The 271440-nt window shown below is 46.9% G+C and overlaps 6 protein-coding genes across 8 annotated transcripts; 3 read left to right on the top strand and 3 right to left on the bottom strand.

Annotated features, from left to right (window-relative positions):
- Nucleotides 1–44025: 44025 nt before the first annotated feature.
- Nucleotides 44026–100894, bottom strand: TXNDC16 (thioredoxin domain containing 16). 2 transcript variants are annotated; one of them, XM_081191895.1, is made up of 21 exons: nt 100788–100894; nt 98937–99181; nt 87082–87282; nt 86120–86202; nt 83398–83471; nt 81408–81482; nt 79252–79373; nt 78646–78733; nt 75979–76135; nt 73671–73837; nt 71373–71433; nt 71055–71208; nt 69280–69426; nt 65978–66037; nt 61728–61896; nt 61065–61177; nt 58063–58147; nt 54662–54794; nt 47294–47454; nt 46356–46549; nt 44026–44817 (listed from the first exon to the last, which is right to left on the bottom strand). In XM_081191895.1, the coding sequence occupies exons 3-21, from the start codon at nt 87242–87244 to the stop codon at nt 44516–44518; spliced, it is 2508 nt and encodes an 835-aa protein (XP_081048021.1). In that variant the 5' UTR covers nt 87245–87282; nt 98937–99181; nt 100788–100894; the 3' UTR covers nt 44026–44515. The 2 variants fall into 2 exon arrangements, with proteins under 2 accessions (XP_081048021.1, XP_081048020.1); XM_081191894.1 differs by lacking the exon at nt 100788–100894 and adding an exon at nt 100062–100159.
- GPR137C (G protein-coupled receptor 137C) lies at nt 100411–127834 on the top strand. Its single transcript, XM_081193632.1, has 7 exons — nt 100411–101033; nt 110042–110085; nt 114342–114570; nt 117267–117416; nt 119461–119586; nt 121906–122015; nt 123941–127834. Exons 1-7 carry the CDS (start codon nt 100680–100682, stop codon nt 124104–124106), a joined length of 1179 nt encoding a protein of 392 aa, XP_081049758.1. The 5' UTR covers nt 100411–100679; the 3' UTR covers nt 124107–127834.
- Nucleotides 127835–130074: 2240 nt separating this feature from the next.
- On the bottom strand, nt 130075–167671 carry ERO1A (endoplasmic reticulum oxidoreductase 1 alpha). Its single transcript, XM_081192824.1, has 17 exons — nt 167272–167671; nt 158465–158584; nt 158161–158244; nt 154739–154780; nt 152664–152740; nt 151487–151560; nt 147997–148117; nt 145208–145254; nt 144337–144354; nt 142700–142726; nt 142353–142445; nt 140344–140590; nt 137737–137806; nt 135910–135996; nt 134387–134520; nt 131947–133222; nt 130075–130588 (listed from the first exon to the last, which is right to left on the bottom strand). Exons 1-16 carry the CDS (start codon nt 167650–167652, stop codon nt 133162–133164), a joined length of 1683 nt encoding a protein of 560 aa, XP_081048950.1. The 5' UTR covers nt 167653–167671; the 3' UTR covers nt 130075–130588; nt 131947–133161.
- An 8471-nt stretch (nt 167672–176142) lies between these two features.
- Nucleotides 176143–195247, top strand: PSMC6 (proteasome 26S subunit, ATPase 6). The gene is made up of 14 exons (XM_081193650.1): nt 176143–176306; nt 181094–181173; nt 181436–181475; nt 181794–181846; nt 182315–182382; nt 184140–184254; nt 185131–185218; nt 186654–186715; nt 186815–186938; nt 188760–188821; nt 191683–191803; nt 191898–191978; nt 194030–194101; nt 194748–195247. The coding sequence occupies exons 1-14, from the start codon at nt 176222–176224 to the stop codon at nt 194864–194866; spliced, it is 1170 nt and encodes a 389-aa protein (XP_081049776.1). The 5' UTR covers nt 176143–176221; the 3' UTR covers nt 194867–195247.
- Nucleotides 195248–207653: 12406 nt separating this feature from the next.
- On the top strand, nt 207654–225071 carry STYX (serine/threonine/tyrosine interacting protein). The gene is made up of 11 exons (XM_081194611.1): nt 207654–208061; nt 213212–213244; nt 215153–215206; nt 217112–217209; nt 218471–218531; nt 220288–220324; nt 221183–221222; nt 221313–221363; nt 222723–222795; nt 223571–223655; nt 224546–225071. The coding sequence occupies exons 1-11, from the start codon at nt 208005–208007 to the stop codon at nt 224614–224616; spliced, it is 660 nt and encodes a 219-aa protein (XP_081050737.1). The 5' UTR covers nt 207654–208004; the 3' UTR covers nt 224617–225071.
- Nucleotides 225072–226103: 1032 nt separating this feature from the next.
- GNPNAT1 (glucosamine-phosphate N-acetyltransferase 1) lies at nt 226104–240427 on the bottom strand. 2 transcript variants are annotated; one of them, XM_081194691.1, is made up of 6 exons: nt 240297–240427; nt 233454–233650; nt 232826–232888; nt 231472–231599; nt 231317–231378; nt 226104–227310 (listed from the first exon to the last, which is right to left on the bottom strand). In XM_081194691.1, the coding sequence occupies exons 2-6, from the start codon at nt 233623–233625 to the stop codon at nt 227163–227165; spliced, it is 573 nt and encodes a 190-aa protein (XP_081050817.1). In that variant the 5' UTR covers nt 233626–233650; nt 240297–240427; the 3' UTR covers nt 226104–227162. The 2 variants fall into 2 exon arrangements, with proteins under 2 accessions (XP_081050817.1, XP_081050816.1); XM_081194690.1 differs by lacking the exon at nt 240297–240427 and adding an exon at nt 239997–240173.
- Between the last annotated feature and the right edge of the window lie 31013 nt (nt 240428–271440).

The following is a 271440-nucleotide window of genomic DNA, read 5'->3' as shown; positions in this document are numbered from 1 at the left end:
CCTGAGAATTTTCCTCACTCTCCTGAGGCAACGTTCTTCCACGATGTCATCCAGCGGATTCAAGGGACAGCCCATAATACCTTGTTTTGTATTCACCACGCTCTATAAGCACTTCCTATCAGCTGATGTCAAACCAGCTTACCACACCGTGATGCAGTAGGAAAGGACACTTTCTATTGTGAACCGGTAGAAGGAGATCATCAGGTGTTGATTGACATCGTTCTTCCACAATACTTTGAGGAGATGGAGTTGGGCTTTCTTAAACACCTGGGTTGTATTGATCTTCCAAGGAAGGTCTTCACTGAGATAAACAACTAGGAATTTAAAGGAAGAGACTCTCTCCACACTGCCCTCCCTGATGTACAGCGAAGCTAGTTCTCCTCCCTTCCTCCGTAAGTCCAACACCATCTCCTTTGTCTTGCTGATATTAAGGTGCAATTTGTTCCCTAGGCACCATGTAGATATTAATATTAATAATTAATATTAATATTAATAGCATAAGAACAACAATAGCTCTGCCATCTGGTCCAGTATATGCTCCTCACAGTGGCCACCCAAATACCTGTGGGGCACTCAAAAACAGGATCCAACCTCAGGAGCCCTTTCTTCTCCTGCGGTTTCCAGCAGCAGAGATCCAGAAGCACTTCCTCTGACCGTGGAGGCAGGGCATCGCTAGTGGCTGCTGATAGCCCTCTCCTCCAAGAATTTTATTTATTATTACTATTATTTATTAAATTTGTATGCCGCCCTCCGTCCCCAGATCTCAGGGCAGTTCACGGTGTAAAACTACAAGATAAAAACACACACACACAAAAAAAACATTCAGCCTCATTGGATGTCCCTAAGTTCCAGTGTACGCAGGTGGCGCTGTGGGTTAAACCACTGAGCCTAGGACTTGCCAATCAGAAGGTTGGTGGTTCGAATCCCCGCGACGGGGTGAGCTCCCGTTGCTCGGTCCCTGCTCCTGCCAACCTAGCAGTTCAAAAGCACCTCAAAGTGCAAGTAGATAAATAGGTACCACTCTGGTGGGAAGGTAAATGGCATTTCCGTGCACTGCTCTGGTTTGCCAGAAGCGGCTTAGTCATGCTGGCCACATGACCCAGCTAATAAAGCAAGATGAGCGGCGCAACCCCAGAGTCGGTCACGACTGGACCTAATGGCCGGGGTCCCTTTACCTTTACCAAGTTCCAGTGTAATGAGAGAGAGAGAGAGAAGGGAAGTTTTCTCGGTCTAATTTCTCCTTGCCATGCACCATTTTGCAAACTTAAATCCTGTCTCCTGTCTCTCACCATTCCGCTCAGTTGAGAGTCCCGGTTGCTGCAACCTTTCTTCATAAGGGGGTTTCTGTTTATTAGCCATGATAGCAAATGGAGCCTCCATGTACATAGGCAGTTTATCTTTGAATACCAGATGGTGGAGACAAACAGCATAGGTGTTCGTAGGGCTTACGATGCTAAGCCAAGGAAGTTCGCAGCAGCCCCATCTTACCCTGGTTAGCAGTCAACACTAAACCATAGCCTGTTCAACCATGGTTTATTAAACCATGGCTTAGTACAGGTATGGGGAACCTTTAGCCTTACAGATCGTGCTGAACTACAACTCCCATCAGCCCCAGCAAGCCAGGGGTGATGGGAGTTGTCGTTCTGGAAGACCAAAGCTTCCTCAAACCTGGTTTAGTGGTTTAATAAACTTTACCAATGGTGTTATCCGCCCAGCGACTTAACTATGGTTTGTTTATTGCCAACAAACTGCTCTGAAGCCGTGGTTTGTTGTTGTCTCTTGTCTGTCAGACAACTTGTTTTAGCTTGCTGCTTATTAAACAAACTGTGGTTTAAGCAAACCGTGGTTTAGTGTTACGTGTAAATCAGGACATTATTCAGGAGGGGCACCCAACAGGCTGCTGAAATGCAGATGGCTGAAATCACAGAATTATAGAGATGGAAGGGACACACAGGGCCATCTAGTCTAACCCCTGGCAACGCTAATGCTGTGAGGGGATGGGAACTTTTCAATTCATTAAACTCCTTGCCAATCAAAACTGTTGTTTTAACATGATGCTGCATAACCTGTATTGCTGTAACACCACTCCGGGGACTTTTAACGGCAAAGGGGAGTGTAAGAAACCTTATAAATGAAATAAATGCGAAAGGGTGCCATGGTTTGTTCCTTTTGAGATTCTGTTTCAGAAATATTTAAGGAAGAGGTGCAAAATAAAACTTGGTTTCCTCTTGGGTCTTTTGTGTTTTTTGCTCTTCCTCGTGTTTCCTCCGCATTTCTCTGCTGCTCCCCGTGGCTTTTCAGAAGATAAAAATAGTGCTGAGATCTGCCCTCCCAGTGTCTAAAAAGTTCTCTTCCTCTGAGCAAGGGGCCGCCTCACTCGCATTATAACTTGAGAATTCATTTGGGGGTCCTGAGTTTACTCCCCAAAGAAAGATATTTCCCCCCTGGGCAAATTGGGAGGGTGAGGCATAAGGAATAAACTGTTCTATAAAAGCCGCCTGGTGTTTTTCAACAACGAAAGTAATCCCGCTAGGATTTCAAGGCGGGACAGAAACAATCCTCTATAAATGCTTCCCGCTTTATAGTGGCGTAGCTCCTAGGTTACAGGAATCCAGTTGGGCTGGAAATATTACTGCTGGAAAAGGAAACCATCCAACATCTGATGACTCCTAATGGCAAGACTTAGGTCTCCTTTTCTTTAAACAGCTTTCCGCTAAGTGATGTTTTCCAGCTGCTTCGGACTACAGCTCACACAAGCTGATGGGAACTGTGGTCCAACACAGCTGGAGGCCTAGGGTGGGAGAGAAACTCAATTCGGTCCACATTTAAAGGCAAAATAGACGCGGGTGGCATTGTGGGTTAAACCACAGAGCCTAGGGCTTGCCAATCAGAAGGTCGGCGGTTCGAATCCCCACGACGGGGTGAGCTCCCGTTGCTTGGTACCAGCTCCTGCCAACCTAGCAGTTCAAAAGCACATCAAAGTGCAAGTAGATAAATAGGTACCACTCCGGCGGGAAGGTAAACGGCGTTTCCATGTGCTGCTCTGCTTTGCCAGAAGCGGCTTAGTCCTGCTGGCCACATGACCCGGAAGCTGTACGCCAGCTCCCTCGGTCAATAAAGCGGGATGAGCGCCGCAACCCCAGAGTCGGCCACGTCTAGATCTAATGGTCAGGGGTCCCCTTTACCTTATACCACATTTATAAGAACCTGATCGTTTAGTGTGGCAGAGCCAACACTTTGGAACCCCCTGCCTATTGAGATCAAGAAGGCGCCTTCGCTGTACTCTTTTCGGTGCCTGCTAAAAACATTCTTGTTTATTACACAAGCCTGTGCAAATGCTTAGACAATCAAGGTAATTTTAATCTGTTTTAGTATTTAACTTTTGTATTCCTGTGAGTTTTCCTCGGTTTTGCTGTTTTATCTTTTGTAAACCGCTTTGGGGTGTTTCTTTTTACAATCAAGGGCTGTATAAATTTTATGAAATAAAAAAATGCTTGGTTCGCACTTTCAGAAAGAACAAGGGAAACAAAACAGCCATCCTTCAAAATTCACACTTCTCTGAACTTTCCAGCCAAGTATTGTACACAGAAATGCATTTCCTGCAGTGAAGGGCACATAAAATGTATCTAATTTTGCAGTTCTTGCACACTTTACCCCAGTAGATGCATTACATTAAGGAAAATGTTGTATGCAAAACACTGTATACGAAAATTGTATGTCTGGATAATTTTTCCATTAATGGTGAAGAATTTTCATGAGGACAAATTCGTGTGGAAATGCAGAGAACAGAATTTAAGATTACAGTGGTACCTTGGTTCTCAGACTTGATCCGTTCCAGAAGTCTGTTCCAAAACCAAAGCGTTCCAAAACCAAGGCACGCTTTCCCATAGAAACTAATACAAAATGAATTCATCCGTTCCAGACTTTTAAAAACAACCCCTAAAACAGCAGTTTAACATGAATTTTACTACCTAATGAGACCATGGGTCCATAAAAAGAAAGCAATAAACAATGTAGTGCAGTCACACAATCAGTCAGTAGCTAAACTGGGTTCCACACAGTCAAACAAAAAAAGAGTCGCAAAAACAAAACGCAAAATAAATAGCAAAAACAGACAGACCTCAGTGTAACACTTAAAATAGAAGAGTGGCGCTCAAATCAGAAACGTAATACTCAAAACGGAGCACGTTCGGCTTCCGGAAAAAGTTGCAAACCAGAACATTTCCGGATTTTCAGTCTTTGGATTCCAAGATGTTTTGAGTACCAAGGCGTTTGAGAATCTGAAATGGGCAGATTCCTCCCTCCCGCGGTCACCAGGTTGAGGGAAGCCACTTCAAATCATTTTTTGGCGCGACTTACTTGGGAGTAAGCCCCAGTGATCTCAGTAGGCCTGAGAGCCAGTGTGGTGTAGTGGTTAAGAGCGGTGGACTCGTAATCTGGTGAACCGGGTTCGCGTCTCCGCTCCTCCACCTGCAGCTGCTGGGTGACCTTGGGCCAGTCTCACTTCTCTGAAGTCTCTCAGCCCCACTCACCTCACAGAGTGTTTATTGTGGGGAAAAAGGGAAAAGGAGATTGTTAGCCGCTTTGAGACTCCTTAAAGGGAGTGAAAGGTGAGATATCAAATCCAAACTCCTCTTCTTCTTCTTCTTCTTCTTCTTCTTCATCATCATCATCATCATCATCTCCGAGCAAACACACATAGGCTTACACTGTGAGAAACCGCAATGCCATTGGAAAAGAAACATTACCAGGCGCAGGTTGTGCATTTCTGTGCACTGTAAAAATATTTACATCTGTGTGAGCTCTGGCTACCATTAACCTCCAAGGAGATTGTGACTCCCAAGGGAGACAGTTTAATTGAATACACGAAAGCAACGGGCCTTATTGGGAGAGTGCTTTGGCCTCGGGCCAATATCTACAGGATGTACTCTGGCCTTTGTAAACGTGGGTGGGCAGGAATCTTGAGCAACCAGCGGAGCTTTCTCTTGACTGATTTAATCATAAATGGTTGCTTTAAACTGCGATAAGGGGACCAGGGAGAAGAGTCGGTGGAAGAAGATTGGAAGAAATTTAAAGACTATTTACAGAAGTATTGCAAAATTAATGAATGTTAGAATGATGTAATGATATAAAAGAATATGGAAAATTGGATTTTTAAATAGGTAAAAATTTAATGTTATAATATATTAAGATCAAAGATCAGGATAATAAGGAGGGAAAGAAATTGCTGAATTAATTAACTGAATTGGAATACAAAAAAGGGAGGTATGAGGAGGTCAGGGAAACAAGGATATGAATGTAAGATATGGAAAGGTTGATTTTTTATTTTTATTTTTTTATCTGTGTACTTATTCTGTATTTTTCTTGTATTTTAATTTTTGTCTTTTATTCTTGTATTTTTTGCTTTAATGCAATTCCTTTTTCTGAAACTTTAATAAATATTTATAAAAAATAAACTGCGATAAGGGAGAACGACAGTGATCCTCTTTGCATGTGATGTCAGTTTCTTTATTTTCCTATAATTTCATCAGTGGTAGGTCATGACGCAATCCAGTGACCCTTAGCTGGTGCCTTTATGAGGTTGAGAGAAAGGCTGTATTCATCACAGAAATCCTGAGGGAAGCTGCCCAGTTCACATATAACACTGTCTACCAGCTCCATCTGGTATGCAGGATGAGACCCTCCCTGCTTGCAGACTGTCTCGGCATGCTCTAGTTATCTCCCACTTGGACTACTGCAATGCACTCTACGTGGGGCTACCACTGAAGGTGACTCGGAAACTACAACTAATCCAGAATGTGGCAGCTAGACTGGTGACTGGCAGTGGCTGCCGAGACCATATAACACCAGTCCTGAAAGACCTACATTGGCTCCCAGTACGTTTCCAAGCACAATTCAAAGTGTTGGTGCTGACCTTGAAAGCCCTTAATGGCCTCAGCCCAGTATACCTGAAGGAGCGTCTCCACCCCCATCGTTCTGCCCGGACACTGAGGTCCAGCTCCGAGGGTCTTCTGGTAGTTCCCTCACTGCAAGAAACCAAGTTACAGGGAAGCAGGCAGAGGGCCTTCTCGATAGTGGCGCCCGCCCTGTGGAACGCCCTCCCACCAGATGTCAAAGAGAAGAACAACTACCAGACTTTTAGAAGACATCTGAAGGCAGCCCTGTTTAGGGAAGCTTTTAATGTTGAACAGACCACTGTATTTTAATACTCTGTTGGAAGCCGCCCAGATGGACGGGGTATAAATAATAAATTCTATTCTATTCTATTCTATTCTATTCTATTCTATTCTATTCTATTCTATTCTATTCTATTCTTCTATTCTAATATTTGCACCCTTCTTGGGGTTCCCCAGCCCTTCAGTAGATCCTAAGGGCCAGTGCTGGATTTACAGATAAGCTAAACAAGCTATAGATTAGGACCCCATTCTCTTGGGGCCCCCACAAAAATGTAAAGGGGGGAAAAACTACAGTGGTGCCCTGCAAGATAAATGCCTCGCAAGACGGAAAACTCGCTAGACGAAAGAGTTTTCCGTTTTGGAGGTGCTTCGCAAAACGAATCTCCTATGGGCTTGCTTCGCAAGACGACAATGTCTTGCGAGTTCCTGCTGGTTTTTTCCCCTTCCCCCCCTTTTTCTAAGCCGCTAAGCCGCTTATCAGCTGATCCGATCAGCAGATAAGCCGCTAAAAGCCGCTAAAAGCCGCTAATAGCACTAATAGCGCTAATCCGCTAATCCGTCAATGGGCTTGCTTCGCAAGACGAAAAAAACGCTAGACGAAGAGAATCACAGAACGGATTCTTTTCGTCTTGCGAGGCACCACTGTAATGTACATTCCCAAAATATAAGATAAAAAACAAATACAATAAAACCTACATACAGCAACAGTGTTTTGTGTTGAGTAGCATACCGTATATTTAACACAAAAAACAGTGACAATTTGTTGTTGACAAAGGACAGCTGGACATATAAAGGGCCCCATTACCTTCAGTAGCTTAGGGCCTCATCAGACCTAAATCTGGCCCTCAGGAGGCAAATAGATCTGATCCCTCAGAGATATAACAGATGTAGAGACTTGTTCTGTTGCTCAAGGCCATAGGAACGAATGCACCAGAACACTACTGTGCAACATCCATTAATTTCATTTTTATTTTTTATTTTCGAAGGAGAGCAAAAACAAATCGAACCAGAAAGGATTAACATTGCAAACCAAAGCCCACCTACCCAGAAGTAAGTCCCAGTGTACTCAATGGGATTGACTTCTAAGTAGACCAGTATAGGATTTCACTGAAAGTCTGATCGGTTGTGTCATGGTTAGAGTGTCGGACTAGGACACGGGAGGCCAGGCTTCGAATTCCCACTTGGCCATGAACCTCACTGGGTGACCTTGGGCCTGTCAATCTCTCTTAGCCTAACCCACCTCCCAGGGTTCTTGTGGGCATTAAATGGGGAGCGGGAAAACTGTATAAGCCACCTTGAACTCCTTTGGAGGAAAGGTGGCGTAGATATGTAAAAAAGCAAACAACAAAAAAAATAGAAAAAATCAGAGAAGAGCGAATTTCAAAGAACGTGTTTCATATTGTTTCAGAAGGGGTGAATTACCGTATTTTTCGCTCCATAGGAAGCACCTGACCATAAGACGCACCTAGTTTTTAGAGGAGGAAAACAGGAAAAAAATATTCTGAACGAAACAGTGGATGTATGATTTTTGTGCTTCATACTGTGGCCACAGACATGTGATTTGATGGTGAGTGTGGGGTAGCCCAATGCAAAAATCCTGAGGATCAATGTGGTTTTGTTTCAACACCCACTTCCCTCTTTCAAAAAAAACACACACACAAAAATGATTTGCTTTTCGCCCCTGGGCAATTCGGCGCCAGGGACCACACATTTGCTCAATAAGACGCACAGACATTTCCCCTTACTTTTTAGGAAGAAAAAAGTGCATCTTATGGAGCAAAAAATAAGGTTGGTCAGGGGAACCAAATGTATCTGCCATCAATAGCCAGGAAGAGTCAGAGTCAGTGGTTTCACCAGGTAACGTTCCCTTTGCCCCAGAACAACTTGACTTTCCTGCGTTTGTGTGGCTTTGCCGCACGCTTTCTGCTGCTGCAGGTGCTACAAAGCCGCAACGCGGATGGAAACCCCCCCTTGTAAATAGCCCAAACAGGATGGATGCTGAAGAGTCCTCAGGGAGATATCCAGAAGGCTGTACAAAGGTGGCGGCCGCTTTTCGGAGGAAGTAATAGAAAGAGGGGAAATGAAGAGAGGAAGTCCCAGCGCCAGGCGGAGGGGGCCAGCCAAGTAGACCCAAGGCTGGTTGTGAGAACAGGGTCAGCCAAGTGGGTTACGGATGGGGCAGGAGCTGTGTCAAGGAAAGCCCTGATTGCAGAGACATCCAAACATAAGAAGAGATTGATGGGTCTGGCCAACCGCCAACAAAGGCCAGCATCATGTTTTCACAGGGACCCAACAGCTGCCTGTGGGAAACCCGTAAGCATTACAGCCCAATAGCGTCTTGCTTCCCCCATGGGTGCAACTCAGGGTCCACAGAGACACTTCACCTCCTGCCTTTCCGCTTCCCCACCACAGAACTCCCCAAGTTTCTAACGCACATTGCTTCATCTGTGGCGTGAAAGGCCCTGCTCCCTTTTTCCGTCTCGCACAGACTTCCCTCTGACGCCTTGTGTCCTCCAAAGGGCACCTCCCAAGGAAGACAGCCTGGCTTAATTAGCCCTTAACACATGCTGATTTCAGAGGATTAGCATTGTCTAGCACACAGCTTATTACATACAGGCCTGGCCTTCAGGTAGGCAGCCGTGTTGGTCTGACGCAGTCGAAATACATCTTAAAAATTAAAAGGTCTGGCCAAACACACACACACACACACACGAGTTTAATAAGCAGGGTAGGGCTGGGTGATATATCGATATGTCATCCAAAAGCAGTTTTAAGTCCATGATATTAGTTTCATAGTTTTTGACCAGGGGTGTGTGTGCTATGCAAAAAATGCAAGGAGGGGAAAACTGAAGCCAGCCAATACATAAGTCCAACCTTATTTCAGACATTGTGATATATCAGTATATCGCGATGGTGATATATCACAATGTTGAAAACCAGATATCGCCCAGGGTCTGGCTGTATCCTGGTTTGAACACTCCAAGCATTGATTAAATTCTTACACCTATTAGACCAGGCATAGGCAAACTCGGCCCTCCAGATATTTCGGGACTACAACTCCCACCATCCCTAGCTAATAGGACCAGGGGTCAGGGATGATGGGAGCTGTAGTCCCAAAACACCTGGAGGGCCGAGTTTGCCTATGCCCGTATTAGACCCAGGAATTTTGGGTGTCTAGCACTCAGTGGAAGACAGGAGTGCCTGGCGTGCTCTGGTCCAGGGGGTCACGAAGAGGCGGACACGACCAAACAACAAAACAACAACAACAAGCACTCACCACCTTCTAACAAAGCTTTGTCATCAGGGAGGTTTATGTACATATTTCATAAAAACAAACCAGCTGTGGTTTATAATAAATTATTATATTATAATAAATATTATTATTATTATTATTATTATTGTTATTATTATTAATTAATTAATTAATTAATTAATTATTTGTACCCTGCCCATCTTGTTGGGTTTCCCCAGCCACTCTGGGCAGCTTCCAACAAAGATTAAAAATACATTAAAATGTCACACATTAAAAGCTTCCCTAAACAGGGCTGCCTTCAGATGTCTTCTAAAAGTTAGGTAGTTGTTTATCTCTTTGACATCTGATGGGAGAGTGTTCCACAGGGCAGGTGCCACCACCGAGAAGGCCCTCTGCCTGGTTCCCTGTAACTTGGCTTCTCGCAGTGAGGGAATTGCCAGAAGGCCCTCGGAGCTGGACCTCAGTGTCCGGGCAGAACGATGGGGGTGGAGACGCTCCTTCAGGTCTACTGGACCGAGGCTGTTTAGGGCTTTCAAGGTCAGCACTAACACTTTCAATTGTGCTCGGAAACGCACTGGGAGCCAGCGTAGGAGGCGCCACGTCCAGCCTCCACCTCTTCCCTGGTGGAAGAACCACCAGCCCAACCGCTGGCCACCTCCCCCAGCCCTAAAAAAACACAAGGTTGACAACTCTGGGAAGGGGGGGGGCGCCGGTGGGATCTTTGCACCATGACGCCGGATAAGCTTAAGACGGCCCTGATTAGAGAGATACATGGAGGAGAGGGCTCTCGGTGGCTGTGCTCTGCTTTCACAGTCAGAGGCAGCAATGTTTCTGAATTCTAGTTGCTGGAAACCACAGGAAGAGAGTGTTGCTTTTGCGCCTGGATCCTGATTGCTGGTTTCCCACTGAGACATCAGGTGATCAATAAAGGGAAGGAGGGACACATCTTGAGGAGCTGGTTGATGGTGCTAATTTCCCTGTACCAGCAAAGTCACTCAAAGAAATAGAACATTTATTTTACAATTGGACGCTGTCGTGGACTGGTTGGACACAGAGGAATGGCGGAATAATTATTATTATTATTATTATTATTATTATTATTCCAAGGGAAGAAGACTCGGAGCCTGGGGAGTGGTGGTCTGATGACAATGAGTCAATGAGTGGTCGGAGGGAGAAGAGGTAAAAGACTGGGGAAAGGTAACAGGCCTTAGTGAGCTGGGAGAGTCTGTGGTAGAGAGAAGTGCAGATTATTATTATTATTATTATTATTATTATTATTATTATTATTATTATTTTATTTATTTATTTATTTATACCCCGCCCATCTGGCTGGGTTTCCCACTCTGGGTGGCTTCCAAGAAAACACCAAAATACAATAACCTATTAAACATTAAAAGCTTCCCTAAACAGGGCTGCCTTCAGATGTCTTCTAAAAGTTTGGTAGTTGTTGTTCTCTTTGACATCTGGTGGGAGGGCGTTCCACAGGGCGGGTGCCACCACCGAGAAGGCCCTCTGCCTGGTTCCCTGTAACTTGGCTTCTCACAGCGAGGGAACCACCAAGGGAAGACGACTCGGAGCCCGGGGAGTGGTGGTCTGATGACAATGAGTGGTCGGAGGGAGAAGAGGTAAAAGACTGGGGAAAGGTAACAGGCCTTAGTGAGCTGGGAGAGTCTGTGGTAGAGAGAAGTGCAGAATCAGAGGCGGAAGCTGAAACAGGCGAGTTGGGCGGAGGGGAGGCCAAGAGGCAGAGATGAATCAGGCTAGCAAAGAGTCACAGGTTTCTCCCCTTCCTGCTGCAACAAGTTCCCTTCCTCCCTTGTCTCCCAGAACCAGAAGAGGTATGAAAAGGGCAGAGGGGAGGTTGGCTTCATGCAGGTACGGTCTCAGATTGCTTGGGGGGGGGGACCCTGAAGAGTTGGGAACTTAATAATAAACTTATAATAATTTATTATTTGTGCCCTGCCCATCTGGCTAGGTTTCCCCATCCACTCTTTGTGGCTTCCAACAAAGATTAAAAATACATTAAAATGTCCATTAAAAACTTCCCTGAACAGGGCTGCCTTCAGATGTCTTCTAAATGTCAGGTAGTTGTTTATCTCTTTGACATCTGATGGGAGGGTGTTCCACAGGGCGGGCGCCACCACCGAGAAGGCCCTCTGCCTGGTTCCCTGTAGCTTTGCTTCTCGCAGTGAAGGAACTGCCAGAAGGCCTTCAACTCTGGATCTCAGTGTCCGGGCAGAACGATGGGGGGTGGAGACGCTCCTTCAGGTATACAGGACCGAGGCCGTTTAGGGCTTTAAAGTTCAACACCAACACTTTGAATTGTGCTCGGAAACGTACTTAGAGGGTTGTGGGGAGGTGGGGACTTTCAGTCTTGGCAACTGATCCGTGGGGCAAGACCTTCCAGAGGTGAATTGCTGTGCTTATTACGCTTGATATTACGCCTAGTCTGTACAAATCATGTTCTTGCTAATAAAGAATTAACGCTTATTTGCACAGTGTGATTTACTGCTGACCGGCTCCTGACAGCCACCCAGGAAGAGTCCAGAAAAGGAAACCCACAATGTGGCCCTGTGAATAATTATCATCCATTGCTTTAATTGGAAGGTGTGATAGCATAACTTCTAATCTGGCATGCCCAGGCCCCCTTATCTCTTCAGCTACAAATGACAAAAGTGTTTCCAGAACTCCGCTTTCCCTGGTGGTGAAGTTATTCTGGAACCTATGCCAGTTAACAAAGCTTTTCTCACAAATTGCCACTCGCAGAACCTGAAAGAGGAACAGAAATCTGGGCAGGGTTGGCATTTTTATAGCTATGAACCTGCCTCGCCTCAAAAAGGATATTGTCGAGTTGGAGAAGGTTGAGAAAAGACAACCAAAGTGATAGAAGGGATGGAGCCACTCTCCCCATGAAGAAAAGTTGCAGCGTTTGGTATTTTTTTAGTTTGGAGAAAAGAGGAGTAAGAGGATATTTTATAGTCGCTCATTTAAAAAAAAAAAATTCATGGCATGGAGAAATTGAATAGAGAAAAGCATTTTTCTTTCTCTCTCCTAACAGCAGAACTTGTGGACATCCAATGAAGATAAATGTTGGAAGTTTCAGGACAAATAAAATAAAGTTAGATCCTGGAACTCCTTGCCACAACAGGCAGTAAGAGACAAAAACCTTTAAAGGAGCAATAGACAAATTCATGGAGACAGATTAGACAAATCCATTCTTGTTCATTCTACTTTCTACAACCAATTTGGGCAATTTTGTTTAAAATCCCCAGGTCCCCCGAGACCTTCTGGTGGCTTGCAAAGTGGAGTAAGATTATTTCAAAATGCCATTGTCATTGTACAGCTTTAATGGCTCAGTCATGAGCCATACTTTTCATTGACAAAAAGCAATGCCAGGGCAGTTCACAACATAATAGAAACAATATGTAGTTTTAGGGAGGGGACCACACTCTGTAAATGTGTACATGGGATTGCAGTTGTGATGAAAGAGAAGAGCTCTAAGCAAGAATGCGACACTATACACATGGGGTGAGATCCAACGTTAGACAGGCTTGGAGCAGACCCACCAAAACCAAATTACATGCACTGATGTGAATGGGTCTACTCTGACCTAGGAGTAAGCATAATGGAGGCTGATCCATGAGGATGAATGGGGCACCACCAGAGCATGTCGTTCTAGGGGGTGAATTTTGTCGTTTTGGGGTGTGAGGAATTCAAATCTGCTATTATTATTGTGCTTGGACAACATTTCTCTTGGTAAGTCTACGTTTGATGAAGAAGTGCAAAAACTGCTTTCAGAAAGCCAAAGAATTTTAATTTTACCTTCTGAAAATGTCAGGTAATGCTTAATAATAATAATAATAATAATAATAATAATAATAATAATAATAGATTTATATGCCGCCCATCTGAATGGGTTGTCCCAGCTACTTGGGGCATTTCCCAACAAATTAGAAACATTAAGCACAGTAAAGCATCAAACATTAAAAACTTCCCTAAATAAAACAACAACAACAACAACAACTGCAAGTATTTGGTAATCATTCTTAATGATTTATATGCCATTTTACACACGTTTTACTTCCCAAGCAAAACTAAATTGGATTAATTTAAGCAAAATATCTTACAAATTCTCAAGTCACATTACAACTTTATAGCACCCCTCATTTGGGGAATCCGAAAGCTGAAAAATTCAGCACGTCCTACGACTGCCCTGCCCAGTTGAGTCTGCCCTCATCCAGACCCCTCCTGCCTGTCTTCTTACACTCAGACCATCGGCCTGCCAGCTTTTTCCACCTTAGTCTCAGTATTGCCCCTTACACAACTTAGCAGGGAGGAGGACAAATGTCTAATGTCTCTGCCTGTCATCAGCTCTGGCGCCACCTACTGGTGGCCTCCTTGCCTTCCGCCCAATGGGCATAAGCCGTTGCTGGAGTTAGCCTGTAACCCTGAACCCACTCACCTGGCAGGAAGCCCCACCTGGCACCTACCTCTGAGCACACATGGCCAGGATTGCACCATACGTCCAACTCAATGGACGAGAACCATTTTTGATGAGTAAACAAGCCCAGGATCGTACTGCCAAAGAGTTGTGCATTGCCGCTGCCAAACGAAACATAGCAATCGCCTTTTCAAATGGATGTGGAAGAACTGAAGTCTGGTCATTTTCAAAGTCACAAAACTTCCAGGCCTCTGCCTTAAAATATATATTCAAATAAAAATAAACAACCCATCTCCCCTCCACATGCTGCTTAATAAAATAATGTTGACGTTTTAAATGGCAGACATTTTTCCCCTCTGTGTGAGAAAAAATGCTTGAAGGACACAGTGGAAATGCAAGTTCACTCCAAGATCCAGCATTTGGCTTCCAAGAAACCACTGTTTATTTATGTAGAATTATGCAAACACTTTCCATTCATGAGCTTGCAGTGTTATCAGTCGGAGGCTTTAAAACGGGAGATAAAGAAGCTGGAATCAGTCCCTTCAACAACCTCCTTCCATCCACCCATGGAAATTGCCTGCAAAAAGTGCATATTAGACAGTGAACATCTTAAGATAAATGCATGCAAAAGGCAGAGGGATTTTCCCCCCTGCAGACTTCTTATAAATGTGATCTGATGCAGGAATGGGGCGAATGGAAACAGCAAACGCCGTATTTTTCTCCCTATAGGGCGCACCTAGTTTTTTTGAGGGGGAATAAAGAAAAAAAAATATTTCCCCTCCAGAACAGGCTGCTATCTGCAAGCCTAGGGGGCCTGGCGGGAACTCCCGCGGGCTCCCCAGGCTTGCAGATATTTGCCTGAAGTCGCGCTGCTCAGTGCACCATAGGCTTTGGGATGCGGGCTGCTATCCGCAAGCCTAGGGAGCCAGGCGGGAACTGCACACACGCTTGGTGGATTGGGTCCACGCAAGGGAAGGGGAGGGGAGGGAGCAAATGGGCAGTAGTAAAGAGAACAGTTTGTCCGAGGGAACTCCAGAATGTGGAAGCACCACTGGCCGGGTGCCTGCCTAAATAATGTATGTTTCCCCCCTTTCCATCTGAATCTTTAATTCATGGAGGAGACGAAGCACGTTCCCTTTCCAAATAAGGCTGAAATTCCTCTCTGGAGATTTGGGGGATGACTTCTTCATGAGGTCTCCCGCTGTGAGCCAGATGGGGCAGAGGTCTCGCCAGCGCTACAGGGAATTATGGCCTTGGTCTCTGCAGCAACATCCTTTGCAAAGAGTTTTGCTCCCCAGCACCTCCCCCTCTGAGATTTCTCATCCTCTGGAGTCCGTGTCCGGTCCATCAGCCGAGAGCTGCTTATGGTCTAATTATCCCTCCTCTCTGGAAGCTGGCAGGGAGAGGCACGAATTAGCAAGGATGTTTGTCAACCAACGCTTGGCCCTAATGACATTAAAAGGCTTCTGCAAAAGCAGCTGGTGGGCAGCGATGAGAGATAATGATGCCATCAAGGCCGTGGGTAGATGAAGGGGCCGCTTTGCTGGGAATGTGCCAGCCAGCTGGACAGATGGTCCCTGACTGGCTCCTGCAACTGGGAGCCACTGGCAGAGCAGAACTTAAAAGCAGCTGTGCTTTCAGGGAGTGGGAAGCCAGAATGGAGAATAGCCACAGTCAGGCATCAGGAATTGGGGAGCAAGAGAAGGATTAACATTAACACTCCCCGCTGCATTCATATTTTGCATTTATATTCATTTAATTCATGAAATTTACTTTTATTGTAGAAAAAGCCTCAAAGCGGTTTATGAAAAAGATAAAAGTTATCACTTAAAGATGGACATCCATAATTTAAAACATATGGAAGGTTATATATTTAATTAGTTTTTTAACATATCATTTCCAACATTCATATAACATAACTTATCTTACACAATATTTTTGACTTCCGTCAACACCTCTGATGATTTTCCGTTCTTTATCACTTATTCTGCATTTCTTAATTTCTCTATTACTCTTAATTATCCCTAACTAATAATTCTTCTCTTAGTCTTTCTTGTAATATTTCACATAATCCTCCTTACAAAACTTCTTGCAATCCTACTAGCGTAATCTGTTCAGTACTATTACTTTTCAAATAATTCATATATAATTTATCTAATTCTGCATAGTCCATTAAAACATATGGAAGGTTTAAACCACAATAGAATAGATTAAAACCAATTGAAACTCCTACAAACTTTCTAAACACCTGGGAAGGCTTGACTAAATAAGGATGTCTTTAGTAGGTGCTGAAAATAATGCAGCAGAGGAACATACCCTGAGCCTCTTGGGCTTGCCAATCGGAAGGTCGGCAGTTTGAATCCCCGCGATGGGGTGAGCTCTCATCGGTCTGTCCCAGCTCCTGCCAACCTAGCAGTTCGAAAGCACACCAGTACAAGTAGATAAATAGATACTGCTGTGGCGGGAAGGTAAACGGTGTTTCCCTGTGCTCTGGTTTCCATCACGGTCTTCTGTTGCACCAGAAGCGGTTTAGTCCTGCTGGCCACATGACCTGGAAAACTGTCTGTGGACAAACACCAGCTCCCTCGGCCTGAAAGCGAGATGAGCGCCGCAACTCCATAGTCGCCTTTGACTGGACTTAATTATCCAGGGGTCCTTTACCTTTATACCTATATCAATAGGCAGGGAGTTCCAAAGTGTCAGTTCTGCCACACTGAATGATTGAATACCTAAAGGTACAGTGCAGGTCTTATCCGGCACTTGTTACAGGTAGGTAGCTGTGTTGGTCTGCCGTAGTTGAAACAAAATAAAGAAATTCCTTCCAGTAGCACCTTTAGAGACCAACTACGTGAGACAAGAAGCTACAGTTAGAACTGGATATGGAACAACTGACTGGTTCAACATTGGTAAAGGAGTACAACAAGGCTGTATATTGTCTCCCTGCTTATTTAACTTATATGCAGAATTCATCATGCGAAAGGCTGGGCTGGAAGAATCCCTAGCCGGAATTAAGATTGCCAGAAGAAATATCAACAACCTCAGATATGCAGATGACACAACCTTGATGGCAGAAAGTGAGGAGGAATTAAAGAACCTTTTATTGAGGGTGAAAGAGGAGAGTGCAAAATATGGTTTCAAGCTCAACATCAAAAAAAACAAAATAAAAAAATTCCTTCCTGTAGCACCTTAAAGACCAACTAAGTTAGTTCTTGGTAACTTAGTTGGTCTTTAAGATATCTGAAGAAGTGTGCATGCACACGAAAGCTTATACCAAGAACTAACTTAGTTGGTCTTTAAGGTGCTACAGGAAGGAATTTTTTTATTTTGACTATGGCAGACCAACACGGCTACCCATCTGTAATCAAAAAAAACAAAGATCATGGCCACTGGTCCCATCACCTCCTGGCAAATAGAAGGGGAAGAAATGGAGGCAGTGAGAGATTTTACTTTCTTGGGCTCCATGATCACTGCAGATGGTGACAGCAGCCACGAAATTAAAAGATGCCTGCTTCTTGGGAGAAAAACAATGACAAACCTAGACAGCATCTTAAAAAGCAGAGACATCACCTTGCCAACAAAGGTCTGTATAGTGAAAGCTATGGTTTTCTCAGTAATGATGTATGGAAGTGAGAGATGGACCATAAAGAAGGCTGATCGCCGAAGAATTGATGCTTTTGAATTATGGTGCTGGAGGAGACTCTTGAGAGTCCCATGGACTGCAAGATCAAATCTCCATTCTTAATGAAATCAGCCCTGAGTGCTCACTGGAAGGACAGATTGTGAAGCTGAGGCTCCAGTACTTTGGCCACCTCATGAGAAGAGAAGACTCCCTGGAAAAGACCCCGATGTTGGGAAAGATGGAGAGCACAAGGAGAAGGGGACGACAGAGGATGAGATGGTGGGACAGTGTTCTCGAAGATACCAGCATGAGTTTGACCAAACTGCGGGAGGCAGTGGAAGACAGGAGGGCCTGGTGTGCTCTGGTCCAAGGAGTTACGAAGAGGCGGAAACGACTAAACAACAACAAAGCCGTGTTGGTCTGCCGTAGTTGAAACAAAATAAAAAAAATCCTTCCAGTAGCACCTTTAGAGACCAACTAAGTTTGTTACTGGTATGAGCTTTTGTGTGCATGCACACTTCTTCAGGTACATCACATGACCTAAAGAACTGTGCATGCACATAAAGGTTTTTCGGGATCTCTTTACCAACGATGCTTAACAAAAACGCTTCTGGCTTTTAAAAAAATGTCATTCCAAAGATTTTTTTTCAGCTCATCATAGACTAGGCCCCAGAATTCTCTTATTTTCCTACACGTCCACCACATGTGGTACATGTCTCCATTACTTTCCCCACACCTCCAACAGTTACTCACAATATTTTTATACATCCTGGAAGGCCTTGATGGGGTAAGATACCATCTATACTCCAACTTTAGTATGTTTTTAATATTGTAACATGCCGTAAAATTCATAGTTGTTTTCCAAAGGCTTTCCCATTCTGCCAACATTATGGGATGACCAATATCTTGTGCCCATCTGATCATAACTGCCTTGACCTCCTCCTCCTTGACTTCCCAGTCAAGGAGGAGTCGGTACATTCTTGAAATTGTCTTAGCTTTATTATTTAGTCATTCCTTGTCAAATCCGTTCTTTTTATCCAGTTTATATGTTTCATAAATTTGACGGTATTCCAGCCAACCTGAGAGCTGTTTTGAGCAGAATCAGTGTGATGAGGCCACCAGGCGAGTTCATGTCTGGGAGATCTTGCAAGCTCTGCGGGAAGCTGCCTTATTCTCAGACCATGGGAGCCAATTCTTGGTGGGGCCAAGGTCCCTTTGGGCCCCCCTCCCAATAAAATATTGGTTCCATCTCCTCTTCCTCTTTTTTTCCAGACTAGCTTCCTCTGCTGTTCCTCATAAGGTTTGGTTTCAGGGCAATAAAAGAAAACATTTATTCACATAATGCATAGTTGAAACTGTGGAACTCCCTATCACAGACCACCTACCTAAAGGTAAAGATAAAGGGACCCTTGACCGTTAGGTCCAGTCGCGGACGACTCTGGGGTTGCTGCGCTCATCTCGCTTTATTGGCCGAGGGAGCCGGCGTACAGCTTCCGGGTCGTGTGGCCAGCATGACTAAGCCGCTTCTGGCGAACTAGAGCAGCGCACGGAAATGCCGTTTACCTTCCCGCCAGAGTGGTACCTATTTATCTACTTGCACTTTGATGTGCTTTCGAACTGCTAGGTTGGCAGGAACAGCGACTGAGCAACGGGAGCTCACCCTATTGGGGGATTCGAACCGCCGACCTTCTGATCGGCAAGCCCTAGGCTCTGTGGTTTAGCCCAGGTGGCTTCAAAAGAGGATTGGAGAAAAGGGCTATTGAAGGCTACTAGCTTTGATGGCTATGTTCTTACCCCACAGTTGGATACAGCAATGCTTTTGAATACCAGTTGCTGGAAGCCGCAGGAGATGAGAGAGCTCTTGTGCGCGGATCCTGCTTGCGGGTTTTCCAACAGAGGCATCTTGTTGGCCACTGTGAAAACAGGGTGCTGGACTACAGTAGATTTGCCATTGGCCTGATCCAGGAAGCTACCGTCTTTTTTGCTCTATAAGACGCACATTTTCCCTTCTAAAAAGTAAAGGGAAATGTGTGTGCGTCTTATGGAGCGAATGCAGGCTGCGCAGCTAAGCCAGAAGCCAGAACAGGGAGAGGGAGCGCTGTGCCGCGTTCCATCTCGCTGTTCTAGCTTCTGGATTAGCTGCGCAAAGCCTCCGCAGGGCAGTGGGATGAAGGCACCCCACTGCCCTGCGGAGGCTTCACAGGCTGTCCCAGAAGCCAGAACAGTGAGACAGAGTGCTGTGCAGCGCTCCATCTCGCTGTTCTAGCTTCGGGGTTAGCGGCGCAAAGGCTCCCCATGCCCTGCAGAGGCTTCGCGCAAAGCTAGACCAGCTATCCCAGAAGCCAGAACAGCAAGAGGCTATCCCAGAAGCCAGATCCCTCTTGCTGTTCTGGCTTCTGGGATTCAGATTTTTTTTTTTTGCCTTATTCTCCCCCCCCAAAAAACTAGGTGCGTCCTATCATCTGGTGTGTCCTATAGAGCGACAAATACAGTATTCTTCTATTCTTCTTTCCGTCTGTCAAAGCTGACATGACGTCACTGAGTCCTAATGCAGGGAGATCCGAGGAAAATCAACAAAGCTCTGATAGTTTACAGCAGCGTCCGATTATAAATCGTGTTCCCAAAGATTTCTTTATACATATATATATAGCAGCGATGGGAAAAAGGGGAAGCCTTGCTAGGCAGAGCCTGGGAACCGGTCATGTGATGTTTTTAAAAGTGTAACCTTGGGGGTCCCAGAATGAGAAAAGGAAAACTGGGGGAAAGTCATTGGAGTTGAGCCTCTTTAACTTTTCACACGACTCGAAAAGGAGATGGCAGAGCTGGAGAAGGTCCAAGAAACGGGAACCGAAACGATCGAGCAGCTTTCTGCTGAGGGAAGCTTGCAATATCTTTTGCTCAGAGAAAAAGGCAGTCTTGTTGGCCACAGTGAGAAACTCCATCACAAAGGACATTTGTGGAATATTTGAAGTGCTCAAAGGGGGGACACGGGTGGCGCTATGGGTTAAACCACAGAGCCTAGGACTTGCTGATCAGAAGGTCGGCGGTTCGAATCCCCGTGACGGGGTGAGCTCCCGTGGCTTGGTCCCTGCTCCTGCCCACCTAGCAGTTCGAAAGCACGTCAAAGTGCAAGTAGATAAATAGGTACCACTCCGGCGGGAAGGTAAACGGCGTTTCCGTGCGCTGCTCTGGTTCGCCAGAAGCGGCTTAGTCCTGCTGGCCACATGACCCGGAAGCTGTAAGCCGGCTCCCTCGGTCAATAAAGCGAGATGAGCGCTGCAACCCCAGAGTCGGCCACGACTAGACCTAATGGTCAGGGGTCCCTTTACCTTTAAGGAACTCAGACTTTACCAGCTGCACAGCTCAGTTGGTTAGAGGATAGTGCTGGCGATATCAAGGTTGCAGGTTCGATCGGCTGTAAAGTACACCTGCATATTCCTGAATTGCAGCGGGTTGGACTAGATCAGTGTTTCCCAACCTTTTTTGGGGCAAAGGCACACTTGTTTCATGAAAAAAATCTTGAGGCACACCACCATTACAGCCCCGTGACGTCAGCGCGCAGCGTCACGCTGGGAGGGACGCACGAAAGTGTAAGTTTCAATTTTTTTCCCTCCCCCTTCCTTCTGTGCCAACCGCCAAAAAGCCAAGAATCGCGGGACCGCCGGCGGAGGGGGGGAGGGCGAGCGGAGGCAGCGGCGAGCCCCGTTCCTCCCCATCCACCCCATTCCGTGCAAGGAGCGCGAACAGGTGTGAGAAGGGGGTCAAACCTGCGGGTCGGCGCCGGGGAACCTCCAAGCTTTGGGGGTGGGGGGGAGGAGGCAGCAAAGCGAGGCAGGAAGGAGAGCGCGGCTTGGCTGGGTGAGCTTTGGCAGGGGCAGGGAATGAGAGCCGTGAGGCGGGCGCTGCGGACGGAGGCGCTGCCCTCCGAGCTCGCAGGCAGCCAGGCAGGCAGACGGCGAGAGCCCCGCGCTGGGCGGCCTCTCCTCGCCGCCGCCGCCCCGCCTCTCGCCGCCCGACTCGCCCGCCTCCCTCCGGGGACGGCGCCCCAATCGAAAATTTGACTTTTTTAAAAAAAAAAATCTTTCGAATTTTTTAATTTTTCCCACGGAACACCAGGCAACATCTCGCGGCACACTAGTGTGCCGCGGAAGAGTGGTTGAAAAACACTGGACTAGATGACCCTCAGGTTCCCTTCCAACTCTATGATTATATGATGGTTACCTTAACCAGGCAAGAGGGAACCAGGTACAGGGCCTTCTCGGTAGTGGCGCCCGCCCTGTGGAACGCCCTCCCATCACATGTCAAGCAATAAGCAACTATCTTTCTTTTAAAAGACATCTGAAGGCAGTCCTGTTTAGGGAAGTTTTTAATGTTTAATGCTGTATTGTGTTTTTAATGTTCGGTTGGGAGCCGCCCAGAGTGGCTGGGGAAACCCAGCCAGATGGGCGGGGTATAAATAATAATTATATTTATAATTATACTTGTACTTGTACTTGTACTTGTAATTGTAATTATTTGTGGGATGTGAAACACAAGAGCAGTCAAGTACAACATTCCTAGAGTGAACACGTTTACACATGGGGAGGAAGGTTTCTCCAGCCAGCAGGTAAACTTCCTGTTTCCTTCTGGGCTGGGACAGACTTCCTCTGCATGTGACTAGAGGTGGGTGTGGCCTCACCTGTGCAGGTAACGACAAAAGGACAGGGCAGGGCAGCCACCTCTCCCTCTTTGACTACATGCATCAAAGAAGCAACATCTGCTTAGCCAAAGATGCTCTCTTGGCCTCCAGCCAAGAGAGGACAAAGGAACTGTCTCATTATGAGAGTTTCCAGGTATATGTTACTTTTCTAAGCTAAGTCTGCCTTCTGGGATCCAATTATGAACAGAATGATGTGTGAGTAAACCTTTCTATACTTTTATAGAAGACTCTGTCGTGTCTTATCTTTTATGAGGGAATAAGGGGGAAATACCAGAACAGTTATTATAGAGGCTTTAGTGAGCCTGAGCAAATGCATCTGCTGCGAGTTTAAAAAGGGGAATGTTACTCTGCTAAATTGTGAACTTGTTAACACAAGTTGGAAAGGCTAAATTCAGACAATATATCCTCTCCTGCCCCCCTGAACATTCCCACATTATGAACTGTAATAATAATAATAATAATAATAATAATAATAATAATAATAATAATAATAATAATAATAATTGTCAGGGAACTGCCATCGGAGCATCAGGTGGTGGAGGGGCTCAGGGAGGAAGAAAGAGACTCAACAGCTGAAGCAGGCACCAGCAGGGGGAGGAGTGATTCTCTGAGGGAATGTGAGCAGGAGGGAGGGCTCAGGGACGCTTCCAGCGAAAACAGTGGGGAGGTATCTGAGTCTCACATAGGGAGACCTACACCTCGCCGGAAACTGTCACGCCGTGAGTCCAGGAGACGCGTTTCCGTTAAGGAGCTCCTTTGCTGGAAACGCTTCCGCAGACAGCCACTGTCGGACTCTACTAGTGACTAGAGCAGACATGTCTGAGGAGCTCCGTCACACACTGAGGTTTGTGGGGTCGCACAAACTCTGAGGGAGCACGATTTTACGCACAAGCAGCTAATCAATCCCTAACAGCAGTCCGACAGTCTTTGTACGCTGCCTGTGCAAGAGAAAGCATCATGAGCGAACCAACCGGAACCGGAGGAGCTGGGGTTGGGGCTGGTCCAAGCTTGGAAGATAGATACCGAGCGTTGGAGGTCCAACTGGCACTGCAGACGGCGAGGCTGGAGGAGAGAAGGGCTCAGGATGCAGACAAGAAGGGGAGAGCCACTCAGTTCCCCAGAAAGGTACCAGGATTGGTGCAGAAGTTTGGGGGGGACCCCAAGGATTACCATGCCTTTAGGACAGAGATGCAATATGCACTTAATGTGCAGTTTGATGAATTCCCTGATGAGGAATCACGAGTTGCTTTCGTGATTGGGCATCTTGAGAGGGGGGCGAGAGACTGGGTTCGACCCCTGATGGCAACGCACAATGACGTACTAAAGGACACGATGAAGTTCTTTCGTGCAATGGATATCATGTTTTCCAGCGATATTGAGGAAGGGGTGGTGCGCAGACAGCTAATGGCTTGCAAGCTGGGAAGCCGATCTGTCCGTGAGTACTGGACTGAGTTTACCATGCTGGTTCACAGACTGGGTTGGGATTTATCGGCGGCACCCATTCAGATGCTATTTGAAGAAGGTCTTTCGTCGGCTGTGAAAGACGAGCTGTCACGGAGCCCCAGGGCGGGGTCTATGGATCAGCTGACCAAATCTGCGCTGACCATAGGAGCGCGTCAGGAGGCAAGAGCCTTGGAGAGGCGGGAAGGGAGAGGGGAACGTTGGAAGGAGTTCCGCATTCCAGACATTCCTGAGCCAGCTTTCCCGCCGGCAGAGCCGATGGAAATCGGGACAGCGCGCGCGCGCGCATTTTCAAAACCCAGCGAGGGGGCTAAGAAGGAGGGAAAGGGCGCCCGGAAATGCTATCTCTGCCAACAGCCAGGCCACTTTGCCAGAGTCTGCCCCCAGAGGAAGGAATGGCAAGGGATGGTGGGAGCTGTTGAGGGGGAAGAGCAGGGGGAGACGGAGCAGGTAAAAGCCAACGCCTGGTTGCCACAATCGGGGCACTGCAGCCAGGCCAAAGAGCAGTGAAAGTGCCCGTGCCAGAAGCTCCTCGACCTGCTCTAGTGATTGAAGTGTTGCTAGAGCTGCAAAATGGACACCCCCTAAAAATAAAGGCGCTATTGGACTCAGGCAGCTCCTGCAATTTTATGAGCAAGGAGTTTGCTGCTGAACACCAGATACAGACTATCCCTTTAAGCAACCCCCTGCAGGTGACCACGATCGATGGCAGGGAGTTGTTGGGAGGAGGAGTCAGCTTGCAGACGGTCCCAATGATCATGAGGGTGGCAAGGCACACAGAACTGATAGCGTTTAATGTGGCCACCTTGGGAGGCGCTCCCATTATTTTGGGAATGAGCTGGCTAGCTCTACATGATCCGCTGGTTGGCTGGCATCAAAGAGTGGTGTCCTTTGGTTCAGCACATTGCTTAGAACACTGCAAAGGGGAAAAGGGTTCAGCAGGGGCCCAAGCCACCCTAGCAGGGACTGAAGTAATGGAGAAGGTGAAGGTACCACCACAGTATGCAGACCTCAGCGACGTGTTCAGCGAGAAGGAAGCTGACCAACTACCCCCGCATAGGCCCTTTGATTGCCAGATCAATTTACTCCCTGGAGCACAGCTTCCTGTGGGCAAGTTGTATGCCATGTCAGACAGGGAAATGCAGGAGTTGCGAGAGTTTATTGACAAGAACCTGAAGAGAGGTTTCATCAGAGAGTCCAAAGCAGCGGGGGGTAGCCCAGTGTTTTTTGTGGACAAAAAAAACGCGGACAAGCCGAGACTTGTATGTGACTTTAGGAGGTTGAACGCAGTGACTGAACCAGTGGTGTTCCCTATGCCCAGGATTGATGATATTTTGACCAGGGTGCGGAAGGGAAAGATTTTTACAAAGCTGGATCTAAGGGGGGCGTACAACCTGATACGCATAAGGAAAGGAGATGAATGGAAAACCACCATGTTTACCCCTTTGGGGGCATTTGAATATCTCGTTATGCCATTTGGATTACAAGCAGGCTCCGCGTGCTTTCAATCTTTTATGAACCATGTACTGGGCCCTTTGCTCTACAAGAATTGCGTTGCTTTCCTAGATGATGTGTTGGTGTATTCGGAGAATGAGGAGCAACATGTGAGAGACGTCAGAGAAGTGTTGAGGAGACTGCAAGCCAACAGGCTGTGGGTGAAACTGGAGAAGTGTCAGTTTCATACCAAGGAGGTGGAATTCCTGGGGTACCGCCTGTCAGACAAGGGATTGGCCATGGATCCCGGCAAGGTGCAGGCGGTGCTGGACTGGAAAACACCAAAAACCAAGAAGGATGTGCAGAGGTTCCTAGGGTTTGGAAACTTTTATCGTAAGTTCATCCGCAACTTCGCCCATCTGACGGCGCCCATTACTGACTGTCTCAGCAGTAAAAAGAAGTTTGTATGGACGGCGGAGGCGGAGCGAGCGTTTGAGGAGCTGAAAAGGGCCTTCGCCTCTGAAGAACAACTTCTGCATGTGGATTTACAAAGGAAGCTAAGGGTCGAAACAGACGCATCTGACAGAGCCATAGGGGCGGTGCTTCTTCTGCAGCCGGGAAAGGAGGAGTCAGAGTGGCGACCGTGTGCCTTCTTTTCGCGAAAGCTGAACAAATCCGAGAGGAACTACACGGTGTACGACCGAGAACTTCTTGCGATTCATGAGGCGTTCCGGAGATGGAGGCATCTGCTAATTGGTGCACAACATAAGGTGCAAGTGTGCACGGACCATAAAAATCTAGAGTATTGGAGAACTGCGCGAGTGCTCAACCAAAGGCAGTTGAGATGGGCCCAGGAGTTCTCCAAATTTAACTTTGAGATTTGTTACGTGCCAGGCCCAGAGAATGTTAGGGCGGACGCTCTCTCACGCAAACCTGAATATTTGGAGGGGGAGGGAGCACCTGAAGAAACCCATATCATCCCAGAGGATCGCTGGGTGTGTGGGGCGACTTTGGTGGGACAAAGGGAATTGGTAGAGGGTACGGTGCTTGATGCATACGCCCAGGACAAACTCAGGGGTCTCAGGAGGGAGGAAGACAAACCCGGTGGTTTTGAGGAGAGAAATGGGGCATTGTATTACAAGGGAGCGTTATATATACCCGAAGGGGAATTGAGGGAGAAGGTACTCAAGCAGTTGCACGATAGTCCCACAGCAGGGCATTTTGGGCAACACAAGACCATGTGGCTGGTTACTAGGGAATTTTGGTGGCCCAAGGTCAGGGAAGATGTGCGGGAGTATGTGAGAGGGTGTGAACAATGCCAAAGAGCCAAGGGGGAGAGGCGGGCGCCGGCTGGTTTATTAGAACCACTGCCCACACCTGAAAGACCGTGGGAAGCAGTGGCAATAGATTTCATGACTGATCTGCCAAGGTCTAGAGGGAAAACAGCCATCATGGTGGTGGTAGACCTGTTAACTAAAATGGCCCACTTTATAGCCTGCTCACATGCGGTCACAGCAGAAGAAACAGCCAAATTGTTTGTAGAGAATGTGTTTCGGCTGCATGGCACCCCCTTGAGGGTGGTTTCAGATCGGGGAAAACAATTTACTTCCAGGTTCTGGAGGAAGCTCATGAGCTTACTGCATGTAGAGGTTAATTTCTCAACGGCCCGTCATCCAGAAACCAACGGGCAGGCGGAAAGAGCAAATGGGGTTCTCCAGCAATATTTGAGGTGTTACGTTAATGACAGAGAGAATGATTGGGTGGAGAAGCTGGCGTTGGCAGAATTTGCCTACAACAATGCAGAGAACGTGTCCACGGGGATGAGCCCCTTTTTGGCTAATCACGGGTGCCATCCCAGAGCCTTCCCAGGGGGGGAAGGGGAGAACTGGAGCGTTCCAGCTGCAGAACAGTTCGTTGAAGAAATGGAAGCGATTCATCGCCAGCTCCAACTCAACTTAAACAGGGCTAAGGAGGAATATAAGAGGCAGGCAGACAAAAACAGAAGAGAAGGTGAAAGCATTAGGGTGGGGGACCAGGTGTGGCTGTCAACCCAAGGGTTGCCATTCAAAGGAGGTTGTAAGAAGTTAAGACCCAAAAGGCTGGGTCCGTTTGAAGTCATGCAGCAGGTCAACCCAGTGGCTTTCAGACTCCGGTTACCGAACCACATGAAGCTGCACCCAGTTTTTCACAGGTCGTTGCTGTCACCGTATAGAGGAGACAGTGAAGGGAGGGTCACTAGGGGACCAGCAATGGAGGAGAAGGAACACAGCTACCATGTAGCGGAGATCCTTGATTCCAGGTGGAAGGGAGATCAAGTAGAGTATTTGGTAATGTGGGAAGGGGAACCGGAGTCGGAAAACACCTGGGTTAGGGCAGAGGATGTCAATGACGAAGTTTTAATAGAGACTTTTCATCAGAGGTTCCCACGTAAACCTCAGCCTGTAGCGAGGTTCCGAAGGGAATACTTTGCCACCACCGATGAGGAAGAGGAGTTGGAGGGGTTCCCAGATTCTGAAGAGGAAGAGGATTCAGCGAGCCAGGACGACGATCGATGGAGGGAGTTGTTCGAGACGTCTGAAGATGAGGAAGATTCTTTTCGGGGTTTTAGCCCTTCACCTCCCAGAGGGGAGGTAATGGGAGGGGGTGAGGGGGGCCCTGGAGGGGAGGTGGATGTCAGGGAACTGCCATCGGAGCATCAGGTGGTGGAGGGGCTCAGGGAGGAAGAAAGAGACTCAACAGCTGAAGCAGGCACCAGCAGGGGGAGGAGTGATTCTCTGAGGGAATGTGAGCAGGAGGGAGGGCTCAGGGACGCTTCCAGCGAAAACAGTGGGGAGGTATCTGAGTCTCACATAGGGAGACCTACACCTCGCCGGAAACTGTCACGCCGTGAGTCCAGGAGACGCGTTTCCGTTAAGGAGCTCCTTTGCTGGAAACGCTTCCGCAGACAGCCACTGTCGGACTCTACTAGTGACTAGAGCAGACATGTCTGAGGAGCTCCGTCACACACTGAGGTTTGTGGGGTCGCACAAACTCTGAGGGAGCACGATTTTACGCACAAGCAGCTAATCAATCCCTAACAATAATAATAATAATAATAATAATAATTTATTATTTATACCCCGCCCATCTGGCTGGGTTTCCCCAGCCACTCTGGGCGGCTTCCAAAAGAATATTAAAATACTGTGATACATCAAACATTAAAAGCTTCCCTAAACAGGGCTGCTTTAGATGTCTTCTAAAAGTCTGGTAGTTGTTGTTCTCTTTGACATCTGGTGGGAGGGCGTTCCACAGGGAGGGTGCCACTACCGAGAAGGCCCTCTGCCTGGTTCCCTGTAACTTGGCTTCTCGCAGTGAGGGAACCGCCAGAAGGCCCTTGGTGGTGGACCTCAGTGTCCAGGCAGAATGATGGGGTGGAGATGTTCCTTCAGGTATACTGGACTGAGGCCATTTAGGGCTTTAAAGGTCAGCACCAACACTTTGAATTGTGCTCGGAAACGTACTGGGAGCCAATGTAGGTCTTTCAAGACCGGTGTTATATGGTCTCGGCGGCCGCTCCCATTCACCAGTCTAGCTGCCACATTCTGGATTAATTGTAGTTTCCGGGTCACCTTCAAAGGTAGCCCCACGTAGAGCGCATTGCAGTAATCCAAGTGGGAGATAACCAGAGCATGCACCACTCTGGCGAGGCAGTCCACAGGCAGATAGGGTCTCAGCCTACGTACCAGATGGAGCTGGTACACAGCTGCCCTGGACACGGATTTAACCTGTGCCTCCATGGACAGCTGTGAGTCCAAAATGACTGCCAGGCTGCGCACCTGGTCCTTCAGGGGCACAGTTACCCCATTCAGGACCAGGGAATCCTCCACACCTGCCCGCCTCCTGTCCCCCAGAAACAGTACTTCTGTCTTGTCAGGATTCAATCATCACCCAAAACATTGCTCAGCTTGCACCAGACTCCCTGGACTCGGCCACAACTGTGCCACTGCAGGAGATGAAGCTGTCATTGCCCTCCCCATTTCATCCCCCCCCCCCTGGTTCTACCTTCCTAATCTCTCTATTGTACAGCTCCCATGTGGTCCAAACCTTTGTATTTGAGCTTCCCTAGCTGATGAATTCAGGCTTCCCTGGTTCTCCAGTTCCACCTCAAGCCCACACAAGACAACCTGCACAGGGCATGTTTAGCCTGGAGAAGAGGAGGTTAAGGGGTGATATGACAGCCATGTTCAAATATATAAAAGGATGTCACATAGAGGAGGGAGAAAGGTTGTTTTCTGCTGCTCCAGAGAAGCGGACAGGGAGCAATGGATCCAAACTACAAGAAAGAAGATTCCACCTAAACATTAGGAAGAACTTCCTGACAGTAAGAGCTGTTCGACAGTGGAATTTGCTGCCAAGGAGTGTGGTGGAGTCTCCTCCTTTGGAGGTCTTTAAGCAGAGGCTTGACAACCATATGTCAGGAGTGCTCTGATGGTGTTTCCTGCTTGGCAGGGGGTTGGACTCGATGGCCCTTGTGGTCTCTTCCAACTCTATGATTCTAGGATTCTATGATTCTAGGTAGAGGGTAGGGATGCTTCTCAATACCAGTTGCAGGGGACCACGGGACGGGAAGAGATGCTCTTGTACTCAGATCCTGCTTGCAGACTTACCACAGGCAACTGGCTGGTCACTTGTGAGAACAGGAGGCTGGACTACATGGGCCACTGGCCTGATCCAGAAAGCCCCTCTGATATTTTACCTATAAGGAATGGTAAACAGCTGGAGTCACCGCTGGAAGGCATGGGAGGGCCAGGTTCTGACTGGCTCCAGCTGCAAAAGCTGAGACTGCTGAAGAGGCCAGAGGCCATCTGGGCATCTCTTAGAGAGCCAGTGTGGTGTAGTGGTTAAGAGCGGTGGACTCGTAATCTGGTGAACCGGGTTCGCTTCCCCGCTCCTCCACATGCAGCTGCTGGGTGACCTTGGGCCAGTCACACTTCTCTGAAGTCTCTCAGAGTGTTTGTTGTGGGGGAGGAAGGGAAAGGAGATTGTGAGCCGCTTTGAGACTCCTTAGGGTAGTGATAAAGCAGGATATCAAATCCAAACTCCTCTTCTTCTTAGTGCAGACCGAGGTCACCGAGTCTGAGTTTCCACAGCCACCACTCACCATGAACCACCATTGGCCCCACTGGCAACAACGGCAGTTAAGTTCTATGTTTATGGTAATATTTTATCCTCTTGCTTCTGCTATTTTAAACATGAATTTGACTTCCATTAGTAATGTTCCATTTTGAAATGGTTATGGTAATTTTGGTTAACTTTGCTGTGCTCAATACACAATACTGTAGTTGACCTTTGTAATGTTTTATTTTGATAACGTTACGATAATAGTTTCCTGTTAAGGACATTGCTCTGAATGTGTACTTTATATGTAACTTTCTTCAGTAATGGTTTGATGTTATAATGGGTTGCAAACTGCTCTGAGATTTCCCCCCCTTAAAAATATAAAACAGTATAGAAATGAAATGGCTATTTTTAGCCTCTGGGCCTCCATCTTTCTTTATCAGTGTAATAGGAACTGTTTTAAGCTTCTTCTTGTTTAGTCGTGTCCGACTCTTCGTGACCCCCTGGACCAGAGCACGCCAGGCACTCCTGTCTTCCCCTGCCTCCCGCAGTTTGGTCAAACTCATGCTGGTAGCTTCAAGAACACTGTCCCACCATCTCATCCTCTGTCGTCCCCTTCTCCTTGTGCCCTCCATCTTTCCCCACATCAGGGTCTTGTCCAGGGAGTCTTCTCTTCTCCTGAGGTGGCCAAAGTCTTGGAGCCTCAGCTTCAGGATCTGTCCTTCCAGTGAGCACTCAGGGCTGATTTCCTTCAGAATGGAGAGGTTGGATCTTCTTGCAGTCCATGGGACTCTCCAGAGTCTCCTCCAGCACCAGAATTCAAAAGCATCCATTCTTTGGCGATCAGCCTTCTTTATGGTCCAGCTCTCACTTCCATACATCACTACTGGGAAAACCATAGCTTTAACAATTCGGACCTTTGTTGGCAAGGTGATGTCTTTGCTTTTTAAGATGCTGTCTAGGTTTGTCATTGCTTTTCTCCCAAGAAGCAGACGTCTCAGCTTTTGGGTAGTCAGGTAACCTCTACAACTCAGAACAACTGTATTTCTGTACTGGCACTTCAAGCTGCATAACTAGTTCGCTCACTGCCTGGCAATTTGTGTAAATAAGCATTTTTAATTCCTTTATGATGACATCTGTTGATGTTTCTATACTGGCAGTGCAAGAAGCACTACGGCACATAATGCTTTTGTGATCCCACTTGAAGGATGTCAGGGTTACTTGTAAATGCAGGAGCAGATTCTCTTAAAATTCTTTGCCCTCCATTTAAAAAGTTTTAGTGAGTGAGAGGGCAAATCTTAAAGCAAACACACCAGCCAGCTAGTGGGTTCTGGCGCTGCTCACCAGGTGGTGGCTGGCTTTTGTTCAAAAACAAGACTAAACAGTGTTGAGTTAATGTCAACCATTAAGGTTTTACTTTAAATAAAAATTGCACAAGGGATCAGATTTAGATATTGCGCAGGGCATTGCGAGAGCACTTTGGGAATTCGCTGTTTAGGTTGGCAGCTGCCAAGGGACCAGCAACATGTGCTGGAAGAAAGGGCCAAAAGGATTCCAGAAGAGAGAGAGAGAAAGAAAGAAACAAGCCAGGAACCAGGTGGCTAGTCTGCCATGCTGAACAAAGCGGGAAATCCAGTTGTCCTCTGATGGGAATTGTAGTCCAAAACATCTGCAAGGCACCATATTCACATATTCCTGACATGGTTTCATTCTTTGGAAACCACAGCGGCAAAATATTTGGATTATTTCTCTTAACAGAGAAATCTGAGGGCTCCCATGGACAAAAAACAAGGACACCAGCCAGGAATACCAGAGCGAAACAGCAGCCAGTAGGCTTGGTCTTTATTGAAGACTGTCGTGACAGGACTCCCACCTGCCACAAGGTGGAACAAGATGCAAGCCCCCAACAAAAGAGCACTGAAACTTTTATTAGCTGCTAATCCCCATGTTACACCCCCCAAACTACATCACTCCTACATCACAGTTACATCATGAAAGGGGAGGTCTGGTGGCAGTAATCTGAGCATCCTGGACCCTGCCCCATGGTTCCCCTTGCCCTCCACCAAACACCCATCAAGTGGAACAAAAGAGATCTTTACATTTCCCTGTTTCCCAGCCAAGTGAATCACACCCTTTTGTCTTCATCTGGGTTTGTTATTTCTGGAATGGCTACCTGTCTGGCACTCAGGTATCAGGAACCCAGGAATTATCACTCGGGCAGAGGGGCTGCTGAGTAGCTGAGCTCACACGTCTATATGAATTTCTGAAGTTTTCCCAGTGAGCCAGTACATAGATACATTTATCAGTGAATTGTTAACATTTGGTATCGTGCAGCAAAGGCCCTTTGAATAGATAGGAAGAAACTGATGAAGTGTTTTGTGAGGACAAATCACAAAAGTCACAAAAGCGATTGTGCTGATTTTGGTAGTGGGCTGCATATGCCTGATATCTGCTGGAGGGGCAACCCCCCCCCAACCTATACATAAATTCCTGCAACATTTTAAAAGATGCAGGAGGAAATGATTAACAACAGGACCCACAAAGGGGTGGAGTGTGGTTCAGGAAATTCCTTGTGTAGTAATCGCGCTGGCTATCCACCCCCCCAACCAGTCCTCCAGACACCAGCAGGACCTGGGATAGTTACACTAGGTGTTGCAAGTCACAAGCCAAACGGTCAAAGCTGCTGCCACCTCCTTTCCCTGTGCCACCTTCGAATGGGGCTCAAGGAGGAGAACGCCCCTTCGATATTTACTGGGCTGCACAGCCCTGTGTCACTATACCGTGACGCAGACAGAAATCCAACAGGTAGGTGTACCAAATGGTGAGGCACCAGTTTAGCTTCTCCAGGCAAAAGGCACAAAAGACAAAAAGGCAAAAGTCCTTTGCTAAATTTATTGAAAAAGCCACTCAGAAAGTAAAAGCTTGCACATTTCTTAAAAGGTTACAAACAAGAAAATAAAAAACCTTGTACAGTATAGCTAAAAAAGGACGCGGGTGGCGCTGTGGGTTAAACCACAGAGCCTGGGACTTGCCAATCAGAAGGTCGGTGGTTCGAATCCCCACGACGGGGTGAGCGCCCATTGCTCGGTCCCTGCTCCTGCCAACCTAGCAGTTCGAAAGCACGTCAAAGTGCAAGTAGATAAATAGGTACCACTCCGGCGGGAAGGTAAACGGTGTTTTCGTGTGCTGTTCTGGTTCGCCAGAAGCAGCTGAGTCATGCTGGCCACATGCCCCGGAAGTTGTACGCCAGCTCCCTCAGCCAGTAAAGCGAGATGAGTGCCGCAACCCCAGAGTCGTCCACGACTGGACCTAATGGTCAGGGGTCCCTTTACCTTTACCGTATAGCTAACTCAAACATACTCAAAGCAACAGTTCAAAGCACAGCACATCATCAAAATCTCTTTGCTGGTCCAGCACCCTCAGGTGCAAACACCAGGGCAAGGTGGTCTGACATTTGCATCTGAATTCCCCAGACTTTTATCCTTGAGAATCCCACATGGAGAAGGGGCTTGGGGACCAATCATTTCTTTAGGTTAATTACCAATGACTGCATGATGGGACTATATCTCCTGATTGTCAGGAGGCCAGGACAGCTGAATTTTGTTTATGCTCAAAGGACCTTGAGATGAAAAGACTGCTTCTTTGTTCCCAGACTTTTCTGACACGTACCAGGCTCTTGAGCTGTAAACTGCCTGCTAGCCTTTTCACACCCAAGCCCCCAGCTGCCAGGATCTACAAATCAGATAACATCTCTTTCCTGCCCAGAGCCAGGATGCAATTTGATTCACACTTCTAAAGACAGGGAAGTTTGTAGTTAAAGAAACCAGACATCCATTTCCCAGAAATCCACAGTTTTAACTCTCCCACAATGCCTCACTCCTACATGAACCAAAGTTTAACATACAGTGGCACCTTGGGTTACAGACGCTTCAGGTTACATACGCTTCAGGTTACAGACTCTAAGCTAGAAATAGTGCTTCAGGTTAAGAACTTTGCTTCAGGGTGAGAACAGAAATCGTGCTCCGGCAGTGCGGCAGCAGCAGGAGGCCCCATTAGCTAAAGTGGTGCTTCAGGTTAAGAACAGACCTCCGGAACAAATTAAGTACTTAAACCAAGGTACCACTGCACCAAGATTTCCCAACTTCACTACACCTTGGAATCTTGTTTTGTTTTGTTATATATTGGATTGTAAAACTTTGATTTGAAAACCAAATAAACAAAGAAGAAGCCATAGCTGAAGATGCAAAATGCTTCATTGTCAGAGGGGATGAACCCCACACAACCTTCACACTATTTCCTATAGGACAAGGGTTCCCAAGCTATGCCCCATCGACCATCGTGGTTTTGCAAGCTTCGTTCAGGTGGTCTGTGGCATTCCCACATTAAATAAGAACTTGTTGGATGGTGGAAGTCTCCCTTAAGCGGCTGTGGGCTCCCCTTCCTTGGAGGTTTTTAAGAAGAGGTTAGGTGTCCATCTGTCATGGATGCTTTAGCTGAGATTCCAGCATTGCAGGGGGTTGGACTAGATGACCCCTGGGGTCCCTTCCAAGATTCTATGAAATCACAACTATGGCAGGGAGCCTGCAGCTCTCCAGGTGTTCCTGGACTACAACTCCCATCATCGCTGACAAATAATAATAATAATAATAATAATAATAATAATAATAATAATAATAATTTATTATTTATACCCTGCCCATCTGGCTGGGCTTCCCCAGCCACTCTGGGCAGCTTCCAACAAAATATTAAAATACAGATATGCATCAAACATTAAAAGCTTCCCTAAAGAGGGCTGCCTTCAGATGTCTTCTAAAAGTCTGGTAGTTGTTGTTCTCTTTGACATCTGGTGGGAGGGCATTGCACAGGGTGGGTGCCACCACCGAGAAGGCCCTCTGCCTGGTTCACTGTAACTTGGCTTCTCGCAATGAGGGAACCACCAGAAGGCCCTCGGAGCTGGACCTCAGTGTCCAGGTAGAACGATGGGGTGGAGGCGCTCCTCCTCCTGCAGACTATTGGCTGATGAGAGATTTGAGTCCAGTTAACATCTGGAGGACCCACAGGTTAGCCATCCCTGACTAGGGATGAAGGAGACATTCGGGCCAGTTAGAATCTTAATGTGAACCTCCCTAACCTGAACTTTCCAGAGCACAAACAGAAACACCGTCTTATCCTTCGAAATCCACATTTTGTGATTCGGTTCTCCACTAGAAAGCAACGCGTAAAAACGCATTGTATGGGGTGGGGAGGACTTTCAACTATGTGTAAATTGTGAGATTTGTAAAAATTGTCACAAATTGTAAATTGTGAGAACGTCGCACTGAAATGCTGGTGGATTTTCACGAAGTTTCCCCCTTTACTTCATGCAGAAGTGTGGAAAACTCAACCGAAGACGGGGAAAATGAACATGAAAATAATCCATCTCTACTACTTAAAAAGCAGAGACATCACCTTGCCAACAAAGGTCCGTATAGTAAAAGCTATGATTTTCCCAGTAGTGATGTATGGAAGTGAGAGCTGGACCATAAAGAAGGCTGATCGCCAAAGAATTGATGCTGTTGAATTCTGGTGCTGGAGGAGACTCTGGAGAGTCCCATGGACTGTAAGAAGATCAAACCTCTCTATTCTTAAGGAAATCAGCCCTGAGTGCTCACTGGAAGGACAGATCCTGAAGCTGAGGCTCCAAGACTTTGGCAACGTCATGAGAAGAGAAGACTCCCTGGAAAAGACCCTGATGTTGGGAAAGAAGGAGGGCACAAGGAGAAGGGGACGACAGAGGACGAGATGGTTGGATAGTGTTCTCGAAGCTACTAACATGAGTTTGACCAAACTGTGGGAGGCAGTGGAAGACAGAAGTGCCTGGTGTGCTCTGGTCCATGGGGGTCACGAAGAGTCGGACACGACTAAACGACTAAACAACAACAACAACTGGGGTGGGCAAGAAATCAATATATTGTCCAAAGCTGCTTTGAAGTCCGTATGATGACATCCGTTTCATACTTGTTGATCTGGCAACATATCACAAATCATGATGTGTGTGCTGTGCAAAAAAATCAAAATGTGGGGAAAACCAGGAAGCCAGTCAATGCCTCCATTCTTATTTCAACCATTATGATATATCAGTATATTGTGATGTTTAGCTGGTGATTGTTCACCATGTTGAAAACCAGATATCGCCCTAATGCCTACCCGACTCTTGGGAACTATCCCTCGTGGGTTGGATCCTGCCACAAGCCTCAAAGCCTGGCCCAACATACACGAGGAAGTCTACCCGGAGCTCAATTTCACCAAAGGGGGCTGCTTCCTCTGAAGCTTGAGAACGTCTACAATCTACATGCAGTTTATGTTGGCTGCTGCCCCCCTTACATATCCAGCCATTTCGGTTTATTTTGGCCGAGTCCTCCTCTCCTCGAGGATAGATTTGCGTACTCTCTCTTCTTCCATCCCTATGGTTCCTCCATCAGCAGAAAGGAAAATGTATTTAGTGGAGCGAGATCCCCAGAGCACATTGAAGGGTATGCGGAATCAAAGCAGCGTTCCCACACTAATTAAGTGAAATTCATCTTGGGTCCTGACATTTGTCCTCCCTGCTTATTTACTTAAGTTTCCTCTTCTGGTTTCCCCCTAATCTTAGTACATCTTCTGCCTCCCCAGCAGATGAACACGTTTGGACTTCCACTTTCTGTGAGTGGTGCGAAGTTCAAGGCCACCTTTTGCAGAGGAAAGAATGCCAAGGATTTATGGTTCCCTTGGAACAAACTGCTCTATTTACAAATGTACAGGTTGAGCAGGAATTGTGCGTGTGGGGCTGGGCTGGGGGGAGACAGAGCAAATATATACACCCAGGCAGGATGTTCAGGGTCTGCATCAACGCCCTTCCCAAAGCAGTCCTTGAAACTTGACTTTTCTGCAAAAATCAGCAGGTTCGCTTTTAAAAAAAATGTTATTTTCAAATTGGCCAGGCCCAGCTTCACAGACCTTGCAGGGGAGCTTATAAATGGATCTACGATGGTACCTTGGTTCTCAAACTTAATACGTTCCGGAAGTCCGTTCCAAAAGCAAAGCGTTCCCAAACCAAGGCATGCTTTCCCATAGGAACTAATGCACAATGGATTCATCCGTTCCAGACTTTTAAAAACAACCCCTAAAACAGCAATTTAACATGAATTTTACTATCTAATGAGACCACTGATCCATAAATTGAAAGCAATAAACAATGTACTGGAGTCACACAATCAATCAATCAGTAGCTGAACTGGGTTCCACATAGTCACAAAAACGAACAAAAAGAGCCGCAAAAACAAAAATGCAAAATAAATAGCAAAACAGATCTCAGCATAACGCTCAAAATGGAAGTGTGGCACTCAAAACGGAGCATGTTTGGCTTCTGGAAAAAGTTCGCAAACCAGAACACTTACTTCCGGGTTTGCAGTGTTTGGGTTCCAAGTTGTTTGAGTACCAAGGCGTTGTTTGAGAAACAAGGCACCACTGTACTGTTTGGCTCAGCCATTCATTACCTCCATGTCTTGTTGGTGATGAAGCTAAAAGACAGCCAGAGCGGAAAGAGAGGTGGATACCAGGGCAGTCTTGTGCACAAGAAGATATATTGGCTAGAATCTTAAAATTTGACGATTATACACATACACAAGGGGGGGGGGGAGACCCACTCTAGCTGTGACTGTGTTTTGAATGTTGTGATTTATACAGTGGTGCCTCGCAAGACGAAAAGAATCCGTTCTGTGATTCTCTTCGTCTAGCGGTTTTTTCGTCTTGCAAAGCAAGCCCATTGACGGATTAGCGGATTAGCGCTATTAGAGGCTTTTAGAGGCTTATCTGCTGATCAGATCAGCTGATAAGCGGCTTAGCGCTATTAGCGGCTTTTAGCGGCTTATCTGCTGATCGGATCAGCTGATAAGCGGCTTAGCGCTATTAGCAACTTTTAGCGGCTTATCTGCTGATCGGATCAGCTGATAGGCGGCTTAGCACTATTAGCGGCTTTTAGCAGCTTATCTGCTGATCAGATCAGCTGATAAGCGGCTTAGCGGCTTAAAAAAGGGGGGGAGGGGGGAAAAACCAGCAGGAACTCGCAAGACATTGTCATCTTGCGAAGCAAGCCCATAGGAGATTCGTTTTGCGAAGCACCTCCAAAACGGAAAACTCTTTCGTCTAGCGGGTTTTCCGTCTTGCGAGGCATTCGTCTTGCGGGGCACCACTGTACTGCTGCAAGCTATCCTGGGGCTGTCTGGTGTAGGGCAGATAATGAACATAATAACAAGTGACATTCAACATCACACTACAGTGGTACCTTGAGTTACAGGCGCTTCAGGTTACAGACGCTTCAGGTTACAGACTCCACTAACCCAGAAATATTACCTCGGGTTAAGAACTTTGCTTCAGGATGAGAACAGAAATCGTGCTCCGGCGGGGGGAGGCCCCATTAGCTAAAGTGGTGCTTCAGGTTAAGAACAGTTTCAGGTTAAGAACGGACCTTCGGAACGAATTAAGTTCTTAACCCGAGGTGCCACTGTATATGATAGACAAGGCAATGATGTGTACAATTTTATAACATGCAGAGAATAACACGTATAAAGAAATCAGAGACGGAAGCTGAGGGAAGTCTCTGGTGGGTGGGAGAGGGAGGGAGGGGGGAAAGGGGGGAAATGTAATTGGTTATATTGATTTATAATCTGATTTTTTAAAATTTGTTCAATAAAAAAAAGTAAAAAATAAAATAAAATCAGTTACTGATTGCATTTCTATGCTGCTTTTCATTCAAATGAATCCGAAAGCACCATACAAACAGTAATTAGCAATAACATAACAGAAAATTATGAGTGCAGCATAAACCATATAAAATAATCAACAAAAATCATAGTCTCCACCAGGGTTAGTCGCCATTCATAGCCGCTGTGATTTTCTCTAATCTTTTCAATACCACTGTATTACAAAGCCCAGAGAAGAGAAGACATCAGTAAGTTTATCCCATCTCCTCCCTGCAGTTTTCCTGCCCACAATGTTCACAATGCAACCACCCCAGCCCTCTGCAAAGGCTTTTCAGTGGAGGAACGCAGGGACATAGCAAACTGCCTTCTGCTGAGCCAGACTACGGGACCACCAAGCTTGGCACTGCCAAAACTGCCCGGCAGTGGCTTTCCAGGACATCAGGAGGGTCTCCTGACACTTTGGAGAGGCATTTAGGGGACCGCAGGTGGGCCAGGGCTCCAGGCACACGCCCTCCTTGATCTTAGGACCGAGGCCAGTTGAAAAGCAACAACAAATGCACTTCCATTTATGCCATCAAATGCCAACAGTGTCCTTCAGCTCTCTATATTGGACAAACAGGCCAAACCTTACGCCAAAGAATAAACGGACATAAATCTGACATCAAGAATCACAAAACAGAGAAACCAGTAGGAGAACACATCAATCTCCCAGGATATTCTATACAAGATCTCAAAGTAGCTGTTTTACTACAAAGGAATTTCAGAAATAGACTGGAAAGAGAAGCTGCTGAATTGCAACTCATTACCAAACTTAAAACCATGGAGAAGAAGAAGAAGAAGAGTTTGGATTTGATATCCCGCCTTTCACTCCCCTTCAGGAGTCTCAAAGCGGCTAACATTCTCCTTTCCCTTCCTCCCCCACAACAAACACTCTGTGAGGTGAGTGGGGCTGAGAGACTTCAAAGAAGTGAGACTGGCCCAAGGTCACCCAGCAGCTGCATGTGGAGGAGCGGAGACACGAACCCGGTTTCCCAGATTACGTGACTACCGCTCTTAACCACTACACCACACTGGCTCTGAACAGAGAGACCTGGTCTGAACAGAGACATTGGATTCTTATCTCATTATACATGACTAAGCCTTTTTTCACCTTCTCACCCCTTGCCTTTTCCTGTAAGACCTATTGCAGTCGTTAAGAGTCGTCAACAGGCTCATCTCAGCTATCTGCCAATCTCCCATTCCCACCACCCTTCTGAGTAATACCCCTCCCCACCTTCTCACTATATAGAAGGATCTGGCAACTTCTGTTTCAGTGTATCTGAAGAAGTGTGCATGCACACGAAAGCTCATACCAAGAACTTACTTAGTTGGTCTTTAAGGTGCTACTGGAAGGAATTTTTTTATTTTAACAAATGCGCTGTTTGCCTACGGCTGCTGCTCACCTGCCCCTGAGCTCTTACAGCCTCCATTCAAGGTGGCATAAAGCATAGCCATATGTATAATGTCGTTGCACAAGATAAAAATTAATGCCTAGTGGACCAGCGTTCCCCATGAGCTCGTAAAAGCTTTCAGGGCCCCTCTTAGCAAGCTCTATTAATCACGCGCGTCACTTTTACAGGTCTGAGCTCCAGCTGGGCCGGATAACAAGAGCTCCATTAAAACCGGCCAACTATCAGACCCATCTGGAAGCCATCGTCTTGCATTTGGTCACGTGAAGAATGAACGCCAGCCAGCGGTGGCTCTTTTACAAGGTGGCAGAATTGTGAAAGCTGCTCTGGCATCACACGCCTGGGCACCCCCCACGGGGAGGGGATTTTACCCATCAAGCAATTCCGCTCTGCTTCCCCCCCCCCCCGAGCGCTTTCAATAGGGCCTGTTTTCGTCATACAGTCGTACCTGGGAAGTCAAACGGAATCCGTTCCGGAAGTCCGTTCGACTTCCAGAACCTTTGGAAACCAAGGAGTGGCTTCTGATTGGCTGCAGTAAGCTTCTGCAGCCAATCGGAAGCCGCAGAAGTCACGTCAGGACGTTCGGGTTCCAAAGAACGTTCGCAAACAGGAACAGTCACTTCCGGGCTTGCGGCATTGGGAAGCCAAAATGTCCGAGTACCAAGGCATTCGGGATCCAAGGTATGACTATAAATACCGTATTTTTCGCTCTATAGGATGCACTTTTCCCCCTCCAAAAATGAAGGGGAAATGTGTGTGCGTCCCATGGAGCCAATGCAGGCTCCTTGGCTTCAGCGATAGCAACGCGAAGCCTCCGAAGCGCAGAGGGAGAGCTCTCCCCGTGCTCCGGAGGCTTCGCGTTGCTTTCACTGAAGCCACCTGAAGCCCCTGGAGCACAGGGAACGCCCAGTGCGCTCCTGGGGCTTCAGGCGGCTATCCGCAAGCCTTCGGAGCGCAGCAGGAGTTCCCGCTGCGCTCCAAAGGCCTGCGGATAGCCGCCTGAAGCCTGGAGAGTGAGAGGGGTCGGTGCACACCGATCCCTCTTGCTCTCCAGGCTTCGCTTCGCTGGAGAGGCGCTGCACAGTTTTCCCTCTCTGCGCAGCGCCCCTTCAGTGAAGTGGGAGGAGAAATGGAAGGGGCTCCGTTTCTCTGCCGCTTCGCTGAAGGGGCGCTGAGCAGAGAGAGGGAGAATTCCCCCCCCCCCTGTTCTCCCCCTCCTATGGTCCGGTGCGTCCTATAGAGCGAAAAATACGGTAACTACGTTCTGCAACAGGAGCAGCATGCTGCTATTTGGGGGCTGGCAAGGGGACAGGGAAAGCACTGCAAAGGCTGGGTGCTTAATGGGAAGCCATAGAACCACCGAGGAAGCAAATCAAGAAGAATGCTCATTGTCGTGTAGCCACTTTGCAAACAAATCTGAACAAATGCCCGATAAAGACTGGATAAAGGTTGCTTCTGGCTGACTTGCTCATTGAGCATTCGTCCTGATTTGTTTGGAGGGAGATTAGATAACATTGGCTATTTAATGAGCGCTCATACTGGCCTGTTTGAAGGGAGGTTAGGGCGAAGTTGCATCAAAGCAACTGTGATCCCACAGAGTTTCCAGCACATTTTTCCACTACAGTCATACCTCGGGTTGAATGTGCTTCAGGTTAAGCGCCTTGGAGTTGTGCTCCGCGGCAACCCGGAAGTAACGGAGTGCGCTACTTCCGGGTTTCGCCGCTCGCGCATGCGCAGACGCTCAGAATTACGCCGTGCGCATGCGCAGAAGCGGCAAAACGCGGCCCGCGCACGCGTAGAGGTGCCATCGCGTGTTACGTTCACTTCAGGATGCGAATGGGGCTCCGGAACGGATCCCATTTGCATCCCGAGGTACCGCTGTACTTCCTTTCACACACAAACACACATCTTTTGGAATATTAGGAAGCTGCCTTAAACTGAATCAGACCAATATGTCCATCTAGTTCAGTATTGTCCACACTGGCAGGCAGCACCTCTCCAGGGTTTCAGGAAGAGGACTCCTCTCAGCCCCACATGGAGATGTTGAACCTGCTCTGCGACTGAGCTATGGCTGGTTCGTTGCACAAGACCTCCCCATCACTTGTGCCACCTCAATTTGCCAGTATGATATTGAATCCCACCCAAAACAGCAGCCTCCTGGAAGTGTCTACAGTATAAGCTCTGTGAGGCAGGGACAGCTGAATTGGTAGAGGATGAAACTCTTCAACTCAGGGTCATGGGTTCGAGCCCACACATCCTGAAGGAGCGTCTCCACCCCCATCGTTCTGCCCGGACACTGAGGTCCAGCACCGAGGGCCTTCTGGCGGCTCCCTCCCTGTGAGAAGCCAAGTTACAGGGAACCAGGCAGAGGGCCTTCTCGGTGGTGGCACGCGCCCTGTGGATCACCCTCCCACCAGATGTCAAAGAGATAAACAAATACCTGACATCTTAAGGGAAGTTTTTAATGTGTGACATATTAGTGTATTTTTCGTCTTTGTGGAAGCCGCCCAGAGTGGCTGGGGAAACTCAGCCAGATGGGCGGGGTACAAATAAATTATTATTATTATTATTATTATTATTATTATTATTATTATTATTAGGCAAAAGATTCCTGCATTGCAGGTGGTTGGTTGCCATTAATTTGATTCTGAATTGATTTTAGAATGTCTTTTAGTTAATTGATTGTGATTTTATGTAAATGGTGTTACTTTTACTGTTGTTAACCGCTCTGAGCCCGGCTTCGGCTGGGGAGGGCGGGATATAAATAATTTTTCCCCCTTATTATTATTATTACATGACCCTCGAGGTCCCTTCCAACTCTACAATTCGACGAAAGCTTTGTGCAAGCAAATCAGAATGAGTTATTGAGGAACAGCACGACTGGAGGAGCCGTAACTTCTCTCTCACACACATATACACAAACCTTCCAAAACAAGGCTCCTCCTGGCTTCAGAACTCATGCTCATTTTGGAACAAAAGACACCAAGAGTTTACAAATGACCTCTGAAAGAAGGGAGGGACACACAGGCCTCAAGAGATGTCAGCTGTCATCCTTCGGCGAAGAAGACAACGCCAAGCTACCACCATTGAGGTCGCCATTTTCCATGTCCAAACATCCCAGAAAATGCTCCTTCACCTGCCCAGAGACTGAGAGGCCACAGCTCAGTGGTGGAATCACGTTTTGGCCACACAAGGGTCAAGGTTACAGCCCTGGTACGGAAAGGACCGAGAGAAGATTTTGGCCATGCCCTGGGTGAAAAACCAGCAAATTTGAGTAGGATCTGTGATAGGAATTTTGAGGTCTTAGATATATGGTAATGTTCATAACCGCACATACATAGATCAGCACAGGAAGACCGACCTGAAGCCATTTTGATTCCTAAACTGAGCAAACGTTTTCTCTGCAAGGTCAAAGTGGGAAACCTACCATTGCCTTTTCCTTCACAAATCCTGTCTCAAGGGTATGTCTGTGTTTGAATAGGGTGTGAGCCTGTGACCTGGCCCAGGAACTAAGTATTTATCTGGCCAGGCTACCCAGGAAATCCAATCAAGTGACCTGCCAGACAGGAGTGCTCTGATGTCAGGGGTGCTCTGATGGTGTTTCCTGCTTGGCAGGGGGTTGGACTCGATGGCCCTTGTGGTCTATTCCAACTCTATGATTCTATGATTCTAGGAGATAAACAACAACAGGAGAAAAACAATATTCAAATTTCTGATTTAGACTGCCTTTTCTGTGATGTAGGTGTGATGTATCTGAGCGGTGGTCTTAGGTTGCACCCCTTCTGTGATGTAGGTATGATGTTTCTGGGGGTGGTCTTGATCTACAGGGTGGCAATTTCAAAAGTCTTTAGAAGGCATTGAATGCCATTTTTCTGGGTCCCTCCTCTCTCCTGCGTGTGAGGGGAGCACCCAGTTGCAACAGATCAATAAAGATCAAGCTTACGAGCTGCTTTGCTTCTCAATATTTTCTGGCTGGCCTCTGTTATTCTCTCCTACCAATAGGGAACCTATGTGAGGACTCTATATGGGCTCTTGGATACCCCATAAGGGAAAAGGGCAATTTTTGTTTACAACAGGTCGTAGGCTAGAGCAGGATTCTGGGGCACCAATGACCTTCCAGGTGGACTACAACTCCATCATCCCCGCTTCTGGAAAATCCAGCGAGTTTCACAGCTCTGCGTGGCGTTTCACCTGCTTCTCCCTTGCTGACAGACGGGGAGCTGTTCCTCTCAGGTCCCCTCCGGTCGGCTGGTCTTTCTCCAGCTCAGATACGATGGAGTCTTCCGTGGGGTCCTCTCTTGCCGTCCCCGGTGATGCCTTTCCTCTGGGAGGGCCTTCCTCCTCTTCCTTCTGGTAGCTTCCGACGCTCCCCCGGCTGTAGATGGTAAATGCCGGCAGCGAGGGTTCCATCATGCTCAGGAAGTCGTAGGCGGGGAGGCGGGGCTTCCACTCGTCACCCGACAGGACGGCTGGGGGCGGGACAGGAAGAGCACATCGAAAAGTCAGGATAGCGCTTACCGTTGTGTTAACAGGTTCTGTTAGCGGAGAAATCTGAGGGCTCCCTTGGACAAAAAACAAGGACACCAGCCAGGAATACCAGAGCAAAACAGCAGCCGGTAGACCTGGTCTTTATTGAAGACTCGTGACAGGACTCCCGCCTGCCACAAGGTGGAACAAGATGGAAGCCCCAAACAAAAGAGTCCCCACTCACCACCTACGCCGGCTCCCTCGGCCAATAAAGCGAGATGAGCACCGCAACCCCAGAGTCGGCCATGACTGGACCTAATGGTCAGGGGTCCCTTTACCTTTACCTTATCAACAGGGAGTCAGTAATGGGGATAGTGAGGCAAAAGACCCTGGGCCCCAGCACAAATGCATATTGCATAAAGGTGCAAAGCCCTTCTTTCGCACCCTGTGAAACATAAATGCGCAGAGTTTTTAAAAAACTGGCCGCCCGCCCGCAACTCCCGAGCCTCCCCCGATCAGTCAAAACAAAGAGGGAAGGGGGCAGAAGATCTGTGCCGCCGGACGTCCCTGGTTCCCCTTCAGTAGTGGCGGCAGCAGCAGCAGCAGTGAGCAGCCCGGAGCCAGCCTGGTAGCGCAGTTGGCTCTGGCTGGCTTCAGAAGCTGTTCGCTGCCGTGGCGCCCGCCATTTTTCCTCGCTGGCAAGGAAAAATGGCGTGCGCCACGGCAGCAGGCAGCTCCTGAAGCCAGCCAGAGCTGAGGTTGCCGCTGCCACGTTTCCTGGGGACAGATTTGCAAATCTGGGGACGTTCCGGGGACAGATTTGCAAATCCGGGGACTGTCCCTGGGAACCGGGGACGTCTGGTAACCCTATGCTAGAGAGCAGTCTCGCATGATCTCAGAATCCTTTTTAGTAAGCAATGTGACACGTTTGCTAGCAAGAGCAAGACATCTCCACTGGGTGGGTGTTATCAATTTTGTTTTAGAATTAGCAGTAAAAGCATCCTTTCAATGATTAGAATTTCCCAGTACGAGCGTAACTTCTCATAAGAGAAGTCAAGTTCTCAGCAATGATGGAGGACCTGTAAGCTTGGGGGAAAGAAATCCCAATGCAGAGGGCATATTTTTTTTGGAGGGGCTGAAATCTCATCGTCATAAGCACAGACGCAGACCGAAGAAGTCTGCTTCATGCTTTGTGAATTTTCTCCAGATTTCCTTTGGGTGCCAACGACACTGAGCCCCAGCAGGAGAAGAGTCCAAGACGTACCGTATTTTTCGTTCCATAAGACGCACCTAGTTTTTGGAGGAGGAAAATAAGAAAAAAAATATTCTGAATCTCAGAAGCCAGAACAGCAAGAGGGATCGCTGCGCAGTGAAAGCAGCAATCTCTCTTTCTGTCCTGGCTTCTGGGATAGCTGCGCAGCCTGCATTCGCTCCATAAGACGCACACGCATTTCCCCTTACTTTTTAGGAGGGAAAAAGTGAGTCTTATAGAGCAAAAAATACGGTATTTGGTTAAGAAGGGACAACTTTGCATACTTACTGCTCGGAACTTCTTGGCCGGATTTCAGCTTTTCGATCCAAGCTAAGACGTTTGCTTCAGAAACCGACTGATCCGGAGGAAAGGCAAACACTTGTCCCCCGGAATGGAGGTTGATCCAGAGGAGAAGAGGCAGCGGAGGGAGGGAGCTCCCGAAATAGGCCTTTAGGATTCCTCTTCCTGCAGGGGTGTTTTTGCTGTGATTGGAAAAACCAGGAGATTAAATGATAGCACTTAGCGAGTGGAAAAGTAAACAGCTGCGCTCTAAAAAGGCACTTTAAAAGGACCCGGTCTGAGCTCCCTGTCAGATGCAGATGCCGTTAAACTGATTTCGATCTCCAAAAGCATTTGGGGTTGTTTTAAGCCGCAACCGCAGGCTCTGGATCACGAAGGCCACAGAAGGCGTTTGCCCTGGATTCTGGGAAATGGCACGCTCTCGTGGTGTAAATGGATTCGTTAAAAACAAAGCAAAATGGAGACTCTACAGCACAGAGAGTCAAATCTAAAAAGCTTTTGGGGGTAAAAGCTTTTAACTCACATGCGGGATAAGAAACAAGCAAATTCTAGCTCAAGAACGAGCCCAGCAACAATATTATATTATATTATTATTATTATTATTATTATTATTGTTATTAAATTTGTATACTGCCCTACACCCGTAGATCTCAGGTCAGTTAAGATAGTAAAATTCATGTTAAATTGCTGTTTTAGGGGTTGTTTTTTAAAGTCTGGAACAGATTAATCCGTTTTGCATTACTTTCTATGGGAAAACACACCTTGGTTTTGGAACGCTTTGGTTTTGGAACAGACTTCCGGAACGGATTAAGTTTGAGAACCAAGGTACCACTGTACTACACTGAAATGTTCCTTTGACTGCCCTCGAATCTTCCCACTACACTTGCCACACCTTCGGAGAATCACTGCCCTGAGACGTTGCTTACAGGTTCATCCAGCAGGGAACGAACTCTTCCCAGTGCTCTTCTGTGGCCAAACGCCTCATTTCTCCTTCCTGGCTTTCGGCCAGGGCCCCATCGCTGAACAGGAGGAGCAAAGGTTTCTCCAGCTGGAAGTACTCTGGGAGGTTGCCCACTGTAATTTCTGGCTGCAACAGGAATCAGTCGGTCAGTTTTATTGCACATAGCCAAAGGCTGCCGCAATGTACACAGAATCATTCAACAATTAAAATAAAATACAGTGCTACCTCGGGTTACATACGCTTCAGGTTACATACACTTCAGGTTACAGACTCCGCTAACCCAGAAATAGTATCTCAGGTTAAGAACTTTGCTTCAGGATGAGAACAGAAATTGTGCTCCAGCGGTGCGGCGGCAGCAGGAGGCCCCATTAGCTAAAGTGGTGCTTCAGGTTAAGAACAGTTTCAGGTCAAGAACGGACCTCCGGAACGAATTAAGTACTTAACCCGACGTACCACTGTATACTGAATTGATACAAAAAACTTAAAACATTTATATTATCAAGACATTACCTACTCTAAACAGAGCTATAAAAGTACCTTAATATACAAATTAAGACATTAAACAATAAAATTTATAAGCTAAAATTATCACAGGGCCACTAATATATTAAAAAAATAATGTTAATTAATACAATGTGCAATTATATTCAGAGTTTGGTGATTATCAAAGATAGAATATAGGTTGATGCAGATAGGGTCAAATAAATTGATCTCCTTTACAGTTGGTGGCTATATTGGCTATATAATTTGCTCTAATTTTCCTAGCGGCAGTTGCAAAGAGTGCTACACGCCAGGTCACATACTTATCTATGTCTGCGAGGAGATATAAAATCATGTCAAAAGGGTTCTGGCCAGGGGACCCTGTCATTATAGGTGCTAAGAATCGTTCCCTTGCTTCATTATATAAGGGGCAGTGCTAGATATAATGCATAAGGTCCTTTACTTCAGGATATCCTCTAATGCAAACACGTCGTTTGTTGGTATGCCTCTGTGTTTCCCATCTCTATAAGCAGAGTTTATTGTATTTAAGTGTAACTCTGTAAAAGCTTTCCGAAGTTGTGCAAAAGTCAATTCATTAAAATAAGATGTACCGTATTTTTCGCTCTATAAGACGCACCAGACCACAAGACGCACCTAGTTTTTGGAGAAGGAAAACAAGAAAAAAAATATTCTGAATCTCAGAAGCCAGAACAGCAAGAGGGATCACTGCGCAGTGAAAGCAGCAATCCCTCTTGCTGTTCTGGCTTCTGGGATAGCTGCGCAGCCTGCATTCGCTCCATAAGACGCACGCACATTTCCCCTTACTTTTTAGGAGGGAAAAGTGAGTCTTATACAGCAAAAAAAAAGGTATCTTCATTGGCCTCTCTAGGTTTAAAGTACAATGGGGCACATGTAGATGTGTACATAGAGTTTAGATCGTTTTTAGTTGCCACTGCCCTTATGGTTCGTTTAAAGATATTTTTCTGGGAATATAAGGGAAGTTCTTTTATCTCGGTCATATTTGCCCATCAGTTGGTGTGAGGGTTTGATTAGCTGCTTGTGCGTGAAAACGTGCTCCCTCAGAGTTTGTGCGCCCCCACAAACCTCCGTGTGTGACGGAGCTCCTCAGACATGTCTGCTCTAGTCACTAGTAGAGTCCGACAGTGGCTGTCTGCGGAAGCGTTTCCAACAAAGAAGTTCCTTAACGGAAACGCGTCTCCTGGACTCACGGCGTGACAGTTTCCTGCGAGGTATGGGTCTCCCTATGGGAGACTCCGATACCTCCCCACTGTTCTCGCTGGAAGCCTCCCTGAGCCCTCCCTCCTGCTCGCATTCCCTCAGAGACCCACTCCTCCCCCTGCTGGTCCCTGCTTCAGCAGTTGAGTCTCTTTCATCCTGCCTGAGTCCCTCCACCACCTGATGCTCTGATGGCAGTTCCCTGACATCCACCTCCCCTCCAGGGCCCCCCTCACCCCCTCCCAATTCCTCCCCCCTGGGAGGTGAAGGGCTAAAACCCCGAAACGAATCTTCCTCATCTTCTGACGTCTCGAACAATTCTCTCCATCGATCGTCGTCCTGGCCAGCTGAATCCTCCTCCTCTTCAGAATCTGGGAACCCCTCCAACTCCTCTTCCTCGTCGGTGGTGGCAAAGTATTCCCTTCGGAACCTCGCTACAGGCTGAGGTTTACGTGGGAACCTCTGATGAAAAGTCTCTATTAAAACCTCGTCATTGACATCCTCTGCCCTAACCCAGGTGTTTTCCGACTCCGGTTCCCCTTCCCACATTACCAAATACTCTACTTGATCTCCCTTCCACCTGGAATCGAGGATCTCCGCTACATGGTAGCTGTGTTCCTTCTCCTCCATTGCTGGTCCCCTAGTGACCCTCCCCTCACTGTCTCCTCTATACGGTGACAGCAACGACCTGTGAAAAACTGGGTGCAGCTTCATGTGGTTCGGTAACCGGAGCCTGAAAGCCACTGGATTGACCTGCTGTATGACTTCAAACGGACCCAGCCTTTTGGGTCTTAATTTCTTACAACCTCCTTTGAATGGCAACCCTTGGGTTGACAGCCACACCTGGTCCCCCACCCTGATGCTTTCACCTTCCCTTCTGTTTTTGTCTGCTTGCCTCTTATATTCCTCCTTAGCCCTGTTTAAGTTGAGTTGGAGCTGGCGATGGATCGCTTCCATTTCTTCCACGAACTGTTCTGCAGCTGGAACGCTCCAGTTCTCCCCCTCCCCCCCTGGGAAGGCTCTGGGATGGCACCCGTGATTAGCCAAAAAGGGGCTCATCCCCGTGGACACGTTCTCTGCATTGTTGTAGGCAAATTCTGCCAACGCCAGCTTCTCCACCCAATCATTCTCTCTGTCATTAACATAACACCTCAAATATTGTTGGAGAACCCCATTTGCTCTTTCCGCCTGCCCGTTGGTTTCAGGATGACGGGCCGTCGAGAAATTAACCTCTACATGCAGTAAGCTCATGAGCTTCCTCCAGAACCTGGAAGTAAATTGTTTCCCTCGGTCTGAAACCACCCTCAAGGGGGCGCCATGCAACCTAAACACATTCTCTACAAACAATTTGGCGGTTTCTTCTGCTGTAACCGCATGTGAGCAGGCTATGAAGTGGGCCATTTTAGTTAACAGGTCTACTACAACCATGATGGCTGTTTTCCCTCTAGACCTTGGCAGATCAGTCATGAAATCTATTGCCACTGCTTCCCACGGTCTCTCAGGTGTGGGCAGTGGTTCTAATAAACCAGCCGGCGCCTGCCTCTCCCCCTTGGCTCTTTGGCATTGTTCACACCCTCTCACATACTCCCGCACATCTTCCCTGACCTTGGGCCACCAAAATTCCCTGGTAACCAGCCACATGGTTTTGTGTTGCCCAAAGTGCCCTGCTGTGGGGCTATCGTGCAGCTGCTTGAGTACTTTCTCCCTCAATTCCCCTTCAGGTATATATAACGCTCCCTTATAATACAATGCCCCATTTCTCTCCTCAAAACCACCGGGTTTGTCTTCCTCCCCTCTGAGATCCCTGAGTTTCCCCTGGGCGTATGCATCCTGCACCGTACCCTCTACCAATTCCCTTTGCCCCACCAAAGTCGCCCCACACACCCAGCGGTCCTCTGGAATGATATGGGTTTCTTCGGGTGCTCCCTCCCCCTCCAAATATTCAGGCTTGCGTGAGAGAGCGTCCGCCCTAACATTCTCTGGGCCTGGCACATAACAAATCTCAAAGTTAAATTTGGAGAACTCTTGGGCCCATCTCAACTGCCTTTGGTTGAGCACTCGCGCCGTTCTCCAGTACTCTAGATTTTTATGGTCCGTGCACACTTGCACTTTATGTTGTGCACCAACTAGCAGATGCCTCCATCTCCGGAACGCCTCATGAATAGCAAGCAGTTCTCGGTCGTACACCGTGTAGTTCCTCTCGGATTTGTTCAGCTTCCGCGAGAAGAAGGCACACGGACGCCACTCCGACTCCTCCTTCCCCGGCTGCAGAAGAAGCACCGCCCCTATGGCTCTGTCAGATGCGTCTGTTTCAACCCTTAGCTTCTTTCGTAAATCCACATGCAGAAGTTGTTCTTCAGAGGCGAAGGCCCTTTTCAGTTCCTCAAACGCTCGCCCCGCCTCCGCCGTCCATACAAACTTCTTCTTACTGCTGAGACAGTCAGTGATGGGCGCCGTCAGATGGGCGAAGTTGCGGATGAACTTACGATAAAAGTTTCCAAACCCTAGGAACCTCTGCACATCCTTCTTGGTTTTGGGTGTTTTCCATTCCAGCACTGCCTGTACCTTGCCGGGATCCATGGCCAATCCCTTGTCTGACAGGCGGTACCCCAGGAATTCCACCTCCTTGGTATGGAACCGACACTTCTCCAGTTTGACCCACAGCCTGTTGGCTTGCAGTCTGCTCAACACTTCTCTGACGTCTCTCACATGTTGCTCCTCATTCTCAGAATACACCAACACATCATCTAGAAAGGCAACGCAATTCTTGTAGAGCAAAGGGCCCAGCACGTGGTTCATAAAAGATTGAAAACACGCGGAGCCTGCTTGTAATCCAAATGGCATAACGAGGTATTCAAACGCCCCCAAAGGGGTAAACATGGTGGTTTTCCATTCATCCCCTTTCCTTATGCGTATCAGGTTGTACGCCCCCCTTAGATCCAGCTTTGTGAAAATCTTTCCCTTCCTCACCATGGTCAAAATATCATCAATTCTGGGCATAGGGAACGCCACCGGTTCAGTCACTGCATTCAGCCGCCTAAAATCACATACAAGTCTCGGCTTGTCCGCATTTTTTTTGTCCACAAAGAACACTGGGCTCCCCCCTGCTGCTTTGGACTCTCTGATGAAGCCTCTCTTCAGGTTCTTGTCAATGAACCCTCGCAACTCCTGCATTTCCCTGTCTGACATGGCATACAACTTGCCCACGGGAAGCTGTGCTCCAGGGAGTAAATTGATCTGACAATCAAAGGGTCTATGAGGTGGTAGTTGGTCAGCTTCCTTCTCGCTGAACACGTCGCTGAGATCTGCATACTGTGGTGGTACCTTCACCTTCCCCATTACTTCAGTCCCTGCTAGGGTGGCTTGGGCCCCTACTGAACCCTTCTCCCCTTTGCAGTGTTCTAGGCAATGTGCTGAACCAAAGGACACCACTCTTTGATGCCAGCCAACCAGCGGATCATGTAGAGCTAGCCAGCTCATTCCCAAAATAATGGGAGCGCCTCCCAGGGTGGCCACATTAAACGCTATCAGTTCTGTGTGCCTTGCCACCCTCATTATCATTGGGACAGTCTGCAAGCGGACTCCTCCTCCCAACAACTCCCTGCCATCAATCGTGGTCACCTGCAGGGGGTTGCTTAAAGGGATGGTCTGTATCTGGTGTTCAGCAACAAACTCCTTGCTCATAAAATTGCAGGAGCTGCCTGAGTCCAATAGCGCCTTTATTTTTAGGGGGTGCCCATTCTGCAGCTCTAGCGACACTTCAATCACTAGAGCAGGTCGAGGAGCTTCTGGCACGGGCACTTTCACTGCTCTTTGGCCTGGCTGCAGTGCCCCAATTGTGGCAACCAGGCGTTGGCTTTTACCTGCTCCGCTCCCCCTTCTTCTCCCCCCTCAACAGCTCCCACCATCCCTTGCCATTCCTTCCTCTGGGGGCAGACTCTGGCAAAGTGGCCTGGCTGTTGGCAGAGATAGCATTTCCGGGGGCCCTTTCCCTCCTTCTTAGCTCCCTCGCTGGTTTTTGAAAATGCGCGCGCGCGCGCTGTTCCGATTTCCATCGGCTCTGCCGGCGGGAAAGCTGGCTCAGGAATGTCTGGAATGCGGAACTCCTTCCAACGTTCCCCTCTCCCTTCCCGCCTCTCCAAGGCTCTTGCCTCCTGCCGCGCTCCTATGGTCAGCGCAGATTTGGTCAGCTGATCCATAGACTCCGCCCTGGGGCTCCGTGCCAGCTCGTCTTTCACCCCCGAAGAAAGACCTTCTTCAAATAGCATTTGAACGGGTGCCGCCGATAAATCCCAACTCAGTCTGTGAATCAGCATGGTAAACTCAGTCCAATATTCACGGACAGATCGACTCCCCTGCTTACAAGCCATTAGCTGTCTGCGCACCACCCCTTCCTCAATATCGCTGGAAAACATGATATCCATTGCACGAAAGAACTTCATTGTGTCCTTTAGTATGTCATTGTGCGTTGCCATTAGGGGTCGCACCCAGTCTCTAGCCCCTTTCTCAAGATGCCCAATTACAAAAGCAACTCGCGATTCCTCATCAGGGAACTCATCGAACTGCACATTAAGGGCATATTGCATCTCTGTCCTAAAAGCATGGTAGTCCTTGGGGTCCCCCCCAAATTTCTGCACCAATCCTGGTACCTTTCTGGGGAATTGAGTGGCTCTCCCCTTCTTGTCTGCATCCTGAGCCCTTCTCTCCTCCAGCCTCGCCGTCTGCAGGGCCAGTTGAACCTCCAACGCTCGGTATCTATCTTCCAAGCTTGGACCAGCTCCAGCCCCTGCTCCTCCGGTTCCGGTTGGTTCGCTCATGATGCCTTCTCTTGCACAGGCAGCGTACAAAGACTGTCGGACTGCTGTGAGGGTTTGATTAGCTGCTTGTGCGTGAAAACGTGCTCCCTCAGAGTTTGTGCGCCCCCACAAACCTCCGTGTGTGACGGAGCTCCTCAGACATGTCTGCTCTAGTCACTAGTAGAGTCCGACAGTGGCTGTCTGCGGAAGCGTTTCCAACAAAGAAGTTCCTTAACGGAAACGCGTCTCCTGGACTCACGGCGTGACAGTTTCCTGCGAGGTATGGGTCTCCCTATGGGAGACTCCGATACCTCCCCACTGTTCTCGCTGGAAGCCTCCCTGAGCCCTCCCTCCTGCTCGCATTCCCTCAGAGACCCACTCCTCCCCCTGCTGGTCCCTGCTTCAGCAGTTGAGTCTCTTTCATCCTGCCTGAGTCCCTCCACCACCTGATGCTCTGATGGCAGTTCCCTGACAGTTGGGCAGCGTGATGTACCCAGCTTTTAAGGGGTAATCCATTCGACAGCTCAATCAGGCATTTTTTGGATAGCCTAGTGTTGTCCATCTGTTGAACTCTAAACCAGTAACAGAGAATTCTTTTATCCGTTTGGCTCTCTAACAACAGGAATCAGAAAAAAGTGTAGAGTTGGAATGGACCTAAAAGGTCATCCAGCCTGACCCCGTGCAATGCAAGAATCCCAGGAGAGGGGTGGGCGGGCAGACGGGACAAATATTACAAGGGAAGGAAGGGGTGCCAGATCCGAATCCGGAAAAAGGAGCTCTGCATCTTTAACACTGAGATCAGAAGCAGAGAACGTGCTTACAAAGGTTTCCAGTAATGCACGGCGGATAACTTCAACCACGTCTTGCACACTGAACTTTGAGAGCTGAATAACTGTCCTCGCCTCGGGCCTAGCAAGCAGCAGAGATGGAAGGGGCGCTTTATATATATGGGACCTGGGAGGAAAAGACAGAAGGAAACACATTTCAAAAACTCTTTTGAAGATACAGAAGATCACCCGATTAAAGGAATCTAAGCCAAATTATCGCACGAGCTTTTTACAGATCATAGAATCATAGAATCATAGAGTTGGAAGAGACCACAAGGGCCATCAAGTCCAACCCCCTGCCAAGCAGGAAACACCATCAGAGCACTCCTGACATATGGTTGTCAAGCCTCTGCTTAAAGACCTCCAAAGGAGGAGACTCCACCACACTCCTTGGCAGCAAATTCCACTGTCAAACAGCTCTTACTGTCAGGAAGTTCTTCCTAATGTTTAGGTGGAATCTTCTTTCTTGTAGTTTGGATCCATTGCTCCGTGTCCGCTTCTCTGGAGCAGCAGAAAACAACCTTTCTCCCTCCTCTATGTGACATCCTTTTATATATTTGAACATGGCTATCATATCACCCCTTAACCTCCTCTTCTCCAGGCTAAACATGCCCAGCTCCCTTAGCCCTTCCTCATAAGGCATCGTTTCCAGGCCTTTGACCATTTTGGTTGCCCTCCTCTGGACACGTTCCAGTTTGTCAGTGTCCTTCTTGAATTGTGGTGCCCAGAACTGGACACAGTACTCCAGGTGAGGTCTGACCAGAGCAGAATAAAGTGGCACTATTACTTCCCTTGATCTAGATGCTATACTCCTATTGATGCAGCCCAGAATTGCATTGGCTTTTTTAGCTGCCGCGTCACACTGTTGGCTCATGTCAAATTTGTGGTCAACCAAGACTCAAGACTCCTAGATCCTATTTTATCAATTTCCGTATTTTTCGCTCTATAGGACGCAACCGACCATAGGGCGCACCTTGTTTTAGAGGGGGAGAAGAAGAAAAATTCTCCCCCTCTCTGCGCAGCGCCCCTTCAGCGAAGCGGCAGAAGAAACGGAGCCCCTTCCATTTCTCCTCCCGCTTCGCTGAAGGGGTGCTGTGCAAAGAGGGGGAGATTTTTTCCCCCCTTGTTCTCCCCCTCTAAAACAAGGTGTGTTCAAGATGCATTCAGTCGCCTTCAGTGAAGGCAACCCAAAGCCTCCGGAGTGCAGCAGGAGTTCCCACTATGCTCTGGAGGCTTCAGGCGGCTACCTTGGAAGCCTGGAGAGTGAGAGGGGTCGGTGCGCACTGACCCCTCTCGCTCTCCAGGCTTCAGTGAAGGCAACCTGAAGCCTCAGGAGCGCGGCGGGAGTTCCCGCTGCGCTCCAGAGCCTTCGGGTTCCTTTCGAACTGCTCTTTGGGGCAGGCGCCAGCCCCAAAGACCAGGTCGGGGAGCCTTCCCGCTGCTCCCCGAGATTGTGGGGCTGGCGGTGGGGGGAAGCGCTGCTTTCCCCCACCGCCAGCCTCAATGACCAGGTCAGGGCTGGCAGGGAAGCCCGGGTCCGTCCCCTCCCCAGCCCCATGGACCACACATTCACTCCATAAGGCGCACAGGCATTTCCCCTTCGATTTTAAGAGGGGAAAAGTGCGTCTTATGGAGCGAAAAATACGGTATATTGGCCGACAGTCAACCAATATAAACAAATGAAACAATACTTTTTTGAAGGAAAAATGCACACATTGTTTTCAGGTAACGGATACTGTCTGCCTTGGTAGCTCAATCGGTACAGCGTGAGACTCTTAATCCCGGGGTTGTGGGTTCGAAACCCGTGTTGGGGTCCTCTCCAACACCACAGTTCTGTGATTCACAGCAAGCATCTCAGAAAAGGCATGTATTTATTTCCCCCTTTCTCCAAGGACCTCAGCACAGTCCTCACGTTCTCTCTGCCCAGCCCTCATTTTAACCCCACAACAACCCTGTGAGGTAGGGCAGGTTAGGCTGAGAGATGGCAGCTGCCAGACCTAAACTGCCCTGTGAGCTTCGCAGGTGAGTGGGGATCTCTTTTTTGGGAAAGAACAAAACAATACTTTTATCCAGTCCTGAGCCTCTCCAGGTTAAGGCTGAGAAAGACCCCAGCCTGATATTGTGGAGAGTCACTGCCGCTCAGTGTGGACAGCACTGATTTAGATGGACCAAGGCCCATCTCTATGCTCCTTTATGCTACTTTAGGGCATGGCATCTCCCAGTAGGGCTAGGATGTGGGGCTACCTTTGAAGGTGACCAGGAAACTGCAATTAATCCAGAATGCGGCAGCCAGACTGGTGACTGGGAACGGCTGCCGGGACCACATAACACCGGTCCTGAGAGATCTGCATTGGCTCCCAGTACGTTTCCGAGCACAATTCAAAGTGTTGGTGCTGACCTTGAAAGCCCTAAATGGCTTCGGTCCAGTATACCTGAAGGAGCGTCTCCACCCCCATCGTTCTGCCCGGACACTGAGGTCCAGCACCGAGGGCCTTCTGGTGGTTCCCTCATTGCGAGAAGCGAAGCTACAGGGAACCAGGCAGAGGGCCTTCTCGGTAGTGGCGCCCGTTCTGTGGAACGCCCTCCCTTCAGATGTGAAGGAAATAAGCAGCTATCCTATCTTTAGAAGACATCTGAAGGCAGCCCTGTTTAGGGAAGCTTTTAATGTTTAATAGATTATTGTATTTTAATATTCCGTTGGAAGCTGCCCAGAGTGACTGGGGAGACTCAGCCAGATGGGTGGGGTATAAATAATAAATTATTATTATTATTATTAATTATTATAGGAGCACCCCCTGGCCTGAAACCCTGGGGAGCTGCTGCCAGTCAGGGTAGACATTATTGAGCTAGATGGACCATAGGCTTGAATAAGTATAAGGTAGCCTTCCAGCTTCCTGTGTTCCCTCGTCCTAGCTCATCACTCAAATTCAGGGGTGGAGAACCTTTTGGCATTCTGGATGATGCCGCACTCCAACTCCCATCAGCACCAGACAGCATGGCCGACAGAGACGGATGATGGGAGTTGTAGTCCAACAACAACTTTGGGTGGGGGCATAGGTTTTCTATCTCTGCTCTAACCACTAGGCAGGAGGTTTGCAATCGCTGCTCTAGACTAGGGGTCAGCAAGGTGGGCCAGATTGCACGCACCCACAATTTCCAGTGCCTGCACAGATGCGATTTCCAGCGTCGCAGAAGCGAGTCCCCACGTGGCGCTGCACCAGTTTAGCGCAGCGCGCAGGGACTCGCCGAGCAGGCGGCTCGGTTTGGGGGCAGCTCAGGGGCTGGTTAAACACCCCCCGTGGGCTGCTTATGGCCCATGGGCCTTAAGTTGACGACCCCTGGCTAGACCAAGTGAGTCGCTCAACGAGTTCAGAGCAAGCTAGCAATCTACCTACAGGATCTCTGCATCCTCTTCGTCATAGATTCCTGTTGTGACGTATCCACTGAGGACTCTCCCGGCTCCAACGAAAGCTTCTCTTGCTGTAAAAACAGATAACCCACCCTGTAAATCATTGAATCACGGAAGTGTAGGGTTAGAAGGGAACCCAAAGGTCATCCAATCCAGCCCCCGTCCCCCGCAACGCAGGAATGTCAGCTAAGTATACGGGAACAAGCAGGAGTTCTTGAAGCATCAGAGGATTTAAATGCAGAGAGATCCAGTTCAGAAGATGTTTTTCTCTCCCTGGTATCAGCTAAGCCCCCCTTCCCTTTAGTGCTTTTCTCATTTTTATTTTTTTGCAGATAATTAATTATCAGATTAAATCAAAACAGGTTTGCTGGTGTTTATCCAGCCACCCCGGTTCAATTTCCTGGAGAAAGCTTAATCCAATAGGTTTATCGCTTTGTGGCAAAACGCAGACCTCGCCTCGAGAGACGAAAGCTCCCTGTGTCCCGTCATATATCATGCCAGAACCTAATGATAAGGCTCAGCACCCTGCAATTAGACAGAGGCCACCTCACAGATGCTCCTTTTTATTGTCCAATCATTATGATTTGCACTTGCGACACTATCAGGGCAGTCACACACGATCCTGCTTTCAAATACCGTTTTGGGGCAGACTGCATTCCAATTCAGTTCATGTCCTACAGCTTCCTGCTGTTATAAGAATTTAAGGCCTTAAATATATAAAATAAATGTTCATAAATGTACTAGGCAAACGTATACTTAAATATATAAACCATATAATAATAATAATAATAATAATAATAATAATAATAATAATAATAATAATAATAATAATAATAATTTTTTATTATTTGTACTCCGCCCATCTGGCTGAGTTTCCCCAGCCACTCTGGGCGGCTTCCATAGAAACCAAAAATAGACTAAAATATCACACGTTAAAAACTTCCCTGAACAGGGCTGCCTTAAGATGTCTTCTGAATGTCAGGTAGTTGTTTATCGCTTTGACATCTGATGGGAGGGCGTTCCACAGGGCGGGCGCCACTACCGAAAAGGCCCTCTGCCTGGTTCCCTGTAGCTTTGCTTCTCTCAATGAGGGAACCGCCAGAAGGCCCTCGGCACTGGACCTCAGTGTCTGGGCAGAACAATGGGGGTGGAGACACTCCTCCAGGTATACTGGGCCGAGGCCATTTAGGGCTTTAAAGGTCAACACCAGCACTTTGAATTGTGCTCGGAAACGTACTGGGAGCCAATGTAGGTCTTTCAAGACTGGTGTTATGTGGTCTCGGCGCCTGCTCCCAGTCACCAGTCTAGCTGCCGCATTCTGGATTAGTTGTAGTTTCCGAGTCACCTTCAAAGGTAGCCCCACATAGAGCACATTGCAGTAGTCCAAGTGGGAGATAACTAGAGCATATGTCTGAAACAGTACAGGAAACAGCCTGAAACCATTTTGACTCTCCCAAATTGACCTCAAATGTTTCTCTGCAAGGAGGAAGGAAATCGGAAAAGCCTCCCCATTGTCTCTGTGCTCAGAAATCCTGCCTTAAGGGCACATTTGGGTATGAATAGGGTGAGCCTGTGACCTGGACTCAGCTCAGAATAGGCCCAACACCAACACACTACTATTGCATTGGTGGCAGGCTGCAGAAAGTGGTTAGTATCATATAGGGCAGTGTTCCCAAACTTGGGTCTCCAGCTGTTTTTGGACTACAACTCCCATCATCATCCCTATAAATAAAATAAATAATAATAATAATAATAATAATAATAATAATAATAATAATAATTTATTTACGCCCCACCCATCTGGCTGGGCTTCCCCAGCCACTCTGGACGGCTTCCAACAAAATATTAAAATACAAAAGTCTGCTAAACAGTAAAAGCTTCCCTAAACAGGGCTGCCTTCAGATGTCTTCTAAAAGTCTGGTAGTTGTTTATTTCCTTGACATCTGATGGGAGGGCATTCCACAGGGCGGGCGCCACTACCGAGAAGGCCCTCTACCTGGTTCTCTGTAACCTTACTTCTCGCAATGAGGGAACCGCCAGAAGGCCCTCGGCGCTGGACCTCAGTGTCCGGGCAGAATGATGGGGGTGGAGACGCTCCTTCAGTTATACTGGGCCGAGGCCATTTAGGGCTTTAAAGGTCAGCACCAACACTTTGAATTGTGCTCGGAAACGTACTGGGAGCCAATGTAGGTCTTTAAAGACTGGTGTTATGTGGTCTCAGCGGCCGTTCCCAGTCACAGTCTGGCGGCCGCATTCTGGATTAAGCTGCCGCAGGACCAGTGGATTAAGAGAGAAGGACCAGTGGTCAAGGATGATGGGCATTGTAGTCCCAAAACAGCGGGGGGACCTAAGTTTGGGAAACCCTGTTCTGGAGAATCCCAGAGGGAGGCAACTGACCATAGCAGCAATTTGTGTCTTGATACCATCTCCATGACACAAATTGCTGCCCTGGTCAGTCTTGATATCATCTCCATAAGGGACGTGGGTGGCGCTGTGGGTTAAACCACAGAGCCTAGGACTTGCTGATCAGAAGGTCAGCGGTTCAAATCCCCTTGACGGGGTCAGCTCCCGTTGCTCAGTCCCTGCTCCTGCCAACCTAGCAGTTTGAAAGCACGTCAAAGTGCAAGTAGATCAATAGGTACCACTCCAGCGGGAAGGTAAACGGCGTTTCCGTGCGCTGCTCTGGTTCGCCAGAAGCGGCCTAGTCATGCTGGCCACATGACCCAGAAGCTGTACGCCAGCTCCCTCGGCCAATAAAGCGAGATGAGCGCCACAACCCCAGAGTTGTCTGTGACTGGACTGGTCAGGGGTCCCTTTACCTTTACCTTTACCATCTCCATTCCCCACCGGTCAAAATTAAGATTGTAGACGGCCTACCTGGCTGGGCTGTTGTGAAGGAAAGCAGGATAAGAAATACATATAATGGTTTCTACATGTAAAGGGCAATAGGAAGTATTATTATTTCTGGTAACTAAGGGAGGTGTTTACCTTCACTCATGCTGGAATCAAACAGTCCCAAAACAGAAACTGAAGTCTTGATCCTTAAATAGTCTTCCACCTCTTTGGCCGTGGTCAACTTCACCGGACAGGAGGTTCTGCTTCTGCAAATGTAAGAGGGAACCAGGGGAAATACTTTCAGGCGTGTCTACAGGGTCTTTTTCGATTCCTTCCTACGCTTAATTTCACTGCCTAAGATTTTGGGTACCCCAAGTCTCTCCACCCAGGGTGGGAAGAAGGGAGATTGGGACCTACTCAATGTGGGACAGATCTGATCCAGTCTGCACTGAAAGGCAAAACCTTCCCGATACAGGGCTGCCTTCAGACGTCTTCTAAAAGTGAGATGGTTCTTCATCTCCTCTACATCTGAATGGAGGGCGGTCTACAGGGCGGGCGCCACCACCAAGAAGGCCCTCTGCCTGGTTCCCTGTAACTTGGCTTCTCGCAATGAGGGAACCATCAGAAGACCCTTGGAGCTGGACCTCCATGTCCGGGCTGAGCAATGGGGGCAGAGATGACAAAGGACTGCAGAATGCACATTTAAAGCAGAAATCTGTTCTCAGAAGAGGTTCTCTGAATTCTCCAGAATTGCTACCTCAGACCACCCACCTCCCATGTGCACTTTAGAGCCAAACGCACCAGAGGGATACTTACAGCTCAATGAACCTTAGCATCTCCTCGACTCCCCACATCCCAGAGTAGGCCAGCCATCTCCCCGCTTCCACATACATCTTGATGGTCGGAAACTGAGTGACGTTTTGCTGTGCGCAGAGGTCTGGCCAGTCCCAGCAGTTGACCCTCGCAAGCGTAATCTCAGGGCTCCCTGTAAAGTATTTAGGAGAGCAAAGCGAAGTGGAACAGGGTGCACGTTTCATCAGCACCTTTCTAAAAGGCACACACTAAATATACCGTATTTTTCGCTCCATAAGACACACTTTTTTCTTCCTAAAAAGTAAGGGGAAATGTCGGTGCGTCTTATGGAGCGAGTGCGTGGTCCCTGGAGCCGAATTGCCCAGGGCTGAAAAGCAGATCATGCTCTTTTTTTTGAAAGAGGGAAGTGGGTGTTGAAACAAAGCCGCTGATCGGCAAGTGATCTGGAGGGAGATAAGGGACGCTAGAGATAAAGGAGGCTGCCTGGGAGGGGGGAGGTAACTTGCAAGGAGAGGAGACAGGAAGACTAAAGCAATGAGGAGAGAAATTGGAAGAAAAGGAGGAGCAAAAAACTGCTCCAGCTAAGAAAAAGATATTAAGGCAAACAAGAGGGAAGGGGGTATTGAAAGGAAGCAGCTGATTGGTAAATGATTGGGAGGGAAATAAGGGACGCTAGTGATAAAGGAGGCTGCCTGGGAGGGGGGAGGTAAAAGCCCATGGATCCTCGGAATTTTTGCATTGGGTCACCCCAAATTCACTATCAGATCACATAGCATGTCCATGGCTACAGCCTACACACACAAAAACTACGCATCCACTGTTTCATGGAGCCGCAATGGCGCAAAAACGTGGTTACAAAGCACAGATCCACATGGATTCTCATGATTTTTGCATTGGGCTACCCCAAACTCACCATCAAATCACATATCATGTCTGTGGCCACAGCATGAACCACAAAAATCATACACCCACTGTTTCGTTCAGAATATTTTTTTTCTTGTTTCCCTCCTCTAAAAACTAGGTGCGTCTTATGGTCAGGTGTGTCTTACGGAGCGAAAAATATGGTAATTTTTTTGCAATTGTTATCCTTGGGCAACCCATTGCACCGACCCACTCAATTCTCACAAGGGTGGGTTGAGAAGAACTGGGCGTGCTCACCCAGGAGAAGATCGGCAGTTAAGGGGAGATGTGCCAGGAGCTGGAAGTGCTGCCTCATGCCGCGCAGTTAACCTGTGGAACTCCCTCCCACAGGAGGCCACAATGGCCACCAATTTGGACAGCTTTAAAAGGGGACTGGACAAATTCATTAACTAAGAGGGCTATCGGTGGCTGCTAGACAGGATGGCTCTACTCCGTCAGAAGCAGCCATACTTCTGAACCCCAGTTGCTGGAGACCACAGGAGGGGGAGAGTTGGTCTTGAGTTCAAATTCTGCTAGACGGACAGGTTACCAGAGAGACAGCCTTGTCTCTTATGCACCCAGCCACAGCTTTCCAAACTTTTTAATGTTGGCGACACACTTTTTAGACATGCGTCATTTCACAAGACAGTACAGTGGTGCCCCGCAAGACGAATGCCTCGCAAGACGAAAAACGCGCAAGACGAAAGAGTTTTCCGTTTTTTGAGTCGTTCCGCAAGACGAATTTCCCTATGGGCTTGCTTCGCAAGACAAAACGTCTTGCGAGTTCTTGCGAGTTTGTTTCCTTTTTCTTAAAGCCGCTAATAGCCGCTAATCCGCTAATGGGCTTGCTTCGCAAGACGAAAAAACCGCAAGACGAAGAGACTCGCGGAACGGATTAATTTCGTCTTGCGAGGCACCACTGTAATTCAGCTTTACTAGCAAACCAGAGCTCACGGTTTGGAAAGCTCTGCGCCCAGATTTCTGTGGTCTGCGGGAGTTTAATAGGCTGCTGCCATCTAGCGTCCAGAATATTTCCCTTGCAATCCAGCCTCTGTTGCTTTGAAAGGGGGAGAGGCGAGAGATACTAGTGGCAGCACCACAAGCTCAGAATCAGGCCCTGGTTCCCTGAATCACATGGGAGTCAGACCATTGGGCCCACCTTGTCCACACTAACTGGTAGAGGCTCTCCAAGGTTTTGGGAAGGGGTTCTCTCCCTGGCCCACCTTGATGGATGTGGGACTTTCTGCTTGCAAAGGAGATGTACTGAATTATGACCTTTCTTTTTTTTCTTCTTTTTTTAAAAGAGTTTTATCGATACAACAAAAGAAAAAAAACCAAATACCAAATTACACAAAGAATAACCATAGACACATAATTTTCTTAGAAAACAATAAAACATATATTGGTCTTAACACTAAAGACCCAACCTCCCGTCTATTCCATATTTCAATTTCATATTACTTATTGCCAATACACCCTTTTATCATAATTAAACTTATTTTTAATAAATCTAATTTTTTATATCTACCTTGCAACTATTACTGAATGCTGCAACTATTCCTCGAATGCTGCAACAGAATTTAAACTACTATATTTATTTTTCAGATATTCTTTGAAAACCTCCCATTTTGAAACAAATTCCTGCTTTGATTTATTCTTTATTTTTTCTGATAGACCATCTAATTCGGCATATTCTGTCAGCTTTCTGTGAGCTTTAACTGGGATGCTGGTCAGAACATGAAACTCCATGGCCATTATTATTAGCTATTATTATTATTATTATTATTATTATTATTATTATTATTATTATTATTATTATTATTATTATTTGTATACTGCCCTCCATCTATAGATCTCAGGGAGCTTCGCAACACAAAAATACTCCCTTCTCCAGAAAAGTAACGCAAAAACCAGTTATTGTTTTTTGTTACTACAGTACGCATTTTGGGTTTTTATAGTGCAAACTGCCTCGTGATCCTCAGGTAAAGGGAGATAATGTTGCTGTTGTTGGCCTCCATCTGTCTCAAGAGACAGTGTCTCGGGGGTGAAGTCAAATTGTTGGAGAAGCACAGCGTCTGCAAAGACTGGTCATTCGTAACTGTTGCGTTAAAGGTAAAGGGACCCCTGACCATTAGGTCCAGTCGTGGCCGACTCTGGGGTTGCGGCGCTCATCTCGCTTTATTGGCCGAGGGAGCCGGCGTACAGCTTCCGGGTCATGTGGCCAGCAGGACTAAGCCGCTTCTGGCGAACCAGAGCAGCACACGGAAACACCGTTTACCTTCCCGCCAGAGAAGGTATTTATCTATTTATCTACTTGCACTTTGACGTGCTTTGGAACTGCTAGGTTGGCAGGAGCAGGGACCAAACAACGGGAGCTCGCCCCGTTGCGGGGATTCAAACCGCCAACCTTCTGATTGGCAAGTCCTAAGCTCTGTGGTTTAACCCACAGCGCCACCCACTTCCCTAACTGTTGCGTTAGCGGCACCCAAATGACCTCTCTGGGGTGCAAGCCTGGTCAATGTGTATGGAGGTCTTTGGCCGGGGAATTTCCAGTCTGCTGCTACTGGCCATTATAAATATCCAAAGCCACTGTCCTCCTGCAACCACCAGGGAATTAATAATAATAATAATTTAAAAAAATTACTTATACCCTGCCCTTCCCGGTTCAGAAAACCGGCCTCAGGGCGGCTAACAACAAATTTAAAACACTTAAATGATGCAACAAAAAATTAGCATAAAATACAGTATAAAACATGAATAACAATAAATTCAGAATTCAGAAATCAATTTAGGGGGGAAATCCATCCAATAAACATTAGATGATCACCAGGGCTAGCTGGCTAAATTAGTCCTACTTGGGCCAGCGAGGAGACCAGGGGACAATTAGCTGTGGGATCCCAGAGCGGGTAATCTTCATAAAAAGGGGAGGGGGAGGGAAGGAAGGGGAATAAAAGATCAGGCTAAGTTAAAATTGAAAGCCAGGCTTTCAGGCCCTGCAGAAGGAGGTTAAATCCTGCAGGGCCCTGGTCTCATGGGACAGAGAATGCCACCAGATCGGAGCCATCACTGAGAAGGCCCTGGCCCTGGTGGAGGATAGTCTGACATCCTTAGGGCCCGGGACCTCTAAACTATGATTATTCATGGACCTTGAGGTCCTCTGCGGGGAAGACAAGTAGAGGCGGTCCTGTAAAAACTGACCTCCTGCCAGCTGGCCTGTTGGCCCAAGATAGTCACCCCACTTGTGTGCCTGAGCAGAAGGCTATAGGGGAAGTCCTATATCACTCTGAGGGGGGGGGGGTCTGTGTGTGAGCTGCAATCTGTGTGTCAGTGAAATCGCTAGCTGGCCTCCATACCTTGCAGACGGGCAGCCACTTCGGCGTAGGACTGCATCACGACCAGGGAGACGGCTTCCCCTGAGGCCAAGAGGAAAAAGGAAAACAGATCCTGTTATTCCCGGCCCCCAGAAATTCCTCAGCTCTGCTCTGCAGGCAGGCAAAGTTCCATACAAATGGGAAGTCCATACCAAAAGCGTACAGGAATTTTGCAGCCTGGATAAATTGTGCAATTGACTCCAGAAAAACTTTACCAGAAGAAAACAACAAATGCAGACAACTGCTGGAGATGTGGGAGTAAAAATGCGAACTTAGTACATATGATGATTAACTTCCCGATGATAAGATCATTTCGGTACGAGGTGAGGATATTTATAGCAAGAGTAATAAAAAGAAATTGTTATTTAGGGGAATTGAATTTAATTCTAAACTATATTCCGGAAACGTGGGAGATTACAAGGGGTAAAAAAAAAATGGATGTACCGTGCTATATTAGAAGCAAAAAAAACTTGTTTTGATGAATTGGAAGAGCCGCAAAAAGTTTCAGTTGAGCACATGGATTGATAATATGGACAGATTGGCTACATAGCATGTCAATGCAATTTAAGGCTGGATAAATATGAAGAAATCTGGAAGGAATACTTAAGCGATAAGGCGGATAGTGGGGGGAAGGAGGGGGAGGAGAGAGAGGTGGGGAAATATTGTTAAAAAGGTGTAGTCATAGGTATATCAGTGTATTCAAATCTGAATTGTCAAATTGTGTTATTAGTGTTATTATGGTTTTTGTTGTATGTATCTTTTGCGGTTGTTGTTTGTACTGAAAAATGATTAAATAAATTATACACACACACACATATAATGTTCAGATCAAAAAAATACTTAATTACAAACAAGACACCCATAACGAAACTAGACTACAGACTTATTCCCAGTGCACAAAAATAAGGAAAGGCCCAAATGATCAGAGAGAAGATGCTGGAAAGCCAGCGAAGATAATTTGTAGATTTTAACCTAAAGGTCAGAAAAGTTTAGATCTAATACCGGTTCGTAATGGTGGAGATCTGGAGGAAGGACTGCTCCCCGTTTTCGCAAAACAACACGGGAGTTTCTGCATGCAAAGTACAGTGGTGCCCCGCAAGACGGAAAACTCGCAAGACGGAAAACTCGCTAGACGAAAGAGTTTTCCGTTTTGGAGGTGCTTCGCAAAACGACAATATCTTGCGAGTTCCTGCTGGTTTTTTTTCCTTCCCCCCTTTTTCTAAGCCGCTAAGCCGCTTATCAGCTGATCTGATCAGCAGATAAGCCGCTAAAAGCGCTAATCCGCTCATCCGTCAATGGGCTTGCTTCGCAAGACGAAAAAACCGCTAGACGAAGAGAATCACAGAACGGATTCTTTTCGTCTTGCGAGGCACCACTGTAGAGGTTTTATTACTGAACCTTCCCTGGAAGACTTTGCTTCAGAAAATACAGCAACACCCAGAGCATTCGCTGGGCCCTGGAATTCCCAGGATGCTGGATTTCCATGCCAGAGCCCAATTCAACATATGCGCTAGAGGGAAGGCCAAATATAAGAAACAGCAACAGAACAGGCAGGTAGCCGTGCTGGTCTGCCGTAGTCGAAACAAAATAAAAAAATTCCTTCCAGTAAAACCTTAGAGACCAACTAAGTTTGTTCTTGGTATGAGCTTTCGTGTGCATGCACACTTCTTCAGATACACTGAAACAGAAGTCGCCAGACATATATAGTGAGAGGGTGGGGAGGGGTATTACTCAGAAGGGGGGTGGGAATGGGTGATTAACTGATAGGTGTGGTAAACCAGCTGACGACTGTACAGGAAAAAGCAAAAGGTGAGATGGCTAAAAATAGCTTTTTCATGTATAATGAGATAAGAATCCAACTCTCTATTCAGACCAGGTCTCTCCATGGTTTTAAGTTTGGGAATAAGTTGCAATTCAGCAACTTCTCTTTCCAGTCTATTTCTGAAATTCTTTTGTATTTGTTGTCGTGTCCGACTCTTTGTGACCCCCTAGACCAGAGCACGCCAGGCCCTCCTGTCTTCCACTGCCTCCCGCAGTTTGGTCAAACTCATGCTGGTGGCTTCGAGAACACTGTCCCACCACCTCGTCCTCTGTCATCCCCTTCTCCTTGTGCCCTCCATCTTTCCCAACATCAGGGTCTTTTCCAGGAAGTCTTCTCTTCTCATGAGGTGGCCAAAGTCTTGGAGCCTCAGCTTCAGTATCTGTCCTTCCAGTGAGCACTCAGGGCTGATTTCCTTCACAATGGATAGGTGTGATCTTCTTGCAGTCCATGGGACTCTCAAGAGTCTCCTCCAGCACCATAATTCAAAAGCATCATTTCTTCGGCGATCAGCCTTCTTTATGGTCCAACTCTCACTTCCATACATCACTACTGGGAAAACCATGGCTTTTACTATACGGACCTTTGTTGGCAAGGTGATGTCTCTGCTTTTTAAGATGCTGTCTTTTGTATTAAAACAGCTAATTTGAGATCTTGCATAGAATGTCCTGGGAGATTGAAGTGTTCTCCTATTGTTTATGCCATCAAATGCCAAAAGTGCCCTTCAGCTCTCTATATTGGAGAAACTGACCAAACCCTACGCCAAAGGATAAATGGACATAAATCTGATATCAGGAATCACAAGACAGAGAAACAGTTGTCAACAGGTTTACCACACCTATCAGCCAGTCACCCATTCCCACCACCCTTCTGAGTAATACCCCTCCCCACCCTCTCACTATATATAAGGGTCTGGTGACTTCTGTTTCAGTGTATCTGAAGAAGTGTGCATACACACGAAAGCTCATACCAAGAACAAACTTAGTTGGTCTCTAAGGTGCTACATGGGTGGCGCTGTGGGTTAAACCACACAGAGCCTAGGACTTGCTGATCACAAGGTCAGCGGTTCAAATCCCCGCGACGGGGTGAGCTCCCGTTGTTCGGTCCCTGCTCCTGCCAACCTAGCAGTTCGAAAGCACGTCAAAGTGCAAGTAGATAAATAGGTACCGCTCTGGCGGGAAGGTAAACGGCGTTTCCGTGTGCTGCTCTGGTTCGCTAGAAGCGGCTTAGTCATGCTGGCCACATGACCCGGAAGCTGTACGCTGGCTCCCTTGGCCATTAAAGCGAGATGAGCACCGCAACCCCAGAGTCGGCCACGACTGGACCTAATGGTCAGGGGTCCCTTGACCTTTACCTTTTAAGGTGCTACTGGAAGGAATTTTTTTATTTTGTTTCAAGCAGCGGAACAGAGAGAGCTGGTTCCTGGAAAGGTGAAACGCGGAGCTATTGGGGGCTGTTTACTTACAGCTGGCATAGAAGAGCACGGCCGTGGAGTTGCTCTTTGCCAGAGCAGGGGCGAAGGAGTCTTCCGTCAGGGTCTGGATGTGCTCAAGAGGAAGTTCACGCTTCCGGTCCCTGATGACCGATTCCACCACCTCGTCGTCCTGGATCTCTGCAGGGCAAACAACACAGGCTCCATCTCAAGACAAGGAAGAAGAAGAAGAGTTTGGATTTGATAATCCCGCTTTATCACTACCCGAAGAAGTCTCAAAGCGGCTAACATTCTCCTTTCCCTTCCTCCCCCACAACAAACACTGTGAGGTGAGTGGGGTTGAGAGACTTCAGAGAAGTGTGACTGGCCCAAGGTCACCCAGCAGCTGCAGGTGGAGGAGCGGAGACGCGAACCCGGTTTCCCAGATTACGAGTCCACCACTCTTAACCACTACACCGCACTGGCTATCCCGCTGCATGCTTTCAGCAAGGTTCAGAGAGCACCCCACGACTTCACGGAGGGTGAAGCTATCAATGACTTTTACTGCGGCAGCAATATTATAATAAAAAAATTAATATATTACTTATACCCCACCCATCTGGCTGGGTTTCCCCAGCCCCTCTGGGCGGCTCCCAACAGAGGACTAAAAACAGAATAAAACTTCAAAAAACTTCTCTAAACAGGGCTGCCTTCAGATGTCTTCTAAAAGTCAGATAGTTGTTTATTTCCTTGGCATCTGGTGGGAGGGCGTTCCACAGGGTGGGCGCCACTACCGAGAAGGCCCTCTGCCTGGTTCCCTGTAACTTGGCTTCTCCCAGTGAGGGAACCGCCAGAAGGCCCTCGGAGCTGGACCTCAGTGTCTGGGCTGGACGATGGGGGTGGAGACGCTCCTTCAGGTATACTGGACCGAGGCCGTTTAGGGCTTTAAAGGTCAGCACCAACACTTTGAATTGTGCTCAGAAACGTACAAGCAACTACACTCTGGAACTCCCTGCCTATTGATATCAAGTAGGCAACTTTGCCGTCATCTTTTCAGCACCTGCTAAAGACATTTTTATTTAGATAAACCGATTGATTGATTGATTGATTAACTGAATTTATATACCGCCCTATACCTGGAGGTCTCAGGGCGATTCACATAAAAAGATCACAGTATATAAAAATAAAAGCACCAACCCAATAATACCCCCCTCCCCAAAAAAGAGCCATATTAAAAGGGTATAGGATGTCCATCAGATCAACCAAAGGCCTGTTTAAAAAGGAACGTTTTTGCCTGGCGCCTAAAGGTGTATAATGAAGGTGCCAGGCAAACTTCCCTGGGGAGAGCATTCCACAGACAGGGAGCCACTGCAGAGAAGGCCCCGTTCTCGTGTTGCCACCTCTGGACCTCTAGAGGAGGCACATGAATAAGGGCCTTGGAAGATGATCTCAGGGACTGGCTAGGTTCATATGGGAAGAGGCAGTCCTTGAAGTATTGCGGTCCTGAGCCGTTTAAAGCTTTATAGCTCAAAATCAGCACTTTGAACTGGGCCCAGAAACTAATTGGTAGCCAGTGTAGTTGGACCAGGATCGGTGCAATACGCTCAAACCGTCTTGCTCCGGTGAGCAACCTGGCCACTTCAGACCATCTTCAGACATGGAGAATGTTTTCATCTGTTTAGTGGCTTGTTGCTGATTTTACCTTTTGAATGTTTTGATGAGTTGTTTATATTTATTGTCTTACTCTCTTTGTAAGCCATCTTGGGTCTTTCCTTCAACCATCAAGCGGCGTAAAATTTTTACCAGATAAAATGAGTTAGTAAATCTACCTTGTTCGTAGTTCTCACCATCTTCCTCCTCCTCCTCCTCCTCTTCTTCTTCCTCCTCCTCACGCTCCTGTGTGGGTTCCCTCTGCTTGCCGTTTTCCACCAAGGCTATGATCTCATCCACGTCTTTCAGAACCAAGTATTTAACAGGCGCACCCTGCGGAAATACCAGATCATTGAAACCAGTCAAGGCTGCAAGCCTGCACACATTTACCCGGGAGTAAGTCCCATTTGCTGCAATGGAACTTGCTACTGAGCAGGCCCACTGCAGGTTGCAAAACAGAGAGGAAGTCCTAATGACACCAGCGACAACAAACTAACCTCCTCAGGTGTCTTGAGGGCGACGTTACACCGGGGAAGAACATCCAAGCTGATGGAGCTCCTTTCAAGATAAAAAACGAGGCATTAAAACCTGAAATGAGGAATGTAAATAAGACTGGTGACTGGAGGCGGCTGCTGAGACCACATAACACCGGTCTTGAAAGACCTACATTGGCTCCCAGGACATTTCCGAGCACAATTCAAAGTGTTGGTGCTGACCTTGAAAGCCCTAAACGGCCTTGGCCCAGTATACCTGAAGGAGCGTCTCCACCCCCATTGTTCTGCCCGGACACTGAGGTCCAGCTCTGAGGGCCTTCCCTCTCTGCGAGAAGCAAAACTACAGGGAACCAGGCAGAGGGCCTTCTTGGTGGTGGCTCCCGCCCTGTGGAACCCCCTCCCACCAGATGTCAAAGAGATAAACAACTACCTGACATTCAGAAGACATCTTAAGGCAGCCCTGTTCAGGGAAGTTTTTAACGTGTGACATCTTAGTGTATTTCTGGTCTTTGTGGAAGGCGTCCAGAGCGGCTGGGAAACCCAGCCAGATGGGTAGGGTACAAATAATGAATTGTTATTATTATATTATTATTATTATATATCTAAGGGCCAGCTCTCCTGTGGCTGGACTGGACTGCTCTACCATTGAGCTGTGGGTTAGAAAGCAGGGGAAAGGTTGTGAACGCTGCCCAAAATGGCTAAAAACACCCACATTTTTAGAGCTAACTCTCCTCTTTCTACCTAGCAGGACTAGAGTTAAGAATTGGTTCTAACAGCCTATTGTTAGCAGCAAACCTCTCAAAGGCACGGGGAGTGTGTATATGAACTTAATATTGTTTTATGGATTATAAATGCCCTGCTGATTTGATGATGATATAAAATGACTGCTGCAATTGTGGTGTTTAGCTTAATTTTTAGTTGCTGCTTTGTTAACAGTGTTCCATAGATTGTTTTATTGATGATTTGTTCATTATTTTGTGTGATCTGAGCTGAATTTGTGATGTTCCATTATGTTACTTTTATTTCTGGTTTGTAAGTCAATTTGGGATTCATCTGAATGGACAGTGGCACAGAAGTACAATAAATCAAATCAAATCAAAGGCTGTTATCATCGCTCCCCCTGTTGCACCTGCCGGTCTATGACCTGCCTTTAAGAACCTAAGGAGAGCCTGGCCGCAGGATCAGGCCCAAGGGTCCTGTCCTTAATCCTAGGCACACCTTCGGTTTATTGTCAGGAAGAACTCAGCGGGACTTTGTTGTTGTTGTTTAATCGTGTCCGACTCTTCGTGACCCCATGGACCAGAGCACGCCAGGCACTCCTGTCTTCCACTGCCTCCCGCAGTTTGGTGAAATTCATGCTGGTAGCTTCAAGAACACTGTCCCACCATCTCGTCCTCTGGCGTCCAATTCTCCTTGTGCCCTCCATCTTTCCCAACATCAGGGTCTTTTCCAGGGAGTCTTCTCTTCTCATGAGGTGGCCAAAGTCTTGGAGCCTCAGCTTCACGATCTGTCCTTCCAGTGAGCACTCAGGGCTGATTTCCTTCAGAATGGAGAGGTTTGATCTTCTTGCAGTCCATGGGACTCTCCAGAGTCTCCTCCAGCACCATAATTCAAAAGCATCCGTTCTTCGGCGATCAGCCTTCTTTATGGTCCAGCTCTCACTTCCATACATCACTACTGGGAAAACCATAGCTTTAACTATACAGACCTTTGTTGGCAAGGTGATGTCTCTGCTTTTTAAGATGCTGTCTAGGTTTGTCATTGTTCAGCAGGACTTAATTCTGTGTAAATGCGCACAGCACCGGGCCCTTCATGCGTCTGTGCGGACGGTCAGCTCCCACAGTAAGAAGATATCTCAGAAATCCACCCATCTTCCCCCCTTTTTTAAATTGAATTTATTTACAATATAAACACATAACAAAGAACAACAACAAAAACAAACAACCTTCCCCAAAAATACAAATAAAATGATTGGGGGAAAAACAAAGAACAAAGAATAACGTACAAAAGAATACTGAACTAACTAACACTCCCTCTCTCTCTCTCTCTATATATATAATTTCCATTTTTATTTCCTTCCATTTGACTTCCTTCATCCACACGACTTTCTTTTTCACTTCTAGTAACCTGTCTCTTTCATACTTTATTGTTACCTCCCTTTTTGACAGACTTGTTTCGATTAACTTCTGCCGGATGATTGGTGGTACTTAGGTTATAAATGGTTAAAAAGAAACCCACCCATCTTCTTCTCCCCTTCCCCAAATCGCTCCCCTTCCCCAAATACCTCTTGTCCTCAAATACCTTGACAGGAGGAGGACTCCAGCTTTGCCCAGCAGCTGCCAGGCCACAAACTCTGCAATTCCTTTATCTGCCTCCAAGGTTTCCTTGTGAGCCAGGATGAAGATGAGCGGGAGGCCCAGGTGGAGGTGAGTGGTGGAAACCTTTTCTGGGTCTTCCGTAGCCTCTGCCTGCAGGAGAGAGGCCATTTCAGGGTAAATACACCAGAGATCCCCAAATTTATTTGCCCCCCCCCAAAAAGAAGTAATAATACTGTACTCTGTGCTCCCCTGAAAATCTACCTTCTTTAAGCAAACAAACAGAAAGATGCAATGACAAATTTGAGTTCTTTGAAGCAATAGCTGGCTGTACTTTACTATTCATATATGTTCATAAAATTGTACTAACAGAAGCCAGAGGAGTCAGACAACATCTCTTAACTGCTGACAGAATTAACATTTGTAAAATCTGGAGCATTGTATGTATGTATGTATGTGTGCATGTTGTTGTTGTTTCTTAAGTTTCTATACTGCACTTCATCTGAGGATATCAGGGCAGTTGACAATATCAAAACACAAAAATACACAACATAAGACACAACACAAAAATACACAACATCAAAACAACACATGCACACCCCAGATTAAGAGGGCACAGCTTGCTTAATTAGCCAAAGGCCTGGGGTAAGAGGAATATTTTTGTCAGCCACCTAAAGATAAAATAATAATAATATATACTACCACTACTATTACTAATAACAATTTACTTTATGTACCCTGCCCACCTGGACTGGGTTTCCCCAGCCACTTTGGGCGGCTTCCAACAGAATATAAGAAAACAGAACAGAACATTAAACATTAAAAACTTCCCGATACAGGGCTACCTTCAGATGTCTTCTAAAAGTTAATGTAGTTCTTTATCTCCTTGACATCTGATGGGAGGGCGTTCCACAGGGCGGGTGCCACTACCGAGAAGGCCCTCTGCCTGGTTCCCTGTAACTTGGCTTCTCGCAATGAGGGAACTGCCAGAAGGCCCTTGGCACTGGACCTCAGTGTCCGGGTAGAACAATGGGGGTGGAGACGCTTCTTCGTGAAGGCGCCAGGTAAACCTCCCTGGTTGTATGGCTAAGCTTACTTAGATGGTGGGAACCAGAGAGGAAAGACAACAAGGTCATGCCTTCACTGGGAAACGGAGCCTTTTCATAACGTCATGGAGTAATAAGGTACAGGAGAATGCAAACCCATTTATCTTCTCTGGAACTCTGTGATAGGAATTTATTGTGTTTGATTTTGGTGTGGAAACCTGTTCCTATATGCTTAGTCCCAGATACTCCCCTTACTTATGTTTTGCTTCATTGGGCACCTGTTATTATATTGTGCTATGTCTCCATAGAAATAAATATATACTGGGGGGTTGGAATAAATAAAGCAGAGACATCACCTTGCCAACAAAGGTCCGTATAGTTAAAGCTATGGTTTTCCCAGTAGTGATGTATGGAAATGAGAGCTGGACCATAAAGAAGGCTGATCGCCAAAGAATGGATGCTTTTGAAGTATGGTGCTGGAGGAGACTCTTGAAAGTCCCATGGACTGCAAGAAGAACAAACCTCTCCATTCTTAAGGAAATCAGCCCTGAGTGCTCCCTGGAAGGACGGATCCTGAAGTTGAGACTCCAAGACTTTGGCCACCTCATGAGAAGAGAGGACTCCCTGGAAAAGACCCTGATGTTGGGAAAGATGGAGGGCACAAGGAGAAAGGGGACGACAGAGGACGAGATGGTTGGACAGTGTTCTCGAAGCTACAAACCAGAATCTGACCAAACTGCGGGAGGCAGTGGAAGACAGGAGTGCCTGGCGTGCTCTGGTCCAGGGGGTTACGAAGAGTCGGACACGACTAAACAACAATGTTTCCTTATAAATAAATATATACTGGGGGGTTGGGAATTGCTGAAATAAAGAATAGATCATTTGAAAATAAATAAACAGGTTTCTAGTCCTCATGATTCTGAACAAAGAAGTTAAATAGGAGCTTCGTAGCTAAGTGGGGGATTTGAACTTTGGTCTCCCAATCCAACATTCTTCGGAGAGGATGCTGGGGGGGGGGGGGACTTGGCAAGGACAGGAGCTGCTTCCCATGCCTCCTTTTTAAGCAGAGGTTGGATGGCCGTCTGTCATGGATGCTTGAGCTGAGGTCCCTGCATTGGAGGGTTGGACTAGATGACCCTCGGGTGTCCCTTTGCAGCTCTACGATTCTATAATCCAATAGGCCTTTGAAGAAAGCTCAGGATAAGTGGGTGCAGGTGAAGGGGGGAAGGAGGCCACCACCAACCGTACCACGAGGGGCTCCGCCATCAGCTTCAGGAACCTGTGGATGTGCAGCGTGGTCAGAGGCTGCCCCATCAGAGTCCTCCGGCACGGCTGGTCCAAATCCGTGGCCACTTTGCAGTGGCAGAAAAAGAGCTTTGAGCTCGGCACGTCCGGCTCTCCGCTGCTGCAGGAGGGAGAGACAAGGGCATCAGTACAGGGTCCGACCTGGCCTCCCATGAGCTTGCATTCCTAAATGCAGACACACTCGATGCCGGGTGGGGTGTGCCCAGAAACACAGCCAGGTAGCATTTGTCCACCTTTGCAAAAACACCAAACTGGACCCAGAATACGATATACGATATAATTGTCAGCATCGCCCTTGAGCCAGTGCCACTAACTGGACTCATCCACTTCAGTCCCGACTGGGATAGGCAAGCTGGGTAGCACTTCCAGAGACCACCTTCTGCACAGGAACAGGTCAAAGTGCTGTGGACTCACAGCTTAGAGTTGTGAGCACCGGATTCACTCCCACAAGAAGACAGTCATCGCACAGCAGAGTATAGCAGACTGTAGCAGAGTATATAAAGAACTTGGAGAGCAGCTCTGTAGAATATCTTCTTTATTCTATAACTACAACTATAATACAACTACCGTAGTTTTCGCTCCATAACACGCGTTTTTTTCCTCCTAGAAAGTAAGGGGAAATGTCTGTGCGTGTTACGGAGCGAATGCTTCCCTCCTCCGTGGTTTCCAGCGGAGAAGAGCCGCTGAATGGGGAGGAGAGAGGGACAGAGTGCCTGCTTCTTTAAAGGAGCAAAGCGAGAGGGGAGAGGAGCCGCTTACACGAGTGTAAGCGGCTCCTGTCCGGTTGGCTCCTTTAAAGCAAGCAGGTTCTGCTTCTCTCCCTCCTCCCCACTCAGCGGCTCTTCTCCCGCTTTGCTGGAAATAGCAGGAAAGATTTTCAGCTCGCTAAGGGGGGGGGGAGGGAGAGAAGCAGAGCTTGCTTGCTTTAAAGGAGCAAAGCGGGAGAGGAGCCGCTTACACGAGTGTAAGCGGCTCCTGTCCGGTTGGCTCCTTTAAAGCAAGCTTGCTCTCTGTATCTCTCTCCTCCCGCTTTGCTGGAAATAGCAGGAAAATTTTCAGTCTCCTCCCGCTTTGCTTTTCAGCTCGCTAAGGGCGGGGGAAGGAGGGAGAGAAGCAGAGCCTGCTTGCTTTAAAGGAGCCTACTGGACAGGAGCCGCTTACACGAGTGTAAGCGGCTCCTGTCCGGTAGGCTCCTTTAAAGCAAGCAGGCTCTCTGTCCCTCCAGCAAAGTTTTTCAGCTCGCTAAGGGGGGGGGGGGGAGGGAGAGAAGTAGAGCCTGCTCCATGCGTGCTCCTTGTCCATTGAGTCCTTTTCCTTCCCTCCCCACTTAAAATGTGGTTACAAAGCACAGGTCCACATGGATCCTCAGGATTTTTGCACTGGGTCACCCCAAATTCACCATCAGATCACATAGCATGTCCATGGCTACAGTTTGCACCAAAAAAATCACGCACCCACTGTTACCTGGGGCTGCAGTGGTGCAAAAACATGGTTACAAACATGGATCCACATGGATCCTCAGGATTTTTGCATTGGGCTACTCCAAACTCACTGTCAGATCACATGTCTGTGGCCACAGCATGAACCACAAAAATCATACAGCCACTGTTTCGTTTAGAATATTTTTTTTCTTGTTTTCCTCCTCTAAAAACTACGTGCGTGTTATGGTCGGGTGTGTGTTATCGAGCGAAAAATACGGTATATACAGAGCTAAATAGGTCTAAGCATAAATGAATGCTGCACTGAGTGTCTGCAGCTGCTCTTAGCAGCAACCTTATCTCTACACACGATCTCTAACACTCAGTCTCTCTCTCTCTCTCCGACACTGACTGACTGACTGATTTGGCGCTGGAGCAGAATAAGTAGAGAGCAGAACACGCCTCCTCCTCTCTGGAGAATCAGCAGATTCCTCAGGAGATTCTTGGATATGGGAGGGGTGAAATCTCCTCAATAATATCTTTATTGTCATTGTCCCATGCAGAACAATGAAATTGAAAAACTACATAAAACATTCAAAACCCCCTAAAAACTCTGAAACCCCATTTTAAAATCCACTATACTATAGAGACCCCTTATGCTGCGTTTAGAACCAGAATTGCATTTGTGTAGAAACTGTTTCTCAGGCGGCTAGTCCTAGTCTTTATAACCCTGTACCTTCTTCCAGAAGGCAGAAGCTGAAAGAGATAATTTCCGGGGTGCGCACTATCCTGCGCTATCTCTGCGGCTTTCTTATGGGACCTGGCAGCATAGATTTGATCTAAGGTGGGAAGAGTACACCCAATTATTCCAATTATTTGCTGATGCAAAAGGAACACCCAGGGGTCAGCAAACTTGTTCAGCGGGGGGCTGGTTCACTGTCCCTCAGACCTTTGGGGGGGGCAGACTATATTTTGGAAGGGGGGGGGGAAAGAACGAATTCCTATGCCCCACAAATAACCCAGAGATGCATTTTAAATAAAAGCACACATTCTACTCATGTAAAAACACACTGATTCCCGGACTGTCCGTGGGCTGGATTGAGAAGGCGATTGGGCCACATCCGGCCCCCGGGCCTTAGTTTGCCTACCCTACTACACAGCCTCCCTCCGTGTGTGTGTGTCAAATACATACCGAATGCTCCTCAAAACCATCACTTCAGTGGTTAAGGCAAACTTAAGAGAGTCGTAGACGAAAGCAGTCTCCATCAATGCTCTATGCTCTAAGAGAAAGACATTTGCACTTAGGGACTCGTATTTACAGCCGCATTCAAAATTATTCAACCCCCATTGCAAATCAGGTTTATTATCAAAAAGACCTTGAGCTGTTTGCAATGAGCAAATCAAAGACAAGCAACTAAGATGCTTCAAGTGGTTTCCGCAAAGGCCTGTCCTGTCGGAATAAAACGGTCTTCACCTGCCTGCAGGAGGACAACAAGGGGTGGGGAGTTCCAAAGTTGTCTGGAAGGAGCCACCACCGAGAAGGCCCTCTCTTGGCTCCCTCCAGGAGGGTGGAAAGACTAAGAGAAGGGCCTTCCCTGAAGATCTCAGAGCCCAGGAATGAATTTTTGGGGAGAAATACGGCCCTCCAGATATCCCAGAGCATCCTCCGTTGACTCAATGTGGTTCAACCACTGCCATTATAACCAAGAGCGAGGCTGATTCCACAAACTTTGGAGCTAGAGGGAGGAAACAGACAAGGGAACCCTCCACGGCCGAGAAAAGTTGCCCAATTTATTACCTGCTGTCCCAACAGCCTGTACATAAGCAAAGACCAGGTCCCGGTGGCCCTTCAGAGAGTCTTCCAGCTTCTGGAGGTCTGCCACAGTGGCGACATATTTCACTTCGTTGAAGAGGAGAGCGCTGGGAAGGAGACACGGCGAGCGACGTGTAACCCAGGGAAGTTTTTTCAAATCGAGGGCCACATCCGCTTCTTGGCAAGCCCCCGAGGGCCACATTCCAGCGGTGGGCGGGGCCAGAGGCAAAAGTGGGCGGAACAAAACCTACTTTTTACCTTTGTACAAAAATCTATTTTCTGCATGCACACACTGCTCTCTATTCTCTATGCGGGTGAGGAAAATCAATTATCGGACTTCTAGGACACGTTACAGCCAGGCCATAAACACTCGAGGAAGATGGAGGGAGGGCAGATTTAGGTTGTATTTGTCCCGTGGGCCTGAGGGTCACCGATTTGAGGCAGGTGGGGTGAGAGGGGCTGAGGAAGGTGGCTCAACAATCAATCCTTCTTCGCAGGGAACTCTGGGAATTTCAGCTCTCATCACTCTCATCAAACTACAGCTCCCAGAATTCCTTTGGGGACACCAGGACTGCTTGAAAGTGGTTTCGAAGTGCTTTAAATGCATGGTGGGAATGTGGACTAGGCTGTGCCGGATTTACGTATAAGCTAAACAAGCTATAGCTCAGGGCCCCACTCTCATGGGGGGGGGGCAAAAAAAAATTAAAGGGGAAACAAAACTGGATGTACATTTCCAAAATACACTGGTACCTCGGGTTATGTACTTAATTCGTTCTGGAGGTCCGTTCTTAACCTGAAACTTTTCTTAACCTGAAGCACCACTTTAGCTAATGGGGCCTCCTGCTGCCGCCGCGCCGCCAGAGCACACTTTCTGCTCTCACCCTGAAGCAAAGTTCTTAACCTGAGATACTATTTCTGGGTTAGCGGAGTCTGTAACTTGAAGCGTCTGTAACCCGAGGTACCACTGTATAAGATAAAAAAACAATTAAAATAAAACCTACTTACAGCAACAGTGTTTTGTGTTGTGTAGGCTCCTATGATGCAAGTCACGGGCCCCGCCTGCTAGCCTGCTCCCTAAAATATCACTGGTTTGCTCCTTTCTATATATAGGGTACATATATAGCCTACATTCTGCACGGACTGGTCGCATGGCAACATGGGCAAATGGCTTTAGATACCTATTAGATCCATCGATTACCTTACAGTGGTGCCCCGCAAGACGAATGCCTCGCAAGACGGAAAACTCGCTAGACGAAATAGTTTTCCGTTTTGGAGGTGCTTCACAAAACGAATTTCCTATGGGCTTGCTTCGCAAGACGACAATGTCTTGCGAGTTCCTGCTGGTTTTTTTCCCCTTTCCCCCCCCCTTTTTCTAAGCCGCTAAGCCGCTTATCAGCTGATCCGATCAGCAGATAAGCCGCTAAAAGCCGCTAAAAGCCGCTAAAAGCCGCTAATAGCGCTAATCCGCTAATCCGTCAATGGGCTTGCTTCGCAAGACGAAAAAACCGCTAGACGAAGAGAATCACAGAACGGATTCTTTTCATCTTGCGAGGCACCACTGTATAGAAAATATTCAACACAAAAAGCAGTGACAATTTGTTGTTGACAAAGGGCAGCTGGACATTGAAAGAGCCCCATTACCTTCAGTAGCTTAGGGCCGCACTGAACCTAAATCCGGCCCTGGGACGAGGTGCCCTGCCACAGAGCTTTGGGCCCATGGAAGACAGAACAAGCTTGTTTTTTGCTGCTCCGGAGGGGGGAACCCAAAGCAATGGATTCAAATGACAAGGAAGGAGATTGCGACTAAATATTACGAATAACTTTCTAAGAGGAAGAGCTGTTGGACAGTGGAACCGACTCCCTCGGGAGATGGTAGGCTTGGAGGATTTTGAACAGAGGTTGGATGGCCACCTGTCAGCTGTGAGTCCTGATTTGCTGGGAGTTAGACTAGAGAACCCCTGAGGTTCCCTTCCAATCCTACAGTTCTCTGATTCTACAAGTCGGTCACCTCCAGTTCCCCCACCCACAGCCGTCACTGACTCAGAACAAGTCTGCTGTCACAACCCTCTTTCCGCGCAGAACGCAGGCAGGTGGCTGCAAAGGGAACAGACGCCAATCAAACAGATGTCAAAAGGACTCACAAGAGCACGTTGGCCACGATGGCATCCACACTGAACAAGGCGTCCGTGGGGAGCTCACGAAGCAGCACATGTCCCCTGGAAGTAAGGAGAAGAACGTAAGAGGGAGATAAAGGTAAAGGTAAAGGGACCCCTGACCATTAGGTCCAGTCGTGGCCGACTCTGGGGTTGTGGTGCTCATCTCGCTTTATTGGCCAAGGGAGCCGGCATACAGCTTCCAGGTCATGTGGCCAGCATGACGAAGCCGCTTCTGGTGAACCAGAGCAGCGCACAGAAACGCCATTTACCTTCCCACCAGAGTGGTACCTATTTATCTACTTGCACTTTGACGTGCTTTCGAACTGCTAGGTTGGCAGGAGCAGGGACCGAGCAACGGAGCTCACCCTGTCGCGGGGATTCGAACTGCCGACCTTCTGATCGGCAAGTCCTAGGCTCTGGGCCTGATCCAGCCAAAGTCAGAGGTTCTCAAACTGCTTTCAGCGTAAAAATTTGCTCGAGCCGAATTTGAACAACAAATACACTGGAAAACGAAAAGAAAACAAGACCCAGCAATGCTTGATTTATAAGGCACCCTGGGGTCCATTACCTCGATTCTGGACCCTTTAAAATATTTTTGTTACAAAAGTTGGGTGCCGCCCCAACTCTCTGCTGAGCAATGGGGGGGGGGGTTTCCAGGCACTCACCCAGGGTCTGTAATTCCTTTGGAGGATTGAGACACGGCAGAGACTGTCATAGCTTTAAGAAATGTGGTTTATTTGCCCATTTACACCTTCAGTCTGCATGGAATCCAGATCTTACAGCACGGTCATTTCCAGAGGGTCTTGGCATCCACAGCAGTGCAGCCAGCCTTCAGCCAACCTGCCCAAGATGGATCCCAGCCTTTCTTCTCTCCCCTTCTTCTTCCCAGAATGCCCTACTAAAAACTCTCTTTTCCTGTCCCTTCACACACCCCATCACCTCAGCAACAGCTGTCTGCTAAAGGATTCCTCTCAGATCCCCATCACCAACGCCTTTTGTCATGTGAACAGATTTGTTCTTCGCTAGGTCAGCCAGGGCGGTTTGTAGAAGCTAGCCTAGGGATTCCTTGTCTGGCACAGTTTTGCAGCTTGTACTTTCATCCATATAATACTAATAATAAATTTTTATTTATATCCCTCCCCAGCCGAAGCCGGGCTCAGGGCAGCTAACAACAATAAAATAATACAACATTCTAAAATCATTTCATTATAAAATTAATTCAAATCAAATTGATGGCAATCATTGGGCCAGAGTTCTGTGAAGATTGCCAAAGGAGGGGGTCAGGCTGTGCCTTGGCCAAAGGCCTGGTGGAACAGCTCTGTCTTGCAGACCCTGTGGAAAGATGTCAGGTCCCGCAGGGCCCTAGTCTCTTGTGACAGAGTGTTCCACCAGATCGGAACCACAGCCGAAAAGGCCCTGGCTCTGGTTGAGGCCAGCCTAACCTCTCTGTGGCCTTGGACCTCCAATATGTTTTTGTTTGAAGACCGTAAGGTCCTCTGTGGGACATCCCAGGAGAGGCGGTCCCGTAGGTAGGAGGGTCCTAGGTCATATAGGGCTTTAAAGGTTAAAACCAGCACCTTAAACCTGATCCTGTACTCCACCGGGAGCCAGTGCAGCTGGTATAGCACCGGGTGAATGTGATCCCGCGGTGAGGACCCCATAATGAGTCTTGCCACGGCACTCTGCACCCGCTGGAGTTTCTGGGTCAGTCTCAAGGGCAGCCCCACGTAGGGCGAGTTACAATAATCCAGTCTGCAGGTGACCGTCGTGTGGATCACAGTAGCTAGGTCAGGGCGAGAGAGGTAAGGAGCCAACTGCTTAGCTTGGCGGAGATGAAAAATTATCCCAAATAATCAAAATCCTACCATTTATTAACTTCTAGGATTTGGGAGGGACGGGGGGGGTCCCTCCCCAAATCTATATCAATATGCAGAGGCATCGTTCTTATTCATTTGCACTCAGATCAACCGCTCACCTGAACAGGTATGCTTTTCCCACTGAGCTGTCATCTCTGCAGTAACCGGATGCTTTTCCGCTGTGACAGTTGACCTGCGGGGAAGGAGTCAGGCATGCTCAGGTCTTCGCTGAAATAACTTAGGCAAAACGTTTGGAACACACTCGCACTCACGAGCTTATATTAACTCTTATTATCTGGATAGAATGATAAATACCGTATTTTCCGCTCCATAAGATGCACCAAACCATAAGATGCACCTAGTTTTTGGAGGAGGAAAACAAGAAAAAAAATATTCTGAAAGCAAAAAGCCAGAAAAGCAAGAGGGAACGGGCTTCTGGGATAGCCTCTTGCTGTTCTGGCTTCTGGGATAGCCGGGCGAAGCCTCTTCAGGGCAGCAGGATGAAGGCTCCCCCAAGAGACGCACTCCCTTTAAAGAGAGTGCAGAGCGTGTGTGTGGCTCTTGGGGTTTTTTTCCCCAAGGAGGGAGAAGGGCAGCCCTTCTCCTTCCTCAGGTAGAAGCCCCCAAGAGCCGCGCACACGCTCTGCGCACTCTTTAAAGGGAGCGCTGAGCAGAGCCTCCTGCCTGCATTCGCTCCATAAGACGCACACACATTTCCCCTTCCTTTTTAGGAGGGGGAAAGTGCGTCTTACAGAGCGAAAAATATGGTAAGCATCACAAACAGGTGGCTCTTAAGAGCAAATTCAACTGTACAGAATGTAAGGACAGGCTCCCCTTGCTTCTCCCTTCGGCAGGTGTTTGAAAGACAATGCTATGCTCTTGGCTATGCGCTTGTCATTGTTCACACAGCATTATTATTATTATTATTATTATTATTATTATTATTATTATTATTATTATACCACCACACTATACCTGTAGGTCTCAGAGTGGTTCACAACACAAAGTCACAGCACAAAATACGTAATAAAAATAATCAAAACAATTAGCAATACTAATGTAAGCAAACGAATAAAATATACACTCCCCAAGAAAAAGCCCCCCCAAAAAAATTTCCTGGCCCACAAAAATCCAAATCAACAGATAACATTTTTAAAAAAATTTAAAACAACCCCACCCCCATATAAAACAAAACCCACCCAAGTCAAAACCCCATCCCCCATTAAAACAATTTTAGCACAAATTATATTACTAGTAGTACTACTACTACTACTACTACTACTATTATTATTATTATTATTATTATTATTATTATTATTATTATTATATATCAATATGCAGAGCCATCGTTCTTATTCATTTGCACTCAGGATCAATTATATTATTATATTATTATTAATAATAATAATGACAGCAACCAACTTTGCATACCACCCTTCATCCGTAGATCTCTTTTTTATAATATTTTTTATTAATTTTCCAACACAAATAAACAATCATATCAAAATTTCCACAAATTTGGTTCTGTTTGGACTTCCTTCAGCTTCTCTGACAATCATCCATATTTACTTCTCAGTTACGCATTTCTTCTGTTTATATTGCCATTAAACTTCCCTCCCACTTCTATTTATTTTTAACAATATATCTCAACTTCCACAGTGCTTCTTGAAACCCCACTAGCGTTGTTTGCACATCACACGTTTTTTTCAGATATTCAACAAATTTCCCCCAGTCCTCGATGAACTTTTGGTCTCGAAGATTCATCCCTAGATCTCAGGGCAATCCAGAGCATAAAAACACATGATCAAAGACACAAAATGTATAATAAAAACAAGAATGGAACAAAGTCGTGAAACCCCCCTCCCAACCCAAATAGTTGATGAAGGCTGAACTATGCAACGCTGAGCCAGGCAGACAAATGCTCTAACAGCTTTCTAGATCCATTTCTTGTTTGGAGCAACAGAGAAAAACTTTTGCCAGGAATCTGCAGGCAACTTATGGCCAAATAGCCCTGAGGAATATTTGCAACAAGGAAGACACCAGTTACCGTATTTTTTGCTCTATAAGACTCACTTTTTCCCTTCTAATAAGTAAGGGGAAATGTGTGTGCGTCTTATGGAGCGAATGCAGGCTGTGCAGCTACCCCAGAAGCCAGAACAGCAAGAGGGATTGCTGCTTTCGCTGCGCAGCGATCCCTCTTGCTGTTCTGGCTTCTGAGATTCAGAATATATTTTTTCTTGTTTTCCTCCTCCAAAAACAAGGTGCGTCTTGTGGTCTGGTGCGTCTTATAGAGCGAAAAATATGGTAGTCCTTCTAAGGTAAAGGTAAAGGGGCCCCTGACGATTAGGTCCAGTCGTGGGGTTGCGGCGCTCATCTCGCTTTATTGGCCGAGGGAGCCGGCGTACAGCTTCCAGGTCATGTGGCCAGCAGGACTAAGCCGCTTCTGGCAAACCAGAGCAGCGCATGGAAACACTGTTTACCTTCCCGCCGGAGCGGTACCTATTGATCTACTTGCACTTTGACGTGCTGTCGAACTGCTAGGTGGGCAGGAGCAGGGACCGAGCAACGGGAGCTCACCTCGTCACGGGGATTCGAACCGCTAACCTTCTGATCGGCAAGTCCTAGGCTCTGTGGTTTAACCCACAGAGCCACCCGCATCCCTTGTTTGGAGCAACAGAGAAAAACTTTTGCCAGGAATCTGCGGGCAACTTACGGCCAAATAGCCCTGAGGAACATTTGCAACAAGGAAGACACCAGTTAGTCCTTCTAGGGGCTTGAAATAAAGGGAAAAACTTCCTTGGTTGTTTACCAGGCCGGGGGGGGGGTGATACTTCCTTGTACCTTGAGGACTGCAATCCCATAATCTCGGAGCGCTTCTGTGGATTTCTCCAGCTGTTCCAAGAACATCTCAGCAGATGGAGAAGCTGGAAGATAAACAAGAGTCTGCTCTGCTTCACAAGAACAATTGCGATTATCGCTAAAACATTTCTGGGACGCTGTTTAATGTGCGCAGGGCTTCACGGGGCTTTCTGATGCAACGGGGGGGGGGGCTGCCACCAGCTCCCCAACCAAATGTAAATTAAATGCAAAAGCAGGAGTCAAAATGCAGCACCTGCCACAAGAAATTATAACTGAATCTGAAATCCTCGCACTAATGCAAAAAGGACAGTGAGATCTTCCCAGTTACAAGGTGGTTTTGCCTTGTAGTCCAAGGCTCTTTGCAACCATCAAGGCTGCCCAACTTGATCTGCTTTCATTGCCCATCTGCTAAGTCCATGTTTCCACATTTAATATTTCTATTACAGGGGTCAGCAAACTTTTTCAGCAGGGGGCCGGTCTCCTGTCCCTCAGACCTTGTGGAGGGCCGAAATATATTTTGGGAAAAAAATTGCACAAATTCCTATGCCCCACAAATACCCCAGGAAGAACCTCTCTTCCAAACCTCACTCCCAGAGCTCATATGTTGTGAAATTCTCTCCCAAGAGAAGTTAGACTGGCTGACTCTTTCAGGCTAAGACTTTCCTGCTCAGACAGGCCTTTTAGAAACTAAAGTGCACATGAGGCTGATCACTGGGTTGCTATCAGGGCAAACTGGATTTTAATTGCTGGTTCTGATTTTCAGCTACTGTTTTTAATGTGTTTCTTTTTATTACTTTGTATTTTATAACATAGTTTTTAAATGTTGCAAGCCGCCTTGAATGCCGGCATGGGAGAAAGGTGCGATACAAATCCATTAAATTGCAACAACAAACCAACCCTACTAACCAAATACAATAAAAACGCAGATGGGGAAAAATACTCACTGTCCCTCCGAAAATAAACCAGAGACGCTTTGGATGGTTGCAAGCTGCTGAGCTGTTCCAGGGGCACCATGTCCTCTGCCTGCCTTGTTGCAGACATGTAGGTAGCCCATAAGAAGAGGAGAGAGAAAGGGGTTGCGCACCCACTCATTTTTGGCCATGGCATGACTTCGCTGGTTTACAGCTGGCGCAGGGAGCCCAGACCTTGGGGAGAAAAATAGTTACAACCGCTGATTAAACAGAGCGCCAGATCTGGAGAGCTAACAAGGTTCAGAAAAAGGCAACCGTGATGATCAAGGAGCTTGGAGCAACTCCCTTATGGGGGAAAGGCTGCAAAAGTTTTTAATTCAGCAGAAAGGAATGTAATCCATCTGGACCCTGCGCTCATCATCTGAGACCGGTCTTCATGCGCCCTCTCCACATGAGGTCCAGAGGGTAGCGACACAAGAACAGGGCCTTCTCTGCAGTGGCTCCCCGTCTGTGGGATGCTCTCCTTGTGGAAGTTTACCTGGTGCCTTCATTACATATTGTCAGGGAACTGCCATCCGTGTCCGAGGGAGAGAGCAAGCTCCAAAGGGATCCCAGAGAGCGTCCCGGGAGTGGGAGAGGCAGCCCGTCTTCTGGGGAAGAGAATCAACGTAGCTCCAGTGGAGAAGGGGGGCAGATGGGGGAATCGGCGAGGCGGTCCTATGACTCCTTGCCGGGGACCAGCGGGGAGAGGAAGAGTCCTCCGCTGCCTACGCCCTCCTTGCGCAGAAGGCTTCCGCGCAGGGAGAGTAGGAGGAGACTTGGCGTCAAAGAGCTTCTTTGCTGGAAGAAGTTTAAGAAACGCCCACTGACGGATTCTGCCAGCGATTGAGACAGTCACGGGCGAGTGGCTGCCCGGACAGGAAAGGTTCACTCAGGCAACCCAGCCAGAGGTTGGAACAAGCTTACGCACGAGCAACCCCTAGAACCATTACACATATTTTTAAACTAGAGGCAAAAAGGTTCCTTTTAAATGTGTCTATGGGAAAGGGGGGCGCGTTACTGTTTTGCTGTTTTGTTTCACATATTTACTCATGTTTTTATCTTGTATTTTATTCTGTGAACTGCCCTGAGTGCAGATTTTCATTTATTACACTAGCGAAACTTTTCACAAAGGAAGACAAAAGGAGATTTCCCAAGAACGAAAAGACACTGGTTAAGGAATGGTTGAGGGAGTTGGGTACGTTTAGCCTGGGAAAGGGAAGGCCGACAGGTGACGCGAGAGCCACCTTCAAATATCTGAAGGGTTGCTGTATAGAAGATGGCACAAGCTCGTTTCCTGCTGCCAGAAGGCAGAACACCAAGCCAATGGCGTCAGATGACAACAAAGGAGATTCTGATTAGGAAGAACTTTCTGAAGGCAAGAGATGTTCAACAGTGGAACAGATTCCCTCGGGAGGTGATAGACTCTCCTTCGCTGGAGGTTTTTATGCAGAGGTTGGAGGGCCATCTGCCAGAGATAATTTAGCTGTGATTCCTGCATTGCAGGGGGCTGGATTAGATGACCTTTGGAGGTCCCCGCCAACTGCATCACTGCCAAAATTCCAAGTTTGCCGCATTCACTGGTACAGTCACACCTCTTGTTACATTTGCTTCAGGTTAAATCTTTTCAGGTTGCGTCCCGTGGTGACCCGGAAGTACCAGAAAGGGTTACTTCCGGGTTTCACCGCTCGCGCATGCGCAGATGTGCAAAATAATAATCATAATAATTTATTTGTACCCCGCCCATCTGGCTGGGTTTCCCCAGCCACGCGCATGCACAGACGCAGCGAATCGTGACCCGCGCACGCGCACGCTGCATTCTGCTCATGTTGGGAACGGGACTCCGGAATGGATCCTGTTCGCAACCAGAGGTACCACTCTACTCCTTTTGCCACCCAATTTCAGCAGAAAGGCAGCTGTGGAGCAGAAGGTTCCCTAACCAGGCTATCAGGGAATCCTGGGGAATTTTTCAACACCTTGTCGGAGGGTGGGGGAACCACCAGATCCTGCCCTGTGCACTTATCTGCTGATAAGATTACGAGCTTCTTGGCAAACAAATCTGTCAATTCAGGAGTGTGGTTTTCTTCATACTTAAACTTGCTACACTGCTTGCTTGAAAGAGGGTTATTATTCTATTCTCCATTTCCCAACGTTTTCCTCCATCCGCTGAAGGTACCTAAAATTTTGGTAACCATAGCCGATGTTAAAAATTAACCAGTTGCCCAAACCTATGACCTGCTGTGTCCGTGTCCAAAGACAGGGCCTTCATTGTGGTGGCCCCTAAGCTGCGAAACTCCCTCTTCCCAGAGGTGTGCCTGGCACCTTCGTTGCATAGCTTCCGGAGGATTAATTGCACCACAGTGAATGGTATGGAATTTGGATTTATCACTGGCCTTCTTTTGAGACTTTAGACGAGAGATTAAACAAGAGAGCAACTCTTGTCGCTTAGACGGGGGAACTTTGCAAAGTTAACACCTTGCAATGACTTTGTACAGTGGTAATCCCTAGCCGGAATTAAGATTGCTGGAAGAAATATCAACAGCCTCAGATATGCAGATGACACAACCCTGATGGCAGAAAGTGAGGAGGAATTAAAGAACCTTTTAATGAGGGTGAAAGAGGAGAGCGCAAAATATGGTCTGAAGCTCAACATCAAAAAACGGAGATCATGGCCACTGGTCCCATCACCTCCTGGCAAATAGAAGGGGAAGAAATGGAGGCAGTGAGAGACTTTACTTTCTTGGGCTCCATGATCACTGCAGATGGTGACAGCAGCCACAAAATTAAAGGACGCCTGCTTCTTGGGAGAAAAGCAATGACAAACCTAGACAGCATCTTAAAAAGCAGAGACATCACTTTGCCAACAAAGGTCCGTATAGTTAAAGCCATGGTTTTCCCAGTAGTGATGTATGGAAGTGAGAGCAGGACCATAAAGAAGGCTGATCGCCGAAGAATTGATGCTTTTGAATTATGGTGCCGGAGGAGACTCTTGAGAGTCCCATGGACTGCAAGAAGATCCAACCTCTCCATTCTGAAGGAAATCAGCCCTGAGTGCTCACTGGAAGGACAGATCGTGAAGCTGAGGCTCCAATACTTTGGCCACCTCATGAGAAGAGAAGACTCCCTGGAAAAGACCCTGATGTTGGGAAAGATGGAGGGCACAAGGAGAAGGGGACGACAGAGGACGAGATGGTTGGACAGTGTTCTCGAAGCTACCAGCATGAGTTTGACCAAACTGTGGGAGGCAGTAGAAGACAGGAGTACCTGGCGTGCTCTGGTCCATGGGGTCACAAAGAGTTGGACATGACTAAACGACTCAACAACACCTTGTGTTACGGACAGGATCCGTTCCGGAGACCCGTCCATAACATGAAATGCCCGCAACTCAAAGCACTGCAAAGCCACAACTGTCAACCTTTCCTTTGTTTTGAGGGAAATTCCCTTATTCCAGCACCGTTTCCCACTGCTGTCCTGGATTGTTAGATATCCCGTAGACTGTCCCCGAGAAAGGTGAGCCTCCTGATCCCTTATTTTCAAATCTGAAAGTTGACAGCTATGCATGAAGCATGATTTAGCGCTTCTGCGCATGCACAAGCGGCGAAACCTGAAAGTAACCTGTTCCGGTACTTCTGGGTTGCCGCAGGACGTAAGGCAAAAAGACGCAACATGAAACGGACGCAACATGAGGTGTGACTGTATTTGAATAAGTTGTGACAGATGGAGACAGACAAATGTTTCTGTGGAAGAGATCAGGGAGCCATATTTGGAAACTTACATAATATTGTCTTGTAAACTGGGGGGGGGTGATGTTTTATTTCTGATGAATTATGTTGCATTTGTTTTACGTAGCATATAAATAAAGTCATCTAACCTGAACACCAAAGATCTTTTTTGTAGGAAGTTCACCGCTTTGGGCATCTCATTCCACTGGCAATCAGTATGAAACTTTTCATTGATCCCCTGTCCCCACTCTTGAGCATACCTATGTTCATCTGAAATAAACTCCACTGACCCCAGTGCACAATTTAGTTACTTCCTTTCTCGGACACGTGCTTACGACTGTACCTTTAACCTACCTGGCCAAGTGTTGGCTAAAAGAATGGATATTGTTAGAAAATGGTTATGTATTAGATCTGGAAGGACATGAGATGAAGATGATGGCGTTTAGGGAGCTGGCTGATCTCACCGGGAGAATCCGCGACCAGGAAGAAGAGGAACACCAAGAAGATTGGAAGAAATTCAAAGACTATTTGAATAAATATTGTAATATTAAAGATATGTAATCACTTGAAAGAATCAATTAGGTCTAGGATTAAATTGGGATTAAATATATAAATAAGAAAATGTACAAAAAGAAAAGTAAGGAAATTTGATTACGACTGTGATATGGTTTATGAAATAATGATATTGGAAACTGCTATATATAATCACTAAGAAATTCAGATGGAAGAGATTTGAGGAAGCCAAATAATATGTTTATGAAGATGGATTTTAATTAATTAATTGATAGTCAAGTGATGATCAGTTGTATTGTATGTTTCATACTTTTTTCTTTTTCTTTCTTTTCTGTTTCATTCTTTTTCTTTTATTATTGTCAACTTTTTCTTTTTTTGTTATGTTTATGTATGAAAAATAACAAATATTATAGAAAAAAAATCTGGAAGGACATGATAATAGATTTGGTTGCCACGCGTATTTGTGGTATGATAAGGTTAAAGTTCATAAAGCTTTCTTGAACCATGTTATGAGGTGGGGGCCCACATCTTTAAAGTTGTTGAATGTTACAAATGTTATGCATAAATGTATCCTTTTGACTTGACAGCTCAGGGAAGTTACCTATAATAATAATAATAATAATAATAATAATAATAATAATAATAATTTATTATTTATACCCCGCCCATCTGGCTGGGCCTCCCCAGCCACTCTGGGCGGCTTCCATAAAAACCAAAAATACAGTAAAATGTCACACGTTAAAAACTTCCCTGAACAGGGCTGCCTTAAGATGTCTCCTGAATGTCAGATAGTTGTTTATCGCTTTGACATCTGCTGGAAGGGCGTTCCACAGGGCGGGCGCCACTACCGAGAAGGCCCTCTGCCTGGTTCCCTGTAGCCTCACTTCTCACAATGAGGGAACTGCCAGAAGGCCCTCGGCGCTGGACCTCAGCGTCCGGGCAGACTGATGGGGGTGGAGACGCTCCTTCAGGTATACTGGACCGAGGCCGTTTAGGGCTTTAAAGGTCAGCACCAACACTTTGAATTGTGCTCGGAAACGTACTGGGAGCCAATGCAGGTCTTTCAAGACCGGTGTTATATGGTCTCGGCGGCCGCTCCCAGTCACCAGTCTAGCTGCCGCATTCTGGATTAGTTGTAGTTTCCGCGTCACCTTCAAAGGTAGCCCCACGTAGAGCGCATTGCAGTAGTCCAAGCGGGAGATAACCAGAGCATGCACCACTCTGGCGAGACAGTCCGCAGGCAGATAGGGTCTCAGCCTACGTACCAGATGGAGCTGGTAAACAGCTGCCCTGGACACAGATTTGACCTGTGCCTCCATGGACAGCTGTGAGTCCAAAATGACTCCCAGGCTGCGCACCTGGTCCTTCAGGGGCACAGTTACCCCATTCAGGACCAGGGAATCCTCCACACCTGCCCGCCTCCTGTCCCCCAAAAACAGTACTTCTGTCTTGTCAGGATTCAACCTCAATCTGTTAGCCGCCATCCATCCTCCAACCGCCTCCAGACACTCACACAGGACCTTCACCGCCTTCACTGGTTCTGATTTAAAAGAGAGGTAGAGCTGGGTGTCATCCGCATACTGATGAACACCCAGCCCAAACCTCCTGATGATCTCTCCCAGCGGCTTCATATAGATGTTAAAAAGCATGGGGGAGAGGACAGAACCCTGAGGCACCCCACAAGTGAGAGCCCAGGGGTCTGAACACTCATCCCCCAACACCACTTTCTGGACACGGCCCAGGAGAAAGGAGCAGAACCACCGTATAACAGTGCCCCCAGCTCCCAGCCCCTCTAGACGGTCCAGAAGGATGTTATGGTCGATGGTATCAAACGCCACTGAGAGATCCAGCAGAACTAGGAAACAGCTCTCACCTTTGTCCCTAGCCCGCCGGAGATCATCAACCAGTGCGACCAAGGCAGTTTCAGTCCCATGATGAGGCCTGAATCCCGACTGGAAGGGATCCAAATGGTCCGCTTCTTCCAGGCGTGCCTGGAGTTGTTCAGCAACCACTCGCTCAATCACCTTGCCCAGGAATGGAAGATTTGAGACTGGGCGATAGTTGGCCATCGTGGCCGCATCTAAAGATGGTTTTTTAAGAAGCGGTTTAATAACCGCCTCTTTCAGCGGGTCTGGGAAGGCTCCCTCACGGAGGGAAGCATTCACCACCCCACGAAGCCCATCGCCCAGTCCTTCCCGGCTAGCTTTTATAAGCCAGGATGGGCAAGGATCCAGGAGACAGGTGGTTGGTTTCACTCGTCCAAGCAGCCTGTCCACATCCTCGGAGGTAACAGATTGAAATTGATCCCACTCAACTTGACTAGACAGAACTCTAGCACTCTCCCGCCCCGGCCCTGCTCCCACGGTGGAGTCTACTTCTTCCCGAATCTGGGCGATTTTATCTGCAAAAAACTTTGCAAAATCATTGCAGGAGAACATGTGGCCCGTACTGGGCCCCGATGTTGCAGGTGGTTCCGCTAAATTGTGAACCACCTGAAAAAGTCTCCTGCTGCTGTTTTCTGCAGATGCAATAGAGGCGGTGAAGAAATTCTTCTTCGCCGTCGCTATCGCCACTTGGTAGGCTCGACGTTGAGCTCTAACCTGTGTCCGGTCAGATTCGGAATGAGTTATCCGCCACCGGCGCTCTAGCCGTCTCAACGATTGTTTCATTGCCCTCAGATCCGTGGAAAACCACGGGGCTGTCCGGGCTCCATGCAATCGGAGAGGGCGCTTCGGAGCCAAACAGTCAATAGCCCTGGTTAACTCCACATTCCAGCGGGCCACCAGGGAATCGGCTGAAAGGCCATCAACATGGGATAAAGCATCCCCTACCACTCTCTGGAAACCATTTGGATCCATTAAGTGGCGGGGGCGGACCATCCGAATTGGTCCCACCTCCCTGCAGAGGGGATGGGTCGCAGAAAAGTCCAGTTGCACCAGGAAGTGATCTGACCATGGCACTTCTTTCATTTCGCTTTTACTTAGTGTCAGATCATCAACATCCATAGAGGTAAACACCAGGTCCAAGGCATGTCCACGGCTATGGGTTGGGCCAGACTTATTCAGGGACAGCCCCATGGAGGCCATGCTTTCCACGAAGTCCCGAGCGGCCCCTTGTAAGGTCGTGTCGGCATGGATGTTAAAATCCCCTAGGACGACCAGGCTAGGTGTCTCCAGGAGAACATCCGCCACGACCTGAAGCAGCTCGGGCAGGGAATCCTTGGTGCAGCGGGGAGGTCGGTACACCAAAAGGAATCCTGTACTGCCCCTATTGCCCAACTTCCAGAACATGCACTCAGAAAACTGGGTCTTCCCAATAGGACGCCTGGTGCAAACTAATGACTTCCTAAAAATCACTGCAACCCCCCCTCCCCGCCCACGTGACCTGGGTTGCTGTGCGTAAGAGAAACCTGGTGGACAAGCAGCGGCAAGGACAGGCCCATCTGCTTCATCCAACCAAGTCTCTGTTACACATGCCAGGTCAAATCCTCCATCCATGATCAAGTCATGGATGGCAGTGGTCTTACGAATCATTGACCTGGCATTGCACAGCAGCACCTTCAGGTCATGTGGGTATCCCTTGCTGATTCTAGTATCCATCCGGACAGGACCAGACCCGGAGGCAGGGATAGTCCTCAGACAACGACTAAACCTGCCTCCTCTGTAATGACATGGTCTGGTCTTAGCGTAACTCCTCCTCCTACCCGTGATCACTGAGATCGGTTGTCGCAGTGCATCCCCCCCTGTGGAACATGCCCCAGCCATTTTGTGGGCTGGGGCCCACTCCCCGGCAGCCCTGAACCCTCCCCCTAAAAACAAAATAACACCTTAAACAAACAAACAAAACCAATAAAACAATACAAACAAAAAAATGTAAAAATTACAAAAACATCAAAATAAAAAAATAATAATTCCCCAAGCCCAACCAAACATCCATCCCACCCCCACCCCCCACATACAAAAAACCTAGTTTTAACAATCATATAAAATCAACTCCTTTGCCAGTTTCCTCTATTTCAACACTATTTTGGTCTTGGAAAAACCCGCAAGCATGAGGACTATACACACCTCCTACCCAGGAAGTGCCCAGAGGGGACAATTGCTGAGCTGATTGTTGGCCAAGGAAAGCCTAATCCCATCACCAAACTTGCCAAGGGGTCCAGACATGCAAAGTAAGTTCTATTGTACTTTGGGTGGTGGGACTTCAGAGGTGTTTGTCTATCCTAATCTTATACCTGGGTCTTGCCCGGCCATGTCTGCTTATGCTAATCTTGTACCAAGGACTTGTCTGGACATGTTTGCCAAGGTTAAACTAGTGTAACCCCTGTCTAAAAGGTAAAGGGACCATTAGGTCCAGTCGTGGCCAACTCTGGGGTTGCGGCGCTCATCTCACTTTATTGGCCAATGGAGCTGGCGTACAGCTTCCAGGTCATGTGGCCAGCAGGACTAAGCCGCTTCTGGCGAACCAGAGCAGCGCACGGAAACGCCGTTTACCTTCCCGCCGGAACGGTACCTATTTATCTACTTGCACTTTGACATGCTTTCGAACTGCTAGGTTGGCAGGAGCAACTGGAGCTCACCCCGTCATGGGGATTCGAGCCACCAACCTTCTGATTTGAAAGCCCTAGGCTCTGTGGTTTAACCCACAGAGCCCCCTGCGTAACCCGTCTACCCCTCCCCTTTTGTGACATGTCAGTGATGTAGCAATGATGTGGCAATGATGCCATACGAACTGTATTCTGGGATATGGTGGGAAAGTTTTAAATGTCCTTGTCACTCCCTCCTCGGGGTTCAAAATTCCTCTTTGAACCTGTTGCGCAATAAACTTTAGTCTACAGCTATTTGCTCCGGTTGGTGGCTGGACTCCTTCCTTTATTCCGCAGGGACCCGCGGGCTCAGCTGGGAGACTGAGCAGCCTTGCGCCTTGATTTTTCCGTAACAAAGGAAATTGGCATGAGAGTTGTGGCATAAATGTAAAAAGAATTATTAGAACAAAAGATACTGTGATGGCTTTCTCCACTTGAAGCAAAATCGATGAAAAAAATAAATATGAGGAATGACTGGGTAACTTATAAAGAATTATTAAAAGAGGTAGATCAAGATTTAAAATTAAGGTGGTATGAAGAAATAAGAGGACTAATAACCGATTGGCTGCAATATCACCAGCTTAATGAAGTATTTAAGCTGGATAAAAAGAAAGGTTTTTCATATAAAACCTCCCGATTCGAAAGATAGGTGTTGGAAAATAAAACCAAATTGATTTCTAAAATGTATAAACTTCTATGGGACTGGCAAACAGGTCAAATGAGTGAAGATACACTGGGCAAGGATTTTGGTTATAATATTGAATTAGCAGTGTGAGACAGATTATGGATTGCAGATCTGAAATTTACAGCATGCTACACTATATGAAAATTATGTTCTCTTTGTATTTAACTCCTAGTAAATTAGCTAAAATATATAAATCAAATTATAATATGTGCTGGAAATGTAAAAAGAAAGAGGGGACCTTTTATCACAAGTGGTGGTCATGTAAAGTGATAAAAGCTTTCTGGGAAATGATACATAATGAGTTGGGGGGGATGTTGAAAATAACCTTGCCTAAGAAACCAGAAGCTTTCGTTTTTGGAATTTTAGGTGTGGAGATCCCGAAAGACCAGGAGAAATTGTTCATGTATGTGACCACAGCTGCCCGAATGTTGCTGCCCCAGAGATGGAAAGAAAATTCAGCTCCGACCAGAGAGGAGTGGCAGGAAGAATCAGGAGCCAGGAAGAATCAGGAGCCAGGAAGAATCAAACTTCAGCAAAGAATGGGGGAAAGTATAACATGTAATTGAAAAATTATTACAAACAACTACACTTATTAGCAGGTTTGACAGAAGACTTCCAGCAAAAATCTGAACCATGGACTGATTAAGGATTTGTAATAACTGGAATTGTCTTCGTCCATGGACCATAAAGAAGGCTGATCGCCGAAGAATTGATGCTTTTGAATTATGGTGCTGGAGGAGACTATTGAGAGTCCCATGGACTGCAAGAAGATCCAACCTCTCCATTCTGAAGGAAATCAGCCCTGAGGGCTCACTGGAAGGACAGATCCTGAAGCTGAGGCTCCAAGACTTTGGCCACCTCATGAGAAGAGAAGACTCCCTGGAAAAGACCCTGATGTTGGGAAAGATGGAGGGCACAAGGAGAAGGGGACGACAGAGGACAAGATGGTGGGACAGTGTTCTCGAAGCTCCCAGCATGAGTTTGACCAAACTGCGGGAGGCAGTGGAAGACAGGAGTGCCTGGCGTGCTCTGGTCCAGGGGGTCACGAAGAGTTGGACACGACCAAACGACTAAACAACAACAACTGGAGTTAGTGATAAAATGGAGAATGAAAATGTAAACAAAGATCTACAAAAGAAGGGAAGGGAAGTCAAAGCAGATATGATATCTGTATTCCTTTATTAGGCATAAAGGATAAAGGGATGATATCTGGGGGGGGGTCTTTTTTGCTGTTATGGTGTGTAAAATGGAAAGCGTAAAAATATTTTTTAAAAAAATAAAAATAAAAATACATGGCCAAGTGCAAATGCATATTTTTTATTTTTAGCATCAAGAACACAAGACGAGCCTGCAGGATCAGGCCACTAACATCCTGTTCTCACAGTGGCCACCCAGATGCCTGTGGGAAACCCGCAGGCAGGATTCGAACACAGGAGCCCTCTCTCCTCTTGTGGTTTCCAGCAACTGGTATTCCGAAGCATTGCGGCCTCTGACTATGTAAGCAGAGCTAGCAGCCCTCTCCTCCTTCATGAATTTGCCCAGTCCTTTTTTAAAGTCATCCTAGTTGACGGCCATCCCTGACTCCTGCGGGGTGTTGTAAACAAAAATTGCCCTTTTCCCTTATGTGTTATCCAAGAGCCCATATAGAGTCCTTACATAGGCTCCCTATTGGTAGGAGAAAAGAACAGAGGCCAACCAGAGAATATTGAGAAGCAAAGCAGCTAGTAAGCCTGATCTTTATTGATCTGTTGCAACAGGGTGCCCCCTTCACAAGCAGGAGGAAGGAGGATCCAGAACAAAGGTGTGCCTGCCGTTATATAGACATTTTTAATTCCCTGCCCTGGAGCTCAAGACCACCCCTCCATACATCATACATATATCACAGAAGGGGTATAAACCCAAGACCACCCCCCAGATACATCATACCTACATCACAGAAAAGGCGGTCTACAGCAGAAATCTGAGTGCGTTGTTTTTCTTGTCTGACAGGTTACCTGTTAATACTCACTTGACTGGATTACCTGGGGAGCCTGGCCAGTCTTTTGTAATTATAAATACTTAGCTCCTGAGCCAGGTCACAGGCTCACCCTATTCAAACACAGACATACCCTTAAGACAGGATTTGTGAAGGAAAAGACAATGGGGAGGCTTTTCCATTTTCCTTTGACCTTGCAGAGAAAGCATTTGGTCAGTTTGGGAATAAATAATGGTTTCAGGTCGGAAGTTCCAGTTTAACTACACTCTGCGCGAGGAAGTCCCTTCTTTTCTTTGTCCTGAATCTTCCGACCGTTCAGCAATATTTGGTTACTCACAGCATCACAGTGCCAAAGAAACAGCAACTCACCTCCACGCGCAGCCGTTGCCTTCCAGATGGCTGCTCGCTTCTCCCCCAGTTGCGAAGGTGGCATATCCCAGTTGCCTGCCTCTGCTAAATATTTGGGGGCCCGCATGGCACCGTCACCTCCCAAGCAACCTGGGGTTCCAGTGGCTTCTCTCCTGGATCCCGATGCATCCCAGTCAAACCAGTCCGATGACTTCATGCTCAGCGCCAGAGTGCCGCCATGTTCTGAAATGACCCAAAATATCCCACTGCAAAAAGGGAGGAAAGCAGCCATTGATTGTCAGCATTTGAGCATCATTGACCTACAGCAGGGGTCAGCAAACTTTTTCAGCAGGGGGCCGGTCCCCTGTCCCTCAGACCTTGTTGGGGGCCGGACTATATTTTGAAAAGAAAATAAATGAACATTTGCCCCACAAATAACCCAGAGATGCATTTTAAATAAAAGCACACATTCTGCTCATGGAAAAACACCAGGCAGGCCCCACAAATAACCCAGAGGTGTATTTTAAATAAAAGGACACATTCGACACATGTAAAAACGCACTGATTCCTGGACTGTCCAGGGGCCGGATTGAGAAGGCGACTGGGCTGGATCCGGCCCCCAGGCCTTAGTTTGCCTACCCATGCCCTACAGCAACGAAAGGAGCAGCCTCTGTTGGCTGTCCTAAATAGAGCCCTTTTTTCCAAACTCCCCTTAGCAACAGGGGATCCTATAGAATAGAGACCCAGCCCTCTGAGGCGACCACCCCCCTGAAGCACATCAAATCGGAAGCCGCCTTGAAATCCATGGGGCCTCCTTGGAGGTCAATGCTGGCAGAGCTCAGGCGTGGGACCAGGGATCCACCTGGAAGCTGCAAGCAAATCAATCAATAGGACTTGTGCAAAAGTCCCTTTAAACAGCTGGGAGGCGAAGAAGGGGCATTGCAGGGCACTAAAAAAAGCCCGATTTCTTCTGCACATCAGGAAAAAGCGGTTGCCTTGGAGCCTTTCTTCCCCTTTTTGCAAAGTGGTGCAAGCTTCATTGGCTACACAGAGCAACAGCACGCAAGGGAAACTGGGGGGGGCGGGGGAATTAAACCCAAATAAATAAATATTATTTTCCCCCCCAATGCATAGCATCTTACGCACACAGGCCTCTTCCTCCCTCTTCCTGCCGATCCAGTAAAAAAGGAGGGCGAAAAAAGGCGCAGAGGCGGCTGTGCAAAAACAAGAGTGGGCTCGGCCAAACGCGAGGCGGGCGGGCGGCACCAACCTAAGAAAAGCATTCCGGAGGCGGGGCCGCCAGCCAGCCAGCGAGGGGCGGGGCTGAAAGGGGAGTGGGCGGGGCTTCTCCCCTTGAGCGACGCGGCCCGGCAGCCAGCGGGCGGGCCTCTGGTGGGCGGAGCTCCCCGCCGGCCAATGGCGAGCGGCGCGTGGCCCGGAGCGAGCGCCTCAAATCGCCGCGGCCGCTCAGCTGATTGTTTCTTTCGCAGCTGGAGCGAGGGAGGGAAGAGTTGGCTGGTTCGGGGAGAGCCGAGCCGGCGCTGCAGGCGGGCGGGCGGGCGGGAGGTTCACTGGCAGGGCAAATATATTTATATATCTATGGATTATTTTTGAAGCTGGATTTGCATGGAGCTGTGAGCCTCTCCGTTGCGGGGTGCAAGGCACCCCTTCCCCCCAGTTTTGCACCCCACCCACCCACGCACCCCTTTGCACAACCCCCGGTTTGTTACTTTGCAGGGCGCCCAAGGGTGCCCCGGGGGTGCCATGGTGCTGCGGGGCCCCGATCCGGGCCCCGATCCCCGCTCCCCGCTGGCCCTGGGACTGAGCACCTTGCACACGCTCCTCTACGCCGGCCTCTTCCTCTTCGCCTACCTGCAACTCTGGCTGCTCCTCTACTACCGGGAGAAGCGGCTCAGCTACCGCACCGTCTGCCTCTTCCTCTGCCTGCTCTGGGCGGCGCTGCGCACCGTCCTCTTCTCCTGCTACCTGCAGGGCGCCCTCTTGCCGCCCCACCACCGCCAGCCCCGGCTGCCTCCCTTCCCCCGCTGGCTGCTCTTCTGCTTCCCCGTCTGCCTCCTCTTCGCCACCGGCTGCCTCCTCAATCTCTATTTTGCAGAGGTAAGTGGGATGGGGAGGGTCGTCTCTGTGCGTTTCAAATAAATATTTGTTTGTTTGGATTTATTTATTTTTTTGCATGGTGTTTTAAAAACAGCAGAACAAAACAAGCGCGCGCGCACCCGGCAGCCCAGGCACGCCCCCCCCTTCCTCCTCCTCCTCCTCCTCCGGCTTGTTTGCCTCTTCTTGTTTACCACATTCTGGTGCATCTGCAAAAAAACTTGGGATGGATTTTCCTCCTCCTGGTGTTGGAGAAACCCAAAAGGCTTTTTTTTCCCCTGCAAGCTTTGGCTTGTGTGATCTCTCTTGCAGTTTTTGCAGAGGTTGCAAGCGCACCCGGGCTTGCTGTATAGAGCTCTTGTAGTTCTAGATGTGCATGTAAAATATATGTGCTTTTTTCTCCTTTTTCTTGCAAATAAGGGGCCAGCGTTTGCAGAGCACCAGCAACAGCCTCCCAGGTTGTCTCAGCTGGGGCAGGGAGCGCTGTCAGCCATTACGTCATCGCTCCGGAGCCTCTCCCCCCCCCCCATTGTTGCTTCATTCCTCCTCTCCCTGTTTTTGCTTTCTCTCCTTCAGTGTCAAGACCTTTGAAAGGATCTGGCTATTAACCCTTTTCCCATTTTACCTGCTTAGCCCTTTTGATGGCATCTCCACATCATCCTAGGAAACTATTCTTTTAAAACTGTAAGCGAGTTTTACCACTTTCTATAATCCAGAAGATGAAAGGGTCAGAGCTGAATTATTTTTGTGGCTGTTTCCCCCCCCCCCTTCTGCTGGGGTTAATTTCCTACCCCTCCCATCCTGTGTCTTGCTGATCAGCTGTTTCCAAACCCCTGCAAACTCCCCCTGTCTCCCAAAACAAAACAACATTCAATTATCTGGCTTCAAGGTTTGGATGTTCCGTTGAGCATATTGCATCGCAACCCCCTTGTTGTTGAGTTGGGAATAGGTTACACCGGGTTCTTTGGGGGGTTATTTCCAGGCAGGTACCCAGGACCTACATACAGCCCTGAACACAAACCTCCTCCTCTCTCCCGATTTCAGTTTTGGCACCCCTTGTCTGAACAGGATGATGCCCCCCCCACTCTACAGCAGTTGGCTGAATTTCCTTAAAATTCCCTTTCTTTTGGTGGGTGTGTTTCTTTTGAGTCTCGGGCAACACTCCCTCTCTCTGTGTGTGCAAAAGTGTCTTGTCACATAGGATGCGGTGTCAACAATGATTTCATTCTCCCAGGGATGTTCACGTGATAAGCACGAGTGAGAGAGAGGCTGTTATCCCCAGGAAAAAATAAGCACTGGCTTCTCAAGGCTTGCTTTTTCGTAAGGCGATCTCTGGGGTGGCGAATGAGAGTTGATGCGGGAGTAGCAACCTTAAGGCTGCAATCCTCTAGCACCGCTGAGCGTGGTGTTGCTCTTCAAATGGGTGTGCATAGGATCGATGGACCACAAAATACTGTGCCGCACCTTCCGAGGAGAGGGGGTGACATCTGCAGGTGGCATCACCCATAAAAGGTAAAGGGACCCCTGACCATTAGGTCCAGTCGTGGCCGACTCTGGGGTTGCGGCGCTCATCTCGCTTTATTAGCCGAGGGAGCCGACGTACAGCTTCCGGGTCATGTGGCCAGCAGGACTAAGCCACTTCTGGTGAAACCAGAGCAGCGCAAAGAAACGCCATTTACCTTCCTGCTGGAGCGGTACCTATTTATCTACTTGCACTTTGACGTGCTTTCGAACTGCTAGGGGGGCAGGAGCAGGGACCGAGCAACGGGAGCTCACCCTGTCATGGGGATTCAAACCACCGACCTGATCGGCAAGCCCTAGGCTCTGTGGTTTAACCCACAACGCCACCTGCTTCCTGGCATCACCCATAGGCATCCCATAATCCTTGCAAAGGCAAGCTAGGAGATCAGGGTGATATTGGCTGGTTTCAGCGCTGTTACGAAAACATGACCTACCAGTTGCTAGGTTTTAAGGCTATCAAAGAGAAGCGCTAGAAGAGTCTTGCTCTTCAGAAGGTCTGGCTTAAGAGTATTGGGCTTGAAAGTTGTTAAGCGTCAACCCAGACCTCACTGAAGAGCAGGCTCTTAACCAGGGGTTGGCAACCTAAGGCCCGTGGGCCACAAGTCGTTTAACCGGCCCATGAACTGAGCTACCCACTAGGCAAGTCCCTGCACGCTGTGCTAAACCAGCGCAGCACAGGGACTCACTTCCACAGCACCAGAAATCGTGTCTGCACATGCTCAGATGCCGAAAACCATGTCTGCGCAGATACTGGAAATCGCGGGCATGCGCGTTTCGTGTGCACACTCCGACCCACAGAGGGCTCTCTGCTGGAGTGAACCGGCCCGGGCGAGGTAAACCTTGCCGACTCCTGCTCTTAACCTTTTGTGTCACCTGATTCCCCATGGCTAAATATGACTACTTGTGAGGCGGTAAAAGGTAAAGGGACTCCTGACCATTAGGTCCAGTCGTGGCCGACTCTGGGGTTGCGGCGCTCATCTCGCTTTATTGGCCAAGGGAGCCGGCATACAGCTTCCAGGTCATGTGGCCAGCATGACTAAGCTGCTTCTGGTGAACCAGAGCAGCGCACGGAAACGCCGTTTACCTTCCCGCCACAGTGGTACCTATTGATCTACTCGCACTTTGACGTGCTTTCGAACTGCTAGGTTGGCAGGAGCAGAGACCGAGCAACGGGAGCTCACCCTGTCACGGGGATTCGAACCACCGACCTTCTGATTGGGAAGCCCTAGGCTCTGTGGTTTAACCCACAGCGCCACCCGCGTCCCACGTGAGGTGGTAAAGGCAAGAAAAGCTGCGTTCCATGACAGGACATCTCTGCTCTGACTGGCAGCCAGCAGCTCTCCAAGGTTTCAGATGGGAGCTGCTCCCTGCCCTACCTGGAGTTACCTGGGACATCCTGCGTGCAAGGAAGATGTTATGACGCTGAGCCACAGAGCATGTTGGCATGCAAAGTTATGCACCCATTGGCTGTGCCCTCCTGGAAAGCGCATAGGTCAATTTCCAATGGACTCTATCCCCTGATTGTTAGTAAGTTGGGGGTTGGGTTCATTTCTGGATTTTCTGCCTCTGGGGGCTCCCCAAAACGTACCGTATTTTTCACTCTATAAGACGCGCCTAGTTTTTGGAGGAGGGCTTCACCCTTCGAGTCTGGTTGAAGAAGAGGACCATGCAAGAAAAAACAAGGAAAAAAAATATTCTGAATCTCAGAAGCCAGAACAGCAAGAGGGATCGCTGCACAGTGAAAGCAGCAATCCCTCTTGCTGTTCTGGCTTCTGTTATAGCTGTGCAGCCTGCATTCGCTCCATAAGACGCACACACGTTTCCCCTTACTTTTTAGGAGGGAAAAAGTGAATCTTATAGAGCAAAAAATATGGTATTTGACAAGCTCTTTCTCCATGGTGTTCCCCTCAGAATCTAGTGTTAATTAAGGATCTGGAAGCATGGGGAACGAAGCAGAGCGGCTTGAGACCAATGAGTTTAGGGAAGGACAGAGTTCCTTCTGTCTCACAATGATCTCCTTAGGTGTATCTGCACTCGACATTTTTAAACTGCATTCAGTTTGTTTGCAGGTCTAAAGATTGAGCTGATATATTATGGGGTGCAGCAGCGAGGCAGGCCTGTTGACTTTAGACTACAGGGTTAACTGATGTAACAGCTCTTTAAAATCAAATCTGCAGATTAGAAGCACTAGTTCTGAAGGAGGGGGAAATATCTTGTTGATCTCAAGCTTTCAGGGTCCTCTTCTTCAACCAGACTTAAAGGGTGAAGCCAGCTTTCAAAACGGCAGCTTGAGGTGGAATCTGCCGCAATTGCCTCCTCCTGAACTCTATGAGCTATGAATTCACATCTCAAGTTAACTACAGAGCAAGGAGTCTTAACTTCAGTCCCTAGAGATTGATTGTGGGAACTGGTCTAAAAGTCTGGCTGCATGGACAGACAGTATCAAAGAGAAAAGGAAGACTTGAGACTGATGATTAACCCCGAGCATATCCTGTGCACACTTACTCAGAAAGGAAGACCATTGCTCAAGCCTGTGCATATTTGCGGAGGGATTTTGGAGAAGTCCCCTGCCCCCAAGGAGTTGTTGCCACATAAAAATTCAGGGGTCAGGGATAGGGAGATCAAGCCAATGCAATCCAAATTGCAACTGAGGTGTAACTGGGAACAAAAAAAAATGCATGGATATGTGCCCCCTTCTCTAGAGGTCCAGAGGGCGGCAACACAAGAACAGGGCCTTCTTTGTGGTGGCTCCCCGTCTGGAATTCTCTCCCCAGGGAAGTTCGCCTGACGCCTTCATCACACACCTTTAGGCGCCAGGCAAAAGCGTTCCTTTTTAACCAGGCCTTTGGTTGATCTTATTGACCTTTTAGAAAGTGGCTTTGTGGGGGGGGGGTATTGGGTTTGTGCTTTTGGTTTGATTTTATATGTTGTGGTCTTGTTGTGAACTGCCCTGAGACCTCTGGGTATAGGGAAGTGTATAAGTTGAATTAAATAATACCGTATTGGCCCGAATATAAGCCGCACCCGAATATAAACCACTCCCTTAAAATTCTGCAGGCACTCACACCCGTTCTGTTTTGCCGTATGTGTGTTTCAGCAGCAATATCGTAAAAGCCAGTTTTTGTAAGGTCACGAATTTAAGCCGCGCTCTAACTTTTCATGGTCAGAATTTGGGAAAAAGGTGAGGCTTATATTCAGGCCAATACGGTAATAATAATGATGATAATAATTAATAATCTCACATATTGGGAGCTTGCCCCAGTTCCATGAGCTACAGTTCATGTCATGGAAGGGGGCAGTGAAGATTTTGCTGGAGAATGGGTCCCTTTTACAGATCTGGAATACTGAGTCATGAAGCTTTGCGTTGCCCAAGAATGCCAGTTTGTCTTCTGCCAGGGAATGATTAAGCAGAAACCACCACTGCCACCATCTCCTTTGTAGAGAATTCTTTAGCTTGCCCAGAGCACCACAGATGGGAAGCAGGAACTCGAGTGTGTGCAGAGCAAAACACTTTGCCCTTTGCACAATTCCCCTCGCTGTTTCTCTTCTTCCCTTCCTCGGCAGCTCTGCATTTTTGCATACCCATAAGACGATCCCTGCAGCTTTGTTGTTGTTGTTGTTGTTGTTTAGTCGTGTCCGACTCTTCGTGACCCCCTGGACCAGAGCACGCCTCAGGATCTGTCCTTCCAGTGAGCACTCGGGGCTGATTTCCTTCAGAATGGAGAGGTTTGATCTTCTTGCAGTCCATGGGACTCTCAAGAGTCTCCTCCAGCACCATAATTCAAAAGCATCAATTTTTCGGCGATCAGCCTTCTTTATGGTCCAGCTCTCACTTCCATACATCACTCCTGGGAAAACCATGGCTTTAACTATATGAACCTTAGTCGGCAAGGTGATGTCTCTGCTTTTTAAGATGCTGTCTAGGTTTGTCATTGCTTTTCTCCCAAGAAGCAGGTGTCTTTTAATTTCGTGGCTGCTGTCACCATCTGCAGTGATCATGGAGCCCAAGAAAGTAAAATCTCTCACTGCCTCCATTTCTTCCCCTTCTATCTGCCAGGAGGTGATGAGCCCAGTGGCCATGATCTTTGTGGGTTTTTTTTATGTTGACCTTCAGACCATATTTTGCGCTCTCCTCTTTCACCCTCATTAAAAGGTTCATTAACCCCCCAGCTATGCCACTGCCCAAATGTTGAAACTTTTCATCTTTGGAGAGTTGCTCCATCTCTGTGATTTTTGCTGTTGTTTTCTGAGCGTTTTTCAGCTGTGCAATATCCTTTCTGCAGTGAGCTGACCAGAACGGCACGCAGTATTCCAAGCGCGGCGGCACCGTAGGTTTGTGTAATAACATTTCGCAGACTGGTACAGACACATATGCACACACAGTGCTGCACGCACATGAGAGCAAAAAACTAATAATGCCTGAAAGCAAAGAAAGCCAAAATACTGAATATTTGAAAAGGGAACTACCGAAAGGTGGGACACCATGAGAATGGACTGCTGAAGGAGAAAGGTCTTTGGCCTCATCTAGTTGCAGGGACCTAGGCAGCATCTTAAAAAGTAGAGACGTCACCTTGCCAACAAAGGTCCGTATAGTTAAAGCTATGGTTTCCCCAGACCCTGATGTTGGGAAAGATGGAGGGCGCAAGGAGAAGGGGACGACAGAGGACGAGATGGTGGGACAGTGTTCTCGAAGCTACCAGCATGAGTCTGACCAAACTGTGGGAGGCAGTGGAAGACAGGAGTGCCTGGCGTGCTCTGGTCCAGGGGGTCACGAAGAGTCGGACATGACTAAACGACTAAACAACAATAGCTGGGGGGGGGATTTGCCAGGGGTTTTTGCCCCGGGTGAAGCCCCAGAGAGACGCCATTGAGGCTCCCAGCCGCTGTGTGTGTATCAACATAGGTATCTGGTTGGTGACTGTGAGAATAATAATAATATTTTTTTATTTATACCCCGCCCTTCCCGGTTCAGAAAACCAGGCTCAGGGCGGCTAACAACAAATTTAAAACACTTAATTGATGCAACAAAATTGATTTAAAACACTTAATTGATGCAACAGCACAGAATACAGTATAAAACGTTAATAACAATAAATTCAGAATTCAAAAATCCATTTGGGGGGAAATCCATCCAATAAACATTAGATGATCCCCAGGGCTAGCTGGCTGAATTGGTCCTGTTTGGGCCAGCGAGGAGACCAGGGGAGAATTAGCTATGGGATCCCAGAGCGGGTAATCTTCATAAAAAAGGGAGAGGGAGGGAAGGAAGGAAGGAAGGGGGATAAAAGATCAGGCTAAGTTCAAATTGAAAGCCCGGTGGAACAGCTCTGTCTTACAGGCCCTGCGGAAGGAGGTTAAATCCTGCAGGGCCCTGGTCTCATGGGACAGAGCATTCCGCCAGGTCGGAGCCATCACTGAGAAGGCCCTGGCCCTGGTGGAGGATAGTCTGACTTCCTTAGGGCCCGGGACCTCTAAACTCTGATTATTCATGGACCTTAAGGTCCTCTGTGGGGCAGACCAGGAGAGGCGGTCCCGTAGATACGAGGGCCCTAAGCCACAAGAGGATGGATGGGATAGATGGGACTTTGTTCTCGTCCAGAAGGCTCTTACATTCATTGTTGACTTCTGCCTGACTCTGGCTCCTGGCAAAATAAGGGGGGGGGAGGGCTTTTGTGCTCGAATCCTGCTTGCTGGTTTCCCACAGGCAACTGGTCGGCCACTGTGATAATGGAATGCTGGGCTGGAGGGGCCACTGGCCGGATCCTGCATATTATGTACTGAAGTTCTCACCCTGGGCCAGCAGGGGGATACTGTAGATAGTTTTCACTCAGGTCCACATATGCAAATAAGGGATTAAACGTGACGTTCAGTGATTGGATAGTTACAGAAAATGGTTACTGTTGCGTTGTAGTGGAGCTCTATATAAGCAGGCTGGCTGCACCCTTCAGTTCAGTTCTGTTCTGGCCTCTGAATAAACGAGAGCTGTCTGAAGAATCGCTGTGTTGTCTGATATGTTCGCCCACAACTTGACACAGCAGGTGGTTCTTATGTCCTTAACTCGCAATACTCAAACCTAGACGTGACCTGAAACACAGCTAGGCTCCAAAATTCAGACTTCTCCAGATCGAAACAGCAGCTGAAGCTGTCAATGTGGATGCTGGAACGCTGGAGCAAAGTGCTCACGGGGACTCATACCTAGCAGAAAATTCAAAAAAAAACAATCAGGTCCCGGTTTCCCCGTGCATCATGGGAATAAGCTCTTCTTCTTCTTCTTCTTTGGTGATCCCTCGTAGCCGAATAAGATTGTCTCCCATGAACACGGTCTTAACAGTGAGTCCGTAAGTGACTGTGGAGGCCAATTCTGGATCCACACGTCTTTCCACAGTGGGGACATTGGTTTCCGGGCAGGAGCTGATCACGGTGTGGATTTGCCAAGCGTGCCTTCCTCTTAGCATGTTTCTCCCTTTTGTCCTAAGTTTGAGCATCTTCAAAACCCATGAGACCTTTGGTCAAGGCTGTTCTCCAACTGAATAATAATAATAATAATAATAATAATAATAATAATAATAATAATTTATTATTTATACCCCGCCCATCTGGCTGAGTTTCCCCAGCCACTCTGGGCGGCTCCCAATCAAATGTTAAAAACAGTCCAGCATTAAATACAGTGGTGCCTCGCAAGACGAAAATAATCCGTTCTGTGATTCTCTTCGCCTAGCGGTTTTTTCGTCTTGTGAAGCAAGCCCATTGACGGATTAGCGCTATTAGCAGCTTTTAGCGGCTTATCTGCTGATCGGATCAGCTGATAAGTGGCTTAGCGGCTTAGAAAAAGTGGGGGGGGGAAAGGGAAAAAAACCAGCAGGAACTCGCAAGACATTGTTGTCTTGCGAAGCAAGCCCATAGGAAATTCGTTTTGCGAAGCACCTCCAAAACGGAAAACTCTTTCGTCTAGCGAGTTTTCCGTCTTGCGAGGCATTCGACTTGTGGGGCACCACTGTATTAAAAACTTCCCTGAACAGGGCTGCCTTCAGATGTCTTTTAAAGATAGGATAGCTGCTTATTTTCTTCACATCTGCTGGGAGGGCGTTCCACAGGGCAGGCGCCACTACCGAGAAGGCCCTCTGCCTTGTTCCCTGTAACCTTACTTCTCGCTCCTTCAGCGTCTCCACCCCCATGAAGCGCTTGCAGGCCAATGTTTCCCAATTGTAGGTGTTTATACTATTTTTTTTAGATTTGTCTTGAGAGAGTCTTTAAACCTCTTTTGTTGACCACCAGCATTACCCTTTCCATTTTTAAGTTCGGAATAGAGTAGTTGTTTCGGAAGACGATAATCAGGCATCCGAAAAACATGACCAGTCCAACTAGGTTGATGTTGAAGAATCATTAGTACATCATCACAAATGCACAACATAAAGGATACCCGGAGGGAGCCCTATGATGGAATAGGGGAAAACCTCACCCAAACCCACGTTTTCTCTTTTTCTGAACAGGTGATCTTCAAAGTGAAGTGTGCCGCCGAATTCAACAAATACAAGTGAGTCTAACCTTTGAGGGGTGGTGCCTTGTAACACATTAGTTAGGTAAAGGCAAAGGGACCCCTGACCATTAGGTCCAGTCGTGACCGACTCTGGGGTTGCAGCACTCATCTCACTTTATTGGCCGAGGGAGCCGGCGTACAGCTTCCGGGTCATGTGGCCAGCATGACTAAGCCGCTTCTGGCGAACCAGAGCAGCGCACGGAAATGCCGTTTACCTTCCCGCCGGAGTGGTACCTATTTATCTACTTGCACTTTGACGTGCTTTCGAACTGCTAGGTTGGCAGGAGCAGGGACCGAGCAACGGGAGCTCACCCCTTCGTGGGGATTTGAACCGCTGACCTGCTGATCAGCAAGTCCTAGGCTCTGTGGTTTAACCCACAGCGCCACCCGTGTCCCAATAAATTAGTTACCACAGGTTTTAATCGCAGGTTAAAATTTGCTGCTGATGAATCAACATGGCTTGATAAATGCGCAAAGGCACCCAAAGGGTCCGCAACGGCGTCCGAGCCGCTCAGCCTTCTTGGCATAAAAACACGATTTCGGAAAAGCGCAACTTTTTTTGTTTCTTTCATTTCGACGTGGCCTGCATTTCGGAGCAATCCTGTTCGGGAAGGAGGAACCTGGGGCCTCCCAGGTCTTTGGGACTACAGCTCGTGTCAGCTCTGACCATTGGCCATGCGGGGCTGATGGGAGTTGGAGTCCAATACAGGTTCCCAGCACTCTTGCTGCGGCTTCCTATAAATAATTGTAGTGCAGCTGAAGCAGATGGTGTTCTCTTGGCAAAGCCATGTGGATTCATGGGGAGGTACTCAACTAATTTTATGCACTAATGAAGTGGGAATTCCTCCCTCTTAACTTTTCCGTATGTGAAACTTGCACCATCCCCAAATCTGCTCCGGAGGGTTGGGGAAGCCCCCAGAAAAAAAGTTAGGGGTTAATGTGAGGAGAAGGGACTGTATTGCCAATTTTTGGAGGACCTTTAATTCTAACACGACAGAGCTATTCCGCCTGGCCTTCAATTTGAATTAACCTGATCCTCTATTCCCTTTCCCCCTTTCCTCTTCTATGAAGAAACCCTTTCGGGGACCCCACATTTACCGTATTTTTCGCTCTATAGGACGCACCAGATGATAAGACGCACCTAGTTTGGGCGGGAGGAAAACAAGAAAAATATTCTGAATCCCAGAAGCCAGAACAGCAAGAGGGATCTGGCTTCTGGGATACCGTGTGGCTATTCTGGCTTCTGGGATAACTGCGCCAAGCCTCTTCAGGGCAGTGTGATGAAGGCTCCCCCTGCCCAAAGAGGCTGTGCACGGGTAAGGCAGAAGGACAGGCGCATGGCTGAAGGGGCGCTGCGCAGTTCTCCCTCTCTGCGCAGCGCCCCTTCAAGCGAAGCTGGAGGAGCAACAGAAGGAGACCCGTCTGTTGTTCCTCCGGCTTCCAGGCAGCCTTTGGAGCGCAGCGGGACGTCGCACCACGCTCCAAAGGCTTCAGGTTCCTTTGGCTGAAGCCAGGAGAGTCTTGCTCTCCCGGCTTCAGCAAAAAGAACCCGAAGCATTCGGAGCGCGGCGCGAGGTCCCGCCTCGCTCCGGAGGCTTTGTGTTGCTATTGCTGAAGCCAAGGAGCCTGCATTCGCTCCATAGGACGCACACACATTTCCCCTTAATTTTTGTAGGTGAAAAAGTGCGTCCTATAGAGCGAAAAATACGGTAAATTCTTCCCTGGACTCCTTGCTGCCCCTAATAGGACCAACTTGGCCATTTAGCCCTGGTGATCATTCAGTGACTGGGATTTCCACACACACACACACACCCCCAATGACCCCTGAATTTTATTGATATTGATGCTGCATTTTATGTTGTGTTTTATGCTGTTTTTAAGTCGCATTTTAATCAATGTTTTATATTTGCTGTTGGCCGCCCTGAGCCCGGTTTTTAAACCGGGAAGGGCGGCATATAAATAAAATTTTATTTATTTATTATAATGGTTTGGATTACTGGTACTCAATGGGTTGGGCAAATGCGCCTTTTTGAGAAGACATCTGATAAACCAAAAGTATATGAAGGAGAGAGCTCAAATGGCCCTTTTTTAAAAAATACATGGGGTTATTTTATTTCTTATACAAATCTAGAGGCACATGTTACTCAGTGCCACCAGTATGTACAAATGTCCAGCTCATTTGAGACTATATAGCACCTTTATTCTCAGTAATGGAACTCACTGGTGGGCAATACTTTTCTAAATCTTAATTGTTTGTAAATGGGATATTTGTATGGGTCAATACTTTATTCTCCCTTTGGAGCTACATGTTAGCTTTGACCTTCCAACTTGCCAATGCTTTTATGGCTTAAATCTTTGATTCTTTGTTTTCTGTCTGTTTGCACTTGTTGTTGCTAATAAATCAATAAAAAATAATAAAAAGAGTTAAATTAAAATTAAAAGAAACCTAAATTTTAAAAGAAACAGAGTGGATTTAGGGAGAATATTCTGTAGCGCAAGGATAAATCCTTCTGCTGATAGGCCATTCACCTCATTGCTATGCTGAATACAACCCACAGATTTTTGAGAGCGCTTTATCTTTTGTAATACTGATGGATCTTGAACTTTTTTTGGCTTTTAACGCTCTGTACTTGAACAGATTTCTTTCCCCACTTGGCTTCCGTGTCGCCCCACTGGGGTCCTCTCTGCCCCCTTTCCTTCCCCCTTTTCTCCTGCAGCTAATGTCTTACTGCACCTTAAGGCAGGAATAGCCAACATGGTGCTTCTAGGTATCGCTATAATAATATACATATAAATAAATATAATAAATATAAATTTAAAAATTATTTATATCCCGCCCATCTGACTGGGTTATCCCAGCCACTCTGGGTGGCTTACAGCATATATAAAAACATAATAAAACATCAAACATAAAAAACCGGAACATCTATTGAAATGTATAAGATTTTGAAATGCAGAAACAAAGAAAATAATCAAACCATTAATTCTAGTGTGTGGGGGGCCACCTAAATTGTATAATTTGGCATCTCAATGATTGGTCTTATTAATTGTATTATAATTTGGCATTGTTGCAATGCGGCTACTATTGGATTGTTGTAGCTAAAAACTAATAAATTATTATCAAAATAAAAAAACCAAAAACCAGAATATCTTAAACAGATTATAAATAAACCAATAGAAACCAAGAATAAGAATAAACAGCTTACATCTATACCCAAATTAAAATAACATCCACCTAAACATTTAACCAACCCCACCCCGACGAAAACAAAACAGAGGAACCAAAATTGAAACATTTTAGCCAGTTGCCCCAACCCAAAAGTTGTTAAATGGGATTACAACTCCCAGTGCCAGATTTAGGTAAAGGGACCCCTGACCATTAGGTCCAGTTGTGACCGACTCTGGGGTTGCGGTGCTCATCTCGCTTTACTGGCTGAGGGAGCCGGCGTACAGCTTCCGGGTCATGTGGCCAGCATGACTAAGCCGCTTCTGGCGAACCAGAGCAGCACACGGAAACACCATTTACCTTCCCACCGGAGCGGTACCTATTGATCTACTTGCACTTTGTGCTTTCAAACTGCTAGGTTGGCAGGAGCAGGGACCGAGCAACGGGAGCTCACCCTGTCATGGGGATTCGAACCGCCGACCTTCTGATCGGCAAGTCCTAGGCTCTGTGGTTTAACCCACAGCGTCACCCACAGAGCCATCCGCGTGCCGGATTTACATATAAGCTAAACAAGCTATAGTTTAGAGCCCCACTCTCTTGGGGGCCCCAAAAATATTTAAAGGAAGAAAACCTGGATGTACATTTCCAAACTATAAGATTAAAAAAGAAATAAAATAAAACCTACCTACAGCAGCCGTGTTTTGTGTTGTGTAGGCTCCTATGATGTAAGTCATGGGCCCCGCCTGCTAGCCTGCTCCCTAAAATATCACTGGTTTCCTCCTTTCTATATATAGGGTGCCTACATTCTGCATGGACTGGTCGCATGGCTTGAGATACCTATCAGGTCCATAAATTACCATATAGCATATATTCAACACAAAAACCAGCGACAATTTGTTGTTGACAAAGGACAGCTGGACATACAAAGGGCCCCATTACTTTCAGTAGCTAAGGGCCTCATCAAACCTAAATCCTGGCTATGTCCCGTTCCTCCCAGAGCATCAAGCAAGACAACAACTGCGGTCCATTGACCAGAAGGCCTCCATGTTGGGACACGGATGTGATAACCTCCTGTTTCCTTTTCCAGGGCCACCCTGTACGTGGGCTCCATCCTCACCAGTCTCCTCTTCGTCTTTGTGAATTTGACGTGCGCGTTGCTGGCGCACGGCGACCTCCCTGAGGACCAGCTGCGGTGGACGGTGTTCACCCGGACTCTTATCAACGACAGCCTCTTCATTCTCTGCGCCGTCCTGCTAGCCTGTTTCATGTGCAAGCTGTCCAAAATGTCTTCGGCCAATGCTTACCTTGAGTCCAAGGTAAGGGAGATGGGTTGGTGGGTTGGTTTCTTGTTGTTGTTATTGTTTTTCCTCACCTTAAAGTCTCCCATTTCCAAGGAGGGATGAGTGGCTGGTCTCCGTGAAGTTAGGGTGTGGTTGTTAAAGTGGAAAATTGAATTGTACCGGAATCTTGGAATCTGCCACACACCAGGGTGTAGAGGCAAGACCAGCTTTAAGGCTGAAGAGCTCATTTCCTTTGTGTACAGTGCTACAACCAGATGGGTGGGGTATAAATAATAAATTATTATTATTATTGTTATTATTATTATTAAACATGAGTCTGACCAAACTGCGGGAAGCAGTGGAAGACAGGAGTGCCTGGCGTGCTCTGGTCCATGGGGTCACGAAGAGTCGGACATGACTAAACAACAACAACAACATTATTTTTTATTACCCTGGTTCTCAAACTTAATCCGTTCCAGAAGTCCGTTCCAAAACCAAAGCGTTCCAAAACCAATGCGCGATTTCCCATAGAGAGGAATGCAAAACGGATTAATCCATTCCAGACTTTTAAAAACGACCCCTAAAACAGCAATTTAACATGAATTTTACAGCTGTCCATGGAGGCGCAGGTTAATTGTGTCCAGAGCAGCTGTTTATCAGCTTCATCTGCTACGCAGGCTGAGACCCTACCTGTCCGCAGACTGTCTCGCCAGAGTGGTGCATGCTCTGGTTATCTCTCGCTTGGACTACTGCAATGCGCTCTACATGGGGCTCCCTTTGAAGGTGACCCGGAAACTACAACTAATCCAGAATGCGGTAGCCAGACTGGTGACTGGAAGCGGCCGCCGAGACCACACAACACCGGTCCTGAAAGACCTACATTGGCTCCCAGTACGTTTCTGGGCACAATTCAAAGTGTTGGTGCTGACCTTTAAAGCCCTAAATGGCATCGGCCCAGTATGCCTGAAGGAGCGTCTCCACCCCCATCAGTCTGCCCGGACGCTGAGGTCCAGCACCGAGGGCCTTCTGGCAGTTTCCTAGCTGCGAGAAGCGAAGTTACAGGGAACCAGGCAGAGGGCCTTCTTGGTGGTGGCGCCCGCCCTGTGGAACACCCTCCCATCAAATGTCAAAGAAATAAACAACTTTCTGACATTTAGAAGACATCTGAAGGCAGCCCTGTTTAGAGAAGTTTTTAATGACCGATGTTTTAATGTACTTTTAATCTTTTGTTGGAAGCCGCCCAGAATGGCTGGGGAAACCCAGCCAGATGGGCAGGGTACAAATAATAAATTATTATAATAATTATTATTGAGTCTCACAGCAGAGCAAGAGCCACTTTCATTACCCTGCCCATCCTCAACTCCTCTTTTTATGGACACTACCTGCCTCTGTGACTCTTTCCCTTACATGCCTCTGTGGAATGTTTGTGAACGTTCCGTGACCCCGCAGCCCATTTCTCAAGTTCCAACACGTATCTGGTTTTGGAAGAGCAGGCTGCCCGTATGGAATCGGCAAAAAAAACCCACACCAAAGTAGCTCTGAATAAATTTGCATCAATTAGCATAGATTATTCATGGAACACAGTCCGTTGTGCACGGAGCTTTACGGGCTTAACCGAAGCGAGAACAGACAGGTCTCTATCCTGGGCGATGATCTCTAAGGACATGGCGTCTCGCCTCCCACCCCACCCACCCTCCTCCATGCCTGAACCAGTTGCTTTTATCTCGTGTCTGAAAATACCGTATTTTTCGCTCTATAGGATGCACTTATTCCCCTCCAAAAATGAAGGGGAAATGTGTGTGTGTCCTATGGAGTGAATACAGGCTTTCGCCGAAGCCTGGAGCGCGAAAGGGGTCGGTGCGCACCAACCCCTCTCGCTCTCCAGGCTTCAGGCAGCTATCCGCAAGCCTTCTGAGCGAGGCGGGAGTGCCCGCTGAAGGCTTGCGGATAGCAGCCTGCAGCCCGAAGCCCGGGGAGCCGGATGGCTGCGCAAAGCCTCCCCTGAAGCCAAAACAGCTGTCCCCGAAGCCAAAACAGCATGATGGAGCGCTGCGCAGCCCTCCGTCTCGCTGTTCTAGCTTCAGGATGGCTGCGCAAAGCCCCCACAGGGCAGCGGCGTGTCTGCTCCCCGTTGCCCTGCGGAGGCTACAAAGGATGTCCCCGAAGCCTCAAGCCTTTGGAGTGCAGCTGAGCTCCAAAGGCTTCAGGGATCTTTGAGGCTGGCGGTGGGGGAAAGCAGCGCTTCCCCCCACTGCCAGCCCCACAAGCTCGGGGGGCAGCGGCAAGGCTGTGTGCAGCCTTTGCGCTATTCCCCGACCTGCTCTTGAACGCACCTTGTCTTAGAGGGGGAGAACAAGAAAAAAAATTTTCCCCCTTTTCTCCCCCTCCTATGGTCCAGTGCGTCCTATAGAGCAAAAAATACGGTAAGTGCCTGGGCTGACCAGTCATCACATAGGGTAGAAAGAGCATCCTCTCCATCTTCAAGGCTGGTGGAGTGAGAGATTCCTTCTCTGTCGCATCTGATTCTTTGTGAACTTGGCATGTTCAAATATTTAAAAGCTGTTTTTCTTAAAAGAAAGAAAGATGAACATCTCTTCCGGTTCAGTTCTCTCGCGAACAATTTACCCAGCGTAAAAACAACCACTTAAGAAGAAAGATCTGAGCACCAGCTTCCTGTATTTTTAATGCCCTCTTTCTGTATATATGTGTTTTTCTTTTTTTAAAAAAACTAGGGCACATCTGTCTGCCAAGCCTTGCTTGTGGGTTCTGTCGTCCTTCTCCTGTACTCCTCGAGGGCTTTCTATAACCTGGTGGCGGTGGCGATCTCGCCGGACCACGTGCCCAGCCCCTTCAACTATGGCTGGGATAACCTTTCGGATAAGGTCAGTGGGCTTTTATCCAGGTGTTTTTGAATTTCCATATAAGAACAGAAGAAGAGTCAGTGGCCCGCCTAGTCCAGAAATCCTGTCTTCGCATTGGCTGAGCAGATGCCTGTGGGAAACCCAGTGTCAGGATTCGAACACAAGACCCGCTCCAAGGTCGTTTCCAGCAAATGGTATTCAGCTTTGCTGCCTCCAACTGTAGGGGCAGAGCACAGCCTTCGTGGCTAGCAGCCCTTGATAGCCCGCTCCTCCTCCATAAATTTGTCCAATCCTCCTTTAAAGCCCATCAGTACGTTTCCAAGCACAATTCAAAGTATTGGTGCTGACCTTTAAAGCCCTAAATGGCCTTGGTCCAGTATACCTGAAGGAGCGTCTCCACCCCCATCGTTCCGCCCAGACACTGAGGTCCAGCTCCGAGGCCTTCTGGTAGTTCCCTCCCTGGGAGAAATAAAACTACAGGGAACCAGGCAGAGGGCCTTCTCGGTGGTGGCACCCACCCTATGGAGTGCTCTCCCGCCAGATGTCAAGGAAATAAACAACTTCCAGATGTTTAGAAGACATCTGAAGGCAGCCCTGTTTAGGGAAGCTTTTAATGTTTAATAGTTACAGATAGGTAGCCGTGTTGGTCTGCCATAGTCAAAATAAAAAAATTCCTTCCAGTAGCACCTTAAAGACCAACTAAGTTAGTTCTTGGTATGAGCTTTCGTGTGCATGCACACTTCTTCAGATACACTGAAACAGAAGTTGCCAGATCCTTCTATATAGTGAGAAGGTGGGGAGGGGTGTTACTCAGAAGGGGGGTGGGAATGGGAGATTGGCAGATAGCTGAGATGAGCCTGTTGACGACTCTTAACGACTGTAATAGGTCTTACAGGAAAAGGCAAGGGGTGAGAAGGTGAGAAATGGCTTAGTCATGTATAATGAGATAAGAATCCAATGTCTCTGTTCAGACCAGGTCTCTCCATGGTTTTAAGTTTGGTAATGAGTTGCAATTCAGCAGCTTCTCTTTCCAGTCTATTTCTGAAATTCCTTTGTAGTAAAATGTTTAATAAAGGTACCCCTGCCCGTACGGGCCAGTCTTGCCAGACTCTAGGGTTGTGCGCCCATCTCACTCAAGAGGCCGGGGGCCAGCGCTGTCCGAAGACACTTTCCGGGTCACGTGGCCAGCGTGACATCGCTGCTCTGGCGAACCAGAGCCGCACACGGAAACGCCGTTTACCTTCCCGCTTGTAAGCGGTCCCTATTTATCTACTTGCACCCGGGGGTGCTTTCGAACTGCTAGGTTGGCAGGCGCTGGGACCGAACGACGGGGGCGCACCCCGCCGCAGGGATTCAAACCGCCGACCTTTCGATCGGCAAGCCCTAGGCGCTGAGGCTTTTACCCACAGCGCCACCTGCGTCCCATACAAAATGTTTAATAGGTTATTATATTTAAATATTCTGTTGGAAGCTGCCCAGAGTGGCTGGGGAAACCCAGCCAGATGGGTGGGGTATAAATAATAAATTATTATTATTATTTTATGATCATCATCATCTAAGGTGGTGGCCATCACGGCCTCCTGTGGCAATGAGTCCCATAGTTCAACTGTGCACCATGTTGAAAAGTACCTTCTCTCTTATCAGTCCTGAATCTTCTAAATAAGAGGCGTCCCACAATGGAAGTCTGTACTCGAAGGACAGTCCCAGACACAGTGTAGCCCATGGGTAGGCAAACTAAGGCCCGGGGGCTGTACTGGCCCAATTGCCTTCTAAATCCGGCCCCCAGACAGTCCGGGAATCAGAATGTGCCCTTTTATTTGTAAAATGCATCTTTGGGTTATTTGTGGGGCCTGTCTGGTGTGTTTACATGAGTAGAATGTGTGCTTTTATTTAAAATTCATCTCTGGGTTATTTGTGGGGCATAGGAATTCGTTCATTTCCCCCCCAAAAAATATAGTCCGGCCCCCCACAAGGTCTGAGGGACAGTGAAAATGTTTGCTGACCCCTGGCCACTGTAACCTGTCTCCTTGAGTGCTAGACTTGAATCCATGCCCTGTTCCCGCAGGTTCGAGGCGAAGAAGCTGGAAGCGAAGAATACGTGGTTTTTGGGGTCGTCTTGTTCCTCTGGGAATTTGTCCCTACAACATTCCTGGTTCTCTTCTTCCGGGCTCAGAGGATCGCACAGAATCTGGTACGATCACGCAGGGTTTGCGCGGACCAACTACTTTTCCTAGTTAAAAACAGAGCATGCCCCTCAAACTGTGAAGACCATTTCGAAAGGAAATTATTATTTTTTAAAAAGATTTTGTTGAAGCAAATCAAACAAATTGATAGAGCGGAAGTAATGGAAGTGGCAAGAAGCAGCACAGTATATCCAAGAGAGGCTTAATATTTGTTTGGTGGGGTATTGAAGACCATGAGGAAAACAAAATTTCACCACTGAGAGGGAGTTGTGTGCGTCTGTATTTGCTGTGCGTAAGATAAAACCCCACCAAAATAGGATTTTATCGGTGGTGGTGGGGGGGGTGTGCTACATTTCTTTCTTTTCTTATTTTTATTTTCAATGCAAAACGACAACAAAAATTACAAACATTGAATCCAAAATAAAACAGTACAAACAAGAAAAAAGAACACAAGAGGGAAAAAGAACACAAAAAAACAGAAACGCACATCTACAAATAAAACCATATAATCATTCTAATCGAATCATTACATACATACCGTATTTTTCGCTCTATTAGATGCACCGGACTGTAAGACACACCTAGTTTTTAGGGGAGGGAAACAAGAAATAAGAAAGCAACGCAAAGCCTCCTGAGCGAAGAGGGAGCGCTCCTCCATCTTCGCTCAGGAGGCTTTGCGGGGCTATCCCTGAAGCCAGGAGAGGAAGCGGGATCGGTGCGAACCGATCCCTCTTCCCTCCTGGCTTTCCCCCCACCTCCCGCAAGAGCTGCGCACTCTTTAAAGGGAGCGCGACACTTGGGGGCTTTTCTGGAAGGTGGGGGAAGGGACAGAGCCGCGCAAAAGCCAGGGATAGCTGCCTGAAGCCTCCGCAGGGCAGGGGGATGAAGACTCCCCTTGCCCGGGAGAGGCTGCACACAGCTAAGGCTCCCCGAAGAGCCGTGCTCCCTTTAAAGAGTGTGCAGTGTGTGTGTGCGGCTCCATAGCTGTCAACTTGCAGATTTGAAAATAAGGGACCGGCAGCCTCAAAAATAAGGTATCAGCAGCCAAAATAAGGGATTTTCGGAGCGCAGGTATGTTCAACTTCTGAGCCCCTCCGAGCCAAAGGCAGAAAGCCCAGCCAGCAGCCAAACGAAGCCTCCAGCAGTGGTTCCCACAGCGCAGCAACCCAGCAAAGGGGATGCAGCAAGGAAAACCACCGTCACCTCTCTGCTGGGAAGCGCTGAGCAAAGGCGAGTCCCCGATTTGATCGGCACAAGGCATGCAAGCTCCACCCCCCCAGTTGTTCTTAGACTCCTTATTGGGTGAGCAACACAGTTGGAGCCTCCCTCCTCTCTGGCCGGCAGGGAGGGAGGGAGAGGAGCTGCTTCCTTTGAAACCCGGGAAATTTAAGGGACATCATCAATAAGGGACAGCAGCGGGACACAGCGCTGGGATAAGGGACTCTCCCGCCAAATAAGGGACGGTTGACAGCTATGGTGCGGCTCTTGGGGGCTTTTCCCCAAGGAAGGAGAAGGGCAGCCCTTTTGGGAAAAGCCCCAAAGAACCACACACACGCTCCACACGGCTCTTTAAAGGGAGTGCTGAGCAGAGCCTCCCGCCTGCATTCGCTCCACAAGACACACACATTTCCCCTTACAGTGGTACCTCAGGTTAAGTACTTAATTCGTTCCGGAGGTCCGTTCTTAACCTGAAACTGTTCTTAACCTGAAGCACCACTTTAGCTAATGGGGCCTCCCGCTGCCGCTGCGCAATTTCTGTTCTCATCCTGAAGCAAAGTTCTTAACCTGAGGTAATATTTCGGGATTAGCGTATGTAACCCCAGGTACCACTGTACTTTTTAGGAGGGGGAAAGTGCGTCTTATAAGTGCAAAATACGGTGTATATACATACTGACTTATTTCCTTTATTCCTAAGACCTTAAAATTTTTACTCTTTCTAGGTTGTTGTGTCTAATGTATATTACCTCTTTTTTACACCATTTTTCGCTTTCTTTAACCCTGCAAAGCATCATTCATTCCATACTGATATGCTTACTCCAGAACAGGGGGCTGTGTGCTACAGTTCTTTGGCAGCACATTCGTTTAACGAGTTATTCTTTCAGCTAATGCTAAGCTCCACACATTTTTACATCAAAGCAAATGTTGCAAATTCTGCAAGGTTCCCCCCCACCACCGCCACTGAAAGAGGAAAAGGAAATTAAGAGAGACTTTCCTCCCCATCTCCCCCTAAGTGGGATGCGCCCCAAGACTGTCCGCACCCCAGACCCTTGTTCTAAGATCGCTGTCTGTTTTGCTCACTTAGCTAACAGCCTCTTTTAACCAAACAGGCGCCGGCTGGAATGATAAACAGCCACAGCTACAACTCCCGCGCCTATTTCTTCGACAATCCAAGGCGGTACGACAGTGACGACGATCTTCCGAGGCTCAGCGGAGGAAGGTAGCGCGGTTGACGGGGGAGAGGGCGTTATGTCGGCAGCCCACTTCAAAGCGTAGGGAAGGGCTGTATAGCTCAGTGGGTAGGGCACGTGCTTTAGAACAGGCATAGGCAAACTTGGCCCTCCAGATGTTTTCGGGACTATAATTCCCATCATCCCTGACCACTGGTCCTGTTAGCCAGGGATGATGGGAGTTGTAGTCCCCAAACATCTGGAGGGCCGAGTTTGCCTATGCCTGCTTTAGAAAGTTGTGTAGTTGTTTATTTCATTGACGGGTGTTCCACAGGGTGGGTGCCACTACCGAGAAGGCCCTCTACCTGGTTCCCTATAATCTCACAGCAGGGTGGATTTGATTTAAATCAAATGGATTTAAATTACTAGTCAGTAAGACTTGATTTAAATCATTATTTATTTATTTTTTACAGAAACTCTCATTCTTGAGTCTTAATATTTACAACCAGATGAAGGTTTCATTTTTGGAATAATAAATTTTCAGAGTAGCTTTTACAATATCAAAATTTACTGATTTGGTCATACTATTAGAAATACATAGACAAGTAATTATGAAATTATTGTGAGGTTTAATCAGTTAACTGTTTATATTTGGATAACTTTCCTGCTGTACTTTATTGGAAGGAGAAAAATAATCAGTTCCTTAATAATGTAAACAATTTATTTAACTAAAACAATAACAATATAGCATATGTTTGTTAACTGATGTGGTTAAACAATTATTTTATTTTAAAAGACTTAGTTTTAGCACACGTGAAAAACTTACGTAACGTAAATAGACTATAATGTAACTTAAATAGAAAACTACCTTTAGAAAGATTTTTTCTCCAAAAGCATTTTATTACAAAAATCCAATTTAAATTTAAAAACTCTGATTTAAATTTTTAAAAAACCTGATTTAAATTTTAAAGAATCCAATTTTTTATTTAAAAAAAAAAATCATTGATATTTATCCACCCTGCCTCACGGCAAGAGAACTGCCAGAGAGCCCTTGGAGCTGGATAATGGGGGCAGAGATACCCCTTCAGGTACACTGGGCCAAGACTGTTTAGGTCAGGCATGGCCAAACTTGGCCCTCCAGCTGTCTTGGGACTACAACTCCCATCACCCCTAGCTAACAGGACCAGCGGTCAGGGATGATGGGGACTGTAGTCCTCAAACAGCTGGAGGGCCATTCACTGGTTTAGGTGTAGCCTTATTGGAGTTCACCGATTGGGTCTGCGTTGCTCCCGGACAGGAGGAAGGAAGTCAAATGACACCGAGGGTTGGTTCAGAGAAAGAGTTCTTTATTTCTGCTCTCCGGAACAGCAGAGAGGCACTTGCGTGGTCAGTCCACAGCAAGTCCAAAGAAATGAGAAATTTCATGCAGTATATATATCCTCCAGGCACCCTCTCCCTCCTTCCCCAGGAATCCAGCCACGTCAGCTTGTACACGCAGGTTGACATTACAGATGTTCCTGCTCCAGCACTCTTAACCATAAAAGGGTTTTCCTTCCTGTACTTCTGACCATAAAAGGATCTTCCTGTTCCTACTCTTATCTTGGAGCAAGAGGTCACCAACTCCAAGAACACCCTCTGGCGCTGTTCCCAGACTAGGTCTGTGCGCCTTTGTGGTCAGGATATAAGGCACAGACGTGTCTTCCCTGTTCTACTGGTACAGTCAAGGCCATTCTTGCCGTCACAAACTGATAAAGGAGAGGGCTCTGAGCACTTGTCTATACAGCTGGGTTTTTGGCTCACGAGCTCAAGTTAAAGCGTTTTAGCTAAGGAAAAATAGGGATTTTGGTGCAGTTTCAAACTGCCTGCACAGTCAGTTTTGGGTTTAGGAAACCCATTCCTTCATTGGTGCATTTGGTTTTGGACTGGTTTTCCCGGACCCGCAGGACTTCCCTCCTGTCCTCTTCCTTCTCCGCAGCTTGGCTACCCCCCAGAGCTCTGGCTGGTACGGTTCCTTGACGGGGAGCGACAGCTGCGTCATGATCCCGCCGTTGGTGGCCCCTCCGATGGACGTGGCCCCGCTGCTTTTCACCCACGGGAGCCTGGATTCGAGAAGCCACCCGAACCCCCGCCTGGTGCCGTAGGACTGGAACTCGCGCGCCTCTGGGGGGCTGCGCCTGGGTGGGACGCGGACGGAGTAGGGCTCCAACCAAGTGCGCAGGACTCGGGCGGCAGCTCCTCGCTGGGTCCCCAAATACCTAGCGCGGCTCCCGAAGTTTCCGGGACGTGGGAACGGAAGGACGGGAGCTTTGCAAAGCCAACTCTTCTTGCCAAATGGTACTTGCAATGATGGAAGCCGGCGAGGTCAAATCACAGCCCTATAGAAGTATTTCATTTCAGTGGGTCGGGCCTTCCAGAGGAGGACGATACCTTGGCAACCGAAAACAGCAGCACAGCTTTGCTGGCAGACCTTGATGGCTGATAATTTGCACTTTTAACCGAACTTTCCCAAGGAACACTCATTCTTCCTGCCAGTCAACTGTCTCCATCAGCTTGGAAAGACGGTTCTGGGTAACCCTTTTAATTGCACATCCATAGCTGGGGAAGTTTGTTCGGTCTTCCTGCGATGACTGGAGCATCTCTGCGTACTAACGGTGGGGACGTTTCGGGTCGGGTGGGGAATTCCTTGCTTCCAAACTTTTCAGAGTTTTAAAATGGGGAAACCATAACACACAAAAAAGAAAGAATGTTAACAAGTGTGGCACAAGTGTCGTGGTCTCACAAGGGTTGCAGCTATGCTTTACTATCAATCTGTTTATTCCTGGGACTGTTGAAGCCAGTTCTTCATATCGATATTTTTTTGCATGTGGTATGAAGCCCCTTGCGACCGACTGACTTATGTTGAGCATTGATTTATAAAACTAAAAAACTTGGTTCACACACTGGGGAAAGCAGAGCTGTTACTCGGTGGTGCTTTACTTTTTTTAATGACAGAATGGCTCCATGGGGACTAGTTGCATGCTTGCTAGGGATATTGCAGAAGCAGCGGAGGTTGAGACTTCTACTGCTCTTAGCCAGCCAGCTACAGGGGTGGTCCGGGATGGGAGAGCCTTCTTAGGGTTCGCTTAGCAGTCGGGAAGCAGCACGTTTAGCGTTTGGACTGCTTAGCAATCACAAAATAGCACTGTCATCTGCAATGGAGAAAATGTTTGGTTGCACTCTCTAGCAGAGTTGAAGAAAACTTTCCCTCTTCTCCTTTACTCCCTGCTTCTTCTTAATAGAGAAGTGTAGCCATTGATGCATCTTCTGGATGATTTTGCAGTTCATGGCAGTCATACTTCTCAGCAGAGGGGATAGGGAGCAGTTGCCTGGTTATAATGCACACAGCTGTGTTGTCTAGAAAAGCTGCAATCCGTTCATTTTTTTAAAATCCAAGCTGGGAATGTACACTCTTGAGTGGATAGTATTGGGATGAAGTGAAGACTCCCTAAGGGTCAAGAGGCAGGCTGGATGAACCCCTTCTTATATTGGGTGATTTCCACCACCTTCTGGCTGCAAAAATCTGATTCTGCTCCCTTGTGACGGAATGAAGACATGTCCCCATTGCGTAGAAGTTCAGACCCAGAGTTGGAGCTCTCTGTTCCACCAGGTTGCGCGCATTCTGCTTCTCAGGCCATTCGAGAACCAGGTGAGTTATCCCTAACATTGAGAGGTAGGAGGCAGTATCTTGCCAAACTTGGCCCTCCATCTGTTTGGAGACTACAAACCCCATCATCCCTAGCTAACAGGACCAGTGGTCAGGGATGATGGGAATTGTAGTCTCAAAACAGCTGGAGGGCCAGGTTTGGCCATGCCTGCTCGGAGTGAACGTGACTTCAGCAAAAAGTGCAGATTTTAGAATTTGTTGGGGGGTGTCGTGCTTGCGAAAGTGCCTGAACAAGTTTAGATTCTTGCGCAAGCACTGCACCCAAATACCTGCTTGCAGCCCAGCCTCTTCACAGATCCGGGGAATCTTTCACCCACCAACTGGACTATAGTTCCCAACATCCCTGGCCAGTGGCCGTGCTTGCTGGGACTGATGGGAGCTGTAGCTCAGCGGCACCTGGTGGGTCCACCCCCCCCCCAGAGAAACACCCCTGGGCTGACGTCATGTGTTCGAGAGTAGCTGTTTTGGGGGCCTAAAGCCATCAAAGTTGTCAGCAAATTCCACTCCCAAGTGACGCTAACCTGCCAAAGACTTGCTGGGAGACGTTTGCCCATTCCTGGCGCTGTGCTCACAAATTCAGACGTTTGGTAGAAACAGTGTAGGCAAGGCAATTCTTGTGTAATATTAATAATAATGATTTTATTATTTATTCCTCGCCCATTGGGCTGGGTAGCCACAGATTTCTTGACTTGGCATAGATTTCTTGACTCTGTTTTTTTTCTGTTCAGCTCACTCTTACCAACCAGGGCATTTTGCTGCTCTTTGGGACTTAGTTCAGAGGCTGCTTTGGGAAATGTGTGACGGTTCATCTCCATTAGCAGACTCTTAACAGCCCCAGGACAAAAAGGATATTCTCCTCCTCAAGGTATTCATGGAGCAAAACCTCAGGTGCCATCTGTAAGCGTTTGCTTAGGAGGGAAACATTTATCATTCCAGCAGCTCTTTTGCTTTTCAAATCTCAAGGTATCTTCCCGGGGGTAGAACTGTGTAGCTGTCCCTTTCAATTCGCAAGCTAATTCTGATACCCCGTGAGGATATCTGGCTGGAATAATGGGTGTATCTCCTGTTCACAGATTGAGAAGGAAAACTACATGTTACACCGGTTTTTGAAGTCACACCAAAGTGCTGGCAATGTTTCAAGAGTGGCTGCAGATTGAGATAATAGCATTAAACCCTAGTTTAGTGTTACAGGGCCAAGCCTAGGGTTCCCACCCTGCCAGACTTGTGCTCTCCTCCTCCAATGTAGCTTTCACTGCAATTTAAATTAACCAGTTTAGCAGTGCTAACCTGTGGCTAATCTGATTGGAACAAGCCAGCTTCATAAACTGTGTTTTGAAGGAAACCTCATATCGCGCTTTGCAGTAGGGAAAAGCACCCGAGCTGTTCTCTTGCAACAGTAAACTATGGTTTTTAGCATTGCATCAGGGCCCGGTCAGGGTGGCCATTTTGCGGGGGGCGATTCGTAAACATGTTAGTGTCGACATGGGAGATTTTGACAGCTGCTAAATTTTAAGAAAAAGGCCATATTGGCGTTGCGCATCAGGATATGCGCTCTCTCTCTTCCTCCCCCCCCATCCCAAGCTAATGTGTGACTAGGACCGCCCCCCCCCGGCATCAATTGATCCCTGACTCGGGTGAAACAAGTCGTGTCTCGAACTCTGTGCTGCTCTCTTTCACCCACCAAAGGCGGATTAACACCCCCTCACCCACCCGTTTTTTTCCGCTTAAGAGTTTTACAATGCACTGGGAGCACTTTATAATTTTTGTTTTGTAGGCGGGAGGAGGGCACTGTGTTAAGGGCTAAGAGCTCCTTATCCAACATTTTGCACTGAACTGCGTCGACCGAAGCTGATCTTTCCCACTCATTGGAGCCACAGCTGGTTAGGACAGTGGGGTGGGGTTGTAGAACGGAGAAGTAGTGATGGCTGACGAGAGGTGGGCACCCTTTTCATTGTTGTGGACAACTTCTTATTTAAATGGAGAAATCCTGCCATGTGCGAGAGTTCGCCCGTTTGTGGTATGGTTTGAGGGACGCCATTTTGCCAGCTGTCCCTTCAGCCCTCGGCTGGCTGCGCCTAATGAATGTACCCCACGCTTAAACCTCCTTCACTCTGAACTGTAATGCCATTCATGTTTTGAAAATAAAGGTTTGTTTTTATCTTGTGAGACGGGAGTTTTCAAAGGCTCGGCTTTGGGATTTCTTGCACCTCTTCAACCTTTACAGCTTGCCCCAGCTCGTGGAAGGAGAGGGTTTAGGATTATTGCCCTCCTGACTGGCTCATGGCGATGGAGAGGAAAAAACTAGGGGGGGGGGCGGGGAATGGAGAAATCTGCAGAAGCACCAAAACAAAAAAACATACATGGACTACTGCAACGTGCTCTACGTGGGGCTACCTTTGAAGGTAACCCGGAAACTGCAATTAATCCAGAATGCGGCAGCTAGACTGGTGACTGGGAGTGGCCGCCGGGACCACATAACACAGGTTCTGAGAGATCTGCACTGGCTCCCAGTACGTTTCCGAGCACAATTCAAAGTGTTGGTGCTGACCTTGAAAGCCCTAAACGGCCTCAGTCCTGTATACCTGAAGGAGCGTCTCCATCCCCATCGTTCTGCCCGGACACTGAGGTCCAGCGCCAAGGGCCTTCTGGCAGTTCCCTCATTGCGAGAAGTAAGCTTACAGGGAACCAGGCAGAGGGCCTTCTCGGTAGTGGCACCTGCCCTGTGGAATGCCCTCCCAGCAGATGTCAAAGCAATAAACAACTATTTTACTTTTAAAAGTCATCCGAAGGCAGCCCTCTTTAGGGAAGTTTTTAATATGTAACACTGTACTGTTTTTAACACTTGATTGGCAGCCGCCCAGAGTGGCAGGGGAAACTCAGCCAGATGGGCGGGGTATAAATAATAAATTGTTGTTGTTGTAAACAAAAGCTGGTAAATCTGTACCACAGACTCCTAGAGTGGTAGAGTATTTTTTAAAGGGGGGGGGCATGAAATGGAATTCTCTGCCACGGGTCACGGATGCTCCCCTCCCAAAGGCAGTGTGTTCACAATGCCTGATAATTTCAACAAAAATGCATGCTTTTTAAAAAATAAATTGCATGTACCTGAAAGATCAGCCTTTGTTAACCTGCTGCTCTCCAGCTGTTTTGGACTACAACTCCCATCAGCTACTGTGGCACAGACCAAAACAGCTGGAGTGGGGAGCAGATGGATGTAGAGTTTTTTTGGAGTGAGGGGAATTAGCAGGATTGGGGGAAATAGCTGGAGGCAGGATGAAGAATGTGCCAATTCCCACCTACCGCTGGGGGGGGGGAGTCTTGGGTGCTGATAGTTTCCAAGGGTCAGCTCTGAGAAACAGTGCGGTCTAGCGGTTAGCCTTCGACCTGGGAGAACAAGGTTCGAATCCCCACTCTGCCATGAAGTTCGCACTGGGCCAGCCTCTCCGCCTAGCCTGCCCCACAGGGTTTTTGTGGGGATTAAATGAGGCAGACCATGTCACCACCTAGAGCTCCTTTTGCAGGGGAAGGGGGGAGTTGTTATTTGGGTGGTTGTTTTTATTTTGATTGGGATGCAGGTGGCGCTGTGGGTTAAACCAGAGAGCCTAGGACTTGCCGATCAAAAGGTCAGTGGTTCGGATCCCCGCGACGGGGTAAGCTCCCGTTGCTCAGTCCCTGCTCCTGCCAACCTAGCAGTTCAAAAGCACGTCAAAGTGCAAGTAGATAAATAGGCACCACTCTGGCGGGAAGGTAAACGGCGTTTCCGTGTGCTGCTCTGGTTCGCCAGAAGCGGCTTAGTCCTGCTGGCCACATGACCTGGAAGCTGTACGCCGGCTCCCTCGGCCAATAAAGTGAGATGAGCGCCGCAACTCCAGAGTCGGCCACGACTGGACCTAATGGTCAGGGGTCCCTTTACCTTTTATTCTGATTATGTACATTGTGGTTTTATATTCTGATTTTATCCTGTGAAGCGGCCCGAGACCTGAGGGTACAGGGCAGTACAGTCATACCTCGTGTTGAATGTGGATCTGGTTGAGCATTTTCAAGTTACGCTCCGCAGTGACCCGGAAGTAACAGAGCTTGTTACTTCCGGGTTTCGTGCATGCGCAGACGCTCAAAATGACATCACGCGCATGCGCGGAAGTGGCAAATTGCGACCCGTGTGGAGCGTTCGCTTCAGGATGTGAACGGGGCTCCGGAACAGATCCCGTTTGCATCCAGAGGTACCACTGTATATAAATTCAATAAATAAAAATAACCATCTCTTCAAGGAAACATACCAGTGTAGGAACATCATTTTGCTCACCCAGCCAGCCCTTTGCAATCATAGAATTGTAGAGTTCAGAGGGGCGCAAAGTCCACCCCTTTGCAACGCAAATTCAGGAGAATAAAATGAAAGAGCAAGAGCGTTCTGTTTCAGGTCCGTATGTCCCACTTCTGTATTCATGCACATTTGTGGGGTTTTTTACAAACCTGAGTCCTTTCCACATCACTTCCCCCTGCAGGTCACAGGACGTCGAGTACAGTTGCACAAATCATTGCTCGGAATTCCTTTCTGCTTTCTCAGGAGGAGTGGAGAGAAATGGGGGGGGGGGTTGCCCTTCTCTGCTAACATTCACAGTAAAAAAAATCATTCGGGAGCCTCTCTCTTTTTCCTGAGACCAGTGTAGCAGTTCCAGAGTGCGAAGCGTTTTGTAAAATGAGGTAACATTAAGCAGAGAGAGAAGAGTTGGGCGGAAGAAACCCAAAAGGGCACTTGGACATTTCAGATTCAGTGCTGGCACCAAAAATACTAAGAACCGCCTTCCTGGATCAGACCAAGGCCCGTCATCCAGTTCTCGCAGTGGCCAACCAAATACCCGAAGGGGAAGGCTTTGTTGATTGGCTAGTAACCATTGCTAGCCTTCTCCTCCATAAACTTGCCTGCCGTAGATTCCGGCGTATTAGACAACTGGGCGTATAAGACGACCCTCAACTTTTGCTGTTCAGTTTTAGAGTTTTTGAGTTTGAGGGACAGAGCGCGCACCCCTTCGCTGCCTCCGCCGTCGCAGCAGCAGCAGCCGGAGGCGAGGCATTTGGCGGGCAGGCGGGTGAATGCCGCGCTCAGAAGGTCTTTCCGCGTCCCCTTCTGTGGGGAGGGAGGAGGAGCAATGGCAGAAGGGGCGCCTCTGCTCACTGGCTCCCCCTCCTCCTTCCCAATGCATATACCCAGTGTATAAGACAACCCCCGACTTTTGGGGTGATTTTCCAGGAATAAAAATTCATCCAGTATACCTGAAGGAGCGTCTCCACCCCCATCGTTCTACCCGGACACTGACGTCCAGCGCCGAGGGCCTTCTGGTGGTTCCCTCACTGCAAGAAGCCAAGCTACAGGGAACCAGGCAGAGGGCCTTCTCGGTGGTGGCGCCCGCCCTGTGGAACGCCCTCCCACCAGATGTCAAAGAGATAAACAGCTACCTGACATTTAGAAGACATCTGAAGGCAGCCCTGTTTAGGGGAGCTTTTAATGTTTGATGCATTACAGTATTTTAATATTTTTTGGGAAGCCGCCCAGAGTGGCTGGGGAAGCCCAGCCAGATGGGCAGGGTATAAGTAATAAATAATAATAATAAATTATTATTATTATTATTATTATTATTATTATCATCATCATTATCATCATCTTGTACGCCAGAACATACGGTAATCCTCATTTAAAGCCCTCTAGGCTGGTGGTCATAGCTTCTTCCTATGCAAACAAGTTCCCCAGTCTTAACTATGCGCTGTGCAAAGAGGCACTTTCTTTTATCTACCCTAACTCTTCCAACTTGCAGCTTCCTTGGGTGCCCATGAGTTCCGGCGTTACAAGAGGAGGAGAATGTTTCTCTAACCTCCATGAAGATGGATGGAGGTCACCCTTCTCTTAGCAAAAGATGTCAAGTCACATCCAACATAATTTTGCCTTTTAATAGCAGCTAGGGACGCTGGTGGCACTGAGGGTTAAACCACAGAGCCTAGGACTTGCTGATCAGAAGGTCGGCGGTTCGAATCCCCGCAACGGGGTGAGCTCCCATTGCTCGGTCCCTGCTCCTCCCAACCTAGCAGTTCGAAAGCACATCAAAGTGCAAGTAGATAAATAGGTACCGCTCCGGCGGGAAGGTAAACGGCGTTTCCGTATGCTGCTCTGGTTCGCCAGAAGCGGCTTAGCCATGCTGGCCACATGACCCGGAAGCTGTACACCGGCTCCCTCGGCCAATAAAGCGAGATGAGCGCTGCAACCCCAGAGTCGGCCACGACTGGACCTAATGGTCAGGGGTCCCTTTACCTTTACACTGTGCTCTAAGGGCAGTCTGCAACTGCGGAGTATCAGCTTACTTGAAACACAGACCTGTGACCAGGGTACACTACAGAGCTCTTGTAAGGATTTCCAAAAAAAAATAGGGGAGAATATCTTTGACCCACCTGAAGATCCCTGGGGTAGCAGAGCAAATGTCTGCCTAGCCCAGATCTGGCCTGTATCCAGGTGTGCTCAGATGGAGATATCTCCCTGGGGAGTGTGCTTCGTATACCGTACCTCCCTGAGGACTGTGCCATACAGCACTGTAGAGCAAGGGATGGTTAACGTGGTGCCCCCTCCCGGCTGTTTTGGACTCCCAGTTCCTGGCAATGCGATCAATGGTTAGGTAGGATGGTGGGAGCAGTGGCCTAGCGTGGTTTGCCGGTGCCCGGGGCTGCGCAGAGGCAGGGAAATGGACGGAATACGCATGCGCGTTCAACTTCCTAACAGTGTGCATAACCAGTTCCTGGTTTGCATGGACAAGCCATTTTCAACGGAGCCCGGTGATGGAACCGAGTGCTGAAATTTTGCTCCAAGGCAACCCCCCTGTGGACCACCACCCTCTCCACGATACGCCACTGGGTGGGAATTCTAGTCCAAAACTCCCAAAAAGGAGTGCTACCCACTACTTTAGATTTAACTTGTGTTTGGGTTTAATTGCATTTATTTGGAGGGGTGGGGTTCTTTTTAAAGGGCAGCTGCCGGCTCTCTCGTCTAATTAAAACAAAATGGTTCAAAAGCAAGGGTTTCCCCCAGAAGCGGTATCTCCACTGCACCCCCTAAAACAGAGGCAGCACCGTACCGGGATCCTTGCAAAGAACTTCTGGGCTTGGGTCTGATCCAGAAAGGCACTTCATAGATCCTGAAATGAAAACTGCAGGCTGAGGATTACTTAACCGAGGTGAGTTTTGCCTTCCACCATTGAGAGAGATTCGTTCACGTAAGACCCTGCATGGCAGATCACAAAGACGACAGGACCAGGAAGCCCTGGAAGATTAAGTCTTGCATCGGGAGTTGCGGCCAGTATAAAACTCGCAAGCTGGGGAAGCAAGATTGCTGGTTTACAATCCCACGCTCCCCCTTCTTGCCAAGATCGGGGTGGGGTTGGGGGGCTAGCCTGGCCACGATGCAGCAACCATCAGCGGAGAACAGGAGTGCTAGTCTTTATCAGGAAACGGCTTCAGTGGAGAGGTCTCAGCAGGTTCCTGAAGTTTTCCAGTTCCTTAATACTTGTTGAAATCCTGAATTGGGAGACACAAGAGGGAAAGAGCGTGATCTTAGGTGCCGTATTTTTCGGCACATAGGGCGCACCGGCCCATAGGACACACCTAGTTTTTTTGGGGGGGGGAAATAAAGGGGAAAAATATTTTTTCCCCCCCCAGGATTCCCCCCGAGCTTCCCCCGACCCCAGCCCCTAGAACAGGCAGCTCTCCAAAAGCCGTGGGAGGGCTGTGCGACTTTGCGCAGCTCTCCCATGGCTTGAGGATAGCTTCCTGAAGCCTGGAAAACGAGAGGGGTCGGTGTGCACCAACCCCTCTCGCTCTCCAGGCTTCAGCGAAAGCCTGCATTCGCTCCATAGGACGCACACACATTTCCCCTTCATTTTTGGAGGGGAAAAAGTGCATCCTATAGGGTAAAAATACGGTAGCTTTTGGACTCAAAACACAGCCAAAAGCAGAGCCATCTGCACCCTGCAGTTCCACAGAGGCACAAAAAACAACAACCCCAGAATGAACTTGGCTCACCACAGCTCGCTTTTCTTTTTTGAAAATAAACGAGCATGTTTCTAGTCCTATGTTTGCAGATTACCATACTTTTCCGTGTATAAGACGAGGTTTTTTTTTTACGTTACAGTAGCGTTAAAAAATTGGGGTCGTCTTATACACATGTAGTGCAGAGGGGGGACGGTGGATTGTTTCCTGCCGCGAGCTGTAGATTGTCACTGGCGTTAGTGCAGGCGATTGGTGGCTGCTATGGCAAATGGGCCGTTGATCGGCTGCTTTTTTGAAAAAAACGAGCATGTTCCTAGTCCTATGTTTGCAGATTACCATACTTTTCCGTGTATAAGAAGAGGCGGCGAGCAAAAATATGATTGGAGGCTTCTGCATCGCGCGAGCGTTTTTTGGCACCCCCCCCCCAAAATCTCAACAACTCTGGGCAATCTCCCCCCATTTTCTTAATTTTGAGTCCCAAAATAGGGGGCGTCTTATAAACATAAAAGTACGGTAATATGCCTGAAACAGTGCAGGCAGAGCCCATCCAAGGGATGAATACACAGCCTGAGCGGATACAAGTTCCCGTATATAACCTTGCATAAAATTCCAAGCAAATTGGGGTCTCCGGTTTTTGCATGCGCAAAACTATGTTGAAGCTGCAGGTTTCCAGACACAAAACCTCACACTCACCTTCCAAAGGCGTTGAAGAGGGACACAATTTCCTGCCTCGTTAGATGGAATTTGGGCGAGGGTCCTTTCTCTGGCATGTTTTCTATCAGGCTTTCAGAAAACAGGATCTTCAGAGCTGTTCCCAAGCCCTGAGTCTGTACACAACGGGAACAAGAATTGGGTTACGTCTACCTGTCCAGGGCCAATGAAGGGGTGTGGCCTGGGGAGAATTCCAAGGGCCAGATAGGGGCATAGAGGGCCACACTCAGTCCTTGGCCTTGAGGATCTCCACCCCTGGCTATAACCTTAAACTCCCATCATCCCTAGCAAGAATGGCTAAAGAGTAAGGAATTATAGGACTTGTATTCTCCTGATCTGGAAGAAAGCACCTCAGCCCAATGGATTCAAGTTACAAGAAAGGAGATTTCAACTATACATCAGGAAAAATATTCTGACAGTAAGAGCTGTTTGATAGTGGAATGGTCTCCTTCGGGGGGTGATAAGATTCTCCTTCCTTAGAGGTTTTTAAGAGGCTGGATGGACATCTGTCATGGATGCTTTAGCTGAGATTCCTGCATATTGCAGGGGGTTGGACTAGAATTCAGGCATAGGCAAACTCCGGCCTTCCAGATGTTTGGGACTACAGTTCCCATCATCCCTAGCTAACAGGACCAGTGGTCAGGGATGATGGGAATTGTAGTCCAAACATCTGGAGGGCTGGAGTTTCCCTATGCCTGAGCTAGATCAGTGTTCCCCAACCTTGGGCCTCCAGCTGTTTTTGGACTACAATTCCCATCATCCTTGACCACTGGTCTTGCTAGCGAGGGATGATGGGAGTTGTAGTCCAAAAACAGCTGGAGGCCCAAGGTTGGGGAACACTGAGCTAGATGACCCTCAAGGTCCCTTTCAGTTCCATAATTCTATAATTCTGTGATAGTCAAACAACATCTGGACAGCACCAGGATAGGGAAGCCTTATTTTAAGTATTAAAAATTGAAGTATTTGCCCTTCAGCCAAAACAGGTTCCCAGAGTGGCTTGCGATGATCAACAACAAAACTTTTAAGTTCTTAGCAGACTATACCTGTGTGCATTAAAGGCAAAGGTAAAGGGACCGCTGACCATTAGGTCCAGTCGCGGATGACTCTGAGGTTGCGGTGCTCATCTCGCTTTCTTGGCCGAGGGAGCCGGCGTGCAGCTTCTGGGTCATGTGGCCAGCAGGACTAAGCCGCTTCTGGTGAACCAGAGCAGCGCACGGAAACGCCGTTTACCTTCCCGCTGGAGCGGTACCTATTTATCTACTTGCACTTTGACGTGCTTTCGAACTGCTAGGTTGGCAGGAGCAGGGACAGAGCAACGGGAGCTCACCCCGTCGCGGGGATTCGAACCGCTGACCTTCTGATCGGCAAGTCCTAGGCTCTGTGGTTTAACCCACAGCGCCACCCGCGTCCCTCCTGTGTGCATTAGCCTGCAGTAAATATGCAAAGGAATGAAAAATCTTTGTGAGGAGCGAGGGAAGGAAGGAAAGATGGGGACTGTTACTTACTTGCAGCTTTCCCCAAAGACGGCATTTGATGCAACCAACACAGTCCATAATCCTTGAAATGTTCCTAAAATGGAGTCTAAATTCTTCCTGGTTTGGCAAGGAGGGAAAGAGAGAAAAAAATGTCGTTAGAAAGCAGTCCACTGGTTTGTCTTTCACCCGATCACTAAGAAACTCCAAGTTGGGATCTTTAGTTTCTGTTAATTAATTCATTCCTTTCATGAATCACTTCCCATGAAATATCTTGGAAGTGATTTCACACACAAAATCCATGCTGACGATTAAAAACCCTGCCATATGCAGAATCCATTTTGGAGTCCCTCGGTTACATTTGGTTCGTATAAACGTGCGGGAATTCAACACATACAAGCACACTTCTCTGCCCCTTTAGGACTTGCCAGTCCGAGCTACTGCTGTGATTTTACAAACCAGATATGAAAGAATTATCTTTTCTCTTTAAATTTTAGGCACCTCCCTTGTTTACCTCACCCCCCTTTCCGTTGACTAACCTGCCTCTAGACCTGGTGTGGGGGCCTTATTTTCTGTCAAAGGCCACATTCCTTTGGAGCAGTCCATCAGGGGGCCACTTGAGAGCAGTGGAGTGAGAATAGAGTTGAAAATCTTTGTCTCTCTGCCAACCCCTTTCTCCCATCTTTCCCTCTGCCCTGACACCCCTGGGCTGCAGGCTGCCCTAGACTTCCTGCCCCTTGAAGTCCACACCTTTTGGAATTTCCAGACTCCCCCCCCCCCAGCTCCTGCTGTGGCCTCTGACAGCTACACTTCCCTCACATAAGTTGGACATGGAACATTTCATCAACGACGGCTCCCTGCTGCCCCAAGGTGCCGATGGAATATTCAGCAACATATGGGTACCAGACGTCCCCGTTTTCCCGGGGACAGTCCCCGGATTTCATTTAATGTCCCCGGATTTATATTTTAAGTGTTGTAGATTTATTAGTACGGAATGAATGTTACATGAGTGGTTCAACGGCACAAGACACACCAGATGGGCGGGATATAAATAATGAATTATTATTATTATTGTTATTATTATTAGGGGACTTCCAGCAAGGCAAAATGGCGGGCACCACGGCAGCGAGCAGCTCCTGAAGCCAGCCAGAGCCAACTGCGCTACCAGGCTGGCTCCAGGCTGCTGACTGATGTCACTGCCGAAGGGGAACCGGGGACGCCCGGCGTGTCAACTGGGGGAACTGCTGACACACACACACCCCCGCGACCCAAATTGAACCGGGAGCGAGAGCGCCTGGCCGCCCGTCCAACTGCCCAGCGGCGCTCCGGGGCCAGGAAAACCCCGGAGTTGAGGCAGGGAGAAGGAGGAGAGGAGAAGGAGAAGGAAGAGAGAGAAAGAGGAAGGAGAAAAAAGAGGGGAGAGGTAGGAGAGCACTGGGAGGGCAAGGACACGTGGCCAAGCCCAGGCCCAATCCGAGACTACTCCACGGTGGCTAGCGCTCCCAAGAGAGCAGGCTGGGACCCAGAGGAAGGCAGCGCAATAGAGGAGACCACAGAAGAGAAGATATTATTCTTATTTTTTAAAAAAACAAAACCAAAAACTTTTTTTAAATAAATGTGTGTTTTTTTAAAAAAAAAGTGTCCCCAGATTCTTTGAAAAAAAAATCTGGTAACCTTACAGTAACGTCACACTAGTTTCTGCAGTCAGAGTACAAGACGTCACCTCCTATACATATGAGCTTCACATAACGATCACTGCCATAATTGCAGCAGAGACACAGTAAATTCTGCTGTGCAAATGGGAAATGCCACCCCCCCAAAAAAAAAGTGTTTTGTTTGCCACCAGAGACAGAATCTTACCTTCAATTTAGCCGCTTCTTTTTGGCTCCCAGCAAAGAGCGAATTTTCGTTGAAGTGCAAAGGGAACGATCTAAAGAGGAAACGAAACATCGTTTATAATTGGAGTCCTTCGTTGACATGCCATTTACAAAAAAACAGTGCTTTTTTCTGGGGGGATACGCATACCCCTAAACATTTTGTGAATCGAAGTTTGGCCTCATTGAGGGCAGTATTTCAATATGAGCAGGAAAATGAGAGAACCCCTAAACATTTTTTTTTAAAGCACTGTATAAAATCAATACCTTCGGAGACATTAAAAAACTGCAAGTTAGCCTATCTATTTGCTGTGCTGTTTAGTTGCTTAAAAACATAAAAAGAGCCTGCAGGGTCAAGCCAATGTCCCCTCATAGTCCATTATCCTCTTCTCACAGGGGCCAGGCAGATATCTGTAGGAAGTTAGGAATCAGGATTCGAACTCAAGACCATCTCACCCCTCCTGGGGTATCCAGCAGCTGGTGTTGAGAAGCATTGCTGCCGTCAACCGGGGAGACAGAAAAGAGCCACCCTGGCTAGAAGTCATCAATAGCCCCCTCCTCTGGAATTTGCCCAATCCTCTTTTAAAGCCATCCAAGTCCGTGGCCATCGCTGCTTCCAGTGGGAGGGAGTTCCACAGTTTAACTCAGCACTGCGAGAAGGGTTTTTCTTTCCTCTGTCCTGAATTTTCCAACATTCAGGTTCAGTTCTAGTGTTAGGAGGAGAAAAACTTCTCTGCCCGCGGACTGGTGGGGAGGACTCCCTGGTCCTGAATGGGGTAACTGGGCCCCTGAAGGACCAGGCGTGCAGCCTGGGAGTCATTCTGGACTCTCAGCTGTCCATGGAGGCGCAGGTCAATTCTGTGCCCAGGGCAGCTGTTTATCAGCTCCATCTGGTAGGCAGGATGAGACCCTCCCTACCCGCAGACTGTTTTGCCAAAGTGGTGCATGCTCTGGTTATCTCCTGCTTGGACTACTGCAATGCGTTCTACGTGGGGCTACCTTTGAAGGTGACCCAGAAACAACTAATCCAGAATGCGGCAGCTAGACTGGTGACTGGGAGCGGCCGCCGAGACCATATAACACCGGTCTTGAAAGACCTACACTGGCTCCCAGTATGTTTCCAAGCACAATTCAAAGTGTTGGTGCTGACCTTTAAAGCCCTAAACGGCCTCGGCCCAGGATACCTGACGGAGCGTCTCCACCCCCATCGTTCTACCCGGAGGTCCAGCTCTGAGGGTCTTCTGGCGGTTCCCTCGCTGCGAGAAACCAAGTTACAGGGAACCAGGCAGAGGGCCTTCTCGGTAGTGGCACCCGCCCTGTGGAACGCTCTCCCGCCAGATGTCAAAGAGAAGAACAACTACCAGACTTTTAGAAGACATGTGAAGGCAGCCTTGTTCAGGGAAGTTTTTAATGTGTGACATTTTAATGTATTTTTGTTGGAAGCCACCCAGAGCGGCTGGGGAAACCCAGCCAGATGGGCGGGGTACAAATAATAAATTATAATTGTGATTATATTTCTCCAGGCCATGTATAATTTTATAAATTTCTACCATGTCAGCCCTTACTAGCCTGTTCTCACTCCCCCTGCAGTCCCCTTACACCAACCAACCCCCAAATCTGCTCTTGAGGATTGGGAGTCCCTCTGGAACAGATTTGGCAGCAGAGGGAGGGCAAGCCCCATCACGTATGAGACAGGTGGCAATATGTCGTCACCAACCTGAAATCTATCACTACATCCAGGTAATTCAAATTCTGCACACCGAGAAAAACACACACATAAAGCAAAATAGCTTGACAGGAAGAAATGTCACAGACAGAATAATTGCCACACACAGGAAGAAGAAGGATTTAGTTTTCAGTGCCTCATTTGTAGTTTCATAAACCATTTAATGTGTCGACACGAATGGAAGCTGTTAATATTGCAGTTGTTGTCTAAGTGATTGTTTTCTCGACTGGAGTGTAATTGAAATTAATAAGATTTTAGAACGCAGAAATAAAGAATATCATCAAACCATCAATTCTAGCACATGGGGTGGGGTATGTGAATGATTGGTATTAGCAATTGTATTGTAATATGGCATTGCTATAATGAGGCTAAAGGGGTGTGGGTGGCACTGTGGGTTAAACCACAGAGCCTAGGACTTGCCGATCAGAAGGTCGGCGGTTCGAATCCCCGTGACGGGGTGAGCTCCCGTTGCTCGGTCCCTGCTCCTGCCAACCTAGCAGTTTGAAAGCACAAAGTGCTAGTAGATCAATAGGTACCACTCCGGCGGGAAGGTAAACAGCGTTTCCGTGCGCTGCTCTGGTTCGCCAGAAGCGGCTTAGTTATGCTGGCCACATGACGCGGAAGCTGTATGCCGGCTCCCTCGGCCAATAAAGCGAGATGAGCGCCGCAACCCCAGAATCGGCCACGACTGGACCTAATGGTCAGGGGTCCCTTTACCTTTATAATGAGGCTATTATTGGACTGTAATTGAAAACTAATAAAAATTATTGTAAAAAAGCAGGCAAAAGAGCTTGCTGCCACCTCCCCCTTCCTCAAGACACCCCCCAACCCCTCCCACCCAAGAGACCTCAAGCCAAAGTCACTTGCTTGGTTAAATGCAGGATTTCCAAAAGGCGGCTCTTGGTTTCTTCATCCTGGCTTTCGGCCCCCGTGAACAGCTGGAAATCGGGGCGCTGGAAGTACGGAAGGGCTTTGGACAGGGCTCGCAGCTCTATCAGGTAGAGGAAGTAGAGATTCTTGAGCCGCCTGGGACCCTCGCCCTGAGTCAGGACCTCATCAAAGCGCTGCTGGAACTCCGTGATGTTGTGGCCCCAACGCTCGGCTGCCCACGTGTCTTGGGGAAAGGAAAAAGGAAAGGCGTCAAAGGACTCTCAGCCTTCTTGGAAGTATGTGGAACATTCCCTCCCCTTAGGGTTTTGATCTATGGGCTACTTTTAAAATGAGGCTGCATTTAAATTGCATTTTAACCTGTATTTTAAATTGGATTTTTCACCCAACAGTGGTGCCCCGCAAGACGAACGCTTCGCGAGACGAAAAACTCGCAAAACGAAAGGTTTTTTCGTTTTCGAGTTGCTTCGCAAGACGAATTTCCCTATGGGCTTGCTTCGCAAAACGAAGCTTGCCCCGCAAGCTCCGGGGACAGCGGGAAGCGCAGCGCGTCTTCTCCGCTGTCCCCGGACCTCTTTTGAAGCAAGGGGCGGCGGGGAGAAGATTGCTTCTCCCCGTTGCCAGCCCCGCAAGCTTCGGGGACAGAGCTTGCCAGCCCCGCAAGCTCTCTCCCCGGACCACTTTTGAACCAAGGGGCTGCAACGGGGAGAAGCGATCTTCTCCTCTCCGCCCCTTGCTTCAAAAGAGGAGACAGAGCGGCGCTTCCCCTCTGTCCCCGGACGGTCTCCATAGGAACGCATTGATTGATTTTCAATGCATTCCTATGGGAAACCGTGCTTCGCAAGACGAAAAACTCGCAAGAAGAAAAAACTTGCGGAACGAATTAATTTCGTCTTGCGAGGCACCACTGTATTATGTTTTTACTGTAATTTTACTGGTGTTAGCCACCCTGAGCCTGGCTCTGGCCGGGGAGAGCGGGGTATAAATAAAAAATATTACTATTACTATTACTATTACTATTACTATTGCAGTGGTACCTCAGTTTACAAACTTAATCCATTCCGGAAATCCGTTCTTAAACTGAAACCATTCTTAAACTGAGGCACGCTTTCCCTAATAAGGCCTTGGTTTGGATTCCCTTCTTAGACCAAAGTAAGTTCGCAAACCAGGACACTACTTCTGGTTTTGCGGAGTTCGTAAACCGAATTGCTCTCAAACAGGACTGTCCTTAAACCGAGGTACCACTGTACAGTGGACACTCAGGTTGCGAAAGTGATCCGTGCGGGATGCACGTTCGCAACCCGCGTCTGCACACGCGCCGGTTGTGATTTGGCGTTTCTGGGCATGCGCAAAGTGCGATTTAGCGCTTCTGCGCATGTGCGACTGCCAAGACCTGGAAGTAATCCGTTCCAGTACTTCCGGGTTTTGGCAGTCCGCAACCCAAAAAAACGCAACCTGAAGCAGCTGTAACCCGAGGTATGACTCTATTATTATTATTATTATTATTATTATTATTATTATTATTATTATTATTATTATTATTAAAATTTATATACACTCATACCTTGGTTCGCGAATGCCTTGTGAGTCGAATGTTTTGGCTCCCGAATGCCGCAAACCGAGTGTTGCGGTTTGCGAATGTTCTTTGAAACCCAAACATCCGACTTGGCTTCCGATTGGAGCTTCCTGCAGCCAATCGAAAGCCGCACCTTGGTTTCTGAACATTTTGGAAGTCGAACGGACTTCCGGAAGGCATTCCGTTTGACTTCCGAGGTACAACTATACAGTCATACCTTGGAAGCCGAGCGCCTTGGCTCCTGAACGATCGAAACCCGGAAGTGAGTGTTCCAGTTTTCAAACGATTTTCGGAAGCTGAAAGGTCCAGCGCAGCTTCCAGTTTGGCTGCAGGACGCTCCTGCACACAAAATAAGTAACAGCAAAACAAGCAAAAAAACAATCGCCTCCCCAAAGAAATTAGAATGCAGTACCTTCCAAAAGGTACCTGGCGCTGAGATGGATGTTAATGCTGGCATGGAGGCCCGAAATGAGCCTGTAGAAAGCCCTCTTCTCCACACAGACACCTGCAAGAAATATTCAGAGATATTGAAAAAGAAACGAAGGGAGCACACCTGCAGCTGAGAGTATAAAAATTGGGCAATGGAATAAATGCAGCGTAGGTTTCTAAACTGTGTTTTAAACTCATGCAATCTGCAGTTTGGAAGAAGGGTAGGTAATACGTTAAAATAATGCTAATGCTACTAATAACAGCGTTGTAATAAATAATACGATATTGCCTTGGTTATCGAGAGCGAAGCAAACAGGAAAAGGTGGTTACCTTGCAGCCAGCTGTAAAACATGTTCCCTGGAAATACAGAAACAAGACAATAGTCAGGAAGATTCTTCCATGAGAGAAAGGTGAATGTTTAAAAAAAATCACATTTGTTGCATGCAAAGCAGAGGTTGTAATTGGCCTCTGTCAACCTCCTGCCTCTTTCAGATATTTTACACTGGCTCCCAGTACGTTTCCGAGCACAATTCAAAGTGTTGGTGTTGACCTTGAAAGCCCTAAATGGCCTCGGCCCTGTAGACCTGAAGGAGCGTCTCCACCCCCATCGTTCAGCCCGGACACTGAGGTCCAGCTCCGAGGGCCTTCTGGCGGTTCCCTCACTGCGAGAAGCCAAGTTACAGGGAACCAGGCAGAGGGCCTTCTCGGTAGTGGCACCTGCCCTGTGGAACGCCCTCCCACCAGATGTCACCAGACTTTTAGAAGACATCTGAAGGCAGCCCTGTTTAGGGAAGCTTTTAATGCTTGATGGACTACTGTATTTTAATCTTTTGTTGGAAGCCGCCCAGAGTGGCTGGGGAGGCCCGGCCAGACGGGCAGGGTATAAATAACAAATTATTATTATTATTATTATTATTATTATTATTATTATTATTATTATTATTATTATTATTATTATTATTGACTACAAGTCCCATCAGCCACAGTGAGTGCAGCTCCAAGTTGGAAAAGGCTGGGCTAAACACAACAGCCCTGCTAGGATTCAGACCGAAGGGGTCTTTGGCCGCAGATTATAAACCTGACTTCCAACTTCCCTGGTGCTTCTAGATGCTGCTGGCGTCCAACTGCCATCGGCCGCAGCTGGCATGGCCAGTGGTCAAGCGCGATGGGAGCCGGGGAGAGAGGCTTTGTGCTGGCCATCAAGCGATGGCTTTTTCCACCTGCCTCGCCCCTCACTCTCCAGCTCTAGGAGGCTTCATAACAGAGTTGCTGCCACAGACATTATATATCAGGGGTCAGCAAACTTTTTCAGCAGGGGGCCGGTCCACTGTCCCTCAGACCTTGTGGGGGGCCGGATTATATTTTGAAAAGGAAAAAAAATGATCGAATTCCTATGCCCCACAAATAACCCAGAGGTGCATTTTAAATAAAAGGACACATTCTACTCATGTAAAAACACGCCGGTTCCCAGACCATTCGCGGACAGATCGTAAGGTTGGTGGTTCAAATCCCTGCAATGGAGTGAGCTCCCATTGCTCAGTACCAGCTTCTGCCAACCTAGCAGTTCGAAAGCACGTCAAAGTGCAAGTAGATAAATAGGGACCGCTTTCTAGCGGGAAGGTAAACGGCGTTTCCGTGCGCTGCTCTGGTTCACCAGAAGCGGTTTAGTCCTGCTGGCCACATGACCTGGAAAGCTGTCTGCAGACAAACGCCGGCTCCCTCGGCCAATAAAGCGAGATGAGCGCTGCAACCCCAGAGTCGTCCGCGACTGGACTTAACGGTCAGGGCTCCTTTACCTTTTTATTGTATTCTAATGGATTATTGAATATTACTTTACTTGATATAAGTTGTTTATTTCAAAGTTATGTTGAAATAATATGGAACATGGAATTAATTGACAGCAGGAACTAGGCTTTCTGTCCTCCGTGAAATTTGTCCTTTGTGGCCCCAGCTGGAGAGAGACTCACCTTCATTTTCTCCTGCAGCTGCAAATTTAAGAAAAAGATAATGTTACCACTCACACTACACTTTCAAAAAGGAGCGACAACTTCCCCCTGCATGTCTAGATTATTTGGCTGACCACCTAAAACGAGGACTAAGTGTATTCTGCATTATAAGGTATTAAAATTCTGCATCCCAGTCCTGCATTATCATACAAATTTGCATTTCCTGTCTTATTTGACTGTATCCTACCATAATGGGGAATCTTATGCAGCCACTACACAGCCATTGCCAGCATACAGTGGTGCCCCGCAAGACGAATGCCTCGCAAGACGGAAAACCCGCTAGACGAAAGAGTTTTCCGTTTTGGAGGTGATTCGCAAAATGAATTTCCTATGGGCTTGCTTCGCAAGACGACAATGTTCCTGCGGGTTTTTTTCCTTCCCCCCCTTTTTCTAAACCGCTTATCAGCTGATCCGATAAGCCGATAAGCCACTAAAAGCCGCTAATAGCGCTAATCTGCTAATCCGTCAATGGGCTTGCTTCGCAAGACGAAAAAACCGCTAGACGAAGAGAATCACAGAACGGATTCTTTTCATCTTGCGAGGCACCACTGTACTTTTCAAGTCTAGATTTGCATCCACAGGGACTAGAAACTCTACTTTTTGGTTCAATGAAAATTGATAAACCCGGGGATTCCGAAATCTGCGGCTAATTCCAAACCACATTCCTCGCTATCTTTCTGCACACCTGGCAAAATCTTCAGGCTCTTTAACCGTTCTCTCATTTGTATCAGCTGCTTTCCCCAATTTTTTTTTTAAACTGTATTTCTATAAAAACTGGTTTTACAGCAACAGCAACATCAAGCAGGCAGTGTCAAACAAAATATGAACTCACCTCTTCCAGAAGCCAAGGGATTTAAAGGCCTTTTTACGGACTGAGGTCTAGGAGACAAAGAAGTATTTAAAAAATAAATAAATCAAAAGGGTGCTTTAATTTTTTTTAAAAAACATTTGTACCCCACCATTCCATCAGATTTCCAGGTGACATACATTTCCCCCCCAGAAACGATCTCTAATAATGAAGATGATGGATTTTATGGAGCTGGCTGATCTCACCGGGAGAATCCACGACCAGAAAGAAGAGGAACACCAAGAAGACTGGAAGAAATTTAAAGACTATTTGAATAAATATTGTAATATTAAAGATATGTAACCACTTGAAAGGAACAATTAGGCCTAGGATTAAACTGGAATTAAATTTATAAATAAGAAAATGTACAATAAAGAAAGTTATGTAATATGATTAGGACTGTGCTATGGTCTTTTGAAACACTGATATTGGAAACTGCTACATATAATTACTAAGAAATTCGGATGGAAGAGATTCGAGGAAGTCAAATACTATGTTTATGAAGATGGATGGTATTTAATTTTAATTAATTAAGTGGTAATATGCTGTATGTATCTTTTTTCTTTTTTCTCTTTTTCTTTTATTCTTTGTTTTTATTATTGTTAATCTTTTTTTAAACAATGTTTATCTACTGAAAATAATAAATATTATTTGGGGGGGAAAAGAAAAGAAACGATCTCTAATAAAAAGCCATCACTAAAACAAGCCAATCGACTGTGGGAAAGAGCAAACATTCTGCTAAAAAGGCCGGGGAAATAAAATTGTGCTGACTGTTCCCAGAAGCCCAAAGACAGCCTGCTAAAGGTACATCTCTGCTTAGGTGGCTTTCCACCAACAGGGTGCCACCACCGAAAAGGCCCCGTCCTAGGCTACCCTTGGCTTAAGCTCTGAAGGCAAAAGTAATCTGTACACAATTCCAATATTTCACAGATGAGATACAATCCTTCCATCATGTGTTAGGGAACACATCATGCCAACTCTTTAAAAGAACTTCACAGGAATCTCGTCCGTTTCTAGAGGCAATTCAGAACGCAGACTTACAAAGCCCATGTTTTGGACTACTGCAATGCGTTCTATGTGGGGCTACTTTTGAAGGTGACCCGGAAACTGCAATTAAACTTCAGCGGCTAGACTGGTGACTGGGAGTGGCCGCTGGGACCACATAACACCGGTTCTGAGAGATCTGCATTGGCTCCCAGTATGTTTCCGAGCACAATTCAAAGTGTTGGTGCTGACCTTGAAAGCCCTAAATGGCCTCGGTCCTGTATACCTGAAGGAGCGTCTCCACCCCCATCGTTCAGCCTGGACACTGAGATCCAGCGCCGAGGGCCTTCTGGCGGTTCCCTCATTGCGAGATGTGAGGTTACAGGGAACCAGGCAGAGGGCCTTCTCAGTAGTGGCGCCGGCCCTGTAGAATGCCCTACCACCAGATGTGAAGGAAATAAGCAGCTATCCTATCTTTAAAAGACAGCTGAAGACAGCCCTGTTCAGAGAAGTTTTTAATATTTAATGCTGCACTGTTTTTAACATTTGATTGGAAGCCGCCCAGAGTGGCTGGGAAAACTCAGCCAGATGGCAGGGTATAAATACTATATTATTATTATTATTATTATTATTATTATTATTATTATTATTATTATTATTATTATTATTATTGCGAGCCAGGTGCCTGCAAAGTGTCTGCTTATTGCGGCAGCCTTTGCTGCGCTGGCTGGGGGTGATGGGAGTTGTAGTCCAAAAAAATATGGCGGGTGCCAGGTTAGCAAAGGTCAGCTTACTCCCCACTGTGAATCTTGCCCAGTTGTCAAGATAGTCATTCGACATCTTAATTCAACACCTGCGTCTATGGAAGAAAGGCAAACAGCAGCAAACAGCAGGGTCTTTTTGGCTGTGGCCCCCTGGGAGTTGGGACACCCTCCCCTTAACCATTTAACCTATCGCCTGCCATGATCACAGCATTTTACACTGGTGCCCAAAGCCTATTTGTTCAAGCTTTTAAACCGAGCTCTTTGTATTTTCCTACTGAAACATTTAAAATTATGGGCGCATGTTTTATGGGTCTTCGGGCACTGTAGGCTTTTTGCAATTTGGCTGCTTTCACTGCAGCTTTAGGATTAGTTTGTTTTTTGCTTTTATTTCTCGTACGGATGTTAATTTTTTTGTTAAAGGTCATCTAAGAAAGCAGATTTGAGAGGCAGGCGAGAAGCTTTTTTATGATTTACAATGTATTTTTAAACGCTTTAAAATATAATTGCTATTACAAATGCAAATGCAATCCATTAGTAATTAATTAATTAATTAACAAATCACTTCCTAGGAGGCATTTTGAAGCGACCTCAAAATACAATAAAAATATAAAACAACTATTGCATATATAAAAGCAAGCAAAAGCTGTTACAGATATAAATACAATTTCAAATAAAATGCAACCTCTTCTTCTTTTTCTTCTAATTAGTATTATCCTGTAATTTTATTCTTCCTGCTTTTATGACTGTTTTTACTATTACTTTGAACTTGTTTGTTTGAATAAAAAATTACAGACAATTTATACAATTGGATATAACCTCATACACATTCATATGAATAGACAAGGCTTCCAATAAAAACATGCAGAGCACATGCACTTTTTTGATAGCAAAAAGTCTATTATTGGGCAATAAGCATTTTATAAACAAGCAAATAACCCCATGGCAGAAAACCATGGGCTGTAAAAGGATTTGTGTGTGTTTTTAGTTTAATAAATCTCAGAATCCAGCCACTCAAAAGGAACCTACTTGAAACAGTTTTCTTCATAGATGCTGTTCCAGATTTTCCAGGCTTCAGGTCCCTTGTAGCCCGTGTAACGTTCTGGATTGAGAAGCAAATCCACATACTCCGCTTCTGGAGACTGGATATCTAAGAAAAAAGACATTTCTGTATTTTAATCAGAAAGACAGAAGAAGAAGAGGAGTTTGGATTTGATATCCCGCTTTATCACTACCCGAAGGAGTCTCAAAGCAGCTCACAATCTCCTTTCCCTTCCTCCCCCACAACAAACACTCTGTGAGGTGAGTGGGGCTGAGAGACTTCAGAGAAGTGTGACCAGCCCAAGGTTTAGACTCCATTTTAGGAACATTTCAAGGATTATGGACTGTGTTGGTTGTCTTTGGGGGAAGCTGCAAGTAAATAACAGTCCCCATATTTCCTCCCTTCCCTCGCTCCTATGTGTTCTCCAGCCAATAACCTTCTTGCTTTTGAAATTGCCTGGTCTGAGAGCTCAAGCAAGAAGACTCATGTGATATCTCCGTTGCAGAGCTGTACAGTTTCAGTCTGCAAGAAAGGGACAGGATACTGACCTCTGTAAAGCTGTGGATAAAGGTAAAGGGACCCCTGACCATTAGGTCCAGTCGTGACTGACTCTGGGGTTGCGGCGCTCATCTCGCTTTATTGGCCGAGGGAGCCGGCGTACAGCTTCCAGGTCATGTGGCCAGCAGGACTAAGCTGTTTCTGGCGAACCAGAGCAGCGCACGGAAACACCGTTTACCTTCCCACCAGAGCGGTACCTATTTATCTACTTGCACTTTGATGTGCTTTCGAACTGCTAGGTTGGCAGGAGCAGGGACCGAGCAACGGGAGCTCACCCCGTCGCGGGGATTCGAACCGCCAACCTTCTGATCGGCAAGTGCTAGGCTCTGTGATTTAACCCAGAGCGCCACCCACGTCCCTGTAAAGCTGTGGATACTCCATAGGTAAAACTAAAGGTAAAGGACCTCAGGACGGTTAAGTCCAGTCAAAGGTGACTATGGGCTTGCAGCACTCATCTTGCTTTCAGGGCAAGAGAGCCGGCGTTTATCCACAGACAGTTTTCCGGGTTATGTGGCCAGAAGGACTAAACCGCTACTGGGCACACAGGGGACCATGATGAGTGCCAGAGCGCATGGAAATGCTATTTACTTTCCTGCCACAGTGGTACCTATTTATCTCCTTGCGCTGGTATGCTTTCGAACTGCAGGGCTGGCAGGAGCTGGGACAGAGCAACAGGAGCTCACCCTGTCGAGGAGATTCGAACCGCCAACCTTCTGATAGGCAAGCCCAAGAGGCTCAGTGGTTTAGACCACAGAGCCACCCAAATCTATTTTTACATATATATATATATATATATATATATATATATATATATATATATATAATTTTTTATTAAGTTTTTTTAACATACCATTTTCAACAATAATTAAACTTACTTTTACACCTTATTCAATTTTTTGACTTCCATCCGTCCTGCCTGAAAATTTCCCAATCTAATCTCTTAGTATGCATTTCTTATGTTTCCTCCTATTACATTTAAAACTCATAACCAATATCTCTCTCTTTTTCTACTTTGTAACACTTCGTATATTTCTCCTTACAAAACTTCTTGCAGTCCTACTAGCGTAATTTGTTGGTTACAATTGCTCTTCAGATAGTTCATATACTTCTTCCAATCTTCTGCAAATCTCTGGTCCCGCAGGTTTCGAATCCTTCCTGTCATTTTGTCCAATTCTGCATAGTCCATTAATTTCGTCTGCCATTCTTCTTTCGTCGGAATTTCTTCTTGCTTCCACTTCTGGGCGAACAATACTCTTGCCGCTGTGCGCCACCCAAATCTCATATGTTATTCCCTATGTTCTTATGAACATAGGAAGAGCCTGTTGAATCTGGCCAATGCCCTATCTCAGGGGTCTGCAACCCGCGGCTCCGGAGCCGCATGTGGCTCTTTTACACCTTTGCCGTGGCTCCGGGGTGGATACTAGCGAGGGAAGGAGGCACATTGTGCGCCCCGACACTCCTCACTGTGGCGGGCGCTGTACTGGCTGTGACGTCGCATGGGGGCGGTGTGTGTGTTAGTCACGCACCGTCCCAATGTCACCTTCCCACCTGCTGTCAGATCGCGGCTCTGGAGATATATTTGTTTTAAATGTCGCAATGGTTTTGCGGCTCCCAGTTTTTTCCCTTCAGAAACGGGTCCAAGTGGCTCTTTTTGTCTTAAAGGTTGCAGACCCCTGAACTATCTAGTCCAGGATCCTGTTCTCGCAGCTGCCAGCCAAATGCCTGTGGGAAACCTGCAATCAGGATTTGAGCACGGGAGAAACTCTCTCTTCCTGTGGTTTCCAGCATTCAGACGCATCAATGCCTCCAACTGTGGAAGCAGAGCAGAGTTATTCTGGCTAGTAGCCATTGATATTTTGAATTACTAGCCCAAGGTCACCCAGCAGCTGCATGTGGAGGAGCAGGGAATCGAACCCGGTTCACCAGATTACGAGTCCACCGCTCTTAACCACTACACTATGCTGCCTCAACAAAGGCCCATATAGTTAAAGCTGTGGTTTTCCCAGTAGTGATGTATGGAAGTGAGAGCTGGACCATAAAGAAGGCTGATCGCCGAAGAATGGATGCTTTTGAATTCTGGTGCTGGAGGAGACTCTTGAGAGTCCCATGGACTGCAAGAAGATCCAACCTCTCCATTCTTAAGGAAATCAGCCCTGAGTGCTCACTGGAAGGACAGATCCTGAAGCTGAGGCTCCAAGACTTTGGCCACCTCATGAGAAGACTCCCTGGAAAAGACCCTGATGTTGGGAAAGATGGAGGGCGCAAGGAGAAGGGGACGACAGAGGACGAGATGGTGGGACAGTGTTCTCAAAGCTACCAGCATGAGTTTGACCAAACTGCGGGAGGCAGTGGAAGACAGGAGTGCCTGGCGTGCTCTGGTCCAGGGGGTCACGAAGAGTCGGACACGGCTAAACGACTAAACAACAACAGCCATTGATAGCCCTTTCCTCCTGCAGGAATCTGCATAATTCCCTTTTAAAGCCATCCAGCTCGCTAGCCATCGCTGTCTCCTGTGGCAGTGAGTTTCACCGCTGCACGACTATTGCCTGAGAACAGCTACTGTTTGCCCCACATGACTGGGCATGTGGAATACTTATGAGCTCTATTTATGTCTTTGCCCTGCTCTCTCTCTCTCTCTCCACACACATCTTCCTTTTTCATTTTTACGTCCCCCCACCTCCACCAGCCAGGTTTAATTCGAGGGTTTTTTAAAGCCGATGTCAACAGCAACAAGGCAACAAACAAACAAATAATGTTGCTGTCCCTATTTACGCAACACAAGTCTAGAAGAATTTGGGGTTTTTTAAAATAAAATTCTTCCAGCTGCGTTAAGCGCAGGAGTTCAAAAAAAACCCCAGGAAATATCCCAACTTGGGAGGAAGGTGGGACAGAAACATGTTAAACCACAAGAGCCAATACCGTCCACTTCGCAAAAGCTGTCTGCAGAATCATCGTGCCGAGTCCATCGAATCACAGCCCTCGCCGTTTCCTCACTGCAAATCAAGCAAGAAAATATTTGTCACTAGATGTTTCATTTGTCCCAGGTTATAGCATTATTACATAATATTAAAAACAATTGGAATAACTCATTCGGTAGAGGATGAAACTCTTAATCTCAGGGGCACAGATTCGAGCCCCAAGTAGGCGAAATATTCCTACATTGCACAGGGCTGTAACAACAACAACAACAATAATAATTACTATAAAAAAATTCCTTCCAGTGGCACCTTAAAGACCAACTAAGTTAGTTCTTGGTATGAGCTTTCGTGTGCATGCACACTTCTTCAGATACACAGAAATGCATGCACACAAAAGCTCATACCAAGAACTAACTTAGTTGGTCTTTAAGGTGCTACTGGAAGGAATTTTTTTATTTTGACTATGGCAGACCAACACGGCTACCTATCTGTAATAATAATTACTATTACCATTATCATTCAATTTATATACTGCCCTGTACCAGAAGTTCCCAGGGCGCTGTACAACATTAAAAACACATTACAGAAAAACCTTATAAAAAACATGATGACAGACAGCCTAATAGTAAAATAATCATAATAAAATAACCATTATAGGTGACCCTTGTGGGCCCTTCCAACTATACAATTTTGGTTTTAGGTGGAAATTGTTTCCCATTTGGTTGTGTATTTTTCTGATGTGGTTTATTTATTGTAATTATGTAAATCTTGTTATGCTGTAAGCCGCCTTGAGCAGTTTTTTTAACTGTGGAAAGGCGGCATACAAATAAAAAATGATGGTGGTGGTGGTTTAAACCACTCTGGGAATTGTAGCTCTGGGAGGGGAATAAAGGGGGTCTCCGAACAACTCTCAGCACAAACTCCCAGGATTCTCTGGGAGGCAGACATGACTGTTTATAAAATGGTATCGTAGTGATTTAGGTGTGCAGTGCAGTTGTGGCCTTGCAGGTGTGATTCGGACGCTTCCTGTCGCCTTTGTGATCTTCAGGCGCCCGTAGGATTCGAACCAGCGAGAAGGGAGCTTGCAGGAAAGTCTCTGCAGCTTTCGGGATTAATAAACACCAGCAGCTACCCTGCCTCACAGGCCGCCCCAGTTTATCGAGATGAAGACATCACACCTCAGGGATCCATCAACGGCTCCAAGTCTCTCAGCTTCTTCGCAGTCCTCTGCGAGGTGGGCAGCGGCTTCAGAATACTGCAAAGCAAAACAACAGGTTTGCTTTCAAGCTGATTAGAGTCCACTGCCGTGGGGAAGGCCACCAGGAGTCACCAAACCCAACCAAGGCAGAAGAAAGCTACCAGCCGGCCCACGGACCACCCAGGAAGTCACATCTGCACCTACCCAGACCACCCACGTTGCAGCTTTGTGAGCTGGCCAAACTGGTGCGGCGACTTCTCTCTTTTTTTGTATTTTTATTAAAGATTTTCTTGATTTACAGAAGTATGTGTGATGTCTCTCTCTTGTATTTTTTCCACGTAACATTTTTACAAATCAGTTTCATTTGTTGAGACATTAGGAAGAAAAGGGCGAAAGAGGTGGAGGGGGTGGAAGATGGGTGGAGGTGGGATCGGGTGGCGCTGTTTCTATTTTACTTAATATATGTGGGGTTTTGTGTCAGCGTTGCTTGTGCAGGTTCTCTGCTGTTCACTTGTGTTCCTTTGGTGGTGAGAGAGGTTGGGGTTGGCCATGGGTGTGGTTATTCATTTGTGGTTGGCTGTGGTGGTCTTTGTTTTCACGTGTGAGTGGGGTGGGTGGGTGTTTTGGATCAGGTTAGCCATATTGATTTGTATGTTGTTGGTGGAGTTTTGTCGTCGTCTTGCTGGGCTGTGTATGTGATAAAGGGGAGCCATACTAGGGTGAAGGCGTCTTCTTCTATTATTCCCGTGTCAGTTTCAGCTTATTGGTTAATTTTTCTAGTAAGGCTGTTTCTCATACTATTTGGTACCAGTGGTCCATGCTTACTCCTGACAGGTCTCTCCAGTGTCTGGTTATAGTGTTTCTGGCTGCTGAAAGTAGGTGGGTTATGAGTTCTTTGTGGTGTAAATGAGCATTACTGTCTTGGAAGATGTTTGGTAGGGCCAATTATGGGGTGGTGTCTAATACTTGCTTAGTTATTTTACATATTTCTCGTATGGTTGTTGTCCAGAATAGTTGGGTTTTGGGGCACTCCCACCACATGTGGAGGTATGTGCCTGTGGAGGTGCACCCTCTCCAGCATTTTGGTGAGGTTCCTGGGCGTATTAGCGCTAGTTTTCTGGGTGTTAGGTACCACCTATAAGTGAGTTTCAGAGTGAGTTCTTTTATTTTCGTTGATATGGATTTAAAGGGGGGTTTAGACCATATTCTGGTCCATTGAGTGGGGTTAATCTCATAGCCTAGGTCATTCTCCCATTGTTTTGGTGCAGCGACTTTTGTGGGGGAAAGAGAGGGTGTGTTTGGTGAAATCCCATGGGCGTGAACGCCCCAGAAATAGCTAATCCAAGAATGGTGGGCAGTGGCATAACGTGGGTTGCCAGCATTCGGGGGCACACGGAGGGACGGGGTTTGGAAGGAGGGAAATGAATGGCCTACGCATGCGCATTCAACTGCCTAATGGCATCTGTGTTACCCAGGAGATCGGAGTCGCAGAAATAAGAAGAGTTGATGCATTGCCTGGTTATGTCACTGGTTCGCACAGCGAAGCCATTTTGAACGGAGCCCAGCAACACAACTGGATGTTGAACTTTTGCACCCCTAATCATTCTGCACCCCACGCTACACCACTGATGGTATATAGCAATGTTAAATTAATGAGAATATTAGAATTTTTTCATTTAAAATAAGAGAATATTCATTTTAATGCATTGAAAATGATATAATTAGTTCATATACATGTTTATTCGTGGGTAAACTTGTTCAGATGGCAACCAAAAACTGTACAGATACTTTTATTCAATAGGGCAATGAAGTGAATTCACATTCTTTGGGGTTTTTTGCACCAAACTTGAAACTGAAAATTCTACGTAAATGACTCACGTTAATCCCTAAGCCTGCCACTAACTGATAACACCAAGGTTGCAGGTTCGATCCCCGTAAGGGATAGCTGCATATTCCCTTCCAACTCTACAATTCTATTATTCTTCCCCTAGGATAGGGCAGAACTAGGTCACTGTCCAGTAGCTCCATTTTGCCCAGGACCCTCCCAGGACTTACCTTGTTGTGACTCCCCGACCTAATTCTGCCAGGGACTTCATCCTGAAAAATAAAATCCCATTTCATTGTAAGCCATTTCCCATTATTATTATTATTATTATTATTATTATTATTACTACCCTGCCCACTCTGGGTGGCTCCCAACAGAACACTAAAAACAGAATAAAACATCAAACATTAAAAGCTTCCCTAAACAGCCTTCAGATGTCTTCTAAAAGTCAGGTAGTTGTTTATTTCCTTGATCCAGCGCCGAGGGCCTTCTGGCGGTTCCCTATGGCAAGAAGCAAAGCTACAGGGAAGCAGGCAGAGGGCCTTCTCGGTGGTGGCGCCCGCCCTGTGGAACGCCCTCCTACCAGATGTCAAAGAGAAGAACAACTACATCTGAAGGCAGCCCTGTTTAGGGAAGTTTTTAATGTGTGACATTTTAATGTATTTTTAATCTTTGTTGGAAACCACCCAGAGTGGTGGGGGAACCCAGCCAGATTGGTGGGGTGCAAATAATAAATAATAATAATAATAATTATTGTTATTATTATTATTATTATTATTATTATTATTATTATTATTAGGCTGCTTTGGTGCAGGTTTTCCCTGTTTGGTATTCTGTAAATTTCACAGAATCAAAGAATCGTAGAATTAGAAGGGACCCCCAGAGTCAAACCCCGTGCGGTGCACGGATTTCAGCTCCTTCTCCCTCGTTTCTCCCTGGCCTTGCTTTGGCTCTGTTGGCCACTTGGAGTTTGCTATCACGGTCCCCTCTCGCCAGGATTTGGCACAGTTTGGCAGCCCCAGATGCACGGAGAGCAGGAGGAGGAGGAGGAGAAAAGAGAAGGCGCTAACAGCCATTGGCAGCCCTCTCCTCCATTAATTTATCCAGTCTTTTAAAACCATCCCAGCTGGAAGACGCAAGATTTACCCACCCGGGAAGAATGGCAGATGAAGTTGATGGACTATATGGAACTGGCGGAAATGACTGGCAGAATCCGAGACCAGGGAGAAGAATTGGTGGAAGAAGACTGGAAAAAGTTTAGACTATTTACAGAAATACTGTAAAATTAATGAATGTTAGAAAAATGCTGGAATGAAGTTATATGGCTTTAGTAGAAATGTTATAAGGAATTAAGTATAGATAGATTAATAGAGTATTAAAGGGAAAAATAAGGTTAGAATGTGTTAAGATAATTATAGGATAGAAAACAGAGGAAGATGGAAAGGAATTGCTGAAACAATTAATAGAAGTGGAACACAAAAAGGGAGGTGTGAGGAGGTCGTTGAAATAAGTGAATGAAAGATAAGATATTGAAATTGGATTGTGTTTTAAATGGTTTTTGTTTTGTTAGTTGTTTGTGTTAGTGTTTTGTAGTGTTTTTTGTATTGTAATGTATTGTTGTATATATATTTTTTGTTTTCTGTAGTGCTGTGTTTAAATTGTTGAAAAATTAATAAATATTATTTAAAAAATAAAAATAAAACCATCCCAGCTGGTGGGTATCACTGCCTCATGTGGCAGTGAGTTCCACAGATCAACTCTGCGGTGAATAAGTCCTTTCTCTTATCTGTCCCAATTCTTCTAACGTTCAGCTTCCTTGGATACCGGAGATTTAAAGTGGCTGCAAATCTCTGGCCGTGCTCCTCTCCTCGCAGATCTCGACTTCTGGGCCTTCTGCTTGCTGCTGAGCCTGCGCCACTAGCAGCCTTTAAATAAAGATATTTTCCTTCCTCTCAAGCGATACCTTGTGTTTGGGGACAAGAGCCTGTCAGGAAACCCTAATCACAAACCTGATTGCATCTGCCTGCAGTGCTGATGCAAGGAGTCCCTAATCCGAACGCAAGACAGGAATCTTCCCAAATGCATGTCATACAATGTAAGGAGGGGAGGAGATGCCAGTTCTGTGTTAGGCCTTGGCACTTGCCTCAAGTCTTTTATTAAATTTTCTGTTTAGCAATTTAAAACGCTCCTTTTAACATCCTTAAAAAAATCAGTGACTTCAATTCTTCATTTTGCATATTATAAATCCCTGCAAGCGAAAGGCAGGGCTGGATGAATCCCAAGCCAGAATTAAGATTGCCGGAAGAAATATCAACAACCTCAGATATGCAGATGACACAACCGTGATGGCAGAAAGTGAGGAGGAATTAAAGAACCCTTTAATGAGGGTGAAAGAGGAGAGCGCAAAATATGGTCTGAAGCTCAACATCAAAAAAACGAAGATCATGGCCACTGGGCCCATCACCTCCTGGCAAATAGAAGGGGAAGAAATGGAGGCAGTGAGAGATTTTACTTTCTTGGGCTCCATGATCACTGCAGATGGTGACAGCAGTCACGAAATTAAAAGACGCCTGCTTCTTGGGAGAAAAGCAATGACAAACCTAGACAGCATCTTAAAAAGCAGAGACATCACCTTGCCGACTAAGGTTCGTATAGTTAAAGCTATGGTTTTCCCAGTAGTGATGTATGGAAGTGAGAGCTGGACCATAAAGAAGGCTGATCGCCGAAGAATTGATGCTTTTGAATTCTGGTGCTGGAGGAGACTCTGCAAAAAGATCAAACCTGTCCATTCTTCAGGAACTCAGCCCTGAGTGCTCACTGGAAGGACATATCCTGAAGCTGAGGCTCCAAGACTTTGGCCACCTCATGAGAAGAGAAGACTCCCTGGAAAAGACCCTGATGTTGGGAAAGATGGAGGGCACAAGGAGAAGGGGACGACAGAGGACGAGATGGTGGGACAGTGTTCTCAAGGCTACCAGCATGAGTTTGACCAAACTGCGGGAGGCAGTGGAAGACAGGAGTGCCTGGCATGCTCTGGTCCATGGGGTCATGGAGAGTCGGACACAACTAAATGATTAAACAACAACAAATCCCTGCATATTTTACATCAGCTATACCAATCTTTTTTCCATTATGACAACCATCAAAACTTATTTGCACTGTTGAATTTATCTTAATGCTGCCAACGTTTTCCAGTGTACAGTGGTACCTCAGGTTAAGTACTTAATTCGTTCCGGAGGTCCGTTCTTAACCTGAAACTGTTCTTAACCTGAAGCACCACTTTAGCTAATGGGGCCTCCTGCTGCCGCTGCGCCGACAGAGCACAATTTCTGTTCTCATCCTGAAGCAAAGTTCTTAACCCGAGGTATTATTTCTGGGTTAGCGAAGTCTGTAACCTGAAGCGTATGTAACCCGAGGTACCACTGTACACAATTTCCTTCCCCCAACGTAGTCAAGAAACGTTTTCCAATCTTCTCTAAACGTATGTTCTTCTTGTTCTCTTATTCATGCAAGCTGCGCAGAGCATAAGACTCTTAATCTCACGATTGTGAGTTCAAGCCCCACGTTGGGCCCAAAGATTCCCGCATGCCAGGGGGTTGGACTAGATGACCCTTGTGGTCCCTTCTGTGATTCTGTGACCTTTCACACTTACCGATGGGCATGGCTTTACAGCACAGTCTCTAATTCCACAGTGACTGTCGTCGCTCCAAAAAGGACAAGGCTTCTTTAGGTTAACCTGCAGAGATCAAGGCAGAAAACGCTTCGGTTGGTCTAGGGGATTTTTAGTTCCAGGCAAGAGCTTTTAACTTGTCAGGAAAAGATGGAAAAACTTTTAGATTTACGATATGCGTTCCGATGAGGCAAGCACAGTTTTTTCTTTTGAGAAATGGTTTGCCAAGGCATTGGAGCGGGGGGGGGGGGACGGACATTAAAAAAAAGAAAAGTATAAGCATTACCTCGTAATATCTGAAATAATCGCTTTCCAAAAGTTTCTGCAGGCTAGGGAAAATCTTGCGGTTGTTGTAGCTGTCAATAGTCTCAACGTCACAAGTGCAGTCGTCCAAATGGCCAGTGACCTAAGGAAATTAAGAAGCAATGAGGATTGGAAATCAGCAAAATAATTAGGGGACGTCTAACAAAAACAACAACATAATTAACATTTATATGTGTACTGGAATGATGAAAGTACTTTACATACTCGATCCAGGTCACCTTTAAAACAAACATACCAGGGGTAAATTGAATGTTACACAGAGGTGTGTGTAATGAAACCCCAACTTTAAAAAAAAGTAAGTAAAAGCATCATCGGGACGCGGGTGGCGCTGTGGGTTAAACCATAGAGCCTAGGACTTGCCGATCAGAAGGTGGGTGGTTCGAATCCCCGCAACCGGGTGAGCTCCCGTTGCTCGGTCCCTGCTCCTCCCAACCTAGCAGTTCGAAAGCACTTCAAAGTGCAAGTAGATCAATAGGTACCGCTCCGGCGGGAAGGTAAACGGCGTTTCCATGCGCTGCTCTGGTTCGCCAGAAGCGGCTTAGTCATGCTGGCCACATGACCCGGAAGCTGTACGCCGGCTCCCTCGGTCAATAAAGCGAGATGAGTGCTGCAACCCCAGAGTCGGTTATGACTGGACCTAATGGTCTAATGGTCAGGGGTCCCTTTACCTTTTAAAAGCATCATCAAGAGGCTGTGATTTTGAGTGGCAGAGGGGCTCAACTCCGGCTACTTCCCCCTGCCCCCCCCCAAAAAAATCACCCTGCCCCACCTGATTCCCCCGCACTTTAAGCTTTATATTTAGCTTCACTACGGCATAATTTTAGAAAGTACCTTATGTGGCAGGACAAGGACCTACAGGGTTATAAAGACTAGGACTAGCCGCCTGAGAAACAGTTTCTATCCAGTGCAATTTTGGTTTTAAACGCAGTGTAAGATACTCTCTATAGGAGTATATTGCATTTAATTATGGGGTATCAGAGTTTTTAGGGGGTTAACCAGGCTGGGATAGCAGGCTTGTTGGTTTTTGAATGTCTGATGTAGATTTTTTTCAACTTCATTGTTCTGTATGGGACAATGACAATAAAGATTATCGTATCATATCATATGTGATGGAAGTGTCCTATCTATCCTGCAAAGTCTTTAGATAATTATTTTTTAATATAACATTGGTACTACTACAGTGGTACCTCGGATTACATACGCTTCAGGTTACATGCGCTTCAGGTTACACACTCCGCTAACCCAGAAATAGTGCTTCAGGTTAAGAACTTTGCTTCAGGATAAGAACAGAAATCGTGCTCCGGCGGCACGGCAGCAGCAGGAGGCCCCATTAGCTAAAGTGGTGCTTCAGGTTAAGAACAGTTTCATGTTAAGAACAGACCTCCGGAACAAATTAAGTACTTAACCTGAGGTACCACTGTACAGGTTACAGGAGTACACCAAACCCTCAAATGCAGACTATATTTATGATTCAGCTCAGCCTGAAATTGCAGCAGCAGCAATAATAATAATAATAATAATAATAATAATAATAATAATAATAATAAATAATAATAAAAAGGCTTCAATGCATGCAGGAAATTGTCCCTCTCTGGAGCCTTGCCATTCAAAGAAAACGCTTTCAGGTCACTTTTTCTGCCCTGCCATTGCTGGCATGAGATCCCAAACGTGATGCAACAACCCCCCTGAGGAAACTGAATTCGAGAAGCTTTTATGAGCGCATTTGCTTCCGGCAAAGGAAACGTCAAAGGTGGCCTGGCAGCACGTAGGCAGGAAGGAAGTTGCCAAACGCCAGAGAGATGCAAATCCCAGCCTGCCTTCTTATTCAACCTCTCCTTGTACTTCCTAGTCAAATGCAAAGCGTTGCCAACTGGGCACCCTCCTAAATGGCCAGGACTGTTGTTGACACAGCCTGGCAATTCGGCACCTGTCCACCTGCTGTGTTCCAGGTGGAAGGTTTAGCTGGCTTGGCTTTTCAAATGCATGGCTTTTCCAATCTCATTGAAGACAGAGAAGGTGTGCATCCCCAGGGGTAGGCAAACTAAGGCCCGGGGGCCGGATCCGGCCCAATCGCCTTCTCAATCCAGCCCGTGGAGAGTCCAGGAATCAGCATGTTTTTACATGAGTAGAATGTGTCCTTTTATTTAAAATGCATCTCTGGGTTATTTGTGGGGCCTGCCTAGTGTTTTAACATTTAATTTTAAATACAGTGGACGCTCGGGTTGCGAACGTGATCCATGCGGGATGCACGTTCGCAACCCATAACGTTCACAACCCGCGTCTGCGCAGGCACAGGTTGTGATTCGGTGCTTCTGCGCATGCGCAAAGTGCAATTTAGCACTTCTGCGCATGCACAACCGTCGAAACCCGGAAGTAACCTATTCCAGTACTTTGGGGTTTCGGTGGTCCGCAACCCGAAAAAACACAACCTGAAGCGGCTGTAACCTGAGGTATGACTGTAAAAGAATGTGTGTTTTTATTTAAAATACATCTCTGGGTTATTTGTGGGGCATAGGAATTCGTTCATATATTTTTTCCCAAATATAGTCCGGCCCCGCACAAGGTCCGAGGGACAGTGGACCGGCCCCCTGCTGAAAAAGTTTGCTGACCCCTGGTGTATCCCCTCTATACCTCTAAGTTTTTTTTTTTCTCTCTCTCTCTCTTTCTCTCCAGGAGAGAAGGAATCTGCTCCCCTCCCCTCCCAGCCTTGCAAATGAGTCACCCAGCAGACACACCGGCTGGCAGCAAGGCACTTTTGCACAGACACACAACACATAATTAACTTGCAGAATGCACTCCCTCGAGATGTGGCAACAGCACAATAGCTTGGGTGTGATGTTCAAACGAAAGGATGAGTCAGAATGCAAGGTCTGTTAGCCCCCACCCCCAACTAAATTGAGCCTCCGTGGTCAGTGGCTGTGTACCTACAGATGTTGGAGTCAGATGCTGGGCAGAAAACACAGGACGCATTTTCATCATGGCCAACTGGAGAAATTTAGCTGTCACCTGATAGAAAAAGAATATTGGGCGTACCTAGCTCTGACCAAGCAAAGCGATCTTTAGATTCTAATTCACCAGACCGATCAACTAATTAAAGAATTTATTATTTTTAATCACTCGCCATCAACAAAATATGCGTATGTTTTTATTTTAAAATGTTTTTGGTGTTTCTTTGTATTTTATTATTATTCATTTATTGAATTTATATCCTGCCCTTCCTCCCGAAGGAGTTTTTAACGCCGTTGTATTTTTATTTCTCCCTCTCCCAAGGCTTACACTAAATTCTCACAACAACCCTGCAAGGTTTGTCACTCAGGCAAGCAGCGATTGAAAACCAGGCCTGCCTAAAACCTCAATATAGATTGCTTTCTGAAATATGAAAGGAAGTAAAGTTGCAATTTAAGGAAATGGAATCCCGTCCTCCTGTATCAGCTTCTACAATTGCAAGTTGCTCCCAGCGGTGAATTAGCGAAAGCTTTTGGGCACAATCCTGACTCCCCATCGTGTTGGAGCGGCTTTATGGAGCATGGCAGCTGCAACAGAAGGTGCAGGTCCTGCTCTCATGACGACTGTGAGACCGGTTTGGGATCCACCAGATCCTAGGCTAGCTCAGTCCCCCCCCCCCATTTCAGGACTTTTCATTGGGCCCTACTGGGGGGTGGGTGGTCAGGGTATATATCCCACCTGTGGGGCTCCCAGTTGCCCACATTCATGGAATCACAGAGGATGAGTTAACCCAACCCCATGAAATGCAAGAATCACACCTTGGGAGATCACTTGCATCCAGGAAATCTCGGAAGCGGCTTTGCAGCACACAGGTCAAAGAGGAAGTTTCCAAACGCCAGAGAGATGCAAAACCTGACATGCTTCCTGTTCAAGATCAGTGCCGGATTTGCGCATAGCTGCCAACCTTCCCTTTTTTTGCGGGAAATTCCCTTATTCCAGCGATGTTTCTCACTGCTATCCCGGATTGTTAGATATCCCGCAGACTATCCCCAGGACAGGTGAGGCTGCTGATCCCTTATTTTCAAATCTGACAGCTATGGATTTGCGTATAAGCTAAACAAGCTATAGCTTAAAGGTAAAGGGACCCCTGACCATTAGGTCCAGTCGTGGCCGACTCTGGGGTTGCGGTGCTCATCTCGCTTTATTGGCCGAGGGAGCCGGTGTACAGCTTCCGGGTCATGTGGCCAGCATGACTAAGCCGCTTCTGGCGAACCAGAGCAGCACATGGAAACGCCGTTTACCTTCCCGCCGGAGCGGTACCTATTTATCTACTTGCACTTTGACGTGCTTTCGAACTGCTAGGTTGGCAGGAGCAGGGACTGAGCAACGGGAGCTCACCCTGTCGTGGGGATTCAAACCGCCGACCTTCTGATCGGCAAGTCCTAGGCTCTGTGATTTAACCCACAGTGCCACCCATACCTTTTAAGCTATAGCTTAGGGGGGCCCCAAAACAAATTTAAAGGGGGGGGGACCTGGATGTACAGTCATACCTCAGGTTGAAGTAGCTTCAGGTTAAGTATTTTCAGGTTGCGCTCCGCGGTGACCTGGAATTAACGGAGTGCTTTACTTCCGTGTTTTGTCGCTCACGTATGCACAGATGCTCAAAATGACGTCATGCGCATGTGCGGAAGCGGCAAAATGTGACCACGCATGCATAGACGCGTGTTACGTTTACTTCAGGATGCGAACGGGGCTCCAGAACGGATCCCGTTCGCATCCAGAGGTACCACTGTACATTTCCAAAATATAGGATAAAAAACAAATAAAATAAAACCTACATACAGCAACAGTGTTTTGTGTTGTGTAGGCTCCTATGATGTGTCATGGGCCCCGCCTGCTAGCCTGCTCCCTAAAATATCACACATTTTGTTATGTGCAAATGGCTTTAGATACATATTAGGTCCATAAATGACCATAGAGCATATATTCAACACAAAAAACAGCGACATTTTGTTGTTGACAAAGCACAGCTGGACATATAAAGGGCCCCGTTACCTTCAGTAGCTTAGGGCAGGCTTCCTCAACCTTGGCCCTCCAGATGTTTTTGGTCTACAACTCCCATGATCCCTAGCTAGCAGGACCAGTTGTCAGGGATGATGGGAATTGGTCTCAAAACATCTGGAGGGCTGAGGTTGAGGAAGCCTGGCTTAGGGCCTCGTCAAACCTAAATCTGGCCCCGTTCAAGATGTTAAGTTATAAAGCCCTAAAGCAGAGCGTTCCAAATGGTGGAAAGCGACACATTTGTGTGTCAGCTGGAGTGTGTAGGTGTGTCGAATGAATGCTCCCTGCACTCCTCCCGGGGCTGGAAAGAGGTTAGTTTAATCTCCAGTTAGCTAGTAAAACTGTCGCGAAATGATGTGGGTCTAAAAAAGTGAAAAGTCTGGAAAGCTCCGCCCTAAAACAACCAGGGACCCAAATATTCAGCAGCTGTTTCTTCCATGTTGGTTTTGCCTTTGCCTTGGGATCTTTAGGGGGGCGTTCCCACTCAGAAGGTCAGCGGTTCGAATCCCCGTGACAGGGTGAGCTCCCGTTGCTCGGTCCCTGCTCCTGCCAACCTAGTAGTTCGAAAGCACGCCAAAGTGCAAGTAGATAAATAGGTACCACTCCAGCGGGAAGGTAAACGGCGTTTCCGTGCGCTGCTCTGGTTCGCCAGAAGCGGCTTAGTCATTCTGGCCACATGACCCGGAAGCTGTACACCGGCTCCCTTGGCCAATAAAGCGAGATGAGCGCCGGAACCCCAGAGTCGGCCACGACTGGACCTAATGGTCAGGGGTCTCTTTACCTTTACTTTCCCACCCACAGCTGAGGGCAACCCCCAATGGCCAAGCGCAACGGCAGGACCCTAGCTTTGGAAAGACCTGCCCTGTCTTGAACCCGTGCCAATCTCTTTCTAGCAGTTGCTGAGGATGCGCACTTTTTCGCATCCTTTTCTCACACTGGCCAATCAGATGCCACTTCTGGGAAACCTGCAATCAGGATTCGAACACAAGACCCCTCTCCCTTCCCGTGGCTACCAGCAACTGGTATTCAGAAGCATATTGCTGTCTCTGTTTGGCCACGCCATTATTTTTGCTCTCGTTTCATGGCAATCACATGCAGAATGTTCTTGCAGGGTTTTTTTTATGATCAATGTGATTTTATGATCTATGCAACCCAGCCTGGGTGGGAACTTTTGGGCAAAGGGTAAATAAATCCACCAGTTCAAAGGCAACTTAGGGGCAACTTCTCAAGAGTAAATACATTTACGAGGGAGATTTCTCCTGGGTAAATACAGCCCACGGGGAGGGGTTTTCCACCAGGCAGCGCAGTCTAGTATTGTCTACCACCCAGGAAAGGACACATTTCAGAACGGCTGGCGCAATTGCTCACACGCCACGCCACCTCTGTTTACACCTTCCGCATTTCCTTCTCCACCACTCTGTCATTTGCACATTAAGAGAGTTCAAAAGAACATATTAAAGAACTCCAGGCACGCGCACACACACACACACACACACAGAAAAAGCATTGCAAGTGACAGAGGAATAACTTATTAGTCTTAGTCACCCCCTATAAAAAGAATTCAGCAAACAGATGGAGGAGAAGGCCATGGAGAAAATACGGAGAAATTACTGTTACGGCTAAAATGGCAAGCATTGTTAATTCAAGAAAAGCTGGACAGTAGATCAGAGTCAAACCAGGAGGATTTGGGGCAATGACTGTTTACAAGACTACAACTCTATGGGCGGCATCCAGTGAAGCAGTCCTGTTAGTGCAAGATTTCTAATTGCACCACAGAACTGTTCCCCTGCATCCTCTCCAGAGGTTTTCAGGGGAACCCCCAAAACAAATTTAAGGGGTGCACAGAGAAAGGACGGAAAGCTCTGCTCCACAGCCGAAAGTCCTCGCACTAACAGTATTACTTTGTTGGAATACCACCTTATGCATCCGATTTCATTTTGCAAAAGGCACATAGGCAAAATATTAGAAAACTGAGACAGGAATCTACCCCAGCCTTCCCTAAGCTGGTGAGTTAGGGATGCCCAAAGCAAGAAAAGGGCACGAGGTTGGGGAAAGCTGCAATACCAGGTCTGGATCCCCTGCTCAGTCAAAGACTGATTATGCAGTTTGAAGCCTGATCCACTAGGAAGTACCGGTAGATCTGTCTGAAATAACAGGGTTGCCATAAGACAGTCTGGCTCTGTTCCATTAAAGTGAGTGCTGCAGGTGATGTCTGGGGCAGGATGAGGGCTGAACAGGGCATGACCTGAAGCAGGGCTTGGAATGTACAAAGTAACAATGAAGAAGAGCAGGGGTAGGGAACCTAAGGCCCAGGGGCCGGATGCGGCCCAATCGCCTTCTCAATCCGGCCTGCGGACAGCCCGGGAATCAGCGTGTTTTTACATGAGTAGAATGTGCCCTTTTATTTAAAATGCATCTCTGGGTTATATGTGGGGCCTGCCTGGTGTTTTTACATGAGTAGAATGCGTCCTTTCATTTAAAATGCATCTCTGGGTTATATGTGGGGCATAGGAATTCGTTCATTTTTTTTTTTTTTTCAAAATACAGTGGTACCTTAGGTTAAGTACTTAATTCGTTCCGGAGGTCCGTTCTTAACCTGAAACTGTTCTTAACCTGAAGCACCGCTTTAGCTAATGGGGCCTCCTGCTGCTGGCACGCCGCCGTCGCACGATTTCTGTTCTCATCCTGAAGCAAAGTTCTTAACCCGAGGTACTATTTCTGGGTTAGCGGAGTCTGTAACCTGAAGCGTCTGTAACCCGAGGTACCACTGTATACTCCGGCCCACCACATGGTCTGAGGGACAGTGGACCAGCCCCTGGCTGAAAAAGGTTGTGACCCCTGAAGAAGAGAGTGCCTCTGGGCATATCCAGAGTACCCACCACAACCTACCTAGGGAAGATTTTAGTGTTTGGTGTTGCAAGGTGTGTTTACTATTTTTTGTTGGGAGCTGCCCAGATTGGCTGGAGCAACACAGTCAGAAGGGCGGCATATACATAAATTTATTATTATTACTACTGCTACTACTACTATTACACTTTTAGGGGTCTCAGCTTCTACAGTCAAGGCAACACTTCCCAAGGCAGGATGGAACCCCACTTCTTGCCTTTCTTCACCCCTTCCTTCTCCCCAAAGGGTCCACGGCTCTGCCACCCTGTGCGCGCTTCCTGAAAAGATAGCTCTTCGGGATTTACCGCTGCGTATGTTTAGGATCGGGCTGCCAGTTGTCGGCAGGTTGCGCCCTGGGAGTTCCCTGCTCTCGTTGAAAGAAGGCAAGCGCAATTAGCAGCCGGTGTAAGGAGCAGCGCCTTTGGGACTGAGGACACGCCGAGGAGCTTAACCGCCACCGCAAGTCTCATTAAGCAATGCAAATCATCAATGAATAATGTAATTAAGGAGAAGGAGATCAACAGTGATTTGCGTCTCCTAAAGACTAATGAGAGAAGCTCAGCCAAAAAGCAGAAAAAACCTTTCCAAGGGGAGGCGCGCGGAGAAGGAAACGCGACCCCCGAACGTCTCCAACCCATCACCAATTCAGCTCCTGAATCCAGGCCGCCATCGTGCCCTGAGCATGTGCAGAGTGCCTTCAGAGGATGGGGGCTCCGGGACCAGTTCTCCCCCTCGGCTGTTTCCAGCGCAACCCGAACCCCCAACCGGATCGGACCCCTTTCCTCTGGATCAAGTCCCGTGGGGCTGCGTTTTTACGCACCAGGCGCGCCCCGGGACCGGTGACAGCCGAGGTTGGGGAGCGCGCGGGACACTCACCTGGCAGAAGCAGCGCTGCTCGGCGGAGCCCGGCGGTTGCGCGCAAGTTGCGCAGCCCAGGAGTAGAGGCACGAGGAAGGCGAGAAGCGGCTGCATGGCTGCGCGCGAGTGTGGCTCTGCCGGGTAGCTCAGCTCCGAAGCTCCGAAGCGCCGGCGCCGGCGGCGGGGCGGGGCGGCTCCGTCCCGCCTCCTGCCTCCGCCTCCTGCCGGTGGACGTGCGGCCCGGCCCGCAGGCGAGGAGCGGCGCGGCCGGCGGGTTTCCCCGGCCTGATCTGGCCCGGCCTCATTGGAGGAGGAAGCCGCCCGGCCCCGCCTGGCAGGCGCGCCGGACGTTGCCAGGCGCACGCTTGCTCCCGAGGAAGCCGCATGCGTGCACCGCATCAGCCGGCGCTATTTTGGAGCGGACGCAAGCCTTCATTGGAGCCAATTTGATTCCCTCCCCCTCTTTCTTTTTCCTTTTTCCTTTCTCCTCCTGTGATGAGGCTGCATTTCAATATTTTAATGTTTCAGTATTTTAATTGTTGTATTTTAATCTTGTTTTTAGGTTGTATTCATTCAACTTGCTTTTATTATTGCTTGGTAGCCGCCCTGAGCCCGGCCTTGGCTGGGGAGGGCGGGCTATAAATAAAAATTATTATTGTTGTTGTTGTTATTCATTCCGTTTGCCGAATTAAATGTGAATGGGAATTATAGAACGCAAACAAAAGCATACATTTCCTACAGAGACACGAAAATCTATCCAATATTAGAAGCGCTGGGGAAGGCAGCAATTCAGATGTCCAGGAAACAACTTGTAGAATGCAGCCCTGCACAGTGAAGTTTTTAATGTTTGGTGGTTTATTATGTTTTTATATTATGTTGGAAGCTGCCCAGAATAGGCAACCCAGTGAGATGGGTGGGGTACTACTACTACTACTACTACTACAACTACAACTACAACTACTACTAGTAGTACTACTACTACTGGCCTTGGTCCAGTATATCTGAAGGAGCGTCTCCACCATAGGCGCCGACTCCATGGGGCTCGAGGGGGCCCGAGCCCCCTCAAAAATTCGTTTGGGGGGCTCCGCCCCCCCAATAATCTCCGGCGCCCCTCCAGCAGAGCGCCATCGCCGCCCCTCCCCCAGCCCAAAATGCACAGGGTCGGGCTGCATGCCTCCTGCCCTCCCTCCCGAGCAAAAGCTCCACCCAATTTCCTTCGGAGCTGATTAATAGGCGCAGCACGCTCTCCCCTATTCGCTCACGAGGAGGCGGTGCCACTTTATTTGCATATTCATGAGCTTATTTATTATTCATGAGCTTTCCCGGGCCCCCCCAATATTTTTTATAAGTCCGCGTCCCTGGTCTCCACCCTCATCATTCTACCCGGACACTGAGGTCCAGCACCGAGGGTCTTCTGGCGGTTCCCTCACTGCAAAAAGCCAAGTTACAGGGAACCATGCAGAGGGCCTTCTCGGTAGTGGCGCCTTCCCTGTGGAACGCCCTCCCACCAGATGTCAAAGAGAAGAACAACTACCAGGCTTTTAGAAGACATCTGAAGGCAGCCCTGTTTCGGGAAGCTTTTAATGTTTGATGTATTATAGTATTTTAATATTCTTTTGGAAGCCGCCCAGAGTGGCTGGGGAAGCCCAGCCAGATGGGCGGGGTATAAATAATAAATTATTATTATTATTATATTATTATTATTATTACTACTACTACTAATAATAATAATAAATTGTTGTTGTTGTTGTTGTATTTCAGGAGGGAGAAGCCCAGGAGGAAGTGATGGCTTTCAAAGAGAAAGGGTTATGGATGGCTACAAGCCACAGTTGGAGGCAGGAAATGCTTCTGAATACTAATCGTTGGAATGGAAACCACAGCAAGGGAGAAAGGGCTTTTGTGCCTGAATCCTGCTCCCTGGTTTCCCACAGGCATCTGGTTGTGAGAAGAGGATGCTGGAAAAGATGGGCCGGGTTCTCATTGTGGCTACTAGCCACTATGGCTGTGACCCCATCTGCACTGTGCATACAGCAACTTTAAATACAGTGGACTCTCGGGTTGCGAGCGTGATCCGCACGTCTGCACATGTGCGGGTTGCAATTCAGCACTTATGCACAAAGCGCAATTTAGCTCTTCTGTGCATGCACGACCACTGAAACCCAGAAGTAACGCGTTCTGGTACTTCTGGGTTTCAATAGGTCCGTAACCCGAAAAACAACAACCTGAAGCATCTGTGACCCAAGGTATGACTGTAATCATGGCTTCCCCAAAGAATCCCCAGAGCTGTGATTTATTTATTATTTCATAAACTCTATATACCACATGGTTTTTTAAAAGTTTAATAAATAATAATCATAGTAATTTATTATTAATACCCCACCCATCTGGCTGGGTTTCCCGAGCCACTCTGGGCAGCTTCCAACAAAATATTAAAAATATATTAAAACATCAGTCATTAAAAACTTCCCTAAACAGGGCTGCCTTCAGATGTCTTTTAAAAGTCAGATAATTGTTTATTTCCTTGACATCTGATGGGAGGTCGTTCCACAAGGCGGGAGCCACTACCAAGAAGGCCCTCCGCCTGGTTCCCTGTAACATCGCTTCTCACAGTGAGGGAACTGCCAGAAGGCCTTTAACGCTGGACCTTAGTGTCCAGGCAGAACGATGGGGATGGAGACACTCCTTCAGGTATACTGGGCTGAGGCCATTTAGGGCTTTCAAGGTCAGCACCAACACTTTGAATTATGCCCAGAAATGTCCTGGGAGCCAATGTAGGTCTTTCAGGACCGGTGTTATATGGTCTTGGTGGCCGCTCCCAGTCACCAGTCTAGTTACCGTATTCTGAAAAACAGCCTCAACATGGTTTGCAAAAAGGAAAAAACAACAAAATTGTTAGGAAAAGCAATCAAAACATTCCAAAAATTAACACCAGCAATAAATGAGGGGTGGAATCTTCAATATAAACATTTGGGTAGCCTTGTCTGAACAAAAATGCTTTTAGCAGGTGCCAATAAGAGTTCAGTGAAGATGCCTGTAAAGGTAAATGGTAAAGGGACCCCTGATCATTAGGTCCAGTCATGATCGACTCTGGGGTTGCGGCGCTCATCTCGCTTTATTGGCTGAGGGAGCCGGCGTACAGCTTCCGGGTCATGTGGCCAGCATGACTAAGCCGCTTCTGGCGAACCAGAGCAGCGTACAGAAATGCCGTTTACCTTCCCGCCGGAGTGGTACCTATTTATCTACTTGCACTGGTGTGTTTTCGAACTGCTAGGTAGGCAGGAGCAGGGACCGAACAATGGGAGCTCACCCCGTCGCAGGGATTCGAACCCGCCGACCTTCTGATTGGCCAGCCCTAGGCTCTGTGGTTTAACCCACAGCGCATTCTGCAGATCAAACTGGATGAGTGGGCATTTGTGGGGTAAGGTGACCTCATAGTTAAACTGGTCCCCAGCGCTTTGTATACTAGCACCGTGAGTTTGACCTTGTGGTTTGTTACAGGTGCAGTGAGCTGCTGAGAGAAGCCTATTCCCTTCCCAGATCTACAATTCCCAGAGAGGTTTGAACAATCAATCGCTCTTCCCAGGGAACTCTCCGGGAGTTGTAGAGCAGGGAGGGGAACCGGGTCTCCTAACAACAGTCTTAACAGACTACAGGTCCCAGGATTCTATGGGAGAATCCATGCCTGTTTAAAATGGTATGTAAAAGTAAAGGGACCCCTGACCATTAGGTCCAGTCGTGACCGACTCTGGGGTTGCGGTGCTCATCTCACTTTATTGGCTGAGAGAGCCGGTCATGTGGCCAGCATGACTAAGCCGCTTCTGGCGAACCAGAGCAGCACACGGAAACGCCATTTACCTTCCCGCTGCAGTGGTACCTATTGATCTACTTGCACTTTGGCGTGCTTTCGAACTGCTAGGTTGGCAGGAGCAGGGACCGAGCAACGGGAGCTCACCCCGTCGCGGGGATTCGAACCGCTGACCATCTGATCGGCAAGTCCTAGGCTCTGTGGTTTCGTCCTCAGTGCCACCCGAGTCCCTTAGAAAATGGTATGATGGTGTTTAAAATGTATAGTTGGATGGGGACTCCGCCCTTGGAGTCAGTTTTGCTGGGAAACGAGAGATACTTTTGGACTCAGGTCCTGTTTTGGGGAACATAAGAAGAGCCTGCGGGATCAGGCCAAGAGCGCGTCTACTCCTGTGTAAGCGTGCATCAAATGGCCACCTTAATTCTAAGAAGACACACGTTGGCATGCATTTACTGCCCAGTCTTATGCCTGCTTAAACTCCACTGAGTTCAACAGAGCTTGCTCACAGGTGGTGGAATTCCACAAGGGTGGAATTGGTCCTGGGATTTGGTTGTGGGTCACAATTTGGGCCACCAGCATTGGAAAGAAAGCACACCCTGGAATTGGGAGGTGCCGGGGACTGTGTGCTGCAATGAGCAATCTTTGCATCAGCTCTTAAATGCAACTGTGGGGGCCAACTTGCTGAGGCATCAGGGCGTGTTCATGATTAATAGCAGAGCTGTGAATGTACCGGCTGGTCTATCAAGGACAGCTCACAATGGTACCTGCAGATTGGATAAATGCAAATTAGAAGGAACTATCACAACCAGTTGGGAGGTAGCCACACCCATCGGGTAGTAATTTATAAATCCCTGTCATTCCAGGTGGAGGTGACAAACCCATGCAGAGCCGTCTTTCCCATTGGTCTTAGTGGTCCGCTGCGCCAGGGCACTGGCCTCTCAGGGGTGCCCTAGTGAGTGGGGGAGCTGTGCGGCTTTGCCGGCAGCCTCCCCTTTCCCTGCACGCCAGCCAGCTGCGCCCCGCCAACTACCATATTTTTAGCTCTATAAGATGCACTTTTCCCCTCCTAAAAAATAAGGGGAAATGTGTGTGCGTCTTATGGACCGAATGCAGGCGGGAGGCTCTGCTCAGCGCTCCCTTTAAAGAGCCGCCCGGAGCGTGTGTGCGGCTCTTGGGGGCTTTTCCCTGAGGAGAGAGGAGGGACTGAGGGGCTGCGTTTCTATTCCACCTTTCTGTTCCTAGAGCCCAACAATCCACACGAGAGGTTGTTGCAGTTCCACAGAATCCTTTCACAGAGTCTAATATTAGCCTTGTTCCGCCATCCTGGGCTTCATCAGTAGTACAAACTCATATATGATATCACAGGACAGTGGATCTTATAGTAGTAGCTGCTGTTGAAATCTACAATACAATGAATAGCATATATTATTTCTTCAAACGTACAGCCAGTTATGCCGTGTGTGTTTATTGTATCTACATATATCACGCAAAACAAGCAGGAATTGCAAACACTATAGAGGATGGCATGCACTGTACTGTGTTATTAGGGGAAAGGCAGTGGCTCAATGGTTAGAGCACATGTTTTGCATGCAGAAGGTCTCAAATTCAATCCCTGGCATCTCCAGGTAGGGCTGGGAGGGAGCCCCACTTGTAGTTTTGTAGGTTAAGGGTGCTGGGAATTGTAGTTTTGTGAGGGTGCCGCTCCCAGGATTCTTCAAGCTGAGGACCATCTCTATGACGCAGGGCGCATCGTGGATATTCCCCGTGGCTTATTGGACTGTGGTTGTTTTGTGGAATCACAAAACAGAGAAACCAGTAGGAGAACACTTCAATCTCCCAGGACATTCTATACAAGATCTCAAAGTAGCTGTTTTACTACAAAGGAATTTCAGAAATAGACTGGAAAGAAAAGCTGCTGAATTGCAACTCATTACCAAACTCTAAACCATGGAGAGACCTGGTTTGAACAAAGACATTGGATTCTTATCTCATTATACATGACTAAGCCATTTTTCACCTTCTCACCCCTTGCCTTTTCCTGGAAGACCTATTGCAGTCGTTAAGAGTCGTCAACAGGCTCATCTCAGCTATCTGCCAATCTCCCATTCCCACCACCCATCTGAGTAATACCCCTCCCCACCCTCTCACTATATAGAAGGATCTGGCAACTTCTGTTTCAGTGTATCTGAAGAAGTGTGCATGCACACGAAAGTTAATACCAAGAACTAACTTAGTTGGTCTTTAAGGTGCTACTGGGAGGAATTTTTTTATTGTGGTTGCTTGTTCATCTATAACATCCGCTGTGTTATTGTTGTTGACTCTTCCTTGGGGCTTGCTTTTCTAATGCTTATGAGATGACTTGCTTCAGGCGCTCCAAGAATAGAGCAGGAAGACAGGAAATGCATCTTTGAGAAATAACAAAAGGGTGTGCACACACCAGAGGACAGCAGCACTCATTGCACCAGCAGTTCTTTCACCAGGGTCCCAATTCGTGAGGAGAACATCTCCTCCTGAGTCCATAAACTCTTTCCAGTTGCTGCCAGCATCCCATAATGGAGGTAGTACGTGCTTCTGAATACCAGATGCTGGAAATCACAGGAGGGGAGAGAGGCCTTGTGCCCAAATTCTGCTTGCGGGTTTCCCACAGGCTGGACCCCGTGAGTACAGGACGCCCCATCCAATCTATCCAGACTGGACCCTGCTTTGTTGTTGTTTAGTTGTTTAGTCGTGTCTGCCTCTTCGTGACCCCCTGGACCAGAGCACGCCAGGCACTTCTGTCTTCCATTGCCTCCCGCAGTTGGGTCAAACTCATGCTGGTAGCTTCGAGAACACTGTCCCACCATCTCGTCCTCTGTCATCCCCTTCTCCTTGTGCCCTCCATCTTTCCCAACATCAGGGTCTTTTCCAGGGAGTCTTCTCTTCTCATGAGGTGGCCAAAGTATTGGAGCCTCAGTTTCACAATCTGTCCTTCCAGTGAGCACTCAGGGCTGATTTCCTTCAGAATGGAGAGGTTTAATCTTCTTGCAGTCTATGGGACTCTCCAGAGTCTCCTCCAGCAGCAGAATTCAAAAGCATCCATTCTTTGGCGATCAGCCTTCTTGATGGTCCAGCTCTCACTTCCATACATCACTACTGGGAAAACCATAGCTTTGACTATACAGACCTTGGACCCTGCTTAGGTATTGCAAATGTGCTAACAGTTTCATTGCTGCACCACTAGATTACAAATGTTGCAGTATGGATAAGGTTGCAACACACTCCACCCCAATATCCAAGCAATGTGGGATTCCAGGCATTCCATTAGCTTTGCTCAGGGTCTGTGTTTCCTTTTAGAAATGACGCACAACAGATATATGGTTTATTGACACACATCTACAGCACTTGCTGATTCCAGGGGATTAGAAGCGTCTAGCACACAATGTAATACAATTTAAAAAAAAAAGTCCTAGTGAATGCAGCCAGACTTACATCAGAGTAAGCTCACAGAGAAGTGCGTTGCATGGCTTATGGCAGGGCCTGACAGCATAACTGCGATGAAGGGACAGATTTAGGTTTGATGACCCCTAAACTACTGAAGGTAATGGGGCCCTTTATATGTCCAGCTGTCCTTTGTCAACAACAAATTGCCGCTGTTCTTTGTGTTGAACATATGCTATATGGTAATTTATGGACCTCATAGGTATCTCAAGCCATTTGCAGCCAGTCCATGCAGAATGTAGGCACCCTATATATAGAAAGGAGCAAACCAGTGATATTTGAGGGAGCAGGCTAGCAGGCGGGGCCCATGACTTACATCATAGGAGCCTACACAACACAAAACATGGTTGCTGTATATAGGTTTTATTTTATTTGTTTTTTATCTTATATTTTGGAAATATACATCCAGTTTTTCCCCCTTTAATTTTTTTGGGGGGCCCCAAGAGAGTGGGGCCCTAAGTTAAAGCTTGTTTAGCTTATACGTAAATCCGGCACTGGAGGTCTCCTCATTTGTTGTGCCTGCCTTCTGAGTACATGCGACCGACCTCTCTAGAACACATTGCAATATGGCTAAAAATGATATTGCTCAGACAATTGCTTATGGGATGCAAGGAGGGGTGCTTTCGACAGCTATGTCAACGCCCTTTTGGCTAGGAGGAGCTGCTTTTGAAACCCCAGTGAGAATCTAAGAAGAAGAAGAGCCCACTGGATCAGACCCTCTGGGGGTCTTTCCAACTCTACTGTTCTGGTGATTCCACCATTCTGCCCTCCCAGCAACCTCAGGCAAACGCCTTGACCTGAAGCTAGCCAGTCTTCAGCTGCGATTCCCACACTGCAAGCGGGTCAGACTAGATGGCCCTGGGGAGCCCTTTCGAAATAGACATTTCTCCCACCCGCAAGGTCACCTCCTTTTGGGGGGAGAGAAATAACAATTTATTGATTTCCAAAAATAACATAATGACAGAAGAAAAAATAAAAATAACAACAACACTACATAAGAAAAGGAAAACAAATCATTGTAAACAAAATTTTAAGTTATAATTTTGCTTGACTTCCCTCCACTCCCCCTCTTGGTTCCATTAATTATTATTATTATTATTACAGTATTATTATTATTATTATTATTATTATTATTATTATTATTATTTATACCCCGCCCTCCCCAGCCAGAGCCGGGCTCAGGGCAGCTAACACCAGTAAAATTACAGTAAAAACATAATAGGGGAAAAAACACCAATTTAAAATACAGGTTAAAATGCAATTTTAAATGTAGGCATTGTTTAGTGCTTGTTTATATTCTTAGTAATCCAATTTTAAACCTCCTTCATCTCATTACAAGTGACTTTCAAAAGTTATACTCATGTAAATATCTATACACAAAGCTTAAAGGGTTTGCATTAGATTATACATTTATTCCAAATTCAAAGTCCTATTTCTTTGTGGGGTTTCAGGTTAACCCGCAAGGTCGCCTCCGGGCCGGCAGGGGGAGCTCTTCAAAGGCCGCCGGCCGAAGAGCTGCGGGAAGTCTAGGGCGGGCGGGATGAGCCATAGAGAGAGGAAGCCCCTCCCTCCCTCCTTCCTTCCCTTTCTTCGGTGTATTTCCGCTCCCGGCGTCCCTGGCGGCGGCTGCGCGTGCGCAGTGCCCCCCTCCCGGCCGAGAGCCGCATCGGCATCCTCATCATCATCATGGCGGAGCCCCGAGACAAGGCGCTGCAGGACTACCGCAAGAAGCTCCTGGAGCACAAGGAGATCGACGGGCGCCTCAAGGAGCGTGAGTGGCCGGGGAGAGGGGCCTCCCTCGCGGGGCCGGGCCTGGCAGGGAGGGAGGGGCGTCCTAGGCCGCACCTCATCCCCCCTTCTCTTCCTTGGCCTGTATTCCTGTCTGAGCACAGGAGGAGCTGCTGCGGAGGCCTCTGCTCCCGTCCCAAGGGGGTTGGGATGGATGGCCCCTGGGGGTCCCCCACACCCCCCGCCTTTTCCCTCCAAGCTGCTTTTTAAAAGAAGTTTTGGAGTCCAGAGTTTAAGAAATGCAAACCTAAAATCCGCTTGACAGGAGGGGTGGGGTGGTGAGGCTTATATTCTTTCGTTAATAATAATAATAATAATAATAATAATTAATTTATACCCTGCCCCTCTGGCTGGGTTTCCCCAGCCACTCTGGGCAGCTCCCAACAGAATGTTAAAAGCACGATAAAACATCAAACATTAAAAATTTCCCTCAACAGGGCTGCCTTCAGGTGTCCTCTAAACGTCATATACAGTGGTACCTCAGGTTGCAAACGCTTCAGGTTACAGACCCCGCTAACCCAGAAAGAGTACCTCGGGTTAAGAACTTTGCTTCAGGATGAGAACAGAAATTGTGGCATGGCGGCAGCGGGAGGCCCCATTAGCTAAAGTGGTGCTTCAGGTTAAGAACAGTTTCAGAACCTCCAGAACGAATTAAGTACTTAACCCGAGGTACCACTGTAATAATAATAATAGCAATAATTTGTTATTTATACCCCACCCGGCTGGCTGGGCCTCCCCAGCCACTCTGGGCGGCTTCCAACAAAAGATTAAAATACAGAAGTCCACCAAACATTAAAAGCTTCCCTAAACAGGGCTGCCTTCAGATGTCTTCTAAAAGTCTGGTGGTAGTTGTTCTCTTTGACATCTGGTGGGAGGGTGTTCCACAGGGCAGGTGCCACCGCCGAGAAGGCCCTCTGCCTGGTTCCCTGTAACTTCGCTTCTCGCAGTGAGGGAACCGCCAGAAGGCCCTCGGCGCTGGACCTCAGAACGATGGGGGTGGAGACGCTCCTTCAGGTATACTGGACCAAGGTCGTTTAGGGCTTTAAAGGTCAGCACCAACATTTTGAATGGTGCTCGGAAACGTACTGGGAGCCAATATAGATCTTTCAAGACCGGTGTTATGTGGTCTCCGCGGCCGCTCCCAGTCACCAGTCTAGCTTCCACATTCTGGATTAGTTGTAGTTTCTGGGTACAGTGGTACCTCGGGTTACTGCTTCCCCATAAGGGAATCTTAAGAGCCCCTACAGAGTCCTTAAGTGGGTTCCCCATCAGTAGGAGAACATAACAGAGGCCAACCAGAGAATATTGAGAAGCAAAGCAGCTAGTAAGCCTGATTTTTATCGAACTGTTGCAACAGGGCGCTCCCCTCACACGCAGGAAAGGAGGAGGACCTTGAACAAAGGTGTGCCTGCCCTTATACAGTGGTACCTCGGGTTACATACACTTCAGGTTACAGACTCCGCTAACCCAGAAATGGTACCTCGGGTTAAGAACTTTGCTTCAGGATGAGAACAGAAATCGCGCGGCGGCAGCAGGAGGCCCCATTAGCTAAAGTGGTGCTTCAGGTTAAGAACAGTTTCAGGTTAAGAACAGACCTCCGGAACGAATTAAGTACTTAACCCAAGGTACCACTGTATAACCTTTTGGACTTTTTGAAAATTATTTTTTTTTAAAAAAGGACTGGGTAAACAGCATGATTTGTTGCAGGTCTTAGGAACACAGGACTTTCCCATCCGATCTAGAACCCTCTCTTCCTTAGTAACTCCGCTAACCCAGAAAGAGTACCTTGGGTTAAGAACTTTGCTTCAGGATGAGAACAGAAATCGTGCTCCGGCGGCACGGCAGCAGCAGGAGGCCCCATAGGCTAAAGTGGTCTTCAGGTTAAGAACAGTTTCAGGTTAAGAACAGACCTCCAGAACGAACTAAGTACCTAACCCAAGGTACCACTGTAAAAGCTTCCCTAAACAGGGCTGCCTTCAGATGTCTTCTAAATGTCAGGTAGTTGTTTATCTCTTTGACATCTGGTGGGAGGGCGTTCCACAGGGCCGGCGCCACCACCGAGAAGGCCCTCTGCCTGGTTCCCTGTAACTTGGCTTCTCGCAGGGAGAGAACCGCCAGAAGACCCTCAGAACTGGACCTCAGTGTCCGGGTAGAACGATGGGGGTGGAGACGCTCCTTTAGGTATACTGGGCTGAGGCCAGTCTAGCTGCAGTCTAGCTGCTGTACAGTCTAGCTCCCAGTACGTTTCCGAGCACAATTCAAAGTGCTGGTGTTGACCTTTAAAGCCCTAAACGGAAGTTTTTAATGTATGATATTTTAGTGTTTTTTTGGTTTCTATGGAAGCCGCCCAGAGTGGCTGGGGAAACCCAGCCAGATGGGCAGGGTACAAATAATAAATTATTATTATTACTATTATTATTATTATTATTATTATTATTATTATTATTATTATTATTATTATTATTATTATAGTAGCTGCATTCTGGATTAGTTGTATTTTCTGGGTCACCTTCAAAGGTAGCCCCACATAGAGTGCATTGCTGTACCTAGGACAATGACGGCGAACCTTTTAGAGACTGAGTGCCCAAACTGCAATCCAAAACCCACTTATTTATCACAAAGTGCCAACACTGCCATTTAACCTGAATACCGTACTGCGGTTGTAGTTACAGGTAGGCAGCCGTGTTGGTCTGCCGTAGTCGAAACAAACAAACAAAAATTCCTTCCAGTAGCACCTTAGAGACCAACTAAGTTTGTCCTTGGTATGAGCTTTCGTGTGCATGCACACTTCTTCAGATACATTGAAAAAGAAGTCACCTGACCTGAGAAACATTGAAATGGAATGCCATTTCCCTCCAAGGAGCTCATAGACTCCTAGAACATAGAGTTGGAAGGCACTCCAAAGGCCATCTAGTCCAACCCCTTGCAATGCAGGAATCTCAACTAGATCATACATGGCATATGGCCATCCAACTTCTGCTTGGAGCCAGTGTGGTGTAGTGGTTAAGAGCAGTAGACTCGTAATCTGGTGAACCGGGTTCGCTTCCCCGCTCCTCCACCTGCAGCTGCTGGGTGACCTTGGGCCAGTCACACTTCTCTGAAGTCTCTCAGCCCCACTCACCTCACAGAGTGTTTGTTGTGGGGGAGGAAGGGAAAGGAGATTGTGAGCCGCTTTGAGACTCCTTCGGGTAGTGATAAGGCGGGATATCAAATCCAAAAAAACCCCTCTTCTTAAAAACCTCCAAAGGAGGAGAGTTCACAACCACCTGAGTTAGATGCCTAGCATCTCCAGGTAGGACTCTGAAGCTCCAGAGAGCTACTGCTACTCTCTGTTGACAATATTGAGCGAGGTGAAGCAGCAGTCTGGCTCAGGATAGGTGGCCAATTCCTACTTTCCTGTGATCCCCTTGGAATGCCTTCGCCTTGGGTAGACCTGCCTGGTGGAGGAGGTGCTCTGAGAGATCCCTGTTTTCCAGCTCCCCCCTTCAGCAAAAAAGCAGGTAGGGTCAAGAGGCCCCTTATGTGCATGAAAAGGTGATGGGGGGGGACACATGCTATTGGCATCTGTCTTGTCTCAAGAGTCAATGGAGTGTGCCTCTGGAGGTGAAGTCAAACCACTGGAGAATCACAGCACCTGTTGTGGCTGCAGAGACCGGTAGCTTGTAACCGCTGCATCCTGCAATGTTTTTACTGCATTTGCAGCACCAAAGTGACCTCCTTGGGACATTAGCCTGGGCAGTTTGTATGGAGCTCCTGGGCTGTCCAGGCAACAAGACCCCCCTCTCGGCCTCACTGATGTGGTCCAAAGGAAAGCAGAGGAAGACATTTGCTGCTAAAGCTCCATCTGTTCCAGTCGGTTCCTTTTGAAAGCCGGGGGTAGGGCAAGAACCTGTGGTCCTCCACATGTTGCCGGACCCAAACTTCCAGCATCCCTGACCATTGGCACAGCTGGGGGCCACAGGGTGGAGGGCCACAGGTGCCCTAGTCCTGCCTTGCTTTCTTTTCCAGTAGAACTTGCTTTCACATAAGTGTGCACAGGATCACAGCACACATTGGTTAGCAAAGCATCTGCGAGGGTCATTATGCCACGTTTATTTGATCGGGGGGGGATCAATGTATAAAGAAGTGCACTTTCTATTCTGCCTTGTGCACATCTGAAAATAACATTTTACAGCTCCAATAATAATAATAATAATAATTTATTATTTGTACCCAGCCCATCTGGCTGGGTTTCCCCAGCCACTCTGGGCGGCTTCCACAGAGACCAAAAATACACTAAAATGTCACACATTAAAAACTTCCCTGAACAGGGCTGCCTTAAGATGTCTTCTGAATGTCAGGTAGTTGTTTATCACTTTGACATCTGATGGGAGGGCGTTCCACAGGGCGGGCACCACTACCGAGAAGGCCCTCTGCCTGGTTCCCTGTAGCTTTGCTTCTCGCAATGAGGGAACCACCAGAAGGCCCTCGGCGCTGGACCTCAGCATCCGGGCAGAACAATTAGGGTGGAGACGCTCCTTCAGGTCTACTGGGCCGAGGCCGTTTAGGGCTTTCAAGGTCAGCACCAACACTTTGAATTGTGCTCGGGAACGTACTGGGAGCCAGTGTAGGTCTTTCAAGACCGGTGTTATGTGGTCTCGGCGGCCGCTCCCAGTCACCAGTCTAGCTGCTGCATTCTGGATTAGTTGTGATCATTTTGTCCGAGGGGAAAAATAGAGCACTGATTTAGAACATGCATAACAAGCTTTTTCAATGTTTTTTTGTCTGTAGTAAGGGAACAGCTGAAGGAGCTCACCAAGCAGTATGAAAAATCTGAAAATGACCTCAAGGCTTTGCAGAGTGTTGGACAGGTGAGTGTTTATATATGGCTAGGAATGTGTCAGTAAATGAGCCATTTGGGTGGGGTTCCTTAGCATCTCCAGTTTTTCTTGGGTTAAATGGGTATTTTTCTGGGGCCCTAAACAGTTTATTAGATTTCCATATGCGGGTCTGGACTCAAAACGTCTGAGGGTACTGTGGTGAATGAACATCATGTCCCTTTGTAGGACCCAGATAGGCAGGGTTCTTGATATTGGTCAGTAGGTCTAATATTTTTTCTTTTTTTAAAAACAGATCGTTGGTGAGGTTCTTAAACAGTTAACAGAAGAAAAATGTGAGTTTATTAAGAAGGATATTTATTAGTATATTTAATGATTGTTTTATTAATTTACTGGTGTATTTAATGTTCGTTTTGTTAATTTAGTAAGTTACATTTAAACCACATTTCAAGGCATGCTGCCTTCCCAAGGCAGCAGGCAAAAGAGGACGCTGACAAAATAATTTAACAAGGCAAAATGAAAAGCCAAGTATGAATAGCGCAGCAATGCTGGCGAATCCAGAGCTGCGAAAATGTTTTAGCAACATGTCCTTTTGCAGCCACAATTGCAGAAAAATTAAAATACTGCAATGTGCTTTCTTTTGCTGCTTCCAGTCATTGTCAAAGCAACAAATGGACCAAGATATGTTGTCGGCTGCCGTCGTCAGGTGAGCATCCTGCGGTTGAGAATATGGGTCTTGGTCTCTCAGATCATAACTCAGACGTCCACAGACTTTAGGGCTGTAGCACATGCATGGGCAAATGTGTCTTTTTGACACTCGGTTCGTTCTTCCCTTTGGTGAGTGCCATAAATTGTTTGTGAGAGTGTGGGCTGGGAGAGAGACTGTCGTGATGGGTTACTATCCCAGTCCTGAATAGCACCCCTTGATAATTTGATACTTTAATTGGCTTAGATGTCAAGCATCTTCGGAGAGTAAAATCTGTAAAATGGGGTCAGTTCATATTAGAAAGCTGGCGAGTCACCTCATTTGGTTTGGATTCGACTCTGGAGCTGACAGTGCCCGATTACTAGTGTGGTCGGAGCTGTCAGTTTCTGACAGCACCGTAAGAAACGACTTCTTCTACACTTAGCTTTCCAAATCTTAACAATTGCCTTCCTCTCCTTTTGCATTCAGCTCGATAAAAGTAAGCTGAAGCCTGGGACAAGAGTTGCACTGGATATGACCACCCTAACTATTATGAGGTAAGGTCTTCTCATCAAGTGGGCGGGAGGGGAGAGTGGGATGGAGGAAGCCTGCAGTGGAGCTACTGCAAAGTATTGGCCACAGAAGCATTTGCAGCAGTTCTCAACCTGTGGGTCCCCAGATGTTGTTGGACTACAACTCCCATCATCCCTGAGCTCTGGCCTTGCTAGCTAGGGGTGATGGGAGTTGTAGTTCAACATCTGGGGACCCACAGGTTGAGAAAGGTTGATTTAGGGGCTATAAAAACCCCTTTTTTAAAGGATGTTTGTTTGAAACACAGGTTGTTGTTTTTTAAAGTCTCACTTGCTCTTGGTGCAGAAACAAACACTTGCTCTTGGGCATTCCAAACCAAGGGCTAAGATGGAGTATTTTCTTCCTTGATTAAATTTCCAAGGGTATTGAAACATTTGCTTGGACCTGCTTCCTTTGGCATCTTGATTTGGTACGGTGACCATCAAAAGGGAAAGCAGAACCAGTTTTCTACAAAAATTCAGTGTGTTGTAGCACTTGGTGTGCCAATCCAGGAATAAAAGTGGGTTATAAAGCATATTTGGTGAACAGGGTAACATTAAGCTTTCAATAATGCTATTTAAATTTTGGAAGCACAGTATTCCTAATGCAGGCCTCAGCCGTGTATGGTTGTGTAGAGATGCCAGAAAACTCATGATTATTGGATGCACATTGCAACTAGTAATACCAGACATAGAGGGAAACAGCATAAGTTTAAACTAAGTGCTAATCTTCATTAGCATCACAGAAGGTATTAAAAATAGCTGTAAAATTTGGTGGTTTTTTTTATTATTTGCAAAGTTGACATGAATAGACAACCCCCCACCCCATTAAAAAGAGTGGTTACTTATCAGCTGATATACAGTGGTACCTCTGGTTGTGAACGGGATCCGTTTTAGAGCCCTGTTCGCATCCTGAAGCGAATGTAAGACGTGTGTGCGTGGGTCGCGCTCTGCTGCTTCTGCGCATACGCGTGATGTCATTTTGAGCGTTTGCGCGAGCAGCAAAACCCGGAAGTAACGCGCTCCATTACTTCCGGGTCGCCGTGGAGCGCAACCTGAAAATATTTAAGCTGAAGCGTATTCATCCTGAGGTATGACTGTATATGTTAACTAATGTTAAAAAAAACTTATTAGTTTCCTAGGATCATAGAGCAGGGGTCAGCAACCTTTTTTAGCCATGGGCCAGTCCACCGTCCCTCAGACCATGTGGTGGGCTGGACTATATTTTGGGGGGAAAATAATGAACGAATTCCTCTGCCCCACAAATAATCCAGAGATGCATTTTAAATAAAAGTACACATTCTACTCATATAAAAACACCAGGCAGGCCCCACAAATAACCCAGAGATGCATTTTAAATAAAGGACATCTTCTACTCATGTAAAAATACGCTGATTCCCGGACCGTCCATGGGCCGGATTTAGAAGGTGATTGGGCCGCATCCGGCCCCCGGGCCTTAGTTTGCCCACCCATGCTCATAGTTAGATGGGTTATCTAGTCCCTCCTGCTTATAGCAGGATTTCCCATGACAGAATGTAACTGCATCGTCCCTGGCTGAATGTTACCCAGCCTATTTCTTAGATATCCCCAACATGTAGAGCAAGCCTTCCCTGCCCCCAAGGCAGTCAGTTTACTCGGGTATCTTCGTTTTTATACGTGGCTTACAAACTGTGGGTGGTGGAAAGGGTGGGAAGTTGTTTTAAAAATCAGCGGGTGACATCAGTTGTATTGCTTCTCCAATTTAGATATTTGCCAAGAGAAGTTGATCCCCTCGTTTACAACATGTCTCATGAAGATCCTGGAGATGTATCTTATTCCGAGATTGGAGGATTGTCGGAACAAATCAGGGAGCTAAGAGAGGTAATTGCCTGATTCTTTATTGGTCTGAATAATGGATATGTTTACCTTGCCGGCAGGGAAGACATTTAAGTCTTAGGTACAATTTGGTCGTAGCGCTGGGTTTCAGAACAAGCATGCACACTTCTTCCCTGCTGTCAAGCCAGTTCCTCTTCCCTTTCCTGATATCCTCTAACCCTAGATTGGTGTGATATCTAAGTTGGGCAGCATTGAACAAATCATTGCTGGCCTTGGTAGTTCAGCATTAGTTTCTGCTAGCCAGCTGCGAATTCCCCTGCCACCATCAATTTATTGACACAGAACATTGTCTGATGAGCCTAAAGCAGCTCAGGTTTTATGTAGGATATTCAAGTTGGCTTACACACCATTGCACAAAAGTCTTGCATACAACAAAAAGTAGCACAGACAATTGACTTGTTTTGGAGTTGTGTTCACCTGGTTTTAGAGTAGACCCTTTGTAATCAATGGACAAAGCTAAGCTAGGCCCATTAATTTCAGTGGGAATATACTGAACAAACATAGTTGAGTACCACTAAATTTCAGACATGGTTTCTTTAACAAAACTATGAGTTGACACAAAATTGTCCCACGGTTGTCCTACTTGCCTTTGAGGTGGCCAGACAAATCATGGTTAGGGAAGGGTGGCAGGTTCAGACATAGCGAAAACAAGCCAAGGTTTGCAAACCATCAAAACCACAACAACATTTTGATTTGTAGATGGGCAAACAACCCATGGTGAAGCTATGTTTCAGTGATCAAACAAACCATGTTTCAATAAACTATGACTTGATGAAACCATAGTTCATCATTAACGTGAACCAGGCCTTTGTATACCTTCTGTTTTGAATCCAAGGCATGTTTTGTTGCTTCTCTTCACAGGTTATAGAGTTACCACTGACAAATCCAGAATTGTTCCAGCGTGTGGGGATTATACCTCCCAAAGGCTGCTTGCTGTATGGCCCACCAGGTTGGTGTTTTTGGTCTGCTTGCCTCTTGACTGCTGAACAAACAGTATGACTCTTGGGAGATTTCATGCCGCATCAACTGCTCTGTGGCAATATTCCTTCAAGTAGCAGTGGGTGGGTGGGTGGGTGTGAAGTGGGGGGTCACATTTTTAGGAGCCAGCAGATAGAGTACTGAAATGGAGGGGTTACATTTTAAACACCGGCGTTGTCGGAGTTATTCCAGCCCTGTACAAATAATGCAGTAATTTCGTGTCTCTTAATCCCTTTTGAAATGCTCTTTGAATGCCATTATTCTATACATTTTTAATCACATTGTTTCATAGAATTTATATGTAGCTTGACTGTAAAAAAACAAAAGAACTCATAGCAGTTGTGCCTCTATTGTCCCATGAGCTCATAATAGCAAACACGAGTTTTGCCCCGTTTCTCTTCAAAACAATCCTCATAGAATCTTAGAGTTGGCGCCACGAGGATCATCTAGTCCAGTGTTTCCCAAACCTCGGTCTCCAGCTGTTTTTGGACTACAACTCCCATCATCCCTAGCTAGCAAGACCACTGGGCAGGGATGATGGGAATTGCAGTTTGAAAACAGCTGGAGTCCCTAGTTTGGGAAACACTGACCTAGTCCAACCCCCTGCAGTGCAGGAAGCTTTCACTCAACATAGGGCTCGACCCATGGCCTTGAGAATCTCTTGCTCTACGAACTCTGCTGTCCCTCAGGGCTAGCTCAGTCCTGGGGGGTAGGTCAGGCTGAGAGAGGGAGGTGGGGAATGAACCTTCCTGGTGAGGTTTAGTTTATTCATTTAAAAACATTTACAGTGGATGCTTGGGTTGCGAACGTGATCCGTGCAGGATGCACGTTCGCAATCTGCGCGTGCGTGGGTTGCGATTTAGCGCTTCTGCACATGCGCAAAGCGTCATTTAGCGCTTCTGTGCATGCACAACTGCCAAAACCCAGAAGTAACCCGTTCCATAATCTATAACCCAAAAAAACGCAACCTGAAGCGGCTGTAACCCGGGGTATGATTGTATAGGCCGCATTTTCGTCCACTTCCTAGCCAGCCATAAAAGCCAACCCAAGAATACAAGTTTTAAAACCAAAACAACACACCCCTTCTTCTCACGGGAATAGCAGAGGCAGAAAAACATAATTAAAGGTAGTCACAGTCCAGCCAATAAGCATCAATCCCGGAAGGCCAGTTGAACAAGATAGAAAGTTTTAAACCCTATAACGCAGGACTGATAAGGCTTAACGGGCAGACTTGATTAAGGGGCAGGCTCACCTGGAGGGCATGAATGGAAATTTTGAGCATGGGTCTCTGGTCAAAGGCCTACACTGCACCTGTAACACGATGTTGCTTTGTACGTTTGTTTAAATGTATCCCTCTTGCCACTTGTTTTCACTGCTTCTTGATGCAACGTGTATTCTCCACGCAGGTACGGGGAAAACTCTCTTGGCCAGAGCTGTTGCCAGCCAGCTTGACTGCAATTTCTTAAAGGTAAAACAATTTCTTTAAGATTCCTTTCCAGAATCTTAAAGCAGAACTGTTTGATCTGCAGCAGCCACCGCTCATGCTACCTGTAACAACTTTCTGCAGGTGGTGTCTAGTTCCATTGTGGACAAATACATTGGCGAAAGCGCCCGGCTGATCCGAGAGATGTTCAACTACGCCAGGGATCATCAGCCCTGCATCATTTTCATGGATGAAATTGACGCTATCGGTAAGGCTGAGCAGCTCAACAAGAAGCCCATCAAGCTTTCACCCCCGCACCCCCCCAACCAGCTGCTCAAAGAACTGCTCTGCTTACCTGTACTGCACTTTGCCTACACGTAATGTAGCTGATGGGACTCGGGTGGCGCTGTGGGTTAAACCACAGAGCCTAGGACTTGCCGATCAGAAGGTCGGCGGTTCGAATCCCCGCGATGGGGTGAGCTCCCGTTGCTCAGTCCCTGCTCCTGCCAACCTAGCAGTTCGAAAGCACGTCAAAGTGCAAGTAGATCAATAGGTACCGCTCCGGTGGGAAGGTAAATGGTGTTTCCGTGCGCTGCTCTGGTTCGCCAGAAGCGGCTTAGTCAGGTTGGCCACATGACCCAGAAGCTGTACGCCGGCTCCCTCAGCCAATAAAGAGAGATGAGCGGCGTAACCCCAGAGTCAGCCACGACTGGACCTAATGGTCAGGGGCCCCTTTACCTTTAATGTAGCTGATAAAGTTTTCCTACAGGTGAACAAGAGTCAAGACCAGGGAGATGCAGGAAGGGCGGCTGTGCCAAAAGCCTTTACACCAGGCATGCCCAAAGTCCGTTCCGAATTTGGCCCGCCTATCGATTTAATCTGGCCCCCGTTGGCAGTTCATGTCCTTAAAAAAAAAGCTCATCAACTTTGCTCGGCCCTCATGCATGTTCGCTTCATCAGATCTGGTCCTCTTTGCAAAAAAAAAAGTTTGAGCACCCCTGCTATACACCAAACATACGAGAGGAGATGTGGAGGGCCTTAACCCCAGGGGCTAGTCCTCTCTCTGGTCCTCAGGACTCTCCCCAGACCATCCCACACATTAGATGCCACACTCCTCGCAAGTCCTGATTTGCCCTCTTCCTCAAGGGCTTTTTGCTTGTCCTTGCACTGCCCCTTGCCTCAATTCTGCATGGTTTGGATGTAGGCTATTGTACAAAGACAAACCCACTTTAGGCTCTGGCCACACCACTGGAATGTGGCCCCAAAAGTTTACCCGTGACAGAAACGTGGGCTGAAAAGAACCCCCCCCCCCAGAAAAAAACACCTTGTAGAGTCTTCTGGCACCTGACAACTAGCAGCTGTACTGTATTATGACATCCACTTTCAAAGGCTGGAGCTGTGTAAAGGTAAAGGGACCCCTGAACATTAGGTCCAGTCGTGACCGACTCTGGGGTTGCGGCGCTCATCTCGCTTTATTGGCCGAGGGAGCCGGCGTACAGCTTCTGGGTCATGTGGCCAGCATGACTAAGCCGCTTCTGGCGAAACAGAGCAGCGCACGGAAACGCCGTTTACCTTCCCGCCGGAGTGGTACCTATTGATCTACTTGCACTTTGACGTGCTTTCGAACTGCTAGGTGGGCAGGAGCAGGGACCGAGCAACGGGAGCTCACCCCATCATGGGGATTCGAACCGCCGACCTTCTGATTGGCAAGTCCTAGGCTCTGTGGTTTAACCCACAGCGCCACCCGCGTCCCCCTGGAGCTGTTTACTTGGAGCTTAATACAGTATGTCAGTGGGACAGGGACTGAGGGTAACCACATGAAAGTAAAACTAATTTACTCAGGTAAGTACCTGAAAAAGGTATTGCCTCCCCAAGACCTTATGTTACCCAGAAGTTACTTTTGAGTGATCTCTTGAAGGGAACCTTCCAAACCCCCTTTCTGTTCTTTTCTTTTGCCTAGATTCTATACAGAAACCTTGCACCTCAGCTTGCAACTTGACTTTTTAACTCCCCTCGCTCCTTTCATGAGCTGCCCTGCGTGGTGATCAGGGAAGGGGTCTGACTTCTTTCCCGCTGATTTTCTCCTTAGGTGGCCGTCGTTTCTCGGAGGGCACGTCAGCTGACAGAGAAATTCAGAGAACTCTAATGGAGGTAACGCTTCTCTGAACTGGAGCCGGTCGTCTTTCACGTGTACACAAACATCTTTGTAATCCTAGGCAGGCAGCAAAAAATGTGAGACTTAAGGATCAGTTGCTAAGATGAAATAGCTGAACGGTGATGTTGAAATTGTTTGCAGCTGTTCACCACTGGTGCCTCCTGAAATCATTTATGTGAGGAGGTCTTTTCCTTGGAAGTAGACAACGCCAAAAGCTGCACATACTGAACAGCTCCTGGCATAAAGCAGCCATTCTGTGTCTGAATTGCAGTCCCATCTCCATGTCTAGACTAGAACCTTGGACTAGAACCATGTCCAAGACTAGAACCTTCACACGTGTTCTTTCTGAGTAAACGATAGAGCCACCGTTCTCCTGGATCCTAAGGTCGTGTCTCCATTGCTGGTTTCCATGGGCTTATAATAACTAATTCTAGTTAGAAGACAACTGAAGGCAGCCTTGTTTAGGGAAATTTTTTATGTTTGATGTTTTATCGTGTTTTTAATATTCTGTTGGGAGCCGCCCAGAGGGGCTGGGGAGGTCAGGCCATATGGGCAGGGTATAAAGGTAAAAGTACCCCCGCCCGTACGGGCCAGTCGTGACCGACTCGGGGGTTGCGCGCCCATCTCGCTTAAGAGGCCGGGGGCCAGCGCTGTCCGGAGACACTTCCGGGTCACGTGGCCAGCGTGACGAAGCTGCTCTGGCGAGCCGGCACCAGCGCAGCGCACGGAGACGCCGTTTACCTTCCCGCTATAAAGCGGTACCTATTTATCTACTTGCACTTAAGGGTGCTTTCGAACTGCTAGGTGGGCAGGAGCTGGGACCGAACGACGGGAGCTCACCCCGCCGCGGGGATTCGAACCGCCGACCATACGATCGGCAAGTCCTAGGCACTGAGGTTTTACCCACAGCGCCACCCGCGTCCCATGGGCAGGGTATAATAAGAATAATAATAATTTTATTTATACCCCGCCCTCCCTGGCCAGAGCTGGGCTCAGGGCGACTAACACCAGTAAAATCACAGTAAAAACATAATAGAAAAAAAAACCAAACCAATTTAAGATACAGGTTAAAATGCAATTTAAAATGCAGCCTCATTTTAAAATTAGCCCATAGATCAAAACCATAAGGGGAGGGAAAACATAAGGGTCAGACTTGAGTCCAAACCAAAGGCCAGGCGGAACAGCTCCGTCTTGCAGGCCCTGCGGAAAGATGTCAAGTCCCGCAGGGCCCTAGTCTCTTGTGACAGAGCCTTCCACCAAGTCGGGGCCACTACTGAAAAGGCTCTGGCCCTAGTTGAGACCAACCTAACCACCTTGCGACTTGGGACCTCCAAAATGTTGTCATTTGTGGACCTTAAGGTCCTCCGCGGGGCAGACCAGGAGAGGCGGTCCTGTGGGTACGTAGGCAATTGTTGTTGCAGAACAGAAAATGTTTATTGAATATATGGGGGGGGGCTGTGTACACATGAAAGCGTTGGCAGCATTAAGATAAATTCCAACAGTATAAACAAGTTTTGATGGATGTATTAATGAAATGCCGAATGGTTTAGTTTATGGAAATAATGCAGGGATTTATGATATGCAGATTGAACCGTGGAAAGAGGAGAAGGGAAGTCATTGACATTTTAAGGTAGTTTAATGAATATTTTGAATTGTAAAATAAAAATTATACACAAAGAAGGGCTGCAGAACAGCAGCTCTGATAGAAAGCTGCCTTATACTGAGTCAGATGATGATAATAATAATAAATTTTATTTATACCCCACCCTCCCCAGCCAGAGCTGGGCTCAGGGTGGCTAACACCAATAAAATTTCAGTAAAAACAGAATAAGAAAAAAAGAAAAAAAAATAAAATACAGGTTAAAATGCAATTTAAAATGCAGCCTCATTTTAAAAGTCAAAACCATAAGGGGAGGGAAACATAAGGGTCAGACTGAGTCCAAACCGAAGGCCAGGCGGAACAGCTCCGTCTTGCAGGCCCTGCGGAAAGATGTCAAGTCCCTCAGGGCCCTGGTCTCTTGGGACAGAGCGTTCCACCAAGTCGGGGCCAGTACTGAAAAGACCCTGGCCCTAGTTGAGACCAATCTAACCACCTTGAACCACCTTGTGACTTCGGACCTACAAAGTGTTGTCATTTGTGGACCTTAAGGTCCTCCGCGGGGCAGACCAGGACTACCATACTTCGGTATGGTAGATTTATTGCTTTATTGTTCGGCGCCCAGCCACGCTTCCCCTGGGAGCCGTAGATCGTAAAGCAGTTAGCAGAGTTACACAGCGGCGTGTGTCGAAAGAGCAGTGAAAGAGTCCCAAACGTTTCTTCTGTCCTAATATCTCTTTATTGGCACAAAAGTAGCGTATTTACAAACTCCAACTTCCATCTGATTCAAGCTGCATCTTCTCCCACTGCTTGCAGCGACGCAACAAACTGCTTTTGATTTCCACTCAGTACACAGCACTCCAAGCTGCTTTCGTCACGTCCTGGCTTACTTCCCTTGTAAGCCCGTCCCCTCAGTCCCGAGGCATAGAAGGTTAACCCTTCACTACACCCAACACAACCTAACCACCTTGCGACTTGGGACCTCCAAAATGTTGTCATTTGTGGACCTTAAGGTCCTCCGCGGGGCAGACCAGGACTACCATACTATTTGTCTGTTCAGCTCAGTAGTTCAGACTTGCAGCAGCTCTCCCGGATTCCAGGCAGGGATTATTCCCAGCCTGAAGCTGGAGATGCCAAGACAAGACTGGACCTGGTACCTGCTGCAAAAATGCTGCCCCACACTGCTCTTCTCAGCCCTCTCAGTGGGGCAAGTTCTTTGCCGATTAACCAAAGCTTTTGTTTTCTCGCCACACGTTCCAGTTGCTGAACCAGATGGACGGATTTGATACTCTGCACAGAGTTAAAATGATAATGGCTACAAACAGACCAGACACTCTGGATCCGGCACTGTTGCGTCCTGGAAGACTGGACAGGAAAATCCGTGAGTATTGAGTTTCTGTAGGGTTGGCATTAGTCTGTGCCTCCCCTTCGCTTGCGTACCTTTCGAAATTGACATAGCTTCTCCCTCCTTCTAGATATTGACTTGCCAAATGAACAGGCCAGGTTAGACATACTGAAGATCCACGCCGGACCTATAACGAAACATGGGGAAATAGGTAAGTCCCCACCCAGGGCTTCACAGGTGCATCTGGGAGGGGGCTGGGCTTTGCATATTCAAGTCTGTTTCCTGTAACAGATTGTAAATTTCCAGGGAAATAGCCAGCTTGGTCTTCTGCAGCAAATTTTTATAATAATAATAATAAATAAATTTTTATTTATACCCCACCGTTCCTGGTTCAGAAAACCGGGCTCAGGGCAGCTAACAACAAATTTAAAACAATTGATGCAACAAAAAACAGCATAAAATACAGTATAAAACATGAACAACAATAAATTCAGTATTCAAAAATCAATTTAGGGGGGAAATCCATCCAATAAACATTAGATGATCACCAAGGCTAGCTGGCTAAGTTAGTCCTATTTGGGTCAGCAAGGAGACCAGGGGAGAATTAGCTGTGGGATCCCAGAGCGGGTAATCTTCATGAAAAGGGGAGAGGGAGGGAAGGAAGGGGAATGAAAGATCAGGCTAAGTTCAAATTGAAAGCCAGGCGGAATACCTCTGTCTTACAGGCCCTGCGGAAGGAGGTTAAATCCTGCAGGGCCCAGGTCGGAGCCATCACTGAGAAGCACACCTTAATAACTACAGTCCACGAAAATTTGTGCCATCATAAATTCGTTGCTCTTTAAGTTGCCACAAAATTATTTGGGTTGTCCTGTTCACAGAAGGATGTTGGAACTGCCCCCTCCCTACCCCCCCCCATACTGCCCAGATCTGTTCTGGGAGTTCCCCCAACTCTCCCATTGTGGACACCAGGCAGTTGACAGCTGGCCAGCCACAAGGGTGTGACGAACTTGGCCCCCAGGGGGTGGAAGAGATAACAACCTGGCCCACCAGCCGTATCTGTTTCCCACTCGTGCCTCGCACCATACCGACCCACACTTATTTTTAGTGCTGATGGAATAGTGAAGCTGGCACAGCCAAAGAAACATTTTGTTATGGTGGCATCATGAATAGTATGTTGTATCAGGTTGTCTGACCTGATCCTGATCTCACTTGTGAACTCCGGCTGCTGAACAGACTCTTTGAGTGTTGTATTGCTTGGTTTTTTGGGGGGACGGGGGTTGAGGGGAATGTTGCTGCTGTTTTTTATACAGTGGTACCTTTGTTCTCGAATTCAATCCATTCTGGAAGTCCATTCGACTTCCAAAATGTTCAAAAACCAAGGCACAACTTCTGATTGGCCCTGGAAACAATGCTGACAGCCGAAATGGACATTTGGCTTCCGAAAAACGTTCGCAAACCGGAACACTTACTTAGGTTTGCGGAGTTCAAGAGCCGATTTGTTCATCAGCTAAGCCGTTCGGGAGCCGAGGTTCCACTGTATTGATTTTTTGTGTCTTTATTTTGATTAATGTGGAGATACAGTTATACCTTTAGGTTACGTTTTTTCAGGTTGCAGACTACCGAAACCCGGAAGTACCGGAACGGGTTACTTCTGGGTTTCAGCAGTTGCACATGCGCAGAAGTGCCGAATCGCAATCCACACGTGCGCAGACGGGGTTGCGAACGCTGCGGGTTGCGAACGTGCATCCCACACGGATCCCATTCGCAACCCGAGCGTCCACTATAGTTCAATTTGATTGTGTACTTTTTAATCTTTTATTTATAGTTTATGACTACTACTGTTGCATTTTGAATTATGTTACTATTGTTCATGTTGTGAGACACCTTTGACCAGGGTTTTAACTATGGAAAGACGGCATGCAAATAAAACGATGAACGGGTGGGAGTAAGATGAGCCTTCTGGATCAGGCCAGTGGCCCATCTAGTCCAGCCTCCTGTTCTCACAGGGGCCACCAGGTGCCTATGGGAAACCCGCAAGCAGGATCCGGGCGCAAGAGCAACTCTCGCCTGCTTTGGTTTCCGGTAACTGGAATTCAGAAGCTTTGCTGCCTCTGAATGTGGAGGCAGGACAGAGCCACCCTGGCTGGCTTGTTCACACATCAGGACTGCTGCGTCAGTCAGAAGCAAAGAGTTCTGATTTTTGGAACAGGTTTTTGCTCTTAGTCCACAATTCCCATTAACCCAGGAATTTTTCTTTTATAGATTATGAAGCAATTGTGAAGCTTTCCGATGGTTTTAATGGTGCTGATCTGAGAAACGTATGCACTGAAGCAGGTAAGGAAATGAGATCTTTGTGATATCACTTTCCATTTTCCTGATACCTTGGAGACTTATTAGTAAAGGTAAAGGGGGCCCCTGACCATTAGGTCCAGTCGTGACTGACTCTGGGGTTGCGGTGGCGCTCGTCTCGCTTTATTGGCTGAGGGAGCCGGCATACAGCTTCCGGGTCATGTGGCCAGCATGACGAAGCTGCTTCTGGTGAACCAGAGCAGCGCACGGAAACACTGTTTACCTTCCCGCCAGAGTGGTACCTATTTATCTACTTGCACTTTGACTTGCTTTCGAACTGCTAGGTTGGCAGGAGCAGGGTCCGAGCAACAGCTCACCCCATCTCAGGGATTCGAACCGCCAACCTTCTGATCGGCAAGTCCTAGGCTCTGTGGTTTAACCCACAGCGACACCCGCGTCCCGGAGACTTATTATAAAGTTCAAATAATTCATGATGTGTCACAGTTATGGAAGGAGGAGCATATGCATGGCTATAGCTCATGAAGGGGAGCTTTAACATGCTTGTAGGGTCTGGATTGCGATCGTAACGTTGCAATTAAAGCTGAAGCACAGAGAGTTGCCTGCATGAACCAGATTGCGCCCCTTTGCTTCTCTCTGACAGCTTGATTCCCAAACTCTTGTGTCTTTGCAGGGATGTTTGCCATTCGTGCCGATCACGACTTTGTGGTGCAGGAGGACTTCATGAAGGCTGTTAGGAAAGTTGCTGACTCCAAGAAGCTGGAGTCTAAGTTGGACTACAAGCCCATCTAAGCATGACCACGTGGTTAATGGCTGGCTGAGACTGCATGGGAAAATATGGGGCTTGCGATAGGTGAAATGAGAAGCAAAAGTATCCCTTGATTGTGTTTTTATTACAAGTGTCTGCATTGCGCCAGCGAGCTCGCCAGCTGTTTGTATTAGTGGTGCTCCTGCTGCTGGGAAGCTCATGGCAGCACCCTGAACCCAACATGGCCTTTGTTACAGTCCCGTTCTTAAGCGCAGAGCAACATGTGTCCTCGTACGAGAACCTTACAGAAAAACATACAGCTGGTTTGGTTCGGCAGATTGTAAGGCAGTGCATTTCTTATTTTATATCATTTAACTCCCCCACCCCTTCCCATTGAAGAATTAAATAAAACTTGTTTAAATCCAGCTTCCGTCGTCTGTTTTTTCCACAGTTTACTCTAGAGCAGAGTGGTATCTGGCCCCTCATGATACAGCTTACCAGCATCGTGTTCAGAATCTGAAAACACCTTCATTTTCTTTATACTAGTGTTTCTTGTTATTGTTTAGTCGTGTCCGACTCTTCATGACCCCCTGGACCAGAGCATGCCAAACATTTTTGTCCACTGCCTCCCACAGTTTTCCTCAACTTCATGTTGGTAGCTTCAAGAACACTGTCCCACCATCTTATCCTCTGTCGTCCCCTTCTCCTTGTGCCCTCCATCTTTCCCAATATCAGGGTCTTTTCCAGGGAGTCTTCTCTTCTCATGAGGTGGCCAAAGTCTTGGAGCCTCAGCTTCAGGATCTGTCCTTCCAGTGAGCCCTCAGGGCTGATTTCCTTCAGAATAAAAAAAATTCCTTCCAGTAGTACCTTAAAGACCAACTAAGTTAGTTCTTGGTATGAGCTTTCGTGTGCATGCACACTTCTTCAGATACACATTTCTGTGTATCTGAAGAAGTGTGCATGCACACGAAAGCTCATACCAAGAACTAACTTAGTTGGTCTTTAAGGTGCTACTGGAAGGAATTTTTTTTATTTTGACTATGGCAGACCAACACGGCTACCTTCCTTCAGAATGGAGAGGTTTGATCTTCTTGCAGTCCATGGGACTCTCCAGAGTCTCCTCCAGCACCAGAATTCAAAAGCATCCATTCTTTGGCGATCAGCCTTCTTGATGGTCCAGCTCTCACTTCCATACATCACTACTGGGAAAACCATAGCTTTAACCATACGGACCTTTGTCAGCAAGGTGATGTGTCTGCTTTTTAAGATGCTGTCTAGGCTTGTCATTGTTTGTCATTGAGGGCACAAGGAGAAGGGGACAACAGAGGACGAGGTGGTTGGACAGTATTCTTGAAGCTACCAGCATGAGTTTGACCAAACTGCGGGAGGCAGTGGAAGAGAGGAGTGCCTGGCGTGCTCTGGTCCAGGGGGTCACAAAGAGTCGGACACGACTAAACAACAACAACAACAAACCACACATTATCAGACAAACACCGTATTAATGAAAAGAACATAATTGCACAAGTAAAATTGCACAAATTAATTATAAATATATTATTCTGACTGCGTTGCTACAGCTCCCAACAAAAAACAGACCGGGCAGAGCGATGGGGGTGGAGATGCTCCTTCAGGTATACTGGATGAATTCTGAGACATATTTTCTGTGTATGTTACCACAGAAGCAACAGACGAAGCACGTTGTTAAAACACACCAAAAACGAAGGGTTGTGTGTTTTTAAGGCAGGCAAACTCTGCTTGGCGGAGCTGCTTGGCTGGGATCCAGCCTGTGGGCCATGAAGTGACCTATATTTACTGCCCTGAATTGTGCGCGGAAACGCATGGATGATGGAAACGGGTGAGCACAATATATGGAGCGTCCTTGGGATTGGGATGCTGAAATCGGGGACTCGGTTTGATCTCTGAAACGAGCTGAAGCCGTTGTTACAAGGCCAATAGATACATATGGAGGAAAGTGAATAGGGGCTGTCAGTGGCGTAGCGTGGGTTGTCAGCTGTGATGGGATGATTAGCTGCTTGTGCGTAAAATCGTGGTCCCTCAGAGTTTGTGCAACTCCACAAACCTCTGTGTGTGACAGAGCTCCTCAAACATGTCTGCCCTAGTCACTCGTAGATTCCGACAGTGGTTGTCTGCGGAAGCGCTTCCAGCATAGAAGCTCCTTAACGGAAACGCATCTCCTGGACTCACGACGTGGCAGCTTCCGGCGAAGCATGGGTCTCCCTATGGGAGCTTCTGACACCTCCCCGCTGTTCTCGCTGGACGTGTCCCTGATCCCTCCCTCTTCCCTGCTAGTTCCTGCATTTGCTGCTGTGTCTCTCTCCGCATTCAGGAGACCTTCCTCCAGAGACCCCTCTCTCCCCCTGCTGGTCCCTGCTTTCGCTGCTGACTCCTTCCCAGCCTCTGTGAGCCCTTCCACCTCCCTTTCCTCCGATGGCAGTTCCCTGACATCCACCTCCCCTCCAGGGCCCCCTTCCCCCCCGCCCATTCTCTCTCCTCTGGGCGGTGAGGAGATAAAACCCCGAAAAGAATCCTCTTCATCTTCCGACGTCTCGAACATTTCCCTCCATCGGTCTTCGTTCCGGCTCACTGAATCCTCCTCCTCCTCGGAATCAGGGAACCCCTCCAACTCTTCTTCTTCGTCGGTGGTGGCAAAGTATTCCCTCCGGAACCTCGCCACTGGCTGAGGTTTACGTGGGAACCTCTGATGAAAAGTTTCTATTAAAACCTCGTCATCTACATCCTCTGCCATGACCCAGGTGTTTTCCGACTCCGGTTCCCCTTCCCACATTACCAAATACTCTACTTGATCTCCCTTCCACCTGGAATCGAGAATCTCCGCTACATGGTAGCTGTGTTCCTTCTCCTCCATTGCTGGTCCCCTATTGACCCTCCCTTCTCTGTCCCCTTTATACGGTGACAGCAGCGACCTGTGGAAAACTGGGTGCAGCTTCATGTGGTTCGGTAACCGGAGTCTGAAAGCCACTGGGTTGACCTGCTGCGTGACTTCAAATGGGCCCAGTCTTTTGGGTCTTAACTTCTTACAACCCCCTTTGAATGGTAACCCTTGGGTTGACAGCCACACCTGGTCCCCCACCCTAATGGTTTCACCTTCTCTTCTGTTTTTGTCTGCCTGCCTCTTATATTCCTCCTTAGCCCTGTTTAAGTTAAGTTGGAGCTGGCGATGGATCGCCTCCATTTCCTCTACGAACTGTTCTGCAGCTGGAACGCTCCAGTTCTCCCCTTCCCCCCCTGGGAAGGCTCGGGGATGGCACCCGTAATTAGCCAAAAAGGGGCTCATCCCCGTGGACACGTTCTCTGCATTGTTGTAGGCAAATTCTGCCAACGCCAGCTTCTCCACCCAATCATTCTCTCTGTCATTCACATAACACCTCAAATATTGCTGGAGGACGCCATTAGCTCTTTCCGCCTGCCCGTTGGTTTCAGGATGCCGGGCAGTTGAGAAATTAACCTCTACATGCAGTAAGCTCATGAGCTTCCTCCAGAACCTGGAAGTAAATTGTTTCCCTCGGTCTGAAACCACCCTCAAGGGGGCGCCATGCAACCTAAACACATTTTCTACAAACAATTTAGCGGTTTCTTCTGCCGTGACCGCATGTGAGCAGGCTATAAAGTGGGCCATTTTGGTTAACAGGTCTACCACAACCATGATGGCTGTTTTCCCTCTGGACCTTGGCAGATCAGTCATGAAATCTATTGCCACTGCTTCCCATGGTCTTTCAGGTGTGGGTAGTGGTTCTAATAACCCTGCCGGTGCCCGCCTCTCCCCCTTGGCTCGTTGGCATTGGTCACACCCTCTCACATACTCCCGCACATCTTCCCTGACCTTGGGCCACCAAAATTCCCTGGTAACCAGCCACATGGTTTTGTGTCGCCCAAAATGCCCTGCTGTGGGGCTATCGTGCAGTTGCTTGAGTACCTTCTCCCTCAATTCACCTTCAGGTATATATAACGCTCCCTTGTAATACAACGCCCCGTTTCTCTCCTCAAAACCCCCGGGTTTGTCTCCCTCCCTCCTGAGACCCCTGAGTTTGTCCTGGGCGTATTCATCATGCACCGTTCCCTCTACCAGTTCCCTTTGCCCCACCAATGCCGCCCCACACACCCAGCGGTCCTCTGGAATGACATGGGTCTCTTCGGGTGCTCCCTCCCTCTCCAAATATTCAGGTTTGCGTGAGAGAGCGTCCGCCCTAACGTTCTCTGGGCCTGGCACGTAACAAATCTCAAAGTTAAATTTGGAAAACTCCTGGGCCCATCTCAACTGCCGTTGGTTGAGCACTCGCGCAGTTCTCCAATACTCTAGGTTCTTATGGTCCGTGCACACTTGCACCTTATGTTGTGCACCAATTAGCAGGTGCCTCCATCTCCGGAAAGCCTCATGGATAGCAAGAAGTTCTCGATCGTACACCGTGTAGTTCCTCTCGGATTTGTTCAGTTTTCGCGAAAAAAAGGCACACGGTCTCCACTCTGACTCCTCCCCCCCTGGCTGCAGGAGGAGCACCGCCCCAATGGCTCTGTCTGATGCGTCTGTTTCGACTCTCATCTTTTTTTGTAAATCCACATGCAGAAGTTGTTCTTCAGAGGCGAAGGCCCTTTTTAGCTCCTCAAAAGCTCGCTCCGCCTCCTCAGTCCAAACAAATTTCTTCTTACTGCTGAGACAGTCCGTTATGGGCGCCGTCAGGTGGGCAAAGTTTCGGATGAACTTACGATAAAAGTTCCCAAACCCTAGGAACCTCTGCACATCCTTCTTGGTTTTGGGAGTTTTCCATTCCAGCACTGCCTGGACCTTGCCGGGATCCATAGCCAATCCCTTGTCTGACAGGCGGTACCCCAGGAACTCTACCTCCTTGGTATGAAACTGACACTTCTCCAGTTTCACCCACAGCCGGTTGTCTAGCAGCCTGCGCAACACTTCTCTGACGTCTCTCACATGCTGCTCCTCATTCTCAGAATACACCAACACGTCATCCAGGAAGGCCACGCAATTCTTGTACAGCAAAGGCCCTAGTACGTGGTTCATCAGCGATTGAAAGCACGCTGAGCCGGCTTGTAATCCAAATGGCATAACTAAATATTCAAATGCCCCCAAAGGGGTGAACATGGTGGTTTTCCATTCATCCCCTTTCCTTATACGTATCAGGTTGTACGCCCCCCTTAGATCCAGCTTTGTAAAAATCTTTCCCTTCCGCACCCTGGTCAAAATATCATCAATCCTGGGCATAGGGAAAGCCACTGGTTCTGTCACTGCATTTAACCCCCTGAAGTCACACACAAGTCTCGGCTTGTCCGTGTTCTTTTTATCCACAAAAAACACTGGGCTACCCCCCGCTGCTTTGGACTCTCTGATGAAGCCTCTCTTCAGGTTCTTGTCAATGAACTCTCGCAGCTCCTGCATTTCTCTGTCTGACATGGCATACAACTTGCCTACAGGAAGCTGTGCTCCAGGGAGTAAATTGATCTGACAGTCAAAGGGCCTATGCGGGGGTAGTTGGTCGGCTTCCTTCTCGCTGAACACGTCGCTGAGATCTGCATACTGTGGTGGTACCTTCACCTTCTCCATTACTTCAGTCCCTGCTAGGGTGGCTTGGGCCCCTGCTGAACCCTTTTCCCCTTTGCAGTGTTCTAAGCAATGTGCTGAACCAAAGGAAACCACTCTCTGATGCCAGCCCACCAGCGGATCATGTAGCGCTAGCCAGCTCATTCCCAAAATAATGGGAGCGCCTCCCAAGGTGGCCACATTAAACGCTATCAGTTCTGTGTGCCTTGCCACCCTCATTATCATTGGGACGGTCTGCAAGCTGACTCCTCCTCCCAACAACTCCCTGCCATCGATCGTGGTCACCTGCAGGGGGTTGCTTAAAGGGATCGTCTGTATCTGGTGTTCAGCAGCAAACTCTTTGCTCATAAAATTGCAGGAGCTGCCTGAGTCCAACAGCGCCTTTATCTTTAGGGGGTGTCCATTTTGCAGCTCTAGCGACACTTCAATCACTAGAGCAGGTTGAGGAGCTTCTGGCATGGGCACTTTCACTGCTCTTTGGCCTGGCTGCTGTGCCCCGACTGTGGCAACCAGGCGTTGGCTTTTACCTGCTCCGGTTCTCCCTGCTCTCTTCCCTCAACAGCTCCCACCATCCCTTGCCATTCCTTTCTCTGGGGGCAGACTCTGGCAAAGTGGCCTGGCTGTTGGCAGAGATAGCATTTCCGGGCGCCTTTTCCCTCCTTCTTAGCCCCCTCACTGGGCTTTGAAACTGCGCGCGCGCGCGCTGTTCCGATTTCCATCGGCTCTGCCGGCGGGAAAGTTGTCTCTGGAATCTCAGGAATGCGGAACTCCTTCCAGCGTTCCCCTTTCCCTTCCCGCCTCTCCAAAGCTCTCGCCTCCTGGCGCGCTCCTATGGTCAGCGCAGATTTAGTCAGCTGATCCATGGAATCCGCCCTAGGACCCCGGGACAGCTCGTCTTTCACGGCCGAAGCCAGGCCTTCTTCAAATAGCATTTGAATGGGTGCCGCCGATAAGTCCCACCCCAATCTGTGAACCAGCATAGTGAACTCAGTCCAGTACTCACGGACAGATCGGCTTCCCTGCTTGCAAGCCATCAGCTGTCTGCGCACCACTCCTTCCTCAATATCGCTGGAAAACATGAGATCCATTGCACGAAAGAACTTCATGGTGTCCTTTAGTACGTCATTGTGCGTTGCCATCAGGGGCCTAACCCAGTCTCTCGCCCCCCTCTCAAGATGCCCAATCACGAAAGCAACTCGCGATTCCTCGTCAGGGAATTCATCAAACTGCACATTGAGAGCATATTGCATCTCTGTTCTAAAGGCATGATAGTCCTTGGGGTCCCCCCCAAATTTCTGCACAAATCCTGGTACCTTTCTGTTGAACTGGGTGGCTCTCCCCTTCTTGTCTGCATCCTGAGCCCTTCTCTCCTCAAGCCTAGCCGTCTGCAGCGCCAATTGGATTTCCAACGCTCGGTACCTATCTTCCAAGCTTGGACCCGCTCCAACTCCTGCCTCTCCGGCTCCGGCTGGGTCGCTCATGATGCCTTCTCCTGCACAGGCAGCTTACAAAGACTGTCGGAATGCTGTGATGGGATGATTAGCTGCTTGTGCGTAAAATCGTGGTCCCTCAGAGTTTGTGCAACTCCACAAACCTCTGTGTGTGACAGAGCTCCTCAAACATGTCTGCCCTAGTCACTCGTAGATTCCGACAGTGGTTGTCTGCGGAAGCGCTTCCAGCATAGAAGCTCCTTAACGGAAACGCGTCTCCTGGACTCACGACGTGGCAGCTTCCGGCGAAGCATGGGTCTCCCTATGGGAGCTTCTGACACCTCCCCGCTGTTCTCGCTGGACGTGTCCCTGATCCCTCCCTCTTCCCTGCTAGTTCCTGCATTTGCTGCTGTGTCTCTCTCCGCATTCAGGAGACCTTCCTCCAGAGACCCCTCTCTCCCCCTGCTGGTCCCTGCTTTCGCTGCTGACTCCTTCCCAGCCTCTGTGAGCCCTTCCACCTCCCTTTCCTCCGATGGCAGTTCCCTGACATCAGCACCCGGGGCAAGGGAAGTAATTTGCGCCCCCTAACCCGTGGATTTGCGCCCCCTAACCCGTGGATTTGCGCCCCCTAACCCGTGGATTTGCGCCCCCTAACCCGTGGATTTGCGCCCCCTAACCCCCCTGCACCCCCCACGCTACGCCACTGGGGGCTGTTGGGTCTCCCTTTGGTACCATACTAGGATTTGATGGGGCCAAATGTGGGAAGAGCCAGGAGAAAAAAGGAAAAGGCTGTGTTCACACATAGTTAAAGAAATTCGCTCCCACAAGAAGTAGCGCTGGCCAGCATGGATTATTTTTATTTATTATACTTGTACAGTGGAACCTTGGTTCCCGAACTTTATCTATTCCAGGAGTCTGTTCGATTCCTGAAACAGTTCGGCCACCAAGGCTCCTGGAGCCAGTCAGAAGCCATGCTGGGCATTTGGCTTCCTTAGAATGTTCAAAAACAATTACTTCCACTTTTCGTTCAGGAGCCGGAACGTTTGGCTCCCAAGGTGTTCAGGAACTGAGGTTCCACTGTATACTGCCCTATGCCCACAGGTCTCTGGGTGGCTTACACATCACTTGGGAAGACAGGCGAACTAATATCAGTGTACAGTGGTACCTCTGGTCACGAACGGGATCCGTTCCGGAGACCTGTTTGCAACATAAAAAGGTATAAAATGAAATAATAAAAACAGAGGAGCCATAACTGTAGCTAGCCCAGATGTTCTGATAGCTTCTCCATTATTATTATTTTTGTCTAACCAGTTCTATGCACCTGGTACCTAGAGTGAAGGAAAAGCGCCCTGCGTATGCTCAGTCGCAGCATTCGTGCAATTCCTGCTTGAGGAACTTTTACATTCTCGTACCAAAACGTTGAGCATGCACCAGGGAGGATTAGGGCATACGTTCAACGTTTATTTACCGTATTTTTTGCTCTATAAGACTCACTTTTTCCCTCCTAAAAAGTAAGGGGAAATGTGTGTGCGTCTTATGGAGTGAATGCAGGCTGCGCGGCTATCCCAGAAGCCAGAACAGCAAGAGGGATTGCTGCTTTCGCTGCGCAGCGATCCCTCTTGCTGCTCTGGCTTCTGAGATTCAGAATATATTTTTTCTTGTTTTCCTCCTCCAAAAACTAGGTGCGTCTTGTGGTCTGGTGCGTCTTATGGAGCGAAAAATATGGTATTTATATTAAATTTCGACACCGCCCTTCATCCAAGTATCACAGGGCAGTTTACAATATAACATTACAACATTGGCAGGTCCCCATAAATAGCTAATCCTACAGCCCTAGAACGCACCTTGGCCTTGCCCCAAAGAGAAGCAAATCTGGCAAACTTTTACTGACTTGACATTTGCTGGCCGCCTGAACGAGGATTTGGGTTACACAGAGGTCTTCCTTAGCAGAAATGAAAACAGTTCTCAGTTGCGTACGGAGCAAAGCAGGTTCCAAGCGTATTTTTAGTTTGTCAGTAAGAAGTAACTAAAACCCAAGACTTGCAGCTTCTTACGCTAACAGAAGTTATCCCAATGAAAGACATGGTAATACAGGAAGCTGCCTTTTACTGAGACAGACCACTGGTCCATCAAGCTCAGTAATGTCAACACCAACTGGCAGCAGCTCTCCAGGGTTTTAAGCAAGGGATATTCCTCACTCTACTTGGAGCTGTCAGAGATTGAACCTGGGGACCTTCTGCGTGCAAAACAGGAGCTGTAACACTGATCTAATGCCCTTCTCTTACACAAGTGGTTAATATTCAGCAGGATAAAAATTGCAGCAACTTGTTACAGAGGAGTAAATCTAGAAAAAAACAGCTGAATATTGCTTTACCTAAAAAGTTCCTGCTTTCACACAGTGGCTGCATTGGAGGTGTATGCCAGATTTCCTTTAATAATGAAAATAACAACAAGTCAATCCTTTATTAGGCATAGCAAAATTGATGCTTTTGAATTGATGCTTTTGAATTGTGGTGCTGGAGGAGACTCTGCATGGACTGCAAGAAGATCAAACCTCTCCATTCTGAAGGAAATCAGCCCTGAGTGCTCACTGGAAGGACAGATCCTGAAGCTGAGGCTCCAAGACTTTGGCCACCTCATGAGAAGAGAAGACTCCCTGGAAAAGACCCTGATGCTGGGAAAGATGGAGGGCACAAGGAGAAGGGGATGACAGAGGACGAGATGGGGGGACAGTGTTCTCGAAGCTACCAGCATGAGTTTGACCAAACTGCGGGAGGCAGTGGAAGACAGGAGTGCCTGGCGTGCTCTGGTCCAGGGGGTCACGAAGAGTCGGACACGACTGAACAACAACAACAAGCCACACATTATCAGACAAACACCGTATTAATGAAAATAACATATTTGCACAAGTAGTCCAAGCCGCTGCAATGCATGATGCCAAATCTGCCTCACTTGAGGACTGGATTGCCAGTGACAATAGATTCGTTGTGGGCCATAACCCATGTTCATTTACATCTATGAACATATGAAGCTTCCTTGCGGTTAGTGAGAAGATCATTGGTTTGTCACACTCAGGACTGTCTGCTCTGACGGGAAGCACCTTTCCCAGGAAGCCAATTACGCAAGCCAGAATCAGCCCTTTCCTAGGCACACCTTACCAGGTGAGTTTGCTGTAAGTGGAGGTGTGGAGGATTGGACACAAACCTTCCCTAAGAATAATGCGCTGTGTTCAACCATGCTAAGCTGTAGGCCAACCCAACGTGAAATGTAGAAGTGGCACATTTAAATGTACTTACTTATCCCACGTGTAGGTCCTACCTGGAAATCCTGGGGGTTGAATCTGGGACACAGCTCTGCTGTTTCGGCTTCAGATCTGTGTGCCCCCCGTCCCCTTACCAGATTTGTATAGCACACCCCAGTATATAATTATCAGGACAGAAGTAAAATAAAAATAAATAAGTCAAAGAGCATGGTGTCAGAGCAACCAATGGGCAAAGTAGATCATTTTCTGGATGGGGCCTCCATGAATGCTCGCTTCTTGAGTACTATTTGCTGCCACAAAGCGATGTGCCCTTGCGATGGCCACAAGTGCAGCAGTGTTCCAAAATCTGTTGCCATCTGAAATTAGACAAGCACCTGGCATGCTGACATTTAGGCAGTTACTGGAGACATTTTCTTCAAGATGACTTTCCTTGTGACCAATTGTTTTGTTATGGAACGTTATCGTACAAGTGTAGACGCGATTGCTTTAAGTTTATGCAGCCCATAAGCGTTTGCACGTTATCTTGCTGAACATTATTATCTATTAAATTTGTGTACAGTGGTACCTCGGGTTACATACGCTTCAGGTTACATACGCTTCAGGTTATAGACTCCACTAACCCAGAAATAGTGCTTCAGGTTAAGAACTTTGCTTCAGGCTGAGAACAGAAATTGTGCTCCGGCGGCATGGCAGCAGCAGGAGGCCCCATTAGGTAAAGTGGTACCTGAGGTTAAGAACAGTTTCAGGTTAAGACTGGACCTCCAGAACGAATTAAGTACTTAACCTGAGGTACCACTGTACTGCCCTTCACCTGAAGATCACAGCATAAAAATACAAAAACGAGAACACAAAATACTTAACAAAACACAGACCGAAACAAAGGAATAACCTCCCTCCCACAAACACATTTAAAAGGCTATAGTTTGTTAATCAGCCCACAGCTGGAGGAAGAGAAACATTTTCCTATGCTGCCTAGAGATATGCAATGAAGGTGTCAGGCAAGCCTCCTGGGGAAAGTGCCCCACCTCTTTTTGGGCTGCGAGGCAGTTTATAAATCTGCAATATTATTATTATTATTAAATTTATTATTTATACCCCACCCATCTGGCTGGGCTTCCCCAACCACTCTGGGTGGCTTCCAACCAAATATTAAAATACAATAATTCATCAAATATTAAAAGCTTCCCTAAAGAGGGCTGCCTTCAGATGTATTCTAAAGGTCAGATAGTTGTTTATTTCCTTGACATCTGATGGGAGGGTGTTCCACAGGGCAGGGGCCACCACCGAGAAGGCCCTCTGCCTGGTTCAGTATTACGATACAATACTCTTTATTGTCACTGTCCCATACAGAACGAAATTGAAAAAATCTACATCAGACATTCAAAAACCCACAAGCCTGCTATCCCAGCCTGTTTAGCCCCCTAAAAAGTCTGATACCCCATTTTTAAATACAATATACTCCCACAGAGACTACCTTACACTGCGTTTAAAACCAAAATCGCATTTGGATAGAAACTGTTTCTCAGTCTTTATAACCCTGTACCTTCTTCCAGAAGGCAAAAGCTGAAAGAGATCATTTCCGGGGTGCGCACTATCCTGTGCTATCTCTGCAGCTTTCTTATGACACCTGGAAGCACAGATTTAATCCATTAATACTGATAAAAAAATTCCTTCCAGTAGCACCTTAAAGACCAACTAAGTTAGTTCTTGGTATGAGCTTTCGTGTGCATGCACACTTCTTCAGATTTCGTGCATGCACACGAAAGCTCATACCAAGAACTAACTTAGTTGGTCTTTAAGGTGCTACTGGAAGGAATTTTTTTATTTTGACTATGGCAGACCAACACGGCTACCTATCTGCCATTAATACTGATGTTGATCAAAATGAGGTTTTGGGTTTTTTTTAAAGCATGAGGCAAATTCAAGGAGGAAGCAGCTGGGGCATTTATTACATTTCTATTAAACTCCTGCTGCTGCTCCCCGTTTTATCCCCACAACCCCCCCCCCCTGCGATGCAGGTGAGAAGGCGCCCAAGGTTAGCCAGAGGCAGTTTCACGGCCGAAGCGGGGATTCGAACCCGCAGCTCCCAGAGCCACGCCATACTGCCTGAGGCAACGCAGACGCTTTCGAAGCTCTCTTCCTCCCACCAAGACACACTTTCGCGCATGCGCACAACCGGAGGACTAGCGGGGCGCTCTGCCTGTTGCCCGGCCCCGCCTCCTCCCCCTCGGGATTCCTGCCACGCCCATCCCATCTCCGGCCCTTCCTAGGGCCACGCCCCCTCTCCCTCCCCGCGCTGGTCTGCCTGCCACGCTTCTACGTCCCGCTCTTTGCCACGCCCATTCCTTTTATGTACACCCCTTCCTAGGGCCACGCCCACCTCCTCTTTCCCCGCTCGGGGTCTCCGTGCGCCCCGCCCACTCCTTTTACGGCACGTCTCTGGCGCCACGCCCCCTCCCTTTTCCCGGCCGGCTCGCCTCAGCCAGCGACAGTTGGTGCCTGAGGAGGAGGAAGAGGAGGGGGCGGCGCACGGGCGGAGCGCGCGGGGCTCCTGTGAGGGGGCGGGGGCAAGAAGGAGGGGAGAAGCAGCAGCGGAGCGGCCGGCCTTCCCTCAGACCGACCGACCGACCGAGGAGGAGGAGGGGCCGCCGACCAAGCCCAGCCAGCGGCATGGCGGCTGGGCGCGAGCCGCCGCCGCCGCTCCCTCCGCCGCTGCTTCTCTCTCCTCCCTCGCCTTGTCGCTTCCCCGCCGCCCTCGCCCTGGCCGCCTCCCGAGCGCCGAGGCCCGCCGCCCACCACGACGACGACGACGTCCTGCTCCTGCCCCACTGACCGCCTGAGGGGAAGGAGAGCGCCTGAGGGAGGGAGGGAGAGGCACGAGGGGGAGACCAGAGGCCATGGAGCTCGCCAAGCCGGTCTTCCCCGCGCTGCCGCAGCCCAAAGAGGACTCTGAGGTGAGCTGGGGGGGCGGCGGCGAGGGTCCTCTTCTACTCCCCCTCCTCTCCCCCTGCCCGCCTTTCCCTCCCCCCTCCCGACGCCTCAGCATCTCAATGGCTGGAATCGGTCACTAGGCGGGCTGTGCTGTCTGTCCTCTACTACTACTTGCACACACACACACGCAACCGTCGTGGGAAGGGGGGGGTCGCTTGCAATGAGGGGGGGGCTTCAGGAACCGACCTTGATAATGGACTCCTCCCACCCTTGGGTGTCTGGACCCTTGTCGGGCTTCAAGGGTTCGCCCCCCCCCCCACTTCCTCCCGTTTTGGGGGTGTGTGAATTGGGAGAGACACCTTTCTCGGTTGGGGCGTGTCGCGTTGTGGTTCATCCAGCGCCCCGTGTTCCTACGTGTGATTGTGTGTGTATGTGCATATGTGTGTGTATTTCATATGTTCTCTCTTCACCCTATTAGATCTGGCGTAATTTTTATGCCACACCATTGTGGCAGTGCTGGTGTGTGTGTGTGTGTGTTTGGAGGGGGGAGTGGTTAACATTTTGTAGCCTGCAGCCAGTGGCGTAGCGTGGGTTGTCAGCACCCGGGGCAAGGCAAGTAATTTGCGCCCCCTAACCCCCAGATGTTGCGCCCGGTGCGGCCAGCCCCCCCTGCACCCCCCACGCTATGCCACTGCCTGCAGCTTCTTTTGGGAAGTCCCACAACTCATCTCCTTTTTCCATTCTGCCCTGAATGGGTGTGTGTGACTCTTCACACTACATGGGTGCATTTGACTCAGCATCCGTTTACTACAAAAAACGGGAGAATACAGCAACACCGCGTAAAGAGTGATGTTCTCTTTCTTCCACCCTATAATGCTGGTTGTGGGTCAGGGCTTGAAGTGACCAGGAAAGAGGTATTGGGGTCGTGGAGGATGGTTAGATGAAAAGGTAAACCCAGTATGTGTAAAAGGAGGTGTCCATGTTAGGGATCCTTGGGAAATAAGGTTGCCCATAACAAAAAGCCCTTACGCAGATCTGTGGTTTGTGTACAATTCTGTTTGCCTCACCTCAGAAAGGCTATTGTGGCACTGGAAAAACTGGGAAAGGGCAACCCAAATGATCAAGTGGCTGCAGCAACTCTCCTATGTGGAAAAGTTGTGACATTTAAGGCTTTTTAATTTAGAGAAAAGGCGCATAAGAGGGTTAAAAAAATTATAGTGAAATTGGATAGAGAAAAGTTTTTATACTCGGTGCCAAAAAAAAGGATCATTCTGCAAAGCTAAATGTTCAGTATTCAGGACAGGTAAAAAGAAGTACTTCACACAGTGCATATTCAGTTGCAGAAGTCACTATAATAAGATGCAGTGATGGCCACCAAGGATGGTTTGCTTTAAAACTGGTTTAGACAAATTCACGGAGGGTGTGATTATCAATGGCTACTTTTCATCAGTCAGTACAATGCAACAGCAAAAAAACACGTGCAATTCTAGCCTGACAGAAGTAGTGTCCAGATCAAGGAAAGAAATTGTACCACCCTATTCTGCCTTGGTCAGAACCCACCTGGAGTGCTTTGTCCAGTTCTGGGCACCATAGTTTAATGAGGATATTGACAAGCTGGAATGTGTGCAGAGGAGGGCAACCAATATGAGCCAGGGTCTGGAAACCAAGCCTTACGAGAAATGCTTGAAGGAGATGTTTAGTCTGGAAAAGAGGAGACTTGAGAGGAGATATGAGAGCCATCTTCAAATATCTGAAGGATTGTCACATGGAAGATGGAGCAGGCTTGTTTTCTGCAGGGTGGGGGTGGGGGACTCGAACCAATGGATTCAAATTACAAGAAAGGAAATGCCAGCTATACATTAAGAAGCACTTTCTGATGGCAAGAGCTGTTCAGCAGTGGAAAGGGCTACCTCAGAAAGTGGTGAACTCTATATCATTTGAAGTTTTTAAATAGGGGTTGGATGGCCATCTCTCAAGGAATGTTTGGTTGTCATTCCTGTATTGCAGGGGGTTGAACTACCCTTGGGATCCCTTACAACTCAACAATTTGATTATTCTATGATGGCTGTGCATTACTAGAGGCAGTTGCTGTGCTCATGTTGCATTCATATCCTGCTGGCAGGCATCCCAGAGGCATCTAGTCGTCCTCTGAGAGTAGAATCCTGGACTACATGTGCCTATAGTCCCATACAGCAGGTTTTTGAAGGTCCATGTTATTCAGTCCTTCACCCTAGAGAATTCCAGGATTTTGTCACTGCCAGCATCCATCTCATTCTCTCCTGTTTAGCTGCTTCTACCTGACAAAGGTTTATTGGGAAACCTTACCCAGTGGTGTGTACCTTTGCTCATTCCTACTTGTGTTTGTCAGCTCATACTTGTGTTTGTCAGCTCTTTTTTCATCACCTTATATATTACACCAAAAGCAAGTTGCAGGCCAGTAAAATGCCCACCTGCAATAAAACAGCAGACAATAAAATTAAGATATAATAAATCCTAAGTGGTGGTCTTAAACTTTATCTCATGTACAGCCCCACTTGGTGCTTCCTACTGTTTCACACACCCCTATGCGCAAACAATCATGCTGTACTTCATTTCTATTTTTAGACTCTCCCATTTCCTTTCAGAATCCAGAATGATCTTAACTGCTGTTTGTTTTACCATCCCTGTTTAGCAATAATTGTGCTTTGTAAGGAATGTAAGGTTTTCCCCATTGCCCCAACTCAGTCAGCTGTGTGATGTATTAAAGTACTGGTACTTTTAAAAAGTATGGGGGGGGCACCCAGAAAATGCTGTCCTTCATGCCCTTGCTGGCCAGCCTGCTTCATGGAGGGGCAGTTCCATGCAGGAGTTTCTCCTCAGCCGACATATCTTGTTAGGGGACAAAAGAAAAACAGAAATTAAAATCAGTGTTCCAAATTTGCCAGGCGCATTTTGCGCCTGACTCTTAGAATCATAGAGTTGGAAGAGACCACAAGGGCCATCGAGTCCAACCCCCTACCACTTGCGACCAAGTGAAGCTGCCTGGGCACCAGGATGGTGCCTGACATCTCCACCATCTGGAGATGCATGCCTGGGGATCATGGGATCTTGACCGTTTTCATACACTCATGCCGCATCCTGTAGAATTCTATCCTTGATATTTTACCTACATAATCAGAACAAATTTCAGGAACCAAAAAGCCGTATTGAAAAATACGATTTTCGAGCCATCTGGCCCAAAAATGGCAACTTGACATTCCGTTTTGTGACTATAACCCTGGTTTAAGGAGCTATATGGTGCCTAGCTAATATTGAGTTTCTAAGACTGATTAAACTATAGTCCAACCTTTTAAACCCTGTTTTAAAACCAGTACATTAAATTGTGGGAAGCTTTAAAATAGATGCAGGATTACTGATTTTATTGGCTCTCCATCCTTTTTAGTTCTGCATCAGCTACAGTCCTGAATAAAGGAAGAGCAGGTCTATGCTGAGCATGTTGCAATAACCAAGTCTTGAGGTTTTAAATCATGAATAGCAGTTGGTACATCTTAGTCTGGGGGGGAAAGCCCAGCAATCTTCTCATCTGGAGGTGCTGGAGAAAAATGTTCTAAGCCACTGTTGCTATTTGAAGATCCAGACACAGCAATGTACCCTGGAGCTCATAAATAGAGGAGGTAAAATTACAAGTCCTCCATTCCTTCCAATTTACAGGGCTTATAATGCATCATTACTATCATATTGTTGGGATACAGAGTCATTCATTTTGACCACATCACATTTGAACCATGGTCAGATGCTGACTTGCAGATACTCTTGGAGAGAATCTGACAAGACCACACGCCTATACTGTGTGAGGCATATATCTGGGCAGGTTTTATGAAGTTTAGATTTTTCAAAATGGAACCAACTCCATTTCAAAGGCATGAGATAAGCAGAACTTTATTAAAACCTTAAAATATCATTTTGGAGTGACAGATAAAACCTAGCATTTGTTCAAATCGAATAGTGCAGCTTATCCAATTGTTAGATTGCAAACCTGTTGTGATTGTCCACATTAAATTCTCTAAGACACCATAGCCTGTTGAAGTATTTAATAAATATGTAAACAAAGAGCGGTAATCAGAATTTGCATGATCTGCATTTAACTGTAATTCCCCTTTAAAATACACAATCATAGCAAATGCCAGAATTCTGTGAAAGCTCATTGGTAGGAACAGACCAAAAATAGTGAATTTGTAGCAACAGTATGAGTAATATTTAATGCATGTGCTTCTAAATCAGTTTTTAGCAAGATATGTTCATATTTTAATATGAAACTAACAGCTGACCTTTTGCACTTAACTGTTGTTCATTCAACACTTTCTAGATTTGTAAATATTCTATAAAAAGCAGGTTGCCAAATATCTGTTGCAGCTGGGGCAGATGAAGGTGTCTCGTTTCTGTGTCTCTCTGTGCTCTGCTGCGGACTGTGGAGTTAATGTTGCCAGTCTTCATGTCATGTTTGCAGACATCTTGGTAATGCAGAGTTGGTCTGCCAACAGGCAGAGAGCTCCCTGTAGAGCACATCCTTTGGGGGGGGGGAGAGTTAATAATGTTGATTTCAACAGACAAAAATCAGCACTTGATAAAAATTCTTGCTGCCGCTCTTGTCATTTCTAACAACTCTTAGATATGCTTTTTGTGGTAGCTAGCACCCTTGACATTACAAAACTTCCACTCTGTGTAGTCTTTTGATTCCAAGCACACTTAAATGTTCTGTTGAATCTCAGAATGCCTTTTTGATGATGAAGTAAAAGTCTGTTTGATGTCTGAAAAACATGTCTATTCAGGATCTGGAATTTAACTACTTGCTAACTGAATAAATGTGTATTCTTTTGCTTTGCCTATATAAAAGTTGTAATTTGCAAGACTCCTTTTTGTTGACAGTCTGTGAAGTTTCTGCTAGTTTTTATGTGATTGAAGCTATAATTCATCATTCACTATTCAAACTGTAATTATGATGAGAAATATACACAATTTAACATGTTGAATAAGATGTAACTTAGATCGTGTTATATATGTGTGTATCTTTTCCACCCAGTTCAAAGACTTAAAAACATTGCGTCTACCAGATTTTCCTTGAAAAACAGTTGGTTCTCTTAAGGGCAATACTGAAAATGATTGTTAAGTGAACACTGCATTTTTCTCTCTCTAGGACTGGACATATCCGATGAGAAGAGAGATGCAGGTATGGCTGTTTCTTTTAATCAAAGCTAGCTCCTGGTTCATTAGATACTTGGTGGTGCTGCTGCTGCTAGGGTTTAGCAAAACCATATGCCCTGAGACACTCAGGTGTGCTGCAGAGGTACACTGGGGACGATTGCTCTGGAAACACCCAAGAGAGGACTTGGAATGACAGGACTAACACACAGGGATAGTTGTAATTCCAAGTGCAGTTTTGGGCTACCAAGAGATTTGTTACCTTCCTTTTTTGCCCTAGACTCACACCCAGTTTCTCTCATTCATCTAGGCATTGTCTTGCATTAATGTCCAGTTGAGAGAGACCTACTCAAGGTCCCCAGATCTGTGACCTTCCCTTTCCTCGCTGTCTTTTTGGGCCTTGTGGGCAATTCCCAGCCCTAACCTTCCTTCAAAAAATGGTTGTCTCTGCTATCTTTGCTCCTGGCCAGTTGGCTGCTCTCTGCACATATCTGTCACTCATTCTCCTCTCCACATGTTCCGGGAGCCTGCAGGGGCCACTATTTCTTTGTTTGGAAGTTGCTGTTTCTCTCCTGGTCTGTGAACAGTAGGGAAAGCTGATGCTCATGCTGTAACACTCACTGAATTTGTTCCTAAATTTAAGAGTAAGACAACAATTCTGTAGGTTGCTAAGTACTGGTCATATTTAGTGAAGGGAGAAATAAAGTGAATTTGTCTGGATTGGCAGATGCCTCAGCAAAGTAAAATTAAAATGTTAATAGGCTATTGCAACTCGCTCCTAAACTTGCAGTTTGCATAGGAAACTTCCTAAATTCTAAGTCTTTTTGCTGGATAGAGAACACTAACAGGGGAAGCCCTCATTATTTCTTGTAGATGTAGGCTTTGTTCACAAGAAGTGGTTTGCATGGCATGCAAAAAAAGTCAGGAAAAGCTCTTTCTAGCATTGAGATGCAGTGAATTATGGTTTGCTTGTTGGATTTTCATGTTAAGCAGCCAGAAGCTCTCCCAGAAAAGAGAGTACACCTCTTGTATTGCAGGAACCTCGAGAAATAGTTAAGTAAAACAATCCAAATGGCTCAAGTAAGCAAGCCGCATACTGGGTATTGGAGAATCTTGGTTGTAGATTATCTAGTTCAGAGTGATGGTAAGGTAGTATCAGATAAGGAGGAAGCTATTCAATGAAAAAGTGGGGTGGTACGTTAACCTATGTGTAAGATCGCACATCCTTTTCTTCTGCATTTAGCATAGAGCAACTATACTGTCAGTGATGTGCATTTATCTCAGTCCTGTTACATTCAAACCTTTGAAGGCTTTGAGAAGCCTTTGAGGATTACAGGCAAGAGAAGCATTCTAGTCTAGAAGGAGCTGGTGGGGGAGGGAAGCTTGAGTTGCAGCTTCAGTGAGGCAAGACAGTTCCTGGAATCTTATTCTGGGATATTATTACCTTGGCGGCAGGAAGCTCCCTGCTGCTTAGATTTTTCTCTCCACCTCTCTGTCACCTCAAACTTGTTCATGTTTCTCTCTCCCCCTGCTCTCAGGCAGAATATACCAAGTCATTTATCAGCAAAGAATAAATGCCTTTCTCATAAACCTTTTATTATATTGTGCCTGAATTCTGTTAGTCAATACCAAGAAGTGTGCTTGTGGTTTTCTCTCTGTCATTGTCCTTTGCAAGCTTAGTGGGTGGCTGGGGATTTTCTCATCTCCTATGTTTCTGTTGTGAAAGATTCCCTTATAGCCCCAGTGCCAGCAATACTGGAAAAAAGTACCCATTTCTCAGGTAAAACCGCAGAGCTCTTTCCAGATCCCATATATGCATCCAGTTAATACTAGTGTAATTAAACTCTACTGCTAGTGTTGGGCTTGTGTAGCTTCTAACAGATTACTGAGGTAGATTGAGTTTTTATTCCTCTCTTTCTCTCTCCTTTTTTTAAAGGAAATTTTACCTGGGTTGTTCCTGGGCCCGTATTCTTCAGCTATGAAAAGCAAGGTAGGTGTGTCTTTCTAGAATATTTTAATGCTGGTCACTGGTGCTTTTTTCTAGGAAAAAAAGGTACAGGAACTAATCTTGAACAGACCTTGTACTAGTAGTACAGGGGACTCCCAAATTAGATGGTGGTTCCAGGCCCCTGCACGCATACCCAAAATTGTATATAATGGGGAGCACACTGGAGAGTCCTAGTGGTTCAAAGAGGAGACCCACCCCAAAGCCCAAAGAGGTCCCAAAGAGCCAGCAGAACTGACATGCAAGGAGGTTTCTTCCCTGTGTGTCAGCTCTGCATGTCTAGAGCGCAAATGGTTGCCCTGACCAAACTAAGCACCTTGTCCACATCATCGGTCCTTACTAACTAAAACTCATCTAGCATAACAGAACTAGACGGTGCTCTGATACCTCTCAAGGTTCATCTGCTGTACATGGAGTCGCGGTCCCGGTGTGGATGCAAATGATTTTATGATCCTCAAAATGCTTTGCAAACAAGTCACAGTAAGCTGCCGTCAGTTCTGTCACCTCCTTTGGGCCAGACTAAAAGGCCCTGCACCACCCAGAAATGCTCTGCTGGATGGCTCAGTTAGGATGCAATGGAGACCGCAAAGCATACTTTCTTAGCTGCCTTCACTGCTGCTGGGTAGGCCCATTGTTCAATTGCATTTTACTGGAATTTTCCTCCACTCGTGTTTGAGCAGTGCCCCAATTTGTTTCCTTAGCCTAAGCTCTGGAGTACTGTGGGGAGCCAAATGGGCGTAATGAAGAGGGAAAAGGCACTCAGGGTGATCATGTCAATGGCCCAAGCCCTTTGGGTGTTCCAGAGGCTAGCCAGGGCTTTGACAGGAGCGCCAATCATATCAGCTATCTGGAAATTCTTTGGATCCATCAGCCTCCTAGGGCAGACTATCTTAATAGGTCCCCTGCCTCTGCAGAGGAGAAAAAGTGTTGAAAGCTTAATCTCAGCAGGAAGTGACCTGGCCATGAGAAGGAACTGGTTTCAATATCCCCCACTCCTCCTGATCTCCCTCTTCCTGTCCATTTCTGTGCCACTTATAATATAAAAAAACTTAAGCGGTATTAAAAAAATCCCTAAAGCTGCAGTAGACCACTATGCCACTAATGGGTGGTGGTGGTTGTTTGGGGGTGTTATTGGGTTGTTGGTTTCATTTTAATTCTGTATTTTGTGGTTTTATATTCTGATTTTATTTGGTAAACTGTCCTTAGACCTGCGGGCATAGGGCGGTATATAAATTCAATAACAACCACAATAACTTGAACAACAACAAATTTTACAAAAATACAGTTACATATAAAAATCTTACATTAATACACAATTATTGATACATATAAACCAATATAAATTCCTTCTCCTTGATTGTAATGTGTAAATTTCCCCCCGTAACATTTTAATTTTCTACTGTTTGCTATTTGGACTCTGCTTGAGGAAAGACAGAGAAAGGTGTTTTAAATAAACAAACTGCAAAATGCACACTTTCTGACACAATGTTAATTGTCTTTGAATAGAATTGCACTGTTTATTGATGAGCTGCACCTTTCTGCCAACCCAAAACGACCAGAAGCTTGTCCAGCCTATTTTGAAAGGTTCAAATGAATGTGGAAAAGTAATTCCTCCTGAGTTTTTGTCAGCTTTAAACAAAGTCACCTTTTTAAAACAAAGCCACACAGTAACTTTGCAGGCTTCCGGCTTGTTTTGCACTGGCCACAAGAATGAATTTGTTGTGTGTGTTTGGTTTTAAGCCTTCATGGTCTTACTGAACATTTTAAATATCTAAATATATTGTCTTAATAAAGTGTCTTAATAAAGCTATCAGCTAGTCATAATGCAATATTATTACTCTGTATGCTAGTTTAAAGGAGCTTTCGCTTTTTCAAACATTCATTTTGCAGCTACCTATACTTCAGAAACATGGAATTACCCATGTAATATGCATACGACAAAATATTGAAGCAAACTTTATTAAACCAAACTTCCAGCAGTTATTTAGGTAAGTAACCTATAAATCAATGTTGTGAAAATACGTCATGTTCAATGTGTGCTTGTTGTGCTAGTGTAGTTTTCAGTCTTTACACTGCAAAGCAAGATTGCAGGTAATGCTTAAACGTTTCAGTAGATCGCAATAGTTGGCAGGTATATTGCATAGCGTGAATGTCAGAAAGACAGGTGCAAGAACTTCTTTATGACTTCCTGTGAGGAATGAGATTGCTGTAAGGACAAGGCAAAATGCTTTGGGGAGGAAGCAGGGACAGTGAGGGGTGTGGCTGGGGTATTCCAAGGGCCAGATAGAGAGATTGGGGTGCACATTCGGCCCCCACCCCTGAGGTTTCTCATCCCTGACATAGTCCTTCCCACAGTTGCACTGTATTCTTTTCAAACGTGGCTGAAAGTGATTCCTGTTGAACTTGACCACAACTGGTGTTCAAAGACAGGAAGCCTAAGGACCAAAGTACAGTGGTACCTCGGGTTAAGTACTTAATTCGTTCCGGAGGTCCGTTCTTAACCTGAAACTGTTCTTAACCTGAAGCACCACTTTAGCTAATGGGGCCTCCTGCTGCCACCGCGCCGCCGGAACACGATTTCTGTTCTCATCCCGAAGCAAAGTTCTTAACCTGAAGCACTGTTTCTGGGTTAGCGGAGTCTGTAACCTGAAGCATATGTAACCTGAAGCATATGTAACCTGAGGTACCACTGTACATGTTACACCGCAGCTGCATGTGGCGATAGCCCAACAAGGGTTGCTCAGCTGGCAGTACGACTTCCCTCAGTGAAATGAAGAAGGAAGCAATTTTCAGCTATTCCCTTTCCCCTCTGCAGCCCTCCAGTACTTTCTGCTTTGACTGGCAGTGGCTCTCCCATGCTTTCAGATAGTCTTTCCCAGCCCTGCTTGCCCTGGAATGCAGATCAGTCTTTAGAGCTGTTTTGCAGCAGTGAAGAGAATGGAGGATAGAACCTTACTCTGCTAGTAGTTTTTCTCCTGAAATTCTCCTGAAGTCTTGCCTCATGGGTTTCATGAGGGAATTTTGCTACAACAGAGAAGGGCTCATTTGGCTATCGTACATTCCGTTACAGAACAATATGTTGGACCTTTTAACTTTTATATTTATATTATATAATATATATAATATTTATATCCGCTTCAAATGATAAAAGAAACATTTTTCAGGCTGGGTGTTAATGTTCTAGAAGATGAGAATGTTATGTTCTAGAAGATTCTGGTTGTGTACTTAACACACTTACTTTAATTGTAGGTATTTAGTCTTGGATATTGCAGATCATCCCATTGAAAATATAATCAGATTTTTCCCGACGGTAAGTGTTCAGCATGACTTGTGAGTTAAACTCTTTCATCCTAATATCTTTCAGAAATCATGTGAGCAAATGCAGCCCAATGTGCGAGTGAAAGAGAAGAAACAATCCATCTCTGAAGCAGTTCAGCTAAATTGATAAATAATTCTTCCCGCAATGTCCACCTAATTTAATGGTCTTGTGGATAAGCCCCTGACTGGTAGTATTTCTGGTTGCCATGGGTACAGTCCTCTGGGAAGTTCTCCTGCATAAAAGTGCTTTTGCAGGATTCCCTTTCATTTTAGCATGCCGGAGAAACTTCCCAGTGAATTGTACCCATGGTAACTGTCATATCAGATATTAAGGGGGACGGGTCACAGAATGCAATTCTCAGCTCAAAAATGGCTGTGTCTGCTTGCTATTCACTCTGTGCAAGATATCTGAGTTGCTTTCTCAGCATCTGTCTTTTTACTTTCTGCACTTTGTTCTCTCCTGCCCCTTGGATGGCCATTGTCCATGGCAGGCATCTGCTGAAAGTGCACTCCACTGACTTCTTGTGAACTGTTGGTAATGGAGGGAGCCTCTTGAAATGGCTATGCGGATGTCTGAATACTTGTGCCAGGCCAAGCTGGCTAGGGAGTTTCATATTTCTAGGACCCCTTGCTGCTGCTTCAAGACAAGGAGCACTAAAACCTTAATAAAAATAATGAGCTCTCCATTCTGCTGTCCCACCCCCACAACATCTTAACAATAATTATGTTAGGAGGAATCCCCCCTCCCCACTTCCGTTCTGCCCTGTTAAATTGCCATGTCACTTTAAAAACTTTTTAATGAATCTTGGGTGTTAATTCTTGCCATAAAACTGAGCACTGAAAAAGTTATTTATTTTACATATTTTTATTCTGCTTTTCCACTAAAAGTGCCCAGGGAGGCTAACAGCAGAAATATGGGCAGTGATAATTTTGCACGTGCTCGTTTGTGCGTGACTGCCAACGTGAGTGCAGTTTTTGGCCCTGGAAGGGGGCAGAACGGGGTTGGGGGCTGGCTGTGCCATGACTGGAACGCAATCCCTGCACAAACGGGGAGTTGCCTGTGATACTATCCACAATAAAAATGATAAACAGTAATCAGAATTCAAAAGAAATGCAGTAGCTAAAGTCATTGTTTAGGTTTTGGGGTAGATAAACATCACTGGTAGTCTGTAACCCAAGTGCTGTCAACATTTTATGAGCAGTTTAAATCTTCACACTATTTTTCTGGCCTGGCAGGAAATACCTTGATTGCACACATCCATGAGTTACAAAACACATCTTTCCGCTCGGAAGTGTTCCTGTGAGAATGTTGATGTCCATAGCAAAATATAAATATAACTAGGGCTACAAACACCACGTGTGGGAATCTAGTTGCACCTTTCAGGGCCTTTGAGTTGCTGTACACTGGATTCTGAGGAAGTAGTTTTAAACCATTGCATCTGCTGCTATCAATGTAAAGCAACTTGAAAGCAGCAGGTGTTTTTAGGGTGCTTTTTAAAAGCAGGTGCATTTAAGCATTTTTTTGTATTGGCGTTCTGTTAGCAAGAATACAGTATAAATATGAATATGATCAATGGTTGCTAAATGTTTTAAGTCTTCATATTATAAATCTTTTGGGGCCCACGTTATTTACAATTTCCTCAAGTGCATGATACTCTAGAACACACAAATAGGCTGCATTTGTGTTAAGAACTCTTCGAGATGGCAGTAATTGGAACGGAATCTGTGTCTGTTATGTTTTTCTTTAGACTAAGGCATTTATTGATGGGAGTTTACAAACCGGAGGTATGTATGCTCACTTTGCTTGTCCACCTAATTTACCAGATGCTTGATGCAAATGTGTTGCATTTTAGCTACATGTAAATGCAGATGAAGGGACGCGGGTGGCGCTGTGGGTTAAACCACAGAGCCTAGGATCAGAAGGTCAGCGGTTCAAATCCCCGCGAAGGGGTGAGCTCCCGTTGCTTGGTCCTTGCTCCTGCCAACCTAGCAGTTCGAAAGCACGTCAAAGTGCAATTAGATAAATAGGTACCGCTCCGGTGGGAAGGTAAATGGCGTTTCCATGCGCTGCTCTGGTTCGCCAGAAGCGGCTTAGTCCTGCTGGCCACATGACCCGGAAGCTGTACGCCGGCTCCCTCGGCCAATAAAGTGAGATGAGCGCCGCAACCCCAGAGTCGTCCGCAACTTGACCTAACGGTCAGGGGTCCCTTTACCTTTACCTAAATACAGATGGGGTCGATGTACTTGGTAATGGACTGGGATACAGTCCCTCTTGTGAATGCTATAAGATGTGTAGTGATAGTTGGTGTTATCTAGTTAAGCCTTACTGGCCAGATTCCTTGGAGGCTCATTGGGGTACATACCACATAGCAGGTAATGCGGAAGGAAATAAAGTTCCTGAGGCTCGAACTCTGCTTCCTGCTTATATGTGTTTTAAGATGTTTATGCTGATTTTGCTACTGACTGTTTTTGGTTCTGCTAATGATTTAAATTAATTTTAATATAAGAAGAGCCCACTGGACGTTACGTGTTTGGATCTTGTTGAGGACTGAATGGTGGGATATAAACTAAATAGTACAAACAATACAAAATGCCTGTAAAAGCTCCGGCTGCTTTGTGTAAAGCAATTCTTTTCATTCTCAGGAAAAGTTCTTGTCCATGGGAACGCGGGGATTTCTAGAAGGTAACAAGGCTCACTTATTTTAAGAAAATATCCCAAGGCATGGCTGACATATCTTAACTTGCTTTTGTTGGTTTGTTTTCTGTTTTTCAGTGCTGCCTTAGTTATTGCATATATTATGGAAACATTTGGAGTGAAGTACAGGTACAGAAGTGATTTTAAACTGCTTTCCATCCCTTGGAGAGGATATTGGTCTTCAACCGCTGCGTCATGGCATGGCCAAAATGGGAATCTTGAATGATTCTACTGTAGAATTGGAAGGGACCACAAGGGCCATCTAGTTGTAGTTTGTTGTTAATGCAGCTCTCCATGTCTAGTGACTAGCTGAGTGGGACCCTGCTTTACAACAAGAAGGGATTAAAAAGAGTTGTACAACTTGATCAATATTGTGCAACTTATTCAAAAAAACTGCCATAAAATATTGCTGACTGAAGTTGGCAAAACAGGCCTATGTGTCTGCTGTGTTCTTTCAGTGCCAGGCCAAGTTTCTCCTTCTCTCTCCCCTTTCTCAGCCTTTGTGATGGTGGTGGTTGTAACACTTGCTACTGGTGCTGTGACCTCTCCCAGCAAAAAGACCAAGATCTTTTAGTGAAAGGTGTGCATGTTCCCTCTGCACAGAACTTTCCTCCAGTACTGATTGCCTCCAGTATGCTCATGCCTTGTTACTCCTCCATCGCCACCTCAGCTGACATAGAGTGCAGTGCTTGCAGTACACCTGACTTTGGAATGACAGCCAGAGACAAAACAGGTCTTGGATATGCTGTAGGGCAAGGGAATTCTGGGGTTGAAACATCTGTAGAGAATTCTGATCCCAGCGAGAATTTCTTAGGGGTAATGGACTCTTGGGGATAAAGATTGGCTATGTGGGTCATCTGTTTCATGTTTTAATAGAGAACTTGAAGCCTGAGATAGATGAGGTTTGTGTGATGGGTCCCAAGCAAGTGAGCTTATGCACAATAACTCTGTCTTGGTCCAGTGAATGGAACATTTAGCCAGGGTCCCTGGATTTAAGTCCTACTTCTGCTTGGGGATCATTGTATTCTCAGCTTCAATTCCCCATCTGTGAAATAGGAGTGGCACTCAACATGGGACTGTTGTGAGGATGAAGATGATGAGTGGGGTGAGGTTTTAGTTTCAGTTGGCCTCTTCACTTCGGCAGGCCTCGCACAACAGATGTTCCCATTGAGTTGGCCCTCTGTTCAGTGTTTAATGCTTATAACATAAATTTCACATGTAACAGCAGGGTCAGTTCTCAGCATCTTCTATAAGGAAAACCTGTTTAAGTAACTAACTGGACAGAGTTGTTGTTGGCTGTAAGCCTTTATGGAGTTAAGCAGGTCTGGGCATGACTAATTCCTGAATGGGAGCCCTTGTATGTCATTCTAAACTTTTTGAAGGCAGAATACAGGCATAGCTAAACTGAAAGTAAATACCAAAAGAATGAGTCAGAAACCAAATGCAAACTGGTATTAAAGATGAAAATGGAGAATCTCTTTCTTGTAGGGATGCATTTACATACGTGCAAGAAAGAAGGTTTTGTATTAATCCCAATGCTGGATTTGTTCATCAACTTCAGGTAAGTTGTTTTCCTACCTGTTGATGATGTAGAAATATGATATTCGTACTGATGGTCTGGCCCGGCCTCCCCAAGTATCTGATACACATTGGCTTAAATGAAAAACTTCATTATATCTTGCCTGACTGTTTGGAGTTTTAATTGGTACATTACCGGTATTTGGCCTTTTCTATCATTTTGTTTGCTTTGATGCTGTACTGAGGATGTGAGCAATTCTAACAAATGTAAAATATGTAAAACAGAAGCATAAGATACCTAAAATTAATGATATTTAATAAACAACTTATCAGCTTTATGTTGATAACCAGCTGGCCGGTGTAGAGCAGTAGGTCTCAACAGCAGGGGTCTCTGTGCCTTACATGGCTGAGCTTAAGGCAGGTGGCATAAAATCTCTTGGAGCCACAGTGTCCAAAATTCTCTCAGATGCCCCATTTCTGCTCTGCTCTGGTAGACCAGAACAGGTAGACCAGGTGTAGTCCTGGTCCATGTTGACTCTTGAGTAGCTCACTGGTGCCTGCCCCTAAACAGTGGGTGTGGCTTTCTGGAACTGCTCAGGTCAGCCAAATAGAAACAATTACTTTTATCCAGAACCACTCTTTCTCCTCCCTCACCTCAGTTTCTTGCAATATTCCAGCCTTCATGGCTGTAAACATTTATGTTCCTTTAGCTGCCCTCTCGTTCTTTTTATCCCAGGATCCCAATGTCAGGTGAATTCTTGCCCATTTGTACCAATCCAGTCATTCTGCTGCTGCTTCATTTTTTTTTTTATTTTTAGGAATATGAAGCCATCTATCTAGCAAAGTTAACTATCCAGATGATGTCTCCTCGGCAGCTGGAGCAATCACTGTCTGTCAGTACGGGTGAGCATGTATTTCTGTGTAGCAGGGGCGGGGAAACATTTTCAGCCCAAGGGGCACATTTCCAGAGCAGTCACTGCCAAGCCTGCCTTCTCAAAGATTTGCATTGTAATCCCCTCTAAAACAAAGGGGGAAACCTTCCTTTCAGCAGGGAATTCCAAGCAGACTCCTTCCTGAGTCAGATTTGTATGCAATCCCTTGCTAACTGCTACCTCTACCCAGAATAAAATAGGTAGTACTGGCGGTATGGACATCGTCTACCCTTCTTCATGTACATGTATTTCTCCCCTTCACTTGCTCCCAATACAAACCCCTCCCTAATTAGGAAGGTGTATGCATCAAAACTCCCTGCTAAAAGGAGGGGGGGACACATTGTTTTAGCAGCAACTGTCAAGGTCAAATTATCAACTTCTTGATGTCCTGTGATTGACAAGCATGCAGCCCCGCCCACCTGTCAAATGTGCCCCCCTAGTCCATTTCTGATGAGGTTCTGGCCTGTAGAATCGAAAAGGTTCCCCACGCCTACATCCAGAGTATAAGAACTACCACGAGAAGCTACTCAAAGCTGATAGAAACCAACCTGGTTCATATTTGATTAAATCTATTTGAACTTCTGCAGCAATCCCTTGAAACTAAATAATCTTGTAATACATGATGACTGAAATGAGTTATTTCAGAAGTAGGAAGAGAAGCACAGGGAGACAGGCTGTTAACTCCTTTTGGATGCTTAAAATGGGCAAAACAAGGATAGAAAAATTGGCTTCTAATTGGAATTGTGCAGCAAAATGAAAATGTTTTGTGGAACAGGTCTGGTTCCACTCAAACCATTTTGGAAAGCTTGTTTCTGTCCTTCCTCTTAGCCACCTTCTCCACCTGCCCCACCTGTTTTGCAGGAAGTCTGAAACGAACCCATGAAGAGGATGAGGAAATCAGCAATATGCAAGCCGCAGCTCAGAACGGTTGACAGCAAGGGCAGCAGCACTCTGGACTTGCTGGCTGGAAATTTCTATTCATGGCAGCTGCGAACGTCAGCAAGATGAACAACCCAGACCTATTTTTTATATATATAAAATGGGAGACGAGTCCAACTTCCTTATGCAAACCTGCCCCTCCAGTAGCACACCAGGCAACACGGTTAAGGGTATTGGATTCCTTGACTGACTAGATGGCACTGATTGTTTTGCTCCTTTTTTTACACTTTATAGTTTTACCCTAAACCAAGACTTTGGACTTGCAAAGAGGTATTATTGCAATAATGCACTTTTCATACTTGAAATTTCTTTATTTGTATTGATAAAGTTACTACTTAAACAAAACGTGGGGGGAATGATTTGTTTATAAAGTTATTTGTGTAATTTATAACAAGAGTCTTTAGTAAAAAAAGGAAAAGAATGAAAAGAAACAACTTCCTAAAATTCACTGTGGGTTGTATTTGTCTCATTTCCCAAGGCTTGAGGCAGAAGGAAACAAGTTTTAGTAGCTATTGGAAATCATTGTTTTGGCCACCATGAAGTCGTAAGAGCAAAGTCAAGGTCTCTTCCAGATTAAATGGCTGCTCTTTCCTTGATCCTTTCTGGCTTTTCCCTGAAAAGGCCTCCAAGAAGATAAATTTCCCCCAGCTTTATGAAAATCCGCAAGAATTGACTCCTAACAGGCAAATGCGGTTGTACAGCCTTACTGCTGAACGTAGCCTTCTAGCCATATTGCCAGTATTTTTGGTTTTCTGTTCTTCAAACCTATACAGATGATTCATAATTTACGTGAGGCTTAAGGACGTACAGCCAAAATTACGTACAGCCAAAACAACCCTAAAACCGCCCCTGCAAGACCACCCCTACTGTTCTGGAGCTGGTGCCTTGCTCCCTATGAAAGGCAGAGCGCTTTTAAGCTCTCCACCTTGCTTACCAGGCTCTGGGAGACTCTCACGCCTTTCCCTGGCTATACAGTGGTGCCTCGCAAGACGAAAAGAATCCGTTCTGTGAGTCTCTTCGTCTAGCGGTTTTTTCGTCTTGCAAAGCAAGCCCATTGACGGATTAGCGCTATTAGCGGCTTTTAGGCTTAGAAAAAGGGGGGGGGGGAGGGAAAAAACCCGCAGGAACTCGCAAGACATTTTCGTCTTGCAAAGCAAGCCCATAGGAGATTTGTTTTGCGAAGCACCTCCAAAACGGAAAACTCTTTCGTCTAGCGAGTTTTCCGTCTTGCGAGGCATTCGTCTTGCGGGGCACCACTGTAGTTTAAAGGCCAATGGAATCGGCAATCTCATTTAGAACTTTAAGTTGTGGATTAGCCCCCCTCCACAGGTTATGGTCCACTTAACTTCAAACATGTTCTCCATCCAACAGTATTCAATTGTCCCACGTGGATGAACTCCACTAACACTTCTCAAATTACCCAAGTAAAACAGCAGGCCAACTAGAGCACATCTAGACCAATGAAGAAGGAAGACCATAATTCAAAAGATTTTAACAGCCTTCATTTATTTGTGTCTTAACAGTGCTTTTTTAAAAAAAACTGAATAAATAACTTTAGTCACCCCCAATAAAGTTTTTAGAGTACCACAAAATGCATGAAATCCGCTTACAGTAGCCCTCAGTAATATTTTATAAAGGTATTTACTCGACTACAAAAATTTTCTGCAGTGCCCTTCATTTGCTTGTAATGCCCAAGACTGCCCCCTTCAAGCTGAAATGGTGGGAGGAAAGTTGTACCATTATTGGCAGCTCATGGCAAGAAGTGCTACGTGGCTTTATCTAAAGCCCCAAAGCATGGGGGAGCCTCTGAGATGTGGATTTGGGATCTGGAACATCATCTGAGTGGGTTAGCATGGCAGAAGATTGCTTTTGCAAAGCATACATGTGATATAGCCCATGCTGGAAAAGACTGCCCCTTGGCCCCACAGTCTTTTCACAGCTACAAGAGATAAGAATACAATATTTTAGAAATGCAGGTTCTTTGTGTAAGCAATAATTTTTACCAATTGTGACTGCTAGGGGACTAATAGAACCGCTCAGGCCGCTGCTCGACAAATCAGTCATTTCAGGGCTCTTCTGGTGCCCATGAAGATCTGAGGCGTACTAACGTCAAGACCAGTGACAGCCTGGTACAGACCTTGCATTTCTCCTACCCACATGACTAGAAATCTCGCAAGTCAGTCCTGCCTCATTAACCACCACTGAATTGGCAACACAAAACAGCACAAGACTTAGAAAAATACAAGGCAAGAAAGGAATCAGGTAAAAATATAACCTTTGGTTAAAAACCACCCCCACCTGGCAATAATCTTTCACATCCCAGCTAGCAAAAAGCATTAACAGTAGGAAATGGCTTCTAAAACGTTTCCTGTCAGCAAGGAAACCTAAATCAAAGTCTGCTGTACTGTATTTGTTGTCCCATCTCTGGAGGTGTTAATTTCATTTGCAGCCATTTGCTTTCCACAAAGAGAAAAGAGAAAGAGAAAAGAGACAGTCCTCCACCAACGGTCCATTACATGAGATTACAGCTGGAAGTCCTTTAATTGAAGAATCTTTGATACATGTAGTTTTCTTCAGATACTGAATATCCAAATTTTTCATAGAAAGCAACATTTTTTGGCTGACACTCGAGAGTGATTTTGTAGCAATTCAGTCTCTTACTTAGCAGTGTGAGAGTTGACATCAATCTAGGAGGAGGAGGAAGAGTTAATACAGTCATACCTTGTGTTGCGTTAGGTTCACGTTGCGCCTTTTCGGCTTGCGAACACGGCAGACCCGGAAGTGGATACTTTTGGGTTTCGCCGCATGCACACAGAAGCATCCTGTGTGCTTTGTGCATGTGCAAAAGCGTTCTGCGTGCTTCGCACATACACAGAAGCGCTCTTGCGCTCCATGGTTGCACAGAAGCGCCGCTCTAGTTGCAGACTTTTCAGGGTGCGAATGGCACCCCAGAATGGATCGTGTCTGCAACTAGAGGTACCACTGTACTCTGAAACAAACTGTATGGGTATACTCTTGCAAGAGGACGTCAAACTGCATGTACCAGGCAACCGTGAATCTACACATCAGCACTGCTGCCATCACCACCATGCCCAAATGGATAGTAGGAGCCACTTTTCAGCGAAGGGAAAACAATAGGAAGCCCTCACTTTCCAACCCTAACCCTGCAAGAAATGAGTGGAAGGAGACAAGAATTTCAGAGGGAGAGAGTATACAGTAAGATGAAACAGATATGTCATAGTGATTGAATAAGGAAAGTCCAAAAGGAGTCTCTTAACTAGGGCAGGGGTTCTCAAAATTTTTCTCCAGGCCACATGTTCAGAATAAAAATTAGCTTGTGTCACACCAATTTTTTTTATTGATAAAATACATTGGAAAACAAAAAGAAGCAACTCCTAGCAGTGCTTGGTTTATAACCCAGAACACAACTACTTTATAATATGATCATGGGACATCCAGAATTCCCAAAATATAATTCCCAAAATATAATTATAAATGAGCCTCTTACATATGTACCTTAAGTATGTATACAGACCCAATGAGAGGTGTGAGCTTGCTTTTGCCAGGTAATCTCATTTGTATTAGGTCTAATTTGAGAGTTTTTGGATTTGATATCCCGCTTTATCACTACCCGAAGGAGTCTCAAAGTAGCTAACATTCTCCTTTCCCTTCCTCCCCCACAACAAACACTCTGTGAGGTGAGTGGGGCTGAGAGACTTCAGAGAAGTGAGACTGGCCCAAGGTCACCTAGCAGCTGCATGTGGCGGAGTGGAGACACGAACCCGGTTCACCAGATTACGAGTCCACCGCTCTTAACCACTACACCACACTGGCTCTCAAACAAACTCATCTTATCAGCAAACAAGCCTTTCTCTTTTCTGATGGTTCACATTTGTCAAGAGTTGAAAATCCCTGTTCACAACAGGATATCATGGGGAACTGTACAGGTGAAACTCGGAAAATTAGAATATCGTGGAAAAGTTCATTTATTTCAGTAATTCAACTTAGACTCATGACATGCAAAGCAAGATATGTCAAGCCTTTATTTGTTATAATTTACTTATTTATTTAATTTATTTGTTATAATTGTGATGATCATGACGTACAGCTGATGAAAACCCATAATACCTCAGCAGTGCCACAGGCTTCCATAACACCTCAGCAGTGCCACAGGCTGATAGCATCCGTGCCACGCCGCATTGAGGCAGCAATTGATGCAAAAGGGGCCCAAACCAAGTACTGAGTATATATGCATTCTGCTACTTCTCAGAGGTCCAATATTTCTCTATTTGCAATCCTTGTTTTGCTGATTTCATTTAATTTTCTGAGATGGTTAATTTGGGGTTTTCATCAGCTGTATGCCATGATCATCACAATTATAAGGCTTGACATATCTTGCTTTACAGATAGGTAGCCGTGTTGGTCTGCCATAGTCAAAATAAAAAAATTCCTTCCAGTAGCACCTTAAAGACCAACTAAGTTAGTTCTTGGTATGAGCTTTCGTGTGCATGCACGAAATCTGAAGAAGTGTGCATGCACACGAAAGCTCATACCAAGAACTAACTTAGTTGGTCTTTAAGGTGCTACTGGAAGGATTTTTTTTATTATATCTCGCTTTGCATGTCATGAGTCTATCTCATATATTAGTTTCATATATTAGTTTCACCTTTTAAGTTGAATTACTGAAATAAATGAACTTTTCCACGATATTCTCATTTTCCGAGTTTCACCTGCAGAAGAATGGCTGATGCTCTTGAAGATAGGTGTGGACACTGTTTCTGGTTGTATATCCCCCCCCCCCCCCATACTGCACTAGACTGAAATGCTTAAAAATTTATTTGATTGTCTTTGAATCTTCCTGCCACCCTTGCCTCCCTCTCCTGCCACACCCTTTGAGAACCACTGAACTAGGGAGACATTCCGCTCAAAGGAGGTTTGAAGTGTATAGCTTGGCAGGGTCCTGCAATTTGGGTACAGATTAAATGCCCAAAAGGCAAGCAAAGAACTATGCCAGTTGGAAAGAATAGAAGCACAATGAGTCCAAACGGAGATGGGGTGGTGTTACCTTTTACATCCAAAGGAGATCAGGGGCTGTGTTTTAGCCAAATAACCGAATAAGGTAGGTTACAAATAAACTGGCTTCAGGTGAGACAGGGCTTTGGGGGGGGGGGGCTTATGGATGTGAATTTGGAGCTATCTGGTTAGTGTTACTAGGCTGCATGCTCAGCAATTAGAAGGTTCCCTGTTAAATTCCTGGCATCTCTTAAGAAACACTGGGTAGCTGCTGCCATTTACTGCAGACAATACTGAACTGGATAGACCAAAGATCTGACTGTATAAGATAGCTCTTTATGTTCCCATAAGCCCAACGCTCCCAGCTGCAGCACCACACTTCCGGAAGTGCTTAAGAGACTCAAATCAGGGTGCTGAAGCTGTGGCCCACCAGATCAACTCTGACCATACGTCATGCTGGGTGCGGCTGGTGTGAATCAGTCCAACATCATTTGGAGACCCACAAACTCCCCATCCATGGGCAAAGGGTATGAGCTGTAAAATTGCCGATTCAAGTGTTAAGAGAACTTGTCATAGAGCTAAGTGGTCTTCAGAAAGCCACTTGCCTCAACCTCACTCCTGCAATACAGGGATAATACTGGCCCCATATTACAGAATGGTTGTAAAGAATGAATATGACTAGTTTGGGATGCTTGAAAGGCGTTACATAAATATCAGTTTATTGCTTTAGAAGAAGTTTAGCCTTGCAGAATGTGTGTTTGGGGGAGAGCGTCAGACACCATTGGTGATTTTTATTGCTACTGTTTTTTATTAAATTTCTGTGTCGCCATTCATCTAAGGGTCACAGGGCAGCTTACAGTATAAAAACAAAAGAATGCATAACGTAGTAACAAGCAAACAACACCTCCTACAGTTTAAAAGGCCATAGCTTGCTTAATCTGGCAAAGGCCTGGGAGAAGAGGAAAGTTTTTGTTGGGCTTAAAAATACGTAATGAAGGCGCCAGGTGAGCCTCTCTGGGAAGAGAATTCCGCAAGTGGGGAGGCACCTCGGAAAAGGCCCGTTCTCATAGAGGAGGCACACAAAAAAGGCCAGAATGCTTGCAAGGACTGGCTTGGTTCATATGGCGAGAGGCGGTCCTTGCTCACTTGCTCACTTAGGTCTTTGGGGGCATGTAATAATAATAATAATTTTTATTTATACCCCGCCCTCCCCATCCAAGGCTGGGCTCAGGGCGGCTAACAAGCAATAATAAAAATAAGTTGAATGAATACAACTTAAAAACAAAATCAAAATACAACATTAAAATATTGAAATATTAAAATTAAAATGTAGCCTCATCGCAGGAGGACTAAGGAAAATAAAAAAGAGGGGGAGGGAATCAAATTGGCTCCAAGCCAAAGGCCAGGCGGAACAACTCTGTCTTACATGCCCTGCGGAAAGAAATCAGATCCTGCAGGGCCCTGGTCTCATGAGACAGAGCGTTCTACCAGGTCGGGGCCAGTGTTGAAAAAGCCCTGGCTCTGGTTTAAGCTAATCTAACTTCCTTAGGGCCCGGGACCACTAGGGTGTTGCTATTTATGGACCTTGAGGCTCTCCATGGGGCATAGCAGGAGAGGCAGCTGACACCACTCCCCACAACCCGGCTGGTAAGCTACTGCAGACAATTAACAGCCACTTACAATTTCCCAAGTTGTTTTCCTCTGCATTCTCCGCTTACAACAACGTCTTCTATTCTTCCCCTCTGTGAAGACAGGCAATACCACTTAGCCGCTGAGTACTAGAAAGTGGCAGAACTTATTCACAGCAACAGTATTTCCCGCACTACCCAACATACCTTTGCACACGAGTGAGTAAACTTGTGCTCTATGACTAAAGTTGCAGTAGCCACAATCTCTCCTAGAATAGTATCTTCCACTACTGTAACGTAGTAGTCCCCAGAACTCTTCATGTGTTCGAATGTTTCTAGAAAATATAGGTAGGAGCATTCTTGGTAAAAGGATCTACATTCCCCTGGTATGGGGTTTTCCTATAGCTCTGCTCAAGTTTGCATATCCAGATTATTATTATTATTATTATTATTATTATTATTATTATTATTATTATTACTACTACTACTACTACATACATGGGACACGGGTGGCGCTGTGGGTTAAACCACAGAGCCTAGGACTTGCCGATCAGAAGGTTGGCGGTTTGAATCCCCGCAATGGGGTGAGCTCCCGTTGCTCGGTCCCTGCTCCTGCCAACCTAGCAGTTCGAAAGCACGTCAAAGTGCAAGTAGATCAATAGGTACCGCTCTGGTGGGAAGGTAAACGGCGTTTCCGTGCGCTGCTCTGGTTCACCAGAAGCGGCTAAGTCATGCTGGCCACATGACCCGGAAGCTGTACGCCGGCTCCCTCGGCCAATAATGCGAGATGAGCGCCGCAACCCCAGAGTCGGCCACGACTGGACCTAATGGTCAGGGGTCCCTTTACCTTGACCTTACTACTACATACATACTTACTTACTTACTTACTTACTTACTTACTTACTAAATTTGTATCCCAGGGCAGTTGACAACATAAAAATACAAAATGGGAACACAAAATACTTAATAAAACAAAAGCAAAAGCAAACCAATAACCTCCCCTCCCACAAACACATTTAAAAGGCCCTAGAATGTTCAATCAGCCAAAGTCAAAATTAAAAAATTCCTTCCAGTAGCACCTTAAAGACCAACTCACTTAGTTCTTGGTATGAGCTTTCGTGTGCATGCACACTTCTTCAGATACAAAGTTATAGTTATAACTTTATAGTTATAACTATATAGTTATAACAGCCAAAGTTATAGTTATAACTTTGTTATAAGAAAGGCCTAGTTATAGAGAAACGATTTTGCCTGGCACCTAAAAACGATCTGCCAGGATATACTGCACCTAACCCTTGACAAGCAGGTGAATAGAATGTGAGGGTCTCTTATGGGAAAGGCAAGTGATGTGTAACTGTCGATGTAGCCAAATGTATAGGCTGCCCAATGACTGGGTTCCCCCTGCTTTTTTTGCTACTTAAACCACTCCTCACACCCATGAACACATGATTTACCAACAAGGCATCTCTTTTCGAAGCCAAACAAGGTCAGTGAGACAGCTGCACTGAAGAAAACCCCCTGTTCCTTTCCTCCAAGCTGCAAAATACAACAAGGTACTCACTGATGAATTGCTCAGGGCTGACACTTCCTGTTACAGTCAGTTGACCTAAAACTTTTAAAAAGCCTGCAAGGGAGAAAAAGAGTTTGCATAAATGTATTCTTCAAGGCAAGCACAAAACTCGATATTCAAGTAGAGATTCCACAAGTAGTGTCCACAATTCAGTGTCTGGAGTGATGTGGGAGACAAGAACCAAGAAGCCACTACAGTTTTTCAAGTGTAGTGAAATGGGCAAGATTTTTAGACAGCCCTTCAGCAAAGCTATCAGGGCAGCATAGAATAAAGTTAATAAAAACACCACCCAAAATGGAAAATCACACACAAACTAGCAGAGGAGAGGAACCACACAAAACCTAGCAAAGCGGATATAGTGCTTTCTACATTCAGAATTATTTTTCTTTGGCGATCACTCGTAGCCGAGTAAGATTGTCTTCCATAAACACAGAATTATTTTAAGCCCCTTCTATCCAAGACCTGCTCTTCTTGCAATTCATTTTCTACAAAACTATCCAGTGTAAGACTTAATATTTTGCTCTGGCTGTTGTCCTCAAATGCAGTCCTGGGTTACGATGTGCATATGTAGCCTTTGAGTTCAAGTGGACTTAGGCATTCAGAGAAAAGTGAGCTGTACCTTTGTTGATGTCGGCAATGCAAAGTGGTCGCAAAACTAAACCACTGCCCGGTTCCACAGGAGAAATAGCAGGAGAAAACGTCACGGTATTCTCACTCCAGTCCAGTTCCTGAAGGAGGCGAGGGTCATACAATGGCGTGGTGTCAGGCTTTACTGTTGCTGCAGGCATCATGGCAGCTGAGACTGTAACTGGCGTACTGGAATTGAAAAACACAATGATTCACATTTGGAAATAGTTTAGCGTTTCTATGTTTCTTGCTCGTTTTAAGTTTATTTACTGCCTTTCTAACCCCATGCAGTTACTCAGTGTGGCTAACAGCTTTTGGGTGTTTCAGTCCTTAGACCAGCCTTAAATAATGCCAAACTGACCTTTGTCTTGTCCTAAACTTTCCAGGCAGCCTATGGCTATGCTCCCAGTTTTGACTTGCCTTCTGTCCCAGTAAAAGATAAAGGGACCCCTGACCATTAGGTCCAGTCGTGACCGACTCTGGGGTTGCGGCGCTCATCTCTCTTTACTGGCCAAGGGAGCCGGCGTACAGCTTCCGGGTCATGTGGCCAGCATGACTAAGCCGCTTCTGGCAAACCAGAGCAGCGCATGGAAACGCTGTTTACCTTCCCGCCAGAGCGGTACCTATTTATCTCCTTGCACTTTAACGTGCTTTTGAACTGCTAGGTTTGCAGGAGCAGGGACCGAGCAACAGGAGCTCACCCTATTGGGGGATTCGAACTGCCGACCTTCTGATCGGTAAGTCCTAGGCTTTGTGGTTTAACCCACAGCGCCAGTGCAAATACACAAATTTTCCCCCGGGTTAAGAAATGCTAGAAAAATGGCATCTAGAACACAGGAATAATTTAAACTATTCCTTTCAGGGGCCAAGAGAGATAAGAATTTGACAAGGGGCTGCTGTTGCTCCTCTTCCAAATATCTTTTAAACTAGCCATGTTCCTTACTTTAACTCACAGCTAAAACATAAAATCGTAATAATGCATGTGATTCAAAGATACCATCTAAAAATATTTGACACTTGTACCGAAACTTTCAGACGTTAAAATATACATTCCATATCAATGCCACCCTTCTGAAATGTAAGATAAATAAGAACATGACTGCATGGCAGCCTATTACCTTGATGTCTCTGACGCAACAAAAGGTTAACATTAAAGCAATATTTATTTTTTCATCAGACAGGTTCTTTGAACTATAAAATACACCAGGATCTGGGGTTAAACAAACACCCCAAGCACAGAATATGAACTTTTAGATAACCATGTTTGTGTTTGGAGGGCTTTCATTTCTCAGGGGAACAAAATTACAAAACATTAACTGAATTATAAGAACAAAGATGAAATTTGAAATAATAATAATATCATGTCAAGCTTAAATATTTAAACATTTGATAACAAAGGGTAAAATTGGAGACATAATAGCTGAAATGTACAATTTAAAACAAATTTTGAGAGAAGGTGAAGTATTGCTGAACGTGATTTTATAAACAGGAACACAGGAAAGGTAGATGTGAGGGAGTCATGAAAGAGGGTTATGGAAATAATATTTTAGAAACTGAATTAACTTCTTTTTTATTTTATTTTTATGTCTTTTTTGATTGTTTGCTTTGTATGCCTTTTTGTCTTTTTTTTGCTCATAGTGTTTTTCTTTTTTTCTTTTTGGATTGTAAATGGGAAGTTTGCTGTATTGTTTAAATTGTCTAAAACCTTTAATAAATATTTTATTAAAAAAACAACAAAATTACAAAACATTTTACAGAGCAAGAAATTCGCATTATTCCAGCCAAGAGAGTGAGCTTTCTCTTATAGTCTGCCTGAAGCCAGTCATCTCTGCAAAGACTGAAAGTAGGGAGCCAATTTCATCCTTCCCCTTTTGTGTATCAGCAGGCAAAAGGGAAGGGTCTTATACACAGCAACGATCATTTTCCCACGCTAATATTCATAAGCCAAAATGAGTGCCAGTAGAACTCACTGCACCAATTCTTGGCTACCCTTAGCACGTGATCTATAACATGATCCAGACTAAAACTTCCATAATTGCTAACCACGCTGGCTGGGGCTGGTGGGACCTGCAGTTCAAAACATCTGGAGGGCAGCAGGTTGGGGATCTACAGAATGCAAAGTGTGAAGGCGAGGATTCGAAGGTCCCTTTCCCATGCTGTATAGCAGATGTAGGGAACCTGTGGTTCTCCAAGTGTTGTTGACTCCAACTCCCATCAGCCCCAGCCAGAATGGACAGTGAAAGGGATGATGGGAGCTGGAGTCCAAAGGCACCTGATCACAGGTTCCCCCATCTTAATAATAATAATAATAATAATAATAATAATAATAATAATAATAATAATAATATATTTATATTATTTATATATATATATACACACACCCTGCCCTCCCCGGCCAGAGCCGGGCACAGGGCGGCTAACACCAATAAAATGACAATAAAACATATCAGGGGAAAACAAACAAACAAAAACCAGTTTATTAAAATAAGGGTTAAAATACAATTTAAAATGCAGCCTCATTTTAAAAGTAGCCCATAGATCAGAACCATAAGGGGAGGGAAACGTAAGGGTCAGACTGAGTCCATACCAAAGGCCAGGTGGAACAGCTCTGTCTTGCAGGCCCTGCGGAAAGATGTCAAGTCCCGCAGGGCCCTGGTCTCTTGGGACAGAGCGTTCCACCAAGTCGGGGCCAGTACTGAAAAGGCCCTGGCCCTAGTTGAGACCAATCTAACCACCTTGTGACTTGGGACCTCCAAGTGTTCTCATTTGTGGACCTTAAGGTCCTCCGTGGAACATACCAGGAGAGGCGGTCCCGTAGGTCCGAGGGTCCTAGGCCGCATAGGGCTTTAAAGGTCAAAACCAGCACCTTAAACCTGACCCTGTACTCCACTGCGAGCCAGTGCAGCTGGTAACATATAACAAGCCACTGGTGGAACCAGGAGTACTTTTTAAAAAATACTTTTTAAAAAAACAACACCACCAATTTATAAACTGATTCACAGTCTGGAGTTATTAAGGCAGTACACAGTATGACAAAATAAGTTCATCTGTGTGATGTGTCATTGGAAGGGGGTGTCTGCTGTTCAGAGGAAGAGTCAAGAATTCCACTGGCCAAATCCAGACCTAAAGCAGCTCTCAATGCCAGACCTCTTTCCTTGACGGCAACACCTATGTTGCAAGGTATACGGATCCCTGTTCAACATACTGAAATAAGTTCTGCAGTTGAGTCAACTGTTAAGGGTAAAGAATGACATGAAGGCAATGTTTGCTATAATGTGAAGAAGGCAAACAAGGAAATAGCTGGCTACATTTTGTATCCGTGTACTTTTGTATAAAAGTGGGTGTGAATTCACAGTTTTCCTTCTCGTCTGACTTGGCACACCATTCCTAAAGAAGCAACCTCATCCTGTCATTTGAGCTCAACTCTCTTTGTCTGAAAGAATTACATTTTACTGGATATTTATTTCAGAAACGTAGATGTTCCACAGCTCTCACTAGCTGCCGGCATCTCTTTAACCATTGTGGTGAAATGCTTAAAGAGCGCTGGAACAGGGTGTGGGAGATTGAGAGTTCAAATCCCTACCCTGCCATGAAGCTTGCTGCGTGACCTTGGGCCAGCTGTCTCTTAGTTTAACTTTAGCCTACTTTGCAGGGTGGCTGTGACGATTAAACGGAAATGTGTGCGTCACCTTGTGCTCCTTGAAGGAAAGGTGGGATATAAATGTAATAATAATAATTATTATTATTATTTATACCCCGCCCTACCCAGCCAAGACCGACCGGGCTCGGAGCGGCTAACACCAGGTAAAAACAATTGATTGAAATACAACTTAAAAACAAGATTAAAATACGACATTAAAACATTAAAATGCAGCCTCATTTCAGTAGAAACTCAAATAAAAAACTTTTGGGGGATGAAAACGTCAAATCTTCACCAAGGCCAGCTATCCAGATGGTCCTACGTGGGCCAGAAAAAAGCCAGGGAAGTCCCCAAATAGAAGTTCCATCACAGAAGGAGAAAGGAAAAAGGAAAGAGGGGAAGGGAATCAAATTGACTCCAAGCCAAAGGCCAGGCGGAACAACTCTTACAGGCCCTGCGGAAAGAGATCAGATCCTGCAGGGCCCTGGTCTCATGAGACAGAGCGTTCTACCAGGCTGGGGCCAGCGTTGAAAAGGCCCTGGCTCTGGTTGAGCCTAATCTGACTTCCTTAGGGCCCGGGACCTCGAGGGTGTTGCTATTTATGGACCTTGAGTATAATATAATATAATAAATGATGTCTGGCTGTTAACCTTAAAGTTGGTGGTACGAGTCCCCCCCAAGGACGGCTAAGGTCAGGATTCCTGCATTGCAGGGGGCTGGACTAGATGACCCCTGGGGTCCCTTCCAACTCTACAATTCTATGAATAACCCATAAGAACAAACCTAAGAAAAGCCTTCTTCTATTAGGCCAAAGATCTGCCTAGTCCAGCATCTCGTTCTCACGGGTGCCAAGCAGATGCCCCACTGAAAAGCCCACAAGCCGGACCAGGCTTCTTTCCCTGCCAGCTCTAGAATCATAGAATAGAATCCCAGAGTTGGAAGAGACCACAAGGGCCATCGAGTCCAACCCCCTGCCAAGCAGGAAACACCATCAGAGCACTCCTGACATATGGTTGTCAAGCCTCTGCTTAAAGACCTCCAAAGTAGGAGACTCCACCACACTCCTTGGCAGCAAATTCCACTGTCGAACAGCTCTTACTGTCAGGAAGTTCTTCCTAATGTTTAGGTGGAATCTTCTTTCTTGTAGTTTGGATCCATTGCTCCGTGTCCGCTTCTCTGGAGCAGCAGAAAACAACCTTTCTCCCTCCTCTATGTGACATCCTTTTATATATTTGAACATGGCTATCATATCACCCCTTAACCTCCTCTTCTCCAGGCTAAACATGCCCAGCTCCCTTAGCCTGACAACTGGGAGGCCAGACAGACGCTTTCTTCAATCCCCACAACAGCCCTGTGAGGCAGGTTAGGCTGAGAGGCAGGGAATGGGTCAGGGAGAGCTTCATGGCCAAGGGAGGATTCGCACCCTGGTCTCCCATGTCCGAGTCTGAAAACTCTTAGCCACTCTCTCATATACAGATATACAGAAACACAGAGAGTATTTCTTGAAGAAGTGTGCATACACACAAAAGCTTATACTTAGAATAAACTTAGTTGGTCTCTAAGGTGCTACTGGGAATTTTTTTTAATTTATTTCGGGAGAGTCTTCTAGCCATGGAACCTGGACCTGGGCATCAGCAAATCCAGCTCCACAGCAGATCGTACCTGAATCAGTTTATGCGCCCAATATGCATTTCTGCCACAGATCACTCGGGTGTAGCAAAAAGGAAGGTTCAGGGGAACATATTGCAAAAAAGAAAACACGTGCAAAAATAAGAGGCAAGTGCTCACGCAGCCCTGCCGCCCGGGGGCTGCGATCCCAGACTGGCACCTGCCATAGCTGTCAACTTTCAGATTTGAAAATAAGGGACCAGCAGCCTCACCTGTCCCAGGGAGCCTCGCAAAAAAAGGGACCAGCAGCCTCACCTGTCCTGGGGAGCCTCGAAAATAAGGGGCCAGCAGCCTCACCTGTCCTGGGGAGCCTCGAAAGTAAGGGACCGGCAACCTCACCTGTCCTGGGGAGCCTCGAAAGTAAGGGATCGGCAGCCTCACCTGTCCTGGGGAGCCTCGAAAATAAGGGACCAGCAGCCTCACCTGTCCTGGGGAGCCTCGAAAATAAGGGACCAGCAGCCTCACCTGTCCCGGGGAGCCTCGAAAGTATGGGATCGGCAGCCTCACCTGTCCCGGGGACCCTCGAAAATAAGGGGCCAGCAGCCTCACCTGTCCTGGGGAGCCTCGAAAATAAGGGACCAGCAGCCTCACCTGTCCTGGGGAGCCTCGAAAATAAGGGGCCAGCAGCCTCACCTGTCCTGGGGAGCCTCGAAAGTAAGGGACCGGCAACCTCACCTGTCCTGGGGAGCCTCGAAAGTAAGGGATCGGCAGCCTCACCTGTCCTGGGGAGCCTCGAAAGTAAGGGACCAGCAGCCTCACCTGTCCTGGGGAGCCTCGAAAATAAGGGGCCAGCAGCCTCACCTGTCCTGGGGAGCCTCGAAAGTAAGGGACCGGCAACCTCACCTGTCCTGGGGAGCCTCGAAAGTAAGGGATCGGCAGCCTCACCTGTCCTGGGGAGCCTCGAAAGTAAGGGACCGGCAACCTCACCTGTCCTGGGGAGCCTCGAAAGTAAGGGACCAGCAGCCTCACCTGTCCTGGGGAGCCTCGAAAATAAGGGACCAGCAGCCTCACCTGTCCCGGGGAGCCTCGAAAGTATGGGATCGGCAGCCTCACCTGTCCCGGGGACCCTCGAAAATAAGGGACCAGCAGCCTCACCTGTCCCGGGGGCAGTCTACAGGATAGCAGCGGGAAACGTCGCTGGAATAAGGGAATTTCCCGCAAAAAAGGGAAGGTTGACAGGTATGGCACCTGCCATGTTACAACCCCCCCCCTCCTCCAAGAGCTTACCTGGGAGGCGCCGCCACACCTGCAACGGGGGACCCACCTGGAGGGTCCTTGCAATCCTTGAGGCAACTGGCAAGATTTTATCCCCCGCCCATAAGAAGCGAGAGGTTCCAAAGGGAAGAGGTATTGGCTGGCCTGGAAGCCCCCTTCCACCTGGCGGACCGGCTAGCCGGCAGGCGCTCTGCCCATGCTCAGAGGCGCTCTCGTCCCTCTAGGTTCCATAGGGCTCTCCCCGTCTGCTGCCCCCCCCCGTTGATTTCCTGGCCCCTCACCCACGCGCGCCCACGTTCCCCACGCACTTACCCTCCGCGTGCACGCGCCGCGCTCTCCCGCCTTCTCCACCCCCCCCCCCTCGCGAGACGCCGGCTGAGGGGAGAAGCGGCCAGGCGCCTCCCAGCGCGCAGGCGCAGGATGCCGGCGGCGGGCGTAGCTGTGACTGACGTGGCGGCTCGCCGGGAGGGGCGGGGCCCGAAGGCCGTGGAAAAGGAGCCAATCGGGAAAGGGCGCTCCTTGCCTAGCCCCGCCTCCTTTCTCACTCGCTCGCTCCATCTCCCTCCCGCAAGGGCCGAAGAATGCCAGGCTGGCCAGTGCGCATGCGCTCTGCCTCTTAAGGAAGGCAAGCGGGGCGGGGAAGATGGAATGCCGAAAGCCCAGGGGCGCGCATGCGTACTGCTTTTCCATGGGTCAGCGTGGTCCCGTGCAAAAGCGCGTTATATTTGAACGTCGTTCTTGTTATCGTCGTTATTGCTATTATTGTTGTTGTTGTTGCTGTTGTTATTACTATGTATCTTTTATTTATTTATTTATTTACTTACTTACTTATTTATATTATTCATTTATATTATTTATTGAATCAGAGAGAAGGCATGAATTAAACATTACATCCAAATAATTCAAAAAGAAAAAGATACAAAAGGTAAAAATATAAAAAGGAAAAAAGGAAAAAAGGAAAAATAATAAATAAGGAAAAAGGAAAAAGAATTAGTCAAGTACACAAAATTGTTCAAAATTGATACAAAAAGTAATTTGAATATTCTATATGCCAGGTTCTCAAAAATAAATTACATTTGTAATCCTTGTTTTCTTTCTTTCTTTGCAGTCACTTTCTGTTCCGGAAAACTAGTTTGAATCCCTGCTATATTAGTTGACTTCCCTCTATCGCTTTGCAGCTTCAACACTTCTCCTAAGTGACAAATATTCTGTATTCATTTATTCAAATCAGTTTTTTTCCATTATATCTGGGAGATTAATCTTAAGCACAACCAAGCAGTGTTTGTTTGTGTTTTACTATATATCTTTTAGTGCGGTGCTTCCTACACTTTGGAACTCCCTGCCTCTTGATAACGGAGCCTACCCAGATACCTAGAAAGCTGGCGTGCGTTTTGGTTTTATAGAAATCATAGAATTGGAAGGGACCCCCAGGGTCATGTAGTCCAACCCCCTGCAATGCAGGAATCTTCTTGGCCAAAGCATCCATGACACCAAAGAGGGAGATGAGCCAAGCTTGATTTCTCCTGGGATCCAAGGCTATGGGAGAAGCAAGACCTCCTGGGACGTTGAGGCATATGTGTAAATAAAGCTCCGCAGTCTCAGCTCTGTCTCATTCCAAGGACACAGAACCTTGGACAAGTGCCTGGAACCCCTGAAATCTCATATTGCTTGGATAATGGGGTGGTGTGAAACACTAATTTTAATTTTCTGAATGTTTTAATTGTTTTTACTAATAATTGTATTGTTCTTTTTGTAAAGTGCTTTGAGTTGTTGTTTTTTCAATCAAGCGGTATGCACATTTTTGGAATAAATAAATATATTATTATACATCATCATCATCATCATTATTACTTCTGCTACTACCTATGGACTGCAAGAAGATCCAACCTCTCCATTCTGAAGGAAATCAGCCCTGAGTGCTCACTGGAAGGACAGATCCTGAAGCTGAGGCTCCAAGACTTTGGCCACCTCATGAGAAGAGAAGACTCCCTGGACAACACCCTGATGTTGGGAAAGATGGAGGGCACAAGGAGAAGGGGACGACAGAGGACGAGATGGTGGGACAGTGTTCTCGAAGCTACCAGCATGAGTTTGACCAAACTGCGGGAGGCAGTGGAAGACAGAAGTGCCTGGCGTGCTCTGGTCCAGGGGGTCACGAAGAGTCGGACACCACTAAACGACTAAACAACAACACTACTACTACCACTACTACTAAAAATAATAAGTCATAGTAATGAATATGATCTTGTCTGATGCTTTACAGAGGGACGAAAATCAAGTAGCTCTGCCCCAAAGAAATAATAATAATAACAACAACAATAATATTTATTTATACCCCGCCCATCTGTCACAGTTTAAAAACCGCTAAAAGTATTTCCCTTCTCCAATATTGGCATCTTTCTTGTTTGTGGGAGAAGAGCCATTGCTAAAAGCAAAATGAAAACAGTTTCCCCTTTTTGAGCCCAGTGTGTCATTTTGGTGCTTTCCACCCTCCTTATTCCTCCTTATTGGTGAGTCATCTTCCAGTGCTTTGGTGACTCAGCTTCTGGCGTGGGGAACCCCCAGGAGCACATTTGCCTACGAGGGACACACCCGGGAAATCACTTCCATGGCCAGCGTCACCATAGCTCCCTCCTCTGCTTCTCCCTCGGCAAGAAGAAAGAATTCATATACAGTGGTACCTCAGGTTAGGCACTTAATTTGTTGCGGGGATCCGTTCTTAACCTGAAACTGTTCTTAACCTGAAGCACCACTTTAGTGACCACAGGTATAAAGTTTACGGCATGTAATGCCTTAAGAGAGAATATAATAAAAATGATCTACAGGTGGTACATGACACCAGTCAAGCTTGCAAAAATATGTCACTTGCCCGATAATAAATGTTGGAAATGTAAAGAGACTGAAGGTACATTTTTTCACCTTTGGTGGACGTGCCCAAAGATTAAGACATTCTGGGAGATGATTTATAATGAAATGAAAAAGGTATTTAAATATACCTTCCTGAAGAAACCAGAGGCCTTTCTCCTGGGCATTGTCGGCCAATTGGTGCCAAAAAAGGATAGAACTTTCTTTATGTATGCTACAACAGCAGCAAGAATACTTATTGCAAAGTATTGGAAGACACAAGATCTACCCACCCTGGAGGAATGGCAGATGAAGGTGATGGACTACATGGAACTGGCGGAAATGACTGGCAGAATCCGAGATCAGGGAGAAGAGTCGGTGGAAGAAGATTGGAAAAAGTTTAAAGACCACTTATAGAGGACTTCCGGGGGCGGCGCGAAACTGTAATGGCGGTCCTCTTCGTTCTCTGAAGAGGGGCTCCGCGGAAAAGGGTCGTTCGCTGCGGCATAGCGACGACCCATCAAGATAAACCACGGGTAGAGTGAGCCCGTGGCCGTGGGACTCGGCGGGCACCAGAAGCTGCTCTGAAAACACAGAAGGGACCCCGTAAGGAGACCCGGAGTGAAGGAGGGGTAGCGGTGCTGTGAGTTCATCGCTCTTTCCGCGGAAGTGAAGCCGCGCGGCTGTTACAGATGAGCGCTGATCCTTCTTCCTAAAATCAACACCAAACTGCAAGTAACATACCCGTGAGTAAAGGGGTTTAAAAATTGGGCAAAGAATTTCGTAAATTCGGCTGAAAGCGGGAGACGAGAAAAGGGAAGTCCGTCTTCCGACATTGCTGACAAGATCAAAGCAAAGCTTTAAAAAGCGGAAAGCGCTTGAAACGGGACTGTGGGAAGCTTTAACTTCTTCGTGCTATCAGATCTGCTTGTTCTTTTAAACTGAAGGTGGAAATGGACATTGACTAAAAGAAGTAGTAAATGGGGACTTTCCTCCTATCTTTTTTTTTCTTCGGGCTGTATCTTTAAGGAGCCAGATCGTCGGGCTGCCAGAGAGGGAGACTGTGTCAAACTGCGGAAACAGTTGTAAAAACTTTGCTGGAACGTAACTGTTACATTTGAGCAGAAAAGATTGGATGGGATACTGTTGCAAGCACCTCTTGTGAAACTTTGTTGAACTATAAAAGGTGCTTTGGGAAACTTTGAGTTTCTGAAGGGACTGTTGGACTATTGGATTTATTGATTTGAAATAATTTGGAACTTTAATGGCGGATTACTTCCTTCTTTGTCTTTGAAACCTGGTGGCACTCCCCCTACAGGGCTTTCGGATTATAAAATCCTGGGAACTGACTTTTGTTTTGAATTCCACTTCACTGGTTGTTTACTTCTGAATTTGTCTCTCCCATGGAACAACAGACAATCTGACCTTGAACACTGACAGATGTGTAATGAGTGGTGCAGGGAGAACAAGAGCATCTAAAGCTAAGGAATCTAAAGAGGCTAAGGAAAAAGAAAAAGAAAGAAAACCAACACAATTTGTACAAACAACACTGACCCAAGGACGCCGATCGTCGGTTCCAGCTGTACTGGTGTCTCAGAGGGAAGGGGAAATAACCGAGAAGTCCACTGAAGAAGATATGGCAGCAGGTGGGTCAGATACATTATTAAAACAAATATTGGAGCAACTATCAAGTTTAAACCAGAAAGTGGACGACCAGTCTTTGAAAATAGATAAAGCGACCTCTTCGATTCAAAAATTGACTGAACAAGTTTCCCAGCACACGCAAGCTATAGAGAATTTGCAAGGAGCAACAGCGGAAAATCGGGAATTAGCTGGAGAAGCAATTCAGAAAGTGGGAGCTTTACAAAAAGAAGTTGAAGAAATTAAAGGAGAAGTCAAGCCCCTGCACAAACAGGTGGGTGAACAACAAATTTATCTGTCAATGGTGGAACTGAAAAATCGCGAGAGTAACATCAAATTGAGAGGCATCCCGGAACTCGAGCAAGGAGACCTGATTGGATACTTGACGCAGGAATTCACGAAGTTCTGGGGTTTAAAGGAGGATACAGATTTCAGGATTGTCTCGGCATATAGACTGGGAAGATTGGTAAGGAAAGACAGATCCAGGGACTGCTTGATAATTTTAAGATCAAAGGAAGAGAGAGATAAGATCCTAGGTCTTCACTTCAAAAAAGCAATTGAAATTCAAGATAAAAGGGTGGAAATTTACAGAGATATTCCGAGACAGTTGCTGGACCTCAGAGCCACCTATACAGAACTAGCAAAATTGCTGAGACACAACGCAATTCCCTATAGGTGGGAGTTTCCACAAGGATTATCTTTCACCTACAAAGAAAGGAAGATCAAAATTAGAACATCTGAAGATAACCAAAAGTTCCTTCACGACCACGGAGAAGATCTCCAAAAAGGAACAGAGTGGCTTCCAACCCTACCAACACCAATACTGCCTGGAGGCGGGCCAACGCCTGCACCCTCGGGATCTGAGCAAAAGGAAGGCACCTCACCCTAAGAACATCTTAATTAGAACAGGATGTCTCTGCAGCTACTTACCGTATTTTTCGCCCTATAAGACGCACTTTTTCCCCTCCAAAAATGAAGGGGAAATGTGGGTGCGTCTTATGGGGCGAATGCAGGCTTTCGCTGAAGCCTGGAGAGCGAGAGCGGTAGGTGCGCACCGACCCCTCTCGCTCTCCAGGCTTCGCGGACCTCTCCTCAAGCAGCGGGAACGTTCCCACTGCTTGGGGAGAGTTGCCGGCATCCCGAAGCCTGCGCGCGCTGATCCCAGCACGTGCAGGCTTCGCGGATCTCTCCCCAAGCAGCGGGAACGTTCCCACTGCTTGGGGAGAGTTGCAGGCATCCCGAAGCCTGCGCGCGCTGATCCCAGCACGTGCAGGCTTCGCGGATCTCTCCCCAAGCAGCGGGAACGTTCCCACTGCTTGGGGAGAGTTGCCGGCATCCCGAAGCCTGCAAGCGCTGATCCCAGCACGTGCAGGCTTCGCGGATCTCTCCCCAAGCAGCGGGAACGTTCCCACTGCTTGGGGAGAGTTGCAGGCATCCCGAAGCCTGCAAGCGCTGATCCCAGCACGTGCAGGCTTCGCGGATCTCTCCCCAAGCAGCGGGAACGTTCCCACTGCTTGGGGAGAGTTGCCGGCATCCCGAAGCCTGCAAGCGCTGATCCCAGCACGTGCAGGCTTCGCGGATCTCTCCCCAAGCAGCGGGAACGTTCCCACTGCTTGGGGAGAGTTGCAGGCATCCCGAAGCCTGCAAGCGCTGATCCCAGCACGCGCAGGCTTCGCGGATCTCTCCCCAAGCAGCGGGAACGTTCCCACTGCTTGGGGAGAGTTGCAGGCATCCCGAAGCCTGCGCGCGCTGATCCCAGCACGCGCAGGCTTCGCGGATCTCTCCCCAAGCAGCGGGAACGTTCCCACTGCTTGGGGAGAGTTGCAGGCATCCCGAAGCCTGCGCGCGCTGATCCCAGCACGTGCAGGCTTCGCGGATCTCTCCCCAAGCAGCGGGAACGTTCCCACTGCTTGGGGAGAGTTACAGGCATCCCGAAGCCTGCAAGCGCTGATCCCAGCACGTGCAGGCTTCGCGGATCTCTCCCCAAGCAGCGGGAACGTTCCCACTGCTTGGGGAGAGTTGCCGGCATCCCGAAGCCTGCAAGCGCTGATCCCAGCACGTGCAGGCTTCGCGGATCTCTCCCCAAGCAGCGGGAACGTTCACACTGCTTGGGGAGAGTTGCAGGCATCCCGAAGCCTGCGCGCGCTGATCCCAGCACGCGCAGGCTTCGCGGATCTCTCCCCAAGCAGCGGGAACGTTCCCACTGCTTGGGGAGAGTTGCAGGCATCCCGAAGCCTGCCCGCGCTGATCCCAGCACGTGCAGGCTTCGCGGATCTCTCCCCAAGCAGCGGGAACGTTCCCACTGCTTGGGGAGAGTTGCCGGCATCCCGAAGCCTGCAAGCGCTGATCCCAGCACGTGCAGGCTTCGCGGATCTCTCCCCAAGCAGCGGGAACGTTCCCACTGCTTGGGGAGAGTTGCCGGCATCCCGAAGCCTGCGCGCGCTGATCCCAGCACGCGCAGGCTTCGCGGATCTCTCCCCAAGCAGCGGGAACGTTCCCACTGCTTGGGGAGAGTTGCAGGCATCCCGAAGCCTGCGCGCGCTGATCCCAGCACGCGCAGGCTTCGCGGATCTCTCCCCAAGCAGCGGGAACGTTCCCACTGCTTTGGGAGAGTTGCAGGCATCCCGAAGCCTGCGCGCGCTGATCCCAGCACGCGCAGGCTTCGCGGATCTCTCCCCAAGCAGCGGGAACGTTCCCACTGCTTGGGGAGAGTTGCAGGCATCCCGAAGCCTGCGCGCGCTGATCCCAGCACGCGCAGGCTTCGCGGATCTCTCCCCAAGCAGCGGGAACGTTCCCACTGCTTGGGGAGAGTTGCAGGCATCCCGAAGCCTGCGCGCGCTGATCCCAGCACGTGCAGGCTTCGCGGATCTCTCCCCAAGCAGCGGGAACGTTCCCACTGCTTGGGGAGAGTTGCAGGCATCCCGAAGCCTGCAAGCGCTGATCCCAGCACGTGCAGGCTTCTCGGATCTCTCCTCAAGCAGCGGGAACCACCGCTGGGCTCCCACGGCTTGCAGAGAGCTGCCTGTTTGGGGGCTGGGGTCGGGGGAAGCTCGGGCTGCCCCAGCCCCGCGCCTGGGGGGGAAATAATTTTTTCCCTTTATTTCCCCCCCAAAAAACTAGGTGCGTCTTATGGGCCGGAGCGTCTTATGGGGCGCAAAATACGGTAGTTGGAATATAAATGGCGGGAATTCTCCGGAAAAAAGAAGGAGGATATTTCATATCCTAAAAAAAGAACAATTGGACGTAATATGCCTCCAAGAAACACATGTGACTAGGCTCCACAGGAAAGTATTAATCAATAAAAGACTTGGCCAAGAATTTATTTCATCTGACAAAGTTAAAAAAAGAGGCTTTGTAATTTATGCAAAGGAGAACCTGTCACCAAAATTTCTATTTAAAGATGATCATGGAAGAACTCTCGCAATTGAAATTCAAACACAAGGAGAGAAGATTTTGATATTAGGAATTTATGCGCCAAATGATGGAAAATCAGAATTCTATAAAAAGCTGCATGAGACAATGATGGACTATCTGGATTATTCTAACATTATTGTGATGGGAGATATGAATGGGGTGGTGTCAACAAATATGGACAAATCCCAAAATCAAAACTTAACAACAGACGGCAGACTTCCTAAAACCTTTTTTGAAATGACAGACAATATGGACTTGATTGACATTTGGAGGACAAGGAACCCCTTGGATAAAGAAGGAACCTTCTTTTCTGAGGCCCATCTGTCATGGACACGAATCGACCAAATTTGGATATCTAGAGGGATGGCACCGAAAACAAGAAAAGTGGAAATCTGCCCAAAAACCTGCTCCGACCATAACGCCTTGAAAATGGAATTGAGACTTATTCCAACCGGATCCTTCAGATGGAGAATGAATGACACCTTGTTGAGAGATCAAGAGATTGTTAAGAAGGCCCAAAAAACCCTAAAGGACTATTTTGAAATAAATTTGAACACTACGGTGGAGAAAAGAACAATCTGGGACGCAAGTAAAGCTGTAATGAGAGGGTTTCTGATACAACAGAATACAATAAAGAGAAAATTTTGGAATGGAAAAAAGGAAAAAATTCTAGAGAAAATAAGTGAAGGAGAGAAAAAGCTGAGAACCAAACCAAAGTCAAAAGAGGTGTTAAGAGAGATCAAATTCCATCAAGCACAATATTCGAAATTGATCAATCAAGAGATTGAATGGAAAATTAAACAAATGAAGCAGAGATCGTTTGAATCAGCAAACAAATGTGGAAAGTTGCTAGCTTGGCAGTTGAAAAAAAGACAAAAGTTAAACACGGTTACAAACTTGGAGATTCAAGGAAAAATAGTTCAGAAACCAGAAGAAATAAGAAAGTGCTTCCACAGATACTTCAAAGAGCTTTATGCACAGGGGCCTCAGAAAGAATCGGAAATAGACCAATTTTTGAGGACAAATGGACTATCCAAAATAAGTCAAGACAAAAGATCAATTCTCAACAGCAAAATAACTCAACAGGAAATTGAAGGTGCCATTCAAAATATGCAACTTGGCAAATCTCCAGGCCCGGATGGACTCACCTCCAAATATTATAAGACTTTGAGGGACTTCTTGATACAACCGTTGTTGGAGGTCTGTAACCAGATTATGGAGGGAAGGAAGGCACCGGAAACGTGGAAAGAAGCATTTATCACATTGATACCCAAATCAGAAAGGGAAAAGACCCAGCTTAAGAATTACCGTCCCATCTCACTCCTGAATGTGGATTACAAAATATTTGCAGACATTTTAGCGAATAGACTTAAAAATGTATTAAATGAAGTAATCCACAAGGACCAAGCAGGCTTTCTCCCTGGTAGACACATGTCTGACAACACCAGGAACATTATTGATATATTGGAGCTGTTGCGAATTAGAAACACAAGGGCAGCCTTAATCTTCATTGATGCGGAGAAAGCATTTGACAACATTTCTTGGATGTTTATGAAGAAAAACTTGAAAGGGATGGGAGTGGGACGGGGGTTTGAAAATGGACTAGAAGCAATTTATTCAGAGCAAAAAGCTAAGCTGATAGTGAACAATGTGGTATCGGAGGAACTCCAAATTGAAAAAGGGACACGACAGGGGTGCCCTCTATCCCCTCTGTTATTTATTTCTGTTCTGGAGGTATTGCTGAATATGATCAGGGAGGACCAGTTGGTGCAAGGTATAGTGGTCGGAGCGAAACAATACAAACTGAAAGCTTTCGCAGATGACTTAGTCTTGACAGTACAGGAGCCAGAATCTAGTACAAAAAGAGTTCTGGAACTTATCTTGGAGTTTGGTCGGGTGGCGGGATTTAAGCTAAACAAACAAAAAACTAAGGTTTTGGTCAAAAATCTGACACCTACAGAGATAGAGGGGTACCAGAAAGAGACAGAGCTAAGTGTGGTCAAAAAAGTGAAATACCTGGGGGTATTCTTGTCCACTAAAAATTTAAACCTTTTCAAAGATAATTATGAAAAATGTTGGTTGGAAATTAAAAAAGACTTGGATATTTGGTCAAGATTGAAACTTACCTTGTCAGGCTGAATCGCAGCTATAAAGATGTGTGTTTTGCCAAAAATGTTATTCTTATTTCAAACCCTTCAGGTCGTGGACAGAATGGAATGTTTTGGAAAATGGCAGAAGGATATCTCTAAGTTTGTCTGGCAGGGCAAAAAGCCCCGAATAAAATTTAAAATACTAACTGACTCAAAAGAAAGAGGGGGGGGACTTCCGGTCGGTGCCAGCGCTTAATGGCGGTCCTATCTCCGAGCTCCGGAGAAGGACTGCTTCGCAAGTTCGGGTCTTACCCGCTACGGCAAGCGGGGGACCCCTAAAATCCCAGGCGCTGAAGCCTGAGAACAAGGAGACTCGGTGGGCACCTTTGCGCCCCCCGGTACCGTGAAAGAGCCTTTTTAAAGGCTACGGATCGACATCGGGAGTGAGCGCGGTGCTGAGAGTCGCTACCCAGCCTGCGAAGTGAAGCCGCGTCGCCATAAGCGGAGAGCGCCGATTCCTTCCTGAAAAGAAATTCGGACTGATTCCCCGTGAGTAAGAACTGAAAAATAACTGGGACTTTTCTTAATTTTAAAAATTGGGCTAAAAACGGGGGAGATTTAAACAAAGGAAGTCTGCCTCCCCCCGACCGCATGAAAGTGAAAGCAACGGAGCTCTAAACCTGCATCCGTTTAAATTCATCCTTTGATCAGCTAAACCGGACATTTAAACCTTTGATCTCCCCTCTAGCAAGCAGGGCAGAGGGGAGGCGAATTTGACCATTAACTGCATGACTTATTTGAAGGAAAAAACCTCTGCTATCTCATCTACTTGAAAGTCTGAAACGGTCTGCCTTCTTAGTACATTGAGCTGATTTTTCCCTGTGAAGTGACATCTTGATACAAAGTTTCCACAGTGCCTGACTTTTGTACATTTTAAGAAGAAACAGTATAAACAGTATACTGGGCAACTGTGGCAATTGGAAGCTATAAGACTTTAGTAACATTGATTTTGACTGGGTTAATCTTCTTTCTTTCTACATCTTGGATGGTCTCCTTTGTTCATGTACTTTGAAATTTCCTTCTATGGCCATTTTGATTTGCTCCCTCTAGAGGATAAAGTGAAGTCCAGCACGGCCTAAGACAGTGGAATTTTCCAAGGGAGAATAAATCCCGTGGGAATTGACCTTGACATGAGTGGGCCACAAGAAGAGATAACTACAAGAGCCAAGACTAAGCAACAACAACAGCAACAGCTGCAGCTGCAACAAGCAAAGAGAAGAGGTTCGATCTTAGGCGTAACAGCCGGACTAGCTGGAACAACAGGACAGGACAAAGGAGCAGCCGTTTCTATGGAAGCTGTGACAGAAGCTTTGCTTAAGATAAACCAGACTCTGGAGTCTTTGACAAAACAGACTTCAGAGAACACACAAAAATTAACAGAAATATCAACAAGATTAAACCAGAATACAGAATCTATAAATAAATTGGTCGAGGAAAATGCTACCACGCGTCAAATTGCCGAAGAGGCCAAAGCCACAGCTGGAGAGACGCAGGAGAAATTAGAGCCACTTGCCAAGAAGGTCTATGAGCATGATGCAACCTTGGCCTTGTGGGAGTTACAGAGGAAAGAGAGAAACTTAAAATTAAGACTGATTCCGGAGAATGAAAGTGACAACCTTGTGGAATATTTGACACGGGAGTTTGCGGATTGCTGGGACCTGGAGGAAGACGATTTTAAAATCACAACTGCCTTTAGACTCGGCAAAAAGCAAGATAGAAAGACACCAAGAGATTGTCTGATCACACTCAGATCTAAGGAGGAAAGAGATAAAATTTTAGGACTACACTTTGGAAAAGCCCTCCAAATTGGAGATTCAGCAGTACAGATCTTTAAAGACATACCAAAATATATCTTGGACTTAAGAAACTTCTACAAGGATTTGGTGCTTTTGTTAAAGAAAAATCAGATCCGCTTCAGGTGGGAATTCCCACAAGGACTGTCATTCGACTACAAGGCAAAGAAAGTGAAAATAAAGACAATTCAAGATAAAGACAAATTTCTGGCAAGATATCAGGAGGACCTACAGAAGGGGACTGTGGATGTACTTGCAGAACAGAGGAGAGCACTGGATATCCTGAATCTCTCGTTTGGACAAAAACCACCACCGTCAGAAGAAGAGCAACAACTTGGAGCTGTTGGAGGAGCCTTAAGAAAATAACAAGATGGCTCTGCAATTCCTTAGTTGGAATTGTAATGGACTGAATGGGCCTTTGAAGAGAAGACAAGTATTTCATATTTTGAACAGAGAACAATTGGATTTGATATGTTTACAAGAAACTCACATAACTAGAGCCCACAGGAGATTACTCACAAATAAAAGGTTAGGACAAGAATTTGTCTCATCAGACAAAGTTAAGAAGAGGGGAGTGGTAATATATGTGAAGGAGAAATGGGCTCCAAAAATGATATTTAAAGATGAACAAGGGAGATATCTGGCTGTGGAGATACAAGTACAAGGAGAAAAACTTTTAGTTGTTGGAATTTATGCACCAAATGAAGGCAAATCTGACTTCTTTAAGGGACTTCATGAAACTTTGACGGACTATCTGGATTATAATATGATAATCATGGGAGACATGAATGGCGTGGTCTCCACTAATATGGACAAGGCACAAAGACTAACAGTCACTAAAGAAGGGAGACTCCCCAAGACTTTTTTCGAAATGACAGAAAACATGGACTTGATAGACATTTGGAGAACAAGGAACCCTCTGGAGAGAGAGGGAACCTTCTTCTCCCAAGCAATGATGACCTGGACCAGAATTGACCAAATCTGGGTCACTAGTGGATTGGCTCCAAAGATTAAGAAAGTGGAAATCTGCCCAAAAACTTGCTCCGACCATAACGCCGTGAAGATGGAGATGAAACTCACAATAACCGGTCAATTTAGATGGAGAATGAATGACACCCTCTTTCGAGATAAGGAGATTCTCACGAAGGCCCAAAAGACCTTAAAAGACTATTTTGAAATAAATTTGAGGACTGACGTGGAGAAAAGAGTGATCTGGGACGCAAGTAAAGCTGTTATGAGAGGATTTTTGATTCAACAAAATTCAATAAAGAGGAAAAAACAAAATGAGAAAAAAGAGAAGATCTTGGAAATGATAAAGGAAGGAGAGAGGAAATTAAGAACAAAACCAAAGTCTCAGGACATTTTAAGAGAGATTAAGTTATATCAAACTCAATATATGGAATTGATGAACCAAGAGATTGAATGGAAGATAAAGCAAATGAAACAAAAGACTTTTGAATCAGCAAATAAATGCGGTAAACTTTTGGCATGGCAATTGAAGAAAAGGCAGAAACTAAATACAGTTACAAGCCTAGAGGTTGATGGAAAGAGTATATCTAAACCTAATGAAATTAGAAATTGCTTTTTAAGTTATTTCAAAAAACTTTACACCCAAGGCCCGCAAAATGAAGAAGATATAGACAAATTCCTTGGAAGATATGGATTACAAAATATCTCTCAGCAAAGTAAGATGGACTTGAACCAGAGAATCTCAGAACAAGAGGTAGAGGCTGCCATTCAGAATATGCAATTGGGCAAATCTCCGGGACCAGATGGACTGACTTCTAGATACTACAAATCGTTGAAGGAATGGTTGATTCAACCATTAAGAGAAGTTTGTAATGAGATCCTTGAAGGAAAAAGGGCACCTGAATCGTGGAAAGAGGCATATATCTCACTCATACCAAAGTCAGAGACTGAAAAGACCCAACTCAAGAACTACCGCCCGATATCACTCCTTAATGTGGATTACAAAATTTTTGCAGACATTTTGGCAAAAAGATTTAAAAGAGTTTTGATGGAGAAGATTCATAAAGACCAAGCAGGCTTTCTCCCTAAAAGACACCTAGCGGACAATGTAAGGAATGTAATAGACATTTTGGAAAAGCTGGAGGTGAATATAAACACTAAAGCAGTATTGATCTTTGTGGACGCGGAGAAAGCCTTTGATAATATCTCTTGGAGTTTTATGAGGAAGAATCTTCATGGGATGGGGGTAGGCCAGGGTTTTGAGAATGGTATGGCTGCAATATATTCCGAACAAAAAGCTAAGCTGATTGTAAATAATGTTGTGACTGAGGAACTTAAGATAGAAAAAGGAACTCGGCAGGGGTGCCCAATTTCCCCATTACTTTTCATTTCGGTTCTGGAGGTGTTGCTGAATATGATAAGAAATGACCAGCAGGTCAAAGGTGTGCAGGTCGGAGCTAAACACTACAAGTTAAGAGCGTATGCAGATGACCTAGTATTGACTTTGCAAGAGCCAAACACTAGTACGAAAAGGGTTTTAGAAATAATTCAACAATTTGGCCAGGTGGCTGGATTTAAGTTGAATAAGCAAAAAACTAAAGTCTTAGGGAAAAACCTAACAGATATGGAAAAGGAGAAGTTTCAGGAGGAAACAGGTTTGACAGTGGTTAAGAAAGTCAAATACCTAGGGGTTTATTTAACACCTAAGAATGTTAATTTGTATAAGGACAATTATGAAAAATGTTGGTCAGAGATTAAAAAAGATCTAGAAATATGGTCAAATCTGAAACTGTCAATGTTAGGCCGAATTGCAGTAATTAAAATGAATGTGTTGCCTAGAATGTTATTTTTGTTTCAGACCTTGCAGATTCTTGATAAGATGGAATGTTTTAAGAGGTGGCACAAAGACATTTCGAAATTTGTCTGGCAGGGCAAAAAGCCCCGAATTAAATTCAAAATACTGACTGACGCTAAAGAAAGAGGGGGTTTTGCCCTGCCGGACCTAAAATTGTACTATGAGGCAGCAGCGTTTTGCTGGCTGAAAGAATGGATGCTCCTCGAGAATACAGACATCTTGGATCTGGAAGGCTTCAATAATGCTTTTGGTTGGCATGCATATCTTTGGTATGACAAGGTTAACAGTACCTTTAAAAATCACATTGTTAGAAAAGCATTATTTAATGTCTGGATAAGATACAAAGACTTATTGGAAAATAAAACCCCTAGATGGGTGTCACCAGTGGAGGCTAAAGCAGTGAAGAAACTCAATATGGAGGTCGGATGGCCGAAGTATTGGGAAATTTTAGAACAGGATGGAGACAAGGTTAAACTACAAAGTCAGGAGAAATTGAAGCACAAAGTAGAAAATTGGTTTCAATATCGCCAAATAATGGAAATTTTTAAACAGGATAGGAAAATCGGTTTCCAAGTGGAGAAATCAAAACTAGAGACCGAATTGCTAGAACCCAATACTAAGAATTTATCTAGAATGTATAACTTGCTGTTGAAATGGAACACACAGGATGAAACAGTTAAATCTGCTATGATTAAGTGGGCGCAGGATGTTGGACATAACATTATGTCAGATGACTGGGAATGGTTATGGAACACTGGTATCAAATTTACGGCATGTAATGCCTTAAAGGAAAACATTATGAAAATGGTATACAGGTGGTACATGACCCCAGTCAAGCTGGCAAAAATCTATCATTTGCCCGATAATAAATGTTGGAAATGTAAAGAGACTGAAGGTACTTTTTACCACCTTTGGTGGACATGCCCGAAGATAAAGGTCTTCTGGGAAATGATCTATAATGAAATGAAGAAGGTACTTAAATGTACATTTTCCAAAAAACCAGAGGCCTTTCTCTTGGGCATTGTCGGCCAATTGGTGACAAAGAAGGATAGAAATTTCTTTATGTATGCCACAACAGCAGCAAGAATACTCATCGCAAAGTATTGGAAGACACAAGATTTACCTACTCTGGAAGAATGGCAGATGAAAGTGATGGACTATATGACACTGGCTGAGATGACAGGCAGAATCCGTGACCAACGTAAAGAGATGGTGGAAGAAGAATGGAAAAAATTTAAGAGCTATCTTAAGGACTACTACAAACTCAATGAATGTTAAAATGTTGTGGTTGCTAGAAGTAACAGGATACAGGGATACAAGGTTAGATAATAAAGGAGGACTAAGATGACAGAGATTAGAAGGTAACAACTGGGAGTTGCTAGTTCAAATATGGACACTGGGATGCAGAGAGGGGGGGTATGGGGAAGTCCAAGAAAGGAGGTTTATGAAAATATCTCTGAAAGTATTTTATATGTTTGTTTTGTTTTGTGTTTGTTTGTTCTTTTTAAAAAATGCTGTAAAACCAATAAAAATTTATTAAAAAAAAAAAAAAAACAAAAGAAAGAGGGGGGTTTGCCCTGCCGGATTTAAGGTTGTACTACGAAGCTGCAGCCTTCTGCTGGTTGAAGGATTGGTTTCTGTTGGAAAACACCGATGTCCTAGATCTGGAAGGGTTTGATAATGTGTATGGTTGGCATGCATACTTGTGGTATGACAAGGCGAAGGTTCATAAACTGTTTAAAAACCATATTGTCAGAAAATCAATTTTTGCCGTCTGGATGAAGTACAAGGACTTATTAGAAAGTAAGACCCCGAGGTGGTTATCACCAGTGGAAGCCAAGATTTCTAAAAAAAGGCCCAATATGGAGGCCTACTGGCCAAAATATTGGGAATTGATTGAAAGAGTTGGAGATAATTGGAAGCTCCAAAGCCAGGACAAACTAAAAAGTAAGGTGCGAGATTGGTTACATTATGCTCAAATTCAAGAGGTATTTAAAATGGATAAAAAAGTGGGTTTTCAGTTGGAGAAATCGAAACTGGAGACGGAGTTACTAGAACCAAAGACTAAGGTACTTTCGAGGATGTATGACTTGCTGCTTAAATGGAACACACAGGATGAGACAGTTAAATCTGCTATGATAAAATGGGCACAGGATGTAGGACACAACATTATGTCTGAGGACTGGGAAAGGTTATGGAACACCAGTATGAAATTCACGGCATGTAGTGCCTTGAAAGAGAACATTATGAAAATGGTATACCGGTGGTACATGACCCCAGTCAAGTTGGCTAAAATATATCATCTTTCTGATAATAAGTGTTGGAAATGCAAGGAGGCAGAAGGGACATTCTTTCACCTCTGGTGGACCTGCCCGAAAGTAAAGGCCTTTTGGGAAATGATACATAATGAGCTGAAAAAGGTATTCAAATATACCTTTTCTAAGAAACCAGAGGCCTTTCTTCTGGGCATGGTGGACCGGAAGGTGCCAAAGAAGGATAGAACTTTGTTTATGTATGCAACCACAGCAGCAAGGATCCTTATTGCAAAGTTCTGGAAGACACCAGATTTGCCCACACTGGAGGACTGGCAGACGCAGCTGATGGACTACATGGAGTTGGCAGAAATGACTGGCAGAATCCGAGATCTGAGCGAAGAAACAATGGAGGAAGACTGGAAAAAATTTAAGGACTATTTGCAAAAATACTATAAGTTGTTTGAATGTTAAGATTGTGCACGATTAAGAAACGTCACGCTTCTGCAATTTATCTAAGTAAATGATAAAGTAAGTAATGATGAAAAAACGAGACAAATTAGAAACAAAATATTATGTTTATTAAAAGTCTTGAAAACAAATTACAAACTTTCGAAATTGGTAACATAATAAACTCAAGGTACAATAAGATGTGAAACAAGATAATAAATTGCTGAACTGGTTAGAATAATGAAAGCAATGTTGAGAGGATGTGAGGAGGTCTAAAAGAAAGTGAATTTGATGATATTTAACTTTTGTTTTCTTTTTTCTATTTTTCTTCATATATATATATAAAAAATGTTTCTTGTATGTGGCTATGTAAATTAATCTGTTAACCTATGGAAAGAAACGCAATAAAAAATTTTATAAAAAAAAAATAAAGACCACTTATAGAGTTTATTTACAGAAACATTGTAAAATTAAGGAATGTTAGATGGATGTATACAGGATTAAGAAAAAACAGATTCTTAAATGGTGAAAGGAGGGAAAGTAAAGTTACATTATATTAAGATAAAATATAGGACAAAAACTGGAAAAGATGGAAAGGATTTGCTGAAATAGCTAACTGAACTAGAATACAAAAAAGGGAGGTGTGAGGAGGTCAAGGAAATAAGTAAATGAAAGATAAGTTATGGGAAGATTCATTGCATTTTTTATTTTTTTTGTTATTGTTATTTTGGGTTTTTTTTCTTCTTTTCTGTATTCTGATGTGATGTTCTGTTTTTGCTTAATATGCTGTTTTTTATTTTTCCTTTTTCTTTTTTGTAACCTTTCAAATCTTAATAAATATTATTTAAAAAAAGAAGAAGCACCACTTTAGCTAATGGGGCCTCCTGCTGCTGCCGTGCCGCCGGAGCACGATTTCTGTTCTCATCCTGAAGCAAAGTTCTTAACCCGAGCTACTATTTCTGGGTTACCAGAGTCTGTAACCTGAAACGTATGTAACCTGAAGCGTATGTAACCCGAGGTACCTGTTCACATCCAGAACGGAACGTAAGATGTGACGGTGCGTCTGTGCGTGCACGGGTCACGTTTCGCCGCTTCCACGCATGCACGTGACGTCATTCTCAGCATCTGTGCATGCGCGAGCCGTGAAACCCAGACTTAACGCGCTCCGTTACTTTCGGGTTGCTGCAGAGTGCAACTCGAACGTGCTCAATCCGAAGCGCATTCAACTCGAGGTATGACTGTATGAAGTTCTCAAGACATTCCAGAAACCAGTAGCCCAGGGATGGGGAACCTGCAGCAACGAACATCCATGCAAGCCTTTGGGAGGCAGAGACGCAGGAGGGCATCCGAGAAGGGAGGGAAAGAGGGAGAAAGGCTGCATAACCCCTGGCCATCCTTCAAGCCACCCCAGGGTGCCACGGCCCACTGGTTGAACGCCACTGATTTAGAGCATTTATACCCTGCTATTCAGGGACGCGGGTGGCACTTTGGGTTAAACAACAGAGCCTAGGACTTGCCAATCAGAAGATCGGCGGTTCGAATCCCCGCGACGGGGTGAGCTCCCGTTGATCGGTCCCTGCTCCTGCCCACCTAGCAGTTCGAAAGCACGTCAAAGTGCAAGTAGATAAATAGGTACCACTGTGGTGGGAAGGTAAGCGGCGTTTCTGTGTGCTGCTCTGGTTCGCCAGAAGCAGCTTAGTCATGCTGGCCACATGACCCGGAAGCTGTACGCTGGCTCCCTCGGCCAATAAAGCGAGATGAGCGCCGCAACCCCAGAGTCGGTCACGACTGGACCTAGTTGTCAGGGGTCCCTTTACCTTTACCTACCCTGCTATTCAATCCAAAATGACTTCCAGCCCCAGGTGACTTAAATATGGTCCCTATCCAGGGCTGGATTTAGGTTCAGTGCGGCCCTAAGCTACTGAAGGTAATGGGGCCCTTTCGATGTCCAGCTGTCCTTTGTCAACAACAAATTGTACTGTTTTTTGTGTTGATTATATGCTATATAGTCATACCTTAGGTTGAAGTTGCTTCAGGCTGAGCGTTTTCGAGTTGCGCTCCGCGGGGACCCGGAAGTAACGGTTTCCGTTACTTCTGGGTTTCGCCGCTTGCGCATGCGCAGACCCTCAAAATGACGCCACACGCCTGCGCAGAAGCGGCGGATCGCGACCCGCGCACGCGCAGACACACAGACACGGGTTGCATTTGCTTCAGGATGCGAACGGGGCTCCAGAACAGATCATTACAAAAGACTGGCCAGGCTTCCCAGGGTATCCAATCAAGTGAGCATTAACAGGTAACCTGTCAGACGAGATAAACAACGCACTCAGATTTCTGCTGTAGACAGCCTTTTCTGTGATGTAAGTATGATTTATGGAGGGGTGGTCTTGACCTCCAGGGCAGGGAATTTAAAATGTCTATATAAGGCCTTGTGCACCATTATTTTCGGTTCCTCCTCCTTTCCTGCGTGTGAGGGGAGCACCCTGTTGCAACAGATCAATAAAGATCAGGCTTACTAGCTGCTTTGCTTCTCAATATTCTCTGGTTGGCCTCTGATATTTTCTCCTACCAATAGGGAACCTACGTAAGGACTCTATATGGGCTCTTGGATACCCCATAAGGGAGGAAGGGCAGATTTTGTTTACAACAGAGACAGCCTAGTCGCTGGTACCCCACCCATCGCAATGCTCTCTTCTGAGTCAGAGTCTTTAGCACAAGCCAGGATTGCCACCAGAAGCAGAAGAGGAGGAATGACTCTTGGATGTTCTGGAAACCAGTCTTTTGGACATACGAAGCACACCCAATTTCGCAAGTTTGATTTTGGCGGAAATGTTCAACTCTGTTTGTGTTCTATTTTGGAGACAGGCGTCTGGAGCTCGGATACTCTGCGGCTTTGTCTAACTTCATCTGTCACATATTCCCCCCCTGCAACTCATTTCCTTCAATGCGAAAGCCTTCTGCGAGCCTCCGGGGAAATCCAAAGAACGCCGGATGTAAAAAGAGGCTGCTGGGTCAAGCCAGCTCCCATCATCCCTGATGATGCTCTTCGTATATAAAGCCCTTAGCACCTTGGGACCGGTTTGCTTGCAGATCATCTGACCCTGCGTGGCACCACCTGGGCACTTTGATCTGCAGAAGTGGCACAGCTAGAGGTGGCGCCAAAATTTGTTGTTGTTGTTTAGTCGTTTAGTTGTGTCCGACTCTTCATGACCCCCTGGACCAGAGCACGCCAGGCACTCCTGTCTTCCACTGCCTCCCACAGTTTGGTCAAACTCATGTTGGTAGCTTCGAGAACACTGTCCCGCCATCTCGTCCTCTGTCATCCCCTTCTCCTTGTGCCCTCCATCTTTCCCAACATCAGGTATTTTCCAGGGAGTCTTCTCTTCTCATGAGGTGGCCAAAGTCTTGGAGCCTCAGCTTCAGGATCTGTCCTTCCAGTGAGCACTCAGGGCTGATTTCCTTCAGAACGGAGAGGTTTGATCTTCTTGCAGTCCATGGGACTCTCAAGAGTCTCCTCCAGCACCAGAATTCAAAAGCATCAATTCTTTGGCAATCAGTCTTCTTTATGGTCCAGCTCTCACTTCCATACATCACTACTGGGAAAACCATAGCTTTAACTATACGGACCTTTGTCAGCAAGGTGATGTCTCTGCTTTTTAAGATGCTGTCTATTATGCCACATAATACCCGCTTCTAATAAAACTTCTAATAAATCTATCTTTTAATGCTGTAGAAGGAAATGAGGGGCAGATGGGGCTTGTCCACCTGGGAAGGGAGCCCATCTAGGAGAAGGAACGCACTGATCCAAAACCTCTGCTACCTTGTGGGATATTTTCGGGGAAAGAAAAAGCTCAGGAGGAAACCCTACACAAATATGGAGCAGAGTCCCTACGGCAGTTGGATGACTCCTTGTACTGCTTCATTTAAAAAATATACAGGTGAAACTCGGAAAATTAGAATATAGTGGAAAAGTTCATTTATTTCAGTAATTCAACTTAAAAGGTGAAACTAATATATGAGACAGACTCACGACATGCAAAGTGAGATATGTCAAGCCTTATAATTGTGATGATCATGGCATACAGCTGATGAAAACCCCAAATTAACAGTCTCAGAAAATGCATATGTGCTCAGTACTTGGTTTGGGCATGCTTCTGCTTCTCAGAGGTCCAATATTGCTCTATTTGCAGCCCTTGTTTTGCTGATTTCATTTAATATTCTAATTTTCTGAGATGGTTAATTTGGGGTTTTCATCAGTTGTACACCATGATCATCACAATTATAACAAATAAAGGCTTGATTTATCTCGCTTTGCATGTCATGAGTCTATCTCATAAATTAGTTCCACCTTTTAAGTTGAATTACTGAAATAAATTAACTTTTCCACGATGTTCTAATTTTCCAAGTTTCACCTGTATATATTTAATGTTTTAAAATATGTTTTAACTATCTTTTATTGATATTTCTGATGTTTTGATTTTTGATTTTTTGTTAAGCACGTAGATGTTTTATTTCAGTCAAGCAGTATATAAATGTGGTGAAATAAAAATAAATAAAACTGCTCTATTCCAACAAAACTACCCCGTTCATCTTAGGTTACCTTTCTGATGGGGGGGGGGGGTGGATTGGAAGGAAAAAGGACCAAGAGATTATTTCTGAGAGGAAGTGGTGAGATTCAATCTGCAACAGCAAGTATTTAAAAGATAACAATCATGCAAAAATCCAGGACGGAATTTGACGTGCCAGGATTTTCTATAAAGCAAAATTCCCTTAGGGAAAAATAAACTGTGGGAATCACACCAGGGTTGGGTGGGGTGAGCGTGGGTCTGTGTAGGAATCAGGAAATACCATGAGATTCTGTAGGGGAGGAAGTTTACATTAACTCAAACCACATCGGCCCCAAATGCGTCTGTTGCAACTTTCTGCCTCTTCTGGATTGCAGGAAATGGCGTTTGATGTCAGGCTGCATTGACCATCCTTTGCATTTCAAGGCTACGCTCCTTGAGAAGCTCCCTCAAACGGTGAGAAGAACGTTATCTCCCCATTCATCTTGAAATTGTCCAGAAAGATGCCTTTGCACTTGTCTTTCCAAGGACCTCTGGGGGAAATCCCACAATATCCTGACAACAGCCCTGCAGAGTAGCTTCATGGGCGGTCAAGGATTTGAACCTGGGTCTCCCTGGGTCACGGGACGCGGGTGGCGCTGTGGGTTAAACTACAGAGCCTAGGACTTGCCTATCAGAAGGTCGGCGGTTCGAATCCCCGCAACAGGGTGAGCTCCTGTTGCTCGGTCCCTGCTCCTGCCAACCTAGCAGTTCGAAAGTGCGTCAAAGTGCAAGTAGATAAATAGGTACCACTCCGGCGGAAAGGTAACCGGCATTTCCATGCGCTGCTCTGGTTCGCCAGAAGTGGCTTAGTCATGCTGGCCACATGACCTGGAAGCTGTACGCCGGCTCCCTCGGCCAATAAAGCGAGATGAGCGCCGCAACCCCAGAGTCATCCGTGACTGGACCTAATGGTCAGGGGTCCCTTTACCTTTACCCCCCTGGATCACAGCCCAGCACATGCTTCCATTCACTATCCATGTCTACAATCTGTTCCTCCAGCTCCTTTCTCAGAATTGGCTTGGTGACATGGAGATCAGCCCATCTCTAGGTGGTGCTGTTTACACTCTAGTGATATTGTCATGCAAAATGCTCTCCGGACTTGCTTTGGCACAACTGTCAAGTAAATGCAATGTCAGCAGCAACAAGGAAAAGAAAAGAACCACACCCAACCCTCTAAACCAGGAAGAATTTGCCGAATGAATAGATTCAATAGCAGATCCGTTAGTGCAGACTTTGTTAACCTGGTGCCCTTCAGACATTTCATAAGAACATACCAAGAGCTTGCTGGGTCAAGCCAATGGTTCTTTTAGTCCAGCTCATTTAGATGATGATGATGATGATGATGATGGCCATAGATGTCAAGCGTCCCTTATTTGGTGGGACAGTCCCTTATCCCAGCGCCATGTCCTGCTGCTGTCCCTTATTGATGATGTCCCTTAAATTTCCCGGGTTTCAAAGGAAGCAGCTCTTCTCCCTCCCTCCCTGCCGGCCAGGGAGGAGGGAGGCTCCAACTGTGTTGCTTGGCTGCGTTGCTCACCCAATAAGGAGTCTAAGAACGACTGGGGGGTGGAGCTTGCATGCCTTGTGCCGATCAAATCGGCCGTGTTGCCTGGGGACTCGCCTTTGCTCAGCGCTTCCCAGCAGAGAGGTGGCGGTGGTTTTCCTTGAGGCTTGAGGCTTCGTTTGGCTGCTGGCTGGGCTTTCTGCCTTTGGCTTGGAGGGGCTCAGAAGTTGAACATACCTGTGCTTGGAAAACCCCTTATTTTGGCTGCTGATCCCTTATTTTCAAGGCTGCTGGTCCCTTATTTTCAAATCTGTAAGCTGAGGGCTATGATGATGGCACCCTTGGGCATAGCTGTCAACATTCCCCATTTCTTGCGAGGAGTCCTATTCAGAATAAGGGAATTTCCCTTTAAAAAAGGGAAACATTGACAGCTATGCCCTTGGGATCCCTTCCAAATGTACAATTCTGCGACCAACGGCCATTTGCCCCGTGCGTTCGCTCACCTGCTTGCCTGCTGTTCTGTCATCCCCCTGGAGTTGGCATGGCTGCCTGCTGGCAACCATGCCAACTGCAGCTTGACGACACCCTTACGTTTTATGTATATAGGAAGAAACCTCTGTACAGTGGATGCTCGGGTTGCTAACATGATCCGTGCGGCATGGATGTTCGCAATGCCCAGCGTTCGCAACCTGCAGTGGCACGTCTGTGCATGCGCGGGTTGCGATTCGGCGCTTCTGCGCATGTGCAAAGCGTGATCTAGTGCTTCTGCACATGCGCGACCCCCGAAACCTGGAAGTAACCCGTTCCGGTACTTCCAGGTTTCAGCAGGTCCGTAATCTGAAAAAACTCAATCTGAAGCATCTGTAACCCGAGGTATGACTGTATTGTTCTCTGCTAAGTATAAAGAGGTGTGTTTTTCGATGATTTCACCAGGGCAGTTTGTCTGGGAAAAAAAATTCTAGAAGGATAGGGGGATTCGTTTGTTTGCTTTTCGGTTCACCCCTTTTTGTTATTTCAGTGGAGCTGGGAAGGCAAGAAGACTAGCCATATGTTGGGAATGGCTTTGCGGCCACAGGGCTCCCTCCAGACCCCTGGAAGCTGCTTCCAGTGTGTCATCTGGCAGGAGAAATGTTGTGACAGTTGAGCCAGGAAACGTTTCCTGGAGAGGGGACAGTCCAAGGCCTCTTCATATGTGCCCAAACAGCACCTGGAGGACAGAATATTGTCATACGGCACATTCCACCAACTTGGTATATATGGAGAGGCAATTCAGCGCAAGTTGTGCACCCACCAGAGTTATAATGCTGTTATGCATACTCCATTCGAGAAGTGATGGGGAGCTGGAGGGACCCCTGACTATTCCTTGGGGTTGGGGCTCCCTTAGAATGAAGACAGTCTCCTTCAGAAGGTAGGTTTTAAAACAGAGATTTGGAGGTTTTAAAGCAGAGATTGGATGGCCACCTGTCAAGGATCTCTTTAGCTGTGATTCCTGCATCAGATGTCAAGGAAATAAACAACTGTCTGACTTTTGGAAGACATCTGAAGGCAGCCCTGTTTAGGCAGGTTTTTTATGTTTGGTGTTTTATCGTGTTTTTAATATTCTGTTGGGAGCTGCCCAGAGTGGCTGGGGAAACCCAGCCAGATGGGCGGGGTATGAATAAATGATGATGATGATGATGATGATGATGATGATGAAGAACTAAAAGACACCTGCTTCTTGGGAGAAAAGCAATGACAAACCTAGACAGCATCTTAAAAAGCAGAGACATCACCTTGCCAACAAAGGTCTGTATAGTTAAAGCTATGGTTTTCCCAGTAGTGATGTATGGAAGTGAGAGCTGGACCACAAAGAAGGCTGATCGCCGAAGAATGGATGCTTTTGAATTCTGGTGCTGGAGGAGACTCTTGAGAGTCCCATGGACTGCAAGAAGATCCAACCTCTCCATTCTGAAGGAAATCAGCCCTGAGTGCTCACTGGAAGGACAGATCCTGAAGCTGAGGCTCCAATCCTTTGGCCACCTCATGAGAAGAGAAGACTCCCTGGAAAAGACCCTGATGCTGGGAAAGATGGAGGGCACAAGGAGAAGGGGATGACGGAGGACGAGATGGTGGGACAGTGTTCTCAAAGCTACCAGCATGAGTTTGAGCAAGCTGCGGGAGACAGTGGAAGACAGGAGGGCCTGGTGTGCTCTGGTCCAGGAGGTCACGAAGAGTCGGACACGACTAAATGACTAAACAACAACAAGTTGACCCTTGAAGATCCCTCCCACCTCTACAATTCTATGATTCTGCGATTCTATGGCTGACAGAAAATCAGCAGAAGGGGGAGCAGAAGGACATATGACTGCCTCCCGCTCAGCCTAACACTTATTTGTTATTTATTTAAAAAAATTCCTTCCAGTAGCACCTTAAAGACCAACTAAGTTAGTTCTAGGTATGAGCTTTCGTGTGCATGCACACTTCTTCTTGTTATTTATTTGTTAGTTCCACAAATCCACCATTGCCATGGAACCAGCAGCGGTTTAACTTGGGTTGTTGTGGGACGTTTCCTGTTATTTATTATTGTACAGTAATACGCATTCCGTGATGGGTTATGGCAACAGTATCCTCCCAGGAGATAAAGAAATATATTCCTTAGACTTCAGAGGGAGGCTCAGTCTGGCCCCAAGGCACTGTGGTAAACTCAGCCTTCCCCAACCTTGTGCTCTCCGGAAGTCTTGGCCTGCGACTCCCATAAGCCCCGGGCAGCAGAGCCGTACGATGCCGAGGCTGCTGGGAACTGTAGTCCAAAAGTTCTGGAGTTCACCAGGTTGGGGAAGCATGCATTAGCTTCTCCCCTTTGCATGCAGCGCATCTGCCTGCAGAGAGGGAGCATTATTCAGAATAGCAGTGTACATGGCCCACTAAGGAAGATGATTGCACATATAAAATGAATATAAAACATGTGCTATCATCAACAAAACAAGTACAAATACCTGCTGGAAATGTAAAAAGAAAGAAGGTACCTTTTATCACATGTGGTGGCCGTGCAAGGTAATAAAAGCTTTCTGGGAGATGATATATAATGAAATGAAAAAAATGTTGAAAATAACTTTTGTGAAAACAACAACAACCCAGAAACTTTTTTATTAGGAATCGTAGGTACCGACATCCCAAAGGAGCAGAAAAGACTTTTTATGTATGCTACAACAGCAGCACGGATGAGGTCCAGCGCCGAGGGCCTTCTGGCGGTTCCCTCACTGCGAGAAGCCAAGTTACAGGGAACCAGGCAGAGGGCCTTCTCGGTAGTGGCACCCGCCCTGTGGAACGCTCTCCCGCCAGATGTCAAAGAGAACAACAACTACCAGACTTTTAGAAGACATCTGAAGGCAGCCCTGTTTAGGGAAACTTTTAATGTTTGATGCATTACTGTATTTTAATATTATGTTGGAAACCGCCCAGAGTGACTGGGGAAGCCCAGCCAGATGGGTGGGGTATAAATAAATGATGATGATGATGATGATGAAAGAAGAAGGAGTCTCTACCAGAGAGGAATGGCAAACCAAGATAAAATTTAAAAAATCCTTCCAGTAGCACCTTAGAGACCAACTAAGTTTGCTATTGGTATGAGCTTTCGTGTGCATGCACACATACCAATAACAAACTTAGTTGGTCTCTAAGGTGCTACTGGAAGGAATTTTTAAATTTTGTTTTGACTACAGGAGACCAACACAGCTGCCTACCTGTAACAGCAAACCAAGATGTTGGCTTACGCCGAAATGGCAAAATTCACCGGAAAGCTCAGGAACTAAGAAGACAAAAACTTCAAGAAAGAATAGGAAAAATTATAATTTATTTAGGAGACCACTGCAAGCGGATGAAAACATTAGCAGGGTTTTAATAACACTGGTAACGTAAGAAATAATATGGACAATATGGACAGATACAAAATATAGATTATAAAATAATATGCAGCTGAAAATGTTGACAGTAGGAGGGGATGATGGGAAGTCTCGAAATTCAGATAAATCTCTATATATGGATATGTTTTGGTATTGTTATAACTTTATATCTGTAAAGTCAAATAAAAGCTTTTTTTTATAGGAAGATGATAGCACAGTAAAATTCAAAGCTGTAGCACTTAATTTCACACTCATTCGAACACCAATCAAAGCTATGTAGTTTAATTAATTAATTCAACAAAACTGGAATACCAGCTTTCTGAAGTCCTCGCTGTCATTTCCACCTCGTAGCCTCCTAGAGGCCACCTGACAGGTATTCCCACTGACACCCAGGGGGCGCTATTGACCCCTTTGCAAACCACTGGAGAACACTGTGTTTAAACTTTATTTACAGATAGAAGAAGAAGAAGAAGAGTTTGGATTTGATATCCCGCCTTTCACTCCCTTTAAGGAGTCTCAAAGCGGCTAACATTCTCCTTTCCCTTCCTCCCCCACAACAAACACTCTGTGAGGTGAGTGGGGCTGAGAGACTTCAAGGAAGTGTGACTGGCCCAAGGTCACCCAGCAGCTGCATGTGGAGGAGCGGAGACGCGAACCCGGTTCCCCAGATTAGGAGTCTACCGCTCTTAATCACTACACCACACTGGCAAGAATTAAGATTGCCGGAAGAAATAGAAACAACCTCAGATATGCAGAGAATGCAACTTTGATAGCAGAAAGTGAGGGTGAAAGAGGAGAGCGCAAAATATGGTCTGAAGCTCAACATCAAAAAAACGAAGATCAAGGCCACTGGGCCCATCACCTCCTGGCAAATAGAAGGGGAAGAAATGGAGGCAGTGAGAGATTTTACTTTCTTGGGCTCCATGATCACTGCAGATGGTGACAGCAGCCACGAAATTAAGAGACGCCTGCTTCTCGGGAGAAAAGCAATGACAAACCTAGACAGCATTTTAAAAAGCAGAGACATCACCTTGCCAACAAAGGTCCGTATAGTTCAGGCTATGGGTTTCCAAGTAGTGATGTATGGAAGTGAGAGCTGGACCATCAAGAAGGCTGATCGCCGAAGAATGGATGCTTTTGAATTATGGTGCTGGAGGAGACTCTTGAGAGTCCCATGGACTGCAAGAAGATCAAACCTCTCCATTCTTAAGGAAATCAGCCCTGAGTGCTCACTGGAAGGACAGATCCTGAAGCTGAGGCTCCAAGACTTTGGCCACCTCATGAGAAAAGAAGACTCTCTGGAAAAGACCCCAATGTTGGGAAAGATGGAGGGCACAAGGAGAAGGGGACGGCAGAGGATGAGATGGTTGGATAGTGTTCTTGAAGCTACTATCATGAGATCCAGAATTGGCCTCCACAGTCACTTACGCACTCCTTGTTAAAACCGTGTTTATGGAAGACGATCTTACTCAGCTATGAGGAATTGCCAAAGAAGAAGAAGAAGAAGATTTCTTTGGCAAGGCAAGAGACCTTCTTCCATCTCCCCTAGGGCTGCCATACTATGCCTGGATTTTACAGGACATTACTGGGCAGGGGAAAAGCTTCTTGAAAGCAAAGGATCTGTCCATCCCGTTTGCTGCCTTTAAACCACAATTTTCTAGTGAGTCTCTGCTGACAGAGACAAAAAAGAAGGAGGATCCTCCCAGACCCTCCTTTTGCTTCCGGCACCGACCTGATAGAGATGCTCATTTTTTTAGCTGAGGGGGAGTGAGAATGTTTATGCCTCTAACTTTCCCATCGTCAGTCCGGGGCCAGGAAAGGTCCTCTTAGATCCGACCGACCACAAAGGTCCTCTCCCAGGGGCAGCGCAAAGGGGCCACTTTTTAGGCAATGAAAAGAACCGGTTGAAATGCAGGGGGTGAGGAAAGCTCCGAACGGGTCAGTTTTGTGGGGAGATGGTTCAATTCTGCACTATGATAGAGCTCTTTTCTAAAAACGGCACGTGTGTTTGTGTGTGTGTTCAACCAAAGAAAGAAAAACAGGACTTTAGAGGGACCTTCTGCAAACTGGACTCCCGACTCCCACGGAGATTTGCAAAATGGTATAAAAAAAATGCATATTTTAGGAGACATGCAGATGAAAACCCTGATCAATTTTTACGTGAGGAATTGGATAGAAAGAAGCCAAGAGATGTGGAAATGGGGCAGACTGGAGACTGGAAAAATGAGAAACTGGAGTGGGTGGGAGGTGTGGAAAATAGAAACCATAAAAATCATAGAATCGTGGAGTTGGAAGGGAACTGGGGGTCATCTAGCCCAACCCCCTGCAAAGGCAGGAACCACAGCCAATCACAGACTTGACCTGCCAAGGAACAGGGCTTCCTTGGAAAAATCTCTCTACCTGAGGTTTTGCCCATTACTTGCTAAAAAAGACAGGAAGTGCTTGTTGATGTCTACATCCTTTAATCCGCAGTGGGAGCAAGAGTGGAACCTGGAACTTGGCCTTTGGGGAGAAATTCCAGCTTAATTTTTATGCCCAGGGCTGATGCTCCACTTGTAAACGAGATGGGCAGAAGGAAGACTGTCCTGGGAACATACAGAGCCAGACTGTTGTGTACTGAGCTGAATCCTAGAACAATAGGATCCAGAATGCAGCAGACTGATTGGTCCGCAGGAGCCACCCAATCCAGCTCTAGGCAGAAGTGAATGAGCGACCTGATTGGCCTGCAGGAGCAGCCAATCAGGCTCCTGGATGAAGTGAACCAGAAACCTGATTGGCCTGCAGGAGCAGCCTCTGGAATTAGCCAATCACGCGGGGCCCATTGTGTAAATAATGTATATATATATATATATATATAGCTAGACGTTTTGGGGAAAGTTTCATTCATTGCTACTATGAGCTGAATAAAGAGCATGAAATTCACACTTGACTCGTATATTTCACAGATCATTGGTCCATCTCACTTAGTCTTGTCTCCGAGTCTCTCGCTGAGCCCGGCCTTGGCTGGGGAGGGCGGGGTATAAATAAAAATTATTATTATTATTATTATTATTAACCCTACCTGGAGATGCCAGCAGGGACTGAACATGGAACTTTCTGAATTCAAGGCAGCTGCTCTGTCACTGAGCTATGGCACTCCTCTTGAAAAATACAGTGGTACCTCAGGTTACATACACTTCAGGTTACAGACGCTTCAGGTTACAGACTCCGCTAACCCAGAAATAGTACTTCGGGTTAAGAACTTTGCTTCAGGATGAGAACAGAAATCGTGCGGTGGCGGCGCAGCAGCAGCAGGAGGCCCCATTAGCTAAAATGGTGCTTCAGGTTAAGAACAGTTTCAGGTTAAGAACGGACCTCCGGAACGAACTAAGTACGTAACCAGAGGTACCACTGTACTGGAAACATTCCAGACCTCTCAGAGCGGTTTAACAGTCCATCCATTTCCCCAGGGAATCCTGGGAGTTGTCGGGAAATAAAGGGGTCTCCCAACACGTCTCGGCACCCTTAGCGAACTACAACTCCCAGGATTCTTTGGGGGAAGCCACGGCCATTTAAAGCAGTATCCTCATGCTCTCAGTGTAGGGTGTGACTGCGGCCAGGGGGCTGACTCAACACCAGTGAGTCAGCAGCCTGATGCTCATGGTCAGCTTGCTCTGTGGCAGGAGAGTGAGTCACTTTCGAGATGTTTGGCGTGTGTGTGTGTGTGTGGTTTCTGACCCATGTTGTTGGAACCTTTTCTATTTTTAGCCCATCTCCATCTGGCCTCCCCTCACTCTCGCAAAGAAGGGCAGCTTGCCTCTTTCGCTGTGCTCTCCTATTTGGCAGCCTTAGCTGTATAGCCAGCCCCACCCAGGCAAAAAGGCTTATGAACAGCCCCCACGAACACCCGACATGCAGATCATGCGCTATCAGAAGTTTGATGAGGAAAGCCTTACATTGCTTTTTTTTTTAAAAAAGGCTTAGTTCTAGGCTGGACCAGCTGAAGACATCTGGAGGGTAGCAGAATTGGGTACGGCTGGTCTACACAAACACACCAACACTGTCTGCAATGGGGAGGGGGGTATGTGGGTAAGTGGGGAACAGAAGGACAGTTTCC

This window comes from Podarcis bocagei (assembly GCF_964188305.1).
Source record: "Podarcis bocagei genome assembly, chromosome: 1".
In the NCBI taxonomy this organism is placed as follows: Eukaryota; Metazoa; Chordata; class Lepidosauria; order Squamata; family Lacertidae; genus Podarcis; species Podarcis bocagei.
The sequence above is the reverse complement of the archived record's forward strand: the minus strand, read 5'-3'. Positions and strand labels throughout refer to the sequence as shown.

Excerpts from the sequence above, each read along its gene's own strand:
- PSMC6 (XM_081193650.1), top strand. The coding sequence starts at position 176,222 with ATGGCGGAGCCCCGAGACAAGGCGCTGCAGGACTACCGCAAGAAGCTC. Across the intron at positions 185,219-186,653 it reads CTTGCTGTATGGCCCACCAG|GTACGGGGAAAACTCTCTTG; the intron begins GTTGGTGTTTTT and ends TTCTCCACGCAG. Across the intron at positions 186,939-188,759 it reads GGATGAAATTGACGCTATCG|GTGGCCGTCGTTTCTCGGAG; the intron begins GTAAGGCTGAGC and ends TTTTCTCCTTAG.
- ERO1A (XM_081192824.1), bottom strand. The coding sequence starts at position 167,652 with ATGCGGTGCACGCATGCGGCTTCCTCGGGAGCAAGCGTGCGCCTGGCA. Across the intron at positions 140,591-142,352 it reads CGCCAGGTACCTTTTGGAAG|ACACGTGGGCAGCCGAGCGT; the intron begins GTACTGCATTCT and ends CCTTTCCCCAAG. Across the intron at positions 135,997-137,736 it reads AAGAAGCGGCTAAATTGAAG|GAAGAATTTAGACTCCATTT; the intron begins GTAAGATTCTGT and ends TTGCCAAACCAG.
- GPR137C (XM_081193632.1), top strand. The coding sequence starts at position 100,680 with ATGGTGCTGCGGGGCCCCGATCCGGGCCCCGATCCCCGCTCCCCGCTG. Across the intron at positions 101,034-110,041 it reads TCAATCTCTATTTTGCAGAG|GTGATCTTCAAAGTGAAGTG; the intron begins GTAAGTGGGATG and ends TTTTCTGAACAG. Across the intron at positions 119,587-121,905 it reads AGAGGATCGCACAGAATCTG|GCGCCGGCTGGAATGATAAA; the intron begins GTACGATCACGC and ends TTAACCAAACAG.
- STYX (XM_081194611.1), top strand. The coding sequence starts at position 208,005 with ATGGAGCTCGCCAAGCCGGTCTTCCCCGCGCTGCCGCAGCCCAAAGAG. Across the intron at positions 217,210-218,470 it reads AACTTCCAGCAGTTATTTAG|GTATTTAGTCTTGGATATTG; the intron begins GTAAGTAACCTA and ends CTTTAATTGTAG. Across the intron at positions 220,325-221,182 it reads TGGGAGTTTACAAACCGGAG|GAAAAGTTCTTGTCCATGGG; the intron begins GTATGTATGCTC and ends TTTCATTCTCAG.
- TXNDC16 (XM_081191895.1), bottom strand. The coding sequence starts at position 87,244 with ATGCCATGGCCAAAAATGAGTGGGTGCGCAACCCCTTTCTCTCTCCTC. Across the intron at positions 73,838-75,978 it reads TGATGGCGGAGCCCCTCGTG|GCAGAGGCTACGGAAGACCC; the intron begins GTACGGTTGGTG and ends TCTCTCCTGCAG. Across the intron at positions 61,178-61,727 it reads ATGCTAAGGTTCATTGAGCT|AAGCAGAACCTCCTGTCCGG; the intron begins GTAAGTATCCCT and ends TTACATTTGCAG.
- GNPNAT1 (XM_081194691.1), bottom strand. The coding sequence starts at position 233,625 with ATGATGCCTGCAGCAACAGTAAAGCCTGACACCACGCCATTGTATGAC. Across the intron at positions 232,889-233,453 it reads CATTGCCGACATCAACAAAG|GCTTTTTAAAAGTTTTAGGT; the intron begins GTACAGCTCACT and ends TCTCCCTTGCAG. Across the intron at positions 231,600-232,825 it reads CAGCCCTGAGCAATTCATCA|AAACATTCGAACACATGAAG; the intron begins GTGAGTACCTTG and ends TATATTTTCTAG.